Below are 280089 nucleotides of genomic sequence, written 5' to 3'. Positions count from 1 at the left end.
ATCACCTTTAGGATGGTGCAAGCTAGAGAGGCTCCTATGTAGTGTGAGCAGCACTGCTCAAGTTACATACTACATGGAAGGCACATCTTGACGGGATCCTACATGCAACTAAGGAACAATTGGGAGCTTAATCTATCACAGTATCCCAGCCTGCACTAAGCTGAAAACTTTCAAGCTAAACATACCCACAAACCCCTACCCCTTCTTGGTTATCTAGTTGCAAACATTCAACCATGTGTGTCCCCTCACCCTTGTAACTGCAGGGATGCAGTCACTCATGGGTGAGTGGAAGGGAAGGTAGAATTTCCCACTTTGGTCCCTTCTTCCCAGTTCCTCACTGGCCCCCAATATCTACTAGTCAGCTAGGACAATGAAGTAGGTACAGGTAAGCCAACAGCATCCTTTCCACAACAACACAGCCAGTAAGTCTGGGATAACGGGAGGGCACCACAGTGGATACAACTGTTATGTTAAAGAACACTGTGCCATATCTCACTGCGTATCTTTAGCCTACATGCAGCCTTCAAATACTTCACTTGGCTTTTAATAGCAGAATCACTAAATAAAAGGAAATAAGCTGTGATCATTAGGATGTTGAAATTTGCTGGAATTTATCCTATACTTACATGAAACTGGAAGAGAACACTGCCTTTAGTCAACACAGTAGAAGCAACACCTAGAAACTCCTTGTCTGCTCCTAAAGTCACTATGCAAACAAGCATACTTTGGAAAAAGGTTATGAGGATGAAAGAGTCTTTTTAAAAGAACTGCTTCTGTCATGCCACCACTTTAAACAGGTATGTTTGCCACTGTATGGTGTCTGTAAGCTTGAATGGATAGAAGTGGAATATATAAATGTTTAAACATTAATGCTATTTTATCGCATTATTGAGTTAGCAGTTGCTTGAATAACTTTCTGAGAGAGTTACCTCTAATAGAACTGGAGCACTAAGACAATAGAATCTGTACAAATTACATACAGTTCTTTATTAAACAACTGTAAACACTTCACTGTAAAAATCCATAAAACTTTTATAAACCAACATTTTGTAAATAGATTCTATACTACAATAAAAGAATTTGAACACAGTTATTTACATGCAATACTGACAAATTTTGGCACTTTCTTGAAAGGAAATGTACAAAACACTTTCTTCCTTAAAAAAAAGTCAACTTATAAAAACTTAGCTTTACTATCATGCACTTTGCAAATACCTCACAAGCACTTATGGCACAGCTACCAGAGGGCTCCAGGCTCTCACCACATCCTTCCTATAAAATCAGTTCAGATAACTTTCAATGTGCTTCCATAAGTTTGTTGCAAAACCACTTGAACGTTGTCAAGAATGAAGTCAAACGCCATGTTCCAAACCGATTCCACGGACTGCTGCATTAGCCTGTAGGGGGGAAAACATGTCTACTCTTAGAAACTGATCCTTACCACCACACATTTTCATAGCTTTGCAAAGAGGGGAGAAGGTGCAATAGCCAAGAGTCACCAACCTTGTGGGGCCCAGTATCTATTCGGAAACGTATAAGACTCCCATGGGCAATAAATATAGCCATTTCACAGAAGAGAAATGAGTAACTGAGGCAAGAATAGCATGATGTGGTTTCAAACCCAGTTAACAATGCCATTTTGCAATGCTCCTTCCACTACAAGGAAAGTTTGCCCACACTAAGGAGCTGCTGGGGGAAGGAGCAGCTGCAGATCCCACCCCCCAGATAGATTTTTCCAGGGCTGAGCTGTTCAAGCTCTGGTTGGATGATGGTAAGTATCAGAAGTTGAAGTCTTTCTGCCTATCTCCTTGTCTGTTCCTTCACCTCTAGTGGGGAGCCTGGCTGTGCTTGGTTGGTTCACAGCCATGAGGTAGGGTGACATTACCCATTTTCCTTTCCCAGCTGTACCACCAACTTCAGTCTCTTGTCTGCCAAGATTAGATAGAGCATTCCATTCCTCCTTAACACTGCACCCTGCAATTCCCCTCAAATGAAAAATGCACATGCACATACAGAACTGAATACCACTGAAACAACCATAAATACAATCCAGCAATCCTATGGTCTCTTGGAGGATGATTCATAGGCAAAGCAAGTGTTTGCTCTCCCTTCCAAGAGAGTCAAGACAAAGCGCTCTGCCTTCAGAGGATGATCCAATGCCAGATTGCCATCTCACTACTGTGGAAAGGGATGTGCCAGGAGAAAGCTTGAATCCAAAGGACCCAATGTCTTCCCGGTCCCAACACAGGCACCCCGAAAAGCCTCCCAGAGAGTGAACTATACTAGCCTTGGAGTTCGTTTCTGTCCTATTGTCCCCAAGGGAGGGGAATAGTATAAATTTTAAAAAACAAACAGAAGGAACACAAAGGCACCCACTTCTTATTTGGTAGGGCTTTGCATGAGGGGTTCAACTTCTTTCACTGCCTATGGTTTTTTTTTTAAATGGTTGGCAACAGTGGAGGGTGGTTCATTAGGGCTACTGGGGAATGGCCCACCCAACCTCAGTCTGCCCTCAGCCACCCCCTCCACCTGCTTGCCTTCTTTCTTACTAGTCCATAGGGCAGCACTGTCTATTGGCTTCCTCCTCGGTCTCAGTGTTGCCCATGCAGGGCAAGAGCTATGGGGACAAACATTACCTGGCTCCACCTGTCATTGGCTATAGTTCTGCCTGTCAATGATTCTAGATCCACATACTGTTGGGGTCCCTACCTTCCCAGTCCCAATGGGAATCAGCCACCATGGGTTGGCAGATGGAAATCTATTTTGCTGCAGAAAGAAGCACTAAATGGCAAGCCTATACAAAAATGTATGAGTGCACTTCCTTTGCCACTGGAGTGTAGCAGTGGCCCAACTCAGCTGCTGCCAACTGGGAACCCCCTGAACCTCCCTTTGCTACAGAAGAGGAAGGTGCTTGGGTGTCTATGGCTGCTTTCAAAATGCTAGGGAGGAGGGGAGAAGAGCTAGTTTCAATGGCATTTTTAGTGAGTGTCAGAAGTATTTGTTTACAACTCAAACTTAAGGCAAAAAGTTCACAAAGGACATGGCATTGCTGATGTTCTGATGAACATATCTACCACGGCAGCTTGACACTGGAAAACTCAATACAGTAGCCACAAACAAATGCTAGAATGAGAACAAATGCCCAAATTCCTTGCAACAAAAAAACCAATAAGCACATGGAAAGACCTCTAGTTGGGAAAAGGAACAGAATGAATAGAATGAGCATTAACACTTCTTTTTCTGTCAAGCTTTCATAATTGCCTTTTCAGATGGATAAAAAGTTCTATAACAAAATGTGAATTGGTAAGACCCAAAATTAAGCTACCTTTTCATATATTTGATGACCAGATCCAACTTTTCTAAATCCTTTTCTTCTATCAAATCAGTACAGTACTTCACAACTTGTAGGATGTCTTCCTCCATGGGATCTGAAATGAAATGGACAAAAATTTAATGCATTTTTACCCTGCTTGTGGTATTGTGGCTCACAATAAGAGAGAGACACACAGGTCCTGCCACTAGCCTTACGTACTACAAAAGACCCACAAAGTCAGGGAAGTGGAGGTAAAAAGTAAGAAAAGGGTGGTCAATTTTCCAGCTAGGACAAAGTGAGCTATTTGAGGGATACCATCCAGTTCAGGCCAGGATGATCTTCCCTCGCTGGAGCTCTTGTGAATAACAATTGGTAGTTGCTCTTCCTTTAGTTAATGCATGGGGTCTAGTGTGTTCACATAGGGCTATTAAATACAATCCTAACCCCACATACCCAGGAGTAAGCACCGATGAATTCAACAGGACTTGCCTCTGAGTAGATGTGGTCAGGAATAAATGTGCTTTCAGTCAGAAAGGGTAGTGTGATGCACACATTTATAATCTGCTATTATTTGGCAGTGGCTGCTGCTGCTGCTGTGACTTAAGCCCTCATGAATATTCCTTAGCCAAGTAAAGTTCTATCTCTGCCTTTCCCTTGGAGAATGTTGTTCAGTGAAACCTTCAATCCTCAGGCAAACTCATCTTTAGATCATGAACTGTCTGGCTTTTGGTGTGAACACGGCATTAAGACTGCACCTGTACTCCTGACAAACTATCTTTATCCACAGATCAATATGGAAAATTTTACCTATTATTAATCTTGAGCTGTTGATGACTGTAGGATTTATCAGACACTTGTGGAGCCACTGCTTCCTACAAACAGTAACCATCTCAGGTCTGTAATATCTGATCATTATGCAATTTGAAACCAAGGTTTTAGGAGATACCATGGGCCCAAATGATGCTTTCAGAAATGTGAATGCCCTTGGAACATTACAGAAGAGTTACACGAAAGCCCATCTTTCCCAAGCAACAAAGAGAATAAGGCTGCACATGCTTATTACTGCTAAAGTATTACTTACTTTTCCCCAGTAAGATGATTGAAATAAATTAAACAGTGGTACCTCAGTTTTCGAACGTGATCCGTTCCAGGAGACCGTTTGAGTTCTGAAATGTTCGGAAACCGAAAACTCAATATGGAAAACTCCCGAGGCGTGTTTGAAAACCGAAGCATTTACCTCCAGGTTTACAGCGTTCAAAAACTGAAATGTTTTGTCAATGGAGATGTTCGAAAACTGATGTATCACTGTATTTGAAAGGAAAGAAATAGGGGTCCCTAATATGCAGTGATGTCTGTCAAATGGCAATTAGTGGTATCCAGTAGAGAGACAAAGCCTTCCAGTTCAGCCTTTCAAATGACAATTCTATTTCTTTCATTGGAAATATTTCCATACAAACACAATTCAATGAAAAAACTACCAGCTTACCTGCTATGGTTGTAATCCATTCTTTGAGTAAGGCTTTTACATCATTGAATTCAACAGCTCCAGCTAGATTAGGGGCCTTAGTAGTGCCATACAATAGTGGCTGTGAAACGGATGGGGTGGAAGTATTTGCTGTGGTTTGTGCCAATTCCACCTGTTTATGAACAAAATACACAAGTAGTACTGCACATGTGAATTTTTTTCTTCTGTATCTTCCCAACTCCAAACATTAAAAAAGCAGCTCAAGCACTAAAAACCTCATGACAAGACAAGCAAACAATAAAACATTAGCTTAAAAATATTTGAATGCTGTATTTATTTGTGATAAAGTTACCTGAGAGTTGTCAGTGGTTCCTCCTTCCTGTTTCAAGAAGTCATCTATTAATTTTTGTGGGCTCCCAACAGAAATTGCCATACTTTTTGCAGGGCTCCCAAAGAGCTTGTTTTTTAAAGGACTGTGGTTCTTTTTTACTGGGCTGACCTGGTTTTTTTTCCTACTTCTTTTCTTGTTTTTCGTAACAGGCTTCAAGTTCGGCAAAGGATTCTTTGCTAATGGGAGTCAAAGGAGAGAGAGTTATCGAGCACACAATGACAAAAGAGATGATCCTCACCCAGTTATTTCCATTACAGTGAACATTATTTGACAAAGTTCTACTACAGACTTACCAGTGGTACTTTGCTGGAAAACTGCCCCTATAGGTTTCTGTCTTTGATCATATGCCTGTCTCAGCTCTTCCTGCAACTCTGATGGTAGTGCAGCAAAAACTTCAGGGTCCACCTAAGCAAGGAAACATCCATCTGTGGTTATACCAATGGTGTATAACACTGATGTTTACATTTCTGATTTTTGTCTCATTTATGAAATGGATTACCGTGGGACCTCTTGTTACGTACTTAATCCGTTCTGGAGGTCCGTTTGTAACAGGAAACCGCTCGTAACATGAGGCGCACTTTCACTAATGGCACCTCCTGCTGCTGCAGCGCCACCAGAGCACGACTTTCGCTTGCATCCTGGGGCAAAGGTCGCAACAAGGGGCATCTAGTTCCGGGTTAGTGGAGCATGTAACCTGTAGCATTCGTAAGGGGGGCGCTACGTAACACGAGGTACCACTGTAATACTCAATGTTTATAATAAAACATAAGTCTAAATTATAAAAAGGACTGTGCTGTTTGTAACTTTAGACAGTACATATTTCTTCAGAGCAGGGAAACTAGAAATCTATAATCCCCCTCCCCTGAGCAAATACTTTATTACTAAATGCAAAGGTCTACTAGTGTGTTATCAAACACATGCTGTCATTCACCTGTGAAAATGCTGGCAGTGCTATTACATTTATTCCGGTATCATTGCTTGGTTCTTTGACATCTGGTATTTGTAAGAGAACTGCCCCAACAGGCTGTGGAGGAAAACTAGTATTGTATCCATTAACAGGCTCCTTCTTGCTACTATCGCATGTCTCTGCTTGCTGAAGAGAATACATTTGCTCTATTTGATCTCGAAGATCAGGTGGGAGTGCTTCCAAAACAGACTGATCCAGCTATAAACAAAAACAACATTCATCTTTCAGTTTCAGAAGAAATGACTTTTAACCACACACATTTGCAAAGAGGAGAGGGAAATTATGTACAGTGGTACCTCTGGTTGCGAACAGGATCCGTTTCGGAGCTCCAGTCGAATCCTGAGGAATTCGCAACTGGAGGGGCTGCTTCTGCGCATGCGCGCGGGGCAAAACCTGGAAAAATACTTCCAGGTTTGCTACATATGTATTCCGAAGGATACGTAACCAGAGGTGAATACAAGTAGAGGTACCACTGTATTATTTTGTGCCTGCTTAATAGCACAGATACAAAAGACATAACTGAAGAAGCTGTTTCTTCTCCTGTACTAGTTATTTGTGTTCTAATCAAAATAAATGAAAGAGTTTGTATGGGATGCATATTTCATTTATGGATCACTTCCCATGAAGCATTCTACACTAGCATATTGTTCATACAATCAATGCCTAGGCGTAGCTATACCACATTCTATGCACTGTTGTGCTGATACAGCCAAGACTCAGGGACAGCTTAAAGGTTAAGTCTCTCATATGCTAGTGACCAAAAAGCTATCTGCACAGCAGAAACCCATACAGAAGCCATTAACAACTGCAAACAACTTATCCATCCAAGAACATGTGTTTTGCATATGTTCTCTTAGAGGATTTTATATACTGTACTTTTAAATTAATGTTTTATCATTGTTACAATATATTTTCCATATTTAACAAAAAGTTAAATTAACCAATTTAGACATAGCCCCTTCATTCCTCTGTTTGCACAAGCTGCAATTAAGCCAGAAAGTGTTTGACCATAGTTTCCCAAATCAGGATCCTAAACCAACTTAAACCATGTTTTAGGATCCTGACTTTTTCAAAGCCAATAGCCATGATAGCCTGGTTCAGACAAAACAGGAACCCGTGGCTAATTAGTGACTAACTGCATTCAGGAAAGCTGCAAAGGGAGAAACAAAGGCGCTGCATGTGTGCACAACCGGATCTTTTATATCCCAGCTTATTAAGCCAAGATATGATTGTTCAAACTGGGCCAATTTTAATCCAAAGGATAATGATTACGAAATTATTACAGTATTGTTTGAAGAAGAAAAAAGCCTCTCCACAAGTTTACTATCTCATAAGCTCCCCTACAGATTGAAACTACACTGGCGAAACTACACTGGGGAAAACTAACTGTTCCCATACCTTAGTACACATTTTGCAGTATGAAGGAGGTGCTGTACAACCTTTCATTCTAATAATCTGTGAAAAACAGCCCAAAATAAAATTCTACGGTTCTCTCAATATAGGTCATGTCTGATCATTCTCTCAAAAAGGTTGAGCTCTGTCAGTTCCACCCAGTATGCATCAAACCTCCTACGATCCCATAGTTTTCCCAAAACAGAGCCGTGTTTGGATCAGATTACCATCAAGTATGGTGCAAGACTCAGCCACTAGATTCCCCCTTAAAAATGCAATATTAACTCTAGTTCAAAACCATTCTGCCCAACAGAAATGCTAACGGGTACAATTCTATATTCTTTTGCATGGCAGTAAATCCCATTAACCTTTAAAAATGTTTACTTCCAAGTAGATATTTATGGGCCTGCACTTTAAATGTAGTAATGTGTTCACTTTTATTGCTTGAGGCATTCCAAAGACTCATGAAAAGTATCACACACCGGGTGGGAACAGAATAAACATATGGATCTTATCCATTATTTGCTTTGTATTAAGAAAGAGCAAGAAAAACTTCAGACCTTTCTTTACATTGTTCTTACCAGAAAGAAAATTTTACCTGGGAAGGTGATGGTACCTCAATACTTAAATTAAGTCTTGATTTTATACTGATAGGCGTGTGCAAACCATTCAGACCGACTACAGGCTCAGATTTGTTGGCAACACGATTGGCATTAGATGTCAGAGACGCTGGCATTGTACATGCTTTTGATGTGGAAGATATTTCAACATCCACAGCAGCCACAAATACTATGAATGCAGAAAAAAGACAAAAGTTAAACTGTTCAGAAATACCTAGCACATACAATTAAAAATACTGTGTTTTACTTTCTAATATTGCAAAATTAAAAGTTATTAATGAAATACAAAAAAGTTATCAATAAGAAATATGTTTTATAAACAAAAATGTGTAAAACAGTCAATAAGAAGCCATGAGAATGGAAGCACAATTTCCATTTACTGACCTTCCTTGTGCTGCTGTTCTGAGTTCTTTATTCCTTTTGGGACTTGCAGAAGATCAATGATGGAATTAGCTCCACCAGGTAAAAATCCAGAATGTACTGATGAGTGAGAGGAAACAGCTGAAGTTATTTTATTAGCTGGAACTAACTGATGTACTTGAATTCCAACCTAAAAAGCAACAAAAAGGCACATTGTTTCTAAACAGAAACCATTTTCAACAAATAATGTAGCTACTATTTTTAACATTACTTATAGGAGAGTATTTAAATTCTTATAATATAAAAGTAAGCAGTATACACGATAGTTTTCTGTTTATGGTGACCAAGAAGAACCAAAAATAAGTATAAGCAGTTCAACAAATTCTAAAAACAGAGATATTGACCTTTCAAATCAGGTTATTTTCTAGAAGTCTGTGATTTTACTCAAGAGTTGATATCCCAATTTAAATAAAAATATTTGGACTGTCACTGTCCAGTCTCTCAAACCTTTAAAGTCACATTTTAATTCAAACCAAAGTACTAACCTGATCTGTTTTCAATGACATTGATTTGTAATTTTATCACCCTGCTTATACTGTAACCTTAATGGAAAAATGGAGCTTAAATAATAGTAAATACTTTTGCAGAAGTGTGTGTGTGTGTGTAGGAGCTTGGCAATTTCAGTGATTTAACACTTACCCCTCTCATATCAGAAATATTCAACTTCATCGTGTGAAACATGTTCAACATTTCTTTACCAATCACTTTGGCACTATTTGTTGCATGGTCGAGAGTCACAGTCCTACAAAGAACACATATTTTAAAATGCATTAAGTTCTTGATCAATGGCTACTACATGCAATAGCTATACACTACTCCAGAATCAACATGCCTGCAAATACTAGTTGCTAATGATCATGGGGAACAAAGGTAAGGGGGATACGATAGAGGTTTTATAAACTTATGCATGGTGTGGACTGTGCAATTATAAGGTAAAGGGACTAAAGGGACCCCTGACCATTAGGTCCAGTCGTGACCGACTCTGGGGTTGCGGCACTCATCTCACTTTATTGGCCGAGGGAGCCGGCGTACAGCTTCCAGGTCATGTGGCCAGCATGACTAAACCGCTTCTGGCGAACCAGAGCAGTGCACGGAAATGCCGTTTACCTTCCCGCCAGAGTGGCACCTATTTATCTACTTGCACTTTGACGTGCTTTCGAACTGCTAGGTTGGCAGGAGCAGGGACCGAGCAACGGGAGCTCACCCCGTCGCGGGGATTTGAACTGCCAACCTTCTGATCGACAAGTCCTAGGCTCTGTGGTTTAACCCACAGGGCCACTATTATGAGTGGAAGAGAAAAAGAACTCTAAAGCATCCAATGGCAGGAAATTCAACATAGGTAAGAGCAAATACTTCTCCAAACAGTGTTTCATTTGTTTTTAATTTCTTTTTGCTTTTAACTTGTTTTTAATTTTGTATGTTATTGTTTCGTTTTACATTTTTATATTGTTAAACGTTTGCAAAGAGACTTAGACATGCCTTCTGCTGATGTCCAGGAATTTATTAAGAATTCACTGTAACTTACGTTAACTTACAGCATACAGTAGTACTAATATACATGTCTACTTCAGAAGTAAGACACTTTATGTTTAATGGGGCTTGCTCCCAAGAATTAGGTAAAGGATGGCAACCTATGCTTTGGTTTAGGATTGGCATTGGGGGAAAGAGGGCTCTTGTCCCTTTAAAAAGCTATCTTCACAATTGGGAGCAGCAGAACACAGTTAAGTCCTCATGTTAAGCACGAGATTTTGGGCAGAAAACTAGCAATGATAGTACTCTAATTTTATGTTATGCCCCTTTCCACAGCAGCCATTTTTGTCATGTCATGCCTCCATGGCAGCCTTTTTTGACTGGAGCTCTCAGCATTCTCTGAAAATTCAGAATGTGTTCCTTAGTCCAAAGAGCCTAAACCCTATGTACCATACTTGCTGGCTGAAGGGAAACCAGTATGTAAGTCATTGAACCATTTTTAGAAGTAAGAAAACTGCATAAAGCTTAGATTTGTAACCAGCATAGAGAACTACAGTCTTCCCCTAAATGCTTATACTATGATGACAATGTTTTATAGGCTCCTGTCATGCAAAGGCTGTAGAACATGACAAAAGAGAAGATCAGCAGAGTAGGTTGTTTTAGTCAGTTTATTGTCCACAATTAACTAGCAATTTAATTTTTACAAGGCATCTTGTATATCCCACAAAAATGTTCATCTGTTATGCCATTCATTGAAGCAAATCAGAAACAGATCAGTAAAATGTATTAGATTCTCATGCACCATATAAAAAAGAAAGAAAAAGTACCTGCTTAAGAAGTCTAGGACATAACACCAAGAAAGATTATGTTCAAGTTCACATTACTTTACAGAAGTAGGTCTACAATTATTTGAAAAATTGTTTACCTGGCAATACTATCACAGATTCCATGGCCTCCAAATTTTGCAGGTTCTATTGGGGCCCCCGCTTTTCGGGCCATAATTTTGAGAGTTAATCGTTTGCCTTTCATACCAGCAGCTTCCAATCTACGTTGGATCTCTTCTGAAAGACTCAAAAGGAAAGCTTCTGCTTCTTTTGGCTAGAAATAGATAAAATGGGTTGTAAAAAAGTAAGGGGGAACAGTCTGATACTGAAAGTTGAACTGACAGAATTAATCCACAATATTTATAAACCATAGGCAGTATTGACAAAACAAGCTGCGCCAACAAGACTTCTGCTTGTGCCATGGGGCTTTCTACTCATGCCCCAAAATTGGCTTGGGGCAGGTGTTGCTAGAATTCCCAGAAAAGTACCCAAGAGAGGGGAGATATTTTCTTCTGGCGGGCTGAAATGCTTGCATAGACAGAATGGAAGAGCACTGACTCTGAATTCCACCCTTTGCATTCATTTTTTATCAAACATATTCATTAGTTGGCTCACTTGGTCAACTGTACATGCTTTCAAACTTCCTACCTTCTGCATTAACTTAAACAGAGCAACACACCCTTACATAGGGTGAGGGTGAGGGTGAAATTTGGCAGATGTGCCCAGAGCCCTGCATAAGCAAAGAGTGCACCTTAGTACACATCCAACATTTCTCCTACAGCTACGCATTACAGCGAGTGTACTCAGCTATTGTTGACAAGAACTCTCTAATGGTCATGCAAGAAATCCGAAACATTATTTGAAAACCACTGCTATACACTACTTATGTTCAAGTGAAATAATATGCTATCTGCCTAAAGGTCACACATTTCAGCATTAGGAACACAGGGAGGTTATCAGACCACTGCTTCATTTAGTTCAGTATTATCAACAATGATTGGCAGTGGGGCTGCAGGATTTAAGAAAGGGATCTCTTCTAACTATAGCTGAAGAAGCAGGGGTTTGAACCTGGGACCTTCTGCCTGCGAAGGAGATGCTCTACCACTGAGCTACGGACAAGAATTAAACATAGAAAAATGCAGCTAAATAGCTGCAATACAGACAAGTTATTTTAAGATACTGACTTATTACTGCACAAAAGTTATGATTATTTTTACCTGGGTAAATCTTATACCATAGTTTATCTCAGCTGAAACAGATTTTCTCTCTTTCTCTCTTTGAACCGGCCTATCATCCAAACCACGGCAGAATCTGTAGAGCATTTGTCCTGTTTTGGGGCCAAATTCTTTCTGAAGCTTTGACATTGTGACACATTGCAGATCTCCACAAGTTTTTATACCCAAAGATGACAACTTGGATTCCATTGTCCTACCAACTCCTGAAAAAATAAATACATTTTTGCTTTTGAAGTCTACAACTAGGAAATGTAATTCACTTAAGAAAACCAACGTGTATTAATATTTATGACTGCCCAGAAACTATTAGTACAACAAGCAACAGTGATGCCAAATTCTGGCATTCACATTTCAGCAAGCAACTAGAAACACCACATATTACAGGATCTAAAATAATTCTGAGCTCTAAGTAAAAAGACCCCTAGAGACTGTAAAACACCTGAATGTTGTACCAAAATGATTAAGGTTTTAAATGACAATTTTAGGTTATATTTTAGTGATCAAGATTTAATATATATATTTAACTGCCACTATATCTGAATTGCCTCTGTTATACCCAATTGCAATTCAATGTATTCCTGTTGTGTTTTATGATTTTCCTGATATTGTAAGTGAGCCGGAACTGGTCTGTGACCATAATAATAAAAATCATACTCATACCTGAATGTTGACATATTCAAAGGGTACAAATGTGTTCTTTTGCCTTGCTTGTACATTTTATAAGAGATAAATAGCTCAAAATGAAAATGTTTTAAGCCACAGCCACTCTCAAGCTTTGGAGAGTGTTTGTATGCATTTCTCAACCAACATGATCATAAATCAAATGCTTATAGCAATTTAGTAAGGGATAATCACTTTCAGAGTTGTGTTCCACAGGGCAGAGTCTTGGGCGGGGAGCTGAGAGAACTATGACTGAGTCTTTATACAAATCTGGGAGTGATTATACTAGCATAAATTTACCTGGAAGATAGCTAGTAAGCTGGCTTCTGAGAAAATCATCCACTTCTTCTGGCTTTAAGTGATATTGTCCATCTGGCTTTGCTCTGCGTGTTGCCATTCTAGCCAGCAAAATGTTTGAACCTAAAAAAAATGACAAATAGAATGTAGCTGAATAAATCCAAATTGTTATTAAAAATATTAATTCACACTTTGGTATATCACCATCCCGGAGAAGAGGAGGAGGAAGGTGGATCTCACGATTTATGCCCTCAGACTTGTGAACACAGGAAGGCAGTTACAGCACCAGCCAGGTCCCATGTGATGTTGTTGTTTTTTGCTATAAACACGAGCTATGCAATTTCCTTTGGTAAATGAGAGCCTTTCTTCACACTGCACATGGCTTGCCTATAGAATTTGCTACCACATAATGTAGTGGAACTTGGGCAGCTTTAAAAGAGGTTTAGACAAATTCATGGAGGATAATACTATAAAGGGATACTAGCCATGACAGCTATTACTACCCCCAGTGCCAGAGGCAGCATGCCTCTGAATACCAGTTGATGGGATTCACAAGTAGGGAGATTGTGTTGCACTCAGGTCCCATATGCGATTTCCCATAAGCATCTGATTGGCCACTGTGAGAGCAGGATGCTGGACTACAAGTGTATTTGGTCTAATCCTAGATGATTCTTATGTTCTTATGAATGTCAGTAGCAGCTACAGGAAAATATGAAGAATTTATGCATACTGCACTAATATGTGGAGGTGGTTGCATGGGGAGGGATGAATGGAATTCTGTACCCCAACTCCACTAGTGACATCCAAGTGTCCGTCTGGTTTTCCAGTGTTCTGAATCCAGTGTACAAGATCCACAAGCATGTCAAGCTGAGAGCATGGAAGGCCTGAAGCAGGGAAATAATTCTGCTGTATCCATCCATGCATTCAATGTAGGATGTGAAAAGTGATAAGGATGTATGTATATTAAGGTGTGCATTAATGATCATGTCATTATTTGATCTGCAGAAGTTTCTATAATGTCAATATTAAGAAAAATATTATGGTGATGAACAAGATAAAACCAGCAATAAAATTACATTCATAAAGTAAGGACAAAATACATTACAAATCAGTAGATTAGCTTAATACATCAATATAGCTGGATTAACCCTCATCTAAAGCCTAGGCAAACATTTGTAATAAATGCTCATTTGTATTAAACCCATCTTAACATTGTTTAGATTTTTTTTTTTTAGTATAAATCATGAACTAACCTATTCCAATGGAAGCAGGACACTTGGTCTTGGCTTTTATTTCAGAACGGATAACACTTGCTAATTCCTCTGCTGTCAATCTGGTTTCTGCAATGATTTCAGTGATGTCAACTAGTGCTTCATCACAACTGACTGCTTCAATGTTATGAGTATAGCTATCAACACAAAGTAAAAGGAAGTGAAACAGCAGCAACAGCTAAACCTAAATATATAACTGTGCACTAGAAAATTCATAGGTAATACTACTTTCCTTCTTAGGACTAAAATCATGCTAGTAAAGTGTGAGCTCGAGAAGTTTTACTATAGTCTTATTCCAAGCATTTGACACCATCATTTCATTAACTCAAAGTAATATTTAAAGGGTACATCAACAGAAAATCTGATGCCTTAGGACCTGTCTAGATGAGATGGAAACATGATGCCTCTGCTCAGATAAACAAGTGGGAAAAGGAGCTTTTCTTTTTACCCAAAAGGGGAAAGCAAATGTGGGGAACTGAACCATCCACCCTTAACTTCCGGGTACCCTGCCATGTTATGAACTTCTCTCCACCTCACCTCACCCACACTCAGTTTTTAGTGTGTGAAGTAGCTCCAAACACTACATTTTTAAGGTGAATGGGCCAAACAACTGAATAAGAAATGAGGCATCAAGCCAGGTCTAAGTTTAGCTCTTAGAATTCCAGGTAAACACTATTTTTTAATATAACATTCAAATATGAACCAGGTTCTCCAAATCCACTGGGAATTCTTTACCTGTTCAGCCAATGCTGAATCAAACTGATCTTGAAAATCCTATTTTAAAAATACTCTGGTGTGCAACCTCTAAATCATCTCCCCTATTGAAGGTTTTGTTTGCAAAGCATGCAGCATTACAAATAACAGTCTAAAGGCAAACTCACAGATTTCTCTTAAATTAAAACAGAAAGACATGTTAATGAAATGTCTGCAGGAGCATCTGAAACCACATCAAAAAAAATAATAATTAATTTCCCAATACTTGTTTTACCTTGCCAGGGTTTCGTACATGCTTTGTGCAACTTCTTTGTATGCCTGAAAGTCATAGGGCACAGCGTGAAGATTTGGACACAGTCGTCTTGCTTGTCCAAAGAACATTCCATTCTTTATACCAACTTGCCTAAAAACAACCATAATATTGGTTTAATATCAACAGTCTATAAAGTTAAAACAACTACGGATTTGGAATTTTTCACTGTTCTTGCACCTGGAGATAATAAAGTGCCCTCAAAGAAGCAGATTACTGATACATTACAAAAGTCAATGTATGTAAATGTGAGCCCAAGAAATTGTTGATAATGGTGGTGAAATCCTAACAATATATCAGACCATTTACTGTCACGAGTTAGAACTTGACTTTTTTCCACATTGACGTTATATAAGGAATGTACAATGCTTCTGGCAACTAGCTTGGATTCAAATCTCACAGTGGTCTGGTCAGCACAATACACCATACAATTTAGAAGCAGAAGAGTGTGGTGCAACAAATTGAAATTTTGTCTCTTTTACAGTAGGCTTCTTTCCACCCACCTCTTGCTATTCTCCAGCCAGGCAATTAAGATGTATTTTTGGAGATCAGGGACAAAAACAGAAACTAAGACTGAGGAAAACTGCCTCGGCTGAAGACAGGAAATAAATTGGAGCTGAGGTCTTGGTCTTCAAGGGAATGCTTACTTCCTAGACTTTGTGTGCATTCCCCACTTTTGGATGCTAGGTGGCGATGACATTCCATTTGACAAACTATCATCCAGGGACAACACAGAGGTGAGGCTCTGCCCAGGCACAAACCCTGCTATTCAACTAACTTGGTGCACTAGCTGGAGCCAGCAAAAACATTCCTGCTGCGGCAACAGGGCTTCATCTCCTCCCCACCTCATGTGCTCTCCAAATCTACTCTGAAGTGTTAGGAGAACCCCCATTATAGTGCAAAGGCAAGCCGAATTCAACCCGATATGTATAACTGCAGAGTTACTGAAAAGCAGGACGGGTTCCACAGAGATAAATCACAGTGCACAAGTATATTTTAAGGAGCAACTTGAAAATGAAAACCCAGGAAAATAATTGTCTGCCTTGTGGAAGGATATTTTAGCGATACAGAGCTGCAGGGGAATGAGAATACATATGCTCTCTTTGAAGAGCTGTAGCATGAGAGAGCTGTTCTCTCATCCTCTTTCTTCTCTTGTCCTGAACGTGTGAGGTGAATGTCTACATAGGAAAATGAGAGGGAAAGCTGCAATTAACAACTGACTAACAGGAAATAGTTTCCTCTTACCTGGCTTCATAACTGCAAGATGCAATTTCAGCCATTGATGGCACAGAGATTTCCAAGTCAATTCCATTCACTTGTGTAGACTCTGGATTATCTTCATCTGGTGAGTCCAGTTCACTTGCTCCTGCTTGAGAAATATTTTAGCTATTTTTAGTTAATGGCTAAAAATAAATTACTTTCATAACAATATCATATTTAAAGTTATTTTATTAAAGTAAAGGTAGCAGTGTTGGCCTACAAAAATTAATAACCACAATGCGTATTAAGGAATTACCTTTAATACCAAAATACCACAAAATAGTGTGTAAGCTTTTGAGTTTTCCATAACTCTTCAACAGACTATATGGTAGACTAAGCACTAAGGTGGGAAGGATGCAACTGTGTTGCCAACATACAGACTGCCTCGTTTCTCTCCATTTCTGTTTTCTACCTGGTAAGGAGCCTATGGATGGAAACAAACTTGGGTAACCACCAGTTGTGGTAGTTCCAGATGGGGACTAGCCATCATTAATCCTTCTTGTTCTCAGGAGGCCTTTGAGAAATCTGATACCTGCATGGCACATAAACAGTCTTATTTGAATGTCTGCTGTCTCCTTCCCAATTTCATCTTGAGACTGATCGTACAGAGGCAACATGCCTTCAACATCAACTCATTTGGTTTTTCTTCTCAACCCCAAACCCAAATTGCTGAGTTTATCATCCAGCCTGATAAAGAGTTCTGAAGTACTCAAAAGCTTTCATGCTATTTTGTGAGTCTTTCCTCAGCCAAATAAAAGTATTGCCCTAATATGGATTTGATAATTTATTAAAATAGATTTCCAATTTTTATTAGCTAGCAATCTTAAGATTTTATGTTTGCATTCCAGAGTAATAACTAAAAATAGTAACAATTCAAGCTTCACGTCTCATAAATAAACAGAAAGAAGATTGGAATGTAGAGCCCAAAATGGAAGTCTTTGATTTTAGTCTACAAATTGGTTTCATGAGCTATAATTGTAAAAATCTTACAAGAAGATTTTCTAAAGCAAAAATGTCCCTCAGCAACGCCTTGCTGTTATTACTGATGAGGGCTCTATCTAAATGTTTCTCCTTTGCATGCTGATCTTGGTGAAATCCAAGTAGAAAGGGCCTTGTGAAAGCATACAACTTATGCTTGGCTCCTCAACCAACCCTGCAGAGTGGCAACTTTTTTTCATGGTAGATAGAGAGCCATGCACAAAAGTACACTTACTAAACTTTTCAAAGAACTCATTTGCCACAAATTTATTCTGTGGGGAATTGGAAAAGTGCTACCACAGTTACAAAGGGAAAAGCACTATGTGAACTTGTTACAGTTTGGATTTAAACATAGCAAATATTCACATTGGTATGGAACATTTTATGACCCAAGTTACACTTAATCTATGAAATCACCTTTTAACTTTGCTATAAAATGAGATTTCCTCCTACCCATCTTGCCTAATCCTTTAAGCATATTTACAGAGATACTTAAATTCAATGCAATGACTATTTCTTGTCTGAAAATAGTTACCTGTTATTAAAGCAGTACAAATAAAAAGAAAATGGGAATAACATATGCAATATGTAGTTCATTCAAGGACACTATTTAAATAGAAAAAAACCCTACAAGCTTCTCTCATTTGATGGTCAACAACCTCCCTCTACGTCCCGAATTTCTTTTGCTCATTATTTGTCCAAAATATATGGCCATTTGAGATTACCAAACAAGAGACAAGCTTTTAAGTCCGAGTCAGGCAGATTTATGTTAAAGAACTGCCCCTAACAAACTAACCACGTATCAACTATGAGCAAAACATACGGGAATGAGTTACAGTGTACAAGAACATGCTAAGTCTCTGTTGTATATAGAGATCACAAAGTACAGCTAGAGACCGACCCTAATACGCTAATGCTTACTTTGAAAGAAGAGTTAAGTAACTTGGATTTGGCTTTTGTTTCTGCAGTCTACTACATTGAACATTAAGAGTTATTTCTCCAAACTGGTGCATTCTTCATTACTGCTGAATTGTGCCACAATCTGAGTTTGAAATGAATTATGATGTAGTCTTTACAGGGCAAAGAATGTAGTGGATGAAAGATGTGAGAGACAGAACATGAATAGGCTACTATCTTGACAGTTTAGCATCGTTGTATTGATGGGCTCATTCAAGTTACCCAACATATCTGCAACTGCAAATTAGAGCAAATTATGCCCCAAACAAGAACAATGTCTTTAGTCCATTTGCTCTTCCGCCCTGGCATGAGAGGTCATCATCTTGTCTATCTTCATGAGTTCGATGGGCTTCTCCACAGTGCAGCACAGTAGATCCCCCCTTAAGCTGATGGTCACTTCATGTAAATTCAGGGCAATGCGAGACACATTGTCCTCACTGGAATGCAAGGTAGAGAACCTCTCATCAAAAGTTGGAAAACTAGACAGGCGCATGGTGAATGTGGAGCAACGGATGGAGAAATCAGAGGCCAGGACCCAAGTCTGTGAAAAAGAAATCGCTGAGAATAAATCTGTATCTCACGTGATGATAAAAAAAATTGTTGCTCTTTTGAATGAAAATTGAAGAAACTGGGATTTAGGGAAAGGAAGGCTAAAAATATTCATATCTTGAGAATGCTGGCAGATGAGGAAAGGAACCTAACCCATTGGTTCTGTGTGCTGATTTCCCTATCTCTTTGGGTCAGATAAGTTCTATCAATAGAACAATCATTACCTGCTCTCAAGGAGATACAGAACAAGAATGATAGCAAATCAAAGCAACACAATTGTGGATGGATAAAATTAAAGACTGGTTTTTAAGAGGCCCAAGATTCAACTGCTTGGAAACATTTGTCCAGTAAGAGTGACAATAAAAGCAGGAACCATCAATGAACAGGAACTTTGTAAAAGATGGGGCTGATGTTGAAAAGGCACCTATTTCTTGTCAAACTAACGTTCACAGATCCTTAAAGTAACTGTCTCAGGGATCTTAGATAAGCCAAGAGCAGAACACAGCATGGAGAATGGGAGGTATGAACAAATGACATGGTTAGTCATATGTACTAAACTGAGATTAGAATTTGTTCCAAATCATAGATGGGTGTTATTTAGAGTTTGTACATGGATTACAAGAACAGAATTTACCAGTAGGTTAAAAAATAATTTATACACACACATCCAAAGCTTTTATTATGTTTCAATACCTATCATATGGGATAATTTATATATAGCAGACAGTTCCATGATCATTCCTATGGGAAAGTACATGTATTTTTAAAAACCTATGTGCCACTTTTTAATAAAACATTAGATTAAAATTATTTATATAGGAAATAGTTCTTGAAGAGTCAGCAAGCTGCTCATTGCATTTGTTTATTAAATAACCCACAGGTCAACATACTGCTGAAAAATGAAAGTAGAAAAACCACTGAGAAATACAAAAATTCAAAATATGCATAAATATTAAAAGCTAATTACCTACCAACGGAGTATAAAAAACCATGTGGGTTATGTCAAGAAGCATACTTTTGCCATGGGAGTGATTTAAGAAGCCTGGTTCTATTCTCCACCATGCAATGGAAAGGCACTCTACACTGTTTTTATTCCAACGTTCTTGGAAAATGAAGCCTTGTATGAATCTGTAAAACTTAAATCAGCATGCATTGCAAGACAACACTATATTACGCAAGGTCCAAGAAGTTATAGGCATAATGGTAAGAATGGCACCTTCAATCCTCAACACAGTGAATACTGCTATAGCAAGATGTACACTGCTGCAGTGTTCCTGCGTTATTAAGACAAACCAAGTTCTGTGGCTCACGTGACTAAACTCATTCTTGTCAGCAAGATGGGTAAAGGAAAGGAAAAATGGGGATGCATAGGAGACTAGGATTTGTTATGGCACAGTAGCAACTACACCATGTTGCACCAGAAACCAGAGTATAATAATTGCTCTTACATACATCACAGTAAACTATGACGACGACAACAACAACAACAACAACAATAACAGACTCTATAAAGGTACTCTAATGCCACCAGAGGGCAGAGAAACTATCCAATCTTAGAAGCAAGAGTAGCTTGAAGGTCCACACAAGTCTCTAAAGTTCCTACTGAGGTACAAATCAAACTTTAATAATTGTTTTTCATATAAACACTAGAAGCCTCTCTCATGCTATTTATTGAGCATGTTAAGCATACAGAAGAACAAAGTAACTTAAAAACTTGAGTGTAAATTCTACTACATTTCCCCATATGCCTGAAATGTTTAAAGTAAGCACACTCTTTTAGTGTTATTTACAACAAGTGTTAAAAGATTGCATCTTGTGCTGTCAATATACTATGCATTGACAAACTATAGCTATATGAATGATGCCCTTGTTTTTATTGAGGTGTTTTATCCCATTTATTAGCCCTAAATGGACTGTCAAGGCAGCTAGCACTATGGCACAGTGCTATGAATGGAAAATATTATCTCTGAATATTCTGAAAATATGTGAAAAACATGAAAGCAGAACAACTTCTATATCTGTAGTTCTTCCCATTACCTTACTTTCCACTCCACACTCCACAATTTATGACAAATCTCAATATGGTTATCTATCTGATCTCCAATAGCAGAAGCTAAATCTAGAAGTAATTCTTACTTGACACAGTGCTACTGATGCTGGTTGTAATTAAAGTATTTACATTGAAAAATACTTAGGAATGTCTGTTTGAGCATCTAAAGGACACAATACTGGTACAAATGTGACATATGTAGTGACACATTGCATCAGACTCCTGCGGCCCATCAGCAGATGAACAGAAGGGCTGCATTTGTGAGTTGTCCCATCTGTTAGATCAGCCAGGCTCCAGAGCCACCTCAATCTCATTTTGCCTCCTCCCTTTGGGGGCAAAACCAGGTCTGAAACCCGAGGCATGCTATCAGAAGCCGAAAGAAATACATACATATCAATTTAGCATTAATAACTTACACTATGTTTGTGATGGATTTTTATCATTCTACGTGAGAAACCAATCTTAGCTGGAAATAAATAGGATAAATGAACATACATTTTATTGCCAGTATCCTGTGCTAACATTTCACTGTGGAATGCACTACCAATGCACTATTAAAACAGCTAAGCTACATGATACTTTAGAATCAGGGCTTTTTAAAAGTACCTTTCAATGTATTAAAGAACTGGAAGATCTTAGATGTCTTGCACTGGACAAGACAATCTAGGAATAAAGCAACATTGCAAAACAAAATTCAGGAAACCATATCTAACAATATCTATTCTTGACTAAAGGATTACAGTCCACTTAAATCAGGCACCCTCAACCATTTTCTGCTGGGGCTAAATTTGGAAATCTGAGAAACTGGCATGATCACCAGAAAAAAATATCAACTTCAGAAACTGTTTATGTATGCAAGAGCAGCAGCCCAGATCCTACATATCTCAAGGGTGGAAGGAAGACAAGATACCAACAATAGAAGAATGGCAAATGAAAATGATGGACTATGCAGAAATGGCAAAACTTACGGAAAAGCTCAGAGACAATGACAATGAGAAATTTAAAAAAGAATGGGAAGCATTTATTGTATATGTATAAAAATATTGTAAACAAGTAGAAACACTAGCAGGCTTTGACTAAACATTTGCAAGTAGTTAAGCTGAGAAAAAATTTATGGAGGGAAATTTGAATTGAAATAGCAAAATTTGATGGCATGCATTTAGGATAAAACAATAAGAAAAAGAGGTTTATATAAATTATGCAGAAAAGGTATATATTCAATGAACCAGGAAAGGAAATGGAGGGAAGTCAGGAGGTTAAAGAGAACCTCTGAAAAGATCTTTTCTTTTTTTTTTTTCTTTTCTTCTTTCTCTTTGCTTCTCTTTTCTTTTATTTCACTTTTTATTTTTTATGTTGGATATTTTGTATCTTTAATTTTACTTGATGGAAAATAATTGTTGAAGTTGAAATTGTAAAACCAATAAAATTTATTTACAAAAAAAGAAGAAGAAAAATATCAACTTGACAGCAGGAAAGCTAGTGGTGTTCAGAGCAAAACTACATAACACAAACAAATATCCACAGGCACAACGTACACCCCAGCTACGTATATCCCTTCCAAACAAAGAAAAAGAATAGTAATCACGTACACACACTAAAACAAGAAGCAGACATCAAAAAGCAGGCAAAACACTCTCCAAACAAAAATGCCTAACACATATGCACAAACACCCATTAAAAACAAAACTCAATGTAACTTTTTTGTTCCTTGACCTTACTAGGCAGCAGTCGAGTCCTTCTTATTTATATTTTCTAAGGCGTTTCAGAGGTAAGCAAAGCCCCAGGGCTACAGCTACCCCACCCTCCTCCTTTCTTTCTCTATGCACAATGTCTCTAGGTTCATAAGGAGATCAATCTGAAAAAGAGGGAAAGGGACAAGGCAGCAGCAGCACCTGCAAGTCCATATTTTGCTTCCTACGTAGCCCTGCTACAGCTCTTTTTAACAATTCAGTCAGGAGGGGCAAGGGGGCCCCAAGTTAAAAACAAACTGCTCAAGCCTTTCTAAATGTTTAGGGGAAATTGTGGCTTCCTTGGGATCATAGAAGTATGAGCCAACAAAAGAGGAGGAGGAAAAACAGTATTCAGACAACGTGGCTCGGAAAAATAATAGCAGCCATGCTAGATCATATCAAGGTTCCATCTAATCCAGGATCCTGTTTTCAACATAGTCAGCCCCATTCTTTCATCAAGCCCACAAAGCAGGGCATGGAAGACTACAACTATCCCCAACCATTTGCCCCTAAAACCTGGTATTCTGCCTAGAAACATTTATCTGTCCAAAGACAGACCCATCATGCAGGAATTCATCTAATCCTCTGTTAACTACCACAATATCTTTGGCCAACAATGTCCATAAATAAATTTATAAAGTTAAGTACTTGCCTGTGCTAGATCTACTGTCTGTCTATTTCACTGGGTGACCCGAGTCCTAATATAACGAGGGAGAAAAACCTTTCTATCCCTTCACACCATTACAGTTTTTCTTCCCTTTTGCCCACTGCAGTCTTAAAACTAAAAAGTTCCGTTTGCATTGGTCACATTCCTTTGTTCATCTTCGCTGCTCCTTTGCCAGTTGTAATACATTCTTTGTTTAGATGGGGCAATCCAAACTGTACAAAGAATTCCAAATTTTTTTGCCCCATCTATTATATATTTTGGAAAGTGGTTTGTCTACCTGTCTGTTCTCTATGCATTCAGATGCCTCTTGAAATATTGCCACCCAAATTTGGCATGACGGTTCCCAAAGTGGAGGAGCTATTTTTGGTCTATGTTTGGATGCTGGACATTATTTGAAACAAGATGATGGGGGGGGTACAAACTTGCTAGTTACAGTGGTCTGCTTTGCCAACATGTTACACGCAGGGAGCATGCTGGGGAAGCAAACGCCAACAGGATTGAAAAGGGAATGGCTGAGACTACAAAGGTTTGGACGGCAGGAAGAGGAGACCTAGCTCCAGGAACTGGGAGCAGAAGGACAGAATAAGTGGCTACCTCCCTGAATGTTGGGCCAGTGGGGGTGGGGGTCAGCCAGCCTCTCATCACTGGTTATGGCCCCAGTGGAGATGGCAACGGCTGATGCAGGAATAAATCTGGGCAAGGTGAGTCAAGCTTAGGAAGCTGCTTCCTACACTGCAGCAACCACTGGCAGGTCACTAGGAGGTGGTGACATTGTAGGTGGTGGTGGCAGCAGGGGGGATCAGCTAGGACCCAAATCACACAAAGACAACACTGACAGCGGGCTATAATGTGGGGGGGGGGGATGGCAGAATGGGGAGGCAAAACAGGCCTGGCACATGCAGCCACACTGCAGGAATTGCATACAAAAGAAGCAGTCCTACTGGCTGCAGGGGTCTCCTTCATTAGCACATTTCACTCAGGGAACGCATTAGTAAAGCAGTATTGTACCCAGTAGGCCTGAACCCTCCTGCTCTCTGCAGTGCAGTCATAAGAAGAGAGAAAGAATACACAGAGTCTCTTTCCCTCATCCCTCTCTTGACTGTATAGGGTTTATTAAAACCAGATCAGGGTCAGGTGTTCCCTGGGTTAGGGTTGGGGCTGTGCAGAGCCCTAAAGTTAACAAATAACACTATCCATATATTCACCTCTGTTTTTGGTTTCTCGGAATTTCCAGGCAATGCCAGGTATTTTCAGCTAAATTTATATAAAGTTATTTTAACTAGCAAGATACCACCACAGCACTACAGAACTAACTTTGGATTGTTACAGGTGACGATCCTATATTTATTTATTTTGCAATTCAACAAATTGCAGTTTTGTACCTGCTTTGCCATTCAATAATTTATTCTGATAATATTGCCATTCCAGCTGGGGATTTGCACCAGGACGAAGCAATGATTTTCCTGATCCTCTGTTACTCGTAACAGCAACCGGTTTGCCTGTGAAACATAATACAGTTGTAAGTCAAATTGCACTGCACTTTTTGTAAAAGATCTATGAGCACTACTGCAAATTACTTAGTAACACAAGTTCTACACACAGGATAGTGATTTTGAGGGTAGTCTGCAAAAGTTAGGACACACATTTTTGTGCTATGGCAGTGCTGAACAGCGCTGAATCCCCAACTTTTTGGTTCAGTCAATAAAGACAGATGTAATCTGATTTGACAGTAGTTGGGGGAGGGAAACCTGTGAAATAATCAATTTCAGGAGGATGTTTTTTACTGGATCCGATTTTGCATGTGTGTGCAATTAAATGTATGTGCCTTCTCTTTCTTAATTTCTTTTCCATTTTCTCTCTCAAAAGCAGCACACTACTTTCTCCCTCCCTGTTTCCTCCTAGCTGCTCCTTTTTCTTTCCCTCAAACCCTCTGATAGCTTCTCCTCCTTATCTTTTCAGTCACTCCACTTCTTATTCAACTGCTCAGGTACCAATCCTGAAAAGCATACATAGCTGAAAGATGAAGTGGGAAAGAACATCACTCTTACAACTTCCTTCTCCAGTTCTATGTACTTTTATAGGGACACGAAGGCACACACTCTCACTGCCTCATGATGGAGAGAGAAGAGGGGATGGGAGGTTTAAAGGTTTTGCTGGAATCAAGACAACCACTACCACCACAGGCTCTGCATTGGCAACCCCAGCACTACAGACATGTGATCTCTTCTTTAACTGCTAGGAGGAAAAGAGAACTCTTCACTGTGTTCCATGGATGCAGATAAATGAATGACAAATCTAGAGATATTTGCAAGTACAGTACCACCAATATGTAGGTTTTCTGTTTAAAAGTTTACTCATGCCAACAGGTGTGCATTTAACAGTACATTTCCACCTGGTATATAAAAAGCTGCAAAGTGCAAAGAGGAATGAATACTGTACTAACCTTTTAGATCAGGTCTATCTCGGATACCCACTGATACAAAGAAGCAGTCCATATCCACATGCATTATACAGCTTTGATGCTTGGTTGAGCTCAAGGTAGCTGTATAATCTATTATAATGGTAGGCAAATGGAAAGTTTAAACCACACTGAACCATTTTTTATTCTTATTATGCTCCTATTAATCTAGAATTTACCACCCCACTCTTTGTTTGCAACCATTTAACTGTCCTTAAAACATGTAGAATGCTATGTAGTCCCCATTTTTAAAAGTTTCCAAAGGTACCATTTCATTGTTGCATATATTGTTCTTCACTACAATCAATACGATTTCGGGAGTTTGTTGTACACATCTACTCAAATACTTGGCTACAATAACTTTGTAACTACTGCTCTATACTACCGGCTTTAACATTATTGCTCTTCTTTCTCAATGTAATTAAATATGCCACCACAGCACATGCCAGCAATCATGGGCTTAAAGCTACCAGCACCCTGCCTAGTTGTCCATTTTCCTAACTCTTACTAAGGACAGTGCACATTTCCAATACTGGCCAAAAGAGTAGCAATAATAGTAGACAGTTTATACACATTCTTAATCATTTGTATTGCAACAGAAGTGTGAATACAGTGAGATGTCATTTTCAAATTAGAAACCTAAGGATATATATTTTATCCTCCAACACCACAGTATCCCATGGTATTCCCTACAAAGCCTAACATTCCAAACAACAGATTTATAAAGAAGCTCTACTAAGGGCTCACCCAGATTTCCTTTGTCCTGTGTTTCTAGCCACAGCTCCAGGCTTTAAAGCTCCATATCCGAGTGTTTTGGGGTTTTCTGTCCTGGCATTTCCCCCAGTAAAATCTGCATTTTACCACTGAATCGGAGGAAATGATGTGAATTGCCGTTTGCTCCAATTCAGCTATAAAACACAGGCTTTCCAGGTGAAAGCAATGGGATCAAAACAAACAAAACTACTCAGACATAAGACTTTTAAAGTGTGGACCTCTGCCTCGAAAAGCCCTTAGCCATTCCCCCCCCCGACACGTGAATTTGATACCTACACTGTGCATTAACAGTGAAATGCAGGCAACAAATAATGTTGTGACTAAGTCGGAAAAAGAGCAGCTAATACCTTTTGGCATGGCATGTACTCCAGTTCCCACAATCCTGAGACTGCTCATAAGCAACCAACCTTAACTGTAGCACAATTGGAATGCTGAACTTTATAGTCTCATCAAAATATCTTGGAGGCCCATACTGCCCATCACTAGCTTACACAGAAATTTCAATGTCAAAACATAACCCATTTAAGTTAATAACAAGAGTGAATGGCTTTTTAAAAAGTACCTACCCGAGTCAGTTTTGTTAATTATAGATTGCCCTGCTTTCAGTTTTTTTAACTTTTCTCTTCCTGGGAAGATAGCATTGTTCTGTTTCTGCAGTGTATTGACAAAATCTGTAAATTCACTCTTCCAAGTAGCTATATGATGCAATCTTGAACGAGAGTAAAAGTCGGAAATGAAACTGCAGTTAGGAGGTTTGGACAGAGGTGAATCTACCTTACTAGGAGAAGGTACTGTGGTGCTTTTTGTGCTTGAAGGCCCCTGAACTGTAGAGTGATGAGCACCGTTTCTTTTAATATTACTGTGCAAAGATGAACAAGGTGAGTTACTCATAGTCCTATGCGAAATTCGTAAAAGTTCAGTGTTTTTGTTGCTTTGCTGAAAATGCTGCATAGAGCAGTCTCTAAAGTCTCTCCTTTCCTCCTCCTGCACAGGAGCTGGAGACAGTCTGCTTGCAACATTGTTGCCAGAGTGCACCAAGCTATCCTGTGTCTTTAAGGCACTGTTGGAACTATGAGTGTGTCCATTGAAAATGGAAATGCTGTCTCTATGATGAATTCCGTTATGCTTGCTAGCAGAAAAGGCTTGCTCCAAATCCAAGACTCCGGCATCTTCAGTCTCATCTTCCATGTTCAATTTACACGTTCCATTGGCTTTGATTTCATTCTCTACTTCATACTTCTTTACTAGACAATTTCTAAAAAAAAGGTGGTATAATACAGAAATTAGGAAAAAATATCAATTAAAAACATTTACCACTAAACTCTCCCCCTCTACTGTACTTTGAACCTCCCCCCATACACACACTGGTTTTAATAACAAGTTGACAGAATTGTTTCATAAACTTAGTCCACTAAGTTTTAAAGAGTAGTTTGAAATATGCCTAGAGATCTTCTAAGAGCTGCATAAACAGCATTAACATGAATGATCCGAGATGATCATCTAACTTAATCTAAATTTGTAATTCAAGATAATTACTTACACCCTGTTGAACTCCACAGAGATATTGCTAGGACCTGCAATAGGTTCTTCAGGTTTGCATATGGTATTAAAACAGAGGCCTTTTTGAAAAATTGACTGTTTTGTATAAAGCTGATATGGAATGTATGAAAGGAGACGTCCAGCCTTTATGCTGTAAAGAAGATGAGAGTTTAATTGATCAGAGAAGTCATAACAAATTCTGTAGTTTTTATCTTGTTCTTAAAGTAGGGGGGAAACCCCCCCAGTTGAACAGCAATTACTTTCATTAATGTATTTAATGTTGGGGAGAGAAGCTGTTGATTGCACTTGTATATTTCGACTTTACTAGCTTGATTGTCTTATTTCTAGACACTTCATTGTCCCATCATTTTATACAGAAAACAAAACTTATTAAACTGGAAAGGTTTTACACATTTAAGGCAAAGTTGGGAACCCTCAGGTCTGGGAGCCAAATGTGGCCTTCTAGTCTCCATATCCAGCCCGCAAGATTTTTTCAGGTCATGTTCTTCACTGGCTCTACTTTTTGCCTGGCTGGCATAGGTCCCTGAGCCGTTATAACGCCTCTTTGATCGCTTGGAAGCAGGACATAAGCCTGCAGCCACTGCACAATTGAAATATAGCCTATTGTACAAAGTTAAAGCTCACATCTGTTGCTTCACGCACTTCAATCTAGTCCCATGTGATTTCCCCCTCTCACTCTGCCTACCATTGGCATGCACCTCTGTTACTCTGTCAGTTACTTCAGTTCTTATAATTGTATATAATTATTTAAGTGAAATATTACTGTTGGATCAACACTTATATTTGGGGTTGTGGAGTTGAATGCAGCTTCTTCCACAATTCCCACCTGCAATGCTAGAGTATTCTCTGAGGGTTTATGATGTGATAAACGCAGCCAAGTCCCTGTTATGCAGAAAAGGAATATAATCATGCATGGTCTAGGGAAATGCACTGCCAAATCATAGCAATACCGAAACTTAATTCTTGATGGTGTATTTCCCATCCAGCTTCAATCTGTACACTAACAAGAAGTTTGGCAATGGTTCAAAAGCCAATATATGCTGCAATTAAGAAAACTACAGTAAGATCACATTACCCAATTAAAAGAACATAACTTGTTAGCACTTATGTGACCAGGTTTCTAAGGGAGTAGCGTAATCTTAGCTGTTACAATGGGGATAGTCTCAAGTGCAGATCATTTGTTTTCCCAATATGTTCAGTAAAATTCAAGTGACATGTCAGTAAAATAATTGCTGCTATCTAAAGAATACAAAATAATGCAATAAAATTGAACACATGTAAGGTACAACAAGGTATAAATAAGGAATAATTTACTTCATTATTTATAAATCCTAATACAGTGGACGCTCGGGTTGCGAACGTGATCCGTGTGGGAGGCACATTCGCAACCCGTAGCGCCATGTCTGCGCATACGCGGGTCGCAATTCGGCGCTTCTGTGCATGCGCCAAAACCTGGAAGTAACCCGTTCCAGTATTTCCAGGTTTGGCATGGTGCGCAACCCGAAAACGAGCAACCTGAAGCATCTGTAACCCGAGGTATGACTGTATTATGAGAGATTCTAAGTTTTCATTAAAGCTATTATTTATATTTCCATTCTTTTAAACCTTTTTAAATAAATAAATAACTATATGCCCAGTAAGATAAAATAGTGTTTGATTTTGCTTTTTATCTCCAGCCCTGAATTAACAATACATCATTAAATCAGAGAATAGTTAGTTGTACACTGAGTGCTTATCAGAAAGAATTTTTTCTTTAAATTTATAACATTCACTTTAATCAACAATCCTGTTGATCGTAATTTTATTAATCAAAACCATTACTGTAGGCTTATTTTAGTCAGAAATTTATTTGCTAAGTACTCAACAGTCTGCTTCTTCAGTATTTTGCACTCAATTCCCACCAAATTTGATCCATCCATCATAGATTTATAGGATAATCACATATTTTTAAAAACATTTAACACACATTAAATAATATTTCAGAATGCAGTATTGTTTTGTCTTTTCAAATTTGTTCACATTTGGAACACTTAAACTTGTAGTCCTCCATACGTTGGTAGATTCCAACTCTCATAAACCTCAGCCAGCAAAGCCAACGGTCAGGGCTGATTTAAGCTGGAATCCAATGGCACCTGTAGGGCTCCTAGTTTCCTATCCTTAACTTAAACAGTGTTATCAAGCCTGGATATAATTCTCCAATAATATTTACCTATCTATTATCCATTCTGGTCGGACTACTTTTTCCCCTTTGAGTTCTTTTATTTTGGCATTTGGAAGATTTGTTGCAATAATGTGTGTTGTTTTGGATCTAGAATAGTATACATGATACTGTCCTCCATGCAACATCATTAGCCGCCTCAGTTCATCAGCTGATGGATCTGTAACAGATTTATGAAAATACATGGGTAAGTACTTAATGTTAAATAAATTAAATAATTTCAGAATTTATCTTCTGCCCTTCATTGCAAAAACAGTCTCAGAGAGGATCACAATGTTCTTTAGTGTCTTAACATGGTAACGTAAAATTAAGATCTAAAACCAGTACAGCCAACTTTTCATCAAACAGCAACAGCAATCCTAATCACACATCTACTCAGAAGTAAGTTCCACTTCTTACTCCCAGGAAAGTTTGAATACGATTGCAGCCTAAGGTTTCCAGCCCTAGTGGAGGACAAAGCAGCCTACATACAGAATACCGGGGGTGGGGGGGAAGTGGCTGTATAATACTAATTTTAGAAAAATTATACACTTCAACTACTCATTTAAATCTTGCATTAGAAATACTTCTTGTGAAATCCCCCATAAAGCATTACCTTGTGTATTTTGAAGCATTTTTAGTTTGCTAGGGGAGCTTCACCAGGCCAAAAGCAGTCTAGACAGCTCCCCTCAAAAACAAGACTACAGAAAGTTATGGCCAGAAGGAGAATGATACATAAATTGCTTTGTGACTTCCACACAGTATAGCTCCTTCATCAACTTTGCCTCATCCCAATTTTTCTTAAAAGGCATTTGAATGAATATTTTGAAAGAATGAAAGCTATCACCTGTAAAGCCATTGACATAGATGGCAACTCCATTAAAGATACCAGATGAAGTTCCATCTTTTTGGTGTTGCATAGCTGCCTCTGAACGGAACTGATCCTCCAGTTTCTGGACTTTGGCAGGCATATATCCTCCCTGGAATATAAATAAAACAGACTTTAGATAGAGATACATTCAACTTTTTTGTGTCTAACTATGGAAATGGGTCAAAAGGTTTGCTAGCCTTTAAAACTATTTAATATCAGTTTCGTTTTGACTACAATATACAGTTATGGAAAACTTTTTAATGGAATAACCACATAAACATTGTTTATTTATTTTATTATTAGAATATTTTAATACCACTTTTCAACATTGGATCTCAAGGGAGTGTTAAATAAAATATACATTTAATACATGTATGTAATAGATATATTACAATATATGTATTACAATATACTATAATAATATACTATGCATTATAATGTATTACATAATAATACAAATATAATGTAGCTAATAATCCTTAGCAGGGTTAAAATCACAGCCAACTCACTACTAAGCACCTACAAAAACCTGAATGTTCTGAATAAGCACAAGAAAAAAATATATCATAGGCAATTTTTCTAGCCAATGTCCCATATGAACTGGATAGTATTATCTAAACATCCATTACTCCATTTAGAGCTAACACTCTAAAATGTTATGTTTAGAATTTTAGATTTGAACATACCCATCCTCCCCAGCCATCTCTGTCACTGGCTCTTTTTCTCCATCCACCTTCCTTCATAGTGAAGCTATTTAAGGAGAAAAAAACATACAAATATTGTCAGTATTACTATTATATAATTTCAAATTGAGGTGTAGGAGCTACAAATATTTACATTGGGAAGACTTTAAACAGCACACCTGATGTATCCATTCTCTTACCACAAAATATAAATTCACGTATGCAAGCACTTTAGAAATCTTTAACCTAATATTGCACAACTTAAGTATATCTTGAACCCTAGGTGTCATTTGCCTATATTCTGGCCCAATCTTTCAAATAACCTCTCACCTAGCAGTACAAACCAAAATAGCAGTTGACATTGTGACATTTAGGAAAAACTAGATGCAATGTTAGAGGGATTTTTCCCCCTCTTGAGATTAGGAGATGGTGCCTGGACGCTGGCAGACAACTTCCTGTGGCTTGGCTTGCTGAATCAGGGCCTATTACTGAGCTAAAATGATGTAGCCTCATTGCAGTGCTAAGAACCACAGTGCGGATATCAGAGATATCCACAGTGCAGATATCTGTCTGCTGTTTCGGAGTAAAAGGCGGGTTTTCCTCCAGCCTAGCACTGAAGTAGGTTAAAATGCTGCCATTTACTTTGCACAGAATGCTGAGTGTCAAAGAAAAAAAGCAGCGTTTCCAGAGAGCTGCAAATGTTGAATGAAAGTCTGGCTGCATGCGTGTGTGTTATCTGTATGTCTGCTTCTGCATCTGTGACAGCTTATGTATAGTGTTTGACTGCATGTATGTGTGGTGTGTGACACAAGAGAGGGAGAGTGCTGCACGACTGCATGTCTAGTGAGTGTATGCGCTTGTTGCATTGTGTGTGTATATTGGCCACACCACCACTGGCATGTTGCCCTCTGAAGGATAACTGTCAATGTGTTTCTTGGGCCAAAAGAAGCTAGTCATGCCAGCTTTAGCTCCATATCGTTAGAAGACAAGAGCACAAAAGTGGGAACTCAGTGATGGAGAACTTTGGAGAGAAGAGCATTAGCACACACCCCAACAGTCAGAAAGCACAACAAAAGGTAGGAATCCATACATTTTGGACAGCCAACTCAAAATGCATGGTTGCCAGGACATTGCTGCTCCCTCCCTCCTGACCTCACACACTGCACCTTGGAAATTTTAAAACAACCCATTGCTCCTCCCCACAACACTAAGCTTGGAAAGAGGGGTGGGTTGACACATTGTTCTTCAAACTGCACTGTGTGGAAACAAGCCTCAGACACCCTCTCCAACTTGAAGCCAGACAGGGAGGCTTGTGTTTGCATTGGCTCTGCACTTCTGAAGTGCTCCAACCACTTCAGAAAGACTGAACCAAAATGGATCTCAGGTTTCTTTCCAACATGGGTTTAGGAAGGGGATTGTGCCTAGAGTTCCACTGAGCACGTCTAAAGCTCAGCTCAGGTGTAGAGACAATATCTGCTCCCCTCCTCAAGCTCCAAGGTTGAAGCATGCCCAGGGACCACTGCATTGCCAGAGGGCAGTAGAATACTCACTAAGGCAAGTTAAACATTTTTTTTGGGGGGGGGGTAAGTACGTCTGGTAAGTACCCTGTCTCAGGATTCCAGATACACTACTCAGCAGTAGTCTAGTGGGTGAAAGTTACCTCATCTTCTTAACACTTCACTGTAAATCAAACATCATGCCTTCTGATAACAAGTTGGAAAATGGTCAATTATTATTTCCTCCAGGGGATCCAAACAAGGAAGTAATTGCATCAGTCCTGCCACAACCTGCCTGATATTACACCCCCAACCCTGAAAGGTAATTTGAGTAGCATAGACATAAATTAAGAACACAATGGCATTCTTTGTTACTTTACTACCACAATACATGATGCACTGGAGACCCCTGTTCCATCCCAGGACCATCATTTTGCTATTCTGCATTCTAGATAACAAGTATAGTGTTTTGTTATTCTTATGCTGAATTTTTTAGTGGTGGATACCATCAATAATTTGAAGCACAATTCTTATTTATTCAACTCCTTTGAATAAACCTGCCTGAGGAGCAGGTGATACCAAAGGGATTTGAAACTAGATCTCCTTCATCCTAACCTGACTACCCTTCCTAGCTCTCTTGGGGAAAAAGAGCTTCTAAAGTCTTCAAACAAAATACAAAGCACAGAACACTCATCTTCAACGTTGAGATTTGGAAGTGTCTACACTTCTTCAGCCAAACAGGCATGCTTTCGTGGCTCTATTCTTACAGACAGTTCATTTTTAGAAAGCAATTGCAGAAGCAGATGGGCTCTGAACAGTTACACATTGGGAAACACCTCTGAATCTGCTGCCTTATTTTTGATATTTTACTACCCAAGTACAAGCAGCACAAATATGAACTTATTTTACTTTCTACATTGATTAGTCATATTCCTATCCCATTTTCTCAAGTAGGAAGCCACACATTTATCTTCAAAATTTATTTAGGCACTGCTACCCCATATTCAGAGTGTGTACACACAAACTATAAGGTATAGTCACCGTCCTCTGCAGATGCATTTTTGGGTTAGTGTTTTCATCTTCATATTATTGGTATAGCATTCTTTTGGTGTTTTGGAAGTGCCATTCAGTAGAATGGTTATAAGCTATCCTACATTTTGCAATGCATTCTGCAACCATTTGCTTTGTGTGGAAATGGAGAGCACCTTCTCTAGGACCTCCTATTAGGGAGAATCTTATGCCAATTAGTTCCACTTGTGTAGCCACTCCCACACAATTCTGTGAAGATTAACCTAACAGATACACAAGACATATGGTGTTTGGGACTACCACAAAGATAATCAAGGGGTTAAAAAAATCCCCATGTGTATCAGTATAATGTTATTTCAATCTTTGAAGTCACATAGGTTAAACTAATGCTCTTTAAAAGGAGGAGTAGAAACAGTATCCATTGAGTGTTCGCACTCTTTAAAAGAACAGGTGGAAACTGTCACCATTAACTCTTCTGCACTGTTTCTTAAACAGAAATTTAAATTGTAGTGTGGGGCTATTTATAAAAAGCAAATTCAAATTCTGTGCTTTAATTTTATACCATATATTGGGTTATACCCAGGCTAACTTAGCTGTACTTATCAATGAAATCAATGTAAGTCTTTACCAGTGTAGGTCCTCTTTATTTCTATGGGAACTAAATGCAGTGTTAGAAACTGAGATATGAAAGCTAAGAGCTAAATGGCACCTTAGGCCTAGGTTATGGGCACAACAACGGAATGTCTAAGCGTGCTTTTTATAACAAGAATACAAAGCTGAAAATGAATGAACTGCAGCGAAAGTATTATGTTCATTTTTCACAGGGTCTTGTCTTTCCCCTGCCAACTCCCCTAATATTCTTAAGAAAGTAGCTTCTCCAGTCTCCCTGTCGCAAAATGCACCTAGAACAATGGGAGTTTCAAACACTGACTAAATATATTTAACAGAATGCAGTCCAACCCAGGTCTTTCTTCCACAAGCCTGCTATGCCTTGGTGTTGGCCACAAAGGCAGGGGCTTCCTTTCCTCTACAGCCAGAATGGATGGAGTGAACTATTACTTCTCCTCCAGCTCACTCATTCACCTGTACAGAATTCCTTGTCACCCACGGCAACCCACAAGTTGTTAAATACAAAACTGCACTAGAAATGCATGGTGTGAAAAGCCTGAGACAAGTAACCATGCAAAGCACAGATGATCTGGCCATGAAAACAAGGCATAGCAATCACACATAGGGCATCCACATAAGGGGCTGGGATGACACCCAAGATACAGCACAGATTCTATGCTTGAAAGGTTGCTGAGTCAGAGTTTGCTTTTGGATATGGAAGCAAAATGTGAAAATATGATTTCCAGAGACATGAGCATTTGTTAACAGAAGTATCCATTATAAACAATTTTCCTTCCCTAAAAGTTAAAGGACTAATTATGTCAACTTGCAGAGATTCCAAGTGAAATTTTTACAAGCATTCTATACTACAGTATATGGATGTGTCAATTTTAGTGAATAATTATGTATACTGACAGCTTATTAATTAACAAGGAGAACTCAGATCTGTGTTGAGTTCTTCTAGACAGAAAGCTAACAAAGAGTTCAGTTAACAACTTTAAAATACTGTGACTGATTTCACACCATGGTTTAAACATGGTTTGGTATGTACAACCTGTAATGAATACAACTGAACCTCAGTCTCACACATTCCACTATCCCTCTCTTAGCTGCAACAACTATGTTAAGTCTTGCTTTCCCTAAAGCTCAGCTTGTTGTGTCTCAAGATCAGAGATCATGGTTTACAATGAACTCTGATTAGTTTAACAAATTAGCTTCATAATTCATGGTGTGAAGTTGGCTTGGTTTAAAACCAACGAAGCATTATGTAGACATAATGCTTAATTATGACTTAGCACCAACTATGACTGTTTACTTTAAGTTCATCTTATGCATGGTGAAGATCCAGTGGTAGCTGGTGGCTACAAAAATGTGGAATTGCTTCAAGTCAGTTCAGCCCTTCAATCCACTTCCATCAGTGAAGCCCTGAAGGTCAAAGGCAAAGCTGTCCAAAACACAATTTGTCTGCTATAGCAGTTGCATTGAGAATGCTTTATTCACTTAAAAAAACTTATGGTGCTGTTCTTGATTGTGCAATTTTTTTTTATGTGCTTATGATTTTACTTTGTTCTAGTAGGTCAAGATGGCTTTTATTGAAGTGGGGTATACTCCCACCCACAGTAAATTATTAACAATACATGCTTAAATGTTCTCTGCTACTAAGCAATACTGTACATACACAATTGTACCCCCTGCCTCCAATGATCAGCCCAATGCAGACTATCAAAGTTCCCTAGTTAGAAAGAAAGTTCAGTGCAGTTCTTAAGTTTCTTATTCTAGCCAAAGGGCATGACAGACTTGTACTAATAGTACAATACAGTTGTACCTTGGTTGCTGAACGCCTTGGAACTTGTACGTTTCGGCTCCTGAACGATCGAAAACTGGGAGTGTGTGTTCCGGTTTTTGAACGATTTTGGAAGCCGAACATCTGGCACAGCTTCCAATTGGCTGTAGGACACTCCTGCAGCCAATCAGAAGCTGTGCTTTTGTTTTCAAATGGTTTTGGGAGTCGAACGGACTCTGAGAACCAAGATATGACTGTAATAATAATACAAAATATCCATCCATAATAAAAGCTGACATACGTAATGTAAGAGAAAGAAGATACAAGAGACACCAACAAGCTTTCTAGAAAGAAAGTAATAATAAACATGCAGAGCATAAGAATCTAAGAGCCCTGTAAGATCAGACCAAGACCGACCTAGTCCAGCATCCTGTTTTCACAGTGGTCAAATGAGATGCCTACGGAAAACCTGCAAACAAGACTTGAATACGACAGTAAAGGTAAAGGTACCCCTGCCCGTCAGGGCCAGTCGTGTCCGACTCTAGGGTTGCGCGCTCATCTCGCTCAAGAGGCCGGGAGCTGGCGCTGCCCGAAGACACTTCCGGGTCACGTGGCCAGCGTGACTAAGCTGCATCTGGCGAGCCAGCACCAGCGCCGAACACGGAAACGCCGTTTACCTTCCCGCTAGAAAGCGGTCCCTATTTATCTACTTGCACTTAGGGGTGCTTTCGAACTGCTAGGTAGGCAGGAGCTGGGACCGAACGACGGGAGCTCACAGGGATTCGAACCGCCGACCTTTCGATCGGCAGGTCCTAGGCTCTGTGGTTTAACCCACAGCGCCACCCGCGTCCCCCAATTCTGCTTCCTGGGAACTAGTATTCCGATTTTTGAGCTGGCACACAGCGATCATGACTAGCAGATATTTCAATAAACATAAAACAGATATTTGCAAGTCAAGTCACAGAATATAGAGCACACCACTTGTACTATTAGTTATATGATCAAGGATCTAAGCATGAAGAAGCCAATTTACTACACAGCCTGTGAGAGTGGACTCACAGGGGCAGGGATAGGTTTTGGGACTGGCATGGGTCTGATTGTGACCCTGCAGAAATCTCTGTTTTAAAAAATATTTTAGCTGTTTTTACAGTATGTCTGTGCATCACCTTGAGATGCATGTAAAAAAAAACCATCAGCAAAAATAAATAACACATGTCTTGGAAGGAAATTACTTCGAATGTTAATGGTATGGTCCAACCAAACTTGATCATCGTTAAGTTGCCTCAATTTTCCATAAAAAGCTAACCACATGATTTAATTATAACATATAGGCCTAAAGATGTACTTCAGGTGGATTTTCAGCTAGGTGTATCAATACAAAAAATATTATTTTATGCTATTAGAATTTCTAGACAAAAACTAAGTTGCCAATCGATATACAATTATCTGGGAGTAAATTCCATTGAATTTAATGAGACTTACAGGGATTATTCTGCAAATATGAAGCAAAGGAACATTAACCACTGTTTAGTACACTTATTTTCCAAGTACTTAATACATTATATGTCAGCGACTTATTCAGTCTAACTACCTTTTACTTTATATTTTTTGTATTTAGTTACTAAACTAGTTTAGCATTTTTGTCTGTTTAACAGCAATAGAACAAGCAGAAACAGAGACTACAGTCCATTCAGACAGCTGGGACAATTCTTCCTATTAAATTTCCAGGTTTCATTGGGTTAGTGGGTGGTCAAGCTATGACCAAGGCTCAGATCTCAGGCCCACTTTATTCAGTAGGACATTCTCCAAGTTAGTGTCTGACTCAACACATAATCCAAAGCATACATACTACCTCACATATGGAAAAGGCAGACTGGTTTTGCCCTGTGAATGAGAAGCTTCAGAACAGCCATTAAGAAAAAAATAGTTTTAATTTTTTTTGTTTTATAAGTAAAAAGATCTTTTTATTATGTGGTCTTTCTAATGTTACCCCCACTAGTAATGATCTGCAATGTTCAATCAATCAGCAGGCAAAACTAGCCTTACAGAGACAGAATAAAAGGCCAATGTCAGGGAAAAAAAGTTAATGTCACACAAGAGACAAGAAAGCAAATGAAAGGTCTTCAGAGACTAGGTGTGTTTAATTATCTTTAGTTTAACGAAGCTGTTATAAGGATCTTATCTAACTACAGCCTCTGGTGTTCACTAGTGATTAAGCATATAAAGATATGTACCAAGACTTCTATTTGACCTTTTGTTCTGAACCTCTAGGGCAGTATTATTAGGGCAAGCAATTCCACCCCCCCCGGAAGAATTATGGGACTGAAACGTGCTGGGTAGCTGTCGAATACACATAACGATGAATGACGGGTGCTTGAACAATATATACCCTCCAAGAATGATCCAATCTGAGCAACTGTCTTCGTCCCCGTCCCCCACAAGCAACTGGAAACATGTTTCTTATCGCAACCCAGCTGTGAAATCCTGTTGCATCTAACTCGCGCCAGCCTTCATGCGGTACCGCTCTTTCCTTTCTACCCGCTTTCCCCTTTTCCTTTTAAACCCCGAGCCTGAGTAGCCGGCGTCTTAGTTTTGCAATGGGCACGGGCGCCTGAAGACGCAGAGGAAGGAGCACGGAATAAACAGCATCTCCTTCCGTGTCAGTAGATAAACCCCGGGCATCCCCACTTCCTCACGCCGAGTGCGAGCTGTGCAGCCACCAGCAAGGCAGCTGCAGGGATGGGAAAAAGCTGCCAGGCACCGCCATGGTTCCCAGGACGTGCTCGGCTTGCCAACGACGCTGATCCGGAACTAAGGGCAGCGGCGGCGGCTGCGGCGGCGTCAACCAGGTTGGCGCCTCCGAGGAGGCCGAGGCTTCGCTGACTTAAAACAGCCGGCCGCCCTCTCCCCTCAGGAGAAGCGAGCAACCCAAGCCCCGCTTGCCAGCCAGGAGGGAGGCCCGCCCGCCCGCCTGCCCGCAGGCCTGCCCAAAGCTTTGGTCCCTCGCCCGCCTCCTCCGTGAGACTTGCAGGGTCAGGCAACCCTCGTGTCTGCCTGCGCCGTGTGTACGCGCCACATGGGGGCCTCCCCCTCCGCCGCCGCTTCAGACACAACAAGCGCCGGGATAGGCAGGCAGTTGTGCGCGAAGGCGGTCGGCCAACCTCTTCCACAGCCTCTCTCACCTTTGCCCGCCCGCCGGGCGTCGCCGCCTGCCCTGCCGGGCCGTGTGGAAACCTCACATCGCGTCCCCGGCTCACGCCGCCCGCCGCCGCCGCAGCGAGAGCAGCAGCAGCAGCAGCAGCTCCTCACACACTTCGCCTCGCCTGCGCCTTCACCTCGCCGTCGCTCCTCCTCCTCCGACCTTCCCTCTCGGAACGCCGCGTCACGCACGGCGCGCTCCAGAGTCTCGCGCCGCCAACCGCCGCCGCAGCAGCCGTTGGTCCTTTTCCCTCCCTCCCTCTCTCTCTTTCGCTTGATCAACAGCGCTCGTTCGCCGCAGCCAACCAATCAGGCAGTCCTGCCCTGAGGCGGCGCCCCCTGGTGGCCTTAAGCAGTCGCGTGGCCAACGGGGGGAGAGAGAAATAAATAAAAGGGAGGGGAGGGGAGGGAGAAGGCTTTCCACGTGACGTCTGGGGAAGAGAGAGTGAGAGCGCGCGCGCGCCATCCCCCCCCCCTTTTCCTCGGCTTCTGACTCGCTCTTTTTACCTGACGCCTGGCGCTGCGGGCTGCCTGAGTGTCCTCTGAGGGAAGGGGAAGCAGACGAGGTACTCTAGCGCCCCCTACAGGGGAGGCGGCGAGAGGAGAGAAGCGCGCTTCATCGTCCATACACAACAAACAAGGAGGCGGCGGCGGGAGGGAGCTGACAGGATAGCCCTGACGCCGCGCGGAGGAAAGCTATATATAGACAAGATAGATATAGATCCACGCGCGCAGTCAGACCTGGAGCAGCTGCTGCTTGCGAACAGAAGCTCGGCGTGTGGCGTCGCCTCCGATCCAGGCGTTGTGCCGGCACTTCTTAAAGGCGCGCGCAAAGGTGCCTGCCGCGGCGTGTTTTAAATTCGGCAGGTTTTTTTTCGTGCTTAAGCACGTAGTCGGCGGCAAGTCTTGCAACTCGTCTATAAGCGCTCCTAGAACGTGCAGCAAGTGCAGCGAAGCCTCTTTGCACACAAAGACAGGCTCGCACGGGGCTGACTTTCATACGCATGGCGTTTTCCAAGCGTGCATGCAGATGCACACAGACACTGGATTTTCCTTTTTTTAAAAAAACTTATGTATCGCTATATATCCGACATTAAGCTTCTGAAGGACCGCCTTTCCCTGAAAGGATCATAAAATAAAAGAGACCTGCCGCCCCCCAGCCGCGCCCCCTGACCTGCACCACAGGAACTTCTGGAGATCTCTTATTTCTAAGCAAACTGTTGCCCTTGTTTTATCTTAACTTTTTTTTTAATAAATAAAAAAACAACCCAAAGCTTGTCATAATCTGTGGTAAAAACACTTAGTGGTGTCCACCTGAAAAACGATCCATAAGCCCCTTGCAGAAATAAATAAATGCAACTTGTTGATTGCTCATCCAGCAAAGTAAATGTAGTTGGTCTGCATTCACACTAGTATGTTTTCTTTTGTTTGTTCAGTAATTTGTACTGTATTTAGATCCCACCTTGGCTGTCCTCCATCATGGAACCTAAAGTGGAGTTGTTGTTGTTGTTTATTGCATTTATATACTCCCCTATTCCCGGAGTTAAGGAGCAGTTACTAAGCAGTAGGTTGGAGAGAGAAAGCCAAGAAAAGCAGGATGCTCTTATTTGTTTTGAATCCAATGTTGTGTCTATGGGAGAGGCCAGAACCTATTGGACTGTATTGCTGGACATTCCTCTGTTGGATTCTGGCTGTATATATGTGTAAATAAACCATGTATCATAAAGACACCACAGTCTCCACTGTGTCTCATTGTCCTGAAGGAAACTCACACTCTGGATAAAGCATCTGCAACCACTGAAATCTTGCACCACTTGTGGAAATGGGGGGGGGGTATAACAATATTCTTTTAAAAACTTTATTTTCTATGTGCATTTATTTTTCTGATATTCAGTGTAGCCCTTTAAGAGTTTTTCTTCTGCCCTTGACTCATGGGTAACTTAATTGCTTTTATTTGAGTGCCTCCATAGAATCAAATTCCAGCTTTGCCAATTTAATTTTAATGTCTTTGGTTTATTATTGGACCGCACAAAGCCCACAAAAAAACGACATAACTCATTGCTCCAGGGCGATTGCAACAGATGGGTGAAAACGTGTGTGAAGCAATGAACAGCTGTTTCTACATATTTGTGTGTGTACAAAGAAAACGACATCTGCTCCGGATCTTGTGTGTCAGCACACACAAAACACTGCTTTCTACAAATGCTAGCACACACAGAGACAGAACAACAAAATCTTAGTAAAATAAGCTAACGTACATTTAGCGACTATGTCTATGTAAATATCTGGATTCCTCTCCCCCGCACCTTGTAACAATCGCCTCAAGATAGCTTGCACCGAGGAGACTGCTCTGCATGTAAGTGAAAGATCGATTACCTTGTAACCAAAAGGTTTTGCATAGGCAGCCGAACGTTATAGACAAGATCACATTAACTCTGGCTGTGTGTATAATGTTGAAATCAGTCTGATCGCATCTCTCATACAAGACAGTGCTGCATTGCAGGCACAGCCCGCAGAGTTTGCATGCAACGCCAGACGTCTCCCGCATTGCCGCACTGTACCTGCTTTTATCAGTATCATTCATTACAGGACATTCCTAGCTTCTGTCTGCTACAGAGGCTTAGCCGAGACGGGGATACATTTGGGGATTAAAGTGCAAGGATAATCTATGTTTAACACGCTGTTGCTGTCAGGGGTGGAAAATAAAGGATGAAGAGGCCTCCTCTGAAATGCAGCTGCCTTTGACTGACATCTAGTGGGCAAAAAGAGGAGCTGCAGGGAGCAAGTACATAGAAAACCAGGAAGCAAAAACAAAACAAAACTAGCACTCTGATTTTTAAAGTATGAAATGGTTTCAAAACCATTAAAACCCAGAGGTTGAAAGGAAGGGTGTGTCAGAAGGGAAATGAATGGGGGGAGAGAGATGTAACTTTGTATTAAATTAACATTTTTGTATGTAACTTTGTATATTTGTAGTATTTTATCTGTTGCTGCTTCAGTTTTTTGTAGAGGGCTTATAGTGATTTTTTAAATATATTAAACTTTATAGAAATTAAATAATCAAATAAAGTTATCCCCAATCTCTTTCATTGTGTAATATGATAACAGGCGTGCATGTGCCGCAGTACAGTGATTTACTAGAGAAAGTGTAAAGTTATTTAGATTTCCCACCCCTAAATTTGTTCTTACTGATGTTATTGTTTTATCCTCTTTGTAAAACCAGCTCGAGGTTTTCTACGATCAAGATATATGTACTTTATGGAATAAATACCTCTTTAAATGTAGCTTGTAGTATTGACACTACAGCCAGGATGCTTGCCACGGTCCACTCACAGAAGTTGTCCCACTGAAGGACACGTTGCTCAGTTCTCAATGGCCCTTATACTTGAGCACAGCTTTAAAGCTCCACATTGCCATCATCCCTTGACCACATCCCTACAACAAACAGCTTCCTTGCCCCATTATGGCCTGTGCCTACAGCTGTCATTGTCCCTTCAGAAGGATGAAACTTAAGTGTAATAATATAAGACAGCTGCTTGCATTCTAAAACTATTTAACTCTGCTGTGGCATTAACTGTACTACAGTCAGCTGGAAGTCAGATTAAAATTGTGGCTCCACACTATTAAAATAGAATTATTTGCCCTGTTAAAATATTTACTTCCTGTCCATATGGCAGAATGTAATCATGACAACAAGGGAAAATATCTGCTATTAAAACGCAAGGGCAGCAACAGATCAGTCCCTGTATGTTTTTAAATCTTATTTTTAGGAGCAGTTTCACACAGGTGCAGCAATTTTATTTTGTTTTTGGAAGTATAGCTACATGGACGTGTCTCTGGATTCTCTCATATTACACCAGCCCTTGGGTAGTACAGAGATGCAATTTCCTTTTCCTTTTCCTTGATCTAAGTGCATGCAGAGGCAACAGCTTGCATATCTGCCTCTGCAGAGCTGGTCAAGGTCCTTCAGGTATCCTGGTTGCCTTAAACTCTTGCCTTGATCTCCACTCTTGCCTGGAATTCCTTCCTTGATGAGACATTGCAGGGCTTCTCCTGTGAGCTCTGAGCTCCCCCAGAACAGGGCAGTTTCTCTTTCATGCAAAATAATTTGAGATCCCTTCATCCTCATCTGGAGTGAGGATTGGCCCTATGGTTTAGAAACATGCACTGCTACAATAATGGCAGCTTTATAAGTTTCCCAAAATTACTCAGATGAGACAAAATTGAGATGTTAAAGGTGTCGAGTTCATGGTTTATTTTCACATTAAAAAAGTAATCTTATCGATGAGTTAATATTTTTAATATAAAAGTGCTTTTTTAAAAAACAAAACAAAAACAAATCCTTAAGGCTCATTCTGTAACATTACAGTAGGGTTTTTCACCATTCCAGGAACTGTGCTACATGAGTTTTGTATGAATGGTAGAAACAGCAAAATCTCCAAACAGCAAAACAATTTGTCAATAATATTTCATCACTTTATACACATGAACTTTAACTATGTAAAAGAGCTATGTAAAAGAGCTATAAACAAACCTCTCACATTATTTTCTTTATCATGAAGTGGGGGCAACGGATTTAATATTTTATTTGCAAACATGGCATTGAATAAATGTTATCTGCTGAGCTATGTCAAGTAATTTGATACTCTAGGAGGCAGAATAATACAGACGTTGCTTGCACATCCTGCGATTCCTATTACAAAATTTGGGAGACCATCAAGTTCAAATAGTACATAAGCACGCTATTCACTCCATCAGTCACATGCTTGGCTGAGACGAAACTCTCAGGAAATGACAAACCACTCACATTGATGCAGTTCTAATGACGTGAATATACACTGGTACAAACAGCATGTGAATTAACCCCTCAAGATTAAGAACACACCTGTATTCATTATCATCAACAAATGGACACACCAATGGATGCATCATTTCAGCTTGCTTGAGGAAGGAATTGAGACAGACCTGCTGCAGATCGGCTTAGTATTTTGATTGGCTTCCTGCTTTTGGTCTCAAAGAGGCAAAATGGAAAAGCACTTTGCAGTTCGTTCTTGTCACGTATCATGTATGTTTTGTAGTTATGCTGTTATAAAGAATTAATATGACTCCCTTCCCCTCCTAATTCGCTATGTATTGCTTGGATTGACACTCTGACATTGCTACTTCTAATTAAATTGATAATAGGTTTGGCATAAATAATTCACCGCAAAGTGATCAAAACGCAGCAGCCATAGCCTCAGATTAGTATTGTCTAAGAAGAAAGTTATCTGCAACTACAAGGGTGTTTTGGAAAGTGAGGTCGAAGAAAGTTGCCCATGACATAGAGCTGGGGAGAGAGTCATAACTCAGGATGCAGTAGGTCCAAATTTCAGTTCCTGATATTTCCAAGTAGGAGCTGGAGAGACCCCCTTGTCTAAAATCTTGGAGAGCTGCGGCCTGTCAGTGAAAATGAGAGTGAGCCAGACAGACCAAAAGGCAATTCCCTGGGCTCCTTGATATTGCTCTTCCTTTCTGAAGCACCCTTGGAGACTGGGGAGGAAATGCCAACTGATTCAATAAATTAATAACTTCAAACCTTTCAATATATATACATATACATATACATACATATATACATACACACACACACTTTAGAGCATAAATTACTGTACAAAATACTTCTGTTTCTTAAGTTGCTCAGTGAGTGTAAACAATAAAAACATGCCATTGTAATGACATACACAGAACTGTATTGAGACCATATAAATGCTAGCAGAAAGGTGCCAGACTTATAGATAGCACTCTATCGCCTTTCCTGTTTTTTTCAAAACAATGCTGGCACCAATAGAAAAATCCCCTGTAACTATGGACTAATTGAGTTCTATGTTAAGGAGTGTGAGAGGAATGGAAACAGATCATTATAACATGACATTAAGTCCTAGCAGGAATTTCCAAAAGGTTGCTGATACTGTATAGTGGAAACTGCCCCCTCTACACTGACATACAGCAGAATTACTGACATACACAAAAATGAATGAGTATAATCTGGGGCACATTTGCAACTGATGGCTAATGCTAACATATTACCAGGTGGGCTGTCCAATACGTAGTTGGCCACAATGCCTGCAATTGTGGCCTCTGGAAAAATTCTGGCCAGCCATATCTGTTACTACCAGGTTCAGGTAATATTTACCCATGGCAAGCACTTGCCAAAGGATTGGTGGGCCTACATGAGCATCTTGAGTGAACCTGCATCAGACATACACCTGTATTTGTGGCTGCTTCATACAACTGCTAGTCATGTGGTGGATTACTTGAAATACAACTTGGAAAGCTTGCATGTAGTAATGTTACTTGTTCAAGTTAATATAAAAGTGATTTGCAAAGGCACAAAAGAAGTAAATATGGGAATGCAGAAATAAAAAAGGCAATTAAAAAATTAACAACAACCTACTAGCAGGCTGCCCAAGATGTACTGTTCATAGAAACCTATCACCACACAGGATTTGGCTTATGGGAAACCAAATGGCTAGGCATCTATCTTGCCCTCATTTCCCACTGGTAGCAGGGACTTAGTAAATATTTCCTCATCACATGATGCAACAGGTGGCCATGATCTCACATGGCTAGATGTGCAACACTGAGATTGACCATAGAACAAATGGTTACCTCACCACACAAAATAGTCTGTGGGTGTTTCACTTGTAAATATAATTTTTTTCCAACAGTTTTATCTTCTATGTTAAGAAGATGTGCAGAAATAAAATGTCACATTGTCTTAGATTATGATATGGACTAGAGCAATGGCTTCTCAGGAAATTGTGGGTTGAAATAGAATTATTATTTAACAAGATTTTGTTAAAATGATTTTTGGTTGCGCGAAAAGAAGAGAAGATGATGATTTTGTGAAATCCAGTTGTGGTTGTTTGCTGCTATTGATCATTTAGACCACAATCCTAAACACACAGAACAGGTTGGACTGGGCAAAGGTGTTGCTCAGTTCTCCTGGCTGAACTGGGGTTCTAGTGATCACAAGTGTCCATCAGAAACAAAGTTCCTTTCCACTAGCAGAGAGAGACATGTTTAATCCAAGTAGGTTTGTGAACCCTGGTTTTGTTTAAAAATTGTAGCCAAAAAATGGAGGGAAATGGTCAATTGCAGTCTTGTGGATAGATGCATTAAGTCGGGTGGTGCTGTGGGTTAAACCAGAGCCTAGGGCTTGCCGATCAGAAGGTCGGCGGTTTGAATCCCTGCGACAGGGTGAGCTCCCGTTGCTTAGTCCCTGCTCCTGCCAACCTAGCAGTTCGAAAGCACATCGAAGTGCAAGTAGATAAATAGGTACCGCTCCGGCAGGAAGGTAAACGGCGTTTCTATGTGCTGCTCTGGTTCGCCAGAAGCGGCTTAGTCATGCTAGTCACATGACCCAGAAGCTGTATGCCGGCTCCCTCGGCCAGTAAAGCAAAATGAGTGCTGCAACCCCAGAGTGGTCCATAACTGGACCTAATGGTCAGGGATCCCTTTGCCTTTAAGGGCTGAATATTTGCCCTCATTAAAAAAATAAAAATCTGGCTATATAAAAGTCCTGTATAACTGGTGGAAATTTACATCTGAATGCTCATGTATAGTTCCAAAGGCAAACTATTTCAAGCTTTACACACCAGAAATTCATTGCTAATTTAAATTGGTGTCATCTCATTGCTCATAAATCCATATAGTGAAGAAGTCCATGGGCATTACTGGGATTGCGCCAGTATAAGTAATCAAAGACTCTGCTCAGAAATTAAATGAACCTAGAATACAGTGGTACCTCGGGTTACATACGCTTCAGGTTACAGAATCTGCTAACCCAGAAATAGTGCTTCAGGTTAAGAATTTTGCTTCAGGATGAGAACAGAAATCGTGCAGCAGTGGCGCGGCAGCAGCAGGAGGCCCCATTAGCTAAAGTGGTGCTTCAGGTTAAGAACAGTTTGAGGTTAAGAACGGACCTCCGGAACTTAACCCGAGGTACCACTGTACTGGTCTCTTAGTATGTAAGGCAATTCTTCTTCTTTAAACTGATCACTTTTATAAATTATCTACACCTATTTGTGTTCTTACTTTGATCCCATGCAAGGCAGATGTGGTGCCTTGGTAAGTTCCTACAGCAGTTGCACACAGCTGCATGCTAATGAGCAAACAAAACCCCCTAAAAATCCTGTAGAATTTCTAGGAACATATTGTACTTATCCAGATGGACTCTAGGATGCTTGAGGTGGGGAAAATGCCGGCATCCTGAGTAGGAATTTTTGATGCACGGGTATATGTTCATAGCACTCCCATGGATTTCATAAGCAAAGAACATGCAAACAAAAATAAATATACAATAATTGTCTTGCTGTCATAGTAATAGTAAGAACCCATCGTTTTAAAACCCTTCTTATCAGTGTTTTGGGGCTACTGGTAGAAACTCAGGAGCTTATTCTGTGATAGCTGCCTCACACAGATTATAGGGACATTAACTGTGTTTGTAACCTATTCGTTCCATTTCTTTTATTTCCACCACCCATCTGCCTGCCCCAGTATTCAACTGTTAGCATTACCTCTGTTGCATTTCCTATCTTTTTACATAGTATAATGCCAAAATATTTATTTGTGGCATCTTCAGGGTCAACACTCCCTTAAATGGATCTGAAAACAGTAATTTTATCAGTCTGAAAAACTATGGTATGTACACACAGGTGATACTCGTGAATGTTACTGGAACTTACAGAGCAGTCATGTGCGTGTTTACCTGGAAACAAACCACACAGTGTTCAATTGTGCTTACTCCCTAGAAAGTGTGTTTAGGATTGCACCCTTAATTTGTTGGCAATGTTCACTTCTGAAGAGATGAGTTGTTTAGTTTGAAAATTGTCTTGCATCTTTAGTACTGAAAACTGCAATGCCAAAATCAGTAAACGAAGCTCTGGCTTCGTTTGTATGTATGTTGTATGTACGTTATTTTTTTTTAAAAAACTGAGGCCCTGCTCAAGTATCACATTCAGTGTCAACTGAATTATAAATTCATTTTTCCGAAGTCAGCACTGAGTAATCTAACTAATGTTAATGAAATGACTAAACGTATTGTGTGATTCAGAATGGGATGCAAAATAAGTATTGAACATTCCAGGATATAAATGCTGAACAATTAAGATTGATCAAAAACAAAAATGAAATTATTAAATAAGATTCTGTATTCATTGGTCCTCAGAACCAGTGAGATTCTTATACTGTATCACTTCCTGATCATTGGGTGGGTGAGAGGGAATTCTTCCTTTTTCTGTACCCATTGTGTGTATGTGTATATATTGTATGTGTGTATATTTGTCTACTGTATTCAGGTGAGCATTCCATGCATCTGACAAAATGGACTCTGGCCCATGAAAGTTTGTGCCACAATACATTTGTTAATATTTCAAGGCTCCATAAGACACTTTCTTATTTTCATTTTTTAAAAAAGAATAATCTATCAAAAGGACAAGACAGTTGATGCGGCTTTCTCTGACTGAAATCGAATCTGATTATTGCTAGATTTGTTTTCTTGGTCAGCAGGCACTGAAGAGAATTTATAAATATGGAATAATAAAAAGCACAGGTATAGAAGAAAACAACAGATTATTTTTAGTACAGAAGGCAGCAAACCAAGCTTTGCACATAAACAGAATTGAATGTAATTAAATTTGAACTAGAAAAAAATTGCTAATATGCTACATTGCTAAAATGTTTATCAGAATGTGTGTGTACGTTTATGCACTGGTTTTGCAGCATTATTGGTGGAATCAGCTACAATTTGTTTTGAAATGTCACCGTTGGTAAAGAGATAATATTTTCCCCAATACCTTTACATTCTATTTCATTATTCCACCTCCCTATAACCAGTTTTAAAGACTATTCCCTAGTATAGTATATGTATATGTATTTCTGAAAAAATATGATTTAAAAACCAAATATTCCATTCTACATGTAATCTAGTTTTTTGTTGTTTTTTTAGCCACAAAACATAGCAGGCCTTATGAATTGAATATTGTTCTATGTAAATCACAAGGGTAGCCAATTAGAAGCTTGTGGACTTGATCTGGCCACTAATGAGCCTACAATATTCAAATCAAGGTATGATAAAAAGTTTATCCTCAGTTTCATTCAAAAAAGAAGGACGCCATTTTCAGATTGCTAAGTAATAAACATGTTTCACACTTTAATACGGCATCATTGTGGTTGTGTATGTTTATTGTATATGCTGTTGTGTCTGAGTGCAGATGTTCTGTAACTAGGAAACCCTTACTGCTAAATGCTAACGTATATGGAGCCTAACCATTCATAAGGCTCATGGGAGCAGGGCAAGTTCAAGACATTTTGGCACATGAGGCAGATCCCCAAATGGTGTCCCCAGTGCCCCCCACACAAGGGAAGAAGGGGGTCAGGGTAGATCTACACCAGGAACAAAGGTGGGGGAAGAGAAGAAAGATCAACATCAGGATCTGCTGCGCCAGGTGGACCCTGCCTCATGAGGGGCTGGCCCTGGCGGGGAGGGATGAATGTCCGTTTCCATGCAAACTGGTATCCAGACTATTGTCTGGCAAACAGAAGAGCTCCCAAGGAACAGAAATTGGTCATCTCTGTTAAAATGTAAATCACAGAATAAACATAGTTTATGATAGAGCAAATCTGCCTATGAAACTGCACTTGGCCTAGTTTACGAAACCACATCTTTTCAGAAAAGCTAAGCAGAGATTTATGAACACACTTAATATCACATAGAAAAGACTTTTCTGAATAAGATGCAATGTTTATTATACCTGGATAAATCAAACCATAGTTTTCTATTGGAGGAGTGTGAGTGTGTGTGTGTGTGTGTGTGTGTACACGTGTGTGTTTGTATATATGTGAGAGGGTTTGTTCTAAAACACCTATGTTTAGTTTTCTTCTGTAAAGAAGTGATATTTGGAGACTATTAAAGTATAATGCATCGGAAGAGACAAACATTGCATAATATACATACACACCTATTTCTGTAGTCTGGAAAAAAAATTGTTCCATGTTAAAGAAAGGTTCACATTTGTTTGAAGCAATGCTGTGGTTGCGTATTTCTGTAGCACAGTGTCTAGAATAACTGAATTGTCTGTGAGAGAGTCTAGTGTCCAGATGAAGCCACAGTTATTATGACAACTGAGCACTGCTCTTTATCCAGTGGAGTCCTTGTTGGGTGTATTGTACCAGGTGTTCCATACTGCTGTGCAAGGTGACAGGTCCCATCAGTACATCCAAATCATTAAAGAAATCTAGGGAATAAAACGTTAGAAAAACCAATACTGATTACTCCTGGTTGCATGATAGGCATTTTAAAATTTTTTAATAAATGCACATAATATATTGGTAACGTAGGCACAATTTAATTCATGGTTAAAGGGTTTGTTTGAGGCTTCTAATGCCTTTACTGCAAGCTTTCCACCACTGAATGATTTTATATAGAAACAATAAGGTTGGTTCCCCAGCCTTTTCTTCCTTAACGGTTCATTGATTTTTGTGCAAAAGAACAATGGTTACTTGTTTCCTGGTTTACAAAACAGCCCTGATTCAGCTAAAGTTAGTTGTGAGTGACTAAGCCCCATTAAAAGTGCTGAAACAGGAGTTCATAACAGGCTGTAGCATACAATTTTGAGATACAATTCACCCACATCCATCACCATGTGGGCTCCAGTTAGCATAGTGTCATTAGTGCAGGTGTCCACTAATGGTCTAATTTTGTTGAATGAGTTTCAGTTATTGGAGCCAAAGGGTGTGGGCAAGATGACTGGTAGAGTCTGGACAACCACCTGAACGCTCCACCCTCACTCTAGCAGGAAGGGGATGTCTTCTCTGGGTCCATAAGTTTGTAAATGCCTCTTGAATGAGCAGTTCCAGCTTTTATAAGAAGTTATAATTCAGCCGCTCCTGAAGAAACCAAGCTTGGACCCATATATAGTGGTACCTCGGGTTACATACGCTGCAGGTTACAGACTCCACTAACCCAGAAATAATACCTCGGGTTAAGAACTTTGCTTCAGGATGAGAACAGAAATCACGCAGCGGTGGTATGGCAGCAGTGGGAGGCCCCATTAGCTAAAGTGGTGCTTCAGGTTAAGAACAGTTTCGGGTTAAGAACGGACCTCCAGAACGAATTAAGTACGTAACCAGAGGTGCCACTGTAATGTTATCCGCGGTAGATCAGTGGTTAACATACCCTTTCTAGACAAAGGTGATTGAGAGAGTGGTGACCAGTCAACTCCAAGTCGTTCTTGGAGTTTGGGATTCTGGTCACTGTTTTTGAAAGAAAAACAGGCGCTTTCTTCCTCATTCTGTGTTGCCAGTGGCAAGTCAGAGAGATGAGAAGGAGAATCAGGATAAGTGGCAGAATGAGCTGGTGCCCAATCCTGCTTCATCAGTAGGTTGGTGGATCTAGATCCGAGACCCAAAACACCGAGACTCAAACATGGGTCAAAACAATCCTGGCCAATTTTAGTGATTTTCAAACACCTACCTTGGTTTTCCTTGGCAAGATTGTCAGCCATCTCCCAGTAGTCATAACTGTGCAAGATGCTGTTGGTGATGCTGACGTGATTGGCTGCCATCTGGTGAATCCGTTGTGGAATGCTGATGATGGAGGAGGGGGAGGGGGCTCTAGTGCTTCCCTGGGACCCTACAGAACTCACAGGAGATGGGCTGGGTGAAACTGGAGAGGGTGTTCCCGTATACCTGAAAACCAAAGTTTATTGTAGGTTACTAAAAACTGTGTACATATACTCAAGATACCAGCGGTGGGAGCTGGTCCATTATGGTATGGCCCCGCCGGTCTCAGTGTGCCCTCAGCCAGCCCCCACCGGCCTGCCTTATTCTGACTTAAAAGCGGGTGGCAATGGCTCCATGTTGTACTTGCAGAACTCAACAGGCAAGAGGATGGAGTTAAAAGAAACAAGCTTTGCCTGTTGTTGGTATGACTACTGTTTGGGCTCCCTGTCTTCTTGCCCTACCAGTTCCAATGGACACCAGCCACCACAGGATACCAGTAAACATAAATGGTTTCAAGTTCACCCAGGCTAGTGTTCCTCTGACCTACTGACTTCCACATCTTGTCCTTCCTTACAAGAAGCTTCATTATTCTTTCCCAATACTTTTTTTAAGGGTTGCAAGTTCTTCCTGGTATTTTGGGGTATGTTGTTTCAGAATACAGCAAAGCCCCAGCAAGGCAGAGAAAACAGTTCTTGCAGCTAACTTTTCCTCTACAATTTATAGAGGGTCCAGAAAGAAAGCAATAATGATGCTGGCTGGAGGATTCAGTGACGCAGAAGCAAAGCAAGGCTATTTCACGCATTACTATTTGGGTGTACAGTTAAAGATTCTTAAAACTGCATGCAAACAAATATAAAGCATGAATGTGACAAATAGGTTTTCAAAAATGCATGCATCCCAGGTACACCCTTTGGGAGAATCAAGATAGGAATGTACGTACCCTTTGCAGCAAATTCAGGCTTGTTGCCATTCAATGAGCGAAGCAGTCTCAAAACCCTTTCAGGTTACTTTTTATTTTATTGTAAATAAAGCCTGTTCATCTGATCAAAGCCAACTGCAGGTTCTTTATAAACAGCAGCAGCAAAATTACCCCTAAGTTGGTAGTATTCAAAACTATAGCTGTGCGTGGATGGCTGAATGAAATCTTAGCATAGGATAGTGGAGCAGTGAACTTACTTTCCACTGGCACCCCAGGGAGATGGTACTTGAGCAACTTTAGATGAATTCTGCAGAGGGGAAAAATATGTTACAAGTAACTAAAGGGTTTGTAATGAGTGCCAACAAGACACAGCTCAGAGGAAAAGGGAGAACATCTTACAGCACAATCCTATACATTACTCAGAACTAAATCGAATCACAGAATCATATAGAATCGTAGAATTCTATATTCGGGGTGGGGGAGACTTCATGTTGGGAAGGGGCAGAACCTCAGTTAGCTAAGTATTTTTATTGATTTAATTAATGGGGGGGGGGCAGCTGCCATGTCAATGGCCACCACACATCTCCCTATGATATGCACCTCAAATTTTATTTACAAATCAAAATGTTCAGAAAAGTGGCCAGTATTGTTTCCAGTATTCAGGAACAATAATGCCACACACACACACCCCAATATATTCAGGTTTTCCCAAGACAAGAAAGTACCTTGAAATACTCAATAAGTGCTTTTGAATATTTTACAGCATGGTCTCTTTTGAGTCGAAACATTCTCCAATATAGAATTGCCAGGCAGCGGTAACTATAAGGAAAGGAGAGAGAGAGAGAAAGATTCAAAGCTATCACTTCAGTTTTAATCACCAAGCTAGAAAACATTCTAGGATAAGGATTACTTATTAACGCTGACAAACAATAGTTCGGAAAGGAGGTGGAGATAACACAACAGAGCCATCAATGCTTGTGCTGTGTGTGCTTATTTCTTTTGTTCTGCTCTCTTCTCTGGGCAACCAGGAGCTGAAAGTTGTTGAAGCCCTATAGGAAACAAGTCTGCAAAACACGTCTGGACAGAGAAAAAAAAATAAGGGTGCACTTCACAAGCAGTGATTGCACCATCCTATCATCTTCAGGTCTCTGCAAAAACTATCACCTCCTAACACATTTCATCTGTTTGTTAAATTCCTTCAGCTCTCTTCAGAGCCATTCTCTAAAAACAGTCCTGAGCTCAATCACAGATTCTCTGAGCCTGGCACAAGCTCCTATTACTCCCTCTACCACCATGGAAGGCGTTGCCTGTTTTACAAAAAAAAAATGGAGACTCGGTTTATCTTCTTTCAATTGCCTTTGTTCAAATGCCTTATGTTTCTGGGTGCGTGATTCGTGTTTATAGCCAGATAAGGCAATACTGCAAGTATGTTTATGTAAATTTGGTCATTCCTGGTCTTTTGTGCCACACCATGACTGTGTAAACCAGAATCCTAACTGATTTACTCACATATGTTCCTGAGGCTTGTAAATCCTATTAGCGGCACTGGCTCTTGCCATCTGTGGGATCTTAATGTCCCAGGTTATTTTGGCACTTGTCCCACCCCCCTGCTGCCAGTCAGCTGCCACATCTTGCAGGAACCAAGGAGCTACTGGACATGAATGAGGATATCAAGAGATGGTAGCATATGTCTCTCAGGTTATTAATCTTAGAATACCTTGAACAAGCACTGTCTGTCTCTCTAGGAGAGAGCTGGAATAAGTGTAAAAGATGTGCTTAATGTGCATAAAATGCTATGCTTGTGCGCACTGCGTATAAAATGGGATGCGGAGGTTTGTATTTGCAGAATGCCTGTTTTGCAGAGAAATGCAACAAGTGCAAAAAGGTGCGTGTGCAGCTAAAGCTGCAACAAGGGGGGTGGAGTATTTCTTTTGGTGTTTATGTTAGGAGTTCCTTAGGTGTCTTGGGCTCTCTCTGGAAGCTGCCAGCATATTGAAGGAGAAACTTGACTATCTGAATCTCCCTCTGGTCCCAGAGACTGAGCTATTGTAATTCACCGCATAATCATCGCCACTGCACCCCTTTCTTCCAGCCCTAAAATCGGCCCCAAAGCTTTCACCACATAATCGTCGCAGGAGAAATACAGTAAACTCCTCGTTCAAAACCTGGCCAGGAAACCTGCCTGCTAAGCAGCCAAGGTGCTAAACGCTCAGTGGGGCCTTCGTGACCTTGTAAGCCCTAAATGGCCTCGGTCCTGTATACCTGAAGGAGCATCTCCACCCCCATCGTTCAGCCTAGACACTGAGATCCAGCGCCGAGGGCCTTCTGGCAGTTCCCTCATTGCGAGAAGTGAGGTTACAGGGAGTGGCGCCTGCCCTGTGGAACACCCTCCCTTCAGATGTGAAGGAAATAAGCAGCTATCTTATCTTTAAAAGACATCTGAAGGCAGCCCTGTTTAGGGAAGTTTTTAATATTTAATGCTGTATTGCTTTTAACACTCGATTGGAAGCCGCCCAGAGTGGCTGGGGAAACTCAGCCAGATGGGCGGGGTATAAATAATAACAATACATCATCATCATCATCATTATTATTATTCGCCATCAACTGCCCCCAGCTACACCCTCCGCCCCTCTTGCTGGTGCCACAGGCATGGCCTAGCTGGGCATCTGAGCTCCACTCTCACTTCTTGCTACTCAGGCAGCAGCTGGCTGTGCAAGGCCAGCGCTTCATGGAGCGAAGTGTCTGCCAAGGTGCGAGGACTGACGTCCACTGTGCAGGGAGGCAGATGGGCAGCTCCGTAATTCACTGCATAGCCATTGCACCCCGCATTTTTGGAAAGAAAAATCTGCATTAAAAATGTGACGACCATGCGGTCAATAATATACTGACAAGTAAGAAAACTGGACTGCATTGCTAGTTGTTGAAAAACGGTGTGTTGATTTACATTTATAACATTTTTGTAATGCGTTTAAAGACAATTTGCAGTGAAGCTTTGGAACCTTTGCTTGTGGTGGAGAGGTCTAGAGCTAGAAGTCTAGGTCTGTAAATTCTGCTCACATTAACTCTAAAAGCCAGTAGCTCGTGATTCATTTATGTTATTTGCTCAGTACTTGCTCTATTTAGACAATCCTTCTGATTGGCTCTAGCAAATTTTACCATTTGCTGGTATTGGCCTGTTTTGGCCTGTTCACACTCCTCCTCAAGGATCAGATTCAGAGACTGGAATATTTATTAGATCTATTTCAACAGGCCTAACTGGTTTCAGTGCCATGGAACACCTAACATCAGCTTACGCTGGCGCACTAGCTGTGGCTTCTCCTAGGGTTTTTAAGCTGGAGCTAGTGGGACGCGGGTGGTGCTGTGGGTTAAACCATAGAGCCTAGGACTCGCTGATCAGAAGGTTGGTGGTTTGAATCCCCGCGACGGGGTGAGCTCCCGTGGCTCAGTCCCTGCTCCTGCCAACCTAGCAGTTCGAAAGCACGTCAAAGTGCAAGTAGATAAACAGGTACTGCTCCGGTGGGAAGGTAAACGGCATTTCCGTTCGCTGCTCTGGTTTGCCAGAAGCGGCTTAGACATGCTGGCCACATGACTCGGAAGCTGTACGCCGGCTCCTTCGGCCAATAAAGCGAGATGAGCGCTGCAACCCCAGAGTCGGCCATGACTGGACCTAATGGTCAGGGGTCCCTTTACCTTTACCTTAGTGGAACCACATCCCAACCTCAGCTGATGCCAGCCAACTCATTTCTCTCCATGCATCTCCTTGAGAGGAGGGCGTAACTCCCTCCTTAAAAACCCTTACCTATAGCCAAGCACTTCTCCACATGGGCCAGGTTTGCAATTGGTGTTTAAGACACTGCCTTTTCCTCAGGCTGGGGACCTGATTGGTCTTGATGTCAGCGGCTGGACTCACCCTGGGTGTCCAAGGCCCTCCTCAGCCTCCTCATTGGATCGGGATCCTTGCACCCAGAAGGAGCCTGACTCAGGGTTTGGTCCTCCTCTGATGAGGAGTCCAATACCACAGATATGCTTTGCACAAAGATTACTTGTGGGGTAGATTGTATCTGGTACATATCGGGTATTGGTCCTCACCCCCCACTTTTCAAGGCATTTCTTAGTCATCTTCTAAACCCTGAAAATCAGTGTCTTTAAACAGAATTTGCAGAACCCTCTCATCTATTTTAGCTACGTTCAGGTATGCCTTTGAACAACTCCCCCACCCAATGAAATACTGGAGATACCCTGAATGGGATGCATTTCACATGTTATTTTTCTTGTAAGAACTGCTATGTGACTTTCATCTCCACTAGAGGGTAGCCTCTGCTTAGGAGATGAAATAGGTGGCCCTGGTTATGTGCATAACTGTAGTTCCATGGCATTCTGCCCAGCTTGCTTTGTATGAATCCAGGCAGCACAATAGAATTATAGCCCTGAAGTCATTACTCTCACCCTGTAACCTTCCCAGGTACAGTGAATATGCAAATGAAAGCAACTCATCCACTATGTGGCAAGCCGTGAGTTAGGAGTTGTTATTCAGTGCCGCTAAGAGAGAACCCTCCCTCCACTTTCCCTCTGTTTGACCTTTCTTTTTAATGAGATGCAGTACCTTTTCTGCATTTGGATTAAGTCCCACTTGCTGGTGTGCTGCTGCTAGCTCCATGGAACTGTTTACAATCTCCAGTCTCTCTCTCTCTCTCTCTCTCCCCACCCCACCCCCGCAAAAAAACCCCCACAAGGTCACTAAAACAAAATTCCTACCAATTAATTTTCTCCACCAAAGGTGCTTGCTAGCAAAGGAAAATTATATTACCTTTAAAGCTACATTACTCAATGTAATTTTATCTGGAAGTTTATTTTAAAATAAACTAAGGGAAGCAAAAAACAGAACAAAACAAAAAAAAACTCCTGCAGAGCAGAAGGGCGGAATATCTGTCCGGATCTTGGTTTTCAGTATAAATGTTAAATAGAATTTACATCAAGTATGAACCAAACCATGATAAAATGCATTTTGAAATTATAGTAAAATCACAGGCCGAGAAGCCACCAGAACTTTAAAAACAGTCGCCCTGCGCCAGCTGCAGTTCAGAGCAATCAGTCATGTAGTATCAGCAGTGGGTGAGCATTTCTATTAAGATGAAAAATGAAGTCCTATCCAGTTCAACAGGGCTCAGATGGAACATTATGCTGCAGGTGTGCTTCAAAAGGCACTTCCATACTGGGCAAAGTGTGCAAAACTGCTTACACATGCAGGTCTCTGTTGCTGGATAGGCCCTGATCCAGCTCTGGTACCTACGCATGTAAGAAATAGCAGCCTTGGATGGAGCTGCACATTCCTACCCATATAAACAGAAGCATCCAGAAAATGCAATGAGGGTAGTATAAGCACTGTATAAGCTATGGTTTTCCCAGTAGTGATGTATGGAAGTGATAGCTGGACCATAAAGAAGGCTCATCGCTTTTGAATTATGGTGCTGGAGGAGATTCTTGAGAGTCCCATGGACTGCAAGAAGCTCAAACCGATCCATTCTTAAGGAAATCAGCCCTGAGTGCTCACTGGAAGGACAGATCCTGAAGCTGAGGCTCCAATACTTTGGCCACCTCATGGGAAGAGAAGACTCCCTGGAAAAGACCCTGATGTTGGGAAAGATTGAGGGCACAAGGAGAAGGGGACGACAGAGGATGAGATGGTTGGACAGTGTTCTCAAAGCTACTAACATGAGTTTGACCAAACTGCGAAAGGTAGTGGAAGACAGGAGTGCCTGGTGTGCTCTGGTCCACGGGGTCACGAAGAGTCGGACACGACTAAACGACTAAACAACAACAAGTACTGCTATTCAGAAACAAATGTGCAACCAGACACACCTCTCTGTTTAGTGGGTCAGAAATATCACATACAGGGGACTGTTTTCATATTGAGAGGCTTCCATTAGGACTGCCATGTAGTGGGACTCTTCTCTCCATCCTCTGGAGAAACTCTTGTATGCATCCTTCCCACTGGTGAATGGCCACTTGTGGTGAGCGTGTCAGGGTCCATCTGCCCTTTTCCTTAGAGGCCTAGGTAGGCTTGGGGAGGAACCTCTTCTTCATGGGAGAGGCTGGTATGTGGAGCAGGACTTGGGTATGCTCATGAGAAATTCTTAAGGTTTTGATTCCCCACCACCACCAAGTAGGTATGCATTGGTTTGGGCTTGGTTTTTCTTTTCTTTTATGCATAGTAAGGTAAAAGGTAAAGGACCCCTGGATGGTTAAGTCCAGTAAAAGGCAACTATAGGGTTATGTCACTCATCTCGCTTTCAGGCTGAGGGAGACAGCATTTGTCCACAGACAGCTTTCTGGGTCATGTGGTCAACATGACTAAACCACGTCTGGTGCAACACAACACCTTGACAGAAAACAGAGTGCACAGAAATGCCGTTTACCTTCCCGTCGCAGTGGTACCTAATTATCTACTTGCACTACCATGCTTTCAAACTGCTAGGTTGGCAGGAGCTGGGACAGAGCAACTGGAGCTCACCCCATCTTGGGGATTTGAACTGCCAACCTTCTTATCGGCAAGCCTAAGACACTCAGTGGTTTAGACCACAGCGCCACCTGTGTCCCTGTAGGCTGTATCTTATTTTAGTCTAGCTTTCCCTTCAGTTCACATGTTAGTTTAAGAAGTATTAGGACTAACAGAATATAATATTGCAGTCAAAAGAAAATTCAGGCTGCAATTCTGTACATACGTACCTGGGAGCAAGTCTCACTGAATTCAGTGGGACTTACTTTTGGGTAGACATACATAGGAGCTAATTTGTTCAAGCTGGGAACTTTAATACATGAATATAGAGAGTGGGGAGAATGGGGTGTTGAAGTTGGATGGTATGACAGTACACTTAACATTGCCACTTAGAAAATTGAGAGACGTCATAGTCAAGCCTTCAAAGTGAGGGAAAGTGATTTTTTTAAAAAATTCCCTGACCATTGAATATAACTTATGAGATTATAAATGGAAAAAGCAGGAACTGAGTCACAGAATAAAGCAAGTCTTTCAAATAAATAGCAATTTACTAACCATAATGTCGTTAACTGTTTTTCTTCTGGAATAGCATTAGGGCCTGAGTGAGGTTTTAGCCTCACAGCGTACCTTCAAAAGAGCAAAAACAAGGACAGTAAATAAGGTCAACATGCATTAATGGAAAAGCATGTTTATAATAAGTGTCCAATAATAACGGAGCTGAGCTGATTTATGGCACTTGATGATTTACAGCACAATTCTGTGTATCATATTGCAGAAAATTCTAAGAATTCTTCTCAGAAGCAAGGCTCATTAAATTCAATTGGACTTACTGCTGGCTATGTCTATACCAGACTACAGCCTCAGCATGTCACATTTTCTTCTTCTTCTTCCTCTTCTTCTTCTTCTTCCACCATCAATATGTTCTACCCTCCTCTTTTAAGTAGCAATTCCTTTCAATGCCAGTGGGGCCGTGTGCCTGCCTGGTTTTAGTCAAGCACAATAATGCCTTTAAATAGCTATTCATCTGCACTCTGCATTTAAATCAGTAGCATACCACTTTAAACAGCCATGGCTTCTTGCAAAGAATCCTGGGAAATCAAGTTTGTTAAGGGTTCTGAGAGGTGTTAGAAGAGCACTATTCTCCTCCCAGAGCTGGAATTCTCAGACTAGTTTAATGATTAATCCCTCCTCCCAGAAAACTCTGAGAAGTCTAGATCTGTAAGAGATATATGGGTCTTCTAAAAACTCTTAGCACCAAAGTCACAAGCTTTTGAGTGTGTGGAATGCACATTTTCAGCCCTTCCTTTAAACTGATCATTGCACCTGTATTGGAAGAATCTCAACAAAATGATGAATTCCACAAGTTGGGGTGTGCACACACAATATTGCAGTTAAATTTGAGCATCGGTGCAATTTCTGAAGAGACTAAGGGTGGCTTTGCACTTTTTTTCCCTCTTTTTGCAAAATTCTCTCCGAATTGTCTCCCTCACCAAGCAGGCAGAAAAACACGAGTGTAAGGACACCATGTCTCCTGTTAGTAAAGTCTAAATTTACAGCACCAGTTTAATGCATCTTTGGTGCAACTTCTTTCTGGCAGGGTACAAAATCACATTCAGCGAAGAAATCTCTCTAAAAATCAACAGGTGCCTGAACAAACTTCATAACTGCTATGTACAGTGATTCTTTCCGATGACAATGTAACTTAGGCAGGATTAGACCTAGCAATTAAAAAGCTTTCTGACAGTGCTATCCTATACGTATCTACTTAGAGGAAGCCCCATTGAATTCAGTGGGGTTTACTGCTAGGTAAGTGTGCACGGGATTGCAATCTTCAGTGATCTTATAATGAATTGCCACCTTATTACTATTTCACTACTTACAATTGCTGTCCATATTTAGAAGTATTCAGATATATCCCTGACAAAGGATCTAATCAACGGTCAGAATATCCTACTCAATCTTACCTAATAAGTTCAACTGTTTCTGAATACATTGTGTAGGGGGATTTGGATTCCATGGGTCCTTGTTCCATAGCATTTCCACATTCAATAAAGGATAGTGCAGCTTCAGCATAATTTAACGCCTTGCCAAATTTCTCCACCTGAAGACAAGAAACCCAGCAATCACAACAAATGGAGAGCATAATATAAACATCCTAGAGCTGATACAAGTTGAGGGTTTAACTGCACATTGAAATTAAAACCAGGGTTAGTTATGCTTTTAAAATAAAATATTAAGCCTGGGAGAGCAATTGTCCTTAATGGGTTGGCTCATGATTATCTCAAGGAATGTCCCTTCCAAAGTGAGCCTCCCCTCTGCCATAACACCTTTTGAGAAGGTCCTACACCAGATTCCAGATTCCAGATTAGCTTCCACAAAGACCAGGACATTTTCAGTTGCCACCCTGATGCTCTGGAATTTTCTTCCAAAAGGACTTCACATGGCTCCCTCCTTGTGTTTCTTGCAGTGGCTGAAGGCCTTCCTCTTTCAGAGAACTTCTGTGAACTGTTTGCTCCTAATCATGGTGCCGTCTACTCTTTCCTGTTTTTAGATATTGCTGCTCTTTTACTGCCATATGTTTAGCTGTTAGTTAATTAGTTTTCTTTTGTTGTTTTCAAGCATGTACTCCACTATGAAAATGTTATAGATAGCAGCGTAATTTCAAGGTAAATAAATAAAAGTTAAAACAGAAACAGAACTAACCAAAGGACTGAGAAGAAAAGGGAAATTTAATGGGCAGAATTTAAGCAGGGCTAATATATGCACAAGCCCGCGCACACACATATATCTCACTTGTGTGCATTTATGTGTTTGTAAAATTGGCAGTATATAGCAAAATAAAACAAAACCTACAAATAAAAAAACAAATTGAAGCCTCTGCTTTATTCTAATGGATAATTATGAACAAAATGGTTTCATTTAACGTTATATAAAAACATCAGACTAGTTAAATTAAAACCTATAATTTTTGTGGAAACCATCTAACAAAAGGCAACGCTATGTGTTTTGGTTCTGAAGCCATTATCAGCAAGCTCCCTTCCGCTCCTGGCAAGCAGCAGTGAAACTTGATGTCATGAAGCCAGGCGCATGAGTCTGCCCTGCTTACCCTCGCTGACCACTGTTGGAACCAAGGTCCACTGAGATCAACAGATAAGGATTAAGCATACTACAGGTGCATATATTCAATGGGTTGTACCCACTGCTGTCCTTCCAATCACAGGAGGTTATTTGATCCATCAGAGTGAATAGGAAGGGATGTGATTTTCATAATTTCTCCCTTTCAACCACAGACCCTAACGCCCTATGCTACCTCCTGTGATGCTGCAGAGGGTTCCCCAGTCATCAAGAACAGATTGAAGAGGGCCCAGTGGGCTGCAGAGAAAAATGAAATTTGGATGCAAACCAACCAACCAAGGTCCTCTTCCGTCTGTTCACAGAAGCCTCCACTGGATCAAAGAGCTTTTTGTGAATGGAAGGACAGTAATGGCTATAATCCTATAAATATAATACTAAAAACTAACTATTCATTATTTTATTTTGCACAATATATATATATATATATATATGCAGGTTTTGGTGTCCTCGGGTGTCTTCCCGTGTAAAAGTTGGGGTGTCTAGGCGACGTTTCGACGAGGTCTCACTCGTCATCTTCAGGCTGGTGCTTTCGGCTTCTTGTTACTGGAACAGAGCAGGATCTCAGTGTTTGAGTTCCTATAAATACTGTTGAGGGGGTGTGGTGTATAGCCTCCAATGTTCTGGGCAGAGAGGAAGTTCCCAGGCTAGTGTGCCTTTTCTTCTTTTGTTCCTTAATTACTTGAGGGATATCTTGAGTGATTTCTTGAGTGATATCCTGAGTACCACTTAGGTGGGTCATTAGGTGTGGATTAGTTGCTAAAGTCTTTGTGTCTTGACCTCTTGAACTTTGTGAAGAGTTTTTCTGAGAAGATGGCTGTACTGCACTTAGTTGTGCTCTGGCTTGGCTTCGTGTATAGGGGCGAGCTGTGGTTTTGTGGCCTGTGTCAGCCAGATCTGTGTAGGGATTGCAGGGGGGTGCACACCTAATGACCCACCTAAGTGGTACTCAGGATATCACTCAAGAAATCACTCAAGATATCCCTCAAGTAATTAAGGAACAAAAGAAGAAAAGGCACACTAGCCTGGGAACTTCCTCTCTGCCCAGAACATTGGAGGCTATACACCACACCCCCTCAACAGTATTTATAGGAACTCAAACACTGAGATCCTGCTCTGTTCCAGTAACAAGAAGCCGAAAGCACCAGCCTGAAGATGACGAGTGAGACCTCGTCGAAACGTCGCCTAGACACCCCAACTTTTACACGGGAAGACACCCGAGGACACCAAAACCTGCATTCCTGTACCCGTGAAAATCTACGAAAGCATATATATATATATATATACACACACACACACACACACACACACACACACACACACCACTTGATTGGAGCCCCAAACTGGTTTACGAAAAGAACAGTAAGGTTATCACAACAGTTGAAAACGACGACTTAAAAAAACTAACCATGCATTAAAAACCAGGTTAAACACATGCCAACATTCTACATGTCTAGACAGGCTTGCCTACATAGCAAAAATTATATATATAAAAAAGTCTTTTGAAAATGCAGGGATACGCCAATAAGACATTTTCTAAACAAAAATTGAAAACTCAAATTTTAATTTATCCAAGAATGTATCAACTAATTAATCTCAGATTTCTTCAAGGCATGCTGAACTACACACATAACATTCCTTGCTAATAAAGCTAGTTATCATATTTTTCTTTTTCTTTAAATCACTACTACTTAACTTTCCTTGATGAAGAAGTTGCATTTCACAGATATTCTGAAATAACGTGTCAAAAACTGACTTGTTCTTACCATCGCATCTGCTTTATGCTTCTTCCTTTTAGCTTCTTGCATAAAGTGTTCCACATTGTGTGGCCTAGAATGCAACACAGCATAAGTGATTTGAGTTACTAGATTTGTTGAATATTCTTTTTTTTCAGCTATATCTGTTTAAAAGAAAAGTCCTTAATGGTTTATTTTAAAAGAGACAAATACATACCGATAAAATGCATTTCATGCACTCTCAAATTTCGATTGGAGCATCAAACACGACACTATGGAATAAGCCCTAAAAACAACCTGTAAGTAAATCTAAGGTGGTTTTTTTAAAGTATTCAATTCTTATTCCTCAGTGTAAGATGTAAAAAATGTACCTGTGGTTTCCTGACACCATAGAACTGCTAGCTTGTAACTAAGAGATTCATAGTTAAATATACAAGGGAAGTACCCCCCTCCCCTACTGTAACAACCTGGGCTTCAAAATATGGCACAAAGAAGATGAACGTAAGGGGTGGACAACAGGAAAAACCAGGAGAGGAAGCCCCTGTTATGTTGTTTATGTTAAGGTGAAAGGAACAGTGCAGATGTCTAGACTGCCAACTGGCAAGCTATCTTACCAGCAGAGGATGGTGGGCTGAGGCAGAGGTGCTTACTTGACCTCCCTGCAGATGGGTCAGTTCTGCTTACTGGGAGGGAGAGTGGGAGGGGCAAGGTGCAGGGAGGTCAGCACTGTGCAAATGCGCTGGCAGGAACATCGTAACGGCTCCACCAGTGTGTCTGCACAGAGCCAACCTCCCTGCCGCCTTCCCCTCCTGCTCTCCCAATGACTCACCTGCCAGAAGGTCAAGCAAGCATGGCTTCCCCATCTCTCCCAGCCACTATCTTATAGTCCATTTGAGTGTTGGAAATGGCTGCTGGAAATTATGGTAGATGCAAGTGAAGAAAAGTTGGCTGCTTGTCCTATCTACAGCGCCAGAAATCCAAGACGTTGGTCTAAGAAAAGGCTCAGATAGCCTTCTGGCTGGCAGAAATTGACAGCAGTGTTATCCTTTTCCACCAGGACTGCTGGAATCTGTAGTCCCAATGCCATCTCTGGTGGAAAATACTCCACCGGGGACCTGGCTACCAGCTGCAGAGTGCCACCACCACCAGCTGTCTCCTTTTTCTGCCCCAAGGGTTTCAAGGGAAGTAACTGGAATAATGAAAGAGGGAGATGGTGGTGAAGGGTGCTTGTGGTTTATTTCAAGGAGGGTCTGCTCACAGAAGTCTTTGAGTAGAGTCCTGTTTAATTTGGACCTACACATAAGAAACTGAACAGGAAGCGAGCACCCCATTTGATTTCTTGCAATATCCCTTAGTCGGAAGATAGTAGCTATTAATATGCAAATCAAGCCCAATTCTGTGACCTATTATACCAGATCAGCAAGTCACAGAATGAGGTTTTGAGTCCCCAGAAACGATTGCAGACATTGCCTCTATAAGGAATAACTGTTAATAGGTTATTTGCTTTAAGAATAATTTCTAGTGTGAACCCTTAAAAGAGCTAATCACAGCAATAATCATAACTTTGCAAAATACGTTTTAAATCAAACAAACAGAAGAGGCCCTTCATTCCTGTGTAGTATAATTAAAAACTTCCCGGGGACAAAAACGTATTGGCTCAAAATGTTTCTAATTAGTATTTATAATTGGTATTATGAACAATGACAGGTCAGACTACACATGTTGAATGATCTCTCCACAAAAAGCTCTAAAACTTTGTACTCACTTTAACAAGGGCAATCTCCACACAATATCCGAGGTTAATCGAGGCTGAAATTATCAAACAATTTACTGCCTATCCATAAAGAAGTACTTTTAGCTGTATTGCTACCAATTCCTCTAAAACATTGCTCCAAGACAGCAAGGAATAAAGCATTTCTACTACTTGCTATCTTCTACAGACAGTCAGACACATATAAGTTGGTATGGCAGCAGTATTCACTTTGAATTATTCTAAAATAACTGGTTTTAGACTGTCTTGTGTACCAAATGCAATTTGTTATAAATTATACAGATAGATGGGTAGGGGAATTAAATTCATGCAGCAGGGGGTTTTTTTTGGATATACAAAAGTATTTATTTAAATAAAAATACAAGTATGCAGAGAAACAAATATATCCTGAAGTCAATGCTATGTATTTACTGAGCGCACTGCAGCTTAAATTCTAATATAAAAATTTAATTGTTAGCTTCATTCAAATACTTGTTTTTCTCCCGACATATTTAATTTCACAAAGCTGTTGTGTTTTCTTGTCAATTTACACGGGCCATATCTTATATTTCACTGCAGAATAGAATTTTACAAGGGTTCATTAAAAACACTAATAAAATCTCAATAAACGGCATAAACAAACTTATTTTCAATAAATATGGAGAAATGCATATACTGACGTTATTTAGAGAGACTCATTAAAACAAACCCTCATCACAGCAGACTATAGTGCATATATTAAAACACAATAAAACTGGTCCTCATCTGATTCAGGTCATGCCCTGAGTATGGAAGTCTTAGGATGAGTTCACAAAGATGTGTTTACCACCTGCTGACAAAAGAAAGTATGGTGTCTCAACACCATAGGCAGGACTGTTGTATTATCCAATGTTGAATAAAAAACAATGCTTTTCAATGGCGCTAGTTCACATATTCAGTTACGAACCATCAAATTGGCAATACATTTATTAAATGAAAAAATACAAAGCTAGAGAGCAAGTAATGACAGGCGAGAGCAAACATGTAATAGATAAATGTAGATACTTTTATTAAGCAGAGTATCTGTACATGGCTGTGCTGTGAACCACGCCAGTACCCCACAGTTACTGGGTTACTGGTGAGCTAAGGGTTAAGAATGGAAAGTTCAGAAGGGAGATTGAATGGTGGCAGTGGAACTGCTGTAGACCAACAACTGGAGGAGAACTGAGTTTTCTTATTACAGAGAAAATATGTAATTACCACCTTCCCTTCACAAAAGCAGCAACACTCACAGCCTGAACATCAAAAATAGAGGGAATGAAACATGAATCTCTAGAGGAAACTCCCCACTCTACTCACCCATCATTAAAGATAAGCTTTGTTCTTCTACAGTCTTTGTGCATAATAGATACAGGTGACCAGGGCTCCTTTTGGCACTGTGCCTTACTACAGAGTACAGAATTTTCTGAATTGATGTACATTGCTTTCTGAAGAAACAGTAAAGGAGGCAATCAGTAACCAGTTATAAATTCACACATTTTCCCCCTTTTAAAGTATTCTTAACTATAAATTAAGCATGCAGCAAATTTTTTTTTGTAATAAAAAGGTTAATTATTTTTATGAAACCTTAAAAAAAATCTGCTGCCTGATTAGTTGGGGCAACTTTTTAATAGATAGCAAGTTTCCCTCCCATATGTTAAGACACTAAACACTACAGTCTAATATAAAAACACATAGGAATGTTTGTTTCACTGAATGAAGAAGAGCAATTTTTAACTGCTCCTTGATTAAGAAGTGGCTTGGATGATTCAAGGGGAAGCTGCTGAACTGGAAAATGGAGAGTAACCTTGTATGCCTTCATCCTCTTGTGCATAGGCTTGGGCTGCACATACATAATTATGCACACAACATTGCTGCTAATCTTGCTATTCAAATGTGTGCTTATTTTACAGATTTATACCTTGGCTTTTCATTTCAAGTCAAAACACCCCAAATGGCTAAACAACAACAAGGATTATGCAGAATCATATTTTAAAAAACAACAATAAAATACACAGATGACTAGCGGGTAGAAATGAACAAAAATGAATGTGACGGAAGCACTAAGTTAAGCAACTCATAAGACCAAAGGCTTGCTGCTGCAACAAGTTTTTAGGTTGCACAGCATCAGAACACTAGAAGGGAGGCCAGCTGCATTTTGCTTGCACACTCTGCACTGCCACTGAGAAGGCTCTCTCACACCGTCCCAAATATGACCATACCTCAGGCAGAAATGAGACTCATGGACCAAAAGTAGATGGGCAGGTTTTTAAAGCAACAGGTGTTCTTATTATGGTAATTACGTTGTTATCAAAACTTACATTGAAATCTCCTTGGTGCAAGTGGGATCGAATCTCATTCTTGTGTTTTTTTATTGAGGATATGGAAGATAATAGGTTGCCACCCTGAGGCTTGCTAGAAGAAGTTAGATCATCACCAGAGAATTTGTGCTTTGATGCATCAGAGATGGGTGAAACAGGCGATCGAAGCATTTTCTCATTTTTATTTATTGGTGTTGCCAAGCTGGAAATGGAAATTACAGTAATGGATGGTCACAAATGCCACTTGGGAGGAAATAAACATTTTATATATTATGAACACTATCAGTTTCAGATTACTGGAAGGATGAACTCTGCTGACCAATGTTTCATCTGGAAACAACTTTTGCAGCATGAGCAGCAAAGCTCTAGATTGTTGTTCTCTTTTATTCTAGAAGCAAACTACAATTCGGTGGTTAGTATCTATCCAAGTACTTATAACAGAAATGAAGAGTTGCTAGATATTGTTTTAAAAAATGGTTGGAAAATAAGATGAAGCTTTTAAGAGTAGGTTTAGGTTATGGAGTACAATTTTGCAATCACAGGTGACACTTCATAAGTCAGGCTGATAAACCTCATGTTGGCTGAAACGGAGAAATGTGCTTCTAAGTGGCTGAAATTTCTCTGAACTTGCTGACCAGGTTCTGATAGTGCTGTTAACTTAATTTGATTCAGGGTTTGAGGAGAGCGAAATATAGGCTCATGGAGCTGGTAAAGAGCAAAAAGCCAAAAGAGCACAAAGAAGGAAATTGATAAATATGCACTACAATGCTCTAAGTGCAGCTTTCTCCACAAAATCAAACCATTCTGGCATTCTGCAGTATGCTGTTACTTATTGCTCCTAGAGCAAAGTTCAACAGACAATAATTTTTATCATTTGTTTCTGTTTCACAGCCACATTGTGGCCTAGACATTCTGACCCAGAGTAACATTATTTAGCGGCAGAACCAAAAGACCAGAACACAAGTGTTCGACATTAATATTGGGTTAGGAATAGAGAAATTAGTTTATTTCCTGTCTGTGCCATTAAAAATAAAAAATCGGCACAACATTTCACACATAAATGCTTATTTAAATGTGTATTTTTAAAAGTTGAGGGCATTCTATCATTTTATTTATAAGAAAATGGTTAAGACTGAAATCCTCTACCCATTTACCTAGGAGTAACCCCCACTGAACTCGGTGAGACCTACTTTGAAGTGAAGATTCATTGCGCTGTAAGAGCTACTGCTGTATAATGGTTAAGGCAGGAGTAGTGATGCCGTGTCCTACAAACCTTGTTGAACTACAGCTCCTATCAGTCCCAGCCTGCACGGACAATAGTGGAGGGCATCATGTGAGCTACACCTGAATTAGAGTGTTAGACTAGGACTGGGATAGAATCCCTGCTAAGTCATGATGCAATCTGTATGGCCTTAGGCCAGTTGCTCTCTTTCAGCCTAACCTATCCCACAGGGTAATCGTGAGGATAAAATGAGGGTCAGGAGGGACTAGATGACCACCCTGAGCTCAGTGAAGAAGGTGTAACATAAAAGGGCATAAATTAAGTACTGATTTTTAAAAAGTTGAGAGTGAGGAACATTTCATAGAATCATAGAACTGTAGACTTGGAAGGGATCCCAAGGCTCATCCTTCAGTAACACAATAGGATGATAGCACTGCTGCAGGTAAGGCAGCCATGCTGTGAAACTCTTTGCACTCCTCACAAAAAGTGCACATTTACAAGAGGAAGGAAAACGCATATTAAAATGTTTGCATTTTAAACTAGCAGCAGAGCACTGTTTCGGAAACACGGTTTTACCTTTTACACATGTCCACGTTGGAGTAGGCTGAATGCTGGGTGATAACCTATAAAAAAGGCTTCTAAATTATGAAGCATAGTGCTTCCAGATTTTAAAGACTAATAAGATAAATTAATGAACAGAGAGAGGACCTGCTAAATTAACTTAGAACACTAAAACAGTGCTATAAAACAAAGTATATTTTGCCCCATATTTTTTCCTGACTAGATTAAGCACATATTGTGCTCTATTGCATCTATAAAGAGGTAAGAAATACCCATAAAACATAATAGTCTAGCTGGAAGACAACATGGCAGGGTAAGACTGTGGACTGAACAGTCTGCTAACTCTGAGTTTATAATATGTTTTTTTCATTTCTGTAACATTCTGGATTTTTACATTTTTTTTAAAGGCTTTAATTTTCAAGATAGTGAACTTCAAATTACATCATCTGTACAAGCAAAATGTCTATTAAGTAGTGTTTTCCACCAAAATCCCTCAAGAAACTACCTCTGTCATGGGAAAAATCCTTTTCCCCGTCACAGAAGAAATATTTTTCATTGAGAAATGCAAATCTTCCTTGCACATCATTTGAGATAAGCGCAGTCCTAATTGTACAAGTCATGCAGTATCGCAGCTGAGTTAACTGTTCCCTAATGGCCATAACACCACTTGTGACAGCAAACACAACTCTCTAGCGCCATGCCAGCGTCATTTTGTCACCTTCTCTTAATTTACACACAATATGGACAGAGGCACCTAGACACTGGCATATGCTGATGACATCAAGACAAGCAGCCTGTGCAAATGCTTGTCTGCCTTAGGGAGGAACAGGCCACAGAGGAACCAACAAGCCCTGCAATGAATTCCCATAAATAAACCCCACGAAGCCCAATCCCTAATAGAAGTATATCAACATATGAATCTGCCTTAAACAGAGTGAGGCCACTGGATCACTCAGCCCAGTACTATCTATCTCAAAGTGACTGTCCTAGGTGTCGGGCAGAAATGTTTCCCAGCACCTGCTATTTTTAGCTGGAGAAGTTGGGACTATCTGCATGCACATAACATGCTCTACTGTTGAGCGATAGCCACTTCCCACATAAATTTGCCACTGAATAATTCTGGTTCTCTTGTAGCACCAGTGTGAACTGCAACTTCAACCATGCTAAAAAAGTTTCACAATAGATCATTTAAATTGACATCTACAGGAATCCAGCTACATTCGAATAGCAGTCTCAGGTGATGAGTGCCACTGTCAGAGGCGTAGTACATGTGTGGAAGTGCCAGAGGGGTTGTGGCCCTGGATACACAATTTTTGAGGGGGTGCAAACCAGGCACCCCCATACAGGCGACCTCAGTGGAGCCCAACCTGGTGCTCCTCTCCGCCTGCCAAGAGCCAGCTGGTTGAGCTCCCCCTGAACAGGTGGGCAGGCGTTTCAGTGTGGCCCTGCTCTGCTTGGTTACGCGGGCTAGGCTGGCATCACTATACCGCTGCCACTGAGAATCGAGATGAAGGTATCAGCATGCCACACCTCTAAAAATTGTTTTAAATGATTGCATCCTGTCCTAGCCTGAAGGTTCAAGCCAAGTGGCAGTTTTAAATAATCAGTTCAACATGCCCCCTTTTTTGCTGCAAATATTTACAATGCTAAGATTTTTTCATATGCCATAACAACAAATAAATATTTTGAATGAAATCCAGTAATTGTAAGTAGAAGTTAACACATTTTGACAGTAAATTGCACCAATATGCAAAATCATTTCCCTTTAGATACCAAGTATCATTTACACTGAATTTTAAAAGACCGAATCTCATCTAACACAAGAAACACATACCTGTTTTTAATCATATTGCAATTATTTGGTGCAGAAGCAACTTGGGCTGAAGCAAGTAAATGTGAAGAGCACTCTTGCTCAGTGTGAATCTTCTTGCTCTCCCTGTTTTCTTCCTCATTTTCATACTAAGGGAAGAAAAGGGTCCATCATATATTGAATTGTGCAGTTAATGGTATAGATGTTGAATATTACTATTTATTGAACACTGTAGTGCTTACAAATTTTATATTTTGGTAGGATGCATGCATGTTCGTGTGTGTGTGTGTGTGTGTACATATATTAAGTATTAAGCCATGTCAGTTATTCACAATTAGGAACATAACAACTCCTTCTGCGTCAACATTTGTATATTTATATTAGTTAAAGGGCACATTGTTTACTTTCTATAGTGCTCCTTGACATCGACTCCTGCCAACCTGGAGCTTCTCTGTCCTTAGTGCCATTTCACTCTGCCTCATCCCTGCCCCAATGAGTGTGGCATCACTGCTCCCCAACACATAACAAATCACCAGTGCATATAGGACTTTTGGGGGAAATCAGGTATGTATGTGATAAATGTTGCGGTTCTGTTGGCAGGGGGACCTAACAAAGCCCAACATTGCTGCCAGCCTCCCCTCCCCATCCTAGCAAGTGGGAGCAACACCGTCCTAGAGAAGGTGGGTACATGGCGCTACCCCAATAAGCTGGGTGATCCTGATCAGATGGGTACTCTAACTTTAGGGTCAAGTTAGAAATTAACTGTATGCTAAACAAAAATGTGTAAGGGACTCGGGTGGCGCCCTGGGTTAAACCACAGAGCCTAGGGCTTGCCGATCAGAAGGTCGGCAGTTCAAATCCCCACGACGGGGTGAGCTCCCGTTGCTCGGTCCCTGCTCCTGCCAACCTAGCAGTTCGAAAGCACGTCAAACTGCAAGTAGATAAATAGGTACCGCTCCAGCGGGAAGGTAAACGGCATGTCCATGCGCTACTCTGGTTTGCCAGAAGCGGCTTAGTCATGCTGGCCACATGACCCAGAAACTGTACGCCGGCTCCCTCGGCCAATAAAGCGAGATGAGCGCCGCGACCCCAGAGTTGGCCACGACTGGATCTAATGGTCAGGGGTCCCTTTACCTTTACCTTTAAACAGAAATGTAGGCCTCATCTGCATTACTTTTTTTAAAATATATATATATATAATCTCTTTATAACTTTCAAAGTTTTTGGGGGTCATTTAGGGGTTTCTCCTAAAATACATGGAATCTTATTTGCATTTGCAGAGAGAGACAGGAATGGATGAATCTGTCAATTTTGGTTTCTCTTACTTTATCATTTTTCAAACCTTAACTTCAGTTTACCTCATGCCTGCTTCAGTTTGCTGCTTTTTTTTTTTTAAGGTCCCACAAAGTTTGTACACATTTTGAGGCATTTTCCTTCTAATGTGTACTTTTTTGCAAGCAATTTTTGTACAATGTTTTCACTAATATGTTCTTTTCTGTGCACAGTTACTCATGATATGTACTTTTTAAAAAATAACTTTTTTTTTTTTGCTTAAGAACTGCATTCCAGAATTTGGAGGACAAATTTCAAAGGAGAGCTGTGCTTCAATTCACATTTTGGTTTTGAAATATGGTAGGTTTGCAAAATGTGAACTGACTAAATTTCACCTCTACCAACCCTGGATATGCTGTGAGCCACCATAGTGACTGAAGGATAAGGGCTGTAGACCCAATGCTACAGCTGTGTTGGCACAACAGACTTCCATGAATGCAATGGAATGTCCTCTCTTGTCTCTTCTATCCCCCTCACACCATCAAAATCAGCTCCAGAGGGTTGGGGGACCCTCTGGAGCAGACTGTGAGAATGACGGGGTGAGAGGAGAGGAGGAAATGGATGTCCTGTTGTGCAGGTAGAACTCTGCTCACATAGCACTGGATACAACCCAGGAAACTTATACAGTGGTACCTCAGGTTACATACGCTTCAGGTTACATACGCTTCAGGTTACAGACTCCACTAACCCAGAAATAGTGCTTCAGGTTAAGAACTTTGCTTCAGGATGAGAACAGAAATCGTGTTCTGGTGGTGCGGCGGCAGCAGGAGGCCCCATTAGCTAAAGTGGTGCTTCAGGTTAAGAACAGTTTCAGGTTAAGTACGGACCTCTGGAACGAATTAAGTGCTTAACCTGAGGTACCACTGTACAGGCATACACTTTAGATGCAACCAAGCACTTCCCTTTAGCCCTTTAAAAATTAAAAACAAATCAAATGAGCCTACCTTGCGTTTCCTTCTAGATTTGGGGATGACCTTTTCTGCCGGCAGATCAGTAACAATGTTGTGCTGCATACTGATTGCTTCTTTAACTCCAGCATTAATTTGCAGTGGCTCCTCAGGTAAGTGCCGTGGAATTCTGCTCAAAAGAGTCAAATCAATTTTGACCCAAAGTGCTTTCACTTCGTCTGTGTCTTTCAGGGGAGATAGGAGCTCGTTCCGACCAAATGGAACCAGGGTGTAAAACTGCTCTTCCAGTTCCTTTGCTATATCGTTACTAGTCCTGGTGTTAACTGAACCAAAGGCACTGCAACTGCTGTTTGCTTTGTTGGTATTATTACTCCCAGGGTCCTTCAGCTTCTGGTCATTTCCAACTGATGCTGAGGTCACAGTCTGAGGCTTGTGTAAAGGGTAATCCTCTTGTTCCGACTCAGAATCTGTATCTGAGGACGTTGAAGACGAAGAATCTGTTTCAATAAATTCCTTGGATTTGGGTGCTGTTTTACCTGACCCCCTTGTACGCCTCTTTTCGCAGGCAGCACGTGTTTCCTTCCTGTGCTCAGCTTTGTTGTTGCAAGGCCTGGTTTTAGGTTGTTCACATGTGCTATTATTTTCCAAATGTACTTGGTTCAAGTCAAGATCATCAGCTGCATGGCCATTTAAGATATCACCACCAGAGGTCCTCTCTGTCCTTCTTGGCTGTTTTTTGCAGGCTGTCCTCCTCAGAGGACCACTATCTCCAGAAATGGCAGCAGCCGAAGGAGGCGATTTCTGCTTCCCTCCTTTATGCCCTGGGGCTTTGTTAGCTGTCCTAGGCCTCAGGTCCTCCTTGCTGGGATTCTTAACCTCTTTATCTCTGAGACCGGTTTGGCAAATGGGAGGCAAATGTTCACAGTCTTGCCCTTCATCTTTCCCTTTGCTGTAACACTGAAAGAGCTCCAGTCCGTTTTGGTTCAGAATAGGTGCTTTGTGTGAAGTAACCTTATTTAACCATTTATCCAGCTGCCACTTGTTTGACGATGGCTGTTCAGGCTAGGAAAAAAAAGTTTGAAACGCCAAACATTTCATAACACTCTAGCTTATACAGTAGAAACTTTACAGTGCTTTTATACTCTTAAGGAACTGGTTATTCTTCTCATGGCCAGTAAATAAAAATATTATTTAACTAAAAAGTACGGCTATTCTATTATCATAATAGACTATCCATCACTTCATTTCCCACAGTGGCAGCCAGATTTCTCAATCACTCACAAGCAAAACATGATGGGGATGGTCTCCTGGCTTGAATACCAGCATCTAATATTCACAAGTGTACCCCCTTTGTACATGGAGATTCCATAAAGAGAGCTACCCTTCATAAGTTTGTCTAGAACTGACTTGGGCTCCTCTCAGAATAGAAAAGGGAGGAAACCATATGAAAGACAACATGTACAGTTAATGACTTTTATTAGTATAGCGTAGGCATTGATTAATGGTGTTCCTCCACTACCAACAGAAACAAATGACCTTAGAAACAAGCATGAGCCACTGAATTCAGGCGGAGTTGCAAGGTTGAACAGATGTTACTCTTCAATCTTATTCAGAAACATGAACACAAAGCCCCATCCGAAGGAAGTATTCCTGCGTTTACTGTGAATATTTAATAACTATTTTTTAATCTCTTTTAACAGCACAATCCCACAATGCCTATTCAGAAATGGCCCCCACTAGGTTCAATTGGACTTGCTTCCCAGGAAAGTTTTCAGAGCAAGGTGCGTTGTCCAGGTTTTCTGGACAAAAACTAAAACAGGGATATTGGGAGCTGTAGTTCAGTGGCGTCTGGAGTGCACCATATATTATTTTATCCCAGCTATTATCTGCTGTTTGCTTTGCTGGTATTGCTACTTGCTTTTCTTTTCTTTTTCCTAAATGGCCCTAAGGTTATTCATACAAGGCAGTATATAAATGTTTTAGATGAATGACTAAAACTGAGGCTTAAAAGCTGTAAGTATACTAGGAACAGTGGTGTAGTGGACCAGGAACATGGGGGAGTGGTCTTTTTGTCACAGGAGTGAAACGCTACAGGAGTGATGTTTGCCAATGTAGTAAGCTTGGGTGGGTGGGTGCTTGAAATATAGGATATATTGCATTCATACTTCATATAGGACATACTGCTAAACATGCACAGTGCTCAGCCATGCCCTGAAATTTGCATAAAAGCATATGCATTCTTTTATTTTAGTCTCATAGGCTTAGTGGCTCAAGGCTGCCTTGTGTTTCCAACAGGGCTGAAAAGGATTTTTTAATAGTGTTTTTTTTCCACAATTCCTCAATTGCACAAAATGCCACACTTAAGGCATGGGGAAGTCACCCACCAAGATGCCACATAAAACCAGTGCTTTTTTCTACATTACTGGCACCTCCCCCCCCCCATGTAAAAAGTGTGTTAAAGGTGTGGCACTTACGGTAACAACTTCATGGTGAGATCTGGCACCTTTTTTTATATAAAAAAAGCACTGCATAAAACCTCCTTGATCCTAACTAAACGCATTACTTGGGACAAAGGTTCCACTGATTCAGAAACTTAACTTCTTGCTCATTATGTTTCAACGGGAGTGAAAGATGCAGAACTCCTTACCTCTGGGCTGGAGTAATGAGAGGGCTTCTTGCTGTCGCTCTCGGTAGAACTGCTTTCACTCTCTGAGTCGGATTCTGAACTGCTCTCAGATTCACTGGAACTGCTGCTGCTGGAGCACTTGCTGGTGATCCCCGAAATCCTGCAGCTGGACTGCTGCACAGTGGTGCTGCCAGACCCAAATAATGGGTGGGAGGGAATGGGGAGAGAGAGAGAGAGAGGGAGCGAGAGAGAGAGAACGTAAATCAAGGCACATGTCTATTATACCCTATAAAAAGAACTTCTGTTTTTGCAGGATTCACACTAATGCAGATGTTGGCAAACAGAGGCCTGTTGAAAGAATTTGTCCAGACGGAAGTTTAGCAATGGTGGTCGCATTTGAATTAAGGTGCAGCATCTACCATGCAACTTTCCACATCACATCAGCAGGACAGAGGAAAACGTAGAGCTTGCAAAAAGAGGAAAAGGAGGGAAAGAATGTGTGTGTTCATTAGCAATACCGACAAGTTCCACAAATAACTAGGCTCTGAATACTCCAATGTTGGGCACAAGGGCAGGGCGATATCTGGTTTTCAACATTGTGATATATCACCAGCTAAACATTGCAATATACTGATGTATCATGACATCTCAAATAAGGACAGAACTATGTAGAGGTGAGGGACGTTGGTGGTGCTGTGGGTTAAACCACAGAGCCTACGACTTGCCGATCAGAAGATCGGTGGTTCGAATCCCCACAACAGGGTGAGCTCCCGTTGCTCGTTCCCTGCTCCTGCCAACCTAGCAGTTTGAAAGCACGTCAAAGTGCAAGTAGATAAATAGGTACTGCTCTGGCGGGAAGGTAAACAGTGTTTCCATGTGCTGCTCTGGTTCGCCAGAAGCGGCTTAGTCATGCTGGCCACATGACCCGGAAGCTGTATGCCGGCTCCCTCGGCCAATAAAGCGAGATGAGCGCCGCAACCCCAGAGTCGGTCACGACTGGACCTAATGGGTCCCTTTACCTTTTTATGTAGAGGTGAACAGGGCTGGGTGATATCTGGTTTTTAACTTCACAATATACCACTAGCTAAACATCGTGATGTACTGATATATCACAATGTCTGAAATAAAGATAGAGCTATGTAGAGGCATTGGCTGGCTTCATGGTTTTTCCTACACTGTCATTTTTGCATCTTGCACGTACATACACACACACACACACACACACACACACACACACACACACACCATGATTCGCAATATATTGTCAGGTCAAAAATTATGAAACTGCTATCATGATAAGGACTTCAAACCGGTTTTGGGCGATATATCTATATATTGCCCAGCTCTATTGGGCACAATTGCCCTCAAATCACTTGCTCTGTTCATACTGATAATGAGACAACATCCTGCTTCTGCCCCTGTGCTACTGGTGTTCATCAGACTAGTCTGGTAAGTCCAGTTGCTGCTGCTGGAACACACTTGATTACTTTAACCTCTTTCCCACCTTGATGAGGAGTTGTCCATCCTTGCCAACAGTTGCTCTTTAACCCAGTCTGTTGCTGCTGGGCATGTTCATGGCTTCCCAGTCCACAACCAGCTACCCACCTCAGCAATGCCCCATTTCTACTATGCTTAATGGTGGCAGCTACCTGCTATCTGCCAGGTAAGACTGCAATTTGTGACACAACAAGCGAGTCAAGCCAAAGGGTCCATCTAGTATTGTTGACACCTATTGGTAGCAGTATTCCAGGGTTTGAGGCTGGAGTCTTTCACAGCCCTAACCCGAGATACCAGGGATTGAACCTGCAAAATACATGCTCTACCATGAATTAGAAAATGCTTATGCAGCTGCCCAGCAAACACAGAAATGTATTTATTAAATTTATATACCGCTCTACAACCAAGGATCACAGGGTGGTTTGCAGCATAAATAGATAAAAATATGTGACATAGTAACAAACAAAACAATAAGACACACACCGTGCACACAAAGTGTTTAAAAGGCCATAGATTGTTTAATTAGTCAAAGACCTGGGAGAAGAGGAATGTTTTTGCCTGGAACCTAAAGATATGCAACAGGGGGCCAGGCGAACTTCCCGGGGGAGAACATTCCACAGACAGGGAGCCACTGCAGAAAAGGCCAGTTCTCATGGTGCCATCCTCTGGAGGTTGCACATGAATAAGGGCCTCAGATGAAGATCACCGGGTCTGGGCTGGTTCATATGAAGATAGGTGGTCTCTGAGGAATTGCAGTCCTGAGCCAATTAAGGCTTTATAGGTCAAAACCAGCACTTTGAATTGGGCCCAGGAACTAACTGGCAGCTAAGGCAGTTGGACCAAGATTGGTGTTAGATGCTCAAAGCTATCTGGCTGTTGAATACTGCACCAGCTAAGGTTTCTGAACTTCATCACAAAATGATCACAGGGCAGGTCGCAACATAAAAATGACACAAAAACAAGGCACCTGAAATTCATGGTTCAATTCTGTATACAACATCCCTCCTTTGGTCCCTCTCGATAAATAAGCCAGTACAGTGGTACCCCGGGTTATGAACTTAATTCGTTCTGGAGGTCTGTTCTTAACCTGAAACTGTTTTTAACCTGAGGTACCACTTTAGCTAATGGGGCCTCCCGCTTCCGCTGTGCCACAGCGGTGCTATTTCTGTTCTCATTCTGAAGCAAAGTTCTTAACCTGAGGTACTATTTCTGGGTTAGCGGAGTCTGTAACCTGAAGCGTCTGTAACCTGAGGTACCACTGTACTAAAGATTCAGAACGCCTGGCAGAAGAGGAATGTTTCCATATCACACTACAAACTTGCCATTGCCAGCATCCGGCTAACTTTAGGAGGAAAACTATCCCACAATTGAGGTCCCACGACCACCAAAGCCCTATTACAAGTCTTATTTGCCTGGGCTTTGCTTGCCAACTGCAGCATTCTACCACACTGTAGCCACTCATGCCTCCAATAAGATGGAATCAATGAGAAAACCCAGGCTATGCTCCTTCAAGGAAGTGCAACCCCCTCCAGAACAGGTCACTCAGCTAATTCCAGGACCAAGGAACCACCAACCCAAAGCAACTTCAGCTTCTCAGGATTCAGACGCGGAGCAACAGCAGGTCGGCTGTGGTATTAGCATGGCAATGAGGCTGTGGGTGGGCCGCAGCAGCAGGGAAGCATGGCCGTGGAGGGATGCAAGGTCGCAGTGGTGGGAAAGCAGGAGGAGGCAGCAAGCACCTGGTGGTAGCAAGGAGAAGCAGGTGGGGGCAGGGCACAGTGGGGGTGGCACTGAGGGTATTGCCCCAAGCTGCACAGCAGAGTTCTTCCACAAACACAAAAAGTCGCTCGCCTTCCAAGCATCTAGGATTGCGAATTTAGATTCCCTCCCTTTCAAATTCATTAAATCAATGTGATTTCATTAGTCACAAGTATTTAGTTATAATCCGCCAATGACAACATTATAGCTCTGTAAGTGCTTGGATATACTGTACGTTTAATTACAGTTCATGATTAATTCTTCCTCAGTCAAATTACTTGAACTTTATGTTTTGAAAGTGTATATGATCAATGACTTAATATTTCAATGCACTGCTATCGTCCTGAGTGTCTGAAAGGAAGTGACCACTTAAGTTTTTCAATTGATTTCCTGTGCAGTTGAAGAGTCTTTTACACAGTCTAGCACACAATCTGTACTGCTTTCGAATTACTCAGACAAAAATACATTCTCCCTACCTTATCCAGGGGAAAATGCTCAATAGTTTAAAACATATCATTGGCAGGAGGTGCCCCTCATGCTTGGCACCAGTGCTTTCATAAAATTTACTATCTTTAGTCTATTTCCATACACAGTTATCCCACAATCCTAAATCTTTGCCTGGCTAGCACTGAAACCTTTCAAATCTGAAAAGTGCTATGGCTCTTAACACACCAATCCTAAACACATTTACCTGTCTCATTTATTTCAAAGAGCTTGGGAGAAAATGTACTTTCGATCGCTGCCTTTCTTGTTATCGCTCAAGCCTAACTATACATGTCCAGATCTTCATGTCTTTTCTCCAAAGTCAATATCTTTTGGCTGTGGTTAATATTTATTGCCCTTTTCTAAACATACAATTGGCTTATATGTTTCTGATAGGAGGACCCCTCAAAACTGAATGCAGCAAGTTCTCGCTGGAATCAGATACAGAGGGCTTATTAAGCGATGCTGTCATATTCTGCCTCAGTGTAAGTTACACAAAACGGCACTGACATTTGGACAGCCAAATTCCTCTTGCCCAATAACATCCATCTTTTAGCATCCCTACATCCAATTTAAGAAAACTAACACAGACTATTCATGCATTTCATCTAATTTCCCAGTGGATATAGGAGCTTTATTTTCCCTCACAGTGTTACACTTTTTTCTTTTTTCTTTTTTCCTAGTTCATTTGCACCTTGTGACCACACAGCGGAGGCACCAGTTTCTCCAGAGCATTGAGGGGCCCGGCGCATAGCTGCATGATGTCCAGATGTTGCTGGGGAGGGGGGGCTCTGAACATTGAGGGGGACTGGCCCCTTCCAAAGTAAAAATAAAAAGGGGGGGGGCATAGTGCCCTAGGCCCCAGAAACCAGTGCCCTTGCCACACAGGGAAATAAGGCAAGATGCAGAAGGTTGGGTGAACTGGGCCACATTTATTTAAACATTTCAATCTGTATAGGGGAACAAGGTGTGAGATCTAATGAATAACAAAAACTGTGGGTGAGCCAACGCTGCCAGTGACCAAGAGTTAGCCCATCCTCTACCCCCTACCGTTCTGCCCGAGGGTCTTCTGCTGGTTCCCTCACTGCAAGAAGTGAGGTTACAGGCAACCAGGCAGAGGGCCTTCTCAGTAGTAGAACCCGCCCTGTGGAACGCCCTCCCATCAGATGTCAAGGAAATAAACAACTATCTGACTTTTAGAAGACACCTGAAGGCAGCCCTGTTTAGGGAAGTTTTTAATGTTTGATGTTTTATCGCTTTATTATTTTTATTAATATTCTGTTAGGAGCTTCCCAGAGTGGCTGGGGAAACCCAGCCAGATGGCGGGGTATAAATAATAAATGATGATGATGATGCCCCACCCTTTCAGGTGACTGGAGAGGCATTCATGCTCCATCCCTTTCTGGAGCTCAACAACTCCAGTCAGATGTTACAGGTAGGCCCAAAGGTGCTCCTTAACTGTGCCCTGAGTCCTACAGCCCTGAAGGCATGCATGTTCTAGATCATGGGTAGGCAAACTAAGGCCCGGGGGGCGGATCGCCTTCTAAATCCGGCCCACCGATGGTCCGGGAATCAGCATGTTTTTACATGAGTAGAATGTGTCCTTTTATTTAAAATGCATCTCTGTGTTATTTGTTGGGCCTGCCTGGTGTTTTTACATGAGTAGAATGTATGCTTTTATATACAGTGGTGCCTCGCAAGACGAAATTAATTCGTTCCGCAAGTCTTTTCGTCTTGCGAGTTTTTCGTCTTGCGAAGCACGGTTTCCCATAGGAATGCATTAAAAATCAATTAATGCGTTCCTATGGAAACCGCCTTCAGACCAGGTCCGGGGACAGTCTGTCCCCCGACCTCTTCTGAAGGCTGGCGGGGGGCAAAAGTCTTTGCTCCCCCCTGCCTGCCTTCCCGGGAGAGCGGAAAAGGCAGCGCTGCCTTCCCGCTTTCCCGGAAAGGCAGGCAGGGGGGACAAAGACTTTTGTCCCCCGCCCGCCTTCGGAAGAGGTCCAGGACCTCTTCCGAAGGCGGGCGGGGGGCAAAAGTCTTTGTCCCCCCTGCCTGCCTAACCGGGGGCTTTTAAATTGTCCCGGGACTGTCCGGGGCGATTTAAAAGCTCCCGGACGGCTTTTGAAGGCAGGCGGGGGGGAGCAAAGACTTTTGCCCCCCGCCAGCCTTCAGAAGAGGTCCTGGACCTCTTCCGAAGGTGGGCGGCCCCTGCCTGCCTTTCCGGGAGAGCGGTCCCGGGGCGATTTAAAAGCCCCCGGTTAGGCAGGCGGGGGGACAAAGACTTTTGCCCCCCGCCCGCCTTCGGAAGAGGTCCTGGACCTCTTCTGAAGGCTGGCGGGGGGCAAAAGTCTTTGCTCCCCCCGCCTGCCTTCAAAAGCCGTCCGGGGGCTTTTAAATCGCCCCGGACAGTCCCGGGGCGATTTAAAAGCCCCCGGTTAGGCAGGCAGGGGGGACAAAGACTTTTGCCCCCCGCCCGCCTTCGGAAGAGGTCCTGGACCTCTTCTGAAGGCTGGCGGGGGGCAAAAGTCTTTGCTCCCCCCACCTGCCTTCAAAAGCCGTCCGGGCGCTTTTAAATCGCCCCCGGACAGTCCCGGGGCGATTTAAAAGCCCCCGGTTAGGCAGGCAGGGGGGACAAAGACTTTTGCCCCCCGCCCGCCTTCAGAAGAGGTCCTGGACCTCTTCTGAAGGCAGGCGGGGGGCAAAAGTCTTTGCTCCCCCCCGCCTGCCTTCAAAAGCCGTCCGGGATAGCGGGAAGCGCTTCCCTCCTATCCCGGACCGCTTTTAAAATGCTGCCGGTGGGGAGCAAAGCCTTTCGCCCACGCCGGCCTTCCTGGACCTCTTCTGAAGTCCGGAGGGGGGGAAAGGCTTTGCTCCCCACCGCCAGCATTTAAAAGAGGTCCCCGGAGATTTCCCTATGGGCTTTCGTCTTGCGAAGCAAACCCATAGGGAAAATCGTCTAGCGAAGCGTCGCAAAAACCGAAAAACCCTTTCGTCTTGCGGGTTTTTCGTCTTGCGAGGCATTCGTCTTGCGGGGCACCACTGTAAAATGCATCTCTGGGTTATTTGTGGGGCACAGGAATTCATACTTCTTCTTCGAAATATAGTCCAGCCCCCCACAAGGTCTGAGGGACAGTGGTCCTGCTGAAAAAGTTTGCTGACCCCTGTTCTAGATACTACATCCTCCCCCTTCAAGGGGGCCTCAGGGTGCTCACCAAACCATAACTCCCACATTATCTCCCATACCTGTCACAGAAGGTGACAAGTCCCTTTCACCCCACTCAGAACTAAGAACTTAAATGACATTCCTCTGCAGATTGGACAAACAAAAAGTCATTACCCAAATCAGAAAGGAGTGCTTCACTGACCTTATAGTTTACTTATGGCATAATATATCCGATGGGAAGAATAACTGCCCCAAAGGACCCAACAGCATGGTTTTAATTTCTCTTCATGCATCCTCACAATTCTTTGCAGTTCCATTTTCTGGCCCCCGTTTGATCATAAGTTCAAAGGAGGGATGATTTTGGTTTCCCTCAGTTTCTCATTGTTCCAGTCCTAAATCCAGCACTCCACATTTATGCAGCAATTTTGGGAGTTTTAAATAAATAAATAAATCCCTAACAAAAACACACCAGCGTTTTTAGTGTGGATTTCTCCCTAATATGCACATGTTTGTATGCAGTTTTGACTAATATAAATATTTTTCCATGGAATTTCCCCTAACATAATACAGGTTTGGCTCACAATGTTCAGTCAGAGAACCGCTTCACAAAAGTTGGACGAGTGCAAAATTTGAACGGTGATCATGTTTCATTTTGCACATTGGTCTGAACTGCGTGAATTAGGGAGTTTTTTCATTAAAACATGAACAAAATAAAAATTTCTCCTCCATCCCTAGTGCCAAGACAAGAAAGGATTGTGCCCGTGTGGCAGATAAACCTGAATCTTATGGTGGTGGTGATGATAAAGTTTTAAAACTCTTACTTTACTTCCCAAGTCAGATGACTAAAAGTGTCATTAAGATTCTATGGCCTGCCAGGCTCCCTTTGAACTAATGCACTTGAACTTTAATAGTCAAGGGTGAGCAAAAGAAGAAAACAGGATTTCAGCATACAAACATTTCCCTCACATAGCACTGTGAGAAGCACCATGTATCAAAATTCCTATTAAAGGGGTGAAAGAGCCCTGGTTCTTGTGGAATTTAAAGGTACTATCCTGAAAATGAATGTCCTTGAGTGAACCAGGTAATTAAATATTACTTTTGTTTCCTGCCAATTTTCTTGGGCATCTTCTGAAGTCTTGAGGAAACAAGAATATTTTTTCAACCTTACTGGAATTGGAAATTATACTAAAAATGGGAGCCCTGATGAGTGAGAGCTCTGGAAATTTAATTTATACCCTGCCTCTCCATAAAATGTCCATGGTGCCTTGCAATCTTTTTAAATAAAAATATAAAATACATAATCAAATAAACCACATTTCAAACCAGAGCCATGGAAAGCAAAGAATCTAACAGAAGTGTCCATAAACAGCAGCCATACATCGCCAAAAGCATGGGGTGGATAAAAATACAAGAAACTGGAATGTTGGCACCAGAAAGGCATGAGCTTGGAAAGTGCTGTATATAAATCAACGATGTACTTTTGGTTGCTTTAATTTTTTGTAAATGTTTAAATTATGCTGTGTTACTTCTGTAGGTAGTATGACCACCCTGGGCTCCTTTGGGAGGAAGGGCAGGGTAAAAATTGAATAATAAAAACAAGAATTGTAGGCACTGGGTATACAGAGGCAGAGAGTGGGCATTTCACAACTGGGATGTCCCTACAGAAAAGGTTTATTCTCCTGTTCCTACTCGGTCGATCTCAGTAGAAGTGGGTGGTGGGTGGGGAAAGGGTCTTACACCAGAAAATATTTAAGACTGGACTACATCCCATCCTTCTGCAATAACATTTCCCCCAATAATAGTACAGTGGTACCTCGTGTTACATACGCTTCAGGTTACATACGCTTCAGGTTACAGACTCCGCTAACCCAGAAATAGTGCTTCAGGTTAAGAACTTTGCTTCAGGATGAGAACAGAAATCGTGCTCTGGCGGCGCGGAAGCAACAGGAGGCCCCATTAGCTAAAGTGGTGCTTCAGGTTAAGAACAGTTTCAGGTTAAGTACGGACCTCCGGAACGAATTAAGTACTTAACCCGAGGTACCACTGTATATTTACAGTGCCACCTTTACGAGCACAACAATTGAAGCGACCGCTGCCAAAAAAAGAGAGTTTGCAGGCTACACCTACATCTTAAACTCTGTCCTTGGGAGAGAGATGCTATTTATGCTGACAGAACTGCAAGTACCATCCGATAATGCAAACCTAAGGCAAATTAGCCTTCCAAACAAAAACCAGGTGCATGCTGCATGGTGCTTAAGAGTCTAATTGCTACAATATTATGCTAGCTAAAATAAATAAATAATTAAATAATTAAATCCCTGAGCACAATGCTAAAAATAAAACCTTAACAAGCTCTCTCTCTCTCACACACACACAAAGCCAAGGAAATCCAATCTAATATTTTTTGGGAGCTTTCCATTACAGCTTGCTGATAAGTTGAAGAAGCAGTGTCAAAATAACTCCCCACCTGCAATGACGATTGTAAACATTAGAGAAACGCTGAAGAAAAGAATTAATGCAAGTAGCCTACTGCCAAACACGGAGGGGGAAAAATTATAATTAATAACTGCATTACCAGAGTAAATAGCTCTCTCCAAGGACTGAGCGCCTGGGTATGTGAGATGAAAGAGTGTTAAAAACCTAGAGCTGCATTAACTTCAGGATGAAGTGATTAGTCAGCAGGCTGACAGCTGGGCCAGGAGACCGGTGCCAGATTCCAGTGTGCGCTTGCAATGGCTGCCAAGTGTTTGCTTGTCACACCAGATAAATGGAACATCAGCAGTGTTTTATTTGACCTGCTCACAAGAAAAATAAAGCAACTCTGACTTTCTTGGTTGTGTTTGCCGTTGACCTTGCATCAGCTGAGTTTGAGCAGCTAGACTGCCCGCTCTGTGCAAGTTAACTCTTTATAGGATTGGCTTGGAAAAGTAAATTTCTTTCCCAGCCTCCACAGGAAGTGGATATTTAAATAGGAAAAGAAACAGCTAGACAGTGGTGAACTGGACATTTCTTCCAAGGGGTGTGTGTGTGTGTGTGTGTGTGTGTCAAACTGTGTTCAGGGTTGTAAGGTTGCGTACACATTATGCATATAAAGCACATTAGAAGCACATGACTCCCCTCCCAATGAATCCTGGGAACTGTAGTTTGCTGAGCATGCTAGCAACTGTAGCTCTGTGGGGAGTCAACTACAGTTCTCAGGACTTTTTGGGGGGAAAGCATGCTTTAAATGCACTTATGCTGACACATTATGTTGACACATTTGTTGTTCTCATCCTAGGATCAGTATGACAACTGGTCTGTAAACAGCAATATAAAAGAAGCAACCAGTAGTTTCTTGGGGCAAAAACTGCATCATGCTCACCTCAGGAAGATTTGAAATAATCATAGATTCCTAGCCAGTAGTGGTCAGCAGGGCAGAATGGGCTGGTGTGGTATTACTTACAACTCTTCATAGTCTAGGACCCTCATACCTATGGGACCGCCTCTCCCTGTATGCCCCACGGAGGACCTTAAGGTCCATATATAGCAACACCCTAGAGGTCCCGGACCCTAAGGAAGTTAGATTAGCCTCAACCAGAGCCAGGGCCTTCTCAACACTGGCTCTGACCTGGTGGAATGCTCTGTCTCATGAGACCAGGGCCTTGCGGGATCTGATTTCTTTTCTGCAGGGCCTGTAAGAGTTGTTCCACCTGGCCTTTGGCTTAGAATCAGTTTGATTCCCTCCCCCTCTTTCTTTTTCCTTTCTCCTTCTGTGAAGAGGCTGCATCCTAATGTTTTAATGTTGTATCTTAATCTTTTAAATTGTATTTTAATCAACTTGTTTTTATTATTGGTTGTTAGCCACCCTGAGCCCGGTCTTGGCTGGGGAGGGTGGGGTATAAATAAAATTATTATTATTATTATTATTATTATTATTATTATTATTATTATTTGGCTTACCAATGTGGAGCTTGCTGTTGGTAACTGAAAGGGGGAAAGAGCAAGGTAGACGTAGCTATGGTGCATGTGCAGCAGTAGAGTTAATCTGACACTCCTGCTACTGCAGCCACACTGCACTGACCTTCCTGCTGCCTTGCCCCTCCCCGTCTTGGGTTATCGGCAGTGATGTTAGCATTGGAAAGGCAGGAGAAGCAGCACCACTCTGCTCTCCAGTCACTACTGCCACCAGCTACTACCTGCCCCTTCCTCACTAGCCTAGCCAGATGCAAATGAGAATATAGCTCATGTACCTTTAGGAGTTGTGTAGAAGTTTGCCATACCAGGGCTGGGGGGGGGGGGGAATGTGACTTGTTGAAGTTCTCTCTTCTTCACAAATGTTTAAGATAAAGGAGCTCTTAGTCCAGTTTTGCATTACTCCACACACCTCTTGTTATTACGGTATAGCCTTTGAAAGCAGGCAATATGATTTTCAGACACGCTTGACACTCAGCAGCTTTTAAAAAGCAAGCAAGCAAGCAAGCAAACAAACAAACAAACACAAACAAACAAACACAAACAAACAAACAAACAAACACTGCATCCATCACATTTCCCATTTGTAACTAATGAACTGGCACACAAAAACCAGGACACATTTGATATGGGGGACAAATGAAGCCCTAGGTAGGGGCTGTGTATGGGTGATTAACATGTAAGAACCTGACAGAACTACCCGTATCAATCCTGGCAACATGGGCTCTAGGGAGGTTCCTTGTGAGGGAAATCTAGGGCCCATATGTTAAGTAATATTAGCACTAGAGAAACTCTGGATAAACTTCCAATCCATTTGAAATTATTTGCAATCTCTTGAAGTCTCTTCCAATATTGGTCTTATATGAATAAACACTGTTTATTTTTCGGCCATCTGCAAACTTAATTACAGTGCGATGTTCAGAATAAGCCATGTGTGATACTTCATTTGCATCTTGCATAGCTAGTAATACGGGGGGGGGGGGGAGGAGGGTGGAAACTTGCAGGGAAAGCATGCTAATAAACCATGGTGTTTGCTGATGAACTTCTGAAAAGATTGCTTTGACAATTCACATGTTCTAATATGGTTTGATGTTGTGACGGCATTGGTTCGAAGCTACTTAAAATATAAATGTGCCAATTTCTTTTAAAAGAAAACCTGGACAAAAATAACAAAGTAAAAGATGTCATATCCAATAATTATCTTCTAATTACTCAGAAGCCGCTGAAGACAGCATGCCTAAGGCTACTTCTCACTTTCCGCTTTAAAGACACAGGTGCATTCCCATAAATTATATCTGCATCTCCAGATGTAATGTGAGAGCTACAATTGCTATTTTGGGAAGATCATTATATGCGTACTGCATAAAGACTCAGGGCACACACTCAGGATAATTTAATGGAGCTAGGCTAACCACCAACACATTTTAACTTCCCTCTGTACTCTCAAGTGCGAACTTATCCCCATCCTTCAATGTATTTTTATGTGGGAATGGTTTTACACTTACACACACAGAAACAGACACACACACACACACACACACACACACAGTGCTTTTTTTCAGGGGGGCACAGGGGGACGCATACCCCTAAACATTTTGTAAATCTTTCAATATGTGTAGGAAAATGAGATTACCCCTAAACATTTCTTTTTAGAAAAAAAAGCAGTGTGTGTGTGTACAGTGGTACCTCAGGTTAAGAACTTAATTCGTTCTGGAGGTCCGTTCTTAACCTGAAACTGTTCTTAACCTGAGGTACCACTTTAGCTAATGGGTCCTCCAGCTGCCACTACACCGCCAGAGTACGATTTCTGTTCTCATCCTGAAGCAAAGTTCTTAACCCGAGGTACTATTTCTGTGTTAGCGGAGTCTGTAACCTGAACCTGAAGCATCTGTAACCTGAAGCATCTGTAACCCGAGGTACCACTCTGTGTGTGTGTGTGTGTGTGTATGTATTGATGGTGTTTGCAGTTACTCTGGATTAACTGAGAGAAAAGGGGAAGGGGTGATCTTGTGTATGAACTTGATTCCGATTCTGTTACATTAAATGATTTGCACAACCTTGTTAAAGAACTAGCAATCAATGAGGTGATGACTGAAGTAGGTAATGTGAAGGATACTGTGGCTCATCATTAGAACAGATTGTATCAAGTAATGTACATAAACAGGTAACAAACACCGCAAACATGCAACCTAATGTTATCTGCCGTGGTTCAAAGGTATCCATGAATATTATGGTGGAATTAAAAAAGGGGGGGCTTTGAACTGAGCAGGATAAATGTAAATAAGTAAAAGATACAATGATCAGAGCAGTGCCACCAGAGGTGCAAAAATGTTTGCAAGGTATAGCAGCCATGAAAATTTTCTAGGAGCCAGACTAGAAGGAGAGATGGAAATCTGAGTGGCCCCTTTTCTTATCGTCATGCTTTGCACTCCAGAAGGCGTAAGGGAAGGAGGAACTCAGGTCCTATGGACATGGACAGAGGAGAAACTTGCATGCTATTGAACGCACGTGCCAGTTGTTAGACATGTTTACTTGGACCCTAGTGGAGACCATTTACAGTGGTACCTCGGGTTACAGACACTTCAGGTTACAGACTCCACTAACCCAGAAATAGTACCTCAGGTTAAGAACTTGGTTCACGATGAGAACAGAAATCGTGCTCCGGTGGCGCGGCGGCGGCGGGAGGCCCCATTAGCTAAAGTGGTACCTCGGGTTAAGAACAGCTTCAGGTTAAGAACGGACCTCCAGAACGAATTAAGTTCTCAACCCGAGGTACCACTGTACTCTGAGTTTTGTATCTCTGAGTGACATAGGGTGCTTTCAGACATGAGCTTAAATTGCAAATGTAGTGGTGGCTCAATATATTTTTCTGCCCAAAGTGAAGGACATTCCACATGCAGAAGCTGACTGACAGTTGAATCCTACTTTGCATAGCATCCTCCAGTGCATGGTTGGGTAGCTAGCTAGTTTTGGTAGGTATAGAACAGGCTGTGTTACGCAAAAAGCTCTATCCTCCAATAGAAGGGAATGGATGGGGGCTCCAGAGAAACAGTCAGCGAGCTACCATTGTTGTCCCTCAGCATCTGCAGCCTGAGGCAGTTGCCTCGCTCTGCCTAACAGCAGGGCCAACCCTTAGCAAATGGGTCGTTGACAATATTGCAAACAGCTTATTGGCCACAAAGTTGTTTTTGGTTTTTTAAGCTTAAGAGAGGGTAAAATACAACCTGGTATTTTGATACCAACAGCATTGTGTGGATTCTGAAAACACAAACAAAAACTACCCTTGCACACTTAAGGAGCACCATCCCACAATAGAAACCTCTCTGTAAGTATCCATGATCTCCTGATTCATCCTGAAGCAATAGTTTGAAGATTTTAAGATAGATCTCTTATTTCATTTAAAAAGACACAATGGCACATTTGTTCATCATATAATAATCATAACCAAAGCAACAAGAGACTGCGAAATAAACTGTAGTTAGTGTAATTTGAGAGCTTTCTTAATCCAGATTGTGATCTCAAGGTATTTGGATTTAATCTCTCTCCAACTGCCCTCTCATTAGAAGATGGACTCCATCCTCTCTTGCTATGAAGAAGTGTCCTGGAACATTTTTAAAAATAGTACAATAGCAAAATTCTTCCCTTTCCCAATTTTGCCTTCTGAAAATTTTGGGAGGCTACTTTTGCACAGAACTAGGTTATAAACATCTTTCCCCAGTGCTGATGCTCCAATAAAAATTGGAGCTTTGTGTGTGTCTGTTTTAAAAAGGTAGAGAGACCTAGTAACAATCTTTTGTTTCGTGTTTTGTTCTTAGGACAGGCAGAAGCAGAGGCCCCCAATTGCAAGGTGCTAGACTCAAAGAACCAGGATTTTATTCAAAGGGAGACATGAATGCTTATCAGTATGCTAGGGTAGAGATATCTCGACATAGCATATCATTCTATTTAAACTGCAAGAACTAATAATAATAATAATAATAATAATAATAATAATAATAATAATAATAATAATAATAATACAGATTATTGTAAAACATAGTGCCGGTGTATATAATGTTAACCTGGCAACTGCTTTTTTTATGAGCCCTGCTTCTTAGGAGTGGGTGATAGGTTGAAGAGAAATGGAACTGAACTGCGTAATTCTTAACCTCCCTTTCCCCTTGAATCTCACAAGCTGCTTTTACTTTAGTGGGGAACTTTCAAGAGGTGAAGGAGCAGGTGAGGAAATTATTATTTGACCCCGCTTGAAGATGCTTTGCAGCAAGGAAACAGCAGTCAGACTAATGTTATATGCAGCTGCACTGCTTGGCTCTAAGCCTGTGCATTGAATGTGTCTGTCAAGCCACACAGACTGAACCTGACCAAACAACTGTGGCTTCAAACACAGATATGAAACATGCTCATTACTTTTGAGCTAACTTCCAGAGGACGATAAAACAATGATATAGCTCAACTGTCTTAAGCACTTTTAACTAACTGAAAGCAGATTTTTATGGGTTCCGATAGCTTTACCATGCTTTCTACAAGTAAACCTTTTGGCCAACACACTATCTAAGAGTAATCTTTGGTAAACCAGTTTTTCATTTGCATTCCTCTGTTCCTTCATAGATTGAATATTTTGGAGAAGAGCTATATGTTGCCCTGGCAGTGCACATGTTCCCAATGTTCACCGAACACCAGAGTGCATCAGGCACACACTGCGAAGAAGGGAAACTTCCCAGGTATTTTATTTCTGAGGAAAACATAAACATGTAGTTTGGACCTTTGGCATTTGCCTTTCACAAGCTAAATTATACTATAATTGTTACTTAGCAAGCAGGACCCGTGTTAGATATTGGGGCTAGGTATCCATCCGACCTTCGATTCTTGGCTCTAGATACCTTTAAATCCCGATGAAGTTAATGGAATTAGACCATATTTAGTACGGTTGTCGTTCTGTGGTGTAACAATTTTTTGAAGTCATTTTCATCTTTTTAATTTCTGTTTCAGTGAAAATAAATAAATAAATAAATAAATAAATAAATAAATAAATAAATAAATCTATAAATCTGGAGAATTTGAAATAAACAATGCTTTTGAATCCATGTTTCCCACTCTGGCCAGGAAAACACACACGCACACAATATGATTACACACACACACACACACACACACACACACACACACACACAAACAATATGATTTCCATCTTGTTCCTAGCAGGATGCCATTGAGACTGCTCTGTACTTTTTGAAACTATATTTCAGATGAAAGCTACCAGTAACTTATACAACTACCACAGAGGTGGATTTAGGGGAACACAGCCAGTTTGGTTGCACTGGGCATGGAGTCTCAGGGGAACTACACCGATTACAGTGATACTTCAGTTTTCGAATGTCTCGGAAGTCGAACAGGAAACACGGCTTCCGCTGAGTGCAAGACCCTGAAGCCTAGCTGTTGGCTATTGAGTTTCAGTTTTTGAATGTTTCGGAAGTCGAACAGTCTTCCAGAACGGATTACAGTGGTACCTCAGGTTACATACGCTTCAGGTTACATACGCTTCAGGTTACAGACTCCGCTAACCCAGAAATATTACCTCAGGTTAAGAATATTGCTTCAGGATGAGAACAGAAATTGTGCTCTGGCGGTGCGGTGGCAGCAGGAGGCCCCATTAGCTAAAGTGTTGCTTCAGGTTAAGAACAGTTTCAGGTTAAGTACGGACCTCCGGAACGAATTGAGTACTTAACCTGAGGTACCACTGTACGCTTGAAAACCGAGGTACCACTGTATTTAGAATGGAGGGGAGGCCAAATTTTGGCGTCACAGAGGGTGCAGCTGAATTTTGAGACCCCAAGATCCGCCACCTTCACTTCTACATTGAACCAAAAATTTACCCCCCTGAGCCATTCTTAGCGATGCTGCACATGAATTAGAACCTAAGCCTTCCAACTGCAGATAATTAAAGATGAGCCATTCTCACACAGGAACATGCATTACTTACTCCTGCTTAGTCTAATTCTCCCTCTGTTAGGAACAATTACCAAGAGGTGATAGCAAAGGAGCAATTTGAGAAGCCATAAGAGGCCCACAAATGCAAAAATTAAAGCTGACTAATTATCCATAATAATTAAAATAATTCTGAACTATGGTGGGCATTCCTCTAATTGCAATTGCATCATAAAAGTCACTACACAACCCATCCTATTAATTGTTGTGAATTATTAATACAATGAAATATCATTACTATAAAAGGGGGACTTTAAATGGCATATTTATTGAACCGGTAAATCCATGATTTAGAGATGAGCAGAATTTCAACTGGCATTTGTTAATGCTGGATGTTGCCATGCCATTGATCACTGGCAGCTATAAAAATCCCCCCCCCTTTTTTAAAGCTCTCTTTGGCCTTGTCAAATGAGGCACAGGAAGCAGAGCAGGAATTCTCATCACTAGCAGGTAAGAGAAGGTTTCACATTATTGAAATATATCGTTTCCTTAGCATGAAACCTCCAAGGGCATAAATCACAAGGTGTCAGTTCACAACACAGAAAGTTCTAGATAGGACTGCTACGTTTTCCTAGGGAGATTTACTTCTTTTTCCTCCTAAGAGTCATAGCATTTTGTTGCTAGGCTTGCCAATTCTAGAAAGAAAGAAAGAAAGAAAGAAAGAAAGAAAGAAAGAAAGAAAGAAAGAAAGAGAGAGAGAGAGAGAATCTGGTATTTGGGCAAGGCCTGCACATTCCCATGTTCAGGAATGATATGCTCATAGCTGTCAATTTACAGATTTGAAAATAAGGGACCAGCAGCCTCGAAAATAAGGGATCAGCAGCCAAAATAAGGGATCAGCAATTACTTTGGTAAATTCATATTTTGTTGCGTGCAAATGGCTTTAGATACCTATTAGGTCCATAAATTACCATATAGCATACATTCAACACAAAAAACAGCAACAATTTGTTGTTGACAAAGCAGAGCTGGACATAGAAAGGCCCCCATTACCTTCAGTAGCCTATTTAAGGGACACCATCAATAAGGGACAGCAGCGGGACATGGTGCTGGGATAAGGGACTGTCCCACCAAATAAGGGACGCTTGACAGCTATGGATATGCTGCAACTTGTTATCTTTGTCATGTAGATGAGCCAGGAGGAAATGGGGCCTGCCACAGTGGTGTCTGACAGCCGTTTGGGAACCATTGGGGTGGGGTCAGAAAAAGAAATAGGCGAGTGCACGCCTGGATGGCCCACAAATCAGTTGGGCTGCTTGGATGTTGAAGCAGGTGAGTCAGAAAGCCAAGTTCAACAGACCAGCAGCCCAATTTATCTAAACAGAGCAAACTTTATTTGAGTGCATTAATAAACATTATAAATACTGCATATAAAAAAAGTGCTTATTAGGAGAAATTCACTCGAAAAAGCCAATAAATTTTCATGAGGGAGGGTTTTTATTTTATTTTTTTTAAATCACAAATTGCTGCCAAACGTGGGGAACTAAGATTGGAAAATTGAGAAACAGGGGGCATTGAAATTCACAGACACTTCCACCCCTTATTTAATGAAGTAGAAGTTAGGAATTGGGGTTGATAGTATGGCTGGATACTATGGCTTTCAACGTGCATTAAATTTTATGGCTTAGATGTCTTTCTGATTAGCTGTATGAATTACAGTGGTACCTCGGGTTACATACATTTCAGGTTACAGACACTTCAGTTTACAGACTCAGCTAACCCAGAAGTAGTACCTCGAGTTAAGAACTTTGCTTCAGGATGAGAACAGAAATCGTGCTCTGGTGGTGTGGCGGCAGCTGGAGGCCCCATTAGCTAAAGTGGTGCTTCAGGTTAAGAACAGTTTCAAGTTAAGAACGGACCTCCGGAACAAATTAAGTACTTAACCCGAGGTACCACTGTATATGCATGATGGCTTTTTACAAGTAGGGATGCTTGAGAAATTTGGCTCCTGTGAATTCCAATGTGAACTGACTTGATCCAAGCCTTCCAAACTAAAGTACGGATTAGAATGTAATTATCCCTCGGATTTGTGGTATAGTTATTGGCTCAAAAAACATACCAGAATCCATGACAAAATACGTATTTTAGGACAAAATACATTTAGACATATGCATATTGAGCTAAAATGTGCATATAAATATAAATTAAAATGCGCCTAAATACCATTTTTTGTAGGGAGTTTTTGTTTGTTTGTTTTTTAAACAGATTAATGTGGACACAAGATAGAAGTGAACACATACAAAACTGATACTGACCAGAAATAGACTGATCTGCCTATTCCTCATTACAAGTAAAGGTCTCTTCAATCTATAGGTGATGGTGGCGCATTTTTACTTTGAATATGAAGCTGCCTCTGAAAATCTGTAATAATACCGTAATCTGCAATGATTCACAAGGCTAATTGCCTACTCTTATCTAGACTACACAGACACTGCACTGCAAACTGAGCAGTATAGCTATTTTAGAATCTGGACATACACTAACCACCCGGTGGAGGATATTTTGCAGATCAAGAAACAGAATAAATTTTCAGCTCTGTAGAGGAAAACCAGATACTGCTATGGCTGGCTCAAGCAAGTAGTAAGATATATACCAAGGCATGATTCAAGGAAAACTGAGCACTACAGTCGTACCTTGGAAGTCGAACAGAATCCGTTCCAGAAGTCCATTCGACTTCCAAAACATTTGAAAACCAAACTGTGGCTTCTGATTGGCTGCAGGAAGCTCCTGCAGCCAATCAGAAGCCGCGGAAGCCCCGTCAGATGTCCGGCTTCCAAAAATAGTTCACAAACCTGAACAGTCACTTCCGGGTTTGCGACGTTCGGGAGCCAAAACGTTTGGGAACTAAGCTGTTCGAAAACCAAGGTATGACTGTATTAAGTTCCATTGATTTAGTCTGCGGTGCTAATGAGACTTACTTTATATATGCATAGGATTGCACCATTAAACCTGTTCTCAGAGGCAGATTTAGGGCAGCATGGCTGGTTTTGCCACAGTGGGCGCTGAGCCGAGGGGGTGCAATAGGGCATTGCAACTATGACGTAGTGAATTGAGCAGAACAGAAGGTGAGAGGTGGGGTGCCAAATTTTGGCTTCCCACAGGGTGTCAATGCAATTTGAATGATCAAAGTCTGCCCTTGATGTGCTTAATGAAATAAATGAAAATAAATAGTGCTCAACTTTGGCTACATTGTGCTCCGTATTCACAGAGCCACTTATAAAGATATGTGTGGGGAAGAATAGGTCAGAGTGTGCTAGCCATGCAGGGCACATTAACCTTTCAATAGAAGGCTGACTTGTTCCAGAGAGCTAAACACCATGAAATAGGCTAGTTTATTTGTTTAAAGCTGGACTTTTTGTGTGTGTCTGTAAGACCTAAGAGTTCGTAGGGTTTCAAGGTTGCATGAGAAGCATTCTGCGGAACAGATTACGAGTGCATTATGTTGGAGAGAGAATCAGGGTAGGAGTGGAGGAGGAGGTGGTGGAAGAAGAGGAAAGCACTTACCTTAAGAAAATCTGAAAAACAGCCAAAGGAGCAAAACATTTGGAAATGAAGGAAAGTGGAAAAGGAAGCCTTGGAAATAAGATTCACCATGGGGATTGTAAAAGGCAGCACCATTAAGGCAGCTGTAATAAACATCACAGTTCCTCCTACTCCCCCTATTGTGCGTTTAAACGAGTAGGAAGCAGAATAAATAAAGGGCAGGATTACATGGCAATTCAAGAAATAACCCTTTATGCAGCTATACAGAAGAGCCATCCCACTTCTTGAGGTAGAACTAATTCTTCCTCCCCCAACTGCATATCACCCCCTGTCCTGGCAAAAGGAAATACTTGTTAATGACAACCAGGAAGTGTCTGATTCAATTTGCAGCTCTTGATGATGTTCCTGATAACAATCCTCCAGGATTGTTTACAATAAATATTTTGACAGACTATCTGTTCATTTATTTTAAAAAATTAAGGCTTATTGTACCAGTCAACGAGGAGGAAGTATAATTTATGAATCCCATGTTGGTGCACATATGTTTGCATGAATAGGAAAATTAAATACTTCCACAGAGATGAAAAGCATTCTGGTGTAGGAATTTGCGCAGTAAAACCCAACCTCTTCAAAGTTCAATTGTTTCTTTCCACAAAAGCATGAAAAATGAAAACCATGCTGAATAATGCATGGGTAATGTTTAAATAACACCAGAAATACAACTACAAAACATCCTATCTGATTTGAGTAATTTTGCATTGACACATTTAAAACAAACGGGTTAGCTGTAACTTTCAGGGAAACAATTGTGATCTAGTAAAGACTATTGACAGACCCATACTTAATCCAACATATATAGATGTCCCTAAAAGGACTTCCCAATGGAACAGGGGAAATGCTTCTCAACAAGAAAAATCCCAATATATGAAGGCTCTAGAGCCTATAGAGATTTCTCCTTCATATAAAATAATATAGAAATTGGTACAGCTGAGTTGAAGAGACTGAATAAGTTATTTGGGAAGGGGGCACATTGCAACAATGCTCCAGCACTTGACTTCCTATTGTTTTCTGGGCACAATTCAATAAGATAAACATTTATTGCATGTCGCTGCAGGATATTTCAAAACAATACTTTTAAAATGTCTACCAACACAAACGTGAGCAAATGCTTTCTTCTGAACAAAGTGGATGAGTTGTGAACTGGTGGTGGTGGTATTATTACCCCATTAACATGGATGGATCACTCCCTGTGAAGTTTGGATGTGCTGCATCTAACTTCCCCTGAAAGGGTGTAGTCCCATTAAGATGGATTGCCTCTCTACATGGAACAGCCCTAGTGCAGAGCACTGCTGACTGGTTACACGGGGCAGCAAGTTGGGATTGTATAGTACTGCCTAATTCAAAGGTGTTAGAACTGATGTACAAGGTCCTATATGGCCTGGGACATGAGCACTTGAAGGAACACCTCCCCTGATATAATCTGGCCCTTGATTTAAGATTTGCAAGGAGGTGCCCTGCTTGTGGTGCCATCAATGGGTGAACCCATAGAGTGGCAGCATAAGGCAGAGACTTTATGGTGGTGGCTCTCCAGCCACCTAACTCCTTTCGGAATCTGGTTGTCTCACACACTGATGCTCAGGCATAAACTTAAAATGAATTTATTTTACCAGGCTTTTGTTCACTGCATTGGCGTTTTAAAAGCTGTTCCTGTTTTGATGATAATTACTGCTTTATGGTATTTGTATCGTGTTTTAAGACCGTTGCTATCAGCTCTGGGATTCCGTTGGAGGAAGGGTGGGGTCTAAGAGCAGTAAATAAATGATGACTTGGTACAATGGCAGGACTAGCTCTGTCCCCAACTGAAACCTAGTTTAATATCTGATTGTAGTTAAGGATGTTAAAGGATTCAGTCAGTCCACATTTTGAAGCAAACCAGCCTCATTCACACTTCTCAGACAGACGGGAATTGTTATCCCCCAGGCTTCACAATTTCTTGGCTCAAAAACAATGTGCAAATATTAAAATTCATGTAACCTGTGTATTTTGGGACAAAATGTACACAATTTTGTAATACAGTTGTTGGCTCAAAAGAAGTAGCAAAATGTGTATGACATTTGTATTTTTGGGTAAAATGCAAGTTTAAAAAATAATGTGTTTATGTTTTTTTAAAATATGCAGATTAATGTCAAAAAAGATGGGACAGACTTTCAAATGATTATACAGAAAAAAGACAGCAACTGAAAATATAGTTAAACATCCATCTCAAAGTACAGCCCCTCTCAGTGCTATTTTTCTAGAAAAAGAGGTGCCGGAATTCACCATGAACACCTCCCTCGTTCTCTTAGAATGGTACATTAATGGCGCCTACCTGAGTTCTGAAGAGTTCTGGCTTTAAAAAAGCCCTGGTTCCTTTATACTGAAAGGAATCTGCTCCTTGCAGCCTTAAAGGCACTTCCTTATTTTATTTTATTTTAAAATCATATTAGTTACCCCAACACAAGGGATTATTTGTATGCCTCATTCACAAAGTTCTAATTTTAGTGGTGCCATTCCAAAAAGATGCAGGGCTACAAATCTGTAGGACCCACTTTCCACATGTTAATTTTAGCACTGGAATAGTTCCAAATTTTCTCAGTTCTGAAGTGAAATGGAGCTTATCCAGGGATTCAGATCCAGCTGACATGATGCTGGAGACATGAATGTGTGAGGAGCTAATGCAATCACTTGATGAAGAACTCTATCAAACGCTGTCAGAATTCATATAACATTGGCGACATTGGAGTCAGCATATGATGCCACTTTCTGCAGGACACAAGCTGGTTCAGATCTGAACGGCAACAGCATGCGATGCACAATTTGTAATACATCCCTCCTCTTCCATCTTTGTTCTTTGTTCCTTGTGGTGATAGTTTCTCCAGTCTAATGGAAGAGCTGCCCTCATCAACAGATGGAGTTACAGCTACTTGGAGCCATTACAAAAGTTGGAAATAATTTGTGTCTTATTGCTTTCTCGCCGCCCAAAGGCAATGCAATATTCAAGTGTCAAAAACAAACAATAAAACAGAAATATTTTTCTTCATTAACAAACCAGATGGTTTCCCCTGCACATGAGTCAGGCATTCACAGCAACTCTTTGACAATGTGTTTACAGCTTGTCTCCAATACTTGCTGCGCTAGGTTAAAGCCTTACACTTAAGGTACCAACAACAACCACCACAGCAAACTACAGAACATGTTACTGCTCTGATGTAACATGAATGCACATTAGCTTAAATGTATAGTATCAGGGAGGGACGTGGGTGGTGCTGTGGGTTAAATCACAGAGCCTAGGACTTGCCAATCAGAAGGTCAACAGTTCGAATCCCTGCAATGGGGTGAGCTCCTGTTGCTTGGTCCCTGCTCCTGCCAACCTAGCAGTTCAAAAGCACCTCAAAGTGCAAGTAGATGAATAGGTACCACTCCGGCTGTAAGGTAAATGGCATTTCCATGCGCTGCTCTGGTTTGCTAGAAGCAGCTTAGTCATGCTGGCCACATGACTCGGAAGCTGTACACCGGCTCCCTCAGCCAATAAAGCGAGATGAGCGCCACAACCTCACAGTCGGTCATGACTGGACCTAATGGTCAGGGGTCCCTTTACCTTTACTATAGTATCAGGGTGTTAATTTTTATATCCTTTTGTTATTTACAGAGTATGAGGAACTTCAAATTTCAAAGGGTCAAAGGCATACAGTGGTTTCTAAGATGATCTTTCTAATATTGTTCTATATACAATTTATTTCATCAAATAATAATTTAGGGCTTCTAGATTCTACTCACCAAATGTTTGTTTTTCTTGTAAATATTTTTGAGGTCTACTCATTTATAATTCAGACACATTTTTTTTAAAAAAATCATACTTATCAAAGGGCATTAAGTGAGAAAGTCTATCGAGTTCTGAGTGATCACAAATGGTATTTAAGGACTCGCTGAAAGAATTATTTTCTGATCAGTTGCTGCGAAGCATTCCTGTGAAGACTCTACTGACTCTGTCTTTCAAAAACGATGAAAGCAGTCAAAAGGTATGATTAACTTCTTAGTCCCTGCAATTTCCTATTGCTCTATTTGCCCTAGATTTTGGAATTGACTTCCTGCCTCACTGCAAAATGCACAGTTGCTCAGCTTGATAAATTGCACAAATTCATTTTTGATCACAGTTATCTTCTATTTACTACATAGCCAGTGAGGTTAATCATATGCTGAGGCAATTCATATTCCACACACATCTATCCTCTTCCTCCCCATGGTACTTTGCATATTTTACACACCAGGAGATGCTGTGTCTGTCGTCTCACTAAAATACTGAGAGGTCATTCCTGGGTGCCAAAAGCCTCCTCTGGTTCACATGTATGAGTTCTGGACTGCCTACATGGGTTTCCCTGATCCAAGGGAAATAAACAGGCAGAAGATAAGAGTGCATAATAATTAAATCTTCATATGACAGCAAACTTGTAAGAGCCCACAGTAGTAAACAATTCAAAGTACTGGTGGTCTGAGCTCCTGTTGAATCTTTAGAAATGCAAGCCTTCTTCATACATGACACGTGAAAAGAGGTCCACACAATTAAAGGGGCAGCAGGGCTGTGCTGCTAGCCCCACCACTGACACAAAACACAGCTTCCCCCAGCCCCACCATCCACACAAGGAACTATTTAGGGAGAAAGCCAACACATGCAGATTGTACAAGGTTCCACGCCTTGGGGATCTAGATATGCAGGCTTTCCACTTGCAGACGTCCATGCTATGCCTAATGTGTGGATGAGGAGGTGCCAGAAGCTGAAGGGGCAAAAGGGCTTAGTGAGCTGGGACAGTCTGTGGCAGAGAAAAATCGAGAAGCTGAAGCTGCTGAGTGGGAGGAGGGAGGGCAAGAGGCTGGTAAAGAATCACAGGTGTCTCCTCCCCTGTTGCTGCAAGATCCCCTCCCCCTTGTCTCCCAGAACCAGGAAAGGCATGAAAAGGGCAGAAGAGAGATTGGCTGCATACAGGCGCAGTCTCCAATTGCTTGGGGAAAGCCCTGGAGAGGAGGAGGCATAGGCAGCTGTGGGGAGGCAGAGACCTTTAGTCTTGGCAACTGATTTCATGGAGCAGTAGTGAGGAAAATTTTCAACCCAGGGGCCTCTTTTCCTTCTGGGCACTGACCCACTGTTGGGTGTGACCAGAGGCAAACATGGGTGGTGGAACCAATGTAAATGTTTCCTGGTTTCTATGTTCACACAACCATCCATCCAGACAAGCAAGCAGCATTATCTGAATCTAAGGATGCATTCCAGGAGGAACTACTCAAAGAGATGCAAAATAAGGGTGATTGAGGGGTGTGGCTTGGGAAGAGAGGATGTGGCTAAGGACAGGGCATGGCCTGGAGAAAGGCTCAAGGCTCAGGCAGAGATACCAAGAGGGCTGCCTTTAGCCTCCAGATCTGAGGTCCCTCAACTCTGCTTTAGAGCGTGTTAAGAACAGGCAGCCCATTTCCTCCTAGATCAATTGGGCCACTCCAATGAAAAACCTCTTATCTGGATTGTGTTTATTGGTGACACCATACTACAGATCCCTCTGGTGTCACCACCCAGCAGCAGATGTTTGGTGGTGAATGAAGGACTTTTAGATAATTCTGTGCTTCTGATTCTATTGGAGAATATACAAAACCGGGGAGCAAATGGAACTTGCCTTCCATACATTCAGGTATGATTGCGTCTTTTCTTCCTGTTCTACATCACATATATTTATCACAAATGTTTGTGTTCCTTTGTCTCCCAGCACCCTTTTCCCTTTGCAAGATTGGCTAACACAGCTTGAAGCATTCAATCTTTTGATAAGTTTGCAAAGACAAGTTATTTTTCCTGCTGTTTCAACTCACACACTCTCGCACACACATACACACACACACTTTAAACAGAACAGGGCTTGTCAGTGGAGGTGGGATAGTTTTGATGGTCTCAGCCTCAGACCATAAAGAAATGTTATTCACCCATGCACAACGTATAATTCATCCTAAGTGGCAGGTTCTGCTCTGGAGAAGCAGTTGACTGAGCTGCCTTACAAAGTCAATTACTGCTTATTCTCAGGGAGGCGGGGGAGTCTGGGCCAGAAGGGCTGAGATGCCTGCCAAGAAGGCATGGAAGAATTTGCTTTGTGTCAGCCTGCATGACACAGTATCTCATTTGTGGGTAAATATAAATCTAGTAGGCTGTTTTTGTTTTGTTTTTAAAAAGAGGTGCTGTAAAATGTACCTTCCAAAAACAACATTCCTTTCCTTTGCACTTCCAAGCAATCTATTTTCATTAAAAGTTCTTTAAGGTAAAGCTACACTGCGTGGCTTATAACCTCATTCCTGTATACCTTCCCTGCTCAGGAAAATGACAGAACATTTCATATATTCAGTAGATGTTTTGCACAAGTAAAGTCTGAGTAATTAGTTAACGTAAGTATTATTGTCTATGCAAGTGTGAAGGACTGCCAATAAATTAAAGAGAGAGAGAGAGAAGAAAAACCTCAGACCAATGTAAATAATAGACATTGTTTTATAAGGGCATCAAATCTAGAAAAAATTCCCCAGGAAAAGGGAATGGGGGGAAAAAAGGAAAACGGAAAAGGAGAACATCTTGAAATAAATGGTGTACTTATCGCTGAGAAATGAGCCTAGATACGTCTTAAAAAATGTTAAAGCTCAGAATTTACTGCATCATTCATGCAGTTTCATATCTCTCATTTCATGCCACAACAAGGGATTCTGCATACTCCATATGAAATACAGTAAGACTATGATTTTTTCCCCAGCAGCAATAAACTCCACGCATGCATGACAAATCCAAGCACGCAAAAATGTTTAGCATCCCAGTTCAGAGATACTTTGGGGACAAAATCCGATTATGAGTTATATGCCACAATAAATAGGGCTCAGCGTTTCATAAAGCAATTTATAGTTCATAAAAATGACAAAATGTACCTGTCGGATAGAACCCGGAGAGCAGATCTCTGTGCTGCCTGCTGGAAGGAAGGGCAGAGATGTTTATTTTATACTCTGACTTTTAAAACAGGAGCTCAATCAACACTTAAAAAAAAAGCACATGTCACACACATTCCTATCACGTGTCCAAATTTTAAAGTATTAACAAGTAGCAGTAATATGGATATTTCTGATCTACAAGATGTAATACACACTTTGTTAAGTATGCTATAAAGCCCCCAAAATGGTTAAAGCACAGATCTTTCCACCCATACGATTCTATTCAAATGATTTTAAAAAAACCAAAAACCTTGCAGGAAATAATTCCCTTCCTTCCCACCATCTCATTTACCATTAGTCCCCTTCCATTCTTCTGCAAAACAGACAGCACATATTTGGGTCTCTGGAATCATCTGTTGTTAGTTACAGAATTGTACGTTTAGCAAACTATGCAAGAACTGCTGCAGGCTTTCTAAGACATCGTTGTGATACACTGTTGGCAAGTTCTGACTGTGCTGCAAAAGCAGATGAATGTTCCATTGATGCTTTACCTCTCAGTCATTGCCTGCTGAAGGTGTGGTGGTGGTGGTCGGGGAGATCCAGATCTTGTTAGTACGTTAAATTGTGGAGGGGGGAAAATCATAGCCTTACGAATTTAACAGGACGCTCCATTTTTATCAGCAAACTAACTTCCAATTCCGTTATTGTCCATTTGCTGACATGAGTCTCATGGAAAGTACTGACATGCATGGCTTCGTTTTCAGTGACTAACTGAATATACCTAATATTACGATCGCCTTGGCTACAATCTTGGCCTTGGCTTTAATCTCATACATTCTGGATTTCTGCCAACACTCTTTGGAATAAAGAGTTCGTACAAACAACTGTACCATTAAATCAATGGTTATTACTTTACACCCAAAGTTGTGTAACATCTTTATAAATAGAGTAGCCCCTTGCTATATTTATGTACAGTAAGCTTGTGTGCATTCAGTTTTACATGCTTGGCAATTTAGTTTTTTATTTATGGGTGGGGAGAATGGCAAGGGGGTGGGCATCCAGGGGGGGAAAGACTTTGGCAATCCCACCTGCCATTGCACCCAAAGTGTTTTGACTATACAAGTTTTTTGTTTTAGGTGTGATCCATGGAATGTAGCCCCCACATAACTTGTGTGCTTACTGGACTACATTTTATTATATTCAAGAAGCACAAGGTGGCACATATGGTTATCCCCCTCCCATTTTATCCTGACCAAGCTGAGTTTTAAGGCAGAGAAGAAGTTTGAATATGGGTCTCTCTGGTGCAAGACTTTGTTGATGGTCTACTTAGGTACAATTTCATTCACAGCACGAAATGATGGTTCTGCATATTGTTAATTCATAATTCTACCTTGCATGTCCCACTATCTCCATGTGAGGGGACTTTAGCAAGCCAGAAACCTTATCTTTGTAGAGAGAAATCCTGGTTACAATCGAAAGTAATGATTCTTTGTTTTTCAGTGGGACTTCTTCATCTTTCCTGCTTGACGTGAGTGACATGCTGCATGACCCACCCTGCAATTATTTCATTAATTCTAGCACTTTATTTCAGGATTTTTCAAACTGGTGCCACTGCTGGCTGTTGTGCAGTTGGGGCATAACATGGTCTTCTCAGTGGTGGTTCCCAGTTTGTGGAATGCCCTTCCTGGGGAGGTACATCTGCCTCTTTTATCAGCATCATCATCAACAACAAGCTGGTATTGGTAGGTATTTTCAGAACCATTTAACTACAGACCTGAAATGGGTCCAAATAGAACAGTTTCCCCAAATTTGATAAGCAGATCTGCCACATCTCCTCTTCTTCTTTGTATTTATTTGCTCATAAGTAACAAATAATTCTATGACGCTAGTAAAGATGCCCCCCCCAAGATCTGATAGGGAAATTAAGAAATTATGTACTCTCAGAATGTCTGTTTGAATCTCTAAAAGCTTGTGTCAGGTACAAGTTTTTTGTTCTGGTCCAAATTCCATTACCCTGGAGTAATCTTTGAAATTAACTGGAAGATTATCACATACCTATGTATGATGATAACCAACAGGTGTTATAACTATATGTTGAAAGGTGTAAAAATAGCGTGCCCTTAACTCTGCCTTGTGTGCTCCTTTTAAAAAACCAGAGCTCACAAAAGGAAGAAAGCAGATGAATCTCTCACATGGGCAAGATGCCAGAACTGAAAATCTTGGAAAAATTGCTTCTGACTATGTCATGATCATGGAAAGCTCAGATGACATACCATTCAGGAAGGTAGGTAGACAATAATATATTACCACTCCAAAACAAGAGCAGAACAGCCACAGGTAACTCCTGACTCCACCCAAATACAACAAAGCCTAGTGTCACTGAGTAAGACTATATTAAGGAACTTTTGCACAGAGCCTATGGCAGCGCAACTAATTTGACAGAAAATTATCAAATAAAAATTAGGCTGCGTAGAAAAGTAATCTCCTGCCAACTCATTTTCTTCCATGTTGCTATACTAATTCTTTTTAACTTGCACAGGTTTTTGGTACAAAGATGCAACATTGAACAACATACACTCCAGAACTCAAGTTGACTCGAGTTTTTCACTTCGGTAGTGTGTGTACTATGAGTTGCTATCATTTGTAATATGTACTCGCTGCGTGCATTAAAAATACATTTTAAACCAAAAAACAGAAGTGTAAGAAAACATCCCTGCAGAAAGTGTGTTGTGGTGCACAGGGTTCTGCCACCAGCACAACTCTTTCCCCTTCGATGCCTGAGCTGCTCTGTCGGCTGTGGGGCTCAGATGTGACAAGTGAGTCACCTAATCCCTGAAAATTATGCTCAGTGTAGATTCATTTTTAAGTTACAAGCTGATTGCTTATTAAAGTATAACTGATGCACTTCCCTCCTCTGTGCCAGTTAATTAGCAGCTTTTGAAAATATTTTGGCCCCTCTAAATGTTACATAAACATCTGTTTTACCATAATCACTCTTGTCAGACAATATTAGTTTATTTGTCAACTTCTTGCTGTGCGTTGATGTTTTATTTATTTAAACGGTGTTAATGCCACTTCTAGAAATTTCATATTGACTATTTCTGTTTTGACAATTTGCCAGTGGACAACAATTTTTTTAAAAAAAATCAAAGACCTACAGCAAACATTTTTCAGCCTGAAAGCCTCATTCCCTCATGCACATCCTTCCAGGACCTGAATATTTCTGGTGGGTGTGACAAGACACACGTGACTCTCCATCTACTTCAATGATAGACTCCAGACAGATAAAACCACTAGAGGGGTCCCAGAGAAGGGTTAATGAGGAGTGTGGCTTGCAGAGAAAGCATGGTCTGCTCAGTGTTCAGGGACAGATAGAGGTACCAGGTGGGCTGTATTTGACCCCCAATCTTTAGGTTCCCCAATATCTGCAGGAAAAGTTTGTGGAAACAAGCTGGGAAATATATTTTTTCTACAGGCTACAAAATACCATAGTGGCGTTTCTATTAAAAAACAGGGGTGTGGGGATGCTCTCCTGTTTCTCTGGAGATAGAGTCAGACTGGGTTTGTGGAAGGGCTATAGCTCAGTGGTAGAGCACCAGGTTTGCATGGAGAAGGTCCCAGCATTTCTGGGGAGGGCTGGAACCCCAGAAAGCTGCCGCTAGTCAGCATACAGACACTACTGAGCTGGATGTATAAGGTCACTTCCCAAGTTCCAATTTGCTAAGTATTCGTTGCTGCTGTAGCTACCACAGCACAATCTATATCTCCTTCGTGACTATTAAAAACAAAGGGCAACACTGTGTTGTCCAAAAACCAGAACAGCAATGGCACCCTTGCACACATTACAGTGGTACCTCAGGTTACATACGCTTCAGGTTACAGACTCCGCTAACCCAGAAATAGTACCTCAGGTTAAGAACTTTGCTTCAGCATGAGAACAGAAATCGTGCTCCGGCGGCGCGGCAGCAGCAGGAGGCCCCATTAGCTAAAGTAGTGCTTCAGGTTAAGAACAGTTTCAGGTTAAGAACGGACCTCCGGAACGAATTCAGTACTTAACCCGAGGTACCACTGTATATTCTAGCAAACGGGATCTGCAACAACATGGCGTACTCCTGTTTGACTGTTTCATTTAGTCTGCCATTTGCTCCTTCATTATATTCCATCCCATTTCCCTTTGCACCTGGTTTTCTGTTTCCGCCACCCGCAGAGTCAGTCAGCACAGCATTCCAGGGCCACTAAGCACATTAAGTCCCCATTGGTTTATCATTCTGGCTTAGTTCCTATCCACCCACCCCCGGGCTTTTTGCACTCTTGCAAACCTTGGGGTCTTCTCCTGTCTCCCCTGTTGTGGCAGGTGATGCTTTTTTAGCTACATAAGCAACAATGCTCACAGATAAGAACCAGAAATTCAGGGAACACCGTGTATGTGTGTGTGTGTGTGTGTGTGTGTTGCAAATAAGGAATGTTGAGCCCAGGTATTTGACCTAAAACTGTTCCCTTGAAGCTGTGTTTATAGCTCCTTATCTTTATTTGAAATCAATACAGTTATTTCAGGAAACTTGCTACTGTACACAAAGAAGGGTTGAGATTCTGCTCAAGTGGATTTTAACAATACTGCTGTGATAGAAGCAGGAGAGGGGGAGGGGGGGCCATTGATGGTCGGGAATACAGAGCGAAGAATTTCAGGTGAATTGCTCAGCTTTGATACCTCAGTTGCCATAAATTGTAAGATACAAGATTTTGTCCATCTCTTCCCCCAGCCCTCCATTAGTGGATATAGATTCATTCAGCGCTAGGTCGATTGATTTCCCCTCAGCCTATTAATCACTCTGGAAAAGTTCCAGCTGTACTTCAAGTCCATGAGACAACACAAGTATTCTAACAGCAGTAATAATTTTGTGGTTCTCATTCTCTTCAGATTGCATCTTCTATCTCCAGCTTTTATTGCAACAAGTCAGAGGTTGGGGAAATAATCAGCAAATATTTAGGTTTCAGTGTCGGTAAAACAAACTAACCCCAAACTGCCGTGAGTTGCAATCTGTTGGTGAAAGGAAATCAAAGGGGAAACTGAATGCCTCCATTGTAATTGGGAGTGAAAAGTGAGCAACTTCAATGTAATTAGAGTACAGCAATGCATCGAACAAGCTGAAAGGAAGCTGAGGAAGAGATGACCTGTGCCTTACAATGGTCAGAGAAATTTGAAAAAAATGCTAATACTGAGGCCAGATACTATATGCTGCATTCAGCTTTGAATCTGCAGGCATTTAAACCTATGTTACCATTTAACAACTTTACTAACTCCTTTTTAACAATAAAGAAGAACTATGTGATGGGAGAGGTGTCCACCAGTTATTGATGTAGAGGAGAAAATAGACTGGACCCTAATTATAGGCTTGGATAATTCATTGTTGGGAAGAACAATCAATGCAACCTATTTCTTGTACTTGATGGGTAGTAAACAGGCTACACTACTGCTGTAACCTGGCCACAATTATGGTAATGGACTTAATGAGCATTTCTCCAGTACGTTCCATATTACAGAATCTGGCTTACAAAGTGGCTTATGATATAAACGATTGACATACAATCAAAGCAAGGGCAGAATGAAACAGCCTCTGCTTAGTCAGTGAATGTGGAAGACAAGTGTTTCAAAAGCTAGGCATTTAAAAAAAGGGGGAGGGGAGAGTAAGTTTAAGAAAAGATGGGCCTGAATGGAAAAATGATAAATGGGAGGAGAAGGTGTCATTGGTGTTTGAAGTGTATGTATGATCAACTTAGTTCATTATAAAAATGATGATATTCCTTTTTATTATTGCATATATTTTATTCTTCAATAATATATGTTGTTGTTGTTGATGATGATGTTTGTTGTTGTTGTGGTGGTGTGTCTCGAGAGACAATGGAGTGTGCCTTGGGGGGGGGGTGAAGTCAAACCACTGGGGAATCACAGGGCCTGCTGTGGCTGCAGACACCAGTAATTTGTAACTGCTGCCTCCTCCATTGTTTTTGCTGTGTTAGCAGCACCAAAGTGACCTCCCCGAGGCACAAGCCTGGGCAGTGTGTATGGAAGTCCTGGGCTGCCAAGACAATAAGGCCCCCTGCTCAGCCTCACTGATGTGGTCCAAAGGGAAGTGAAACAATACATTTGGCACCAGCTTGGCTGCAGGAGTTGCCAGAAGGAGGTGTACAAGACGCCATCCAACCACCTTAGGGACTGCACACCATATTTATATAGCGTTTTGCAAGGCAGTGGCTAGCAAGAGGGGAAAAAATAGGTAGATGATAGACAGACAGACAGACAGACAGACACAGTTTTGATAGCTTGCCTAAAACTTGAGATGGGGGAGGCACATTTAGTTTTGTGCATTGAAGCAGCACTATCCCATACTTTGGACTGAATATGTCCTCAGGTGGTGTCTGCTAATGGAAAGGAGGACATGTTGAAAGAAGGAGGTTCAGTGCAGACTATAGAATCATCAGGGAAGCAGGTCACCTTATGTTCTGCATAACCATTTCTGTGCTTCCACCTTCATAGAATCATAGAATCATAGAGTTGGAAGAGACCACAAGGGCCATCGAGTCCAACCCCCTGCCAAGCAGGAAACACCATCAGAGCACTCCTGACATATGGTTGTCAAGCCTCTGCTTAAAGACCTCCCAAGAAGGAGACTCCACCACACTCCTTGGCAGCAAATTCCACTGTCAAACAGCTCTTACTGTCAGGAGTGCCTTTGGGTGTCACCTACCAAACAAGGTAATTGCACAAGCAATGCTAAATTCACTGAGCTCACAGAGATGAACGAGCTTGTGCAACAGCAACCCTTCCTGGCGAACCCTCTCTGCTCCTGCCCACATTCCCTTCCCTTTCTAATGCCATCCAAGTGCTTACTTTACATAATTTATGACAAGCATAGAACTCTCAGCGCATCGCTGTGGAATATACACTTGACCTTATCTCTATTAAGCACATTCAAATCAAGTCTCTTTGTGTTGTACACACAGTACCACAGAGCTGGTCTCTGCACCATTTCTTTCAGGCACAGACATACAGAAATACATAGAAGGCGGCTTTTTAAAAATAATGAGCATCTGCTGTAAAGGGCAATGGCTGCTGAAATCAATAAACGTAATCATTAAACCATCTTCTATTAAAATCTTGTTAGCCAATTTTAGATGCATTACTACTAAGACACTATTAATGAAAACTGTCATAGCTAATCTGGGCTTGGAATGCTGAGATTTAAAGTATTTTAGCTTGGGAGTTATATCAGCGTGCCCTTAGGGAAGGCTAAGGTTTAGGTGGCAGAGTAACTTTAAGGTCCCCTGAAAGGTTGACTATATTTTATTAAAACAAGTTAATGGTATTGCTTATGTTAAACATGTCATTTGATGATGATACACAAGTTTAAAAACTTTTAAGTAGCAGTCATGTGTGTGCATGAACAGGATTGGAAGATGGGCTGACATATGGGGAAGTGGGGGTTAACTGTATTCCCAGCTCCCACAAAACACTGCCCCACTGAAGCTGCTATTTAGTCTTGGAGCGAAAATGCTAGGTATTGTCCTACCTGGTATGATTGTTCAAGTAATCTGAATTCATCATAATATTTTAGCACATACTTACTAAGTGTGTGTGTGTGTGAGTGCTACTACTTGAAAAGTACTACAACAAAGTTCTTTTTCTTTCACTCACAGCCAGAGTTCCATTTTGAAGCCATGTCTCTAAAGATGGATTTTGGTTGCTTCTTTAGCTTCTATTTATACAATTTCACAATTTCTTTGGCAGAGGCCAAGAGTACATACCAGGGTGTTGCCGTTTATGAACCTCAGGAGATGTGAGAGGCAAACAGACTGGATGAACTTTGGTTACATATTCCAGACAAGCACAATGGCTCTATTTATTCAGACTAAGCTGCTGAATGCAGATGGATTGGCTCTGTGGGCAATAAATTTTCACAGCCACAAAACCTCAGTGGCAACCAACCTGATCCTGCAGAAGGGTGGGGAAACTGCCTACAAGCCTGAGGTTGTAAAAATAAGTTAGATTATTTTTCCACATATGTAAACTAGTCAGTCAAATTCTTTTAACACTGATTGACATGAATTCCACAACTGGCTTCAGTGGCTTACTTCTTCCCTATAGAGTTCTACTTTCTTCTATAAAATGTTCTATCCTAAAATGATAGGAAGCAAAGTAGAAAGGAGGAAGGAAAGGAAGGAGGGATATTTGCATAATAGCAATCACTGCTTAATATAATACACCCAAGACTGATTTAAACGGCCCAGTGACCTCTATACTGAAGAACAGAGAATCTAAATATGGATATTTCATGTGTCATTCCACACTTCAGGGGAACCAAGAGGCAATAATCATGACAACTGAACAATCTTAAGTATGATTTTAACATCTCCATGACACAAAGCTTCAGACTTTTTCTGAAAGGATGATGGCAGAATTATTGCTCTATGTATTATAAATCAAAGGGAATTGGGTCGTTTTAATTTATGTTAACTACCAAGCGGTCTGCTAATTGTGAGCTCTTCAGATATTGATTGGGGATCAAAAAGGCAAGTTCTTCTCCAAAGTTGGTGGAATTAAATAGGCAAGCAGGAAAAATTTCTATCCCCACATTAGCTCTTCTGATCACTGCCTATAAAATTTTAACTATGATTTTAACTGGATAAATGATGAGGAGCAAAGGAGGAAAATACATTTAGGTAATTAAAATTAAGGATCTATCTAACGTGTGTGGCTAATTAATGATCAGCTCAACTTTGTTCTCCTCTTCCTCCTCCTTCATAGCTTCTTCTCTAACTCTTAAGCTTATTTATTTAACGTAACACATTGAGAGCATTTCCATGCTACCACACAATCTCTGCTCTTGTAGCCATACACTTTCATTGGAAAATCCCATGTTATTGTCTGGGCTTGTTCCCATGGGACATCCTACAGTGCTTTTATTTCTAGAAAGAAAGAGAGGCAGAGGCTATGAGGAAATATCATTTCCTCTTTAGCACTTTAACAACTGGTTGCCCTCCACTTGTTTTGGATGACAACTCCCATCCACTGCAGCCAGTACAGCCATGGCTGGAGCAAAACCTCCTCACTAGATTTAGGACAATTCCCCCATTTTACTTCAGCCCTATATGACACAGCCATCACTGCGCAGAGGACTGCCCTGACTCCCAGGGGAGAAGGGAAAGATCAGCTGCCTTCTAGTTGTGCCACCACTGGATACCATCCAAGAGCTATAACTCTATACACATTATTAACTTGATCCTCAGCTTTGTATGAAATGCTTCTTATGAAATATTTAAATGAGTTATGACACTGTCAGCATACCTCTATCATTAGATCATGCAATTTTTATATTAATAAAAACCTTTAGTTTTGTTACCTGGTCGTTCTCCTCTTCATCACTGCTCAACTTGAGGTCATCTTCTAACATCCTGGAAAGAGAAAACAACAAATGACCTACATTTAAGTCCAATAAAAAGTAGTTTAGATAATAAAAGCCTCTTAATTATGTGGCACTATGATGTAAGAAGAACGTTGGTGAATCGGACCAAATGCACACATGGATCTGGCTTCAAGGATGACACCGCGTGGGTGGTGGAGGGCACCCAGATCTTGGTTTCACCAGGCCAAGGCCTGGTCAATAACAACAACCAACCAACCAACCAACCAACCAACCATGTGTTCACTCAGCTTTCCTGTACAAAGGGAGGCAGGTCTTTCTGGGAACAGAAACGCGATGGGTGCCACCGCCAAGTATACTAGAGGGAAGGATCAATATTGGAGGGAAGCAGAGGAAGAGGCGGGAGTATGAGGCCTGCTACCTGGCAGGGCTAGCATATCAGGCAAAATAGCATGGGGTGTGGGGGAACTGATCGCATGAGTTGCCCAAGGAAACAGCTGGTTGTCTCACGCAGGAGCCAGGCTATTGGTTCATGCAGTGCTTCTCCTGACTGGCTCAGGAATCTGTGAGGGAAGGGTTTTTCACATTTTCTAATGTATAAATCATCAAAAGCCAGTATAGAAACAAGAACAAAGCAGAAACCTGAAGCGCTCCTCCACAATATGCAGAGAGCCCACTCAACACACACAAGCTGCTCTAGTGGCTCCTCCTACAACCCCTGTTTTGAGACTGGAGACAGGTGTGTAAAGGGTTGTGTAGGTGAAGTTCCTCCCATTCCCATTTCAGCAGCTGTACTGTCTGGATGAAAAGTGAAACTTTCCCCCCAGAGCATCATTGAAAGGCAACAAACTATGTTGTCATTTGGGAGAGCTGCGATCCTACTTCTGAGGCTGCTGGACCAGCATTTGAAAGTCCCATTGTTCTAGGCGCATTTTGTGACAGGTAATTTCATTAATACGAGAATTTTTCGGAGCTCTGGGAGCAGTACTGCACTTAAGATTTCAGATTAAAACAAGCGTAAGATTTTAGCTGCAGTTCATTCATTTTCAGCTTTGTATTCTTGTTATAAAAAAGCGCGCCTAGACATTCCGTTGTGGCGCCCATAACTTAAGTTTGAGGTGCCATTTAGCACCTAAGTTTTCATATCTCAGTTTCTAACACTGTGCTGGACATATTATTCCCTTCTTTCCAGGCCTTTGTCACTCTGCTTTCTACACAGGCCCTATCCCCACTAGGATCACGACAGAGTGCTATCCTGTGGACACCAGAAGCAACCAGAAAAAGTTCGGTGCATGCTAAAGATTCATCAATGAGACTTGCTTCCACTGAGGGGAGGGGAAATGCTGTTACACTTGAATAGCAATCAGACCTCAACACTGCAAATTTACCCCAAATGGTATGCAAAGTAGTGGCTAGGAAATATAATTTCTACTTAGTAGAAATTCACATAACAGACAAGAAAAAAGTACAATGCTTGACAACTCTGCATGAAGTCAATTTTTTTGGTCACTGCTATCATTTATCTCTTAAGTCCAGAAGTGTGACTCTGTCACAATCCAACTTGGAGGCAATTAACACTTCACACAGCATCAGGGGTCCTCAAAGTGTCTAACTACACAGTAGTCATGTGCTTCCTGTGATCCCAAGTATTTTGAAGTGTATCTCCTCTTGGTGCTTAACCAAAGTTAACTGCTTGAGGTATTGGCTTGATGACTGGGTAGAGAGCCTTCTGAGTGACAGAATCATGTTTCTGGAATGTTCTCCTCAGGAAAGCGTACCTGGCATCTGCACTGTCATATTCTCAGTGCCAGACAAAGGCCTTTTTGTTATCCCAGGCTTCTTAAGAATGCTTGACCCTGATCTGGTATATTTTTATTTGAAAGGTGAAATAAAATCTATTAAACTTGAAGCAGCAGACAAGTACCAGAATTCCTATGAAGCTGCTTGGCATGAATTGAAAATAGAAAACAGAGGGTAAGTGATAATATTTGTAATTCTCCTAGAATCACAAACAGGTGGCAAACTGGGTCATGTGTTTCTTTAATAATAATAATAATAAATCAGTTCAAAGGAATATCCCATTAGTTGGGATCCCATTATTCTTTGAGAGAATTTGCATGCATTCTGACTGTCAGTCAAATCAGCTAACATCAATAAATATTGACTGGAAAACATGCAGAGTCTGGTTTTTTTATTTGTGCAAAATGAACCATCTACTGCAAACTCCAAGAAAAGGCATACCTCTGAAAAATATGTGCTAAGATTAATCTATTGAAACACACAGATAAAAGATATCTAACTATCAAAACATAAATGCTTCATGAATAATGGGTGGACACATGTTTCAATCAGTGTTAATGAAGTGAAATTTACTGCTCTTATCCTCTTCCCATCACATAACAGATGGTTAACCTTGCCTAATGCATATCTACATCCAAAGCATGAATTTCATTTAGGACAATCTGCTAACACAGTATCAACGAAGCTGCCATTTTAAACAAGCTGTTGTGGCAACTCTATCACTGAAACAGTTCCACGTGCTAAAAATCTAATGTACAATTTTGCTGCTGTGTTTTTGAAAACCACAACACTTATTTGTTTAGAAGGAAACAGAAAAAAACACAGAAGATTGTTGCTAACATAGGAACAGAGGCGGAGCTAGCTGCTCTGGAACCCATGCTGTGCACCTGGGTTGGGGGGAGCATCCCAGGGGGCGGGATGAGTGTCCCGGTGGGGCGCCACCAGCCGTGAGCATCCCAGGGGGCGGAGCAAGCGGCCCATGGGAGGTGGAACGAGCCGCCCATGGCAGGCTGTTTCCTGGGCGGGGGGGGGGGGAGGGAGCTGTGCTGCTTTGCCAGCATGCCTTCCTCCCTTCCCTCTTCCTTTTGACAGCTTGGAGGAGGCTCCCCCCCCAGGAAGCAGCCCAGGAGCGGGGGCAATGGCACACCGCCCACCTGCGACCCCCAAGCCTCCCCTGAGCTGTCAAAACGAAGGGGGAAGGCCGCCGTCAAGTTGGCGCAGCTCCGCCCTTTCCCCCGACGGCTCGGGGTAGGCTTGGGAGTCATGGGCGGGTGGTGCACCAAATGTCACTCCCCTCAGCGGTGACACCCAGGGTGGACTGCACCCACCCACCCCGTTCTTCTGCCCCTGCATAGGAAGGTGAACGATTAAGAAAACCAAAACGCAATTTGCAAATATTTCAGTGGAGCCCACTAGGATGTCTCTAGAAACCTTCTATTGTGCATTAGAGTACAAGTGGGGCCTGCAGCAAATGCTGACATGGAGTATTCCTATTCAGTTCTTCCAGCCATGCCATTCTACAGGATACTCCATTCCATTCCACCAACTGCATCAGTAGCTCATCATCCTGGGTTCACTGACTGTATACAGGTGCTCATGACTTTTTGTTATACAGTGGTACCTCGGGTTACAGATGCTTCAGGTTACAGACACTTCAGGTTACAGACTCCGCTAACCCAGAAATAGTACTTCGGGTTAAGATCTTTGCTTCAGGATGAGAACAGAAATCATGCGGCGGGGCAGCGGCAGCGGGAGGCCCCATTAGCTAAAGTGGTACCTCATGTTAAGAACAGTTTCAGGTTAAGAATGGACCTCCAGAATGAATTAAGTTCTTAACCCAAGGTAGCACTGTATTTTTTAAAATCCTCCTACTTCCCATGTGAATTAAGACCCTCCCACTTTTTTTTATAACACTTTGCAGCGGCATGGCATTATTAGCAATATTCTTCTTTCTTCTTTCTTTGTCGATCACTCCTAGCCGAGTAAGATTGTCTTCCATGAACACGGTCTTAACAGTGAGTCCGTAAGTGACTGTGGAGGCCAATTCTGAATCCACACGTCCTTCTACAGTGGGGACATATGATTCCGGGCATGTGTTGATCATGGTGAGTGGTTTGCCAAACGTGCCTTCCTCTTAGCTCATTTCTCCTTTCCGTCCTGAGTTTGTACTTCCTCACAGTCCGCAGCACCTTTAGTAAAGGCTGTTTTCCAGTTGAAGCACTCGCAGGCCAGTGTTTCCCATAGGATGGCATTATTTAAAAAGGGAGATACAATTCTGCATTCCACATTATGCCTCATGAATGGCAACAGCATTTGCCAATAACACTAGTACAGTGATGGGCCACAAATAAAAAGGATTTCAGTGTGGATTGCAGCTGAGTTTGGTTGCTTGTTTTGCTCTTTCACCAAGGGTCCTTCAAATATGCTGGTGTCTCTCCTCTTGCTGTTTTGGATACGTAAGAAAGGCAGACGAAGAAAGAGTTTGTCATTAATGGGTGACCTGCAACAGAGTGTTGCAGTGTGAGGGCGTGTGTTCAGGAATCCAGTTAGTGGCTCCATTCCACACCTCCAGTTTGTTTGTTTACCCCTGGAAGCCTTAGGGGGCAATTCTGTGGCAAGATCCAGTGAGATGAGCATCTTAGGATGCAGTGGGACTTAGGCTGGAATGGATCCTAAACCAGTTTAACTGGATTGTGCTACCTGGCATAGAACAATATTTTAAAGGCTTGTTTTCCCTCTGCTGAGAAGCAGCAGTAGCCCTGCTGCTGAATGGAATGTGAATCTGGTGTAACTTTATGATGGTTTAATTTACCCTGGCTAGCTTTACAACAGCTTCTTGTGCTCTGGATTGCTCCCTTATTTATACCTCTCAACTTGAGTTTCTGGATGGTTCTACTTTGGTTATGCAAGGACTGGAGAACTGAGTTTCTTATTAGTACATAAAATGATGGCACATAAAATAGTACAGAATAGTAAGTTAAAGCACATATTTGTATTCCTAAATTCCAATACTAAAAACCACAAATGAATACTGCAAATGCTAATTAAAATAGTACAGACATGGTATAGCCCACTGCATTGACATTGCTGTAAAGTAAATATAGCAATGCAAGATTTAATTACCAAACATAAAAGCAAAATTGTTGAAAAACTAAGCTGCAATCCACTGTAACAAAATTAGCAATCTCAGTAAAGAGAAATAAATAGCTGCAATTTTCCACCTGGGTAGAATCCATCTTCACAGTTCTGCTTTTCCTTTCCAAGCCATTAAGGGTTGGTAAATGAACTGTTACATTCCTGTCATGTTGATTATATCCAATGTATTGACTGCGTTTTGAAATGCAAGGCTGAATAAGAGCCTGCCTACATGTTACACTCTCTATGTCAGAAAAGTCCTACTTTGTGAGAGGTTGTGCATGTTGGGAATTCTGAGACTACTCTACTAACAGGCAGAGAAAGCTGGAGGTGACAGAAATCACACACACTCAAGCACACAGGAAGAAGAAGCTGTTGGAACTAATTGTCTCCTGGGAGTTGGAAAGAAACTGGGAATATGACCCACCATTACGCGGAAGCAGAGGTGGGGGAGGGGGAGCAGGAAAAGAGGCCAACAGTGGTTTCCACTTAATGTGCATTTACCTATCCCTCCCCAACCCCAGGAGCCTTCAGAATTTTCTACAGGCAGAGGTTGGCTGCACAGAGCTGCTTTTCATGTGGTGAGTAGACTGTGTAGTCAAGCTCTGACCGAGTAGACACATTATCAGAATATGAAATTAGCGATGGAGCTGGGATTTCAGAAATGGGTTGAGCTAGACTTCCTCCCCTCTGAATATTGGCTTGTCTTGAAATGCCTCAGGGTTTTCAAAACTGGGGGGAGGGATTTCTCCACTTCAACTTTTAGGATCCCATTCCTGATTCTAGAAAGTGTAGTTTTTAATTTATCCCAACTCACCTACCAGCTACACTTCCCAGACTTCTCGGCCGTAATAACACAGGCTCTAAGTTGATTCAGAGATATTCACTGAAAAACGAGGAGCAGCTTAGAAACAGCACTTGGTTTTTACCAGCCCTTTCTTCTGTCTTTGCTTTCTTCTGTCCTCACAACTTGGTAAGTTTAGGTAAAGAGGTGGGAGAAGGGGAAGGATAAATGGCTGGTGAAAGGGCTGGCCTTCTGGGCATTGCCAATTTTGTTGTTGTTGTTTTGAAGGGGAAACCCTTGCATTCTGAGTTGCTCCAAAAATCTGTTCACCTTCTCTGGTGGGCCTTATTGTGGGACTGTGTTCACCTTGCCTGCCAAGATCTGATGGGGAAGCCTGGGGGATAGTTTCCTAGGCTTTCTGCCTGGGAAATGGATCCCACCCGCTTGCCCAGCATATAGAGGGGGCCCGTGGTTTGCTCTGCAGCCATTGTTTGTCGCATTAACAACAGGATGGTCAGTTGTCCAGGGTTCTCCTTAGGCCCCAAAGCCTTACCACCAGGAAATTCCCAGCATAAAGATTCCTTGAAATAGTAGCTTGCCAGGGACTCTAGATCTTTACTAAGGGTTCAGAAGTCCTGGCAATTTAACACTTCCATTTCTGTGCTGGGGTTTGGAGTGGGAGGAGAATGATTAAACAACAACAACTTTCAACAAAATTTGCATCTCCACTGAATAGTTTTCATTGTGTACCGCTCTCACCCAGCATGTGATCTTAAAGAAGAAGAGTTTGGATTTGATGTTGTTGTTGTTTAGTCATGTTCGACTCTTCGTGATCCCATGGACCAGAGCACGCCAGGCACTCCTGTCTTCCACTGCCTCCCACAGTTTGGTCAAACTCATGCTGGTAGCTTTGAGAACACTGTCCAACCATCTCATCCTCTGTCGTCCCCTTCTCCTTGTGCCCTCAATCTATCCCACTTTATCACTACCCGAAGGAGTCTCAAAGCGGCTAACAATCTCCTTTTCCTTCCTCTCCCACAACAAACACTCTATGAGGTGAGTGAGGCTGAGAGACTTCAAAGAAGTGTGACTAGCCCAAGGTCACCCAGCAGCTGCATGTGGAGGAGCAGAGTCGCGAACCCGGTTCACCAGATTACGAGTCTACCGCTCTTAACCACTACATCACACTGGCTCTCAACCAAAACCAAGTCAGGCCTCAGTGCAGAAACATTCTAAAAAGAAACAAAATAGAACCCAACCTTTCTCAAAACGTTGCTAAAAAGGACAAAATAATTATAATACAGTTCCACAACACTTGTCTACATCCTTGGCGGTAGATAGTGCAAAATAATTTCTTAAATATGACAGGTTTACTGTCCAAAGCTTGAAAGAGATCTACAACATAATCCCACTTTAGGATCAAAGAGGCCACATAAAAATGAGAGCATGTATGAAAATGAAAGAACGATGGTCACTTACCAGAAGATTATTTCTCTGCACTGGCCTAAACATTCCCATCAGTCAAGGAGCCTGCCAAAGTTTCAGGACTAATCACTTACCACAGCAGGAAGAAACAGGTTTAAGCAATAAAGTGTCCAAGGGAGCTACTCAGTTTACCTAGTCACATCTTGCTTCCTACGATTCCATTGAGTCCATTCTGGTTGCTAGTGATTAACAGCTATTTTGGTAAGTTTATACTCCTTCAATTTCTGGTAACAGCCTGCTGCTGCTTTTTGAAAATATTACTTAATTTTTAAACATGAAGGGCGTAATATGTGGTGATACATTATATTATTTCCATGGTGTTAACACTCTACAAATTGCCTACCAGCTTGCTGAAAGTGCAGTATCTCCCTTCCTGTCAAGTTAATTGCAAAGCCTTTCTCTTTCTTTCCTCAAAATAATTTGCTTCCTCAGCTATTTTCACGGGTTTACACTTTTACCTTGGATATGGCAAAGCAAAATTAAGAGATCTGAACAGTTATATAGAGTACTACATATCATTTGTAGAATATCCATGGGGCTGTATCCATACTAAGTTCCTGGTGAACTTAGGTCCCGCTGAATTCAACAGGTTAGGTCAGCATGGTGATTTACACCTGATTTATTTCAATGGGAACTGAACACAGATTAGTTAGTCTGGATTCAACCCCATAGTGCGTCTCATAGCAAAATAAGAGACAGAACCATTCCTATTCCAAAAAGTCTATAGCATAGGGCAACTTTTCCCAACTTGATGCTCATGTTTTATTTCATTGCAGCTCCCATTAGCCCCTGCCAGCATCGCAAATGGTTGTGGATGCTAGTAGCTGTAATAGAAAGCATCTGGAGGGCATCAGGTTGGAGAACGCTGGTGTAGAATTATTGGGGGAGGGAGTTAAAGCAGGAAATGAGAGGGGGAAAGGCACAATATGTTTGCTGGAATAAGTTGTAGAGTTTATGAACAGGGCAAAAGAGAAGTCAAGAGAAATTTTGTAGGCCTTTGAGAAATTTGGCACAGCTTAGGGGGACAGCTTTTGATATTAGATGTGGCTGGCTGAATAATGTGGGACATCCTCAGAGATTATAACGTAGGAAAACTGCTCAGAGGCTTTTTGTCAATTAAGCAGTATATAAATCTTGTCAAACAAATCAGAAGAACAAAGGTCCCAGGCAAAGATGAATTGAAAAAGATAACAGCCGAAAAATAGTGTGAGGCATATCTGTTGAGATTCTTGAGACCAGGAACAAGGTGTTTGTGCTGAATGAAAGGGATGAGGAGAGTCTGTGGAATAATCTTAAAAGAAGCATGATGCAATCAAAATATAATGGTTTTAGCAGCTGTGTTTGAAGAGAGATCAGACAAAAGAGGATGGGGGATGAGAGAGAGAGATGTAAAAGTCTGGGCAGGAGATGATCTGAGCATAAATCAGGGGCTTTGCTGTTGGAATGATGAAAAAGAGCAGGTTCTGTAGTACCTTTAAGAAAGGGATTTGCTTTTTCTCTGGAAAACACCATGGATATTACATACATTAAAAATAGTATTTCAGATTAAGACCTAAAGCTCAAGTTTTATTCAGTTTGTGTTAGGGCCAAAAAGACTGATTAATTTGAAGGATCAATTCATTAATTCGTCAGATTTAAAACTGTGGCTCTTTAATCAGATCTTAATTGAACCCCTCCCCTATGAAAGGGTTTAAGCACTGAGGTCATTGTGAACATCCTGTTAAAGATTCTTGATTCAAGCAAATTCATTTAGAGAGTTTTCTAAACAACCAATTAATTCTGTATGATGCATTTCAGAGGTAATGTTATAGTTGCTGCATCAAGAGACTGCAATAAACAAGCTAATTAGCTGACATTTAAAACAAGATATTGATTCTGTGAAATTCTTATGTTTAATTGGTTGTGTGCTGTACTTCAGCCTAATTAGTTATAAAAGAAAGTAAAAAAAATCACTAGTTTTGAGTTTTATATGTGCTATTTTTTCTGCTGTAAATAAGTGGTTCTTTGAAAAACATGAGTGATTATACATTATGCAATCAGTAAAAGTTAACAACTGAAAAATATCCATATGATGCATTTATTCTACATTATTAGTTGACGAAACAGAGAAAACTTTGTTACAAGAAAACCAATTTCCTACTATGTGATTTCATAGCAGCCTTTCGGTGAGATTTTCCCTGGAACTGAGGTTCATAGTAAAAGGTCATCTTACCTCCCTATGTGCCATAGTCTTGAACCTGATTTATAGTTAACATCACATGTAATGATGTCAGGATCTTTAACTTCAGATCAGAGAAACCTGCTGTTTAGGGGAGCCAACAGAGGCTTGCCTTGCCCTCTGCAACTCTTGGTTCTTTCCCCTGAGCAACTCATCACTAAAGTGAAGGGACTCTTGTGCTTTGCCTTGCCTGTCCTGGACTGCCACCTTTTGGAAACTGACCACCTGTTTGCACAAGCACATACCTGAGTCTTTACTCATGGCTCTGGAAGCCGAGAAAGTGTTTTGGGCTTGGTCACCCACAAGGGTGGAAGAATCTGCCAATTTTGGTTTTCTCAGCTTCCAATCTTAAAGCCAGTTTTCCACATTTCTGCAGCAATCTTTTGTTTCTTATTTATAATCCTTATGAAAATTCTTCAGCATTTTGGTGTGATTTTCTCCTAATTATACACATCTATATGCAACTGACTTGTGTACACATTTTTTTGCAAGCAATTTCCCCTAATGCAATGCATTTTTCTATCTTGTTTTATTGTTATTTTTATGCACACTTTCCCCTAATACAGTACATATGTTTTTGTGAACACTGGTTGGAAAACGGCATCACAAAATTCAGGTAAGTGCGAAGAAAGAAGCCTATAGACTTCATCACCCAACACACAGCAAAACAATTAAGTAGCTCACACAAACTTAAAAGTTTTCCAGTGAAAATGTATTGACCTTACATGTTAAAAATACCACATTTGTAATGCCTACCATGTGCATTATGGATATTCTGCTCTCTACCTCAGGAATCCACCTCCTTGGAATACTGCTCCAATTTGGCACATTAATTCTTTCTCCTTGCTTGTAATGTTTCCATTGCATTCATGTGGGACACAGCTTTGAGTGATGTCATGTGTTCTGATCACCTACCAGGGCATTCACTTTTCTATAGTTCTACTTGGCCACAGTGCTGTAAAATAAAACTTGTACGTATACATCTTTGCACTTCAGAGAATTGAGTATGTGGTCTGTTGGTCAAACCTTTGCCTTCTGAGTGTCTGTCACCCCCTTCTTTTGAAATGATATTTATGCAAACTGTGCACTTCTTCTATTTACATCTTGACCCAGCAGTATTTACACACAGTCTGTCAGCCCTGAATTAATTGATTGATTGATTGATTGATTGATTGAATGAATTTATATACCACCTGGAAGTCTCAGGGCGGTTCACAGAACAAAATCAGAATGTGGATATGTGTTCAAATGTAAGCTCTTATCCCTCAACGCACCCACAGGAAGCTCATTTTCTAGATTGGGGCAATTGAATAATTGACACATTCTTTTTCTTTCCTTTTTTTCTAGAATAATGTAAGCACATGTTCCACACACTGAATGATGGTTGGAAGGCAACTCACCCTTTCAAAAATAAAATATGGAAAGCTGTGTGTCAAATGAGGATGAATAAGTAGAGTTTGAACAATGGGGAGGTGGAGGAGGCTGGAATTTCCTGTGTCTGGAAGACTTGCCAAGCTGCCTGTTCTAGATGGCATTGAACTCTCTCTGAAAGAGCAAGTTCATAGCTCAGGGGTGCTCCCAGACTCATCTTTATCGTTGGAGGCTCAGGTAGACTTAGTGGCTGGAGTGTCTTTTGGCTGGTATATTATCAACTATGGCCGTACTTGGAAAGGGCTAACCTAACCACAGTGATTCATGCACTGCTAATCTCAAGACTTATTATTGCATTGCGTTCTATGTGGTGCTATCCTTGGGCCTGGTCCAACATCTGGTCCAGGAAACCTCAAGGATTTCCTGATTCCTTATACCCCTGCCTGATCACTAAGGTCTTTCTGAGCGTCACTGTCAGCAGTCCCTCATGGCTCATTCATATCCAGCAGGAGCCATGCATTCAGTATTGAGGACCCAATTCTCCTGGCTGAGAGTAGACAAGCCCACTCCCTGTTAAAGTTCCAGCACTTGATGAAGCCTTTTAAAAATTTCAGCAGGCATTTTAAGTCATCCCCCCCCCGATTCTATGGTTAATTTTATCCGATTTCAAATCTTTTGCAACCTCATTGTACACCACTTACAAACCACGGGGTAAAGTATTTAAATAAAGTACTTTGTTTAAATTAAATAGAAAAATAGAAAAACTTGGGTGAAAGTCCACTGGGCATTCCATGTAGAAGAAGCATATAATTAAAAAATATGTTTTAAAAAGGAATGTCATAATAAAACATGGAATGGAAGGCGAGGCTTTAAGCAATTAGCAGTAGACATGCCATATTGAGCAATAGCAAAATGTTGGAACTCAAATACTACTAGACTCATAGCTTATTATTCATTGAAGCACCTTTTTAAAAAGAAGGCATTCCACAACTTCATCAGAGAAATTTAGAGTTGAAAAGAACCCTGTCCCATATGGGGACAGAGCCTGCAACCTTGGCGTTATGCACCAATAACTTGGAATAGTTGAAAAAACAATTTACCAAACATCATGTCCTATACAACAGACTTCATATGTAGTAACATATCCTGCCAAACACCATTTCTGAAACTAAAAGCAATGCCTTGACCAGAAATAGGTTTTCCCACATCTTGAATCAATAACTTTAGTTTTTAAAATTCTTCCTAGAGGAATTTAATAGCACAAATCCTATGCATGTTTACATGCAAACAAATTCCATTGGGTCCATTGGTACTCATACTTCTAATTACTATACTACTCAGTTCTCACTTTATGAAATATAAGGTATACCTGACTGGCATCCAAATTGGAAAATGTAATGTCTGAAGTAGAAAGAGAGCCCCTGATTTGTTAAAATCATCAACATCATCATCATAAGAAAGCCCTTTGGGGCATTTTATGGGTTTGCTGCAAAAGACTTAGTCTTGTATAACAATTCCTGATTGGCTAGAATTGTCCATGTGACCAAATAGGAAACACGTCCTTCACTCAAAATGGGTTTCCCTGCCTTTACTGACATCACAAAAGCTGACCAGTTTCATAACATTAGAGCATCCTATATATGATCCCTGATAGGCTGAGATCTGTGAGGAAGGAAGGGGAAGTAAATGGATAAGGAAGGAAACAGTGACTGTAAAAGACTGGCAAACAGCTCCAGAACAGGTAAGATTAAAAGACTGGATGGAATCAGCATCCTAAAACTGCTGCTTTTAATTGTACTGTGAAAACATATGGCTTAGCCCTGGCCTGAAGTGACTCCAGGTGGATTCTCATTGTTATATTTTCCCACAGCAACCATTTCTCCAGCTACTTTATAGCAGAGATAAATGTGGTACTTTGCTTTGCAATTGGATATGCAATATTCAATGTGCTTGAGAAAGTATCTCTGCCGTTTCAGTGAATGGGGTAACTCCTTGGTATTCTGGTATTCAGCATGTGCTGGAAGAATGAGGGAAAGAATGAACATCTCTTCCTCTAGTTAGAGCATATGCAAAGATTTTTAACTGTATATTTCCTCAAGTATCACTTCTAGGTTTAATATATGTGGGTAATGAATAGCTGAAAGCTCCATTCTGCATGGGAGTGGAGTGTAGGGCTTTGTCTCACCAGAGTGGTACATGCTCTGGTTATCTCCTGCTTGAATTATTGCAATGCACTCTATGTGAAGCTACCTTTGAAGGTGACTTGGAAACTACAACTAATCCAGAATGTAGCAGCTAGACTGGTGACTGTGAGCAGCAGCCAGGACCATATAACACCGGTCCTAAAGGATCTGCATTGGCTCCCAGTACAATTATGAACACAGTTTAAAGTGTTGGTGCTGACTTTTAAAGCCCTGAATGGCCTTGGCCCTGTATACCTGAAGGAGCATCTCCACCTCCATTGTCCAGACTGGACACTGAGGTCCAGATCCAAGGGCCTTCTGGCGGTTCCCTCACTGCAAGAAGTGAAGTTACAGGGAACCAGGCAGAGGGTCTTCTTGGTAGTGGTGCCCTCCCTGTGGAACACCCTCCCATCAGATGTCAAGGAAATAAACAACGATTTGACTTTTAGAAGACATCTGAAAGCAGCCCTGTACAGGGAAGTTTTTAATGGTAGATGTTTTATTGTGTTTTTAATATTTTATTGAGAGTGACACAGAGTGGCTGGTGCGATCCAGTCAGATGGACAGCATATAAATAAAATAATAGTAGTAGTAATAATAATAAGCAGCAGCAGCAGTAGTAGTAGTAGTAGTAGTAGTAGTAGTAGTAGTGTCTTATGATGAACACCACCTCTCTTCCTAAGAAATGACCTGGTGGAGTAATACTAAAACCTGCAGCCTAATTTTTATCTGTTGAAATATTTAATTAATAACAACATTTATTTACTGATATGTGCCCATGTTTAGAACGAGGTTTCCTGTGTCTAAAGCTGACGTTCTTTTCAATGAACCTTATATGACTAGAAAGAGAACAAAGGTATTTTGTTCATAGTTGCATATTATACAGATCCTGAATAACTGTAAAAAAAACAACACCAAGCTATTCTGAGCCCTTAATTTATCTCATAACCCATATTTAGTGGATATACAATTTAATTTATGATGCAATGAATCCTGACAAAAAGAATCAATGACAAAAGTTTCATCAATCACTTGGCAAGAGATTGCTCAGCAGTTGGATTCAGTCCTATAATATTTTGCTTCCCACTTGCTTTGCTATCGTCGACTGAATATAACTCATAGCACCTGAATCATAAAGAAAAGAATTCCTGTCTGGAAACTGCATAAAAAAAGAACAGCAATAATAACATCTGGAAAAGTCTATTGGTATCCTTTTTAAAAACAGTAAAATTATTAAGTACAGTTTTAAAAAGGATACCAAGAGAATCCACCATTCGTTTATGAAAATATTTGCTCTTACTACTGAAATATATTATGCAGTTTGCGCTTAGTTTGTAACACACCTTTTAAAAAACATATGCAGGAAAAAAAATCTTCAATCAATTTCTAGTCTGATTAATTTGTTCACTTTGAGACACTAATTGAGTTTCAAAACTCTGCAGAAAAAGAAACACATTCAAAATGTGGGCATGGTCTGGCTAGAGTTAACTCCTATTAAGCCCCACTAGTTTCAATGGGAGAATTGAACAAGAGTTTAGAATTCATAAACTGAACTGCATGCATGCATAATATACCAAACCAAAATAAATACTTAGAGCCAAGGCTCATGTTTAATACAGGATCTGCAATTTGTAACAATAATTTGGAAACACTCTTACCCTGAAGAACGGAGACTCCAGTTATGGCTTATAAAATCAAAGGCTACTATATTTGCTTGCAACAACATCCTAACCGATGCAAGTAGTTATATGTACCACAATTAAAAATAAATAGCTTCAGTCAAATCCAAGACCAGATCTTGATGCAATGTAATGTAGTAGTTTGCCTTGTTAGATATAAAAATTAGTCTGTTAAAATGCATTAACTTAAGTGAAAAATACTTAAAATTCAAAATTATTAGCTGATCATAACGGAATAACATGATTATATAGTAGTTAAAATTTCTATTTCTATTTCCTTGCTTTTTGTAAATTCAAAGAAATAGACTAATATAAAAATTGATGAGCATATAAAATACACATTCTGTACAATGAAGTTTATTTAGATCCCATGGACTGACTCTCAAAAACCAATTTAAAAGTAAAGTTGGAGAAGCTGTCACTGAAAATCTTTGCAGTTAAAAAGCAAAAAAAGCAAATGATAATGTTATAAAATCTCTCCTGCCTGGATGAGCTTCAGTGTTCAAATGTTAATAGGATCTGCATTAAACACACACACAACCAAAACCCTGGATCATATTCAACGTAAAAAGTCTGTGAAACAGACTTTTTCCATATTATGACCTCAGTCCTAAGTTTGCCCGCCCCTGCAAAGTGCTAGTTATTTGAATTGGACAAATGCCAGAATTCATTCTCTTGTTATTTTGCCTTCTGTCCAACACATTTCTATCCTTCTTAAAACTATTAATTCTCTATTGACTCAAATTACAGAATTTCTTAACCAACATCAGCTGAGAATGGAGAGGTAAACCAAAAAGGATTTTGAAAAGTTTACAGTTACAGACAAATTGTTTAAACTAACGTAACTTGAAATCTATTTGGAGATGCAAGAAGGAAGGAGCAATTTTAATTTGTAAATTTGAATTACAAATCACACCTGCAACTTTTCAGCAATTTTCTGTTTTATTGGAATGATGTGTTAAATAGCCCAAACATATTGTGGTAAGACTAAAGTATGTCTTCCCATAGATTCCCAGTAGTACGAAAATGGGAGTACTTCTACATTGATTTGCACCTCAAATGTTTGGTGCCACAGAATATTAAAACCAAAATTAGCTTTAAGAATGTTGTGCCTTCCACAGTTCACTATCAGTATCAGAACCAGGCTGGGAAACTTAGAACAGAATACTACAGAGGGGTGGGTGGTTGGGTTAAGGCTATCACAAGTTTTGTTCCCTATGTGCTCCTCTTACTGTTTAACTTCCACCCCCTACTTTGCAGTCAAAGTCATGAGAACAAACCACCCCCTTCTCAGTCATGTTATCACCAATCCCTACTGAACAGCTAGGCTCAGGCAGTTTGCTGCAGTTGCTGACAACTGTTCATTGCTGTCTCCGTGTCTCTCGTGGCATGCTACTGAGGAGCAGCCTGGCAGGCCTATTCCCACCAATAATGATGTTGCTTCCAGTGTATACACTAAGCACTCATGAGGACCGTTCATTATGTAGGCTCTCCAAGAGTTCTGTTTGGAGCCACCACCATGGATGGGCAGGCAGTCTGCCACTTGGCAACTGGTAGGGAGCAAATGCCAGCAGAAGTCAAGGCCAGAACGTCCACACCCAAAACACGAAGCTGAGCCTAATTGCTGGAGTGTCTTTCCTTTCGTACTCTGCACTCAAAAGGATGGTTTCTACTAGGGGAGATCCAGACCCTGCGTCCAGGAATCTCTGGAATCTCTGGATTGCTAGGCACTTGCTGCATGTGCCACTGTGCTTGATACTGGCGAGGGCGTCATGGTGTCCTTGCATCTGCCAGGTTGTGTTATGTGTAGGGCTGGGTAATGACATGCAGGTATGTTGCCATTATTATGCGTGGGTTTATGTCTTCCACGGCTTGTGCTATGTATGTGCATTGCCACCATACCACTCCATGATCAGCGGAAGCCAACTATTTTGCCATGGTTGCTGAAGGAGTGACCGGGGGAGCTGCTACTGTTTTCCTCTTGACTTTGCTGCAAAGAGCAAATAGGATCCCGACTAAACTGCGTTAACATTCCACCGGCATGAACTACTAGGATTGCCCTATCTGACAAGTTGCCACCTCTCAGCCTTAGCTTTTTCCATGTGTAACTTGGATGTAGCAACAGCGATAACCAAGAGTATCAACATCCTTCAAAGGGACCACTGATATAAGGTATGCAGAACACTTTTGAGTTCTATGGGGTAGAGGGGAGAAACATTCTGGAAATACTAAACATTATTATGATTATCATTCAGTAGACAGAGAAGGGCATCAAAGCGTATTACAAATGATTGATAAGGTACAGGAAAGGAGTGGAAATTAAAAGAACCCAAGTACCCTCTGCCTATGAAACATCCACTGCCTTTTGTTGAAATTTCAGTACAGAATTTACATTTTCTCTGTTCCCAACATCAGTTCAGAGATAAAAGAGCTGGTTCCAGAAAACCAAATGGATTCTGCCTTCACCTTGCACTCCAACGTACACAGCACCAATTTATAACCCCAGAAAGAAACCCATTTATTTCCTGCGACTTTTTTTTTTCATCTCAGAGATAGGTTATTGTTTCTTTTCATATTTTAAGTAAGGTTTTGATTAAGATTGCATCCTCTGGAAAAGAAGCAGTCATCAAAAGAAAGAAGCAAAGACAGTAAACTATACTGCCTTATCTTTCTCTAGCCTTCTAAAAATTCTGCACAACACTTACATCACCTTATCTTCCTGTCTCATTCTAAATATTTAATTTATAGTATTTCACATTGCCTTCCTGTGTCTGTATCATCCAAGTACAAATCAACAAACCATTTACTGTAATAAACTACTATACTGCAGAGCTGACCTAAGCAAAACATATTCCAAATGGGTTAATCGCCAATACTTTTTTAAAAAAAAAAAATTCTACTTTTAGCATCCATTGATTTTTATTTTTATTTTTTGTCATATCACAAGCACATGCAAAGGTCTGTGGGAAAAGACACCTAGGACCTATTCTGTACTAGATAGAGATGTGGCAAACAGTATATTTTGATTCACTCTGATAAATATCTCAGATAGTGTTTGTGTAGGGTTGCCATATTTCTAAAAGTTAAAAACTGGAGAGGTTTTTGAGTTTTTTGGGCAAAGTTGTTTTCGGGGGGGGGGGTGAGGTTTTGGCCAAAGTTGTTTCCAAAAGAAATGAAGTTTTCCAACTATTTTAAAGGAAATTTACAACATGGGTTTCCCCAGACAATTTCGTGATTTTAGGAAATTCCACCCAGACACTATTTCCGACAGGCAAATCCCATATATGTTCATGAAAATCTGGACGTATGGCAGCCTTATTTTGTGTGATTTTTTAATCATTTGAATGTACAGTATATCTAACATCAATATGCTATAGTTAGATTTAACTATTTAGATCTAAAGAAATAGACTTGTCTAAGGATGTGTGTATGCTCTGTAGAGGAAGCTACCAAAGGTGTTTATTTTCCAAGTAAAAAGTAGTTTAATGTGCTGTGCATGTGCGTATGTTTGAGTGGATTTCCAAAAGGGTATTAATAAATGCATGACATTGTTTTTAAAATTCTAGCCATTGAAGTGAGCACAATAACATTTGACAGTAGTTGGTTAGCTTTCCTCAAGTCATGCTTAAAGTAAACAGGTGGAAACAGTACAATGAAGCTAGTACATTTTGTGCCAGATATTTGGTTTAAGGATAAATATCAGACTTTTTCCAGCACAATTTTCAAGACCTCCATCACTCTAAGAAACACTAACTTCATTCATTATAAAACTGGTACATTTTTGGTAGGCTGTCTAGGTGGGGGGGGGGGGGAGGAACTCCCACAGGCAGATATTACAAGGAATCACTGATGCAGTATAAAAATGCTAGGAAAAAGAAGCCCCAGAGGTTATAATTTTTTAAAAAAGAAAAAACCTTACAAATATATTTCCTTTGTTGTATGCCATTGGGGTTTTTCTTTAATTATACATATAAAATAGGCTCTGCTCCTCACAACAATTAAGGTGAACAAGGCAGAAATCAAACACATCCATTTGCAGGTTCTCCATACAATCATGGAGCTAATTTTATATGTAAAGAAGAAAGAAAAAAAGTGTTTAGCTGATAAGAGGGCATGCTAGTGACCTTCACTTCCTGTGTGATGCTCAAAGGAGGGACCCATGCATCTACCCTGCAGAGATATATATTTGATCCACCTACATCTGTTACTCTCAAACGTTACGGCTCAGAAGATACATTAATTCCTGTTCCAGTCATTATATGAAAGCAGAACAAGAGCAATTCCTGTGTCTGTTGCTGTCATCTGTTTGCAATGCCTGAAGACAGCCATAACATCTTGTATCTAGTGCAACAGTGGCACCTTCAAAATAATAGCTGTTTCCCTTATATCCAATTTTCAAATTGCGTGGTGTCTCTCTTCTTGAAACCACAACACACCTGTGCCACACTGTTTCTGGCAACCTCCCGAGTTTTAAAAAAAGATGATGATGCAGTTCAAAACAAGGGAATGGCTTGTTGAGGCATGAGTTTTCATAGGACAGAGTCTACTTCATTACATACACCAGGTAGATTGAAAAGATATATCTATTTAGCATCTTTAAGCAATGCAGCGAAACCTGGCATAAAGTTACAGTGCTACTAGAGGCGGTTTTAGGGTAGCGCAACCGATTTGGCTGCACTGGAGGGGGCACCACAACAATGCTGTAGAAAATAGTGTGAGAGGTTGGCAGAGGGGTGCTGCTGAATTCTGCCATTGCACAGGACGCCATTGAAATTTGAGAGCCCAAAGTCTGCCACTGGTGTTATCAGGGATGTAAGAAGGCAGTGGTTCCCATTCTGACTTTGTCAAAATTTGCAGTGTTTCCGTTCTGCTGCAGTTCCGTTTCTGCCGGATTTTCCGTTATGTGCCATTATTTATGTAGCCTACATTCATTTCATTGTAAAGGAAATACTGAACTATTGCCAAAAAGTCATGAATTATGTACTGCATTTCTTTTTTTCTTTTTTTTATGACAATGTCATGAGCCCCACAGTGACAGACAAGGAGGGGTAGTCCTTGCAGGATTTGTCAGAAGGAGAGGAAGAATGGAAGCAGAATACTGAGTCTCTTGGCAATGGGGTTGCGGATAGTCTGTTAGGAGACATCCCCACCCAGATGTAGCCATTCGTCCCAGTGAAGAAGGGGGAGCTGAGCAAGTCAGTCATTACCCTACCTTAAGAATGAGGTTGCTGAAACAACCTGGGGGGAACCTGGGTTGCATAGTGAGCTGGCTGAGCAAATTCAGGCCCTGCCTCCAAGGATGCACTATTACATGCACTGACAGAAGCAGACCCACCCTACTTCCAGTGGTGCCTGTTGGCTTGCCCAGTTTCACTGTATGGGCTGAGAACTGCAGAAAGGTTGTGCCTGCCGCACCCTTCAAAATGGGAGCAAAGGGGGCATGTCAAGTATTGAGACACTGTCTTAGCTTGTTCCTAGCCATGTAGCTCAGAGCCCTACTTCTGAACAATTGATTCTGCTACCTGTATCTTGAACTATGTTTCAATTGTGGAATAAAGTCTTCATGAATTACTGAGCCTATAGACCAAGTACTGAGTATGAGAGCCAAGGCAGACAATAACACGAACAATGGCATTTATCTGAAGAAGTGTGCATGCACACGAAAGCTCATACCAAGAAATAACTTAGTTGGTCTTTAAGGTGCTACTGGAAGGAAATTTGTTTTGTTTTGACTATGGCAGACCAACACGGCTACCTATCTGTAAATGGCATTTATTGACTGATTTCCTTTCCTGATCACAGATGAACACACAAACTGCAGTGATTTCCTTTTCTGCTTCATCCCTAAGTGCCTCTGGATGTGGTTTTTCAGAACAGAAGTCTGGAAAAACTGTGGCCAAAAGAGCCAATTGTCTCATTGTACGTGGTAGGACTAGTAGGCACTCCTAGACTCTATTATTATTATTATTATTATCTTGCCAGGACTTTGTGAGATAAATAGATGCCAGAAGCAATGACATTTAGTTATCTTTTTTCCTTTTTTTTAAGTTTTTGGTAGTGGAGTAATCCAGATAGGAGGGAGTTGATTTCCTCCCTTCAGAAAGACTTAAATGTAAATGTTCCACTCATGAATGGCTCTCCGCCTGATTCAGGAGGGTAATAAACCTGTCTGTGAGAGTAATGTTCGATGGAAGCAATAAATCCAGTGAAAGGATGAATTAACTGCCATTGTACCTATGAATGTTCAGTTTGTATATGGAGTTTCAGATTTGCAGAAACAAAATCAACTTGTTCCTTTTGAGTTTATAAGGTCACTAAGCAATTACTTTATATACATATGCTTTATAGACTTTTTTTTGCAGATAAGAATCCTTCATATTTTTGTTGTTATTGTTGGGACCGAAGGAACTGTGAACAGATCACTCACTTTGGGAAATGCCACTGGCTCCTATTTGACATTAGTAAACCGATAACAAGCTACTTGAAAATTTGACTTAATAGTGAAATTTCAAACCATTTTTTCTAAGTGTGTTTTAGCTCACTAACCTTGGTTCCTTTCCTAAAAGGGCTGTGAATAAAAAAAAAAGAAGGTAAGTGTGCACCATGGAGTAAGAGGTGCCCACCCAGCTGCCTCCATCTCTCTTTCCTTTTTTGGCCTCCTCCTTTTTCTTAATTTCTGCAATTCAGGAGGAGCTGTTATGCTCCATATCAACCAGGAGCATAGAGATGATGCTGTAATAGGCCATGTTGCCATGAATAGGCTATGTTGCCATGAATGGAGGCCCAGTGATTCAGGTGAGAACTTGCCATATAACTGAATCAGACAGCTGCAGTTCATTAGAAACATCTGGGGATGATTTCAGCTTGTGGGATTCTGAGCCTGCATGGTCTTCTTCCTTGAACTAGTCATAGAATGTGTGGGAAGAATTACTCACCCCTCGTATTCTGTAACAAAGATATTGCTACCAGACTCTTGTCAATTTTTTTTTTTGGATTTGTTTTGAGGAGGTACCTACATGCTTTACTGTTATTAAGAACATTCTGCACCCAATCACCCTCACTGTGCCTTTACATGATACAACACTCTCTGAACCAAAGGGTATCAATAACTGACATGATGCATTCTAAAACTCACAGGTCTGTACTGTTACATGAAAAATTGCCCATTCAAACAGGTAAAAAGTTGAGACTTCACTCTGACCATTTGACCTAAATTGAGTTTACTTATGTAGCCAGGAGTTCTTTGATTTCCCCCCAACCTTGAAACCTCAGTCTGTCTATTTGTTGATTTGGTGTTTTATAGTGGTAGAAACAGTTGAATATTTTTTAATATTGAAACAAAATGAATAAAAGGAGCTGCTCTCACCTTAGAATGGTGAATACTGATGTATTACAAATACATTTTCTTTTCTTTTTCACTACTTTTGCTAATTCAAAACCATCAACTAATCGAGGGAGACCACAGATAAGAAAGTATAAATGGATTTCTTTAATTCAAAGGTGAAGCTGCAGAATGCAGCGTTTAAAAATTGCATCAGTGCATCTAAGGCGAAATGCAACATGATATGATTTAACTAGTGAGTCAAGCTCCTGATTTCATTCAGGAAGCCTTTCAATTTTTTATGAAATTATACCATCCTTACTCAAAAAGTATACATTCTCTTTGTTATGTATGCTCTTTAGAAATCAAGGGATATTAAAGCTTACTAGACAATTAGTGAAAAATTCATTGCTAAAAGCATATTTTACAGCAGCCCTTTAAAAGTAGAGAGAATCTAGAGAATGAAACTATACCCATTATTTCTGGCCACAAATATAAAACTGACTTACGATGTATGTGATGTACTGTTATCTGGATTCTTTGATTCAACATCACCTTTTCCTTGGAAAAAGAAAAAGAAATGAATATTAATCATCCATAATTGGAGAGGTCAGTACATTATGTTAACAGCTTTTCAGAATGCATATAATCACATTTTTTTAAGGCTACATGTGGCTATAGGGAACATGGTTGAAATTTATTAATGCAATTAGTGATCGCTTTGCCTTTTAGAATCTCTTGAGTTTGATCCAGACCATGCTCAGAAATTAATGGGACTTAGGTTGGTCATGACTAAGTCCCATGCCACACTAAATGGCAATAGTTAGGAGGCATCTCTGCCTAGCTATTCTTTTCCTGCCCTATGTGCCTTTAAGAATTAACATACCACTTAGAAGTAAAGCTTCAAATCTAATGTCCCCATTGACTGCTCTTAAATCAACATGTGATACAAAGCCTGAGTCACCCACAATGCTCTGATTGGTCAAGAAGGGAGATTCTGCCCTTGGAATAATCCTTTTTTGGGGTAAAATCTTCCCATAAAGACAATGAAGGATACTGTGTTCCCTTGAAGTCTAACCAATTTGTTATAGCATAAGCTTTCATAGACTGGAAACCATCAGAAAGGCTTACAACATAATAAATTTGTTGGTGACACAAGATTCTGCTTTGCTTTTGCTGCTGCAGCAAACGAATATGACTACGTCTATGGATAGTTCACAGAAAGGTATGTATGTGTCAGAAATCACTAATCTAGGGAAGATGTTGTCCTCATATATGGAAATTTGGAGTAGTGTAATTTCAAAGGATGGCTGTATTTTGGCCTGCATATTGTTTTGGATGAATTATCAAATGTTTAAATTCAGGCTGAGAACTACTTCTTGGAGTGGAGAAGGAAAAATGCACATATCTCTGTTTCATTTGTATTTTTAAAAATCAAATATTCTGATGAACCTCAATAAGGGGGAACTAGCATAAAATAGCAAAGCAACACCTTTGTTGTCTTTGTGTATAACTTCTGTTGTTTAGAATATCTATCTTTTTCCTAAAGGAGGAATGCTTATTGCTAGGAGCCCTACTGCATTAATAATTGCAGAATGTACAGAAAGCACTGTAGATAAAAAAGTAATTTCAGGAGAGAGGCAATTATATGTTAACTGCTGGGGGAAAAGAATAATCTAAATGGGATGCACTCATCAGAGCCCTGTATCTATGTCTATAACATAGACACTATTGCCTTCTTAGAATGCTAAAGTAAGGAGGGGCCTGCTGGAATCTCTCCAAATTTGTAAAATAATTTTGATATTCAATATCAGGGGTAGCTAATGTGGTACCTTCCATATGCTCTTGGGCTACAACTTCCATCATGGGAGTTTTAGGGAACTATATTGACTTCTCCAAATTTCTAATTTATCATCTTCAAACACTAGCTGTTGCTTGCAATGGCCTCATTTGGATGCAGTGCTAAACCATAGTTTAGTGCTAAAAAACTAGCATGGCTGGTTCTTGGGTTTGAGTGCTCCCCACTCTTCTTCCAGTGTGGCCACAAGGAGCAAGTCAAGAACATTTACTTCCTGCTTCAAATTAACCACCATTTGTCATTACGTCTGAACTGGGACAAGCTGGTTCATATTAATGATGGTTAGCTTGGCCAAGCCAACTTCAGAAAATAGTTCATAATCCTAGCTCGTTCAGATAAATTATTGTTAAACTAACCGCAGTTTCCAGTTTGGACATAAAGGCAACTGCGGTTAGTTGAAAACAGAAGCAAACATTTTCAGTCTCCACTTATTGTGGCAGGATGTGTGTGTGAGTTAGAAAATAATGTGCTGTTATTCGGTAAGCAGCCAGGGGGAACACTACTATGTGCACCAACAACCCTCTCCTCTTCATGGCGATTTTCTCTTTCCATTATTAGTATGTTTCACAATCTGATGCAGGAGATGATTGTCAGCGCTATGCAAACATTCTGATTTCAAGCAAGTTATTCATATAGCAAATTATTCAAGTTATGCTTCCCTTAAGTTGTATTCAGAGCAGTTGGCTCATCTTAATCTCCAGTTTTCTCTTTAGTACTTCCTGCTGTTGCTGCTTATATGGCTACTGAAACCCACACTCCTTACCATTTCATTATTTCTTCAGTGCTAGTTCTTCCCAACAGTGTCAAACACTGGCTGGTAATTAACAAGCACCACACTCTACTACATTTTGCCACACCGCTTTTAATCCTCGACCTTTCCCTTAGAAAAGTGCTGCCCTATATTACACCAAAAGCCCTCTAACATCTTCACCTCTGGATAGATTTCTCCTTGCTCAGTAGGTGACCCTTCTTCTCAAAGCTCATCTGTTGGCACAGGGCATTTTTCATCTTCAAACACAGCTTCTGTAATAGTGCTATCTGCTGCATAACAGTTCATGAAGCTAACACAATATAGCTTATGAACAGGATGCTTTCAGGTTGGGAACAGGATAGGGCCATGCATCTTTAATATCGTTATAGCTTTTGGTAGAATTAGCAAAAGTTGGAATTAATGAAGATTTGTTTGAGCTGTGGCTGACACAGAAATTCCTGGACTTCGTCTATGCTAAGGTGTCAAACCAGCCTGGCAAGGCTGGCTGAGTGCAGCCATTAAGAAACAAAGCCATCATTAGGGCAAGAGTTTCTCTGCTGGTGGACAGAGAGGGAAGTTTCCATGTTATGGTGGGTGCAGAAAGGTTTAGGATTTCAGCTTCCATGACATAGGTAAACAGGGAGGCAGGGTGTGCCCACGGGGGGGGGGGTGTCATTTCACATGAGGCTTGGGTTTTTCTGGCCAGGGCCTTTGGGAAGCAGGAGAGTGGAGCCAGAACTCCAGGCAGAGGCCATACAGTGTACAACCATCTTGGCTGGTCTTTGACCGCAATAAAGACTGATTGATTGATTGATTGATTGATTGAACCATCTTGGCAGGATGGGACAGAGCCATGGAGATGGCGTGCAGAATGCCTTGGACTTCAATGCTACACTGTTGTGGGGAACAAGTGCTTCTTGAGATGGAATGCTGTATACTCTCTCCAAAGTTGAACCCAGGTGTAAATATGTGTACAACACACTGTATTTCTTAAAAGCACTAGCCTCCGCTGTACCTTGATTTCCCAATGGAAACACAACCCTGGGTGAGTGTCTGCAACCCCTGGAATCTTATGCAGAGATTGGGGTGGTATGCAACACTATTCAGGGCAACCTTAATACCCATCAGGGATATCAGAGGAAAGAGCTAACAGTGTGTCTCACATAACAGTTTTCTCTTCCCTTACAGTACAGGCCACATTTTTAAACAACATTAAAATGTAACTAAATCACTACTTCTAGGCTGCATTTCTACCTAAGAATTAGGTTGTCAGGAATGAAATAAAGAACCCAATGTGTTTGTTGTCCTTCCTTGGGATGTAGGCATACATAATTTCAAGACAAGTGAGATCCAATTTTGGCGGCCTACTTCAGCAATAGAAACCTGCTTTTGCAACAACACTTCTGGTTTGTCTTTTCATCCCTCTGGTTTGCCTTTTCTATCCCATCAAAGCTTCTCTAGAGAGTTGGGTATTGTCCTAACCAATGTGGGGTGGGGATGGGCTTCAAAGAGACTGCTGGGGGAGGGAAGAATCTAGGTCTGAAAACCAGACTTAGATCCTAAGGTAAGTTTAGTTCACAGAAGGGAAGTTCTCCATCCCCTCCAACCTGCCACCGACCTCTAGCGACCCCCACTGACTTTGTTCAAAAGGGCCTCCTGAACCTCTGGAGGGGTTGAAGGTGGCTGCAGGTGGGAAACTTCTCTTTCAAAACTTATTGAAGTTAGCTTATCCTAGGATCCAAGCTTATAGGTTAATCACAGGATGCTTTCAAAATTGGTGCTTTGTGAGCAGAATCACATCATATGCACATTTAATTTGCACAATTTCACTTATAGGCGCTTGGCTGCAGCTCCTGCAGAATAGGCTACCACGATCCCATCCACAACTGAAAGGACTCATTTTGGCTTTTCTGTATCTCTCAGCCTTCCTTTCTCGTTGCCTCCTGCCTCCTTCCGTCTCTTCCTTCCACAGTTGCTAGTTGCTGGCACGCATATGGAGAAGTGGGGGAAGGTGGCAGAGACACGGAAAAGGCCTCCCCAGGAGGCTCCCCTCCCCACAGCCAGCAACCAGCACACAGAAGTCAGGAAGGCCCCCTCTCCCTCCTCCACCAATCCAGATCCTACTCAAGGAAGGTGCAGGAACTGAGGGAGGAGTTGCGAAGAAGTGGTAGCCTTGCAGCCAGACTGGGAAGGGAGCGATTTATGGTAATTTTGGCTATACACAATTTTTGCAATTCAAAATATGCAGTGGATAGTTTTTTTTCACTGCTTCTTCCTCATTTATTTTATTATGTTCCTATAAGAGCAAAATTTCCATCAAATGCAGCTGCAATGTGAAAGTTATTCTTACTTTGATTGCTGTGCCCCGTAGAGACATGCTGCTGGGAGTCCTGAAAGAGCAAAGAGATGAATCGGTTATACTAATCGATAAATTAAAAACATAAAGCAGTGCAATGAACATGCTTTGTATTAACAATAGCAAACACAGTTTGTTGTAAATCTCAATGCTTAGCTCAACTTATGGAAGCCCCCAGGTTCCTGTATACGTATTGGGATGACTTGTGACACTGCTTCAGCCACTCTGGCAGGCAGATGGGGAAAGGAAAGGGACATCTTTGTAAACCTCTGGCTACTTCTGGAGCCCTTTACCACCCGCACCCTCTTCCAAGTGGGCTAGGAGGCAACCAGGAGGAAATCTCCTCTCTCTGACCCGCTGTTCAGAACTATTCAGTCAGGCTGCTAAGAGACAGGTGTGGCAAAAGGAGAGCAGCTGACATAAAAATGGAAGCATCCAAGATCCAATACAGTTCAAACGCAGCCACAGATCGCTGCCTGTTACCTTTTCCCTTCTCCAGACAGTGAAAGGAAGTACCAGGTTACACAACATAGCACATGCTTATACAGACAATATTTGCAGCAATGGAGACAGTAAGATGTGTGCAATGGCGAGTAAGCTGGGTGGCAAGTGAGGGAGTGCTCAATGCCATTACTGGTGGGCATCACATGGTAGAGATGCTTAGCCAGTCAGCATTGTGCAGACATTCAGCCATTGGCACGGCAGTAGTACTTGGCATGGGCAATGCTGTCAACAGATTTCACTGGCTGCTACTGCTGCTGCTGCTGCACATTTTCACACAGTGCTAGGCTAGCAACCTCTATGCCACTGTGGTAGCCTAATACCATGCCTAGTAAGGCCATTGTCGCTGCCCAGGCATTGCTCAGTGTCTGCAGGTTCTTCACAGCACTTTAGTGGCCGCCAGAGAATCTTTATAAACAATTCAAATAATATATCAACAGTTTATAATTTTAATAGCTTAATTTATAATCTTCCATTAACTTCCTCATTAATTCCCTCAGCACAATTAATCTCCAATCTAATCTTAAACAATTTAAAATATGAAATCACTATAAATTAATTGTAAACAATTAATCTTTTTATAACCCATGGCTATCCAATTAATGATATCTTTAATCACCAACATAACCCCTCAGGAAAAAAAAACCAATAATCAAAACCAATAAATTTATTCAGTTAATCCACAATGCTCACTAAAAACAATGAATTATCTCTTGCTGAATAATGTATCTGTTCACCTAGTTAGAGCAGTTATACAATGCAATACATCGACACAAGCTTGTATTCAGTGTAGCACCAAGCAGATCATTTCATCAAAACATTAAGCACTTGTTTAATTTCAGTTGGTAACTGATTCCAGGGGACTGGCACCACAACACTAAAAGACCAGTTCCTCTTGCATACAAAGCAGCACCCCTATTAAGAATAGTATTTTCTGAACATGGGGCATTGTCATGGTTAGATGCAGAAGAGCGGTGGGAGGCACAAGCTGGGGAACACCCAAGGGGAAGAAGACTCAAAGCCAGGGAAGTGGTGATGGGATGACGGTGAGTGCTCTGAGGGAGAAGAAGGAGCAGACTCGGAGGAGATGGTGTCGGAAGCATAAGGGGTAACTGTTTACTGAGCAGGAAGAGACTGTGGCAGAGGGCAGTTCGGACTCCGAGGCTGAAGTGGAAGGTGGCCAAGAGGCAGAGTGGGATAAAGCAGTTACTTGGATCTCCTGATCCCTAACTATTTAAAACTTGAATCCAGAAGCAAAACACACACAGATTGATTAACATTAGAGTGATCAGTTTGGGCAGCACTATTCTGTACCAGCTAAACTTTCCAAACACCAAGGACATCCTGAATTAGAGCACTTTACTATAATGAAGTCTGGAGATAGAATGAAAAGGACAGACGTCTAAGCAAGTGAGGAAAGAGCATAGCTAGAGAACCTGGTAAACAGCAATCCTTGTCTTCCCTGCTACCTGATCCTCCAAAATAAGTGCTGGGTCAAGGAGCCTGATCTTTCAGGGGAAGTGTAATCCTGCACACAGGGTATGCAAAGTTTCAGAACAGGCCATAAATCCTTATCTGGATTAGCTTTAAGTTGTTGTTTTTTTCTTCACTCATTCAACTTTGTTTAGCTGACAAGCAATAGGTCAGGTGTTTCCACTCCCTCCCTAAGTTTAGAGACTGAACTGTGTGTCATCAGCAAACTGATGACATCAGCTCCAGCAATCTATTATGTTGAAAATGTTGAGGATAATACAGAATCCTACAGGGTCTCATATGCCAAAGACCAAGGACTTGTGTAATGTTCTCTCAGCGCTACCTGGGATTTACCCTCCAGAATGAAATGAACCCACCTAAAAATGAGCACCACCACCCAACACACACCCATTCCTATTAGGTGATGTAGACAGATGTCATGGTCAATGGAATAAAATGGTGTGAATCAATGGTCACACTCAGCTCCTCCCTTCATCTCTTTGCAGATGCCATCAAGTAGGGCATGTATTCTAAATTTTTATCTGCTGTTTTTCCTCTTACAGATATATCATACAGTGGTACCTCGGGTTAAGTACTTAATTCGTTCTGGAGGGCCGTTCTTAACCTGAAACTGTTCTTAACTGGAAGCACCACTTTAGCTAATGGGGCCTCCTGCTGCTGCCGTGCCGCCGGAGCACAATTTCTGTTCTCATCCTGAAGCAAAGTTCTTAACCCGAGGTACTATTTCTGGGTTAGCGGAGTCTGTAACCTAAAGCGTATGTAACTTGAAGCGTATGTAACCTGAGGTACCACTGTATTTAGTTTTTATTCACAAGAGGGGGAAAGATCATATAAGAATACACCAAATAATAACATACCTACAGTGTATAGAACTGCCCACAACTGCCTAGGAAATCCATAATAATTGTCATCATTTACAAACAGCTTAAAGTTCTCTAGGTGCTGTTCCAAGATTGGAACACAGAACCATCTTTGTCTGCAGGCTTACATTCTAATAGACAAACAAAGGGAAGAGAGGATGGGGGAACAAAAAAAGAAGCAAATTCAAGAACTAATTGTTTTTGTAGTTACATAAATGTTTATTTCTTAGATGTAATTGTTCCAGGGTGGGGGCAGTTCAGGAAGAGGAGAAGCCAAATGGTAGTTTGTCCCAACCAATGGACAAAGTAGGTTCTGTTGCCCCACCTCTCCTGCTGCTGCAGCTAGGAAGGGATAACATAAACATCAACCCAAAGTTATGCAAGTTCGAATACAGTCTTAAACGGTGCAGTTGAACTTCATATTAGTCTCCAGCAGACCAGCAAATACATGTACTTAGCAAAAGTGATGTGTAATTACGCCACACTTGAAACTGTTTTGATGTTTTTATGAAACATCTTCATCATTTTGGCAAAACATTGTGCTAAGTCTTCCAAGTATGTCAGCTCAAATTTCTTTTGAATAATTCAAAGCAATTATGAGACTTTTAAAGAGTAGATATGTGATAAAAGTGTGTAATGTTTTATATTTGCAAGTGTCTTGCTGATTCTGAGAATGCATTGCTGTGTATTATTTATGGTCTCCTAATCTTCAGAGTACTCCTTCAGCACCTGAAAATGGCATTTCACTTAAGTATAAACAATGGCAAGTACCACTTTCAAAGGCAGTTTTACTGTTCTTCTGGAATATTTCAAACAAAATAAACTGCAACAATAAAGCTAATTAGCATAAATATGTGTGGTTTTAACAGAGAATAAGGATTAACGGCTTTCTAAATGACATGCATTCTAAATTATGAGCTATTTCAAGTAAACTTGTCATTGTTGGTTGGCTGAGTCACAGAATAAGCAAGATATATTAAATTCTGCCTCCTCTTCAGAGCAGAATATATTTAGTATATTTTTGTTAGAATTATAGCAAACCCTATCACTAAATTTGCAAAAGCAGTAACAGTTTCTCACTGTTTACTGTGGTTCACATTTCACAGATATGAAATTATGGATGAGATATGGTGATTTGCCCAATACCATATTGTATGTCTAGATTTATGGCATTTGAAATCTATTTGCTATTTGAATATAGTTTTGTTAGACAGCTGTCAGTAGTTTGATGGTACGTACAACAAGCTAGCCTTTCTATAACAATTTAATCCTATATATTTGGCATTCTGGCAATTTTTGGTCATGCTGACCACATGACCCGGAAGCTCCCTCGGCCAATAAAGCGAGATGAGTGCCGCAACCCCAGAGTTGGTCACAACTGGACCTAATGGTCAGGGGTCCCTTTACCTTTACCTATTTGGCATTCACTGAATTGTTACTGGTCCTTTTAACTCATAACACATTGACACCGACAATGGTCAAACCTCTCTAGAGAGTGTAAACTTTGTTAGGTAGCTGACTTTTCCTAGAAATCTTTGGGATTTTGGCCTTGTTCTTAAGGGAGCTGTTTCAAAAGTAAGAACTGTGAGAGGAGAGAGACTCTGTGTTGACTTATTTTTTAGTTGCTGCTTTGTTAACAGTGTTTTATATATTGTAATTGTTTCACTGATGAATTGCTAATTATTCCATATGCTTTCTGCTGTATTGGTGATATTCTATTATGTTCTACTAGGTTATTATTATTTGTTGTTTGCAAGCCACTTTGGGATTCATTTGAATGAAAAGCAGCATAAAAATATAATAAATCAAATCCATCAGTCAAATCAAATCTTTCTTCTAGGACTTTGAGCTGTGCTCTCTATTTTAGTTGCATCTAAAGCTGCAGTGTTTCAGCCAAACATACATGGAATTGATCTAGTAATTCAAGGAAAAATGGTTTCATGAACCAAAACAACTTTTTTTATCAAATTATTTCAATGATTCATTAGCATGCGTACTTGGAAGTAAATAATAATACAGTGTTACCTCGGGTTCCAAACACTTCGGGTTACAGACTCCACTAACCCGGAAGTAGTACCTCGGGTTAAGAAGTTTACTCAGGATGAGAACAGAAATTGTGCACCAGTGGCGCGGCGGCAGTGGGAGGCCCCATTAGCTAAAGTGGTACCTCAGGTTAAGAAATGTTTCAGGTTAAGAACGGACCTCCGGAATGAATTAAGTTCGTAAGCAGAGGTACCACTGTAATTAACTTATATACTGCTTAATGACAAGATGGCTTCTAAATCATACAAACAGCTTGCATATTGTTGAAATACAGAATAATTAAACATACAGCATCAACAGATTGAACCATAAAGCAATCTGATTAAAACATTAAAATATAAAAGTCCATTATTAAAATATGAATTAAAACAATCCCATTAAGAGAACACAGTTATTAAAACAGGAGACTCAGGTCGAGATATCAAGGGAACACGTGTGTAAACAAGTGCATTTTCAGAAGCTGGGAGAATGCCAATACAGTTGGAGTCTTTCATATTTCAGCAGGAACTGCACTGCACAACAGCAGTGCCACCAACACTAAGAAGGTTCCATTTATTGATCTTAATGCCCTTACTGGGCAATAATTAGCACTGAACTCAGTGGGCCTTAGTTCTGAATAGATGTGATGAAGACTGCACTGTTAATCCCTGATATTCTCTCTCAAAAAGATGGCATGTGGTACCTGTTAAATCCTTTGGGTCTGCTATCAAATAAATCCTCTCCGAGTTTTCATAAGCCATTCTTTTTTATGACATCCATATCGTCAAGATTTCCCTACCATTTCAGGTTTAACAAAAGGTTGGCATATACATTGTGAAAGTCTATTTTCAACAAGCTGGCTTCAGTAACTCAGAAGGGTATTTAACAGTTGTCTACTAAATAAAATTTGCTACAGGAAGAACAATCCATTTATCCTGTAAAAGTGTGTTTTTCTGTAGATATTCAGGTGCTATCCCCTATAAGGGTGGCCCTCAGAGTAAATGAAACAGCCCCACTTTTATAGTGGCAACTATTCTGAATTTCCCAAAATTCAAAAAGAACCTTAGACCATAGCTTCCAAGCGAGGTGGGGACATTGGCCCCTCTGATTCGCTTCCACCCAAAATAATTTTACCAGAATTTCACTACTGAAAATAGCAGAAACAAAACAGATGATTTCTTAAGCGGATGAAATAGCTAGAAAATGCTCCTCGTCAATTTGGTTTTGACTTTCTTTGGGTAAGAAATATCCTGGTATTTTATTTCTGAAATGTCAGGTGTGCATTTTTCTCTATTCATTTTCAGATTCCTCCCTCTGTCTAGGAACTCCTTCTAGGAACATTTCTAGCCAAACGTTATGTTATTGCCTGACCTTTCCTCATGAGAAAATATGCTCCCTAAAATGTCTGCCTTGAGTCAGCTTGTGGTATAGCTCTGAAGCGATACTGATTTTTTAAAAGTCTGAACCTGTCAAAGGTGTGTTGAATGTACACTGCCTAGCATTCACGTCATCCGGCAGGATTTTCCCAAATTCACTACTGGCATAGATGAAATAGTTCTGGAAACTGGAAACTTTATGGTGATTTATTTGACAGTAGGCGTGCTCTCTTAGAACTGCTTCTTTTAAGTGCTGGTCCAAAGTATTGGCCCAGCGATTTTCAGAAATTATATTAGTGGAAACATTTGCTGAAGAGTAGGCTAATATTGGGAGGTAGGTGAATTTTCAAACATGGAGCAGGGAATGGGCATTGGCGGTGAACTTACCTTTAATGCTGAGATGGCCCAGGGTTTTCCATTTCTTCTACTTTTACAAGGAAAAAAAATGTTGCAGCCACTTCAAGCTGCAGCCATGCTGTCCTTGGGAGCTCAGTAGTAGTCCCTTCTAATCTGAGACAGCATAGGTAAAGGTAAAGGGACCCCTGACCATTAGGTCCAGTAGTGACCGACTCTGGGATTGTGGCACTCATCTCACTTGGCCGAAGGAGCCAGCGTACAGCTTCCGGGTCATGTGGCCAGCATGACTAAGCTGCTTCTGGCAAACCAGAGAAGCATGGAAACGCTGCTTACCTTCCCGCCAGAGCGGTACCTATTTATCTACTTGCGCTTTGACATGCTTTCGAAGTGCTAGGTTGGCAGGAGCAGGGACCGAGCAACGGGAGCTCACCCCATCGCAGGGATTTGAACCGCTGACCTTCTGATCGGCAAGTCCTAGGCTCTGTGGTTTAACCCACAGCGCTACCCGCGTCCCCTGAGACAGCATATCCTATGACAATAACACCATATCCATGATGTAGCTCCATTCCCTGGGGCATTATTGGGATTGGGTAGCCAGCTTTTATCCCTAAGGTGCAACATCATTCCCACTGGGAATTTTGTCCCCAATTAGAAGGGAATACTGCTGGGCTGCTGAGGGCAGCCTAATCACCACTGGAAGAGGTGGTGAAGCTTTCTGAAGGAAGGAATAATTTGTGATAAGCACACCCAACCTGGAATTTATGAAAATCTGCATGGTCTACCAAAAGTCTCTAATACCCTCCCCCACCTTCACAGGACAACTAATGGCCCTGTGAAAGTGGTAGTTGGAGCGGGTGGGTTATTCACTCTTTGACCACCAGAACCCAATGGGACAGCAATGAGGGATGGCGTAATGCCTCAGAGTTCTGTGATGAGGAAGGGCAGATTGGCAATCGCATTAGAGTCAATGGTGCGAGTGGGTGTACATATACTAATCTTTACCATTTTAAATGAGTCATAGCATTAACTAACTATCAAATATACAGGAAAAAGACAAATAAGCCCTAACCCACGGTAAGTTACGAGCACAGTTTCATCAGGATGGTGAAAGTCACTTTCACAGTTCCTTGGGCTGCTGCGTTTTGCTATTCCTCACCAGCTGAGGGCTATTCTTTCTGTTCCTTCCTCTTCCTTTTTATGCTTGGTTTTTCCACTCTGGTGCTTTCCTTTGTCTTTCTTCTCAGCTGCTCTTCTTCACTCCCCTTCCTCTTACAATTCTCCTCCCAACATTTTTACAATTGACCTCCATCTCTCTCCATTCTCTGTGTTGACACTCTTTTTCCCAGTTGACATTCCAAAGACCTTAGGCTTGGTATTACATTCACAGGTGTCCGTGTGGGTCCTGGTGTGACGTTGGGGCCACAGCAACTGGCAGAGGATACAGCTTGCTGACACAAGGCTCGTTTTCATCTTGACTTACGTTTTTCCATGCAATCCAGTTGCTTTTGAACTTTGTGACTAAAAGCCACTGGGACATTCCAAGATGGAAGTATGAAGCATGGGTGATACCTGTAGGGTTTTCCTTTAATGGAATATTTTCTTTATAAGCAAGAAACTCCCGGAGACACAACTTTGTAATATGTATGAGCATCCCACTGATCCTATTTCTTTTACATCATTACTCCTTGTAGCAAATTTAAATTACCGTATTTTTTGCTCTATAAGACTCACTTTTTCCCTCCTAAAAAGTAAGGGGAAATGTGTGTGCGTCTTATGGAGCGAATGCAGGCTGTGCAGCTATCCCAGAAGCCAGAACAGGAAGAGGGATCGCTGCTTTCGCTGCGCAGCGATCCCTCTTGCTGTTCTGGCTTCTGAGATTCAGAATATTTTTTTTCTTGTTTTCCTCCTCCAAAAACTAGGTGCGTCTTATGGTCTGGTGCGTCTTATAGAGCGAAAAATATGGTAATCGTGGCTCTTAGATTCAATACGGCCTGACATCAAAACCTACTACATTTATCAAACATTTGCAGTCCTTCCTGGGAAATTGCCTCCCTATTTGCCTTTTAGTTGCTCATGTGAGTTGGCATGGCTTTTGACCCAATGCAGACTGAATGCCTGACAGTTGACAGAGGTTGAGTGATGCTGTGGTGTTCAGCATGGAGTAGCCAGACATTGCCCAGCCAGATGTTCGAAGGTAGAAGACATGATACACCTTTCTTTTCTTTTTTACTGGAATGCCCTTTGTGTTTAGATCTGAGCATCCACTATTTCAAGCCCCTTATTGTTGGGATTAGAAATAACTCTCCTTTAAGTAAAATAAGATTCATATTGGCTATTCATATTATGTGATGTACAAAAGCTGCCAGAATTGTTAAATTGCCTTTATGGAACTTGTTTACAGTTTTAGATTATATCTATTAGTATATGTCAAAGAGTTTCTGTAGTAGCATAATTTTAATTATATTAATGTATAGTATAACATATTTTGTATATCTATTTTATTGTTTTTATTGACTGAGTATATTGTTGTAGGAATATAGAATAAATGTTGATAATTGCACAAGGTAAACACACATACATAAGTATATAAACCACGTCTAAAACAGTACAGGAGAGCAATCCAAAAACCCTCTTGGCTCTCCTGAAGACTTATTTCCTCTGCCTCCTTAATCCGCCTTGCCTGAGAACATGTCGGCAGATAGCAATCAGGGGAAGTTCCTGAAGAGATTCCGCTCCTATATCTATGAACCTCCTTTGTATTAATTGCCATTGTTTGCCCAGATGCTCTGCATTGAGGGATGTCTGACTGGCATCCTGATTGTCTTACAAATGCTATTTTTTTGTGTAAACTGTGTCTGGAACTATGTAAAACTTGCTAAATCCTCAGGAATATCACACCTTGGCCTGCCTGAGCCACAGTAACCCCACCTTATGTGTGATGTAATTTCTGACTGTTTGTAGATGCTTCTCCATGCCAAAATGCAAACCCTTAAAAGAGATGTTTCTTCTGGGTTCCTGGTCTCTCTTGCCTCCTTGCTAGAAGGGGAAAGAGCTCTGTTGCAACAGAAAAATAAAGATCTGCCTTGCTTTCACCTCATCCTGTCTCCATCCATTCATCTCTGACCGATCATGGACATGGGGACTCAGTCCCTTGGGGAGTTGAGCAGCAAAAGCCAACCACCCCTATTTTTCTATATCAATGTAAATATCCTGACTGGTTAACAAGCAGTAAATCTGGTTTGAGTTGGACTAATTTAACACTGTTTAAGTGGACTTGTGGATTTCACTCTATAATTCACTTTCAGTCTTGTGAAAAATATGTGCCTTTCATATGCAATCCTCCTTCTTTGCGTGCAGTATGTTTCACATTTACTAATCAAAACCTGAATGCTTCTCTTATCTGCATTGTCATCATCAAACTGAAAGGGATCAAATACTGCTGTTGCTTCTTTACCTGCCACGAAGAACAAGCACTCACTGAAGTCTCTCTTATCTTATCTGCTCCACTTACAAGAGAGTGCAATTCAAACTCTAGTCTCCACCTTATCCAGTTCTCCGCTCCTTTTCTTCAAACATTTTGCAGGAGTGTTTAGCTGGGTATTTTTTCTTTTTTATCATTTGTTGCTTTACTTTCAATTTCTCTTCTAACACCATGTCATCTTTGCTGCAAACTTTGCAAAGCAATGACACAGCAGACTGGAGTGCAGGACACAGATAAACTTCTTACTACAACGAAACTAAAAATGGCTGCCACTCTAGACATCAGTTCTCTTCAGGTTTTCCAGAGAACAGTATCACTCATACAACCACACACATTTGGGTTCCCAAGTTAACTAGACAGGAGCTCAAAGGGCTTGCCATGTACAAATTCAGATGTCAAAGGGACACTCAGACGAAAACATAAGAGAGGGGGAACAGAAACGTAGAGGTAGATAACTAAAATGTAGAAGTCAATGTCAAGATAGTTACAGTAATGTTCCCAGCTAAAGGAGTCAGTGTGGACAGCAATAAACATCATTAGCTATGGGAGGAAAATTAGGAAAACTGGCAGCTTTACTCTCATGAGACGTTTCTAAAGCCTTGGATAGATTGGCGTGCGGATGTCTGGTACAACTATTAGGTAGTCAGAACATGGCAAAAAGCTAGTGAACTGAAATACACAAATTTACACAATCTATAGCAGTTATCGGGCAAATGGATTGGATAAAATAATGACTGATAACATGTGGAGGGACATGGCAGGGTTGCCCCTTGTGGTCTTTGCTGTGCAACAGCAACCGAAGCAGTAACAAAATAAGTCTCTCAAATAGAAGGGCAAAGTTTATGTGCAGAGGACAGTTCCTTAAAGTTGTGGCACCGTAAAAAAGCAATCTCCCTTTGTAAATAGAGTCAACTCTCAGAGAGATAGTTAGAGGAAACAAGGATATTTCCGCCCCCACCAGGCATTTGGCTGAAGAGGGTTTTTTTTTACTCTTCTGTTTTGCTGACCTGCTGTCCTGTTGTTTGCTGAATCACTTATGTAACCTTATAGCGGTATTATTAGTATTTCTTTTTCGTATTTCACACACACATACACAAATCATGTTTGTTTGGAGTTTTAGAAGCCTTGGAGAGGATCTACACTCATGGTTTATAACATTAAGAAAGAGTTAAAGAATGGTTTTCAAAATGTAAGGGTCACATTACGTTTTGCTAAGAACATTAATAATGCATTGTTAAAACGTGGCACCAGAGAGCACTGCAGAGCAACCAAGAACCAAGCAGTAAGGGAAACTGCTGTCATGGAGGAACAACGTTAAGGTAATGAACATTTTTTTTTAGCGGTATGCCCTGTGACATTTTAGAACGATATAGCTAATATCGTTATAATAATGTTAAAAAGGTCAGTGTAGATCCAGCCTTGGGTTCCACAGCAAAGGAAAGATGGAGCCTAAGTCGAAATAATTTAACTACGGTGCAAAATTGTGCTCATTAAGTTTATTATGAAATAATACCATATAGCTACAGAAAGCCATTAAAAATAAAACATATACAGTGGCACCTCAGGTTAAGAACTTAATTTGTTCTGGAGGTCCATTCTTAACCTGAAATGGTTCTTAACCTGAGGTACCACTTTAGCTAATGGGGCCTCCCGCTGCCACCGCATGATTTCTGTTCTCATCCTGAAGCAAAGTTCTTAACCCGAGGTACTATTTCTGGGTTAGCGGAGTCTGTAACCTGAAGCGTCTGTAACCCGAGGTACCACTGTACACAAAAAATGTGTGTGTAAGGAAACATCCTGTATGCAGGTATCAGTGCACATAAGAAAAAAAATCTTTTTATAATCTACAATACTGTCTTATTTATTTTATGGTACAGTACATTGATAATTGCTCTCATTTTAGGGATAAATGATCTCATTAGATAGTAAAATTCATGTTAAATTGCTGTTTTAGGGGTTGTTTTTAAAAATGTGGAATGGATTAATCGATTTTGCATCACTTTCTCTGGGAAAGCGTGCCTTGGTTTTGGAATGCTTTGGTTTTGGAATGGACTTACGAAATGGATTAAGTTTGAGAACCAAGGTACCACAGTATAGCTTTGAACATAGAAAGCAAAGCAACATGGAATAGAGCTCTCTTTTCCAGTATTATAACAATGACCACAAATTGAAACTTTATGCCCCCAATTGAGTAATACTGGAAATGTTCAGTTTGCCACTGGGATTAGAGGATACACACTCCTGTATTCAGTTGCCTTGATCTTCAAGGCTTTGTGGACTGCTGTTTCTGCTGCTTCCTATTTCTGTATTCTCTTTTACCGAATCACTGGGTTGGACTATATTTGCCACCAACCCCTAAGTTTAAAAAAGCAATTCAGCATAGGGGTGGCTGAAGAACGAACTGGAAGACAAAACCAGCTGTGCAAATGGTATGTCTGGCATACCACTGAGTCCCCAGCTGAATTGAAGCCAATAAGTCTACTTGACATTAAATTTCCTTTATTGTTATACAGCATATTCCATAGGAATAAAATGAAATTTTTACAGACAGTTATTTAGCTTAGATTTCTAGACTGATATCAAATAAGCTTGGCTGCAGCCATGACAGCCTGTGGAATTTTAATTGCCTATTTAATACAGTGTAAATTTCAAGCTGTCAGACTAGCAATTAGCTGAAGTACAGGTTAAAAGTAGTTCAAAATGCCTGAGGGCTAACATAATCAAGATTATATTTTTAAACACAAATGAGCAAAAACTACCGCTTTCTCGAGATGTGTGGTTAATTTACCACATCAATACAAATATAGGAAACACTTTAATGCTCCTATCTCCTTTCTAATTAATTGTTACAACTGCTTATCCCACTTCTTGCTCTACCTTGCTATTCCCCTTTATGAACCAATGTGGTTGGCTATTCCAGTTTATGAAGCTGCTAGGGGTCTTATTCTGGCATTGCCTCTCTTCCTGTGCTTCAGATACACCGCTTTGGAATGGCAACAACTTCACAACACAACTTTTTTAAAAAACAACAACCACACACTTATTTATAATCAACAGTGTGCTGCTGATATTTTACAAATCACAAGAGCTGATACAATCATTGGCCTGTATCAGTAGTCAATAACACAGAAAGCAGAAGTTACAGATAGGTAGCCGTATTGGTCTGCCATAGTCAAAACAAAAAAAAATTCCTTCCAGTAGCACCTTAAAGACCAACTAAGTTAGTTCTTGGTATGAGCTTTCGTGTGCATGCACACTTGTGAGGGAAGCACACGAAAGCTCATACCAAGAACTAACTTAGTTGGTCTTTAAGGTGCTACTGGAAGGAATTTTTTTTGTTTTGACAGAAAGCAGAAGTAAAGGAAAAGGACAGAGGTTTGACAGAAGATTTACAAAGAGGGGAGTAGAGGCAGCAGATGATGGTGTAGGTTTGGCAGATTTATGGTAACCAGCCATGAGGCTAATTTTAAATGAATGTTGATAAAAAGCAGATTGTCTTATGCAAGTTAAAGTTAGGAGAGGAGGAAAATGCGCAAACAACAAACTAGGTTTGAAATGTTCCAAAGGCTTGATTTGTAGATCTGAAGTTGCAAAGCTATGCAAAATACTACATTCAGGTCAACTCTCTGGTTCTATTTTCAATCTTCAACTCCAAAGGAGTTGAAACACAGATGGTATATGACACAGGGTTGTGTCCAATGCTTTGCATGTGTAATACCAATGGCACAATAAGACTTCCGTTCTTTCACCCCCTCACATGTCCCCCAAATCTGTTCTCGTGGTTCCCCCAACACGAAACTCTGTTATGCACACAGAAAGCCATTGTTCCAGTGGAGCTACTGTGTTGGATATGGCCCATGTAGTTCAGGTTCCTCATTAGAATGCAGGAAGGTAAAGGTTAAAGATAAAGCTAATTACCTTGTTGGTGAAAGGAAACTTGTTTTGTTCCACTTTGCCAGGTGTGTGAATAGCAGAAAGTGGCGGAGGCCATGAATGGGTCATTTCCTTTAAAAAAAGAAGAGATTTCAAAATTATATTTAATATAAATTAATAAACCATATATAATAAAGACACCACAGTCTCCACTGTGCCTCGTTTCCAAAGGAAACACAAACCCTGGGTAAACACCTCGACCCCTGGAATCTGACACTCCTGTGGAGTTTGAGGAGGCGTGGCAACATGAGAACGGGCCTTTTTTTGCAGTGGCTCCCCGCTTGTGGGATGCTCTCCCCAGGGAGGTTCACCTGGCGCCTTCATTATACACCTTTAGGCACCAGGCAAAAATGTTCCTCTTTAACCAGGCCTTTGGGTGACTGGTAATAAAAAATTGTGTTTTTTTCGGGGGTGGTGTTTCTGTTTTTATTTGGGTTATGTATTCTGTGGTTTTATATTGTAATTTTATCCTGGGAACTGCCCTGAGACGTGTGGGTACAGGGGTAAATATTTATTTATTTATTTATTTATCTATCTATCTATTTATTTATTTTATTATTATTTCCAGTAAAATATGTAACAGCATTTTGTCAGTTGATTAGCCTGACACACAATCTTGAAATAATAAACAGAGGAAAAACTATTTAAAGATTGTTTGTGAGTTATGACTGTTACCTTTAATCCCTCTTTGATAAAAAGTTTATTTTCTAATAAAAGACGCAGCCTTTTATTTTATTGGGAGCTACAAATGTTAAACAGTTTATTAGCCACATGTCACCTCTGTGGGTGCCTTTAAATCAGAAAATCATTTAGCTTGCAATCTAAACTGTTTTCTCATTCACTTATCTCTAGTAAAATTCTTCATCTTCTAATTCTTCTTATAACTCCCATCTGATAAAGGATAAGATGCAAGTAATCTTCAGGTATTTCTAAAATCACACAGTAAAAGCCTTTCAACACAGACCTTGTTCAGATTCTGTTTTCCCCCAGGATTTTGCCCAGGGAGAGATCAGATTCGACCTAAGATTTATTAATTTACCGGTAATCCTCTAATTGTAAAAAGGTAAAGGGACCACAGACAGCTAAGTCCAGTCGCGAACAACTCTGGGGTTGCGGCACTCATATCACTTTACAGGCCAAGGGAGCTGGCGTTTGTTAATTAATCTATTAATCTACTTGCACTTTTTGGCATGCTTTCGAACTGCTAGGTTGGCAGGAGCAGGGACCAAGAAACAGGAGCTCACCCCACTGTGGGGATTCGAACCGCTAACCTATTGCTAGGCAAGCCCAAGGCTCAGTGGTTTAGACCACAGCACCACCCATGACCCTCTAATTGTAATAAGAAGTAAATCAGGGAATGCTACGCTCAACATCTCCCTGGCCCTTGGAAATCTTTCTAGAGTAGGGCTGGGGAACTTGCAAACCTCCAGAAGTTGCTGGACCACGTACCATCAGTTCTTGATTACTGGCTGGAGGATGTCATCCAACAAAATCTGGATGTGACCCATTCATTTTCAAGAGGACTTTATCAGTCATTCAGTACTTTCATGAAGAACGACACATCCAAAATATGCTTTGCTTTTTATTAGAACCCCAATGTCCACCAACTTACACCAGCAGGTACCTTACAGATGCTTTGGGGCAAAGTCACACTGAAGCGAATTAAGGAGTATAGTACCTCTGAGCACAAGCCTAACCAGTGCAGGAATTGCTTTAAGTACCAGGAATGTGTTCGCCACTCATTTATACAAAAGAAATCCCCCTGCCGGTTTTCTCCCCTAAGCTTTCTTAATTAGAATTTAGCCTAATTTCGAAGAAGAAAATAGTCTTTTAGTTGCAAATCACCCAGAGGTCTACTAGTAGATACCAATCTGTCTTCTTCCCACCCCTGATGTAAACAGCTGTTTTCCAAGAGCTCAGCAACTGGGTTAAAACACCTTCTAGAATAATTACATATTTATTTTATTTAATTTATATACTGCTCTTCATCCGAAGATCACAGGGCGGTTTAGAACGCAGGGTACTTTTATAATAAATCCATCTCCTCCTGCCCCTAAAACAGATTAGAAGGAAAAGAATTGATCGTGTTCCTCTGTTGCATCTCAGTATCTATTTAGAAACTAAGTGCTTAAACAAAAGCAGTGGTCTATGTGATGAGACAATTGTCTGAACAGTGGCCCAGCTCAGGCAAACTGAGATTATTTGATTAATCAAGGTACAACCTTTATTGGTGCATTGGCCTTATTCCTCCAAGAACTGTGGATTCTAATTCCTGAATTGCTATGCAAAGCTAATACAGCTTGTTTCCCTGGTTAAAACTAGCAGCAGACTGGAACAAGTGGCTAATGAAGATAAATGGATGACTCTTGGGAATGAGGAAAGAGACTATGCGGAAAAGAGCTAAGATAATTCAGGTCCAGGTCTCTGTATATTTAATAAATAATAATAATAATAATAATAATAATAATAATAATAATAATGGCAGCAGCTATTAGTACATGTAATGCATACTAACATGCATGCTATTTTTAAACTTTGCTAACTAAGCAGTTGCTATAGACTGAAGATTACCTTGGACCAATTTCAAGTAACAAATATAAAAGAGAATGTGAAAAACCATAAAGAACATGATATGAGACTGTCTGTTTTCCAGATCATGACAGATGGCAGAATATATGCGGACAGAAGAGGAATGGAAAAAATGTTCAGTGTTTCCAAATCAGCCAGAGTTGCCAAGAAAATGTTTCCAGGTTGGCAGACAGTTAAAAACATACATTAATGGAGAAATCGAGTAACAATGAAGAAATTTTATATGACATTGTTTATATCTGCAACAGAGATGTCTTTTGGTATAGTTTTTTAGGTTGAAAGGTACAATAAAATGAAAGCACAACATGTTGCACATAAAGCAAAAACAATTTAAAATAAGTTGAACCATTACATGTGTAACAGCAAATAAGACATCTGCAGTAGCCTTTACATTTTTGGTGCTAAAATATTTGAACAAGGTCATATTGGGATTAATTTCATTCTAGATCTGGGCCACATGCATTCATTTAGTGCTGAAATAAGAAGTACAGAGCAGAGTTCAATATATAGTTATTAGCATTAAAATAAAATGGCAACATTTAGTCTCTACCAGATGAAATATGAAGGAGTTGGGTTAACAACAACAACAAAAGGTGAAAGAATAGGTTATTAGCATTTGCCACTTATCAACTAAAGCACAAGATGCTATTTATGAACCAAGACTGAACTATGGTTAAGGTTCTGGTTTGAAGGGCAAAGCACAGTTTGCTGTATTTGAACACAATGACAAATGGCTGTCTCTCTCTTCCCTTTACATGTGGAGGAGGAAGAGGAAATGAAAGGCTGCACACAACCAAGGTTCATGGCTGCTTGTGCACAAGACAGGAAACCATGGTTTGCTGTCACATCTAAATGTGCCCATTTCATCACCTTTTACAATTTGGAATGAGGTTTTACGTGTGGTTTAGATGAAGAATTTTAAAGAACACATATTAATTATCAAATATGGACAAATAGGATATCCACATGAAATTTAGCTTCCATTATTCTGTTATGTGATAGTATCATTACCCAAAAATGTTGGAACTGCCAAAATTGTAACCATGGGCTACAAGTTTTTCAGTCTTAATAGCAACTTCTTAGTTAAATGAAAAAAACACCGCAACCACACAAACTGTGGTCATGTTCATCACAATAGTCATGAACAGAAGTGAAACATAATTTTTCCTTCTCTATTACATCATTTGTTCTTAGCTTGATGCTATGTGTTACAGGATTGGCTGTAACATCTGGTACAGCTACCTACAAGCTTCATACAATTTTTTATCAAGGCATTTAACATACCTACACTGAAATAATAGAACAAAGCAGATTATATTTGCTACTAAGGTATCGCCAGGACCTTTTCAGTGTAGTTATCTGTAGAGAATTCAAAACGCTGTATGAAAACTCCTTCCTTGAAATTATTTTCATCCTGCTGTAACAATAAAACAATCAATTTGGCCAGTGTGAGAAGTGGGGGGGGGGGAGGGGTTACAGAGAGGTGGCAAGGGCACAAAAGGAAAAGATCAGAATCAAACTGATGGAACTTAAAGTACACACCAGAAAATGGCTCTGTTAAAAGTATCTTTATGAGTGTTCGTGTTTAAGACTTCTTGGTGACTTGAAATCCACTGTGCCAGATGGTAAACTCATCTTGGGCTATTAATGTGTGGAAAAACACTTTCCTTCTCACACATTCTTCTTCGCTGATACATAAAGGTTTTGCACACAGTAACAGAGTGTGAATTAAGCCTGTGTTGTCTTTCTGCCTACAGAATAAGCGGTACTAGTGCAATCAACTAGCCTTCAATTTACGTATCTGATCCTGTAATTAGAAATTGTTTAGTAACCCTTGCAAACTAAAAGGCGCTTTTAAATCCTTGACTGATCATTTAGGCCAGCTGGGTAGTCTTGACTTGGATAAGACGTGAAAGTAGAGTTGCTGCTAACTTCTTAAACTGGGTCCTTCCACTTGGGACTCGAAGGGGAGCAGACGGCACATTACAATGACACAAAAGGCATGCTCTTCATTTACTCTCACAACAAACAACTTCCTTTAGAATGAAACTGTTTTCTGAGCTAGAAATGGAGCAACTCCATGTGTTTGCTACACATCAGCAACTTGCTCTCCAGAGTGACAGCAACACAGCATTCCCTATGCTTCATCACATGGCTTCTTCTTTTCTATGCTGCTATATGATTGCAGGAAACTGAACATTTTTAAACAGAGTGCCAGGTTATTTTTAATTATGCTTATGTTTGAAGATAAATATTTATTTTTAAAATGTTAGGCAATTGTTATGCTACAGTGCTTGTGTTCATAGTCAAGAGTATTAAACCTGTAATTGCCCCTCTCTCTCTTTTGTTTCATCCTTTAAAGCAATAATACTTAGGACTAACAGCATGAGTTGTCTTTTATCTGTCAATTTCAAAGCATTTTACAATCATGAATAAAGCCTCAACATACTATTGAGGTTTCTAAGCACTATACCACCTCTCCTGGGCAAAGTGGTTTAACTTGAAATAAAGTTTGAAATATTCTTCAGTCAAATTACATATATACACTATTCAAAACATACATACAACTAGGTGCATTGAGCAGCTGCCCTCCCCCAATCAAGTAAAACAATAGAATAGAAATACTTAACTGAGCAATAGAAATACTTAACTAAGCAATCACATTGGTCCTGCCCCCCTAACAAAGTCCTGCCCCCCCCCAACAAAAACCCTGGCTATGCCCATGTCCCATGTTTGTCCAGACCTGCAGATCCTTCAAGTGTCCCTGTGTTCCAGAGACAGTCCTAGATTTACAGAAGCCATCCCGGTTCCTGATTTGATCCCAGATTGTCCCACTTTTCCTTAGAACGTCACTATTTTCATCAGAGAAATGGGAAAGGGTATGGTAGGACATCCTTATTTTCATTGGAGCATATGGAGTTATGCGACCCCCAAGCCAAGGAGACATGTAACTATACAACTTTTAGAAGACATTGTATGCATAGTGTCCTCCTCCGCCATGCATGCAGTGCATGCTTAGAAGAAATATTTCAAGACATGTGCTGGTAATAATAAAATACCAGAAAACAGGGAATTTTATTTGGGGGGGAAATGGTTTGGCTTTTGTAAAGCCTCAGCTTAATTTCTTTCTTAATCCTGCTTCCTATACTTTGCTGAGAATATCTGGACAATTCCTACATAAACACTTATTTGCATGTTGTTGAAAGTGAGTCCCAATGAGTTTATCAGGGCTTAGTCCCAAATGGGATTTCAGTCTTGATCTCAGCATTGGCCACATAGTGAATGGCTGGCTGATGACTCAATGGTACTTAACCTTTATTGTCTTAAGAAGAAGATTGAGCCAGCAAACCCTAATCTGGAAGTTGCATGGCACAATGGGTACAGCCAAAGAGTGAGCATGGCCAACACACACGAGCATGTAAATGCACCCTATCTCAGAGCACTACACATACAGTGCACAAACACAGAAATCACCCCTTCCTATGATCTTCCCCATGCTAAGTCCCCTTGCGGTGCCTTGTTATGAGCTCTCCTCCAGCTATTTTCCTTTGCATTACAGCCTAGCTCAGTACTGTGATGGGCAGGGAAATAACACCCTCACCCCATCACTGCGTTCCTCTCGATCACAGCCTAGCCAGCATGATTTAACTGGCCGAGAGTTATCTCCCCACCATGGTGCCTAGCTCATCATTCTGACAGGGACTGTCTGGTCTAGGCTGACAATCTCTCTCCTAAATGATCTGTGGAATCCTCTTAAGTGCTGACAGGTGAGAGGAAGAGACAACTAGCCTCAATGGCTATGTTATACCACCAGTATGCTTCTGAATACCTGTTGCTAGGAATCATAGGTATGCTTGCATACTTTTTGGGGGCTTCTGGTTTTGCCACAGTGAAAACAGAATGCTGGACTAGATGGGCCTTTGTTCTGGTTCATCAGGGCTCTTCTTGTGTTCTGAACCATCTCCCGAGTGCTGGCTCTGACAATCTCAGGAAGCACTGGAAAATGTGGACCCAGATGGCATCATCCCCGGTAGGGTGAACATTAGAATGTTAGAGTTGGCTAACCTGTGGCATTTCACAGGTTGCTGGGCTATAGCTCCATTCAACCCTTACCATTACCCCAAACAGCTGGGGGGTATGGGAGTTAAGCAACATCTGGAGGGCCACATTAGAAGATCTGGAAGCTATGGCTTAGGCAGACGTCCACTTTTTCTACACTCTGTTGTACATACTGGATCTCAAGTTGTTGGCATAGCAACCACAACATTCTACTGATTGAAGAAGGGTTCATAATGCTTACTGTGCATGATTATCTTAGACAGACACTAGAAGAAATTCACATTTAATCTATGTAAAGTGCCACTAGGGCGACTATAAAATAGATATTGAAACTATTCAGATGACAACAGCATTAATCGAAGTACATCTCCTTGTCAACCGGAGCCACTTGGATACTCCTCAGGCAGAAAGAAAAGGCAGTGAGTGTATCTACAAATGCAATGAGGATGAGAAAATTCTTGCCGGCATTTTTCAAATAATGTGTAAGGTAAAATGGAATGGACCTAGATATGCAATGAAAATGCAGTTAAGTGGCTAACATACCAAAATTCTGTTTGTAAATCAAAAAGCATACAAGAACAATTATCATCCAATCAGTATTCATGGTTGCTGCACTGTAAACAAATGTGGCTAAATTAAGGTGTGGTGGTAAGCAAACAGGAATTTAATTATTGCAATTAAAAAATATGGTCTAAAACAGGTAGTTTCATAATCAAGTTGTATTTTTATTTCAGTACGTTTTTAAAAACTTGTACCAATACCCAATACTAAATGCTATAACCTTTTTCAGAACAACCAGCAGTGAAAGGTGATGTCCATGTGCTGTTTTTTACAGATAAATAAATAAGAAAACCTTATGATGTATTTATTAAAAGAATGAATAAACATTCTGCTGTTTGAAAATATTGCAATGTTTTAGGATCCTTGTATCAATCCTAGTGACTAGATCAACACATTAACATAAATATACGGTGGTCATTAATCTCAATAATATTGTTCGTTTTGTCTATATAATCAATAGTATGACTAATGCTATCTTGGCAATGCAATATTTATTACGTTTTTATCTGCAACAATATTAACACCATGGCATCAGCATCTGTACTTGAGGTGCTCTATTAAATTTATTCTGTGTTTAGCAAGAGGTTTAATGATGGATTTAATGGTACTAAATGTGGGGAAATGCCTTTGGCCTTTACATTTTCATGTGGAAATATATAAAAGAGAGTAGTAATTCAAGCAGTTACGCATCTTGTAAAGATTTTATCCTTTTAATCATTTGCACACAATATAAGATGTTATACTGCTACAGTGTGCATATGGAAGACTATAAATATAAAATAAATTCAGCTGCTTAATTCACAGAAACGACATATAATATATATGTGCTTAGAATAATCCATAGTAAAATTGGTCCTATAGATTAGGATGCTTTGTAAAATAATAGGAACTGTAGCAATATCAAATTAGGAGAGAGTAGAATGCTACTTCCTAAAGATGTCTCAGGGAAAACCTGTGGGTTGAATCCAACTGTGCCCCTCTACCAATCAAAAGCCCCTTCTGCAAATGGAAAGGTTGCCTGCAAATTTGCACAAGAACTTTGCATGGGAAAAGAGCTGAAATCTGGCTGTGCGCTCCTGCTAGGATGGATGAATGTCACCTTGTACACCTCCTTCCAGCAACTCCTGCAGCCAAGCTGGTGCCAAATGTATTGCTCTGCTTTACTTTGGACCATATCAGTGAGGCCAAGAGTGGGATCTTGTTGTCTGGGCAGCCCAGGACATCCATACAAACTGCCCAGGCTTTTGTACCCTGGGGAGGTCAGTCGGTGCTGCTAACACAGTGGTTTGACTCCACCTCCAGAGGCACACTCCACTGTCTCTCAAAACAGCCAGGTGCCAACCACAAGAAGCTCCTGTTAGCACAATGTCTTAAGATACATACTACCGCAAGGCATTGCACAGTTTAATGCACAAGCTCTCGCAAAATGTCACAAGGTGCCGATTTATACTAAAACCATATTGCACAAAGACTTGGTTAGCTCTTGGGAAACAAAAACACATATAAGTGGCATTCCTATTGGAATGTTCATGATGCAACCAAGCTGTTCTTAAATGTCTCTGCACAGGTCCATATAAACCATATAAACTCTAGACCCCATTTCCTCCCCCCCCCCCCACTCCACAGAGGATCACCCAAGGATCTTTTTCAAGCCCTTTCTTTTTTCAGCTGAGCCACATTTCTATATTTCCATTTTTCCCATTTGCTTGCCATCCATATTTTGCACACTGCTGTGTAACTCTTGACTCACTGTGCCATTGGTTAAACTCTTCTGTTAGTGCTTTGCAGAGCAGAGTGGCTATATTATTTCCGCTGAGGGTTTTGCATGGCTATTGTTGTTGTTGTTTTGGATCCAAGCCAGTAGGAGTCTTGCCATGACATGTAATGAGATCCAGATGACAGCCTAGACCATGATTCCAATTACCTTTATGACTGTGAGCACAAATGTTCAATTCCCTGTCTGAAAACAAGTGCTGATGAACTGAGAAACAAGGGAGTATCATGGACACATATGGTCTAAGTTACAATTGGAAATGCAACTTAATAAAACCCTGATAGGTTTCTTCAAAATCCATTGGCTGGAAACCTCAATCAATAGACACAAAAGGAGGCAACATAATACAAATAACAGTACTAATTTAGCAAGATTAAAGAGCAACATGAACATTTTTAATGAGAAAGCAGACACCTTTGCAATACTCGCACCATGATATGTTGCTTAGCAACAAGATATAAAAATGATGTACAGTACAAGTGATTTCTTCCACATATGAAAGCAGCACCCTACCAAAGCAGCTTCCTAATGCACTCTTACAAAATAAAAATCTAGTGAGACTATTTAACACTCCATTTTCTGCAACATACCCTATTAAACAATCATGTGGGTTGTGTTGTTGTTTTGCTAATGTAGTAATACACCGATTTTATTTAATGATTAGACAAGGGTTGGGAAGAGACAACAGAGACAGCCATAAATGAAGCACCAGCATTTCTGAAATAAATTCTGTAATGAGTATCAGGTCTCCAGACTTGATAAGTAAAAGTTTGAAACAATAATTTCTCTCTCACATTTGCCCTCAAAAATCTGGTTGTTAAAAATATATATGCAAAGACAACTTAACATAATGGTCAACATGTTATAGGACAACAGTTGAATGAATAGAGAGAGGGAGGAAAATAAGTGGGTCTACAGAGTAACTAATATAAGGAAGTCAGAAGTGCTGCTCCTGGGAATAAATTCTGTTTTAGCCTGAAAGCTCCCTAACGTGACAGGTGGAAGTAAATTATATCAGAGGCAGCTCAACTTCAAGGTGTTGGCTTGGCCATCTGGGAGCGGGACTGGAACAGCTGTCAATTAGACCTTGGAGTGAGCAGAGAAAGGTAATAGAAATTTTTGCCAGCCTAATTATAAAAGATGCTCTGCAGCCAAAACGTCAAGCCTGGAGCCAAGAGATAGTGAGGGGGCCAAGAAATCATGAACCTGATTTCTGTGGCTTGCGAGGCAGGAGAAAGACCTAAAGTAAACTTTTTAACTTTCTGGAATTATTTTGTTTTGCAGGAATAGAAGCAGGTTACACACATACCGGGAGATCTTCAATACTTGGACTTGGCCCTTAACCGTATCTTACACTCCTTCAATCCATGATCATGTCTGTGTTGCTAGCACAACACCTCAGACATGGCACAAATAATTCCCCATCCATTGTCTTCAGCGGAAGGGAAAACATTAAAAATAAGCTGCTCATGGGACAGAGACTACTCTGCTCATGTCACCAGGACAGAGCATAAGCATATGATAGAATTCAGGACCCACTTCCAGCATACAAACACCAGTATATAAACTCCACACTGGGAAACCGTAACTCAAATTATAAGAATGCCCTGCATGGGGCTATAATACTTTGGCCTCATATCGTTCATATTTAAAGCTTAAAGGGTCAGAAACAGGGAGAAAATTCATGCTAAACAATGAGGGAACACTGTGCATAAAAAAATCCTTCCCCCTTTTTTCTTCTGCTGAGGCTTGAACTCCTATCTGCTGCTCCCCAACCTCATGTCCTGTTTGGTGAGCCACTGGAGGCTGCTGCTTTCCATCTGTGTCTATGACTGCTCTCACTGCTCATTCTGGTTCCTTCCTTTGGCTACTTGTCAAGAGTCCTTAATAGTTGTCCCAGGAAGGCTAATGTGCAGCTTCTTCAGGTGTTCTGCCCAGAGAGATATGTGGGTGATGTGTTGAATGGACTCTCCTTTCTTCCCTTTGCTCTATGTGCTTCAAAATGGTGGCTGTGAGGAGTATGACCTGCCCGTAGGGATAGCTTCAGCCTGGCAGTAGTGGGATCATTGCTGGCTATGCTATTGGAGCTAGCAGGCAGAGATCGGTGGGGCATTCTTTTGCATGCTGCATAATGCTGGGGCATATATGTTGGGTCATTCTGCCCATTTTAATATCATTGACTCCCTCCACACGAAGGTGACATGTGGACATGTTTGCCAGCACAGTCCTTGATTGGTGGGTTTTGACAAGTGGTGCCAGGGGCACTGAGGGTGTGCCCACCATTTGTGTCTTTTCTGGTTGTGTTTCCCTCCTCTGTTCCAGGCTGAGCATGCATTGATTGCAGTGCCCATTCCATAAGTGTAGTGGAATGCGGTAGGTTGGCTTTGAAAAAACAGAACAAACCAGAAGCATGTTTGATGCTCTTTCCCATGAACATCAGACAGCTTTGGAACTGCAGCAGCTATATTTATTAGACAGAATGTCAGAGTAATATTCTAGGCAGGTACTTGCAATAAAGGCAACTAACAGCCCATTCTTAGACGTAAGTTCCATTGAGTTCAATGGGGCTTGCTGCCAGGTAAGTGGTTATAGGATTGCAGACTAAACGATGGGAAATGTTATCATGTTATTGAAAAATATATAAATATGTAAATGCATAAAGGCAAGTGAAGTGTGACACAGCTTCCTAATTGCTTAACATGATTCCCACTAGATGCATAAATTAGAGCTCCTATTAGCAGGACTATGAATAATAATCAGTTTACTTTCTGGCTTGTATCTAAATATACTTTCTATATGATTTCATCTTTTATTCAGTCAGTTAAAAGCAGAACATCTAATTACAGTTCCTATTAAATTTCTTTCTTCTTGACACAGAGCATGTGTGATGACTGATTTTTTTTTTTAAGGCAGCATTTTTAGCATATGGAAAAATCATGTTATTATTAATGCATTCCCTGATGACTCTACATTTCAATTCCCTTAATTATTTAGTCATTGCTGATTATGTCTTTTCACAATTCATTATCCCATTTCCTGCAACGTAGACATTTTATTCATTAAGTGTCAAAATGAAGGGCCTGACCTCCAGAAAGATAATCAGGAAATAAGTGGCAGATACAAAAGGTCTAGGTTTTCTTAAGTGCTCAATACTCCATCAAGACATACCATCTTCTTAGGAAATTACAGTGCAAGTCAAACATCATTTAAGAAAATATTAAAGGACCAATTGACACACAGTAAGTGCTGATTTCTATGAGTTCCCCCCTCCCAAAATATACACATTTTCAAGTCAAAAAGAACTGTAGTACATAAACACCGCTATCTAAGGCTTGTAATATAGAACAAAGTGGATAATTCCAGAGAGCACGTGTGTACTATACTTTGTAATGTGTGTATATATTTCAAACATTTGTACTCAGCTTTTGATTTTGAGGAAGTGGCTAACTAAAAAAGCAATAAATTAACATTTTAAAACAGCCCTTACGGCATAACAACAAAACATTAGAACTGCAGCAGAAAGTTACCGAATTCCACTGCTATTTTTGCTAATGGAACTTCCATAACAAAATACCTGGTTGGGATTCAGACCCTGCTTTTGGTATTTCCAGTGAGCAGTGCCATTTTTCTGGAAAAAGAGGTGCCAGAACTCAGCATCAACGCATCCCTTGTTCTCTTATAAAGGCAATGGCGCCCACATGAGAGGTGCCGGAACTGAGTTTGGGCTGGAAAGAAGCCCTGCCTTGAGTCTTTTGACCTTTTCCCTCTACCATATCACAAACATTCCCTCTAATGTTCCCTCTACCATATCACTCAGTTTTGAAAGGAGATTGTCCTGGGATATGGGGATATGCTGTTCAAAACCAGCTTAGGGAAGTTGATCTAGGTAATTAACACTGATGGACAGCATTTTCTATATAGGTAACTTCCTGGCACTTCAGTCCTCATCCAACACAAGGAAACCTTGAACCAACATTAGTGGTGATGGTGGTAGGACATTTTACTACCTAGCCAAATTCCACTGCATGTTGTGATAGTTAACTGTCCCAGAACAAACCCATGAGTGTGATGTCAGAAGTGTAGCACTTAAAAACTGATCCAGGGAAGCAAGTCTCATTTAAAAGCAACCATCATGGGGCCGCATTTTACTGCAATACAGTACTAGGAAAAGAAGTCCCCTACTGATCAGATAGATAGATAGATACAGTAGATTTCTTCTTGGGACATTTTATGCCCCATGTGACTTTTTTAAAAAAGGCTTTACTTGTCAGGAAATTTCACTGATTTCAACAGATTCAAAGCTTGCACTAGTTAGCTTAAATAAGACAAATATTTCTTACCATGATGCTATTTCATTTTCTTTCAGCTACATGTGATTTCCTTATAATCTGGCATACACTTTGTTGTGCATTATTAAACAACCAATCAACTTGCCCCTATAGTCAGCACTGTCCCTCCTGCTTATTTTTCTTCCCTTTTGATAAATTTACTTCTGTTTTCTATCTAAGCGATTAATCATTTCAGCTAGCAGCAAACTGTTGACAATCTGAGTCAATGAACTTCAGCCATCTTAATCTTCTCTTAGGTAGTTTAAAATATGCTCAGAATTCACTCACAGGCTTTATTTATACCTCAGTAGGATTCCAATTTTATAGAATAAAAATGAAGTCTCCAAAGAGCACTTTTTTATTATTTTAATAGACTTCTTTAATGCAATTTTAAGGGAATAAAGAACAAACTGAGAGGGGCAGAATAACATATTCGCGCTTGTCAGGGAACTGCCATCTAAAGCGCCGGGGGCGCAAAGGCTCACTGAGGTTGAGAGAGGAGTAGCAGCGGAAGAGGGAACCAGTAGAGGGCGAGCAAGAACTCCAAGGGAAAGTGAGTCGGAGGGATGGCTCAGAGACACTTCCAGCGAAAACAGTGGGGAGGTCTCAGGACCTCCTATAGGGACACCCACACCTCGCCGGAAACTGTCACGCCGAGAGGCCAGACGACGTGTTTCCGTTAAAGAGCTTTTATGTTGGAAAAGATTCCGAAAGCAGCCACTTTCGGATACTACTAGTGATTGACGCAGCCATGCTGGAGGGGCTCCGTCACAGGCAGAGGTTTGAAAACCTGATCAAACTCTGAGGGACTTGCATTTTACGCACAAGCAGCTCATCGTCCCATCACAGCAATCCGAAAGTCACCGAAAGCCAGCTTGTGCAGGGAGAAGCATCATGAGCAACCCAGCCGGAACCGGAGGAGCAGGAGCAGCTGGAGGGGGTCCAAGCCTGGAAGAAAGGTACAGGGCGTTGGAGATCCAGTTGGCGCTGCAAACGGCGAGGCTTGAGGAGAGGAGGGCTCAGGATGCAGAAAAGGGAAAGGAGAAAACCACCCCGCTCGCCAGAAAGGTACCAGGATTGGTGCAGAAATTCGGGGGGGATCCCAGGAACTATCATGCCTTTAGAACAGAGATGCAATACGCTCTAAACTTGCAGTTTGATGACTTCCCCGACGAGGAATCGCGAGTGGCTTTTGTGATTGGCCATCTCGAATCCGGGGCGAAAGATTGGGTTAGACCCCTGATGGCAGCGAATAATGAGATCCTAAAGGACACGAGGAAGTTTTTTCGTGCCATGGACCTGATGTTTTCCAGCGATATTGAGCAGGGGGTGGTGCGAAGGCAGTTAATGGCTTGCCAGCAAGGAAGCAGATCTGTCCGTGAGTACTGGACTGAATTTACTATGCTGATTCATAAATTGGGGTGGGACCTATCGGCGGAGCCCATCCAAATGCTTTTCGAAGAGGGGCTTTCTTCAACCGTCAAAGATGAGCTTTCCCGGGGGCCCAGGGCGGAGTCTATGGATCAGTTAACCAAATCTGCGCTGTCCATAGGAGCGCGCCAGGAGGCGAGGGCTTTGGAAAAGCGGGAAGGGAAAGGAGACCGTTGGAGGGAGTTCCGCATTCCAGACATTCCAGAGCCACCTTTCCCGCCGGCAGAGCCGATGGAAGTTGGAACAGCGCGGGCGCGCGCAGTTTCAAATCCCAGTGAAGGGCGGAAGAAGGAGGGAAAGAGCGCCAAGAGATGTTATCTCTGCCAACAGCCAGGGCACTTTGCCAGAGTCTGCCCACAAAGAAAGGAATGGCAAGGGATGGCAGGAGCTGTTGGGGGAAAGGAAGAGGAAGGCAAGGAGCAAGTAAAAGCCAACGCCTGGCTGCCACCGTCGGGGCACAGCAGCCAGGCCAAAGAGCAGTGAAAGTGCCCACGCCGGAACCTCCCAGACCCACTTTAGTGATAGAGGTGTTACTAGAACTGCCAAACGGACACCCACTAAAGATCAAGGCGCTTTTGGATTCAGGCAGCTCCTGTAATTTCATGAGTAAGGAGTTTGCAGCTGAGCATCAGATACAGACCATCCCTTTAAGTAACCCCTTGCAGGTGACTACGATTGACGGCAGAGAGCTGTTGGGGGGAGAAGTTAGCCAACAGACTGTCCCGATGATAATGAGGGTGGCAAGGCACACCAAACAGATAGCGTTTAATGTGGCCATCCTGGGAGGAGCGCCCATCATTTTGGGGATGAGCTGGCTGGCGCTACACGATCCGCTAGTGGGCTGGCATCAGAGGGTGGTCTCCTTTGGGTCAGCGCATTGCCTAGAACACTGCAAGGAGGGGAAGGTTTCGGGAGGAGACAGAGTCACCCTAGCGGGGATGGAAGTGATGGGCAAAGGGAAGGTGCCCCCGCAATACGCAGATCTGAGCAACGTATTCAGCGAAAGGGAAGCAGACAAACTGCCACCGCATAGACCCTTTGACTGTCAAATCAACCTACTCCCTGGGGCCCAACTCCCAGTAGGCAAGCTGTACGCCATGTCAGACAGGGAGATGCAGGAGCTGAGGGAGTTCATTGACAAAAACCTGAAGCGAGGTTTCATCAGAGAGTCCCGAGCGGTGGGGGGCAGCCCAGTGTTTTTTGTGGACAAAAAGAACACAGACAAACCGAGACTGGTGTGTGACTTTAGGGCCCTCAATGCAGTGTCGGAGCCCCTGGCTTTCCCTATGCCCCGAATTGATGACATTTTGACCAGAGTAAGGAAGGGAAAGATTTTTACAAAGCTGGACCTGCGGGGGGCGTACAATCTGATACGCATAAGGAAGGGAGATGAATGGAAGACCACCATGTTTACCCCTTTGGGAGCCTTTGAATACCTCGTTGTGCCCTTTGGTCTACAAGGGGGCTCCGCGTGTTTTCAAGCTTTTATAAACCACGTTCTGGGACCTTTGCTCTACAAGAATTGTGTGGCCTTTTTAGACGACGTGTTGGTGTATTCGGAAGATGAGGAACAGCATGTGAGGGACGTTCGAGAAGTGTTGGGCAGGCTGCAAGCCAACCAGCTGTGGGTGAAACTGGAGAAGTGCCAGTTTCATACCAAGGAGGTGGAATTCCTGGGGTACCGCTTGTCAGACAAGGGATTGGCCATGGATCCAGGCAAGGTCCAAGCGGTACTGGAATGGAAGACACCGAAGACCAAGAAGGACGTGCAAAGATTCTTGGGGTTTGGGAACTTTTATCGGAAGTTCATCAAGAACTTTGCCCACTTGACGGCGCCCATCACCGACTGCCTCAGCAGCAAGAAGAAATTTGTTTGGACGGTAGAGGCGGATCGAGCCTTTGAAGAACTGAAAAGGGCTTTCGCCTCGGAAGAACAACTTCTGCATGTGGATTTACGAAAACCCATGAGAGTGGAAACCGATGCATCCGACCGGGCGGTAGGGGCGGTCCTTCTTCAACCGGGGAGGAGTGCGTCGGAGTGGAGACCGTGTGCCTTCTTCTCGCGGAAGCTGAATAAATCCGAGAGGAATTACACGGTGTATGACAGGGAACTACTTGCCATTCACGAAGCATTCCGGAGGTGGAGACATTTATTAATTGGGGCACAACACAAGGTGCAAGTGTGCACCGACCACAAGAATTTAGAGTATTGGAGAACAGCTCGAGTGCTCAACCAACGACAAGTGAGATGGGCACAGGAATTCTCCAAATTCAACTTTGAAATTTGTTATGTGCCAGGCCCAGAAAACGTCAGGGCGGACGCGCTCTCACGCAAACCAGAGTATTGGGAAGGGGAGGGGGTGATCGAAGAGAGACATGTCATCCCTGAGGACCGCTGGGTGTGTGGGGCGGCGCTGGTGGGGCAACGAGAACTGGTAGAGGAAACGGAAAATGATGAATATGCCCAGGATAAGCTCAGAGGTCTCAGGGGGGAGGGCGAGAGTCCCGGAGGTTTTGAGGAAAGAAATGGGGCATTGTATTACAAAGGGGCACTGTATATACCCGAAGGTGAATTGAGGGGGAGAGTACTCAAGCAGTTGCATGATAGCCCCACGGCGGGACATTTTGGACAACACAAGACCATGTGGTTGGTTACCAGGGAATTTTGGTGGCCTAAGGTGAGGGAAGATGTAAGGGAGTATGTAAGAGGGTGTGACCAATGTCAGCGAGCCAAAGGGGAAAGAAGGGCGCCGGCAGGGTTATTAGAACCATTACCCACACCAGAACGGCCTTGGGAAGCGATATCAATAGATTTTATGACGGATCTGCCAAAGTCCAAGGGGAAAACAGCCATCATGGTAGTAGTAGACCTGTTAACTAAGATGTGCCACTTTGTAGCATGCTCACATGCAGTCACAGCGGAAGAAACAGCGAAGTTGTTTGTAGAACACATCTTTAGGTTGCACGGGGCTCCCTTGAGGGTGATCTCAGATCGCGGCAAACAATTTACTTCCAGGTTCTGGAGGAAGCTCATGAGCTTGCTGCACGTGGAAGTCAATTTTTCAACTGCCCGGCACCCTGAAACCAACGGGCAGGCGGAAAGAGCAAATGGCATTCTTCAACAATATCTGAGGTGTTATGTCAATGACAGAGAGAACGATTGGGTCGAAAAGTTGGCGTTGGCAGAATTTGCCTACAATAATGCGGAGAATGTGTCCACAGGGATGAGTCCCTTTTTGGCTAATTACGGGTGTCACCCCAGGGCATTTCCAGGGGAAGGAGGGGAGAGATGGAGCGTCCCAGCGGCTGAACATTTTGTAGAAGAGATGGAAGCGATCCATCATCAGCTCCAGCTCAACTTAGAAAGGGCTAAGGCACAATATAAGAAGCAGGCAGACAAGAACAGAAGGGAAGGTGAAACCATAAGGGTGGGGGATCAAGTGTGGTTGTCAACCCAAGGGTTGCCGTTCAAAGGGGGTTGTAAGAAATTGAGGCCCAGAAGATTGGGACCCTTTGAGGTCATTCAGCAGGTCAACCCGGTAGCTTTCAAACTCCGATTACCCAACCACATGAAATTGCACCCAGTGTTCCACAGGTCGTTACTGTCACCATACAGGGGGGGACGTGAAGGGGAGTACGTCAGGGGACCAACCTTGGAAGAGAGGGAACGCCGCAACCATGTAGCGGAAATCCTCGATTCCAGGTGGAAGGGAAATCAGGTGGAGTATTTGGTGGCGTGGGAAGGGGAACCGGAGTCAGAAAACACCTGGGTAAGTGCAGAGGAAGTCAATGACGAGGTTTTAACAGAAACGTTCCACCAAAGGTTCCCGAGGAAACCTCAGCCGATAGCAAGGTTTAGGAGGGAGTATTTCGGCACCACCGATGAGGAAGAGGAAATGGAAGGGTTCGCGGAGTCGGAGTTGGAAGAGGGAGTGGACTCCGATGACGAAGATTACCGAGAGAGTAGGAACAGCAACAAGTGGAGGGAAGTGTTCGCGACGTCGGAAGATGAGGGAGGTTCTTTCAGGGGTTTTACCTCCTCACCGCCAGTAGGGGAGGAGACGGGAGGGGGTGAAGGGGGCCCTGGAGGGGAGGTGGATGTCAGGGAACTGCCATCTAAAGCGCCGGGGGCGCAAAGGCTCACTGAGGTTGAGAGAGGAGTAGCAGCGGAAGAGGGAACCAGTAGAGGGCGAGCAAGAACTCCAAGGGAAAGTGAGTCGGAGGGATGGCTCAGAGACACTTCCAGCGAAAACAGTGGGGAGGTCTCAGGACCTCCTATAGGGACACCCACACCTCGCCGGAAACTGTCACGCCGAGAGGCCAGACGACGTGTTTCCGTTAAAGAGCTTTTATGTTGGAAAAGATTCCGAAAGCAGCCACTTTCGGATACTACTAGTGATTGACGCAGCCATGCTGGAGGGGCTCCGTCACAGGCAGAGGTTTGAAAACCTGATCAAACTCTGAGGGACTTGCATTTTACGCACAAGCAGCTCATCGTCCCATCACAGCGCTTTTCAAGCAGAACAAGTTTTTACCAAGCTACATGGAAAGAATCCTGACCAGAACAGATCTCCCATATTGTAAAGAGGAAGAAAAATGGAAAAGATAATGTTTTCTTGCAACTTCTAGCTATATTATTTGAGAACTATTGTTAGAAGTCTATCTTGTTTAGCCCACACTGCACTCTTGCTTCCTGTTTCAGGAAATATATTTGTAAATTATTTTGACTAACTCAACATGTGCTCTCAGATGTCTGACCTTGTCTCACTTTTAGTTTCTGATTCAAAACTATAATGAAGTAGGATTGTTGTATTTGGCTGCAAGGCTTTCCCAGACACGCAACCTAATGTAACTAAGGAGATCCACATGTGGAAACCAGATTCTTTGTGTATATCACTTGCTAGACCAGGAATTGCAGGTGTAAATGGAATGTGTGTCCAAAGGAGCTTCCACATTGGGACTTCATATTGTAAGCAGGTCATTTGGATGTCAGAAACTGCTCAACTTACCAGATTCTCCTGTCTTTCAGGACACACTGTATTCTACCATTGCTTTTAGATGTTGCTTAATCTTATTGTTTAGAAGCTGAAAGTTCTGTTTACTTGTATTTGCTGGCTTTATTCATATGTCTTTCAGCATTATATTTCACCATACCGCTCAGAAGAGGTTTTATCTTATTGTTATTTTTTATTTCTATATACCGTATTGGCCCAAATATAAGCTGCACCCGAATATAAGCCGCACCTTTAAAATTGGAGGGGGAGGGGAAGAAAAAAAAGGAAAAATACCCGAATATAAGCCACTCCATTCCTCGCTGCTCATGGCTGCATACTGGGGGTGGGGGTCCGCTGTGTTCCCAGCCTTAGGGGAGAGGGCGGGGGACTATGCGTGGAGCGGACACAGCTTTGCTGCGTCCCTGGCGCTGTTTGCCCCACATTCTTGGCTGCATACCGTAAGGTTGCAAATATAAGCCGCACTTTAGTTTTTCACGGTCGGAATTTGGGGAAAAGGGGAGGTTTATATTCAGGCCAATACAGTAATTATATGTTGGTAAAATATGCTGGGTTTTAAAAAATATGGTCCTGACTTTTTACATATTGTCTTAGTTCACACACACCTCATATGACTGCGTCTGACAAGAAACATAAGGAGGTTAAACAAAGAGAACTAAATAATGCTAAAGGGCATCAATCAGTCCTCCAGTTCAGCTATAGGGCAAGAATAGCTAATCTAACTCAATCTAGTGAGTATCAACTTGAATTTGAAGACGTAATTCATGATTTTGCAATGAAAAGGGCACGAAAAATAACGTAAATGGTTCCATTTATAAAATGTTTGCGGTAATGCTATGTTAATTAGAATTTTTTTAAAAAAACCAAAACATGAACAGGATCGTGATAATGTCATGCCACTGCACTGGACATGGCAGAATTCCCATTCCTCCTCTCCCTCCTTGCAGCTCCCCATGCTTTGCTCCTGTCCAAGCCTGGGGTCACACAGCTGTGGCTTCTGGGTCCTGAATTGTGTGGAGGCCTCACACAACCTTCCCAGGACCCCAGTAAATGAGATCTCACCAGAACCTGGGAACCACCTCTCCTCCATTGATAGCAGAGGTGTCCCCCTGCAGAGGTGCTCCTTGGATTCTGCTGCCTGAGGCAGCTGCCTCAATCTGCCTCATGGACAGGCCAACCCTGCACCCAAAGCCTTTACCAACCAAAATCTTATAAAGTTATATGCAAGATTTGTAGGACTGTTCTCCAAGAAAGACAGCAAGATGGGTGAGGCGGGATGGGCTATGGTAGAAAAGCTCCAGTGTATGTCACAATGTAATTTCAGAACTAAGATTAACTTTTCCCCAAATCTAATGAAATTGTATGTCTGGCATAAGACTGTCAAATGCATGTGGCAGGGGGCCTACACTACAACTTTGTATTTGGCCCCAAAATGATGGTGCCTTGTACTTGATTAAGTCTTTCATTCTAATTCGCTTATTTTCTTACTTATTTGCATTTTTACTTTATGCTTGTATTGTCGTGGACTCACTTGCTCTTCCCTTACTTATCCTCCCAAACTTCTCACAGTGGTACCTTGGTTTTAGAACAACAACTTGGAAACAGAACGCTGCAAACCCGGAAGTAGGTGTTCCAGTTTGTGAGCTTTGCTTTGGAAGCTGAACATGTTCCGCTTCTTGTTGAGTGTGTTCCGTTTGTAAATTGAGTCCCCCGCTGCTAATCAGAAGCTTCCTGTTGAGCTGTCGGCTGATGAATCCCGAGCACCCATGCAACACAGAGGTGATGTTTGGAGCTTTTGTTTTTGCTATTTTTTTGCATTTTTGTTTTTGTGGCTTTTTTGTTTTTTTGACTGTGACTTGTTCTTCGTTTTATGGGACTGACTTGTGACTGTGGCTTGTGAATTTGTTTTTGTGACTATGGGGAACCCAGTTCAGCTACTGATTGATTGATTGTGTGACTGTAGAAACGGATAAAAGCCCCCCTTCCAAACAATGACTATCATCAGTGCACGTAAGGATTTTTTTTTTAAAAAAATTATCATCTACAATGCTGTCTTATTTATTTTATAGTACAGTACATTGATTATTGCTTTCATTTTATGGATCAATGGTCTCATTAGATAGTAAAATTCATGTTAAATTGCTGTTTTAGGGATTGTTTTTAAAAGTCTGGAAAGGATTAATCCATTTTGCATTACTTTCTATGGGAAAGCACACCTTGGTTTTAGAACGCTTTGGTTTTGGAACAGACTTTCAGAACAGATTAAGTTTGGGAACCAAGATACCACTGTATTCACTTTCCCATTTATTGATATTTTGTTTCATTAAGAGGGATGGGGAAGCAAGGGAGTACCAGAACAATATGAATTCAATAAATGCCAAACAATTATAATGCACTGGAGAGAAATGAAAGCATCTTGCTTGCAACTTATACAAGAAAATAATAATTAGAATGTGAGCTTTCCATAATTCTCCTATAAGTGTAAGGTTTTCATAGAAACCTCGTGTGTCTTCAATTCCAGTAACAATTGGATTTAAGATATTTGGTGGAAGGAGGTTAGAGCAGCAACAGACATAAATCATTTCCTCAGGTTAATGAACATACCATAAATTCCCCACATTCCTTTAAAGGAAAATGAAACACCAATGTTAGGGCCTGGTTTTCGTTTGTCTAGCCTACAGTGACATCATTGTTAAGGAAGACTCTCCAGGACTCTATAGGAGAACATTATTCTCTCTCCAATGACAACAGAACAGCAGCAGGAAACTCCTGACACCATGCAGATACAACTAAATCCAGTGCCATCTAGTGACTAACCACATCATGACACTAATCATATTGCCCATGCAACATATAGATTTCTCTTTTCTCTGGTCTTTATATTTCAGACTGTTGGTATTTGTTATAGAATGCCTGGGAAGCACCAAGTCAGATCAAGCATTAATAAATAATAGAAGGATAAACTAGAGTCCTACCCGTAAAATTTCTTCAACGCAGCTGTCATCTCCTCCCCCATTGTCCTGTAAACAAGGAGTAACACAGATATACCGTGAGAAATGATGAGTCTGCAAAAATGTAAATTAAATCATTTTTTAAAAGATGTTAATTTTGTCCCCATTTCAGTAAGTTGGAAACATTGCTTAATGTACTTGATGCAGTTAGAAAACACCAAAACTGCAGTTTAACTCCAAGAGTTTGGATTTGATATCCCGCTTTATCACTACCCTATGGAGTCTCAAAGAGGCCAACAATCTCCTTCCCCCTCCTTCCCCACAACCACCACTCTGTGAGGTGAGTGAGGCTGAGAGACTTCAAAGAAGTGTGACTGGCCCAAGGTCACCCAGCAGCTGCATGTGGAAGAGCGGGGAATCAAACCCGGTTCACCAGATTACGAGTCCACTGCTCTTAACCACTACACCACAAGGCCATAATCCATCAGAAGCCTTTTCTGTATAAGCCCTGTTGAAATGAAGTGATTGTGCTTTACTCCAGTTGAACATAATTTCTTAATAAATTGTCCCTTTCATCACAAAATAAAATGAAGGTGGAATTAAAGGCCAGAACAATTTTTACTAAACAGAAAATGTTAAATTGTAAACATAATTTTACCTATTATACTCCTCTTCCTAAATGTTCATCAACATCACCTTGCACCAAGAGGAAACACATTGTACAACACAGCTGAGTAAGATACAGTTTGAAATTACACTGTATTAAGGGTGTATTCTGTTGAAGTAAAGATAGCATAATCACAGCTAAGAAGTTCAAATCAGATATAGGACTGACACTCTTCTTTGTAAATTAAACCAATGTCCAGACTTTAACATTCAAAAACTTTACTTGCAGAAACTTATCGCTATAGATGAATTATAACATAATATTTATAGTCAAGTGCTTATCCAAGCATGGGCTTACAGTTTCTTTTTCTAACTTCCAAACAACTATTTTCCTCTCTTTCCAAAGCTCAGCATTCAGCCTTCTGTATCTCAGTTAGGCCATGCTTTGCAGCTCCTATGAGAGATCTCCACTTTTACCTTCTCCTACAGCTTTGTTCTCTTTCATTTGAGCAGAGAAGAAGCACTCCAACACTATATTCAACTTAGCAGTGTTCACAGTGGATTCTAAAACACAGTCATCTTGCTTCGTATAAAACGGAGTCCCTCCTTCGCTAGATAGCTCCCATGTGACCAACGTTAGCCAATCACATGAGAACTAACAGAGAACACTCTAGAATTCAGTTAACAGCCAATAAAATGTAAACACATAGTAGCGCATACAAGCATTTACAATTTCAGTGATTTAAATTACTATACGTAACATAATGTTCATCCATCTCTGGTGGGATCTTGGTAGATTGTGTTTTAGAGCTGGGGCCACTGCTTTTCAGAAGTTGCCTGAGTCAGAAGGACAAGGACCCCAGGGAAATTTGAATTTTGTTACTGAACTGTATGTTGTAACTTTTCTGATGTACTGGGCAGCATATTTACATGGACTTTCCAATTGCTGTATTGGGATATTCCCTAAGCCAAAAGTCTTTGGGTGCCCAGAACACTTTTGTGTAAAGATGTGAGAAACAACAACAGCTGATAACTTTAGATCAACAGCTTCACATCTGAGTTCTTAAACAACCCCGGGGTGGATGTCATCAAGACCCAGCAGCAACTTGTTAATTTTTAATTTGTCAATTAGACCCAGGAAAAGCAGTTCAGGCATGAATATCTGTCAAATATCTTTCATAACGAAGACTGCTGCAAAAAAATCCAGTTACTCTGCAGTCTTCAGTAATGTTTTCACACATTTGTTGGCTAATGGTCCAACGATCTTCTTGGCTGTTTTCTTCCTTCTTCTGTATTTAAAGACATTGTTATTGTTTGTCTTAATGTTTCCAGTAATATCTTGCTTCTTCAAAATAAAATTCACTTGCCTTCCATTTGTTCTACCAGTACTGTAAGTGTTCCTTCTCCCCACGCCCTCCTCATTTGGGCAAGACATTCGCTTTTTAAAGAAAGGCTTCTTGCTTCAAAAAGTCCTGCATCACATAACAGTCTGGCTTCTAAAATGACCCAGTTTTCTGAGAGCTCCTGTCTTCCCCTCTAATTGACCTTTACCTGGCCAGCCTTTTACAGAGCTTGCAGGAGAGTGCTCCTGGTTTTATTGGAGGGGAGGGGGCTGCTCTCAAGTCCCACAAGCCCTGACCATTTATTGCCCAGCAGTTTTGCTCTGAACCTCAAGATAAGATTCATTCAAAAGCTTATCACTGCAGAGGTTCTGCTCTCTCAGCTAGGTTCAGAATGTTCAGAGATACTAAACTGTCTGAAATCTCAGAGGAAAATGGCTTTTACTGCTTTGTGGATGGAAAATGCCAGCAAGCACATTTTCTTCCGTTCCTGTGATTTCTTCCTCTTGAAAAATAAAATAAAAGCTTCTGCTATAGCATGCTGGCGTGGAAAGAAAGTGCTTTCAGGTGGTACAAATTCACTCCATATTTGTGTGTTCACAAATATGTCTACGAATATGACTAAAAATGTTATATAATGCTGAAGGATGCACAGTGACTACACACTGATACATTCCACTAAGAATGAAATTATGCATTTAGCAGAGAATAAGATATCTTGAAAGCAGTGGGTCTGACATCTGTCTAGTCAGAAGTAAGTCCCACTTAGTTTGATGGGACTTACAACTAAGTGTGCATAGGATTGGACTAAATCAAAATTACATGTGTATAGGATGATGGCTTCAACCCAAACCCAAAGGGACTTACTTCTGAGCAGATCTAAGAACATAAGAAGAGCCCTATTAAATGGAGCCAAAACCATCTTCCAGCTTCCTGTTTACACAATGGCCAACCAGATGCTTATGGGGTGCCCACAAGCAAGATGGAATGCAATAGCCCTCACCCATGGTTTGGTGACTAGCAACTAAAATTTGGAGGCATACTGCCTCCAGCAGTAGAACATAGCCATTGTGGTTGGTAGCTATGCAGAGGCTTATATTTCATGAACTTGTCTAATCCCCTTTTAAAGCCATCAAAGTTGGAAGTCATCACTATGTCTTGTGAGTGTAAATTCTATAGTTTAATTGTTTGATGCAGTACTTGTCCTGAATCTTCCAACAGTCAGTTTCATTGGATAGCTTCAAGTTCTACTGCATGCATAATCTTTCACACCTCTATCTTGTCACCCTCTACTTGCCTGTTTCATTAAACTAAAAAGCCTAAATATTGTAACCTTTATTCATGGTGGAGTGACTCCAACCTGTTGGTCATTCGGTTGCCCATTTGTGAAACCTTTCCAGCTCTACAATAGCAACCAGAACTGTATACAATATTTATTGCAAGTGTGCTCTCAACATCATTTCGTATAATGGCATGATGATAATGGCAGTGATGTTATTCTCAGTCCATTTTCTAATGATCCATAACATGAAATTTGCCTGTTTTGCAGCTGCTGAGCATTGTGTGAACATCTTCACTGAGCTATCCACTATGATCCCAAGGTCTCATTCCTGGTTAATCACTGCCAGTTCAGTCCCCATTAGTGAATATATGAAAGTATGGGAATTTTTTGTCCCAACATCCATTATACTGCATAGGATTGTACTGTTACTCACTGGTAAAGGTGCGTAGGTTTTATTTAACATATAGACAATAGCTCTTCAGAGAGCTGAGTACGATAATGTAGAAGAATAATTGTCAATGGTCCATATGTTCAATATGTCCACAGGAAAACAGGTTCATATGCAATCGCTGAGATGATTCTGGAGTGCAGACTGTTTCTTGTTACTAAGGCCTGGGATTTTTACACTGTGATTGAAACCTCTTAAGGTGAGGAGCGGGGGAAATGAAACCTCTTCAACCCTCTCTAGTTTTCCAGCAACATTGGAGTAATCAATTATAAACAGCTGCACTGATAATATTTCACTTTATAAAAGATGCCTGGGCACCTCCAGTGAAATGTTTTTTAGACATTCTAGCCAGGCATCCTCATAACTCTTTAACATTTTGCTCGTATAAAAAACACACACTGCAGTCCAGAAACAATAAGAGGAGATGTAATGGACTGGAACTGTATAGTTCTATTAATAAAATATAAGGCTTTTATTGTTATTGTGAAAGATTGATTGCAGAAAATCAATACTTTGTCACAGTATATTAATGCTTTTCTTATTTATTAAAATGGATGTTGAACTGAACATATTCTCTTGCCACGCTGCTGGAAAATGGTCATAATTAAAACTGCTACTGCAGATTGCAGAGCTCATCCTGCTAGATGCTATTGGATTCCTATCAGCACTCCTTGCACTCAGCAAAAGCAGGATATTCTCGAAAGTACCTAGGGCTTAGTTACTTGCCTCTAAAAACACTGTCTTTCCAGAAGAGCCAGCTGGGCTTCTTTGAAAATGTATTTTGCATAGTACATTATCTGCTGCAACATGTTTATTAGTGCATTAATGCATGAATAATTGTTTGAAATAGATACCTATTTTTTTTTTTTTGGAAAGTTTCCATAGAGGAAATTGGATCTTTTCCTCCTTGTAGCAGATAAACCTATTTGCACAGCATATTAGTGCCCAGCCTTAATAAAAACCAAGGTCCGCTAGTGCTTTGCATTTTCATGCCAATTTTATTTTTTCTATTTAATTTAAAATATTTATGTCCCACTTTTTAACAGAAGCTTTCAGTTTGTAACGATTTATTTTAAAAGTCAGCATTAAGCATATACAGTGCTTGTGGTTACTCAGAAATTTAAAAAATCCTCATGAAAATTCTTCAGCACTTTAGTGCGCATTTCTCGTAATAAACACATACTTGTATGCAGTGTTGACTGTACATTTCTGCGGGCAATTTCTCGTTATACAGTGCATTTTTGTATTTTCACAAATATATTCATTTTAATGCACACTTTTACCAAATATATGCATTTTTGCAAACAGTGGTTGAAAAGCTGCATTTAAAAGTTCAGGTTAAGTGTGAATTATGAATGATAGCTGTGTTTTGGTTCTCATGTTGTTTCAGAAAGCATGGATTTGATAGATTCGCCTCTAAATGCAAGCTGTCAAAAAAGAACAACCATATGCATGTTGTTAACCCAGAACAGCTCCCTTAAAAGATAATTCAGTTTCCAGTAAGTTTTACTTTTCCCTAGAAAACCTGCAAAGATGCAACTGTTCAGAACAGAAGCATATTGTGCACATGTTTGTGTAACAGAGTATGATGCAGGCATCTCATTGTAAAGGGCCAATGAGATTTCCAGTGCAATTCTTAGTTATTTCAGTGGGACTTGCTTATTTATTCAATAAATTTTATAAACTGCTTGTTTGTAAAAAAAAATGCCAAAGTGGTTTTCAAAACAGTAACATCAGTAACAGGGGTGGGGGTGTCTGCTCTCCCAGGTATCACGGAATAACCCCACCACTTGGCCTTCCATCATACATGTCATCTCTTTCATCTGCACCACACCGACTTGCATTTATTCGTGCAAGGTTCAATGTTTTTCCATCGAACCTGTTGAGCTACAGATTTTCCAAGGGTTTGGTGTCTCCGCTATGCGAGTGTGACGGGGAAACAGTTGAATCTCTTCCTCATATAATGTTCAACTGTCCCTTACATAGCATAGCTAGGACTAAATTCCTGGGTCCTGCTTTACTGCGCTTGGTTGGCAGACCTGTTGAGTCACATGCCGCACTGCTCTTGCAGGATACAGACCCTTCTGTAACTCTGCAGGTGGCGAGATTCCTGAATGCGGTTATCTCACACACAAAAACCACCAAAAAATTACAACAACAACAACAAAAACTAATCGGACAGTCATGATGAGAGTGCATGACGGATCTCGTCTCCAGTTTTCCTTTTTCTGTGAACCGTCCCTTGGATCTTTCCGGGCCCCAAGCCGTTACTGTCACTGTTCAATGACCACCCTTGCATCGTGGTGTCCCCCTTCTGTTGTTAGATGTACCGGTTTTTATGCTTCTGTGTTTTTATGTTTGTACATATTTTATGGCTAATAGCCGTAAATAAATAAATAAATTGAATAAACATCAATTTAAAAAATCGTAACCATACGAAATTTAAAATACTAAAACAGATTAAAATGATCTCAATTTCCTAAGCAGCTACATAGGGTTGTCTAAACAGGAATGATTTTAGCAGGCGCCAACAAGAGTGAAAGGGCTTGCTTGATCTCAATAAGCAGGGAGTTCCAAAGTGTAGGGGTTGCAACACTAAACGATGGTGTTATTACAAATGCGGGGCAAATGCAGATTAGTGGCTATCCTCATAAAAAGCTTCCCAAAGCAATTTACAAAGACAGATTATTGGCTACCCTCATAAAAAGTTTCCCAAAGCTATTTACAAAGACAATACAAACACTAAAGCCAATTACAACAAATAAAACCAATAAAAACCTTCTAAAAATTCCATACAAATGGAAGACAGAGTGTAAACCAGGGGTTGGCAAGGTTTATCTTGCCTGGGCTGGATTGGTCCCGCAGAGATCCCTCTGTGGGCCGGATTTGTGTGTGTGCATGAGTGTGCGCGCCCACAATTTCCAGCGTCTGCGCATGAGCAGACGCAATTTCCAGCACCATGGAAGCAAGTCCCCGCACCACGCTGTGCTGGTTTAGCGCAGCGCAGAAGCGGGTACTTCAGTTCAGAGCGGCTCACGGGCCGGTCAAATGACCTCCGCGGGATGCTTCCGGCCCATGGGCCTTAGGTTGCTGACCCCTGGTGTAAACCAACAGCCTTAAGCCACTGAAACAGCGGTCCTATGAATGCTTAGTCAGAAGTAATTCCCAAAGGGTTGACTCCATGGGTGTCTGTGCACAAGTGGGACAGATTTCCACTTGTACAACAGGACTTCATATTGCACTCTTTCCATATGAAGTCTCTCACACCCCCTCAAAAACTGCACTGGGGGGGTTGATGTTTAGTGTTTAATGAAACTTACTCCAAAGTAAGGCTGAATAGGATAGCAACTGCATATATTCAACAAGCTTGTTTTTTCTTCTTGCAGAAAAAGACCAAGAACCTATTTGCATAGTTGTTGTTTTTCTGTAACAGAATGACACTTACAACAAAAGAGGCCATTATGGAACAATTGACCTTTCCGCAACACTGTAATGTGAATCTAAACACCAGCTAGTACTACACAGCGCAACATATTGAAATAGATAGTTTATTCCAGCAACCCATCCCCCCTTTTTAAAAAGTAAATTAGCAATAAATCAATAAAAGCTATGTAATGTGAAAATGAATTACATTGCTGTTTACATTATTTAACACCAAACATTGCTGTTTCGTGTGTTTGTAATTAGCGAGCTATAAAAAATAATGTCATAACTATGAACATAATGAGAAAAACTGTTTATAAATGATCATTGGTATTCAGTCCTACTGAGATGAAAATTATACGAACGATTGCAGCAGAAAAAAAGGAAGTTAAGGCTAAAGCTGGAAACCTCTGCAGGTCTCCTCTTCAGTTGGCAAGGAGGATGGGGGACTGAAGAATCACCTATTTCAAGAATCTGTGGGTATCACTGCAGTCTGAATATGGGGAAATTCCCATGGGCCATAGAAACTGCTTCCACCATACCTGCCTGGGTGGGGGAGGGGTGCCAGAGGTGGCATCCCAAAGGAGGTTGAGGAATGGGCGTGGGATGCGAGGAGAGGGAAAGAACATAGAATAATGGAAGGAGAGCATCCGGGAAAAGCCAGGAAGGGGAGAAAAGTCCTTGCCCTTGTCCCCAAGCTAGAAAAACACTGACCATTTATCTGATGATGGGAATACTTGCCATTAATGAGAACCCCAAAAGCCACAGGTAGCATTATCCTGTTTCGTAGTAATTTTCACCCTGGCTCATGCACTATTAAGGATATCTGGAAATTCTAGCATAGTCATTTATCAGTTACTACGACGGGGAAAAGACCTCAGCCCATTTCTCCGTGGCTATAAAAAAAGCCCCTAAGAGTGTTCGCTTCATATGTTTAAAAGGTTATAACAATTAATAACCTATTAATCAGCTCTTGTTCTATCATTACTGAATAATTATAAAGGTTTTAGTGAACAGAACAAATTTTATTATTTTACGATGAATGCACCTTTGGGCTTGGATGGCGGTGGGGGAGGGGAGAATCCTGTACTCTGCCTGAGCGTTAAGAGCTTTTCTAATTAAATGAATCATAAATCACTGAATAGATGGAGTTCTCTGAACATAAAGAAAAATCTAATCATTTGAGAAATCGTATCAATATTGTCCATAATCTGCAACACGGATAAGACCACAGATATTTCCAAAGCCATCGGGAAATCTTAAGAATGGACCTAGGCTACGGCCACGAATTCATAATAAAGAAACTATTACATAAGATTTATTTGCGGTGCTGACCTTAAATACTTTTACACCTGAACAAAAAGTCAATGCTCTCTCTCTCTCTCCCCCTCTGATCTGTGTTTGAGTTCATCACACAAAGGAGGCTGGAGACGAGGCCTTCTGATACCTGCTCCTAAATATCTGTTTCTGTACATTGTCACTGCTGGCCTGCACAATGGAATTAGAAGCTCCTTTCCCTCTCATGCTGAGCACTGGATGGTGAGACCAAAGCTTTTCACCAAAGCATCCAGGGACCTGCAGTTCAGCCTGAATGGTATAGACATCAGGTAAAGGAAGAAGGCCAAAATAAAAAGCATTACTCTGTAGGAGATTTTGTTGTTTGATCAATTAGAAGCCCTCTTCACTGGGCACCAAATGTTGTCTTTCCTGAACCCGGTCAGGAACAGGTTAAAGTAGTCAATCACCCTTTTGAGTAGAGGAATCTGGACACCTAGCCAGAACCTGTCTTATTGGGGGCTTATGGGCAAGTTTGTGACTTTGGGAGGCCAAGAGAATGCCCATAGCGTGTCCACTAATGTGCCATCACTGGAAGTAGTGACTCACTTTTAACGCCTTGGCTTAAAGAAAGAAAACTAATTACGCTTAGTGTGAGTGCCCAATTACTTGGAAATGGGAGTAGATACATCCATCTGGTCCACTCTACATTCTGGCGAGGGGGAGTGTTAATTTGATGTCTGCTAGTCCACAAATCCTCTTAATGGCCTTGACCCTACTTGGATCTGATTGAAGAAAAATAACAAATCCTAGGTTGAATGGAATCAAAACTTGGTGTGGCTATTTAATGCATTTTGTTTGGTTTTATTGTTGTGCGTACTGTATTGTTGTTAGCTGCTTTGAGAGTTTCTTTTGTGTGCGGTGGGGGAACAGCAAAGCAGAAGCATAAATAAAAAAGTAATATGTTTAGAGAGAACTTATAGGGGTGAATATTTGCTTAATATTTTCTCACACTAGGGACATAGGATGCTGCCGGCTTATACAGAGTAAGACCATAGGTCAGGCATAGGCAAACTCCGGCCCTCCAGATGTTTGGGACTACAATTCCCATCATCCCTAGCCAACAGGACCAGTGGTCAGGGATGATGGGAATTGTAGTCTGAAACATCTGGAGGGCCAGAGTTTGCCTATGCCTGCCATAGGTCCATGTAGCTCAGTACTATATAAAATGACTGGCAGCAGCTCTCCAGGATTTCATGGAGAACATGAAGATCGAACCTGGAACCTTTTGCCTGCGAAGCAGATCTTCTACCACTGAGTTATGACCCTTTTCCCAAACATTTAAATAGCTACTTTGAGATTGGCTCAGTCTCCATAGCCCAAGAGTTACAGCAAAACAAAGAACGAAACCTCAGCTAATCTTGATGAGCATATGCGTTTTGATGGTGTTCAACATCCTCAGCTGCAGCTTCATTTCGACCCCATTTTCCTCCTTCTTCACTCTCATTTCCCTAGCCTTACTTTTTGCCCTCACTTTCTTTAATCCGATTGGCTGAGGTGCTGTGTATGCTTTTCTTTACGAGCGTTTATGTTGCCACCATGTCAAATGTGGCCTCCTGATGTCTTTGAATAAAATCCACATGGTTCGCCGCAACCAGATGAAATGGCCGTGGGGGCAAAGAAGGAAAAATAGAAGGGATGAAGATGAGCAACAAATGAAAGCAAATATATTCACATGGAGTGCTGTTTTTTTAAATAAAAAAATATATGTAAATGCCTTTAGAAATTCACAAAAACAGACATGAAGGCTAATATCCTATGCAATGATATCTGGTTCCACGTGCATGCAAGTGTGCAATGCAGAACCCTTTTTGGAAAAGAACTGCAACATTTATTCATTTATGCATTGGCTTTGACCCTTAATTGATTAACCTTAATAGAAAATATTTCACATCAAGCTGCATAAATCATAGAAACATTGCTACACCATGTTGAAAAGGGGGTATAATGTGTGTGTGTGTGTGTGTGTGTGTGTGTGTCTGGAAAAACACAGAATTTGTTCATTGATATCTTGAATAGGAATATACACTGACATGTGTGAGGCTGTTCATGTATTTGGAAAAGAAAATTAAACCAGTGATCTCTCTGTCAGAGCCACCAGTGCAGAAAGAGATTGAAACAAACTTGCATTACGAATAAGCAGTACAATTGCTCTTGGGAGAAATCAGTCTTGCTGTTTCACTGTAGCTGTTTGTATTGTCATCCAAACTCGTTAAAAAAAGTCAGGACTGACTATGGAACGCAAAGTGTAAGATCAAACACTTCCACATCATTTCATAATGAATAAACTAAAGCTGTGTGGCATTTACTGTTCCACACTTCTATGGAAAGCTTATGCTGAAGTATTTTCTTACCACATGCAAATGCAATTTCTGATTTCTTTCATCCTCCAGAGCTCTGACTCATGCACTGATGGAACTACAGAACTATTTTTGGGCAGCAGGAAACTCAGGAAACAAATGTGTATACATGCAACATTTATACTGTGTGGCTATACTGTATAGAAACATCAGGTCGTTTGCAGAATACTGAAGAAGCAATTAGATAATGAGGCGTAATGCACCCAAACCTACTAACATTTTATCTTCAGATGTAGTTCGGATGTGCATGACGTTGTGAAATGCTCTTTGCATTTATGAACAAGTGTATAAGTGTATATGTATTTGTTTAAGTGTGCACAAAGCTTTTGGGGGGATATGGTGGGTCATGAATGGTAAAATACCTGACACCCTATTTGGACAGAATATGAAAACGTTGGGTGAATGTGGAATTTAAAAGGTATAACACAACTAAAATATATCCACAGCAATGGACTCAAGTTTCCAAATCTTATCGAGTATGTGCAGACCATATAGATTGTCTTTCTCTTCCGCAGTAATTCATCACAACCAACTTCTCTCTCCAAAATATCCAAGATGGGGAAGAGTTTCCACATTAGGTAGGATAAATTCTAAGCAGGTTAAGGGTTATCAACTCTCTCTGCAGTGTCTTTGACAGTTTGGGTCCAGTTTATTTGCAGGATCACCTTACTCCATACATATCCACTCAGCTGCTTCAATCTGGCCCTGCTACAGCTGCCACATAAAACTCATACCACATGTGTAAGGATTCAATCTCTTAGTGTGGCAGCACTTACTTTGGAACTCCCTGCCCTAAGGCAGGTTCCTTTGCTGTATTCTTTTTGCTGTCTGCTTAAGACATTTTTGTTTAGGCAAACCTATCCAGGCATGTGGGGGACGCAGGTGGCGCTGTGGGTTAAAGCCTCAGTGCCTAGGACTTGCCGATCGAAAGGTCGGCGGTTCGAATCCCTGCGGCGGGGTGCGCTCCCGCTGTTCGGTCCCAGCGCCTGCCAACCTAGCAGTTCGAAAGCACCTCCGGGTGCAAGTAGATAAATAGGGACCGCTTACCAGCGGGAAGGTAAACGGCGTTTCCGTGTGCGGCTCTGGCTCGCCAGAGCAGCGATGTCACGCTGGCCACGTGACCCGGAAGTGTCTCCGGACAGCGCTGGCCCCTGGCCTCTTAAGTGAGATGGGCGCACAACCCCAGAGTCTGTCAAGACTGGCCCGTATGGGCAGGGGTACCTTTACCTTTACCTTATCCAGGCATGTAGAAGTGTTTTAATGTCTTTTTAGCTTTTAGCTTTTTTAGCTTTTAGTTTTTAAAAATCTGGGTTGTTGTTTTTTTATTTAATCAATAATGCTAATGTGTTACGTTATATTTTTGTAAACAACTGAGAGGCTTTCTTACAATCATGTGGTATATAATGTTACACACTCAAACACACTCAATGTGGAGCAGCAGTGTTTGTTTTAATTAGGGCTGCCATATTTAAAGCGGAGTGAAGCGAAGTGCAAGGAGTCTTTTTTTATTTTAAAAAATGCTTTTGTACATCCGTGTCTAAACTTGCCCCTTTCTAAAAAAAAAATTTATTGGTGCATGCTTTTATTTTGCAAATCTGCCAATTTCTTATTGGTGCGTGCTTTTATTTTGCAAATCTGCCAAGGAATAAAATAAATCAGGATTAAGGGGTTTTTTAATGGATGGTGGAGGGTGTGTGTGCTGTGTCCTATTACTCGTCCTTCTTCTGATAGGGAATGGTCTGCAGTCACAAAAAATGGGGGGGGGGTTGCAGAGGGTCAGTGGCGGGGGGTGAGAAATGTCCCTATTTTAATCTGATGAATGTTGGAAGGTATGCAGGGTGTGTGTGGGTGAGAGAGGGAGGGAGGGAGGGAGGGAGGGGGAGAGGGAGAGGGAGAGGGAGAGGGAGAGGGAGAAGTAGAATAAAACAATCAGACACTCTTGCAGGTCTCTCCCCAGAAAGTGACATGCCCATGGCCCAGGTATTAAGCAATTTATTAGCGCTTCGCCATCTCAATAGTGTATGAGTGAGTTAAAGGTGACACTGTCTGGAATGCTTTCTTTTTTTGAGATGAAATAAATCCAAATTGAGCTAATTTGTGTACAGCTGCCAGTAATATAAACATAGCTGGTTAGAATTATTTATATAGCACGAGCCTTTGTACTCCATACTTCAGGCAAGTTAATAAGCAGGTGTCAAAACTCTGAATTAAAATTCCCAGAAGAGGACACAGAACAAAGGACAATAAAAAATGATTTTTAAATAATCATAGGGATAAATAGCATCCACTTCTGACAAATGTAAGTGCTGGCATAAAATGTTATTAGGCTACAGAGATTTTCTTTTGTTCCGGAAGTATGTTTTGTTCTCCACCAGTGTCATTCATCATCCTAATGAGCCCTCGAAATGTAAATTAAATAGCAAAGTCTGATTCATTCAAAAACATCTTTGTATGTGTTAAATCATTTTTCTGCATTTTTTCCCCATTTCTGCATCTGCTGAACAAACTCCTCACCATTTGTATATTTTATGGGCCCAGTTCAGGCCATGCAAATGTTTTGCCAATAGCGCTTACTTTTATATCCCACCTTTCTTTCATAATGGAACTCAAGGTAGCATACATATTGTCCCCAAGGAGGCTTACAATCCAGGCCTTACTCAGTTGCTTTTAGAGCAATTATAAAATGAAAATAATGATACGCAGAAATTTGTATTTGACCTGAAATACAAATTTACATTTAACTGGCATTGCTTTGGTAAAAACAAAAAACAAAACCATTCTGATTGTGAAAGGATTAGCAGATGTTTCGGGCTTCTCCATTTTACCTAGCTACATAGATTATCCACAAAACAAACACCACTATTAAGGGGGGAGGGAGAGGATTAAAAATTAATCCAGTTCAAGCTTTCTTACTATCTGCTGCCATGAAATTTACACATTCTAATCACAAGGATGGAAGTAAGTTCCATATTTTAACTTTAATTAATGTGCATGCATGAACTTATATACAAACACATGTACAATATCTTATCTGGAGGCAGACTGGGAAGAGTGGGTGGGAATTCAATGCATTTATCACGTATCTGATGTGGGGGCGAATCCTAGGGGTTGTCCAGGTTTGCCCCCACCAAGTTTGGGGACTGCAAAAATCACACCTCTCTGCTTTTGCTAGGTGTGACTAGGAGCATGGTTGCCTGCCCTCCCATCTTCTGGGGCACCAAGACAGTTCCTTGCCAATGGAACAACGGAGCTTTGGTACCTCTGATCTGATGTGTTAGAAAGATGCAATGGCTGTTACAAAATGTTTAAGAAAAAAATACAGAAAAATGATCATCCAAAGGAGGTTTTTGTGTTTTCCAGTTCCATTCAATTCCATGGGACTTAACGCTTTATTTGCCTGCTTACCTCTCATTGGGGAGGTTAAGTGAACCCACTCATGCATTCAAGGAATGTGTGAAGGTGGTTGTGGAGGCTACCCACCCCAAATCTGCAAACAAATATGGTGGAATAGTGTCTACAAGTAATTTACGTGCATAGAGATTATTCACATTTGGGTGAACTCTGATTGGGGCAGGAACCTCCCTCCCCATCTTTATGTGCATGTATCATTCCATGTACAAAGCCCTTTCTCAAACATAATCTGGATGATGGTAAGGCTAATGGGCACATCATAATAAAATCAATGGGACACCCACACACCACTGAACACTCCTCATATTGATTTCAATGTGCATACCTACTTTCTTCTGAATTGTGCCCATGATGAAAAGAAGACCATGAGAACCTCATGATTACAAATACGTGTAGCACAAAACCATGAGGTTGCAGTGAATTGTCAGCCGGATAACATGGTGGTTAAAGAAAAAAGATGATTCCATCTTTCATAACATTGTAACATGAACAATTATGACAGGCTTCTGTCCCCAGTCCCGAATGTCCCGATGTTGGTGCCCCGTGCTGGTCACGCCAGGGTGAGGGACCAAAAGATGGGAAGCTGTGCAGGCTAGGCATAGCCTGCCAGAAAGTTGGCCTGGCACACACTGCTTTTCCCAACATGGCGCAGGCCAGGTGCTGCAGAGGTGAACAACTGGAGAAAGGTAGGTGGGATGGGGGAGGAGAAAGGAGAGAGCAAGTGGGTGAGCCAGAGGGATGGGGTCAGCAGGGTGAAGGTTGGGTGCCCTGAACTGCCCTCCCAAAATGTTGGGGGGGTATGGGATAGATGAGAGCAGGAACTGGTAGCTGCATGGCACCACAATATTTTTTCAGCTGATGGCCCTCGTGGTGGGAAGGCACAGCAAAAGCATTGGGCCAGCTCTTAAAATATCACATTTTTCTTTATTATTTCTTCTGCTGTTTTGGATTTGTGTGTGTGTGTGTGTGTGTTTTGTAAAATACTATTGCAGTTAATATATCCATAACCTAATAACATTTTTTCCAGACTATTGCTGATATGAGACCGATATGAGTATAGTTCAGTGAGTTGTTATTTGTTTGTTTGTATTTCTGTTCTAACTTATTAGGTGTTGTCTTTGTCTATGCCATCAACAATTGTACATCAAACTGTATTTTAAGTAAAGCTGTCATTTTAAAAGCCTGCGTCTTTTCAGCAAGGTGTCAGAGATGCTATACTGGGGTGCCTCTCTGCCCAAGAGGCTAATGAAGCCTGAACAATGAAGCAAACAAGACAGTTAATCAATAGCAGTCGGAGCACTACTTTTATCCTCCAACATCTTCATTTTCAACTCAGTGAACATCATTACAGCAGGGAACCAGGAGAGTCAATCTCCATTAGGTGCAGGCAATGGGTAAATAAATTAATTTGACGGTCATAAAAATGATGGCACTGCATTGTGTCTTTTGACCTCTTAAAAACATTACTCCTTGTGTTAACGACAATTTTCAAGAAGAAAGGAGGGAAGCAGCAGCACACTTCATTGCTTATAAGTTTTCAGCAAACAGAGCCAAATATGATGATGTATTGTTGAAGTATATCTCATCTGATTGTTCTGTCTAAAAGAAGCACATGCCGTATAGTAAGGGTGGCCTTCCAGATGCTGTTGGACTACAATTCCCATCACCCACTGGCCAAGCTGGTTAGGATTGATGGGAGTTCTTGTTGGTGGTGTTGCTATTTTTTTTTAAAAAAAACAACCCAATCTATAAACCACTTATGAGCCAAAACTTATTCAAGCAATGTAAAATAAGATAAAGTGAAAAAAATGGACATGTTTTTTTCTCCACTGCTAGTATTTCACAAACATACGTGCTAGGTTTATCCTTCCAATAATACACAAATTTCCAGGACCCACAGGGCAATTCTATATCTCTGATATAACATATTCAGTTGCCAGATATTGTGCTGCTATGATTGACATATGTCGGAGGAGGGTATGTGCCACACAGTGGGTCTAAAACTGACTGTCTAATTTACATGTTTTACGTGTTTTTATCTTATGCTGGTCTACTGTAACTGAGAGAATGATTATGTGTACCCTCTATTTCTGCAGTTGCATTATTGCCTATCTAGCATGTTTTATTTATGTATGGAGGTGCTTTTACCTTATGCTGGTCTATGACAGTAATGAAGATTTGGATTGGAGATAAAATACAAAAGCTACAGGCTTTAAAAACGATCAAACAATTTCCACAATTATGTGGGCAATATTTCAATTCTATTCCCAAGCTGGAGTCCAACAACATCTGGAGGGACAAAGGTTAGCCACCCCTGGCGTATGTTATTTTGTGGTATAATAAGTCAGTTCCCTAACCTCCATCGTTTCGTCATGCTCTGCTTCCATACACCATCTCCAGCGGAAGAAATGAACACAAGAGATACCAGTATGAGTAGGTGATGGCAGAGTTCCTTAAGAAAGAGCAATGGATGGCAGTGCCCTCTCTACACAGATCTTCTCCTTCCTAAGGAATTAACAGCATTGCAGCTGAAAGGAAACTCTCAGCTCCAATAGTACTGCTGCCACCTATGCAGATCCTAAAACAAGGAAGCATGCGCCTTCTCTCTGCACAGGTTAGAATTACTCTTTCCACCTGGCTGCTCTTCACAAACATGTCCCTGCTTCCTCTTCCACAGCTATATTTTAAAAAAATAACATTTTGGCTGATTTTGAAGACCAGGGTGCAACTGTAGGGGGAAAGAACTGTGGCAAGAGGGCACAAAATAAAATATTTTGAAACACTTGTGCCACTATGAAGTGATACCAAGTTCCAGCAGAATAGGGAAGAGCCAAAACTATCTCTAATTTGTCATTACTGCCACCACACAATAACAGACATCTAGGCTTCAATCCAGACCTCTCCAGCTGTGGGTGTGCATTTGATTCAGTTAGGTATGTTGGGGAAATCCGAGCTGAAATTGGTCTTGTCCGCTCAATTTGCCGGAGCCTTGTCTTCACATGCAGAGGAAGTCCCTAACTCACCGAGGGTTTGAGACACACCGGCATTGTATATAGTCTATATTTAATAGCTGGTCTATCTATCTATCTGCCTGCCTGTCTGTCTGTCTGTCTGTATGTATGTATGAGTATTTTAAAATCACTTGTAACCTGCTCCCATTCTTTTAAATAAAATCAAACATCAAACTACAACCTTGAGGGTAGTTCTATGAACCACACTGTTATCAGATTACAATCCTATCAAGGCTGCCTACCTGGTACCCAACACTTCGGTAGAGCTATTCTGATGTAAACATTTGGAGGATTGTTGTCTAAAGCTACAAATTGGCAACTGCACATAACCACGTGCATGAGACAACCATTGGAGTGAAAGTAAACAAGCTGAAGGAAACATCACCAGCACTACCAACTACACCAGATCTTTTTTTCTCTGCGGTTCATTAGGGGCCTCAATTCCACCTCAAATATGTTGCAGAACTTTCATTGCAATTTCCCCCCACTATATATGCACACCATTTCTATTTAAGCTTAAGCATGTGTGGATTACAGTAGAAAGATTTGATTTGAGATAATGTTTTTCTATCAGGTATCATTATATTCAATTAAGAAACATACATAAACAGACAGAGGCAAACATGACCCCTCTTCCAGCCTCTTCTCTATCAGTTCTGTTCCCTTTGCTCCATCCATACGGCAAGCCATTAGCCACCCCAGCACTCCAAAACAATTTAGTAGTTATACATCAAGTGGTGTCAACATCTGTATTAAAGGGGGGGAACCTACCATGCTGCGCATTTGTCCAACAAAGGGGCACTATGAGAAAACACAGTCCACTAGGCAGTGCATCATTTCAAAATAAGCATACAGTCCTGACAAGGATATTTTTCACTAAGATATTTAGATATGAGTTTTCTTTTTCCTTCAACAGGGCTTTGATTACTGGGGGGGGGGAGCTTTCCCCCCCCCACCACACAGCAGCAGATGTCACTCATTTAGATACAGATAAATAAAAAACTTCACAAGCATTCACAGAAAAATCAATATAGATACTAAAATATATAACCTGATAATAAATTTCTGTTCTCTCACACACATAGTTCAGGAGCGCCAGTATTTACTGGAACCACTGTAATATCAGATATTTCAGAGAAATATTGATTTTACTACTGAAGTGTGACTAAAGGGATAAATAAACTGCTCTTGGGGTCAATCGATCCATTTATCTTCACTGTTATTTTAGAAGGGGTGAAGGCAGCATAATTTTTTATGAATGTTACCATGAAAGGAACACGGGTAATTCTGAAGTTTGGAAAGACAGGAGATAAGCAACTCTTCAATGAGTTCCCAAATTAAAATACTAACAATAACAATTGTGGGGCGGATATCCTCACCGATGATGCAAAAGGATGGGGGTGTTTTTTAAAAAAAGAATTACAAACTCTTTAAAAATTAATGCATGTGCTGAAGGATCTAGGCTAAGTAAGTAAGTAACTGGGTCAATTTGCATCCCATAGATTTAGCATTATTATTCCTAATTAAACTTGCTAGTTGCTTGTCACCAAACAGATCTCCAATGTACATACACAAATACACAAATACATACACAAATCCCTAAGACAGTTGCAAAGCGCCTTGTATGCCTCCTACTAGCAACTCCTGCAGCCAAGCTGGTGCCCAACATATTGCTCTGCTTTCCTTTGGGGCACATCACTGAGGCCAAGCCCAGCATCCCCCATACACACTGCCCAGGCTTGTCCCCCAGAGAGATCACTTTTGGTGCTGCTAACACTGCAAAAACAACATAGGAGGCAGCAGTTACGAGTTCCCAGTCTCTGCGGCTACAGCGGGCGCTGTGATTCTCCAGCGGTTTGACTTCGCCCCCCCGAGGTGCTCTCCGTTGTCTTTTGAGACAGACGGATGCCAGCAATATCCAATACTGCTTTGAGAGTAAGGCAAACCGAGAAGGAAGTTCGGCTGGGGTTTTTACGAGTACAGTTCAACTTGAAAATTTCATAATAATTTTATGAATTGCTGTGCCTTAAAGGAGTGGTTTTCAAATGTTTTTTCCTCTATGGGGAGCCACTGGGGAATCTCCCATATCTGGCACAAACCCTGAATGTTGCAATTTTTATTTTTTTTAAGGGTTATTGGGGAAAGCCAGTTATTGCATACAGTGGTACCTTGGGTTAAGTACTTAATTCGTTCTGGAGGTCTGTTCTTAACCTGAAACTGTACTTAACCTGAAGGACCACTTTAGCTAATGGGGCCTCCCGCTGCCGTGGGAGCACGATTTCTATTTCTCATCAGCAAAGTTCTTAACCTGAGGTACTATTTCTGGGTTAGTGGAGTCTGTAACCTGAAGTGTCTGTAACATGAAGCGTATGTAACCCGAGGTACCACTGTACTCTTACAAAGTGCTAGCCAAGCCTCTCAGGTTTCTGTGTGATGGAAAGAACGGCCTAGAATGCAGCCAGCTAGCAGTACTCCTCTGCAGCTTCACTTAGCAGAGACGTTATTGCCCATCCTAGCACAGAAGCAAGCTGAGCATCATGGAGGGCTTAAGAGGGCACACTGGTCAAGGAGCTAGAACAGAACCAGTAATGGCTGGCAGGATGGCATTGGGTGGGGTAACATGCTCACCAAGCTTCCCAGTGTGGAAGTTGCTACCAGTAATAGAGGGAGAGAGGCAAGCTGGCAAGGAAGAAGGTGGGTGCAGGTGCAGCAGTTGAGTCAATCCAAGGTTCCTTACTGCTATGCCTCCCTTCCCCCCTCTCTCTCTTGACTTGGCTACCAGCAGTAACCTTCATACTAGGAAGGCCAGGTGAGGAACACCCCACTGCACCTCTTCAACATAAACAGAACAGCACCAGGAAACTCCTGAGTTCACCCAGATACAACTAAGCCCAGTGCCGTCTAGTGACTGAACCACCTGTCACTATCACGCAGTGTCTTTCAGGGACGCTCTTCTTCCATTTTGGATCTTGTCACCAATGAACCCCTGATAAGCTTCCGAGGAATCACAGAGTTCCTTGAAGCGCCATTTGAAAACCACGCTCAAGGAACAAAAGAAATATTGTACTGTGTGTGGTGTCCCCTCCCCTCCCATACTTGAAAACGCATCATGTTTTCAAACATTATAAATATAAATATAAATATAAATATAAATATAAATATAATAATAATAATAATAATAATAATAATAATAATAATAATAATATAAAAAACCTCAATAATGCCTCCTTTCTTCCATTTGGCCACTTGCAACTGAAACCCCGACACATGTTTGCACCCCTCTTGAGGCACACAATGAGTCTGCAAACTCATTCGGAGAAATGTGAAAATCTTTGGCTAGAGAATAAAAAAGCCCAGAGTGCTTTGATTGGAACTAATGGAGCAGCATGTGTCGCTTAAAGCTTTTTTCAAGCTATCTGCCGATCTCACGAAGCACGGCTGCAATACACACACACACACATAGATATATTCAGCTCACAATTTTCAAGGTCATTTTCGCGATCTAGCGTAAGAGCAGGAAACATATTATGTTTTATTAAAAGCTATGAAATGAAGGAAAAACAAGGACCATATGATCCCTCTTTATGTATATTCCTGGCCCACAGGTTAAGAACTCCTGGTCCGATGCTATTAACTTTTGATTTGGCTGCATATCTTACTATCTTTATAGTAAGAAACCCCAGCAAGACAGAAATATAGCATGCACAGCATGTATTCTGTACTGTATAACCTGCCAGTAACAGCTGCCAAGACCAAATGGTGATCTATTAGACTCAGCAAATCATTATTTTTTGACAGCGATTGAATACAATAGTGCAGCTGTTTAGATTTCCCATTTTCAGCAAAGGCATTCATGCATAGCATAAAAAAAGCTTCACCTTATACTGAATGTGCACAATCTATACATTGCCATTTATAGGTTTGTCACAAAACATATTTCTATTGCCAAATAATAATTTGTAGACCGGTCCCTCAATAAATGTTCAGTTTGTTTCCCTATCTTTACACAGACAAAAGACACTAATATTTTATAACAGCATGTTTATAAACACTGGTACATATTTGGCTTCTGCAGGATTGTTCAAATTGGCATCGGAATAAAACCAAAGATATAAAGCTACAAAAAACAACAACCCACCAGGAATTTGAAAATGTTTCATTTCAGGTTAAGAGTAGACTCTGCCAAAAAACCTTTATATAAAACGTGATTTGCTGAGTCAAAACGTGGCAGCCAGAGCAATTTCAGGAGCCTGTTTTACCAAGCATACTATTCCATGTTTGTATAATCTGTATTTAATAAGGGTTGGGTATTCTTCATAAAACCCTAAGCAGTTTGGAACCAGGATATATAAAGAGCCTCCTCTTGCTCTCACATGAACCTCCCATCAGTGCTGCTCTGGGTTCCACCACTACTGAAGGAGGGACCAAGAAAGACTGGGCCTTTTTAGTTGTGGCATCCAGACTCTGAAACTCCCTCGCTGGAGAGGCTCAATTAACCCCTTCTCTTACAATGCATCCATATATTGTTAAGACCTTATATTTATTTATTTTTAAGGCATTTAAGACTACTACAACAACAACAAATTTCTTATACCCTGCTCATCTGACTGGGTTGCCCCAGCTACTTTGGGCAGTTTCCAACAAAAATACAGAGGGAAAGAAGAAAAAAACCCACCACACATTAAAAGCTTCCCAAAACAGGACAGGCTTCAAATATCTATTAAAATTTATATAGCTGTTTACAGTTCTATTTTTTTAGAAAAAGAGGTGCCAGAACTTACCATGAACATCTCCCTCATTCTCAATGGCGCCCACCTGAGAGGTGCTGGAACTGAGTTCCAGAGAGTTCTGGCTGGAAAAAGCCGTTTTATTAACTTTTTGACATCTGCCGGAAGGGTGTCCTGGTTTTTACTTTTTGAAATATGGCAACCCTATTTAAGTTTAAGGTACATTAAATAGAAATGAGGTCAGGTGATCACACACACACACACACACACACACACACACACACATATGAGAGAAAATGTAGAAAACTGATTTATACTTTCAAACAGTGTTTTTTTTTCTTTAAAGATGTTTAGGGGTACTCTCATTTTCCTACTTCATATTGAAATATTGCCCCTCAATGAGGCCAAACTTAGATTCACAAAATGTTTAGGGGTATCTGTACCCCTGCGTACCCCCAGAAAAAAGGCACTGCTTTCAAAACTTTTTGGGATACCTAATTGTTCTCCAACTTCACCTCTATAACCAGGAGAAACTTTAGAAATATCATATACTTTTCACATTTGCCCATAGTTATATTACATGTCTGCAGTTTATATGCTTTTCATGTTCTGCAACTCCAGCATATTAAACGCATAGCATGATGCATACTTTCTCACTTTTCAGGGAGATATAGCACGAATTTATGGGTGCTGTTGCTGTCCTGCTCAACTTGCAGGCTGAGAACAGGATTTTGGACTAGATGGGCTATTGGCTTGATCTAGCAGGCTCATCCTAGGCTCTTGTGTGTTTCGTTTGCTGAAGTAGGAATAAAAATTCACAAAACTGTTGTTTTAGAAAACGCACAATTGCTACAAGGCCTTAATGCAACGTTTTCTACAAAGTGGGGAGATAGTAAACATTACGCTCGGCTACTGAAAAGCAAATTTTGATTACTCCAAGTGATTAGTCTATAAAATTTAAACCTTCCATTTATTAATTTAACACTCTGGCCTTAGTAAAGGCTCGGGGCAAAAACTACTCTGACCTGTACAAAAGTATTGGCTCATAAACCAGCAGATCAATGTTTCTACATTTAGCCGGAGTTTTATGTATGACGCCAAACGCAGTTCATAAATGTCACTTCACAATTTACATTAGTACAAATTATTAGCAAAATGGCATACCCTTGGCACACCTAAAAACACCATATAAGTTGTTCCTTTAATTTACGACTTACTATAAGTTGCCATTAAGCATAATAAATAACCTCCCTGAGTGTGCAGTCGAGAATGCTTGTTTGCTTGGAGGAAAATATTTACAAAGGGGGGGAAAAGCATTTTGAGCTAGTGAAGACTAAAAACAAAAGAACAGATAAATCCCACCCACAGTTCAAACTTTGAATAATGAATGTTAAAGAAGCATAAAACATGACAGTGGTCTCCTTATTAAAATTCCAGAAATGCTGGAATTCATTTACACTACTCTATTAAACACAATGGAATTGCACATTACTCTAATGTAATAATGAGAATCCAAAGGAAGGATAAGAGCATCTGGGGGAAAATCATGAATGCAAACCCCCCCCCCCATTTTTCTCTGCAACGGTTTTCAGTGATACTCAAGCTCTCACTTTTTAAACTGTTGCAGTAACTTGCCTCTTTGTCAGGGGGAATTACTGTGGAGAAAACATTTAAGTGAATTTTCAGCCATGCATTTAGTTTTTTTCCTGTGCAAACACATTCCTTCTTTGGATCCTAGACACTATTAAGCTCCAATCATATAATCCTTAAGTGAGACTAAAGCTCTTCAGACCCCCTGAGACCTGTTTGCCATAAGTGAGGTGGTGTTTTACAACTTTTCAGACATAAATCTTATTTGGTACCAGCTTGAAACTCACTCACTCCAGGCTTTCATGAGGAATGACAATTGCATGAGTCTTCATGTCCTACAGTCTTCTCTGACATACCTTGAGGTCTAACAACATACAGCCTTCATTTTATGAAATATCTTGCTAATTACATATTTGCAGATCAGTTTCTACATTGGCTTTTCATTACAGACTTGCTCCACCTTGTTGCATAATACAACCAACTTGTATTTGGAAAACCTGCCTTGCAAAGAAATGTTGGGGATGTATAATTGATTACAGCTGGGGGAGAAGATACAGTGCATCAAACATTGCCACCCCAGTCACACAAAATACTTCTGCTTTACATTGTGGATTTTTTCTCCTCTTCTCCTCTCCCCTGCAGCCTCCCCAGCACCCTCAAAATCTGCTTCAAATGGCCGAGCGACCATCTGGAGCACATTTTGCGGGCATACTGGGAGAAAGCATCATCAAATGAGTGGAACACTGTTTCAAAGTGTTGGATACATACAACTCAGTACAATTCAGTGATACCACTGGGCCTGATAGTTCAGGATCTGCCATAGATTTCTATTTTTAGAAAATGTGCAGAGAATTGCGGGAGGAATTCGATGAAGTGCTAAGGATATTGCTCTGTCAGGGCAAGGATGGTCAGACAGAATGATCTCCCCTTTCCTTCACCCATGCTGTTTTGGAGGTTCCCCAATCCCCACACAGCCAATTGGGGGGCAGGGGCCCACAAGGGGAGGAGAGGGGATGAAAAGTCCCAGCCAGGGTCGTCTTTACCCAGGGGTGCAAGGGGTGCAGGGCACCTGGGCGCTGAATTATGGGGGGCGCCAGGCGCCTGCCGCTGAAGCCACCTAAGCATATTGTATTGAGCTGCTATGTGGCAGTGGGTCAGCAGCACCTTTGACACAACTGATCTTGCGCACAGGCTCCGGAACCTTCCCAAGAGGAACTCGCATATGCACACTCGCAAGGGCCCTCCCGGCTCCTCTAGAAATAAGGTTGCTCCCACAATGAAAAGCTGCCCGAGATGGCTCTCCCATGCATGCGCACAATGCCTGCCCATCTCATCTTTCAGACACCTCCCTACAACCGTAAGCGCATGTGTGGAGTCTTTACACCAACTCCCAATGTGTTCTTTGTCTTCTTCAGAAAAGCAGGTTTTAAACAAAACACACACACACACAAACTCCTTTTGGAGCCGCGTAGGCGTCAGCGTTATTTCTCAAATGATAATAGTGACATAAGCATAACAAAAGTTAATTTGGGGGCTAAACTAAATTTTGGGGCGCTGGGCAGATCTTTGCACCCTGGCGGTGCATATGCTAAAGACGGCCCTAGTCCCAACGCATTAGTGGAAGACCTTGCACTGGCTTCCATTAGTGTGATTCATTAGTTAAATTGGGCCCCTTGAAGTTTGTATGTATACAGAGACAAAACGTGGATAGACATGCTCATTCTGTTGCATGAATTGTGTAGAAGACACATGACTGAGGATATGCAAAAATTCATGAATGAGTGCATGTAGAAAGTTCGTTTTTGTGTGTGGCGAGATATAGAAGTCCAGAGGGCAGCGCCTAGGAGAACTCCATGTGAGCATTTGCTCCATCAAAGCTTTAGAGTAGTCTGGAAGCTCTTATGTTCCCAGGGCCATATCAACCCTGCCAGACTCAACATTTACAACAGGAACACGTATTGGGGGGAAAGTGTTAAAGGGGCTTTCTCCTAGCACCAGACTCCTGGTCCATGTCAGGGAGACCATGGCTGCTTTTAAGAAAGAAAGACAAACCCTAGAAACACTGGGAGATCTGATCTCAGATGTCTCATGTCTCATCTAGGTAGGTCCTATATTCCTTACTGAATGTTTGGCTCTATAAAGTTAATATTTTTTATGAGTTAGGCAGTATTAACCTTCTAGCTTGTGCCTTGTGCATCTTATGTTTTGCTTTGAGTAGTATAAATGCCAATTATTGTTCATTGCCTCTTGCAGAAATATTCCATCCTCTTCCTAAGAATCTAGCTACAAACCACTCACAAGGAAAGATGTTAATGTGAGAATATATCTGACACTGAGGAATCAGGAGAAACAGCACTAGTTGTTGTTATTGTTGTTCTCCCCTTATTATTATACATCCTACACTGCCTCTTGCCAAAAGAAAAGGACGCATATTTGCTTTGGAAAAACCCTATGCTTTGAAAGAACGCTGCTCAGCCATTTCTCAGAACTTCTTTGCACCATCTTCTTCTGTAAGTTATCCACCACAATATCTTATATTGATATACAGTGTCACCACATAGCTGCATCCTTCGTCTCTACAAAGAGGCAATTTTGCCTCAGGCCTTGCAATGAAGAGGACACTTTCAAAGAATGCTCAAGACTGATCCATCTGTTCAATCAAATGATTTGAAGACAAGAGATGGCCTAACATTTTCACACCTGGAAAAAGTCAAAATGACACCCCTTTCCTACTTGACTTCAAAAAAACAACAAATGCCCAGAGATGGAAGTACGGATTTGGGAAGCATGGAAACTACAGTGATTTTGTAATTTGCCATGTTTCTGTTTCCTCGTACTTGGTGGTAACGCTGAGTGCAGGCTGGGGACCAATGGCAGACAAACCACCCCAGAGGGGGCACAATGCGTCCCCCACCAGAGGTACCACCCCTTCCCAACACCCCATACACCGTTACCTGTTTGGCTTACCTGCCCTTTCAACCCTCCCAAACTCCAATTCATAATACTGTGCATGCACTGTCATCTGCGCATGAGCAATGCCTGTCTCAAACGTTCAAACCCCTGCTTAACTGTGAAGGGAATGCACTTTAAGATTTTCTTCCAGACTGAAACTGGTTTGCTGGAAAATGCAATAAGCGGCAGTATTTTTCAAGGAACAACAGGGCAGCTCTGAATCATAGGTAATGTTGCATCTGAACAGAATCAAAAGCCAGTGGTTGGGAGCGCACTGGAGCCAGACTAAAACGGCAATGTGTACACAGCCTGAGTTTGTTCGTTAGAATATTTTGAGGACATTATTCCATCTTTTGTGTGTGTGTTTTGCTTTTACCAAGCTGAATGCTAATTCATTTGGACATGAGCCACCGAATCTTGGCTGGCTATTGTGATCTATGCATATCATTCATTTTGAGCCTGTTTTATGTGTGGTCTTGCAAGGATATCAGGAACAAGATGAAGGAGCCTAACATGCTATCATGTTTCATTTCACAGAAAAAATGAGGCTAAACAGCATGTTATAGGAGACACATATATGCATACCCCTGACCATGCCACTGGCCACAACAGACAACTCTTTCCAGTAGCATGTAGTTGGAATAATTTTTATGTCATCGTGGTGTTAGCATTTCACGTCTCCTGCAAGCGTCAGTCAGTGAAGTGGAACAGGAGGAAACACTATCACAATGACGAGTGGCTTACAATAATAAAATACAACCAGCGTGGTTTGGTGGTTAGAGTATCAGACTAGGACAGGGAAGATCCAGGTTTGAATCAGCACTTGTCTCGTGAAGAAGACTGGGTCAAAAACAGGTTATAGCCTTACTTCCAGCCATACAGTTGGTCCATTTAACTCACTACTGTCTGAGCTTACAATGGTACCTTGGTTCTCAAACTTAATCCGTTCCAGAAGTCCATTCCAAAACCAAAGTGTTCCAAAACCAAGGCACGCTTTCCCATAGAAAGTAATGCAAAATGGATTAATTTGTTCCAGACTTTTAAAAACAACCCCTAAAACATCAATTTAACATGAATTTTACTATCTATTGGTCCATAAAATGAAAGCAATAAACAATGTACTGCAGTCACACAATCAATCAGTCAGTAGCTGAACTGGGTTCCTCACAGTCACAAAAACAAAAAAAGAGAGCTGCAAAAACAAAAGCGCAAAATAAATATACAGACTTCAATGTGACACTCAAAACAAAAGTGTGGCACTCAAATCTGAAACATAACAACATTCAGCTTCCAAAAAAAGTTCGCAAACCAGAACACTTACTTCCAGGTTTGCAGTGTTTGGGTTCCAAGTTGTTTGAGTACCAAGGCGTTTGAGAATCAAGTTAAGTTTGGCTCAACTAAGTTGTACTAAAGTAAACCTACTGGAATTAATAAATTTGATTAGTCATATGGAAAAATCCCCCAATGTATTTAGGAAATACTAAAGGACTCATATAAACAATGGGTGTATTATAGAGAAAGCTAGGCTATCGAGATCAGTGTACTATATTTAATTGTATGGATTTTGCTTTGTTTCTATTGTGTCCCCTATGTGGAAAATCACATGCCTCTTTCTACTTAAACACTGATGAACTGAGAAATCTCACCACTTGTTTCCGGTATCAAATATTGCTCAACAAAAATGGTGCCTTTACACAAGGCATATATATATTGGACAGGAACTCAATGTTGTTGTTTTCTTTGCTTGGTTGAAGCCAGTTTTGCCTGAGCTTTTCCGTTTAAATCCAAATTAATGATTTCATTTCATCTTGAAATATTTTTGAACTCCAATGTGTGATATATATATAAAAAAGGAGGTTACAATGTTGGAGCGAGGTCAGGTAAAGTAACTAAGCTGCCCAATTTTAACTTTGCAATTGACAAAATAATGGATGCTTTCAATACACTTAGGGCATTATGAAATCGCTTTAACCTCGCTGGCTATCTTTCCCAAAAAGGATGATATCTCTGACCAGTGGAAAGGTGGGGGTGTTGATGGTTAGGTGCTGTTCATTTTACATCTGTGTCTCTCAGTGAAAGCAGCAGCCCTGTCACTTGTCATTAAATCTGTTTACGCACACATTTTCTCACATCATCATCATTATTACCACCTCTACTACCATCACCTCCCACATGGCAACAGGAAAGCTATTTGAGATGCTGTCAGCAGCCCTACCTGGATAGACAATAAGACACATACACTTTCAATCGTATTTTCCCTTCCACCATTTAAATACTATTCGTCAGACATCTATGCGTCTTGCACAGCCTTTTAAAACATACAGTGGGATGATACACATGTTGATGTGTTGTTGTTTTTTTAAAAAATGACAATCAATTAAAAAACCCCAGCACCTTTCTAAATATAATTGAATGTCTTAAATATAAAATATATTCGGGTCATATAGGTGGCAGACTCTCCTGCCAAAATTTTGAATGTATTGATCTTCAGCGTAAACGTTTCAATTATTTCTGACATGCCTGCAGGTATCTAATTATATTAGACAGGATTTCCTCCACTGGGTAAAAACAGATAAAATTTTGAGGAATCCTATTTACAGTGGTTTTCTGTTGATCAGGTAGACGAACAATACGGCATTCATTAGAAAGCAGAAAAATGGCTTTGTTTCAAAGAGCTGTGCTGCATAAGTATGTGCAACACTATAATGTCATTTCAAGCAATCTGCAATCTGTATTGACGTTAATTGTCACAAGTGCTATATTCTGCTCCCTTTATATTTAACATTTGTTATGGATTGCCCTAATATACTCTCATACAGTGCCTTCCACTCACATTTGTTGCATACAAAAAACAAAGAATATTTCCAGAAGACTTTTTTTTTAACCTAGGGCATTATTTTCAGAGTATCTAGTTTTTAAAGGAAATAATGGCACAATTTACAAATTCAGCATGTAAGAGATTCTGAGGCACACATACAACTCTATGCATTGACATGCATTTTTAGGCTCACACTCCTCAGAGCAGGGGTTGGCAACCTAAGGCCCATGGGCCACAAACAGCCCACAGGAGTCGTTTAACCAGCCCCTGAGCTGTCCCCAAACTGAGCCGCCCACTTGGCAAGTCCCCACACACTGCGCTAAAGCAGCGCAGCACAGGGACTTGCTTCCACGGTGCTGGAAATCGCGTCTGTGCAGATGCCAGAAATCGTGGGTGGGCGCACGATTTGGCCAACAGAGCGATCTCCGCTGGAGTGAACCAGCAAAGGTGAGGTAAACCTTGCAGACCCCTGCCTTAGAGCATTTAAATACACTCAGAGTATTTAAAACTAAAACAAGATCATCCATTAAAAAAGACAGCTTGGCCATCTCATCATACCTCAGCAGCAGAACCACACACACACAACCCAATCCACAAAATTCCTTTGAAGTTCTTCTGCTCTCCACTAAAGAGACAGAGACAACACCTCTTTCATGGAAACGAAAACTAGGGGGTGGGATTTGGAGCAGGGCTAGTTTGAGCCAAGCTGCAGATCTAAAACGGTGGGAGTATGGTGTCCCGGCAACAAGATCCTATTTTTTGGCTACTTGGAAGATTTTGGCTGTGGCTGGCTGCTGTGGGAATTAGCATACTGGACCAGAGTGCACTTTAGTCTGATACAGCTGGACACTTACGTGCAGAAATGACTTCAAAACAATCCCTCCCCCTGACTCCTCCAAAGTCACTCCATTCTTTCTCAGCCCTGCCCCTACATCCCATCCCCAAACGCTCGCCGTCCTCTGCGGCCATCCATTGGGCCGCAGCTGCGTCACTCACTGGATTTAGTATAATGGGGGAGTAAGGTAGGGAAAGGAGAGGCAGACAGACAGAGACAGAGAATGCGGACAGGCAGGAAGGAGGCAATAGCGCTGGTAGAGATGTAAGGGAAGGAGGAGCTGAGCTCAGCACTCACCTCAGCAAAGGAGGGAAGGAGAAGAAAACAAGGCAGAAATAAGGGACAAACTGCGTCCCTTAAAGGTTGCAGCGTTTTTCCTTGAAATAAGGGACTATCCCATATTATAAAGGACAGGTGGCAACCCTACACTAGGATCAGCCTCACTAGGGAGTTCCTAAACTCTGGAAGGCCTCCCACAGGAGTTCTCCATAGTGCAGACAACCCCTTGCCTAAAGCCTTGCCTTCAAGTTGGGTTGCAAAAGAAGAAAGAAAAGTACCAAAGTGCATAGAGTCGCCCACCTGTTAACATGGCCCATGGGGATGGGACAGGCGAGGATCTATCCTACCAGCAAGATCCTGTTCATGCTTCAACATGACATGTTTATCATGATACAGATGAGTAGCTTCAAAAGAGAATAGAGATATTTATCCAAACTTACAGGTGGTTGTATAAATAAAAATCATTTTACACAGAAGATGCAAAGCAGACTAAAAAATTACAGGGTTGACCAAACAGTAAAATATTTATTCCCCCTGGTGAACTAAATTAGATGGGAAGAGATGAGCTTTTTAAAGAACTGATATGCTAGCTAGCCCATTGTCAAACAGCTTTTACTGTCAGAAAGTTTTTCCGTATGTTTAGTCGGAATCTCCTTTCTTGTAACTTGAAGCCATTGGTTCAAATCCTACCCTGCAGAGCAGAATAAACCAAGCACATTTCCTCTTCCATGTGGGCCACACTGGGCTTCATACGCTGGGGCTGATTTTTAGTCCCAGTCTGTCACTGGCAGTGAGACAATAAGCTGTGCAGACCAGTCCTACTTATGTTTCTTTCAGGTCTTTCACTGTGATGTTCTTCACAACTATAGCATGAGCATTAACATTATAATGATGCATTCCATAATGGTACTTCACTTAGCTATTACATGATTGTGAAACAGACAGTATACCATACTCGCACTTTACACAGCGGGTTTTACCTCTACATGCACATTTAATCCATGGGTTTTTTTAAGTGTGCATGGATTTTTATAAGAAGCTTGATTTGTGGCTATATGCATTGGCCCCGAGTTACTGAAGATCAAGGACAATTTACTACTTTCGTTTGAAAGCTCTGATTAATACATGCAGCCACTATTCTGAGATATTGCAATACAAAACTAGCCTGAGGGCTTTTGTGTTTCTTTAAAGCATCAGACATTAATAGACTAAATTTACCACTGGGAGCCAGAGCACAAGCCCCAAAACAAAAACTCAGACATATTTATTTTATAATCGGTGTATCCCAAGAAATATATATATGATAGAAATGATAGAAATGCATCATTTCTATGAGATTTTAATGAGAGTCATGATGTGCAGAATACGAAAATAGCATTTCTTTTTCTACTACTGCTCAGTGGAGATCAGTGAATGATTAGTAGTTTTTGCTATAGATACAAAAAAATAAGTCTTAACGATCATGGGACGCAATTGAGACATTTTAAAGTAGAAAAAAAATAATTGTCTGGTACCCTGAAGACTCTTAAAATATTATAAACAGCTTTCAGTCAAAAGTTTTTTTGTTGTTTTTTTAAGCCAGACCTTGTGTTTTTAGTGAAATGTGCCTCCTATACAACTGCCAAATTTAGCTGCGTGGACAGGTAGAGTCCCCCCAACCCCAGGCGACCCCTGAGTGGAATAATTACTCAAGAGAACGTTCTATGGGATTAAAATTGTCCACAAGTTTATTAAGTTTCAGATGTAGGGAGACCTTGGCTCAGGCATTGGGCGTTTATCCTTCCCACTCTCCAGCTGGGGATCTGGGAGACATCAGGGTTATCCAGCGTGTGTGGGGATTGGGCTGGCTCTGGAGAACATATGTTCAAGCAGAGAGCCCACCCCCTGTTTCGCTGCCGGAGGGGAGAGGAATGACAACCTCTCGGCATATGGCCAATGATATCCCTTTAAAGGGGAACTCTGGGATCACCGCCGCAAGGGGGGGGGTCACCGGTTCATGCTCCCCCCATTTAGGAAGATAGACTAAAGGATTCCGCCCAAGGCCTGAAACCACCAAAATTGTGACGTTTTGCTATGGAAAAGGCAAAACCTGCCGGTGCAGGAAAATTCCTTTCTGGCCCTGACGTAGCAGCGGCTGCGTACCTGTGGAGAAGAGGTTAACCTGCAAAAGAAGACTTAACTGAGGGAGGGCAGGGTGGGAGAAGCTCTGAAGCCAACTGACGCTTCGCAGGTAGAATTCACCTTCTGTTGTGTGGGCAAGTGGTCCCTCCCCTTACCTGGTCGATCCCCTGGCAAAGCCTCCCCAGGCGGGATTGGGCAATTGGCTGAAGTAGGCAGAGACCTCCAGGTATCCAGCCTGAGGAGGATGAAGCCATCCTGAACTACCAGGAGCCGCACTGGGACCTGGGGGGCTGCGCGTGACCACGCAAAAGGCACCCCCCATTTGATGTGGAGAGCGGTCATTCTCTGTAGATGCACATAATCAGAGACAAGCCTGTGAAAATGGGGCAGTATTTTTTAAAAAGCACATCCTTCTCCTACCCCATCCTACAAAACAGCAAAGGAAAGGAAAGCCCTAGTCTTTATATTGAAGGACTTCGCTTATCCTGCTCACAACCAAATCTCTTGTCTTTCCTTTTCTATTTTTCCTTCCTGCTGTCTCTGCTTCACTTAAGCTTATCTTACGTTGTCTTCTTTCATTTTTCTCACAGTCAAGAATCTGTGCCTTCTACTCTCTCTCTCCCTCCCCCCAAGTATCTATCAAGTCACCTTTGTATTTTCTAAGTATTTCAGCTAAACATGTCCTTTACTTCACGCACTGCTGAAAGACCAAGTTGGTTCATGTGTTTAGTGCAGCTGAGAAACTGGACACAACCTTGTATCATGTGGGCCAGAGTACTACAGGCTGCATTATATCACCAGCAGGTGGTTTCATGCGTTTCTCAAATCATCACCAAGGAGTTTCTACATCATCATCATCATCATCATCATTATTATTATTATTATTATTATTATTATTATTATTATTATTACATTTGTATACTGTTGAGTTAATTTTAGAAATTCTTCTCAGTGATACAGTGTATGTAAAAACATAAAAAGACAATGACACATAAGCCTGGCTGGGTTTGGAATGTGCGCATAGCTGGTCACATAATTCTCTGGCTTTAAGTCAAAGCCTGCATTCATTCATATTCTCTCTCCCTCTCTCACACCCATGTATACAAATACAGGTACAATATTTAGAAAAGCCTGGATTAGTTCCAATGCAGATGAATGAAATGAGCCTAATAAAATATAATGAAACATTAATTACCGTTTACTATAAAAAAAAAATAATTGACTTGTTCAAAGCTCTGCACCCCAATTAAAAATGAACTTAAGGGCAGTAAAGTATAGTATTCTGTAAAGCAGACATATGAAGCAATTACATTGACAATATTTGAAAATGCTTATGTGATTTCTTTTATTAAAAAAAGGTATGAATGAAATAGATAGGATCACGAAGTACTGGATACATAATTATATCCCTAAACAAACACTGCAAATGATAGATTAAAGAAACTTAACAGAGAAATGTGAGCATTTAAAAGCACTGTAGATCAGAACACGCCATCCTGTTTATATATACAACTTCTGGGGGTTGGAGATGAGATTCAGGCTTAGATCTCCACCTGCAAAGCTGCACAAACACGCTGACGTCAAAGCACTTTGCTAATTTTAACAGGCAGTTGCCTTTCTGTAGAGTCAGTCCATTGGGCCAGTCAGTCTTCTCTACACTTCCTTGCAGCAGCTATCCTGGACATATCAGGAACTGAATATGAGATCTTGTGCATGCAAAGCACATGAGCAACCTCTGAACTACAGAACGTCCCCTTTCCACTACAATTTGGTCATATAGAATTAGGTCATCTATTTGTAAAACTGGTGTAATGGCCATAGTTTGCAAATGTTCTGCAAACTTTTGTTTTGGGCTTCTGGTAACTCACTGAAGCTGTTCTCTGAGCAGACAAGGAGAGAGACTGACATGGCTAAGGGTTTGCACATGATAGAATCCCAAGAGAGTGGTAGGCCAACCAAGATGGACTTCTTCGTGAACCACCTCCATGCAGGTACAAAACTAGCCCAATGGGATGAGGATGGGGTTGACACTTTTTTGAGCCGTTTCACAAAACAAACTGGTGGCTAGGCTTACTACCAGGCTACCAGAGGAGCAAAGGCTTGGACTTCTGCTCCTTTTTCTCTCCCAATCGAAATGGCTCACCTTCTACAACTGGTTGCTGATCAGGACTTTAAAGCTACCCTGCAGGTGAGAATATTGCACCTTCAAACATGGAAGCTGACAACTGGCTAAGCTGCCATTATGCTATATTACATATATTTCTATTACATTATGTCTAGGGAACTTTGGTTGAAGGGCAGGTGTATACATCTTTAAAATAAAAACAAGTGAACAAGTGTGCAAAGAAACCATCCTATGGTGTGGAATCCATCTTATCAGTTAAATAGAGCAGAATAGTGGAAGTTGCGCCTTGTTGTCAGGGGCCAGTAAGAGAGACATATAGATGCAAACATGATAAGTTCATTTGCCCATAGAGAGGGTGGCTACATAAAATCAAGAACTTCTGTTTCTTAATGCAGAAATATCCTATTTCCCACTTGGCAGAATGGTACAGGCAACCATTCTAAGATAGTGGGCAATGCTACACAAATGTAAATTCTTCTAACATCTGGCAAGGCTGGCTATCTGCACCAGTAACCACCACAGTTATTTTCTATGATTATGATTCCTTCCTTGATGCTATCTGTATTCTTCTTATGTTGCCAATGATGTCATCATTTTGCATACTTACAAATTAAGTAGCAAACTACATCATTTATCCTCCCATGAGCTCTGCTCTCTTAATCTTCTGATATTTCAGTGTAACTGCATACTTTTTTTAAAAAATCTGGACCAAAGAATAACAGGAAAAACCAAAACCACCAGACTTCACATTAAAAATTGTATTTTTTTCAAAATCACCATTTTCTAGGACCAGCGATTACCAATGCATTTGAATTGTAAATATAAACCAATCTAGCCATAAGTAAATTGTCAGAATATTATCAAATTAAACAAACATTCTCATATTACCTGTCATCTGTACATACTGCATGACTCTACAAAATTAGCCAATCAAGACATAGCTGAAATACTCTACTTATGTTTAATAAATTGCTCATTGATGGATGAACCTCGGATTAAATGATTTTTTCTTTGTTCCATTGCTATAAATGCCTTATAGCCTCCACAAGAAAGACTTGGGTATACAGTATATGAAAGATATATCTATGAAAATAAATTATAAATAAAGAACAACAGAATGCCGTTCTGTAGCTTGAAAAACGCACTATGGTTTTGAGGAGGGAAGTTGGTGAGCTTATACAGAGAACAAATTATTTGTAGTGCCATTCACAGTGCAATGTTCAAAAGCAAGACCCTTTCCTTACGGAGATGCTTTGAAGGTTTAAAGGATCAAATGGATCATGTTAGGTTACAGAAGCTTTCAAATAAAGCAAGATGATAGCAGCAATGGGAAATGCTGTCTTTCTGCCAAGATTTGTTGAAGATAAAAACCACATGCTAAATTATTTTCAGGGGAAATCCTCTTCAAATATGGGAAGCCTGGCTGGTGTGTTTTCTACATTAAAAGGAGGTGAGATGAACCTTTCTTGACAAAGGAAGTTAATCTCTACAGTGGAAAAGGATGCAGGCATGGAGGCCCAGTGACAGTCCTGTCAAACCTAGAATTTCTTTGCTGATCTATATCCCATATGGCAAACATAGCTTGTCTGTCCTCTCCTCCCTTCATAACAGAGGCTGTTTTCAAAAGTATTGTGGAGGTGTCGCTCTGCTTGTGCTGAGGCAAACTTCACACCAGTCACGCAACAGTGTGCCAAGGAGCGTTGCGCCCACGCTCCCTGATCTTTTGCCTTCTTGGCTAGCAAACAGGGTTTCCCCCCTGACCATTTGTCCTCTCACAGATTTGGTTATTAGACATAACACTTGGCTGGAGCATGAGCGGGGACGCAGACGTAATCAAGTATCGGGGAATTTTTTTTAGGGAAACACCTGCTGACACGTGTATCTGCTAACGCTGGAAATGTGCTTAGATGGAAATATGTCATGTTCAGGGTGGTTTCGCTACTGTTTCCAATTGTTGACTTCTGCTAATAAAAGGAGCCGCTGCAGAGATAGTCGGCAACTTGTTTGGAGCATGCTTGCCAGTGTGCACAGCTCACCTGCACTCAACCTCCCGTCGTCCTCGTTATTCCTACAAGTATAACATACCAAAATACACAGACAATAGATAGAAATCATAGAATTGTTGCATTGGAAGGGGACCACAAGAGCCACCTTAGTCCAACCCCCTGCCCAAAGTGGGGCTCGGACCCCCAACCCTGAGATTAAGAATTTCATGCTCTACTAACTGAGCTATGCCAGACATGGGCCACAAAACTGCTAACAGTATGAGTCCACCTAGCCAGCCTTTTCCCTGTTTCTTCCCAGCCTCTGGATGGCTAGCCCTGAGGTAGATGAAGATTATATAGGAACTCACACTCCAGCATGTGATGCTGTGTGTGTGTGTGTGTGCGCGCACACACACACACACACACACACACACACACACACAGAGCATGGTCTGTTTGGCCATTTGGACTGGTGAAATTTTTCTTACAAAATCTATTAATATTTTAAAAACAATACATTGAATATATGCTCTTTTGCATAGATGGTATTTAATGCATGTCCTACAACAAAGTCAAGCCACTGATGTTAATGGACACAACTTAGGTTCATAAATTTCAATTGGTCTACTCTGAGTAGGATGTAGTTGAATACAACCCAGAAGCAGAGTAATTGTTTAAAAGACAGCAAGCAGCTTGAGCTCATGGATGCTTATCCATGTTGTTTAGCATTATGTGTAACCAGGCTGCAACAACAGGATTGTATCCCTAACGAATATGATTGTTATTGAGTTTATATCCTACCCTTCTTCCAAAGAGATGCAGTTGGTAAGCATGGCTTTTCCCCCTCTGTATTATCCACACAACCACCAGTTTAGGCAGAGACATGGTGACTGGCTCAAGGTCACCCACTGAATTTCATGGAGTGTTTGAACCTGGTCTCCCAGCTCCTTCATCACTCCACAAAGCTACATCTACATATAAATGTATGGAAAGGAACCAGTGCAGACAATCCTGTCGCCTCTGTGACTTAAGACCCAGCCTACTTATGGGACATGCGCCAGCTTTATTCCAGAACCTTTATAAGCTTATGCTAAAGGAAAGTGCTCAGTTATGACTCGATCCATCAAATGCAAATGAGATTCCCGGCAACATACCAGGATAGTTCATAGCAGACCGCTGAGTAACAAGTTTACAAAATAAATTTTGTTCTTAGCATAATGCTGCTATTCCAAAGACTCACAAGATGAATGGCTCTTGAGCATTCGCTATTAATTAATCAATTTTTTTCCAATAAAATATTCTATGGGGAAAAGAGAAAGCATTAAGTAAAATAAATACGGGCAACGTGTGGTTGCAAATACAAACAAGTGAACATAGAAATATGAACAAAACATTCACTGTACGCTTAAAGACACAATAACTTAGATACAAGATTGATTCTTCAACGGCTTGATCATCTGTATTCTTGCTTACTTGGACATTCATTAAGTTTATTGAGGCTCGTTGGGGGGGGGGGCATGTAGATGCACATGGAGTCACAGCACAGTTTTTTAATTAATTAAACGAAAACCACTTTCCAATACATATTAAATTAAATTTATAATTGAACGATTAAGAGCTCTATGCAAGGAGTAAAGCCTACCAAAAATTAGTTCTGCCTAATGTCCAACCCCAAATAACAAACTACACTTTTCTTTTCAATAACTAGATGGGTGGATGTTTTGGACCCTATTTTGGAAGTTATCAGTTGAATATGTCCTGGTCCTTGTGTACTTTTTCTTTAAGCGCTGAACTTCCAAACAATGTGTAAATCAATGTGCCTCAAAATTACAGCAACCAGAGAAGGGTGAGCTTTTTGTATACATTTTATGGAAGTATATATGTATGTTCACCTTGCTCTATAGTTGAAGCACATTTTGTAAGCAGCAAGCTATCACTCACCATAATCAATTTACACCTTATATTGTCGGCAAATTTAGTGACACAATAAAACAGAGCAGCACTTCTGCAGATTAATTACATTAAGCACGGCATTAGGCACTGAGGACAGGATGATAACAGCTACTACACCTTTTGTATATAAAGCAATGTGAACAGTGTGTATTTCACAAATATAAAAATGTGCTGAAATGTATAGTAATTATTTAAGTGGTGTCACAATGCCTAAAATAATAAACAAAAGGCAGCATGCATGATCAGGGTACTTCCACTCACAGAGAATTTAAGCATCTGATAAATTAAAAAAATGAGATTCTATGTTTGTACGGTTTATGCCTGCAACTAAAACTTTCACTTTGGTTGTGAGTGTACACAAGGGACTGAAGTAACAAAATACAGTTCTTTTTACAATAAAGGCAAAGGTTGTTCTAAACTCCATTAAATAAACATACTTTAAATGAAAATACTGCCTTGAAGATTTCAAAGCTGCAATGCTTTTTTTTGCATATACGGTATGTATGGGCCATGACGCGGGTGGCACTGTGGGTTAAACCACAGAGCCTAGGACTTGCTGATCAGAAGGTCGGCGGTTCAAATCCCTGCGACGGGGTGAGCTCCCGTTGCTCGGTCCCTGTTCCTCCCAACCTAGCAGTTCAAAAGCACAGTGCAAGTAGATAAATAGGTACCGCTCCAGCGGGAAGGTAAACGGCGTTTCTGTGCGCTGCTCTGGTTTGCCAGAAGCGGCTTAGTCATGCTGGCCACATGACCTGGAAGCTGTACCCTGGCTCCCTCGGCTAATAAAGCGAGATGTGCGCCACAACCCCAGAGTCGGCCACGACTGGACCTAATGGTCAGGGGTCCCTTTACCTTTACTTTATGGACCATGAAGATTTTGTAACTAAGAAGATCTTGTAATTGTTATGTGAGTGTCTTCAAGGAAAGGAAAGTTACTGGGCTGCATCCCACTAAACTCAATGGGACTTATTTCCAGTTAGTGGATATAGGATTTTGTAAATGAACACAGGAAAGCGTGTGTGCGCGCACACACAAACAGAGCTTCAGTAGCCTTATGATTCAAACCAATCAAAGAGAGAGTCAGGCAACTTTTCTACTTCACAACAATAAAAACGCTCTAATCATTTCCATCCTGTTGGTAGTTTTAGCAAAAACCCAGTAAAAACGAAGCATCCAAGAAAAAGTATGTCTATTTGCAAATACCTTTTTAAGACCAGCCTGCTACTGCCATTTACCCCAGAACGGTGACATCATGCTTGCACTTCTTTAGTAAGGCACAGCAAAGTTATAGGAACCTCTGCCTAAAATACTTAGTAGAGCACTTAACAGCTCACTCATTTGTTGAGTAGCTTTATATTCTTCTTGGGCTGGGCAGAAACAACAGCTTGCAATGCATGAGGAAGGGAGATAAAACTTCCCTGCTGTGCAGATTTAGTCCATTTGCACAGGCTCTCACACAGAAAGCAAATTGAAGTCTCTCATAAAGGCTTCTCTCTCTGCATTGGCAACCCTAACAAATGCATATGAAAATGAGTAAATCAGGCGACTTTGCATTAGAAAGGGGGGAAACTTCCTACTCTGACATCTGCTATCATAATTAAGAACAGATTTCATCACTAAACACTTGCTAGTTATGTCTGCAGTAAAGTAAATACACAGATGTGTTATATTTGCATACAGGAAAACTTGAACCGCGTAACCAAAAGAAATTTGCATTTTCTCCTCTTAAAGATCTTAAAGGGTGAAAACATCATTAACACTTTGCATGTGATTCCTCTACTTTTGCTCATTAAGATCAGATTATAAAATATAAAGTACAATCAATAATAGGCAATGAACCTTGAATTACGTAAGGTAATCATTAACCAGAATGTACTCTTCATCCCATGAATGCAGTTTTATTTGATCGCCGTTTAATTTAATTGCAAACTTCGGAAAATTTATTGCTGTTTTAATTATGCAGATGTTGTTAAGAAGAGCCTATTTATTTCTTGCCCTTTCCTAAAAGCTCAGGATGGATAACTGTTTTAAAACCAAGAACATAAATATAATATCACACTGTAAAAAGTAAAAAAGCAAGTGCTTAAACAGCTTAATAAATATTAAAGTACGTCAAGCATAGTTGAATTCACACATTTGTGGAATCTTACATATTTCAAAGCACATCTGACAATACCAATAGAAATTCAGTACAGTGATTTAGCCCAGATATCTTCACCATCACATCAACTCACATGTAATAGAAATTTTATAAATTTTTAGAAGTATAATGAGAGAGATTCTTCTTATGTTCTGTACAGTGGTACCTCAGATTAAGAACTTAATTAGTTCTGGACATCTGTTCTTAACCTGAAACTGTTCTTAACCTGAAGCACCACTTTAGCTAATGGGGCCTTCCGCTGCCACCGCTGTGCCGCCGCTGCGTGATTTCTGTTCTCATCCTGAAGCAAAGTTCTTAACCCGAGGTACTATCTCTGCGTTAGTGGAGTCTGTAACCTGAAGCGCCTGTAACCTGAAGCATCTGTAACCTGAGGTACCACTGTACTGCCATTCCCTCCCGTTCAATTTTTGTTCCTTTTCCCGTATCCTTAACCATTTCTTCCCCACCTCCGTCAGATAACCTCTGCTGTCCAGTTTTTTCCATTGCTCTCACTTCTCTTATTTGTCTTATCCTTTGGGTACCTTCTTCTCTTGGCAACTGGGGTTTAAATACCTCCCAGATGACAGCTTACTACACCTTCTTTACCTCCTTGCATACAGAGAGCCAGTGTGGTGTCATGGTTAAGAGTGGTAGACTCGTAATCTGAGGAACTGGGTTCGCGTCTCCGCTCCTTCACATGCAGCTGCTGGGTGACCTTGGGCTAGTCACACTTCTCTGAAGTCTCTCAGCCCCACTCACCTCACAGAGTGTTTGTTGTGGGGGAGGAAGGGAAAGGAGAATGTTAGCCGCTTTGAGACTCCTTCGGCTAGTGATAAAGCAGGATATCAAATCCAAACTCCTCTTCTTCTTCTACATACAACAACATAGAGGAACACCAAACCCCTGCCAGCTGCCAACAGCAATACCAAGGCTTAAGCAATTTGTATTGCTTGTATTCAGTTCATACAACCTGAAATCCCTGGGTAAACCAAGGAATGGATCAGGTTCTCCTTAGCAGGAAAGGGTTTCTGCAAAAAGTTGTATCTATTCATCTAGCGTTATTCATGCCCAAAGGAAACTGTCCTGGAGTTCTCAGAAATCTCTCTGGTGCTATCCACCTTCAAGGTGGGCTAGAATAAAAGATCCACTAATGTTCCAGACGGGACACGGGTGGCGCTGTGGGTTAAACCACAGAGTCTAGGACTTGCCGATCAGAAGGTTGGCAGTTCGAATCCCTGTGACGGGGTGTGCTCCCGTTGCTTGGTCCCTGCTCCTGCCCACCTAGCAGTTCGAAAGCACATCAAAGTGCAAGTAGATAAATAGGTACTACTCCGGTGGGAGAGTAAACGGCATTTCTGTGCACTGCTCTGGTTCGCCAGAAGCAGCTTAGTCATGCTGTCCACATGCTGGCTCCCTCAGCCAATAAAGCGAGATGAGCGCCACAACCCCAGAGTCGGTCACGACTGGACCTAATGGTCAGGGGTCCCTTTACCTTTAATGTTCCAGACATAAGCTGTTGAAAGCCTAAGTCTAACCAGGAAGGGATGCGACCCTGAAAGGGATTTACAGATAAATTCCCCACGCCCACTTCCTGCCCAGCTCAGAACACCAAGCCAAGATGTGGCCCCCACAACTTTCAGGGAGACTTTGGTATAGTGCTGCCCATGGACCCTCATCCCCAACTCAAATTTATCATCTCAAGGTGGTCATGCAATGTGGCAGAACCTTATTTCTTTTTCTTTCGCCCCTGGGAAAATCCCGAGCTATGCTAGATTATGAATACAATTACATAATCAAAGAGCATATTTCTCTAAAGATGGATATGATCCCGATAGTCAAATAATAATCTTGTCTTCTGTAGATCTGAGATGGCTAAATTTAGAGATGATCAAGTCCAACATACACACTACAGACAACTGTGTTTGTGCAAACTGTATCATCTATGCAGCTGTGCTGGCAATTAGAAAACCCAGACAGGTGTTTGCATGAGAAAATCTGCATGCCTCCAACTGACACTATAGCTATCCATCTCACCCCTGTACATGCACAATACCAACGGAAGTAATTAGTGCTACTGCATCATTAGTGCCATCCTGTAGACTAAATAATGTGGTAAAGCATAATTACCTGCAAACGGTTAATGTCAAGACTTTAATGAGAACTAGTTTGCAAAGAATTGCGCTGTCTGTGCATACAATTATTGTTAGATACATCTGTCCCTGGAGTTACCCGAGAAAGGCATTTACAATGTGGGTTTGTGAGATTGTAAGACATTTTGCGTATTATAGAGGATAAGTGCACATCACTGAATAGTGGAATAGAAATGAGTAATGATAAGCTTGTGTGGAAACTTGGAGATCCATAATGAAAGTTGTTGAAAGTATGTTTTAGAGGCTGTTATTAGAAAGATGCTCCATCTTATTTTGGTAGAGCTGATCTTCATCTTGTTTAGATGCACTGTGACCTTTCAGAGACATATATCGCATAAACTCTATGTTCAGACGGTACATTGCCGCTGCAGTCTATTCCATTCATCTCTACTGACAGGACAAAACCTTTACACCTTGTTCCCAAATCAGAAGAAATCAGATGTTCTAAGAAGTCCTCTTGCTGGCCAGGCAAACACTGGAACAGCTTTAGATGACAAACCCTGCTACTACGCAAGCAAATTAAGGATGATGTCTTCAGATGCTTTTATAATGCCACAATGAACCTTTATTTATGTACTTATTTAGTTAATGTTTTTGAAGTCCACTGCTACATGCCTGGAAGATTCCTACCAACTTACATCACAAAACTATATAGTCACTGCTAGCCAGAGCATGGCTGTGGTACCTTTAATTTTGTCAGCTTCAGATAACAATGTATTCAGTTAGAGAAGGTGAAAGGAACTAAAGGTTACAACTACACAGCAATCTTACCATTGCTTTTCTTTAGTAAGAGGAGAATGAAAGTGAACCTCCATCACCACTCCCATGAATAAAATGCCAAACTCTCCGCCTCTCCCCTTTCCCAGCTTTCACTTGGGCTTGAGCAATGGCTGGGATTGCTATAGCTTTCACATGTGCCTCACATGGCTATAAAGAAAGGTAGCCAATGCATAGCTGTCAACTTTCCCCCTTTCTTGCGAGGAATCCTATTTGAAATAAGGGAATTTCTCTTTAAAAAAAGGAAAACGCTGAAAGCTATGAGCCAATGCTTATACATTAAAAAAAAAATCTTTGCAGGTTCACACAAGCTTATCTGATGCCTTTTGTGTGTCCTCCACTAGGCCTTAGAATGTGAGGTTTTCTAGAACACTACTGGCAGAATTCTGAACTGTTTTGTTTTGTTTTTATTAAATCAGAGCACTGTAGGGTTCCCCCCCCCCCAGCTGTATATTAGCAAATAAATGATAAAATCCAGAGCTCCTCAGTGATTCAAAGGATTTTTGGGGAGCAAAGCTTATTTTCGCAATATCCATAAAGAAAAGAAGACATATAGGAAAACATAGAGCTATACAGTAAATAAACTTAGAGCACCAGAACAGAGTAAGTATTTGTGGGGGCCACGATCCAACTCAGGGGATTACTGACACCATGCTTTGACTAGGGGAGGGCAACTCAGAATCATCCCAATTCCTCACGTTAGTCAGACTCCACACGAAACAAATTTACACCCCTCATATTTGGAAAAGTAGAATGTGAATTTCATTTTCTGTTCAACACGGAGAAGCTAGATCTAGTATGAGGTAAAAGTATAATGGCTATAAGGCTGCAACCCTACACCCCCCCTAACCTGAGAATAAACCTTATGTGATCCTGTAGGACTTACTTCTGAGTAGATAGGTGTAGGATTGCATAGCAACTGTGCTAAAAGAGTTGTAAAGCCTTGGTTTTATTTTTTTAAATAAATTTGTATTCTGCTTTTCAAGGGGGGGGGGAATATCTCGAAAGCATATTATAAGCCACGTATCAAATATGCAAAAAAGTACCACATATAAAACAGCATAAAATATAATCTCAGCTACAAACTCACGTGATCTTAGGCAAGCCTCTCTTCTGAGCAGAGTCGCCCACAACAAGAGGTTAGTTAGTGCTGTTCTACCTTACATGGCTATTCTAAGCCTTCCTGATATTTTATTTTATTATTACATTTATATCATGTAAATGAAGCCCTCTGAACGCTCAGAAACCTTATGTAAATTGTAAGTAATTTATTTATTTGTCTTCATTTTTTTTAAAAAAAACCACAGCAACACACACCCTGAAACCTATACCTAAAACCAATGTTTAACGTATTTTAATTCTAGTCTTAGCAGATAATGGTTCGAATCAAACATATTCTGGTTGTTCAGCTGAAGAAATATGACTCAGGTGAAAAACGAAAGCTGTAAAAATGTGTTGGTATAAAGATAAGCACTTTATTTAATATCCAATTAAATGTGGTCACCAGAGAAATCACAGCTTACAAAAGTTTATCAGAAAAAAAAGATTAATCTATTTCAGGCTTAACCCAAAGTGTCATGAAAGGAACTCATGAATTTAGATAGGAATCCACTTATTATCAAAATACATTTTCGTATTGAATCAGAACAGTCTAAATTGCTGACTATATTTATACTTGGTTTAGTCAAATTTTTATACTCTGTAGCTGCCATTAATTTTAGGACAATTATCAAACAACGATGATGAACAAACTAAAATAATCTTACGTGGTCATTTCCCCCAGTTTCATATTAACCATTCAGCTATGCACACAACTAAGGCATTGAGAAAGGTTTAGTAGGTTCTTACGTGTTGACTTCAAATTTAAAAGTAGGAGTCACCTAGAAGCACAGTGACATTTGAAAGAGCTTTAAAATTTATTGCCAGAATTTTTATTGCACTGTGTTACTGACTACAAATTAACTTGTTCATGTTGCACAAACAACACCACAATCGCGACCCTACAATAGCAAGGGAAACTGGGCCTTTAGAAATCATGGACCTTTAAAAATATTTAAATGTGGACTTTTTACAGTTCGCTACCAGAATAACAAAAGAGTGGTGGAATTTTATTGCTGCATTGCTTAGCGTCCTTAGTGCAAATATCTTTTTTTTTAGAAAATAATTTAAATATTTACCTTAATTTTGCAACAATGGTCCATGGGGGGGGGCACTGACATGGATCTGTCCCTCATGCTGAAAAAGTTTCCCCAATCCTACTCTAGCAGTTTAAAGGACTTGTGGCAGGGAGTGGCAGGAGAACTGGAGGACGAACACATTTATTTTCATGTTCTCTGAGTCAACACACCTGAGTTTGTGATTTATTAAAAGTAATATAATGCATCACATTACTTAGAATGGAATGTGTATTTGGAGGTGCATTTAAGAGATGCAGTGTGGATGGACTACTTCCAATAAGGTAGCACAAACTAAGCAACGTCCACAACAAACCACGAGTCAGGAAGTGCATATATGAAGTACTGACTTTGGGATTTCCAAGCACCAAACCACCTGTAACATCAGGTGCTTGTCAGGTTGGCAACTGTCCCCGCCTGTCAAATTTGGTCTGATAAGTATCTGGCCCATGGAGTCAAAGTGATTCTCCACTCATTACATGTGCATCCCAAGAACTATTACTCTTGTTTAAGCGACAGTCATAAGACTGTTTGCATTAAGTGGCAGAAAACTGCTGCGCTAATTGCAATAATACTGTATGTTTTTTTATTTGATGTAGGATTAACAATGATCCAAATCAAGGACAAGAGGAAAAAACCTGCAGCTCAATTGATATACTAAATGTGGTTCGTAATCTGGAAGGCAAACAAATGGAAAATGACATAAACAGGTCACCAAACATTTCTTAAGCCCTCAGTGAGAATTTTCTGATGGCTGATTTATCAAGACCATAGGGCTACAGTAGCTGGACAGACTATACAGAGGTGATCATGAACAGTACAACAGGATACTACTCTCCAGGGTTTCCCAAACTTGGGTCTCCTGCTGTTTTGGGACAACAATTCCCATCATTCCTGATCACAGGTCCTGCTAGCTAGGGATGATGGGAGTTGTAGTCCAACAACAGCTGGAGAGCCAAGTTTAGGAATCACAGCTCTGGGCAGATCACCACAGGGCCTAGATAGTGCAGATTAGTATGTTGTATCACCACCAAGAGGGTAAACGGTAAAAGTAAAGGGACCCCTGACCATTAGGTCCAGTCGTGGCCGACTCTGGGGTTGTGCCGCTCATCTCACTTTATTGGCTGAGGGAGCCAGCGTACAGCTCGGAATCCGGGTCATGTGGCCAGCATGACTAAGCCGCTTCTGGCGAACCAGAACAGCGCATGGAAACTGCGTTTACATTCCCACCAGAGCAGTACCTGTTTATCTACTTGCACTTTGAGGTGTTTCGAACCGCTGGGTTGGCAGGAGCAGGGACCAAGCAACGGGAGCTCACCCTGTTGCGGGGATTCGAACCGCTGACCTTCTGATCTAGGCTCTGTGGTTTAACCCACAGCGCCACCCGCATCCCTACCAAGAGGGTAGGAACCATTTAAAGCATAGAATTGGGGGACAGGAGTTTTGCTCTCGCTGGGCTCCAAGACCAGCTTTTGAGGGGAAGCTTTGACAACTACCCCTTCCCACTGGCATAAACTGGTATTTCCCAGCTGGGTTGTGCAGTTATCCAAGCTGGGTTGTGCTGTCATATCATCTAACTTGCCCCTTATTTCAGACAGTCACAGCTTCACCATACTCTCGTTTATGTAGCTGGGTGTTTTTTCCTGCAGTATATCTGAGAAATTCCTGCTCCATCTGTTTTACAGTCTGTCCAATGTACTGAGGTAGAGCAGTAAGTTATGTCCATAGATGCACCATAATTTCTAATGTACAAGTGCCATGAAATTATCAGTGTAGATTTATATACTCAGGGTCACACAGTGAACTGGGTTCTGAACAGTTCCTTAATTGAGAAAGACAAAAAGTAATCAAGAGCTGAGGAAAGGTCAGCAGTTTTATGTGATACTCCTAAGATATGTCTTGACATTAACAGGTTCACATAATATGGCATTTCAAATAAATGTCTAGGCTCAGCATGTTCTCCGACTTTTGCTACTGCAAATTATGTTCTTCAAAATATAGAGTGGCAAACCATGGAGAGAGGAGCAAATGTACAGTGTATCTTCCAAAGAACCATTTGTGAAAAAAGGAATTATCAAAAATTAAAAACTGTATTAGAAATTGGTCTGTGTTTCCTTTTGGAAGTTAAATGCAAAGGTTCATTTTCTAAAGTGCACTCTAAACTACAAATGATAACTTTGCGCAAGAAGGACAAATAGTTTATGGACTGATATTATCACAGTAGTCACAAATGTCCATTCGGAATAATATTTAAGATGTCATATTATCCAGCTTATATATTCTGGCAGCCTAGAACCTGATTTGAGATGGCACAGGCAAGTGATGAATCATTACAACTGGTAAATGGCGTATGTTACACCCCAGAAATCTGAGGCATGCTCCCCAAACATTGATTAAGCAGAAATTGTCAGGATATTTCCATTCAGTTTTACAACAGAAAGGAACATGATCCATGATCCCATAATGGTGAAGGGAACAGAGTAGACTGCTCCAGTGATTTTTTCTGGAGGGGTCACAGTGGTACGCATACCCCTAAACATTTTGTGAATCTAAGTTTGCCTTCATTGAGGGGCAGTATTTCAATGAGTAGGAAAATGAGAGTACCCCTAAACATTATTTTTTTTAGAAAAAAAGCACTGGATGGACCCATGATTCTACTGTTGCTGCTGTTCCTACTGATGATGTTCATGCTCACATAGGAACATAGCGAGCTAAATTATACCAAATTAGACCATTGGCCTATTGCATTGTCAACACTGGCTGGCAGGAGCGTAGCATAGCTACACATTCACAGCGAAAGGTCAGCAAGGGAATGGAGGACCTGCTAAGGTTGTGAAGGGCAGTGGGTATTAAGCATTCACACAACCAACTGGCAGGGCCAGCTCGCCCATGAAGTGGACTAAGGCAGCCACCTCAGGTGGCAGAATCCCACAAGGCAGCGCTCCTGCTGGTGCCTCGCCCACCCCTGTTGCCATGCAACCCTGGTAAGCAAGGTTTCAGGGGAGGGGGGTGGCACTTTTCCAATTTCCCTCAGGCAGTTAAATGGGGTGGGCCACCTCTGCCAACTGGTGCCTATGCCTTTGACTGGCTTGTCTCTGTGTCTTGTTCCTTGCTTTGTCTTTAAAAAAAATTGTGGGGAAATCCCCTTATTGTGGCTACTGTTGATGGTTAGTGGTAAAATACAGCAACCATACTAGGCAAGGATTTAATTTAGGGGTGCCCAAACTTTTTTCAAAGAGGGCCAGATTTGATGAAGTGAACATGCATGAGGGCCGACCAAAGTTGTTGAGCTTTCTTTACATTTTTACCAGAAAGTTGTTGAGCTTTTTAAGGATTTTACCCCAGGACATATACTGCCACGGGAACTGGATTAAATCGACCGGTAGGCCGGATTAGGCCCCCAAAATGGACTTTGGACATGCCTGATTTAATTATTGCCTGCTTACTGACTTATTTAGACTCACCTAGGTGAGGTATCTAGATGTGGCTTGCCCCCACGTTATAGAATATTCTGGGATGTTTGCTCTGTGAAAAACAAACAAGCCTGACAACCAATATATCTAATCCTGGCTCAGGATATGCTTTCTTGGGCTTGGATCAAACTTGATGATAGCATGAGCAGGTGGAACTTCTACTCCCATAAGGTACGTTTTCCCCATTTACTTCAATTCCACTTTCCAGTTACAGCCTTGCTCCTGTGTCATTCCAAAGGATACCCTAATCTTCAGGAATGGTCACCTGAGGGCACAGAGGGCTACAGAATAAATAGGAAGGTTGGATATACGAGTTTGTTGCCTAGGATACATTTAAGTGATAGCTGCTGTTCCTAAAACTGGCACTGTTCATAAACCCTTGTGTAAACTGAATATAGGAGAACCATGGCAAAAATAACTCCAATGAAAAAAATCGTTCTTAAAAAAACTAATGCAATTTAATCACCAAGTTATTTATGTGTAATATTCTAATTTTAATGTCAAAATTCTAAAGACATTAACACAGAATTAAAAGATCCAATAAATATGACCCCAGTTTTAATATATAGGACTGGACAGTTGATGTCTATATTATGAATTGATGTGGACTATAAAAGGAATTCATCAATAAAAATAGGTTGTAAAATGTTTCCCAAGCCAGCAACTGCCACAAAATGACTGAAGTTCACTGGGAAAAAGAACAATTACATAGATTTTCTGACTAAGGAAAGCCTCATTTGTCACACTGGAAGTTGACCTAACGAAATAAAGAGTACAACCTAATTAACACGTGCATTTATAAATTTCCCCTCAATTCTCCAGCCCTAAACAGACTTATGAGGGAACATGACCCACTGAACATAATGCTACTTAGTAGGTAAGTTCAGTACAATTCTTTACATGTCTAAAAATACAAGGGCATAGGGGGGAAATTAGTGCATGTCTTGAGTCCAGACATTGGATTTTGGCTTTTTCAATCTACCAAGAACAATACATGAATCATAAGTTCAAGATAAAAGAGAATGGATGCATCTTTAGCAAATAATTTTAGAAGAGCTATACTGGAAACAAGTGGCTCTCTATGGCCTATTTTATACTGCAAGATGTTTCTGTTCAGCACTTCAGACCTTCATCATTCTAGTAATATAATTCATAAGCCGCTTACAATAAAATTCTAAATGTGAAACAGCAGCACTTGAGATGAGAGGCTATCATTTACACTGAGAAGTAGGATGATTTCTGAAAGGTCCAGGAGGTCGGATATGAATTCTGATTAATGCTGATGAAACTGACTCCTAAAAATTAAATCCTGAACGAACACTTGATACCTTTATACATAACGGACAGCTAGGGTATTCTCATTAAAACAATTTCTGCAAAAATTACTTTAAGATTCTCTTTATGTCTTGATATTGAGAACCTTCAAAAGCTGATTAACAATATTAAATGAAGAACTAAACTGCATGGGAAATCAACCTTTCCTGCATATTTAAAAATAATGGCCTATAATTTGCATTCAAGTGCTATTTCATTGCCTCTAGATAGGAAAACCTCGAGAGGAAAAATGGAAGAGGAACTTGTTTTGTACAGAAACAACAACATATATTTCCAATAACCCTATTGGGAGGAAGGTTATTTGTTTGTTCCTGTTCTTGTTTTTATTATGAATTTTATCTTCTTGTTTTGTATTTTTATATTGTGAACTGTCCTGTGATCCTAGATGAAGAGCAGTATACAAAATAATAATTAAAATAATGATGGTGATGATGATGAAGAATATAAAATCTGGGATAGCTCAGTTGATAGAGCAGGAGACGCTTACTCTCAGAGTTGTGGGTCCGAGCCCATTATGGCCCCTTCCAACACTACAATTCTATGAGTCTATGAAATAAATAAAGTGTATTGTTGATTGGGTGGTGACTGGCATACACCTATGGATCTAGGGATGGCTTCTTTAGGGACCACACCATGACATTGTGATACATACACCATCCCCTAAATCCATCCTATCAAACCTGTGTGTGTGTGTGTGTGTGTGCACGTGTGTGTGTATACATTTTTGTTTTCTTTCTTCATGACCCAATGAAGCCCCTGTTTTACATCACAGTACTAATCTTCCAGCCTTTGGACAATAGCCCGCTATTTGTTGTGACGGTACCAATATTTCTAAGTTATGTAGCTGGAGCCAACTGCCACTCCAGCTGCAACCACAATTTGCTGTTTGAGTGCTGACAGAACCTGTTCATCTCCAGCTCTCATCTGTACATGCTAATGATGCTATTAGAAAGAAAGACATCTATATCCTTTGAACCAGGGCACTGACTTCTTACCAGCCAACCCCTGTCCCATTTCAGACTTTAAATGCTGCTATTCATTGACCACCATTACATAGGTGTGAAGAAATAGTCAATCAACTAAAATCCATTTTCAATTGGGATTAGTAATCAAGTCACTGGAAATCATACAATTTAAGCACTAAAGGAGAGCGGACCAAATGGGAACCAAAACTGTAGCTATCTTACTAGCCAGGTAAGCGGTTGAGACAATCACAAATTTGAAGAATGACCTGGAATCCCTCCCCACCCCACTCTAAGTCCTTGTGTAAGTTTGCCACTTACACACCGAGTAAAAATGAATAGCCTGAAAATGCAGTGCAAAGTATACTTCCTAGGAGAAAAAAAGTCAATGTAGGATTTCTGCCTCAGTGTTTTGAAAGTGATTAACTAGTACATCAATGGCACATGGAAAGCTCTGTTGCACTTACCTCTTCTTGTTTGGGAATATTAAATTTTGTCAGTTTTGACTTGGTCCTAGCTGAGTCAGCTTTGGCAGAAGGCATTCCTCTATATGAGGTGCAGAGCAGGCTAGTTTCAGCTGGCACCTTCAATCTCGGAGACTCCTCAGGAGCCTGATCTTGACCATCCATTGGCCTTACATATGCTGTTGGTTTCTGCTGAACTATACTGGGCTTCGAAGCAAGGGAAGGAGGAAAGTTCTGCACACAGTGTCCATTACTATGCATAGCTGGCCTCTCCTGAGCCTGAGCTCCACCTTCTCCACCAAAGCTCAGCTTTGACGGCTGCTGTTGTGTTCTGCTGTTGTCCCCAAGCGAAGACAATAAAGGACCTTGGGCAACACTCGACGGAGATGGTGATGAGGGATTGGATGCATAATGTGTAATCTTTTCTAAACTGTTCTTTTGGCTAACTGTTTTAAAGTCGTTATTGTGTGCATCTGGCAATCCATGTCTATGTTTGCTTCCCCTTTGCTGGTTCTCCAGAGTGTGCCCAGACTTCTGCCAACCCATTGCAGCGTTCTTGCTCAACTGCCCAGAAAGTGCCGCTGGCAAGGAAGATGGAGAAGCGTGAGTGTGGGGCTTTGTGTCAGCAATGAAGTGTTCCTCAGCTTTGTTCACAGACGTTTGTGAGATACACGGCTTTGGAACACCAACAAGGTGGCTTTGATTGGATCGATCTGTCAGCAGTTCTTTCATCTCATCGTAGTTGCCCAGGGTATTCTGGATACGGCTGGAGAGCTCGTCCCCTTTGTTAGTCTGCAAAGCAAGTGAGCAAGAATAATTTTAAATTATCATTCTGTAACAAAATCGAAAGCAGCCACCATGTTGGTCTGTAGCCTCAAGAATAACAAAGAATCTTGTGGCACCTTAAAGAATAGCAAAGGAAATCGTCATGAATATGCAACAGTTCAGAAGCACATTAAATGAAGAATCACATAAAATGTTTTGTTTTGCGAGGACGCAAAAAGGTTTTCAATTTACTCTGAACATGGAAAGCTACATGAGCTTCAGAGTATATATTATGCATATTACAAATGTTATCACTTGTATTTAATACATTTTTTTTTCAAGCATATCATATTGGAAGCAAAAAAAAGTTTGAATTTTTTTTTAAAATTGAAGTCAAAGCAATACAATAAAAATAGTAAAAGTACAAATAAAAAACAAACAGCAGCAAACTATAATTGGAAGAGATAAATCAGGTAAAAGTAGAGTATTTAATACCATTAGGAAAGCCACATTTCTTGTTATACCATTGAGAGGAAGTCCTGTGTGTCTGTATTTGTGGTATATATATGACAAAATCCCACCAAACAGCATAATATTTTTCAGGATAAATGTAATTTATGAGTTATTTTTCATCTAGTGCTAAATTCCACATATTTTTATACCACAGTGTGAGTCACAAGTCCTGTAAGGTTTTCCATTTTAGGACAACTGAAGTTCTGGCAGCCACCAGCATCGATGTCAAGAGTTCCTGAAAGTTGAACCCTTTCAGTTGACCATCCCAAAGATTTAGTAAACAAATCTGCAGTGAACTTGGAATGGGATATTTGAGTATTGTCAAATATTACGCCCACCACTGACCAGTATGTAAATACCTGTGGGCAGTCCCACCATTATTGGAAAAAGGTGACTCCTTTTTCCACAGCCTCTCCAACAATTCTGAGAATATTGTGATGTCATATGGACAATTGTTAACTATACTGAATGATTTCCATGAAATATGACCAGAGCTAGAATATTTCTGTTTGACCATTGTAAGCTCCCAGAAGCTATCAGCATGTGACAGTGGCCACACTCCAGCAGCACCTTTGACTGGCCAGCTAAACCTGGTGAGGGTAGCTGATGGGTCTCAAAACCTTGGTGAGCTAGGGACTTCCACTGCATGTTATGACAAGCTCCAGCAGATTTGAGCAGGCCAGGTCAGTGAGTCCAATGGTCAAGGAGCCAGTTTCTGAATGTGCTGCAGAAGGAAGTGAGGGGCAAATGAGGCTTGTCAACCTGGGAAGGTAGCCCATCTAGGAGAAGGAAAACTCTGATCCTAAACTTCTGCTGCCTTGGAGGACATATTTGGGAGAAGAAAAGGCTAAGGAGCAAACCCTATGCAACTCTGGAGTGCCTTGTACGCCTCCTTCTGGTAGCCAAGATGGTGCCAAATGTATTGCTCTGTTTCCTTTGGACCACAGCAGCGAGGCTGAAAGAGGGGTCTTGCCGTTTGGGCAGCCCAGGATCTCCATACACACTGCCCAGGCTTGCGCACCATGTAATGTTGCTTTGGTGCTGCTAACACAGTGGTTTCACTTCATCCCAGGAAGCAAACTCTGTTGTCTCTTGATACAGACGGGTGCCAACAACTAGGTACTGATCTAAGTCTAAAACACCTTTTTGAAACACATTTGAATGTAACGCTGCTCCACCTTTCATATACTTTGAAAAATAAACATCTAAAACTCAATGAGACATCAATATTAATGCCTGCTTTGTGAGACCAGTTCATTATGGCAGACTACAAAAAAGTATATCCTGCAGCCTATAGCTAATGACCAATTAAAGTAGGACATACAAAATAATTTATGTGGTCGCTTTTACTGAACGAAATTATTACAGTGCTGTGTAATTTGAAATTACTAATTGGCAAGCAACTTGAAGAAAACTCAGTTGTTACTAGGAAACAATACAGTTTTATTATGACACACATAAAACCCCAGAAGAACCTACTCTCTTTTGATAAAATAACTTGTTGAGTGGGCAAGGAAAATCTTGTTAATAAATTTGAACTGTAGCAAGACTTATGACCTATCCCTCATGTGATTTCTTAAAAAGAAAGATATTGATATAGATTTGATAGATTTGGGGGGCCGGATGTTTCTTGTCAGTCACCTGTCATCATCACAATGACATTAGGTGACCCATTTTTGCATAGTGCTGTACATAGTGCCGATTGCCTTGACAATCAGCTGTTTGTTGACACATGCAAGTTCTGCACACAGGTCTTTGCAGGTGCAGTTGGCTGGTGGTATCTGTCACCCGCCCTTTGGTCCAGCCATGCATTTACCTGCCCTGCACCTGACATAAATGACATCAGGTTTAGAGAGCAGGTGGTGGAAATGGCTTGGCCAAAACAGTCTCATGGGTCAAGTTGGGGTATGTGTGTGGCTGATGGGCCTAATTAGGCCCACAGCCAGAGATTCCCCACTATTGGATTACAACGACCTGCCATAGAGCAGCTAATGTATTTGGTGCAGGGAGGAGAAAGGTAATGAGTCTAGTACGTGAGTAGCCAACATGGTGCCCTCAAGATGCAACTCCCATCAGCCTTAGCCAGCACTGCCTGAGCATTAAGGCACACCACACTGGGTGTCCCAGTCAATTATTAGACCAGAAGGCAGTATTGCAAGCTCAGCTGGGAGAGCAGCACAGGCGGGTGGCCCATCAGTTAGGTGAGGTGAAGTGAAGGGAGGTGTCCAAGCATGAACTTGGACTTTTCACTCCGGCATGAAGGACCTCAAGCCACCTCCTCTGGTTCTGACTCGGCTCACAACCAGCCATTGTGTTCTAGTAGCATCAACTTCCCGGCAACATGGCTCAGCTTGTTCATTAACAGCCAGCAGCTCTGCCGAAGAACAAACAACAGTTTTTGGTTGTCGGATATGGTGACATTCAATACTGTCATGAATGACATGGATAAAGGAGTAGGTGACCTCCTTTACAAGTCCATAGATGGTAAGATGGAAGAGACTACAAAATTAAAAATTTCTAAGCATCCCACTTTGAGGGCAGGGTTAGCAATAGAATAAGCTGTCATCTGGCTTTCTCTGGAGGTTTTCAAAAAAAGGTTAGACAGGCATCTGTAAGGGACACTTTAAATATAGATTATTCCGTTTTACATTGGGGAATTGGGTTCTCCTAAACTGCCTTACCTGCTTTGAGCAACAATCAAACAACAGGGAGGAAAATTGGGGGGGGGGGAAATATATATATACCTTATATGGCTCACTGAAGAGGGAGTAGCTGTTATTAAATATGCCATCTTCGTGCTGGGTCTCCTGATTTCTCCTTTCCCATTCTTTCCTGCGCAGCATATTTCTGTCAGGGTCATAGACACTGCACCAAAAGAAAAGCAGAAAACTAGAATTAAGGCAACAAACCCTGGGTAGCCATAACTACATAGAGAAGGGTGAATTAGCAAACAGATGACAAAGGAAACAAGAACAGGAATGTGATGGATGCCATTCCAATAAGGACATTCAAGTCCACATACACCCAAACACACGCACTCACCCAGTTTCTGGAGGGATGAGCTATTTAGGGGACCTATGTCGAACAGGTGAAATGAAACAGGGCAAGTGTCAAAGCATCTTTGACAAAGAAAAAAAAGGGAGGGTCCTTTTTAAAGTGCACAATAATTAAAGCTATGGTTAAATAGAAATGATGAAAACATTTCCTTGTATGACAGCTCTTTAGAGCAGGGTTGGAATTCTTGTGTTCCCTCCCCCTTTACTGTTGGACTCCAACTCCGATCAGCTTCAATCTGCATAGTCAAGGATGATGGGAGCCGTTGTCCAACAAAATCTAAAGGGCTTCAGTGCCTTACGGTGTTAGACAAGAATACTGCTTAAAAATGAAATCACTCTAGTTGGATTCTATAGTTCTCTTTTCATTAATGAGCCCCTAAAGGGCTGTTAAAGCTATATACCACAGATATTTTCACAGTAATGCACCTTCTTCTGATCTCCATTAATCAGCTGTGGTCATGAAAGCACAAACGCAACTATCAGCTACTTTAGCCTAGCCACAATTGTTATCCTTTTTGCCAACCAACTAGAATTGAAGGATTGAAAGAAAACAACCATCCCAACCAAGACATTCTTGTTGTTAGTCTCCCACATATGGGCTGATATGACTTGTAGCTGTGCACTAAGACATCACAGAGCTGGCAGTGGCTACATTCATAGTACAGTAAGTCATGAACGTGCTGTGATGGCTGCAAGTTGTGAATACAAATGCATGAATGCTGTTCTGCTACACTGAATTCGGCCCCTTCATAAAAGGATTGACCAAGATGAAGGTGTGAAACTGCCTTATTCTGACAGCTAGTCTATGAAGTGCTTTGCACAGTGCAGAAAATGAGTCTCTGTAACTTCACATCTTGCAGTGAGGGAGCAGCCAGAAGGCCCTCAGAGCTGGACCTCAGTGTCCAGGCTGAACAATGAGGGTGGAGCTGCTCCTTCAGATATGCAGGGGCAAAACTGTTTAGGGCTTTAAAGGTCAGCACCAACACTTCGAATCGTGCTCAGAAACGGAAATGTACTTTCACAATATTGGCCAAATGAAATAGCTTGGGAAGTAGTTACCGTATTTTATTTTAGTGGTAGCATTTAGTTTAGCCCCAGGTAACAAGGCTGAGAAAGACCTCTCTCTTTGATCTACTGCCTCACAAAGTAGTAGACAGTACAGTACTGGGCTCGGTGGATCAATAATCTTCAGTATTTGGTAGCTTCATATATTCATATGAATAATCATTTTAATCAATACAGTAATGTTGGGTAATTATATTATTGAATAGCACAAGCACTTAGTAAGTTGTAGATTAGGCTTGCTTCTCATTATATCAGTCATATCCAGCACCTTGTCTGGCCAGTTTATTCATACCCTTGTCATTTTCAGCTAAACAAAAATAAATAAATGATGACTATTTATAAAGTCTGTGTTGCTAATGGCTTGTTATGATTTCCCAGAAGTGACAGCTTTACATTCCTCAGTGCTAAAAAGCATTTTGAGACAAAAGCATCAGCTGCCGTGCAAGAAAAACAAAGCACTAGCTTTTGATGGACTGGTGACATGATTAATAAAATGCTATACTTGGGCTGCAAGTGACTTTTTGGACTTTTCACCTAGTTTAAACAGAAGTTAATTTGAGGGTTCTGCAGTATTTTTTCCTCCATTTACAAACAGAAATGCCACAGGGCAAAGCAATTACTCTGATTTACTGTTTTGCCTTTGATTGAACATGAAGATGTAGCAGGGTCTCAAAAAAAAAAAAAAGCAGCAACTTAACAAACTGTGTTCTTTCCCTCAGACAGATAAAGTACCTACTATGCTGTTTCAAAGAGTTTACCTCCAGGCTGCAGTGCAGAGCAAACATCAATCACTGACATGTGTCTAAGATGAGATTGATGTTTACTCTCACAGCTTTTCATCTTACATCCAATAAATTACTTCTCCTTCACCAAAATGCCTGGTTAAATTTCATTTTTCACTTTGCAGCATGAGTTTTAAAACTTTAGCTCCCAGCAATTCTGAAGCTGGATTCATTTACGCTTCATCCTCCATAGCTTTTATGATTTGTACTAACCATGAAAACTGGCCATATAAACATCAATACAATCACACAGAGTCTTCTGGTAACAGCCACTTAAACAGGGACAGAAGCCAGATTGAGGACGAAAGGTTTTAATTGTGTTCACGATTACTCTAGGATGGTAATAAACACGTTCCAGCTATCTGAATACTCGGTGCATGAATCCTGCAAGCTTCATCTTGGGAAAGCAGATATATTTTCTTTATTTGTTCCCTCCCCCCCCAAAAAAAATTATAATTCAAGAAGACACTACACTTTCAAGATGCAACCTTTTCTGAAATGTTTCTGAGCAACACAACTAACCTGTTTAGTGGCACGATTAGAAGGAGGTTAAATTGTCTCAACAGATCACAAGAGGATAAATCCTCAGAGGTTTTAACTGGAGTTCTACTATGCAAAACAAAAAATAAATTCATGTCATAAGGCCATTTTGCAATTTTCTAAGAACCCTAGTGAGTCTCCCAATCCCCCTCAGCTTCACCTCCTCCCCCCTCTTTTAATGAACTTGCGGCAGCTTCTTTGAGTCATGAAGGTCAAAGATTCTGCTACCCTGAAATGTCTCCTAGGATTCATTAATGGGTATATTTTGTGCTGAGCCCACCATGGGACCTGTGTTGCTTATGCCTGCTCCTGCTCCCTGTCACTCCCTTTCAACCTGTCAATATGCACAGAAAGAGGTATATTGGTGCATTTCGAGTCTCTAGTGTGCTCTCCTTTAAAGAAAACTGGCTATTCACAGGCTGTCTTGAGCAACCCCGTTTGGTGAGGAGAGAGACAAAACTGTAATTTTGTTCACTTCATACAATTTTAATTTGCCCGGGGTGGGGTGGGGGGGTAGTAGTTCTATACAGCTTTGGAAATTCCCATTGTTCTAGGCGCGACAGGGAATTTCATTAATGCGAGCAGTTTCTGAGCTCGCATTAAACTAAGAAACATTAAACTTCAGAAACTAAGATTTCAGATTAAAACTGCCACTGCTGGAATGAAAGGAGGAACCTTTTCTGTTTCCCCACTTCCAGCCACTCTCTGGAGACTGGAGAAAATATCCTCATAAGAATATTAGGGGGACGGGCAGGAGAAATATGTCTTCAGATGAGGAACACACCATGTGAAAAACGAACATAAGATTTCAGCTGCAGTTCATTCATTTTCAGCTTGCATTCTTGTTATAAAAAAGTGCACCTAGACACTCCATTGCGGTGCCCACAACCTAGATTTAAGGTGTCATTTAGCTCCTAGCTTTCATATATCAGTTTGTAACACTGAGTCTATAATCACAGATATGTGCATACTCAACGGTTATCAGTTTGGCTCAAAAGCAATAAACACTTTGCAATACCTTAAAGACTAACCAGTTCATTTTTTATAAGCTTTCATGCACTACAGTTCAGCCTATCAGATGCATTTTCTTTCTTTGTGCAACAAAATTTATATACCACTCGATTTTGTGTGTATGTAGGTATAAATGTATGTATCATCTATCTATCTATCTATCTATCTATCTATCTATCTATCATCTATCTATCTATCTATCTAATGTCAATGAAATTCAGCTAAAACAGGTATTTTAAAACTAATTAAAATCAAAATGCATCCCGAGCTATGGGTATATAAATACATGAGGTTTTTTTGGGTGGGGAGGGAGAAGGTTGTAAAATATTGAGGTCAGAGGGAATGCAGAAAAGCACAGAGGGTGATAAGTACCTAATTAATAGTGACAACTCACAAACAGTTGGTAATGCAGACACCCTGGCACTAGTAAGCCAATTAACACATGCTAATGATCCTCCAGTCTTGGTTCAGGCCACAAGTGATAGCGCTGAACCTCTTGATGTAATTCAGTGGTTTCATGTTACAGACTCCCTTTGAAGTTTGCTCTAGAATGGCCACACTAAAGCTGTGTACATTTACTCTTCATCCAATGGACGCCCAATGTTGGTTTGGCAAGTGGTGTACATTCAGCGTAAGCTGCAATCCATCCTGTATCTATCCTGTGTTGTTGTTTTTGAGAAATACTGAATTTTGGTCTGTTTTCTCTCCAAACCAGTTTCAATCTGAGCTGATAAAAAACAACAACACCCAACCTTCTGTGTTTTAAGCTGGTAATGTGTCCTGGGAAGTTGAAATACTCCCCACTGTCTTGTGAATATTGTCTTTCCTGGTGTCAGACTTGTGTCTTTTTTCTTTCCCTTTTTTTGCATAGAGGATGCTTGTCCAGCCCTGTATGGTTTGACTTGGTTCATTTACTTCTGGAGTAAAAAAATTATAAAGGCAATGACGACACAGAACTATCTATCCTCTTGCATAAACCAAGGGATGCATAATTGCAGCTGTATGTCGTATTTTATTTCCAAGGAAAGGCAAAATATGGCATTTCATTATCAATGTCAAGTGCCAGTAGCCATAAATTCTATGACTCATCAAAACTGCCTATACGAGTAACACTAACAAAGCAGCATTTCCAATTTACTGTTACTATAATGGATAATGACTGGAGGTTCATCAAAGTTAATCAAGAAAATGATGTCCATATTATGCCGTGTTGTGTTTCGCTTGACTTAAAAAGCTCTTGGTATGGGGCAGACTCTGTGTGACAGATTTACTGAATTATAGACTGCATACAAATGCTTTGAAAGCAAAGCAAACATTGTGGGTTTGAAATGTTACATACCCATACGGCTCAATGCTGTATACAATTAAGTGCTCTTAAGTTTGATGTGCCCTTAGTGGGATACTTAATTGTACCGTGAGTTCTATCCTTAGTGAATGTGTAGGTACACAGAGTTCTTAAGAGGTTGATATTTTAATTGATGGCTTTGCCTACAGAAATGAAGACCTGAAGAAGAAAAAAATATTTTATTTTCATTTCTTTTAAAATGTTTTATTATTACTTAATGAATCTCTGCCTCTGCCTCTCGTACACAAAACATGGACAGAGTCATAGACCTAACCAATTATAACCATTTGCTTTTTCTACTTATTTTCTTCCCCCACCCCATCTTTTCTTTCAAGTCCTTGGTTTGAATGTAGATTGAAAAACCTATTTCTGAATTTCTTTTTTCAATATTAATCTTGAGGGGCAATAACTTTGCTGCTGCTGCTGTTGTGATTGATGATTGTATGGTTCGGTAATTAGAAGGTTTGAGACTTAGCCTGTTAGGATCTGAATGACAGAGCAATTCAAACAATAGGAACCCAGCATAATTTATGCTGGTGCAGATTATGCCAGTGTAATTTCCCCCTTTTTCAAACTCTGTTCAGCAGCATGGCTGCTGCCAGCTGAGCTGGCCTGAGCCTGGCAGAGGGGAAATGGGAGTTATACCAGCCTTTTTACCTGTGTAACTTCTGCTGGGTTGCTAGGTGACATGACCAAGCTGAACGAAGTTTGAAATGGGGTGAATCTCCCCCTGCCTAGTCCCACCCCTGCCACTCTCCCAGAATGCCATTTTTGGGGGGCTTTGGCTGAACTGGCTGAGTTGGAATGTGGAGGATTGGGTTGGGTGAACCCAAGCAATTTCTCCCAATTCCTTCTCATGTTAGCAACCTACACTGCACCACCTCCTGTGTTGTTCCTAATTGTCCCCCAACCCTCTAGAGCAGCCTTTCTCTACCTGTGGGTCCCAAAATGTCATTGAACTACAACTTCCATCACCCCTAGCTACCAAGGCCAGAGCTCAGGGATCATGGGAGTTGTAGTCCAACATCTGGGGACCCACAGGTTGAGAACCGCTGCTCTAGAGAATATTTGGTGGGGTGGCAGGAGGCTCTGCAGTAGAGAGGGAACTAACAAAAACCAACTCCTTCCCCCTTCCGCTCTGAAGCCTCTGTACAATCCCCAGTCCTAGGTAGTTCACAATGCTTAAGTCCCTTGAAATTCCCACTTCAGAATCAGCAGGGGCTGCCATTACATCTGTTGATGTGTACTGGAGATGGAAGGCAGACTGAGAGGCCCATCAAGAGAAAATCTGAGCCTAAAGCTAGGCCCTGAGAACCCCTCCATCAGGTCAGCTGAGGTACAAGCTAACACCTGCATTATCCTGATTAAAAATAATGCCTCCAGATAAAACAGATGACCATATTTTACTCCATCTCTGTTAAGCCTTCTGTCTAGCATGGATCCTTATGGGACTCTAATGTGCAAAATTTGATATCCTTTTGTCACATATTAAATCTGTAACTGCTTTTTGTTTGCGAATTTTTCGTTGCTTCTGTGCCTGGCTTTCAATCTTCTATTAGCTGCTGTTATAAAAAGAAAGCATTTTGGCAATATTTATTTGCAGACGCGAACATCAATGCAAAGCACTTAGTGGAGCAATGTATGCACTGAGGAGGCACACAGGGGGATTCAAATATTTTACTGCACAGTGGATATTATTACCTCTGTACCTGCTATGCATAAACCATTCTCAGTATTTTATTTCTAATACAGCAATGAACAGCTACAGTGATGACACTACTAAATCTTTTAACAATCATGACATACTACTTGCAAAATAAATGCCTCTGGTTAATATTTAAGTTCTCCTGCATTTTGATTTCCCCTTTGTCAGTGTAGCACATGTCTTGCTATAGCATCCTGCAAAGAAATAAAAATTGCCTCTGTGTTTATCAAAGGAAACAGGCATGAAAAATATCCTGAGCCATAAATAAAGTCATCTAAAGTCTATATTGCTCTAATTTGTCAGGAGTTGAACAAATGTTAATTATACAGCATTTAAACATTAGACTTGCTAATGTCATATTTAATTTAGAATGTTACACTGTAAATGTTTTCCCACCACGTTAATTTACACCTATTATTACAATCTCCATTATTAGGTTTATAATGAAAAAGGTACTTTCTGCCACTGAAAATTTGTTTAACAGCAAAAACAATTACTAATTAGAAGACATCTTTACCTAAATTATATTTATTTTCCAGCCTTGTTTTATAATCTGTTTTTGTATGGAAGTGTATCCTTTGATTCAATTAGCAAGACCCATTTATCTTATGTAATATCAAACGTGCATTGCTTTCGAAAAAAGGCACTGGGTTACTTCAGAGCCACATCGCTACATAAAATTCCTCACATGGCGTTAATAAATGCATATGCTGACTGGATACAATCCATACTGCCTTCTCCACACTTCGTGCTTAAATTACTTGCACCCAAAACGATACTTTAACCTTAATAGTTTGTAAAATATTGGTGTAAAACATTTTACACCAACAAGAAAGAGATTAGACTACACCATTTATAAACTCAAAATCAACAGCATGCTAAACACCACTTAGACATCAATGGTATACTGTATGGCATTTACATGTAAGCGACAAATTTAGCTCTAGTATGCACTGTTTTGTGACTTTCAGTAGGACATAACTATATAAGAAGAGGCTGCTGGATCCGGCCAGCAGCCCTTCCAGTCCAGCATCCTGTTCTCACAGTGGCCAACCAGATGCCTGTGCGAAACCTGCAAGCAGGAACAGAGCACAAGAATACAGTGGTACCTAGGGTTAAGAACTTAATTCATTCCAGAGGTCCATTCTTAACCTGAAACTGTTCTCAACCTGAAGCACCACTTTAGCTTATGGGGCCGCCTCCTGCTGCTGCGCGATTTCTGTTCTCATCCTGAAGCAAAGTTCTTAACCCAAGGTACTATTTCTGGGTTAGCGGAGTCTGTAACCTGAAGCGTCTGTAACCTGAGATACCACTGTACTCCCCTCTCCTGTGGTTTCCAGCAACTGGTATTCGGAAACATTACTGCCTCTGACCATGAAGGCATGGCTAGTAGACACTGATTGCCTTTATCCTCCATGAATCTGTTCAATCCTCTTGTGAAGCCATCCAAGTTTGTGGCCACTGCTAACTTCTTCACAACTCATGTTTATTTCTTTTTTTTAAATCTAATTACCTGTGGGCATTTACTGGCTTTAGAGTCACATTGCAGACCCTTCAAGTGTCCCTATTTTCCAGCGACAATCCCAGATTTACAGAAGCCGTTCTGGTTTCTGATTTGATCCAGGAATGTCCCCCTTTTCCTTAGGACGTCCCTATTTTCATCGGAGAAATGTTGGAGGGTGTGAGTTATGTGATCCCTCCCCCAAGCCAAGGAGATAAGTAACTATACAACCTTGAGGAGAGATCTGAAGGCAGCCCTATTTAGGGAAGCTTTTTTATGCTTAATGTGTTATTATGTTTTTATGTATGTTGGAAGCCAGTCAGATAGGTGAGATATAATAATAATAATAATAATAATAATAATAATAATAATAATAATAACGGAATAGGACATCCCTATTCTAATGAGTGCCTGGCATGAGTGCCTGGTGTGCTCTGGTCCATGGGGTCACGAAGAGTCGGACACAACTAAACAACTAAACAACAACAACAATTCTCATGAGAGAAATGTTGGAGGGTATGGTTTTGCATTTGCACAATGAAATCTGAGGTCATTCTTTTAAAATTAGTATGTGAATTAATAGAATCAAACAGACAAAGTGATGCCTTGTCAGAACAAAACAGCATCATGGGGGTTATTTTGTTAACTTGCATCTTAACAAGACCATTGGTCTACCTACCCAATTCTGTCTTTTGTGCTATTTCCTTAAATGCACTGACTATTAAAAGAAATGAACCTTCACACACTAAGCACAAACAATATCGCATCACAGGCAAGAGAACATACATGTGCCATTGTGATTTGACTTTCCAACAGAGTTCCAGCTCAAGATCCTTTTAACAGTTATCATGGGAGCAGAATCTGATGCAGTTATTTTGAGGAAGGAAAAGTACAACTGCAAGGCAGTGAAAGCCACACTTCAAATTACCTGCATGGCATTTTACAGCAACGTCCCTGCCAAGAAGGAAATTAAATTTTTTTAAAAGTCAAATTTAATTAAAAGTATGCTTAAATATCACTTTAAGAAACATTAAACATTAACAAGGTAAGGGTTCCAACCACTTATATTGTGAGAGGAAGTTGTGAAACATAATACCATGTGCCGTATTTCAATCATCAGGGAAATGGAGAAAAGCCCATATTAATTTTAAGTTCTGATCCAAGTCAAATGTAAAGGCTACTACTAAACAAAATCCTCATTGTTTTCCAATTGGTTACATGAAATGTTACCCAAACTCACACAATTATTTTTGGAAACATAGCAAAACATTATATATTTCAATGAGCACTAACAGTTTGTGTTCTAAAAAGAGAAGTCCAATGTCTTTCAGGGGAACATGATGATTTTTACAATTTAATACTATAAGAAGCAGTGAAAGTTCTTAAGTAGACTAGCATGATTTTGAGCATTAAAAAATAAAAATCTGAACATTTTTTCATACTGTATTTGGCATGCAACCTTAATGTTTGAAAGGTTTTTGTTTAGTCAGAAATGCTTGACAAAAGTATTTTTCCTTTAAAGAATAAGTCACAATCCATTAGTAAAGAAACACTGTTACTATACTTGTGTTTATTGTTATTGGACTACTACAATGTGTTCTACGTGGGGCTACATTTGAACGTGACTTGGAAACTACAACAAATCCAGAATGCGGAAGCTAGACTGGTACGGTAAGTGGGAGCAGCCGCCAAGACCGTATAACACTGGTCCTGAAAGACCTACATTGGCTACCAGTATGTTTCCAAGCACAATTCAAAGTGTTGATGTTGACCTGTAAAGCCCTAAATGACCTCAGGTATACCTGAAGGAGCATCTCCACCTACATCATCGAGCCACTGAGGTCCAGCTCCGAGGACCTTCTGGCAGTTCCCTCACTATGAGATGTGAAGCTACAGAGAATCCTCCCATCAGATGTCAAACAGATAAACAACTATTTGACTTTTAGAAGGCATCTGAAGGCAGCCCTGTTCAGGGTAGTTTTTAATGGTTGATGTTTTATTGTGTTTTCATTATTTTGTTGGGAGCCACCCAGAGTGGCTGAGGCAACCCAAAAAGATGGGTAGCATATTGTTGTTGTTGTTGTTGTCAATAAGTATGATACATTAATGCAACTTCAGTGAAGTATTTTTTTAAAAATATAGGCCACTATATATTAAATTTGATCAATACTCTTCATCAATCAGACTTCTCAGGGCTTTGGATGGTGCTTGCACCAAATGTAACAGAAGTTGCACAGAGTGTAAACGAAGTCTATGATCTAGCCTGTTAAGCACTTTAAAATCCAATTGTTTCAACTGGAGATTAAGCATACACCCAAAATATTCATATTTATTAAAAATGCATGTTTCTTTTATAACATACTAAAACTCATCAACCCATGTAAATTGCAATTTCAACATCATATAACAGCTAGCTGAATGCAAACAAGGGTTTCCTTAAATGTTGTGATAGCAAACCTAGTCAAAATAATATATTCTGTGTATTTCTTAAAACCCCATTATGGAGGCTTTTGAGGTCATTCCATTAGCTCCCAATAAAGGAACATTATGTAATGTGCTCTCTATTAAGAGAAAGGGCAAAGATGCTACAGACACAGTTACCGTATTTTTTCGTCTATAAGACACCCCCATGTATAAGACGCCCCCTATTTTTGTGACAACAACCAATCGCCAGTCCACCTTCGGCACTATCTGCGTAATAAGATGCCCCCTAATTTTTGACATTATTTCTTAGGACGGGGGGGGGGGGGGAGAACCTAGTCTTAAACATGGGAAAATACGGTAATCATTCACAATATTGTCAATTTCTTTGAATTCACAACTCACAGTGTAACCTTCCACATGTTTACTTAAATGCGAGCCCCACTGAATTCAAGAGAACTTACTCCTAGGTAAGTGCATACAGGATTGCTACCTGAGTCTCTCTCCAATCCATTTCTTACTTTGCTGCCTGTCCTAAAGGCTTAAATCACAGAGAAAATGCCATAGCCTTTTCAAGTCAATCAGTAAAAAGCATGGAGTATAAATTGCCACCTCTGCCACTCAACTATTTTACCTGCTTGCTTGGCTGAGACATACGCTGTTCACTTTCAATCTGGATGGTATTAGCTCCAGGAAAGTTATTATTTCCTTCCCAACTCAAGTGGATTTCATGTTAAACTAATTCCAGTAATTGCAGGAGGTAACCAAAATAAGGCAGGCACATATACACAGCAGATGGCCCTGTCAGCACTGAAGCAAAGCGTCTAGTATCGTGCACACTCTCCGAAGCATCAACATTAATTTAAAATAGTTAGCAGAATGCATAGCTTTTAACACCACGGTGACATATGTGTATGATTGACAGTAGCAGTTTACAGTCTGCACAACCTGCAAGGACTGGTGGGAAGGAGGTTATCTTTTCTGTGTGGGCCCAAGGAGATGAACAGCTGCTCTTACTTAGCTATAGGCATGGTATACCTTGCCCAAAGCCACAATCTATTCCCCTTGTTAGGGCGGTGAACCTGCCCGGGATTGTTCTGAAGCAGTTTTGAAATTATCATATGATGGAAGGAGCACCACAGGTTCTGTGGCAATGAAATGTGCGTTCTTCTGACTAGAGTAGGTTACCACTCTCACATGCTAGCTAATCACTTCTATCTAGTTTATGTGATTTCCATTATATGGGGCAGAGGAGGGGGGCGGAAATCCCTGCATATTTAAAAGTAGCAATATAGTAGATGCAAATGCACTGGCATGTTATTTGTAAAACCATTAAAAGCCTATATTTTATCTTGAAGCACTAACTATCATGGCATATTAAAACAGCAGTGTGTTCCAAAATGATTAATAATGCAATAACTCTCAAAAATTAAAGGCATGCCAAGCCCAGGGAAGAAAGGGGAAAGACACACTAGAGAACATGGCACTGCTGAAAAGAATCTTAACTGGGGGGCGGGGGGTGGAATAGCCAGAAAAAAAGAAGCCAGATTCAATAACTGGGAGAAAACATAACTTGTTTGTGTCTCTTGCAGTGCCTTTGGGAAATGGCAGAGACCATGAGGTATGCATGAAATTCCGCTGAACTGCAGCAACTGTTTCCTAATTCTTCATTACTTATATCACTGAATGGCTTATACTGTATCTAGAAAACTGTGAGCAGGGTTCTCCTCACAAAACACCTCTGCCCACTCCAGGCTAGGTAGGGGAGTGGCAAGCCACGTTTTGTGAAAATCACAAGGCACAACACCAAACAGTTGAAGGATTTGGGAGCTGTCCAGCAACGTCAGCGATAATAATTTAGGATCAGAGGTTAGTTTAGAGACTAGAGTACTAAAGGCCAGAGGAGCTGTCCAGCAGTGCCAAAAGGGTTAATTGGGGATCAAGGGTGAAGGGCAAATGGCAGTAACTCAAGAGGTTTAAACATCATAACCTTCAAACAGCAAGTGTTGTAAACAGCCGAGCTGGCTTACTCTTCCTGGTGAAATAATGGAGACCCAATTCTACTCATACTTAGGCTAAGGCAGGGGTCAGCAACCTAAGGCCCATGGGCCAGAAGCGGCCTGCAGAGGTCATTTGACTGGCCCACAAGACGTCCCCAAACTGAGCTGCCCACTTGCGCTAAACCGTCGCAGCACCGAAAATCGTGGAGGAGCACGATCCGGCCCAGGTAAGATAAACCTTGCTGACCCCTGGGCTAAGGATTCCAGTTCCTGAGGAGGACTCTGAAATGAGATTCTCCACACAATGCCCTCTGCTTTGGACTTTGATTAGTGTTCATTGTCATCTCTTCTCCTGGGGTTCCTGGGGGATTGTGAGGAGTCTGGAACTGTCTGGAGGTGAGGCTGGTCAGGATGCATCAGGTTCACTCAGTTGTGTACATCTCCTGAGTGGGACATCTGGCTTGGCTTATAATCTTACTGGTTTATCTCAGGGTGCTTTAAATCCGCGTGGTGTCTCCAGAATGTGCTTGTAATGGGACCCCCTTCCAAGAAAGGTCTCATCCAAATCTAGCTCTCGATGGATCTGATACTGCATCTTCCCTCTGATGCCTACTGCAAAGTCACTCCCAAGGGCCAGGCAGACCCATCAGAAAATTGCATAAGGTGGGATGGGGAGCGGCAGCTGTGGGGGATTTGAAAAAGCAATGCATTGCCCCTAATATGAATCTTGGCATTTTTCTTATGGGACAACTTGGCTACCTTTACTTTTTGTGTCCCTATATTCTATATGTTCACAGGACCTTGGACCGTTTTGGGGTACTTAAATCTTCATTTTTGTTCGATAAACCTTAATACTTCTGTGAATGTAGGGAGTCACCCAATACGAGTCTTTACATGGTCTTGAGTTGCCCTGCTTGGCTTCCAAACTGATATTCCTTCTAATAGTGAACCTGGGTGGTTAAATAAGTGGGAATCCCACCATATGGGGGTGTGCACACATGTGTCATCACACGTGTGTCAGAGAAGAGCCTTCAAAGTGTTCCCTTTCCAGGCTATCCAGAGTGAATAAATGGGTGGGCATGTAGAAAGTGCAGATTAGCAAAATGTTGGGTGGTGGTTGGGCAGAAATCAACCACTCCACAGCCAGTACATAGCAGGCATATCCCTCTAGCACAGGTAGTCCTTCAAATCATTAGTATATTCTTTTTCTTCTGAAGTAAGCAAGAGTTTTGAAGGCACAGGGCCTGAAGAACTGGGACACCAATTTGTTGTGTTAATATGTGACATTATGAAGCTCCAGCTGCTCTGTTCTCTTTGTTGTAATTCCTATAGATACATTATGATTAGACCTCCCTCCCCACCCACTTTTGAACCAGGCAGTTAAAAAAGGATGAGATAATGAGTAATTCCCAGGATAAGGAGAAATCCTCTTTCAGCTGGTCAGAGTCTTGTTTATAATGGACATACACCAGTACGCATTTACCATAAAGCAGCCCAATTAGTTCATGGACAAGTTAACCTTCTGTCTCCCAGCAAACATAATTCATGCACATTTCGTACAACGCAGCATTTTGCTGGCTATTATCCATCATTTACAAGTGTTATTTGTCTATAAAAATGACACTAAAAAGTTGAAAAATTGTTCTGCTCAGCCTGCCTCTGGATGCGTTTTAACAAAGGGTGTGAACATAAAAGGCTCCATGTCCCAAGAAGCAATTAGTCAAAGCTATAAATACATTTTCTAAAGGATAAAAATGACTGCCTATCCAGATAGCAAGATATCTGAGAGCTGCTCTGTAATACAGGTGCTGCTTGCTAACTCAAATTTAAAACAGCTTTACTTACAGGGTAATGATATTAGCATCGGTGGAACTAATCACAACTCACACACGTAAGAGTCTGCAGTATTTTGCCCTTAGATAGGGGTTAACATAAAATAATACACTTCATTATTTATTGCTAATAAAGTTAATCAAATTCAGTGCTTCTTACTCATGCATGCATTTAAATGGGATCTTGAACATGACATGCATATTTATGAAACAAGAATTGAAATATCGTTATCTGCAGGGGGGAGCATAGCAAGGGCAACTAGGAATAAAACGCTTCGTCTTTTTTTTTTTTTACAACACAAATTTGTTTCGTTTAATGGACAAACATTTATTTTAATTCATTTACATATAATATTTACATAGATGATAATCGCAATTAATAGAGAGACTTAATTATTTCTATGCAGTTACAGGAATCTAATGCAATGTACTTCCTGCATGCATATTACAAGAGATAAGCAGAGCATTATGTTTCTTAATGCCGTGCATTTAGGCAAAAAAGTGTAAGAAACCTTAAAATGTATGAAAGGAATGATTGTAAATCTATTAGTGCAAATAATATATGTACTGTGAAAGGAGTGCTCAAATAGCCTGTGTAAGTGTGGTTATGGTGGCATGCTAGCTGCTTATAAATTTTAATACGATAATAACAGGTTTCTATTGTTTATTTAATGTCTAGGTTATTATTATTATTTATTAGCCACCCTTCATCTGCTGATCTTAGGGTGGGAGGTAGACTGAGGCAATTTCTGGATAACAAAATTCCATATATATGGCAAACCACGAGGTCTATGAAACCTTATACCAAAATAATTTGTAAGACAGCAATGTTATACTGACTCTCCTGGGAGTAGGCCCCATTGAAACCAGTAGGAATTTGGTATATGATTGTGCTGCTAAGTCTCTGAAGTGCCATAATACCTAAAGTACAGTCTTAACCATATTAACTCAGAAGCAAGTTCCATTGAGTTCAATGGAGCTTACTCCCAATTAAGTGTGGTATGTGAAAGTAATTTTGAATTCAATGGGACTTACTTCTGAATGGGCATGTCTAAGGCTGCACTGCATGATGTTTCTGCTACATCAATAGACTAGCATGGAAGACCTCTCCACATTCAAAGTTCAGAGAAATTCCAACTGGATCATTTTAGAAAGAACACTTGCTTGAACATTTGTAGTCCTTTTATTACTCATATACTCATAGGATTTGTTTCTCCTATTAATTATAAGCCAATCTAAAACAATGGGAAATAAGATAGCATCATTTTTTTTTTATTTTCTGAGACACAAACTGCACATTCTGAGGCACAAACAGCACTTTTCCTCGATTTTTGTTTCAGTGAAAAGTAGGTTTGAAAAGTGCTATTGGAAGCTGAAAACCAGCAAAAGGGTAGGATTAAAAACAAAACAAAAAACAACAACCCTTCCTTTGACTGACGTGTCCATGAAGTCAACTGCCCCTTCTCCATGCTCCAAACTGCATGTCTAAGATCCAGCTTAGGGAAAGGGAGCAAATTTTGGCCCGGGGGGGGGGGGGAGAAATCAGATTGAAATAATGAATGAGCCTTTCTCCATGAGCCTTTCTGCTGCTAAACAGTGGTCTCTGGCCTTTTCATACCTAGAATGATAATTTAGCTCAAACAGGCATTTGAGGCGGTGGCAGTACTGCTGTTGTGACTTTCCTAAGGTCAGGGAGCAACCTATCTACCAGTTGAAGACAACCCACCTCAAACTGCTTTTGGTTAAAGGGTGAAAACCAAAAACTGGAAGAAAGAAGCTCAGAGCACCACTTAACAGGGACTTTGAGCCTTATTGAAAGGAAAGAATGAGGCTGTTCAATTATTTGCATCTTGCCTTGTGGCATATAACAATCAAATTAAAAAGGACACCGAGCCAATCTAAGTTATAATCACCATGCAAAACTAAAAGAAAATCAAAAGATTTTAGAGTCTCCTATTTAAACATTAGATCACTTATCTGGGTGGCTTTCAATGAAACTGTCCAATTTTGAGCACTGACTGCTTAAGAACTTCTAAAGGTTAAATCTTATTCAGCTAATCTGTACATAGGAACAAGTAACTGTCACATGCTTAACCTTTTGCAGATTAAAACTGTCTGCATAAAAGATGTGAAATGATCATTGTTGTAATTGTTGCAAGTAGATATCTTGGCATTTTGTGTGGCAATATATCTCTTCTTCTGAGCAGCAATTTTATGCCCCAGGTCACTTGCTTGTTCATGTCTGTGATAAAACCACTGTCTTTCATGAAAAATTATATTTCAAGACATCAAAACTGCTGAACTGGTTTCAGTGCAAAGGTTATTGGCTGTAACAGGAAGTTTTAGATTATTATTAGATTAATTTCTAACACGTCAGGAATTTATGAAATGTGGACACTGGAACTGACTTTTCATAGGAGTATAGAGAATAGGCAAAAATGATTTTTTACTTCACATGGGCTGCAAACTGTCATTTGTGGAGACCGGAGAGAAATATAACACCTTATTAGTGTAAAAGTTAAACTCTGCTATTAGACTGGGTAGCAAATACTGATAAGTTAGTAAATGTGATATTGGAGGCAAAATGAGCAATTATTAAGGACTCCAACAGGGATTTGTTCACAGAGATGGAAGAAAACATACTTACAAAAATATGACATACTTAAGACTCCCCCAACAGCAAGTCTTTCCCCCACATTTATTGCACTTGGGCTATATTTTATGGGAAGGAGGACTTGCAGAACTACCTCACAAATTCTACTAAGATCCTGTAGGGCAATGCCTTCATCTAAGGAGGCAATGTGCAGCGGAGTGCATCTTGATTGTCGGTAAGAGGGTCATTTTCAGGACACAGTGAAGCTGTGTGCAGCGCACTGACCTGAGCTATATAGTAGTTCATCTGCTGCACTTCTGTATTCCCAATGAATCCGAAGAGAGAGAATGCCAGCTATGCCATATTCTAAAGTGGATTGTCATGTGGATTTATCCATTCTGCATCCATTAAGCTACCCTTGAGAATAAGCACTTATCAGAACTCTTTGAAAGATGGCTTTTTACACTTTTGTTTTTTTTTAAAAAAAACAACTTAGGGGAGATGTGGGAAAGCACAGATTCAAAAGAATGTGCGAGCAAGAAGATGCAGAAGCATCTAAAAATACACGCCGTCTTTTAATAGCACATAATTCCGTGAAGTATTAATTAGAGAAGTAATTCTGCGAAAGCAGTACTACTGAGAATAAAAGTATATCGACCTCCTGGTGTTAAATTCCCCTGTTGCTTCTCCAGCTTTCTTAGATGAAAACAGGTCTAAACTTTAGGATCTTGGGAATAAAGCTTTGGTGCAAGATAATAAACCAACATGGTAAAGTGGTTATTTACTACTATATACATGCCACTACTGAGTAAGCCACTCTGATAAGTGGTGAGAATTTTACCACTGTCATCACTTGGCAGGATAGTAGAGACAAGCCATTTGTTCGTGCTTTGTAGTTACATACGCACTATGGTAAATGACCACTTGATAAATGGTAATCTATATTTCCCATCTAATATCAGTTGAGATCCTCTGCTACATCAACTGCTGGTCAGGTTATACCTGCAATTAGCTTCGTATTTAACTGTTTTTACATAACCTCCACAACTGCAAAAAAAAACAAAAACAACCAACCAAACTTAACAATAATATAGCTTTAAATTATAATTCCTCAGAACATCTTCATAAAGTCATTGAGCTGCAAAGTGTCCATTTTTCAAATTATTTCTTCATATTGCTATTAGACTCTCAGCTGTTTCACACATCATAGTGTATATAGATCCATACAGGCAAAGATACATAATCTTGAAATGCATGTAATACAATTTAGAGCTAGGTCAATAGCCCACTAACCTCTGTTAAGTTATGTACTTAGCAGAGGTTAAATGTTAAAACTTCATATAATGCTTCTTGTGGCCCATAATTCATTGGTCATCATTAACTGCTGTCTCTTCGTGGAAATATTGGTTTTGTGATTGGAGAAAAATATTAGATAGTATAAAGAATTAAGGTTACAAACTAAACACACTTGTTACTGAGCATGCTCCAGTGAGCACTGTAAGACTTATTTATGAATAAACAAACAGAATTGTAACGCTGTGATCCTAAAAACCATTGCATGGGCGTCATTACTATGAACATAGTGGGAGTAACAAATCCCAGAGTATATATAAACATGTTTTTCCCTTGGCTGTAAATAGAAGCTTGATCCACATGTTTAGCTATAAATTGGATGAAAACAATTTTGGCACAGAAAGCATTTGAAAACAACTACTGTAGCTAGTAACATAAAATACTGTTCTTCAGCTCTCTTTCGGTCTTGTATAAACAAGAATGCGAATCTCGCTTCTATCAAAGCCAGGGAAAGGATACTAGCTCAGAAAAGAGGGTTGGGTGAGAAACTATTCCAGATAATTGAGAAGACTGCTGGAACACTACCATTTTAGAAAACCTGAACCCCGTGTTTCCAACATAATTGTTATTATTTATTCATCTGTGCTAAATCATCATGTATTATTATTAAATTGTATTACACTATTGTTATTAATCTATTATCATTTCGAACAGGTGACTGAAGAGGCTGACAGGAGTGAAAGCCATGAAAGTAAGGCCATGAATAATCAAGTACTTTTTTCTTGTTTTGAAAGACGGCACTTGATCACGTAAATAAATTCACTGGAAGTCCCTGCAAGGAGGTAACAGATCAGCAGACCAGTGCTCCTCAGAGTGCATCCTCTTCACAACGGGGAGCTGAAAGAGCACCCCCACACAAGAGGGGAATGAGCTGATCTTGCTAAATAAAATTTCTTTGTGTGTATATGTGTGTGTGTGCAGCTGTATTCATTGTGCCCTGGGTTTCTGAGAGACAATATGCAACCAAACTATGTCGGGTGCTGGAGAAGAATTGACCATTACATTGAGTCTGTAAACTGAATGAAAAATTCCTTTTGCAAACACCAAGGTTTCAGAGAGCAAGGGGCTCCGAGGCTGATACAATCACTGCTCTAATTCTTCAGCCAAATCACAACAGAATGTGCTGCATGATATACAGTCTATCACACGTATTCTATTTTCTTTACTATATATGAATACGGAAAAAGTCACATACCTAAGTAAAATTTGTCATTGATTTTGCTCCATATTGATCTAGAGCAGAACCCAACATAGTTAGCAGAGTAAAAATATACAGTGGTACCTCGGGTTACATACGTTTCAGGTTACAGATGCTTCAGGTTACAGACTCCGCTAACCCAGAAATAGTACCTCGGGTTAAGAACTTTGCTTCAGGATGAGAACAGAAATTGTGCTCCGGCGGCCTGGCGGCAGCGGGAGACCCCATTAGCTAAAGTGGTGCTTCAGGTTAAGAACAGTTTCAGGTTAAGAACGGACCTCCAGAACAAATTAAGTACTTAACCCGAGGTACCACTGTACAGTAAAAATATTGCAGGGTTCAAAATATTAAACCCAAGACAATCAACTTCATTCAGCAGAGCTTTTTTTTACTACTGAAGGTAAACGAACTTTACGGTCACAAATTCATGCATCTTCAGGATCAGCACAGACCATAAGAAATCCAGCAGACTTAAACTTACAATAAGAATAAAACCTTAGCACTTAAGCATACTACCGGTATGTACAGAACACTACACCAGAAGGAAAGAGAGACAGAAAATGAAACCCAGGCCCCTTCTGGCCTATTATTATAGTCAGCATGACCTTGAGTGAAACAGAACCAGATTAAACCAGTTTAGCTTTTCTGAACCCAAACATCAGGAACCTTCTGCTCCTTTCTAGGCAGAGTAGAAACTTCCAGCTTGCACCAGCTTGTATCACACAGAGAAGCTTCCAGAACCTTCCTGAATCACTTAGAATAGACAACATCTCTACACTTTAAACCAATACTTTCTGTACCAAAAAATGTAAACCGTGTCAAAATTATAGGCAGGTTATGGTTTGAACACAGAGCCTCCCTGGTTATAGAATAGTAGAAAACTAACTATTAAGCAGGTTGTGGAGATTCTCCCCTTGGAATGATGTGAGAGGGAACTATGCCACATATATGAGAATCAGCCCAAATAAGCCATTGCTTCATGCTGCCACTATAACCAGCAATAGCTTTTGTGGTACAGGAGGCAGAAAGCCAGTTCTGAGTATGGGGAAGGAAGCTAAATCCTTTGCACAGTTTAGCAGCTCCCTGGACAAATTCCCCTCTCTCAGTCTAGCTTACTTAAACTTTCTTGATAAATAAGAATGCTATATAACATGTCCAAAAGCCTTGGGACAGAGCAGGAAAGAAATCTAATCTAATCTAATCTATTTCTAATATTGCCTGCACAAGCAGCCATTCATCACTCTGAGTTCTGTGCTAAACAGGTCCTTGTGGTCTTCATCTCATAACTGGTTCAAGGAGTTAGTTACAGTGGTACCTCAGTTTACGAACTTAATCCTTTCCGGAAGTCCGTTCTTAAACCAAAACCATTCTTAAACCGAGGTGTGCTTTCCCTAATGAGGCCTCCCGCCGCCAGTGCCCTTCCACCGTTCAGATTCCGTTCTTATACTGAGGTAAAGTTCTCAAACCAAGACACTATTTCCGGTTTTGTGGAGTTTGTAAACCAAATCGTTCTTAAACTGTACTGTTCTTAAACCAAGGTACCACTGTACTTTGGGGGAGGGGGGAGTGTACTGTTTTGTCATGCAATTATCCCATCTCATATTTCAGATAAGAGAGAGTTTCTTGCTTGAAAAGTACCCCATATTGAAATCTCACACATCAGAGAGAACATATTGCTGCAGGAGTAGTCTTACATAAACTAGACCTCATAGTGAAGAGAAGAAGTATTGTTGCACTAGAGCCCTGCATCACATCATGTTTGATTTAGCCCTTGGTGGTGGTAGCTGTGACTGAGAATACAGGTGAGGAATAGCCAACTTGGTGCTCCCTAGATGGGGACTACAACTCCCATCATCCCTGACCACTGGCTATGCTGATGGGGGCTGATGGGAGTTGTAGTGCAAAACATCTGAAATGTAGTAGTAGTAGTAGTAATAATAATAATAATTTATTATTTATACACCGCCCATCTGGCTGGGCCTCCCCAGCCACTCTGGGTGGCTTCCAAAAAATAATAATATTAAAACACTGCAATACATCAAACATTAAAAGCTTCCCCAAACAGGGCTGCATTCAGATGTCTTCTAAAAGTCTGGTAGTTGTTGTTCTCTTTGACATCTGGTGGGAGGGTGTTCCACAGGGAGGGTGCCACTACCGAGAAGGCCCTCTGCCTGGTTCCCTGTAACTTGGCTTCTCGCAGTGAGGGAACCGCCAGAAGGCCCTCGGTGCTGGACCTCAGTGTCCGGGTAGAACGATGGGGGTGGAGACGCTCCTTCAGATATACTGGACCGAGGCCGTTTAGGGCTTTAAAGGTCAGCACCAACACTTTGAATTGTGCTCGGAAACGTACTGGGAGCCAATGTAGGTCTTTCAAGACCGGTGTTATATGGTCTCGGTGGCAGTACATTGGATACTCCTTACATAGGTGGTTTTAGATGTCTGATCAGCTGATCCGACATTCACTAGTTGTGTACCTATTAAAATAAGAGGTGGGCACTGAAAATCTCCTGCTCTATAGTAAAGCAAGTTGGAGCTGTTACTCAGACAGTGAAGAATGCAACAGTTGAGGTTAGAGGGTTTTTAAAGGAAGATTATTGAGAAACCACTTGCTTATCTATTTAAATATTACGCGTTTTTTGAAGACGCCATAAACTGGCTACATCTTGAACTTGCTCCTTTGTGCAGAGTTCTGTAGAAAGTGATTTCTGATCCACTGCAGCTCATCCTTAATTTTCTGTTTGTCCTTCTTCAACATGTGGGAGAAAACTAATTTCCCAAAGGAAACGACATTGTTCTAGCCTCATAAAGCAGTGAAGTTTTTATTCACAATACCAGACTCCATTTCCTCCCTCACTGTCAAAGGTCCTTGAATGTCTTGTTTCAGGCTAGGTTTAAAGCAGCACAGAAAGCAATAGCGGGCTTAAATTAATCTATTAATCAAGCAATTCATTAATTGCTGATTGAAAATTTAGATTTTAATTGGATTTTAATCAGACTTGACACCTGTGAAAAGGGTGTTGACTGCTGATGGCATTAAAGTAAACAATTCACACATCTTTCGATCAGGCAACATATTTAAGATTATTTTCGATACAATAAATACTGTGTTTGTGTTAATTAGGTGAGGGAAATTATCTTGATTAAATATGCTCCCATATAATATGCACTAAATCAGTAATGTTTATCTTAAACATATAAACATGATTTGAAAGAAAAACAATTAACTGACTAAAGAATTTAATTAAAAATGTAAGTGCCCTGAAGACTTCATAATCTAAAGACCATTGCCTATGTTATTATCCCAGGCATTTCCCCTCTAAACTATGTGTTCGGCATGTTTCCTAAGACAGACTATTCAACGTACCACTTTAAGACATGTAATAAAGACTGATGCTTTTCAGTAAGGTCCTAGCCATGCCTACTCAGAAGTAAACCCCCCTGAGGTCAGTGGGGCTTGCTGCATGATAGCTAGAGGATTGCAGCCTCAACAACATGCCTGTGTCATTCACATTAAAAAGGGGAGGGGTGTCTTGTTTCTGCATCTAAAGATGAACACGAGAGGAGAGCTTCACTGTACTACTTCTGCCTCCCTTTTCCCAGCATGTACACAGCCATCCCAGGCACTTTTCCTGAGGGCCCCTTTTGATTCCCACCACACCACTTTATATGTGACTACATGGACGTAACCAAGGGGGGCAGGTTAGATCCACAAATATTATTGAAAAGCATTGAAAGTACTCAATTATCTGACATTCTGCCCTGACACACACACCCCCAAAGCAGAAGCCTGCCCCCCGCAATGTCCTATTCATGGGATATTTTTACCCGTGACTTTGATTTCCCAAGGAAAGCTCAACAACTTTGGCTGCCCCCCCCAACAAAAATCTTGGCTATGCCCATGTGTGAACAGAGAAGACATGGGAGTCAGGTCACAATACTCTGAGTTTGACCAAGAGAGCAGATACAAAATCACATGGAAACTCATTTGCCTCTTCAGATTACAACCCAGAATCGTTCATGCTCATCCTCAACATGCTACTGTCAATGTAGATTGATTCTAGATTCTGCTGTTCGCAAGGGTGGGTGTGGTTACTTGATATGCATTTGAAAATTCTCCCCTTTATTAAGTTATTCCATACCCTCCAACATCTCTCTGATGAAATTAGGGACACCCTACCATACGGTCCAACATAGGGATGTCCTAAGGAAAAGTGGGACATTCCAACATCTCTCTGATGAAATTAGGGACACCCTACCATACGGTCCAACATAGGGATGTCCTAAGGAAAAGTGGGACATTCCAACATCTCTCTGATGAAATTAGGGACACCCTACCATACGGTCCAACATAGGGATGTCCTAAGGAAAAGTGGGACATTCCAACATCTCTCTGATGAAATTAGGGACACCCTACCATACGGTCCAACATAGGGATGTCCTAAGGAAAAGTGGGACATTCCAACATAGGGATGTCCTAAGGAAAAGTGGGACATTCCATCAGAAACTGGGATGGCTTTTGTAAATCCAGGACTGTCCTTATAAAATAGGGACACTTGGAGGGTCTGTTACCCACACCTTTTCCTCCTTGCACATGCCACAGGTGAATGAAGAAGGAAGCGGAGATTGTGGTCTTGGTATGTACACAGCCACAATGTCATTGGCCAGGTGTCCACACACATGCACATTCCCAACACTGCCTGCAACTCTTTTCATGTTTTCAAATGGATACTCTGTTGGGCTAATGCACAATCAACCTGCAATGCTGTTTTTTATTTTCAGAATGAAAATGGTTGCTCAAAAACCAGTTTCACGGGCAAAAAATATGCAATGCATCCAGACTGTGCGTAGTCAGTCTCCGTTGATTCTAGAATAAAATGTTGTGTATGCACAACCTCAGTTTCTTGTGTGCGCTAACAATACTGGTTACTCACATGGTTCTTATTTTGGTTCATTTCCCTTTTAAGAACAAGAAAGAAAAGCATACCTTCTTTCCTTTCTTTGACTGGGGCCTGGAGGAGATATGGCAGCTGTGGCTTTTCGTCAAAGGTCAGCACAGAGCACAGCTAACAAAGTGTCAATAAAATACATTCTGACAGCAGTAGTCTCTGTCTGCCAATGCTAAATTAAGAGCTGTCCAACAAATTGGAAACCTTCACAAAACCAAATCAGGAATGTCCTCAATTGCACCATGGTTTCATTTCTGAAAAGAAATTTAGAGATCCTTAGGCAGCAGGCTCTGCCTTACTATCAATTAAGACGGAAGCATTTATTTGACTGTTTCATAAAACAAGGGAATATATGACTACGAAATAATTAAAGGAATTTGGTGCGTTGTGAATCATGAGTCTGTCATTTAGTAATCAGCTTGTATGGAATCTCCTACAGCCAGACATTTATATTACATAGATTTCCTAGTGTCTGTTTGCTGTGAACACAAGACTAAGGACTTGACCTAATGCATTTGTAAGCAAGCAAGCAATTGCATTCTCTTTCTCAGACACTACATGATAATCAGGAAATATATAAGAGACGCATCTTTCTTTCAAGCTTTTGCTGTTAATTCTGGGTATGTAACTGATTGTTCTAAGTCATTCAGCTATTTAATATGAAAGGTTTACATTGTGTATCCTTCAAGATTAAATCAGAATTAGCTTTTAAACTTGAACCACCTTCTATTAGCTCTAATATATAAAGAAAGTCAGCTACTGTAATACAAAATTCTGGAGCTATAGATGTTCTGTGCCTCTCGGTGCTGAAAATTACCTGCAGTTCCTTCTAGGCTACGTACAATGGCCAGCCAGTGGAGCAGCAAAGGAAGAACGGTTTAGATCAAAATGCTTTCTTAGGAATATATCTTGCTTACAGAAATATTTGTGCATACAGAATATTGTTTTTGCTCTGTGCTTCCATACTTGAGTCACATGCACTGAACATTATATTTGGTAATGAAAATGTAGAGACAGTTGAAGGAATTGTTTTGATTATTTGATGTTATTATTTAATTTCTATACAGCTTAATATATTAAAAATAGATCTGAGCAGTGTACAAAAAAACCTGAAGCAACAACACATAGCTTAAACAAAACATTACAAAAATACGCAGTTGTGTATAAAAATGTTACATTAATACAATTTTACTAATATATATTAGTACTGTAAATTCATATATTAATCCATTCATCAGTGGAAGACAGAAGTGCCTGGCGTGCTCTGACCATGGGGTCACGAAGAGTCGGACACGACTAAACGACTAAACAACAAGTCCATTCATTTTCCTTCTGTCACACCCTCACTCTTAGTCTCTGGGTTTCTCACCAAGCAGGGTCCAAACTCTCAGCTCACTCACAAAAGTCTCACAACAAGAAGAGTTCCTGAAAACAGTGGACATCACTCTAGCCTAGACTTGTTTTTTATGGCCCAAAGTGGCTGGTGATGTCCTAGACTAGGGTGATGTCCTCAGGCTGCCCACAACAATGTCCCATTCAGTTGCTCTCTCCACACCCAGTTCCCAGTACAGCAGGCTTGATGAGTTTCCCAGGGGGTCCAGAGGATGGGAAAAGTTCCCTCCTCCACTCACAGCTCTTTCTTCGCCCTCTGTCCTCTAATTCTCCTCCATGGGAAAGCCCATAGACATCTTTGGCCAACACCACTACAATGGATGCTCCTGAACTGTATATAAATGCATGGAGCTGGACTTGTACGCCAAGTGTGTCTTGGATCCTAGCAGAGTTGACTTCACAATGAACGGTGCTATTTTTCAGGTTGTTTCTGGCTGAGAAAAAATATATTTCTAGGTTCACTGTGCTAGGAGGTGTTAGGTAGGGTGCACTTGTTTTCATGCAACAAAATGTACAATTGCCATGTGCCCTTAATTCTAAATCATCGTTGTCCTGTGTATGGCTCTTATTCACGCACTTCCATTGAAAATATAGGGGGTGCTTATGTCAGACCACATAAGATTACCCATATGGTTATTTATTTGCAAAACTTCAAACTTTTACCAAAACCAGAAGTTAATGTGTTAACCCTCAACAAATAAAAATTGAGGGAATTCCCTGTCACTTTTTATCTATGATATAATACAGCTTTCTATATGAAGGGCATTCTCATATTAAATTCTAAAGGGTTTTTTTATATAAAAAAAATCAGTGTCAGCAGGTGGAAAATATGCAGCAGCTATTGCTTAGGTAATAAGCTAAGAATGACCAAGTTAATCAAATCTATACACATATGTGGCTATTTTTGTTTTTATCGCTCTGTTAAAATGATTAACTGTAGCTGCAGTCCTAAACACACTTACCTGGGAGTGAACTCCATTAACTCAATAGGACTTAATTCTGAGTAGACATGGTTAGGATTGAACTGCGACTTACCAAATCAATTATGTACTTTAAATAGATTTTTAAAAAATAGTGTGAAATGTGTATATATTTGAGCTATAAATTGAAATTTGACTAATTTATTTGTGGCTTGGGATAAATTATATATTTTTTAGTTTATACAGCATGTTTAAAAAGGTTTGTCTATGGAATACATTCTGCCATTGTGACTAAGCACTTGGGGAAGTGGTTTGAACAGCAAAAATAAACGTAAAAAATAAAGTTTGAAATTCATTGCAAAAACTTCAGTAGGGAGTCTGCATTGCCCTTTCAATAATAACAAATAACAAATATTTGTGCGTTACAGAAACAAAGTGGGGAAAGGAAGACATCTGTAAGATGCAAAGTCTCGTGGAAATATCTAGGATGGAAGTAAATAATTAATAGCCTCAAGGAAGCATGCTAGACATTGCTTTTCCTGCTTTATAGTCATTAACAGCATTAAAACAACATCTTTCATTTCACTGGCAAATATGATGTCCATTACTAATATGAAAGAATTTTTCACTTGTGTTTGATTGAAAAAAAAGTGCTTTTAATATTTTAATATTACCGTCAGCCAGAAAAAGCAGCTTCCTGTAGCCAGGAAAGATGAGCAACAGGAGTTGGTAAAAGCTTCCAAAGCCATTTTTATTTTTTTGAAATCTATGGCAGCTTCAGCCTGTCCTTCAATGAAGTTCTCTTCCAAAGCCGATAATTAAATTGATTCACTTTTAACAACCTGATCCCATGCATATTTACTCAGAAATAAGAACCTGTATATTCAACAGGGTTTTCTACCACAAAAAAATGTACGTTAAGTCTAATAAAAGTGAGCAATTCTTGTTATATTTCCAACTCACTTGAACTGTGTTCATTTTAACCTTCTATCACTGGCGATGGTGGGTGGTACCCATTAGGAGTGGGGGCACAAAAGGCAGGGAAGGCAATAGTAGGTGAAGCTGAATCTAATGATAGGAGGAACCACAACCAATAACAGGCAGGGCCAAATAATTTTGTCTTGTCCTCCCCCCTACTGACTTATTCAAAGGCAACACTGAGACTAAGAATGAGAAAGGTGATAGGCATTGCCCTTCTTGGGACTGGTTGTAAGAAGGCTGGCTAAGATTGGTGGGGCCACTGATCACTTGTGTTGCATCTGCCATTATAAATCTCTTACAGCAGATTTGCACATTGAGCAAGGTCTATTCTACATTTGGACTAATGATATTCCCACCTATGCACACAAATACTCACTAGTTATTAGCACTCCCAACTTTGTTACACTTGATTTTAGCCAACTTTGCACATGTGGGAAGAGTCTGACATATAGATCACAAACATTATTTTTCAAACATGCATATATGGTGGTACAGACACTTTCTTGAAAGTCAGGTTCAGATCCATGCTCGGCCATGAAGCTCCCCTGATGTGCAAGTTTCCTCGAAGCAGGGAACTTTTTTTGCACAAGAGGAACATTTTAAGTATGATTTACGCTGCAGAATTATATCACATCATTGTGCATAAAATCTAAAGCAGCTTTAAGGGAGTGCTGAGAAGATCTAAACATGAGGTTCCTATGTTGCAATCAAAGTGCTTGAACATCAAAACAAAAATGTGAAAAACAAGACCCTGAGAGAGAGATTTAGCATGGTGCATTCATTATTCCAAACCACACAACAATATGGTCCTTATCGCTGAAAGCGTTTTTTACTGATACAGGGCCATGTTTGCATATAATACGAAACCACAATTTAGTACTACACACACACAAGCAAAAAGAAGACTGAATGAAGTGCCGGTCGGACTTGCATGCATCCTCAACCCTCTCCTTTGGAGGAGTACTTTGCCATAGTTTGTTTGATTTCCCATAATTCCTGCTTTGTCCTTAGGAACAAACCAGAGACAGTGGTTTGAACCAAACTCTAGTTAGTTTCAAAGCAAGCAAAATTCAAACCACAGGTTGTGAAGATGCCTTGTTTGACTCAGCATAGTTTGTTTTGAACCACAGCCCCTAGTTTGTTTGAAAGAACAAGACAGGAATCATGGGAAATGAAATTAACCTTGCTGGGGTCCTCCTTTCAGTTACATGGAAGTGAGCACACCCCTCTGCTTGTGCACACAGCACTAAACTACGGTTTAGCATTACTACATATGAATGCAGCCTATTAATAAAGTGGCCTGGTTCACATGCCACAGTAATCAAAGCCATGCCTTACTAGAACAGCACAAATGTGTGGGCTTCTGGAGAGAATCCTGCTCACAGTCACATTGTTCTTCCTTTTTTACTACCACTCCATGCTGAGCTGAGCCAATTTTTGGCTTAGCCTATCTTCCAAATCTGGGCTTATAATTAAGCTCTCTCCTCACTAATGATGAGCTTTAGCCTAGGATAAACCTTGGCTTGCTGTAATGTGCAACCCAGACAGTTGGCCCCACTGTGATATCCTTCTGTCATGCAAAAGACTAACATAGGTTTGCTTAAGCTGCAGATGGTAAACACCAATTGGATGTGCATTCCAGGAAAAAAAGCCTCATGCAGATAACATCCTAACTGTTATTACAAGCAGGAGAGATTACAGCAAAGAGTGAAGCAATTTAAGAAAATTTTAATGTTTGCTTTCATACGCTCCGAAGTTTTACTTACTGCAGAAGATTATCTCAAGAGGTTTCTAACATCCATTAGATAGAAGCCGTACTCAGAAAGAAATACATGCTGCCCAATTCTTTCCCATATTTTCTCGAAACACAGCTTCTACCAAGTTCAGTGGAGCTTGCTCACTAGTAAGGATTGTTCTAATATTAAGTTGAACATTACAATTTCCAGTGTGCGGGGAAACCAGCCACACTGCTCTAAAACTGCCTCTGGTTCATTCCAGGTGTTTGGCGCTCATGCAGGAGGCTCCTCACATAGGAGTTGGCAGGATGGAGGGGTGCTGCTGCAATGCCACATTCCTGACAGTAGTACTTACAAAAGGCTGGTGCTGTGCAGGAGCACAGGCAATAGTACCAGATTTGCTGGGCTAGTGCTCCCATACAGACCCAACCATGCTGCCACCCTGCCTGCCGTGCCCCTGTACTGTTCCAATAAGTGGCAGCGGGGCTGCTGTCAGGAGGGCAGTGGTATGCAAGAATCCTACCATGCTGGCTGCTCCTTTCCTCATGCAGGCAAGTTCCCACGTGACAATGTAGGCCTCAAAAATGCCAGCCTGTACCTTTCCCCATTTAATCTTTAAGTTCACCCTTTTAGAAGAAAATCCACTAAGTTTTTAAAAAAACAAAACATGTTGCCAATGACCCATTTTCAACATCCAAAGAAGCTATTTAGAGTATTAAGCCCTCATCTGGAAGCACCAGCAGCCTTATTCAAGAGGGAATCTTCAGAAAGCAAGGCTTCTATTACATTTCGGTCTAGAACCTCAAACCAATTTTGTCTGGAATTTCAATCTGATTTGCAACAACTCTCTAAAGCGCTTGCACAACTGTAGTAAAGTGTACTTAAGATGCAACCAAATAGTAAAAGCGCTTTTTCAACCAAGATATTAGTTGTGTGTCAATGGAGAATGTGGTGAATTGACTGTAAACAAACTGTACATTATACACTTTAAAAAATGCATACAGGAAATGCATAGAGTACATTTTATTGCTGTAACAATTACTTAGCGTTAACTACATCATTACCCAACAGTGAACTATGAGTATAGATTTTCCTCAATGGAAAGGCATCTAAAATCATTATAATACAGCTGGGAATACAACGTTCATCTTACGCATTGTGCAGAACTGGAAAACACAGCCATTTCAGCATCAATTCATTTTTACGTAATACTCTGCAACTGGCAACCTATCAGGGAAATAACATGCCATCTATGGGAGTTCTCTAGCTATGAGATCAGCAACATTTTGAACATCAAGCAATACGGTGCATGTTATGGACACGTTCAATAATACTGATGTATGCTGCATAAAAAGATATCCATGTAGTTGATCCCTGTGTGGCGTGTACTAACACCGAAAATTCTCCAGTTGCCATTAGTTTCCCTCATCACATTTTAACTACCCGGTACCTACTGTTAACGAGGCCAGAAATAATTCTAATGACTGAGGAGGCCATCCTACAGTCACCCACCTGGAACTCAATGGGGGTTTGAACTCAATGGGGTTTACTTCTAAGTAGACATGGATCTATGGACCGCAATAAAGCTGTGCGCGCGAGTAGACGTACAGTATATAGAATCGCACCGTATTCCATAAACGCATGACTACAAAGCACTATAAAAGGTTGCTATTTGGACAGCTTTCCTTTTTAAGTGAAGCAGTCACCTAATGCTCTAAGCTCTTCTGTCATTAGCTTAAGTACCCAATCATCATAAATATATTCCGAAGCACAATAAGGCTTGCTCTTGCCACACAGAAAATTAAGACATTAAGAGCGTTGTCCTTTGCCACAAAATGACTTTCGCCTAAGTGTGTATTTTCCCATCTTATATTTGGGGATGGACAGCAACTGTGCTTAAAAAACAACAAAAGTCTGTCAAAGCCATTGAGCCTAAAATTAGATCCATGTCGTTTATCTTAGTGAGGGAGCACATCCTGGGAGGCAGGAATCCTGTAAATTTCAATAACAAGAGATTGCTCACCATAACGGATTGGGAGGGAAGGACAGTGTTGCATGTATGCACTTCCTGCAATCACAAACAAGCCTGTGCTTCTCCATGCAGACTGCCCTGTGGCGAAACTGCAAAGTTATAAACATCTGTGCTTTCAGGCTGGGGTGGGGAACTTGTGACTTATGGGCACATGTCGTCTCAGCCTAATTTCATGTGGCGTATAGGCATGGGGTGGTACAGAGAGAGAAAGAGAAGAATGAGACATGGATAGCAGAGAGAAAAGGGCTCTACTAGTGCACTCCATGATGAACTGCAGACCCAAAATTTACTTTTCCTGTAAAGTCAATGGCCTTTCATAGTAAAAAGGTTCTCCGCTCCTACTATATCGAGATTCCACTGGGCGACATCTGGTTTTCAACACTGTAATATATCACCAGCTAAACATCGCGGTAGATGGACGTATCGCGATAACTGAAATAAGGATGGCGCTACATAGAGGCATTGGCTGGCTTCATGGTTTTTCCTACATCGTGATTTCTGCAGAGAAAGCGTGCACAAACACACACATCATGATTCGCAATATATTGCCTGGTCAAAAAATTTCAAACTGATATCACGATATGGACTTCAAACCAGTTTTGGACGATATAATGCCCAGCCCTACTGGACAATATCCACTGACAGTACTATTACTATCATGTCACTATTCTGATGTATGCAGTCTTGAAACCATTGATCAAGGTACCTGTTTTGTGATAAAATGCTATTTATATAATATCAGCAATTAAGCCAAGCCCAACTGTGCGGTGCTGATATTGCCAAGGTTGCATATTCGATCCCCAAATGAGATAGTTGCCTATGGATTAGGGAGATAATCCTTGAGGTCCCTTCCAACTCTATGATTCTAATAAAAGGGTAAATCACACCTGCCTATGTGTGTGTGTGTGTGTGTGTGTGTGTGTGTGTGTGTGTGTGTGACAATTTTAGAATTGAGTGTGGAATATAAATTATCTTTAGGCCTTGCCACAACAAACCAAGTAGCTCACACCATACACCTCTGTATTGCATCTATGTTGACTGTTTTTGTGGTAAAAGCTAAAATAAAGTGCTCAGTTCAAAATAGGGCGATTCAGTGACGTGACCTATAACTTGATGAGTGATCATGAAACTAATAGATTTTCTGTGATATATGAAAGAGTACAATAGGCACAAGGCATGAAAAATCAGTGACATTAGATGAAATGCAAAGGGACTCTAATTTTGAATACACTTGCAGACCAATCATGAGCAATAGCCTATTAAGTGTCACCATTGGGTTGCTTAGGCAGATACATGATATTCACATAAGGCAACCAGCATCATTTTAAATCCTTAAGAACCATCAAACAATTTGAATTACTGACAGATAATACCCAAGACTACTTAGCAAATTATGTTTAGATACTTTCTGAGTTCAACTAGCCTCCTGACTAGTTTTGTTATGTTACTTTCAATATTAAATACAGTCTGCAAAGAACACAATTTCCACTGTAAAGGAAATTAACAGTACAGTCCTATATGCATGTCTACTTAAAAATAAGTCCCAATGAGTTCAATGGGACTTATTCCCAGTTAAGTGGATATAGAATTGCAGCCTCAATTTTTCTTCTCCCCTCACCTTTCTGACCACAGAAAGCAATACAACCTGAATATTATCATCCCTTCCTCTTCTTGTTGAGTAAAAAACCCCCTCTAAATTTTACAGTCTATAAGGATCTGAGAGTTTTAAAACAGAAAACAATCTAGGAGTAATCATTATAGCTTAGCAGTAAGTCAAGAATGGGTATTTCTCAATGAAAAACACACATAATATTAGCCACAGTATTTCCATCAGGAAAGCTATAATGACTAACTTTTGCAGGCTAGTAACATATTGTGTATTAAATTTGCTGTTTAAAATTCCAAGGAGTTCAATGGGGTTTTCTTCTGAAATAAATGCTTTAGTTCTATATAACTGGTGTTGGGTTACAGCCATTGTCTGGGTTTAAAAGATCCAACATTAAACAAGCATGCATGACATGATCACAATATCATTTTTTTAAAACGGAAAATTCACTATCAGGCTTGTTTGCCCAGATCATTTTGATATATGTTCTATGGGAAGAAACGCTTCACCAAATAATACATACATTCTATATCAACAGAAAGTAGATCACGTGTACCATTAAGGAAATGAATTACTGCATATTTATTTTGTTATTGCATTTCTATCCTATCTTTCCTCCAAGGAGTTCAAGGTGGCATGTGGTTTTCCCACTCTCCATATTACCCTCACAACAACCTTGTGAATTAAGTTTAGGCTAAAAGTTGGTTGACTGGCCCAAGGTCACCCTGTAAGCTTTATAGCCAAGTGGGGATTTGAACCCTGGCCTCCAAGGCTACTCGACAACTCTTAAACATACCAGTACAACAAGAGATAAGACTACAAAGGTTTCCCTTCTTCCAGAAAGTCAGTCTCATCATCATCCAGCCACCATCATACAAATTCCTACACTCCACGAAGCGTAAGAGTAGCACCAGAACAGCATCCTTTGAAAGGAAGGACAAGCAGGGAAGGAATAGAACTCTCCTGTAGCAAGCAATGGGTGACTTAAGATACACACGACCAAAAATTTAAACTAACACACATTGTGGCTGTGAGCACACTCCCTTTTACTCTACATCCAGTTCATTCCCCACCACTGGTTTGAGAAGTGGTGTCCACGACGTTAGCTGCAATCCATATCTGTCCTGTGTTTTGATGCGTCTTCCCGAAAACCAGCTTTGATCTGAACTGAGAAAAAAAGAACCAACTAGCTGTAATGTGCACACAAACCTGTGTGCCTTAACAAAACCCAGAACGTAGATACAACATAGTACAACCATTTCCATTCATTTCAACTCGTGCATGTACTTAACTGTCTTTTGAAGCACATATAAAAAAGATTAAACTGTAAAGGCCGTATACAACAGAAAACCCAGCACAGTCTGAAGTGGCACTTGATAGTGGCACAAAGTAGTACCACACACACCATCTTCACGGCTGACACGAGTACTCTCATACTAATAATGCAGATTGAAAAATTAGGGAGCCATAATCCATATGCTAGATGGCATCAGCTGCCAACTACTGGACCTATTCCGGACTTTGGACCGCAAGCGCTTTGGAAGGTGGCGAAGAGGAAGAAGCGCTTTCTACCTGGAGTCATTAACGATATTTCTAGAAATGCTTTCTGGCAGCTGCCAAATGCTTCTTGGAAATGCAGTAATTTCTACAGGAATGGGCACGAGGAACAGTCCAGGGTGAAAGGGCAGGTAGGGCTGAAGAAAGAAAGAACATGGGGGCAATGAATGGACTGAGAGGCGGCAGTTGGGATGGTGGAAGGCAGAGCCAAACTGAGGTGAGGAAATAGGTGGAAGCGGGAAAGCAGAGGGGTGCAGTGAGCAAAACAATCACATTAAAGGAGGCGAGGGAAGGAGGAGGCAAGTAGAGCTGTGGTTTAGAAGATGCAGGGCAGGGGAGAGCAGAACTGAAATGCAAAATGTAAAAATGAAAGGAGAGGATAGTGATAGGAGCTGCAGGCTGTAGAGACAAGAGACGACATGAGGCACAGACCCAAGTGAGTTCTGAAGGATGGAAAGGGCGCGCATTGGGGGGGGGGTGTTCCCTGCAAGAAGGAAAGCCAAGCGGAAATTATTGGAGAGGGTAAGAATGGAATACTCTTTTATTATGATGATCAATATTTGCCTCCAGGTGTGGCCCTTCGTCATGAAAGGAGAGTCCCTGCCTCCTGCTCTCCCCTCAAACTCTGGGGCAGAAGTGAGATGGAGGACCTACCCTCACCCAGCCACCCCTCAGCAACACCGATTTCCACACATATACAGACGCGCGCACACCCAAGTTTAAAACGGCATCCTCACCAGAGGGAGTCCAGGTCCCATTCCTGCAGGAGAGCCAGGTCGAAGCTGTCCATGGTGAGGTCGGAGGAAGGATATGTCATCGCTGCTCAGCTGCAACCGCGCAGCGCCCAAGGTGCATCTTAGCAGCGCCGCGGGTGGGCGAGGGGCGAGGAGGAGGAGAGACGGAGAGGGGGGGCCCTTCCGTGCGCCCCTCCCTCTTCCCTGAGAGAGGAGGAGGGAGGAGGAGACGCAGCGGCTGCAAACCGTCTCCCCGCCTCGCTCTCAGGGCAGCGCCACCGCTGGCCCGCGCAAGCGGCTGCTCGCTCCTCTGGAGCGCCTTTCCCCTCAGCCGCCTCTCTCTGGCCGCTTCCTTCCTTCCCCTGCGCGCGCTCTTCTCGCCCTCTCGCTCTCCAGCGCGCGGGGATGTGTGCAGCGTGTGACTCGCTCAAGCTGGCGCCCTCGTTGGGAACGCTGCAGCAGCAGCAGCCCTCAGCGGCTAGCTCCTCGCTGGAGGAGCCATGTGGTTTAAAAAAAAACAACGCACATACAAAACAAAAAAAACACAAGAGAAGCCCGGTTTCTGCTTCTCTCTCTCTCTCTCTGTCCCCGCTTTGTTTCCTTTCCGCGCTTCAACCCTCGCGGTTTTCTTTTCTCGCTCGCTTTTTCTTTAACTGCAACGGAAATCCGCTGCGCGTCGGTGTGCTCAGAACCAGAGGTGATAGCAAAACAATGCCACAAATGCTCAGGAGAAATCAGCACCGCTTACTTGAAGCTCCCTCACTTTTCTGTCAGAATAATAATGTAAATATGCCCATATCCCCTCCCCCGCCGCCCCACAGGCACCTACTCCTTTCTCGTGGGGATAAGGCAGAAGTCTCAGACAGGGGCCATTTGGTTCCTTCAGCAAGGAGAAAGGCTTGTGGGGTTTTTTTATTTTGTTTCTGAGGTGAGGGAAAGCACCAGTCAGGAGTAATTGCGTCTACTTCCAGGCGTCTCTCCCTGTCCAAATATTTCCAGATTTCTGCACATCCCACTTCCATAAAAATGAATCTCCTGCCTAACAATTTTCCCTTTTCTAAAATAAATGAGCAATAATAGGCTTTGGAAAGCTAAGGAGACTATAGATGCCTGACGCATCATACACAGACAAAAAGGGATTTAATATTCAGCTCAGCCATTCAGAACCCACCTTTCCCAAGTGCCATAGTCCCATAGCAACCAATCATGTAATAATGCAATACATTCCTCAAATCAGCATTTTAGGAATGGTCACGTGTGTAAACCCAGTTGAGTCAGAAAGTACACAGCCGGTACAAATTAAAATAGCCCTGAGTGTGATCAGGTGAAGCAATTTGGGATGGAGAACCTGTGGCCCTCCAGGTGTTGTTGGTGTCCTATTCCCATCAGCCCTGGTTGCAATGGTCAAGAGATTATGGGATTTGTAACCCAACAATGTCCAGAGGGGTCGCAACCCCAACTCCAAATCTATGCTTTACAGCAAACTGTTTCCCACTATGCAGATGGTTATCACAACTGACGAAGGAGCCGTGAAAATAGTGGATATATCAAACCAACCCCCCGGTGGTACCTAATGCTATTTTTCTAGAAAAAGAGGTGCCAGGACTCACCATGAATGCCTCCCTTGTTCTCTTATAATGGCAATGGTGTCCACCTGAGAGGGGCCTGAACTGAATTCCGGTGACTTCTGGCTTTAAAAAAAAAAGGCCTGGTTGTAGCATTCACCTTGAAACCCTTACAAAATAAAACTGCAAAGCTAACAAGCTATCTTACCTCCAAGGGCCACAGCTGGACGTCATTCAAGTTCATACCTTGACTCCCTTGCACCCTTGGCAAAGAGCTGTATCAGTGCCTCCAAAGCCAGGAGACCATGGAACAGAAACTCAAAAAGTCTGCTTTTCCTCGACTTCCATGCTCCGCCAGTGATTTCCTCCACAGCCATCGGGATCAGGTCCACTCTGCTCCACCACTTGCTGTCTGATGTGTGGACAAGTGGGTGGGCTCCGGGCAACTCTGAGCTGGACTGAAGGGGCATGGTTTTTTTTGCGTCCCCCTTGGCCTGTGCCCTTAGCAGGGGTTTCACCTAACCGACCCCTAGGTTGTACACCCCTGCCTCCAGCAAAAGGAAATGCAAAACCTCCGCCTCTTAATTATCTCGCTTAGGTGTCGATTTTGCTTTTATGCAGATTTACAAAAGCAGCCGCAAGTGAGTTCAGTGATACTATGTGCCATTGCAGCATTAAGGATTAACATCTTTGCGGTGCTTCACTTGTGAAAGAATCTCTAAAGTCGTCATCTTGACTGATCATAACAGAAGGATTAACACTTACATTTGATATGCAGCATTTCCATCTACCTTAGTGTGAGCCTGCATGTTACTATTCAGTGCCGCTAACAAGCATAAACGCAACTTAATTTATCAAGCACATTTCACAGCGCACACTTTAAACTAGATACTCTCTCTGACTGTCATGTTATATATCACAATGGATATATGGATATATATATCCGGTAATGAGTAAAATGAATGTGTGTATGCCTTCTCTATTAGCTTTAACCTGTCATATGCTTGAGGGTCCTTTTAGGCAACAGGGTCTGCACAACCTTATTTTATTAGTCTCCTGTGCATTCTACACAATAATAATTTCTACAGTCTCTCTCTCTCTCATTCCTTCCAGAAGTATAAAGGTCTTCTAGAGGCCAGAGGGGGTTACACTGAGAGAATCAGCCAACATCAGAGTTCAACCCAAAGGGCAAAGGTACACAAGTCAACACACATCCCTATTTTATGGTGATGTATGATCAGAGTCTGGCAAGCAGCCCCTACTGATGTATGCAAACGTCAACCCTGGCGAGTGCAATGGGCTAAAGCACAGGAGGGGGAAAGGCAATTTGGGAGAGAGCATTAGCAGTGTGGCCAACCCAGCCCTGTTCCCCCTCTTCCAATAAATGTGTAAAGGCACTTTTATAAAACAACAGTGGACCCAGATAATTCATGTAAGGACCTTGAAAGATACTCCTGCAACAAAAAAGACAAAGAAAGAAACAAAGCTCGTTTATCTAACCAAACTCAGATTATTTAACCAAACTGATATCCTGGATAAGATCTTAAACACCTGAGGGAATACTACCTGGGGGGAAAGGCCTATAAGGGTATGTTCGCATTAGAAGAAGAAGAAGAGTTTGGATTTGATATCCCGCATTTCACTCCCCTTCAGGAATCTCAAAGCGGCTAACATTCTCCTTTCCCTTCCTGCCCCACAACAAACACTCTGTGAGGTGAGTGGGGCTGAGAGACTTCAAAGAAGTGTGACTAGCCCAAGGTCACCCAGCAGCTGCATGTGGAGGAGCGGAGACGCGAACCCGGTTCCCCAGATTATGAGTCTACCGCTCTTAACCACTACACCACACTGGCTCACTGAGTGGGTTGAAACTCAGCAAGATCAGCCCTCCTCATTCACTGCCCCATTTGCACAGTGCTGTTCACATCAGAGAGTGGGGCAGGAATGTCTTCAAGGAACACACACAGCCTTTTTGGCGTCCCGGCAACCTCCACAGCCACCCTGTGATTACATGCTCATTTGCACCTGTGCAATGGCTGTTGGGATGTGTTTACATTACCAATTACTGCACATCTAGTTTCCTAATTGGATTGAAGCTTGTTTGAGACAAAACACATCAGGTAGCAGCATTTGTCACAAAGCCACAGGATCAGTATGGATTGTGGCTGACTTTGGGTGAACACAGTTTCGAAAGCTAGCAGTGAAAATGCACCGAATGCAGGGAAAGTGGCAATGTGAACACGCCCTTAGGCTCCAGATGGAGCCATTTCTTTGTATTTCTTGGCAGGTTAAATACCTATCAGGGTACAGATGGGGAATTTCTGCCTGTCCCCAAACCTCACTTTGCTACCCCTCTTTTCACCCATTTCTCACCTTCTCATCCATCACTAAAGCTACTGCAACAGGTTTTGACCTTACTACAACATTGGCCCTACCCTCAGTCCTTTCCTTTTCTCCAATAGATATAGGTGACTACCATTTGCTTCTATGGCATATGCTCAAGGACATAACTGGAATGTGAGGAAGGAAACACATCTTATCAGGGAGTGTGTGTGTATGTGTGTTAAGCTTCTTCCCAACCCTACTGATACCGTTGTCTGTAGTAAGAAGATGTTTTGCTCCCTTCCAACTTTGACCCACATTGAAGACCATTACTTTTGTTCCATAGAACTAAACAGGAAACTCTGAGAACCAATACCCTGTCTGCAGAACACTGTCCTGGGTTGTTTCTTCACCACACTATAGTGTGATGGAATTTAATGTAGATTGAATTTAATGTAGATTCCATTCCATGGAAAATCTAGTTGCTGCTGGTGGTGGTGTTTAAGAAAGAAACTGTTGCTAATGACCCATTTATGATATTCTCAGTAGTCGCGCCTACGCTGTGGAACACCCTCCCATCAGATGTCAAGGAGATAAATAACTATACAACCCTTAGAAGACATCTAAAGGCAACCCTGTAAAGGGAAGTTTTTAAAATGTTTAATGGTTTATTATATTTTCATATATGTTGGAAGTCGTCCAGAGTAGCTGGGTCAACCCAGTCAGATGGGCAGGGTACAAATAATAAAGTTGTTGTTGTTGTTGTCTAAATAACCCATTTGTGATAATAGCCCCCCTGTTTAGAAGCAATCCTTTCTCTCTTTCACTCTCAATCTCTAGGCTCAACAACCACTAGCTTTATGTACCACTTGGAAGTTAGTTCAAAGGCTCTTTTCAGGTAGATATATATATACATATTTAAAGAAATTCATTTTATTTTAATTTACAGTATGGGAAAAGCACTGCACATTTTTGCATGGCCCTATTTTGCTTCCATACTGATGGGCACTCAGACACCTGTGTTCACGATTACACAGGATAATAGTTAATGTTGAGTTTCAAACCCAAAGAGAGAACTCAAGGGATTAAGTATTCATTAGTGTAGTAAAGCAAACTAGCCCCAGAAGTGCAGTTTGTTACACAAAGAAGTGTGGAGACCCTTTGAAAGCCACCAAGGTATTAGTTACATTTAACATTTGTAAAGTGTTATGCTGCTCTTTGTGTGTGCCATGTTTGTACAGTCAGGTTAAGCGATTCACACCTTAAGCATATGCAAAGGGTTCTTTTGAATGAGGTAAAAGGTATTTGAAATTCATGAATATACACCAAGGCAAAATGGAATTAGATAAACTTTACCTAGAGCAGAAAGACAGATAAATTCATTTAAGTAGGATGTAAATTATGAGTCCAACTCAACTTTTGTTATGATAACTTGTCCATGGGAGACAATAGGTGCTTCTGTCTAAGCCTAAGGTAGCACATTTGCACTGCTCTGTCCATATAATTAACAGTGCTGCTGGATTTTTTCACTTCTGGATGACCATGTAAAACAACACATTCAGTGTAGTTAATTTCCTCCTCCGCCAATTAAAATTACTATGCTGGAGTTACACAAGTTAATTGCCACAGGTGCTATTTCACTGGATGTAATTAAGGGATTTGGTCACGGAGATGCATGTTCCATTGAGATTGCTTTGCTAGTTCTCCATTCCTAAGGAAATAAGTATCCCAGCATGCCCTACAATTGTCAAATAAACTGCTTCTGGGGTTGTATCTGGGCACATTGTTTTTCTGCAGCTGAGCAGCAACATGGGACTACATCCTAAGTTGTAACCTAGCACAATTACTAGCAAAAATAAGACTAGACTTTCAGTATTTTAATGTGTATTAAAGATGCATTGTTTTATTTTTTTTTCCTGTTTGTTAGTATTCTGGGCTTTGCCTGGAATTAAAAGCATGCAATTTAATTTAATGTACATATATCTGCTTATTTTGCATGATTTGCTCTGCTTCCAAAATTAAGGTTCAGAATTTAGATATTCCAACCATTCAAAATTCAGCTCTGCTAGCTCAGCTTTGGTTGTTATATGGCAAATAGGGAATAAAGAAGAGTATGGAAGATGGCCAAATGAGTCATGAAGGCTGAACATGATCGTGGGAGGAGTTATTAAATGTAAACTCCACCCACAAGCCTGTAGAAGTTCTTTCCAGTTCAAGATTGGTGTCTTAACCTGCAATACATTACCCATGCGAGGTTGCGGGTCCCCCTTACAACCCTAAAGATTAGAAACTTGATTCCCCACCCTGAAAGCTAAAGATTTTAGCATGCCAAATTCTGTGCCAGATACCATGTTTGATGCTTGGGGAATGTAACACTTTAACTATATACAGTATACAGAATATATATAAACCTCTAGATACCCCTTTATTACTCTACAAAACAGAGCCAGTTCTGTGATCTCTTATGTCAACATTTAATAATCTTCTCATGATTTTGTAACTGTATAACTCACTACACCTCCACCCAAACTAGAACTTCATTCTCCATTTTATACCTGAACTGGAAGATCAGAGCTTAGCCGATGGGCTTTCATAGCTCAATTCACCTTCTTCCTGAACCTGTCCTAAGGGGATCACTGCCAATCCTTTGACCTTGGTACTCTCATGGGTTTAATGGGCGGTACCTCGGGTTACATACGCTTCAGGTTACAGACTCCACTAACCCAGAAATAGTACCTCGGATTAAGAACTTTGCTTCAGGATGAGAACAGAAATCGTGCTCCGGCGGCATGGCGGCAGCAGGAGGCCCCATTAGCTAAAGTGGTGCTTCAGGTTAAGAACAGTTTCAGGTTAAGAACGGACCTCCAGAACGAATTAAGTACTTAACCCAAGGTACCACTGTACTGGAAAGGCTCTGGATCTAAAGCCTTCTGGTTCCCTCATCACTGGCCCCAACAAAGGAGACGAACTATAGAAACGCTGGAGCGCAGTTATTTTTCCTCTCACTGAAACTGATGGGAGGGCACATAAAGCTTGTATGGGGTGGATGTGGGGAGAAACCTGGCAGGACTCAGGAGGTGGCAGTTCCTCCACCACAGACTCCCCTCCCAGCCTGACCTCCATAGGATTGCTTAGTTAACATGCTTTCTTTTTAAAAGAAGAGTAGATCAATGTTACCACCACTGACTCTGGGGCAACGGATTACAGCATTTTGAACTAATCCTGTTGCTAGATAAATGGGGATTGACTCCCTAAGATAGTATTCAGAAGAACTATTTGTCTGATAATTATGAGTTTTTGTTGAGATCAAGAATCTAGGTATGTAGTTCCTTGGCCGCTTTTGCGGGCCCATTTATATATTCTGCTGCTATTGCGAGTGCTTTAAGGGACCTTGATACAGCAGGACATAAATCAATAGTCTGCTTGCTTTCAGAATACAGGAATACCCTTGCTTTAGAGAAGAATACAGGAAATAGTTCTATATCTTCCTTACTTTTAAAAAGTGGATTTTGCTTTTGTGTCTTCCTTCCTGTACTGATGAACAGCTGTTGTTGACAGTTATTGACCAACAATAGGAGGGCAATGTGCTTCTGATCATCTATGTTATCAACAATAGCTGTCCATCAGTATATGAATGTATGCAGTGCGATCCTATGGATGTTTACTCAGAAGCAAACTCTATGGTTTACAACAATGTGTTTAAGTTTGCAGCTTCAATGGGGCTTACTTCTGTGTAGATATGTAAAGGATTGCACTGCATGACTTTAAAATAAGATGAATCACATTCAATCTATAGGGATTATGGTAAAAAGATGGAAATTCTAGCCATCTATTAGCTTTCACTTGTGACTCAAAATATATCCTACCGTCTTTGTTCTGGTTTCAATGCAATTATCCTTTTTTTAATTGTGATATTTACCTTAATTTTTAAAGAGGCAAGAGGTGGATATGTTGGAGGCGGAGAGGTAAGAAATTAATTAGGATTGTTTTAAATCTAAGATTAAAACAGTGTGCCTGCATATAGATTTGCTTCAATGAGCTGGGTCTACTGATGTGTTAAACATGACTGTACAAATTAGGGAAGGCAATAGATATGCCTGGGGAATAGTGGATGCCATTCTTTTATATGCCTTCTTCCACCTATGGATAAGTCATGTTTCATTCTTTTTGTTGAGATGTGTGACCTCAAATTGGTTTAATATGTCATTTGGCTAAAACTGGAAGGCACTAGCAAAACTTCATTTCAAGGGCTTGATCTAAGTTGCCACTTGTGATCTACATGATTACAGGGTTGGTAGAGAGTTGTTGAGCTTTTGGGGGGCAAAGGTTTTTGACCAATTTCCACTCGGACACTGCTTCCAACTGCAGTATTCCGGATATATCTGGGAAATTCCAGACGTATGGCAACCCTACCTTGTTGCAACTTGGAAAGTACCATTGCCCTAGTATGATGTGCTGTATGTGAGCCATATGTCATCACCTCCAAAGCAATGCACCCCAGTTCCAAAATGAATGTGGGCTTTTTGCAGAAGCAGGTTAATAACATCTGCTTTGCAGAAGCACTGCATATGTGTTTGTCCTGCATTCCAATGCAAATAATTCTCTTATATAGTAACCAACACAGCATATTATTATTATTATTATTATTATTATTATTATTATTACTACTACTACTACTACTACTACTACTACTACTACTATTATTCACTGAATTTATATACCACCCTATACCCAGAGGTCTCAGGGCGTTACAAATAGCCCATTTTAATATGCTATCTGTGGCTAGCACCAACATGCTTTCTTGACCCCTATCAAATATCTTGCAAATGGTTGCATTGTCATGGAAATGGCAGGCGCCAGATGCGTACTGTGATCTGCAATCAGAGATATATTGGTTATAAGAGCAAAATTACTGTTTCTGTTGCATTTCAGCTCCTCTCTTTGAAGTTTATGGTTTTTAAAGAAAACGCCCGCAAATGAAGGCCTAATAAGATTCTGAAATGCAACAACTTACTGGGATATTATACAGCAGTTTTAGAACATCAGAGAAACTGGCATAAATAACTACACGGTGAAAAGCTCTTCAGCAGACAATGACAGAGATGATGACAGAGTGGCAAAGGAATACGTTTTCAATTCACGAGAGTTAACGGCGCTGCACTGCATTTTCTAAACAAAGGTTGCTGAACATTTCGTGAAGTACCCACTTAATATTCAATCGCAAGATTACAGATGCGATAAAGACAACTGATAAAATTCACAGCAGGACGTTCTACATGATGCAACATTTCCAGTAACATTTCCAGTTCACTGTTTTTCAGTACTGTACCTAATCTCCATATAAAATTAGTTCATCTTTCTTGTTTGATTTCAGAGTTTAATTATGCTGTTCACCTCTTTAGAAACTAATTGAGCTAGGGGTTTCATCATCAAAGTATAGCTTATCTTTTAAGATGTTGGACTAATCATGGTTGTCACCCCATTTGCAAGCAGCCTTCGTTTCCTTTAGTCTCCAATGGCTCGCTTGCTCTCTCTTGCTCTTGATCATCTTTCTTTCTCTCTTACTGAGTCAGTCCATTGGGCAATCTAGCTCATAATTGTCTACACCGACTGGCAGCAGTTCTCAAGGTTTTCAGAAGGCATGTATCCAGGTATTGAACCAAGGAGCTTCTGTATGCAAAACAGACACTTTTCCATACTATTCTAGAAGGTTCCCCAACATTCCAGAACAGAAGGATGGAAGGGGAAGAGGAATTTGGTGGAAAAACATGAAGTTTTGCAGGCCGAGTTTATTTCCCACTTCTAGCTGGCTTCAATTTTGGGGTTCACTACTCCCTGAAAGTTTAGGCACAACACATATACCCCAAGCACTCTCTCTCACACACACACACATATCATAGTATGTGTGAAGAAATTAAATGTAAACCTATCAAACTGTGGTGTTCAGTAAACAGTTGTTTGTTTAAATGCACAAACTAGTGGATGATTCAATTGTTATGTACATCTGAATTCCTTTATTTAAACTCGGGATTCCCATCAGTGAACCAGTTTAACTGTATTTTATGGTCATTAAAATATGAGAAGAGAAAGCCATTAATATATTCACCTTTCCTTTAAAATTTGGTGATGATTAGTTTACCTCTTCATCCTTATAATTACAGCGATGCCGGGTTCCTACATATCCTGCAGTTTTCAAATGTTTCTTTATATATATCCAGATTATTTCCAGATGGTTTTCCCGAGCATTGTTAGAAGTTAAAAATGCAGCAGGCTGTGACTATCTTAATTGAGGCCTTTACCCCCTGGATGCTTCCTGTAGCGGGGACAAAGTGCATATCGTGAGGAGATGTTCCTGAGGAGGTTCTATAAATCTGCCACCATACTTGGTATGTTTTTGTGTGTTCTCCCCCTAACCCAGCAATGACCCTTACAAAACACACACCATGCTAAGATTATTTATGCTCCTGGCAGGAATAATCTGCATTAGATGGCTGCGTATGAGCTGGGTAGAATTCATGCAGAAATATGAAAGCTGGTTTTGCAACACTTCTGTGTGTTTATTTTGGAGACAATGGCTGACCAA

At 41.0% G+C, this 280089-nt stretch overlaps 3 protein-coding genes and 1 long non-coding RNA gene across 19 annotated transcripts; 2 read left to right on the top strand and 2 right to left on the bottom strand.

Moving 5' to 3' along the window:
- Positions 1 to 961: 961 nt before the first annotated feature.
- REV1 (REV1 DNA directed polymerase) lies at positions 962 to 40402 on the bottom strand. 2 transcript variants are annotated; one of them, XM_081907757.1, is made up of 23 exons: positions 40183 to 40402; positions 32087 to 32150; positions 31377 to 31509; positions 30542 to 30710; positions 28313 to 28462; positions 27339 to 28027; positions 25984 to 26091; positions 24923 to 25039; positions 16595 to 16718; positions 15314 to 15442; positions 14308 to 14462; positions 13058 to 13177; positions 12080 to 12300; positions 10964 to 11136; positions 9208 to 9310; positions 8533 to 8698; positions 8127 to 8317; positions 6101 to 6334; positions 5463 to 5574; positions 5131 to 5345; positions 4800 to 4950; positions 3326 to 3428; positions 962 to 1397 (listed from the first exon to the last, which is right to left on the bottom strand). In XM_081907757.1, the coding sequence occupies exons 2-23, from the start codon at positions 32141 to 32143 to the stop codon at positions 1286 to 1288; spliced, it is 3732 nt and encodes a 1243-aa protein (XP_081763883.1). In that variant the 5' UTR covers positions 32144 to 32150; positions 40183 to 40402; the 3' UTR covers positions 962 to 1285. The 2 variants fall into 2 exon arrangements, with proteins under 2 accessions (XP_081763883.1, XP_081763884.1); XM_081907758.1 differs by having other exon boundaries at positions 16595 to 16715.
- A 9493-nt stretch (positions 40403 to 49895) lies between these two features.
- Positions 49896 to 279818, bottom strand: AFF3 (ALF transcription elongation factor 3). 7 transcript variants are annotated; one of them, XM_081907762.1, is made up of 21 exons: positions 279613 to 279818; positions 234061 to 234181; positions 230042 to 230830; positions 177987 to 178031; positions 155243 to 155329; positions 141228 to 141267; positions 136778 to 136829; positions 114272 to 114323; positions 104874 to 104914; positions 77594 to 77759; positions 74983 to 76008; positions 72731 to 72855; positions 69114 to 69315; positions 68113 to 68240; positions 65055 to 65118; positions 62121 to 62257; positions 60712 to 60783; positions 54386 to 54479; positions 53918 to 53967; positions 52713 to 52927; positions 49896 to 51474 (listed from the first exon to the last, which is right to left on the bottom strand). In XM_081907762.1, the coding sequence occupies exons 2-21, from the start codon at positions 234157 to 234159 to the stop codon at positions 51353 to 51355; spliced, it is 3606 nt and encodes a 1201-aa protein (XP_081763888.1). In that variant the 5' UTR covers positions 234160 to 234181; positions 279613 to 279818; the 3' UTR covers positions 49896 to 51352. The 7 variants fall into 7 exon arrangements, with proteins under 7 accessions (XP_081763888.1, XP_081763886.1, XP_081763885.1 ...); XM_081907760.1 differs by lacking the exon at positions 279613 to 279818 and adding an exon at positions 269626 to 270326 and having other exon boundaries at positions 104874 to 104911; XM_081907759.1 differs by lacking the exon at positions 279613 to 279818 and adding an exon at positions 269626 to 270325.
- Positions 101898 to 107859, top strand: LOC309368031 (uncharacterized protein). Its single transcript, XM_081907790.1, has 4 exons — positions 101898 to 101953; positions 106374 to 106615; positions 107030 to 107157; positions 107413 to 107859. Exons 1-4 carry the CDS (start codon positions 101937 to 101939, stop codon positions 107437 to 107439), a joined length of 414 nt encoding a protein of 137 aa, XP_081763916.1. The 5' UTR covers positions 101898 to 101936; the 3' UTR covers positions 107440 to 107859.
- LOC309368032 lies at positions 126741 to 230682 on the top strand. Of its 9 annotated transcripts, none has more exons than XR_014167492.1 (6): positions 126741 to 126826; positions 157911 to 158007; positions 189272 to 189334; positions 199254 to 199343; positions 214018 to 214075; positions 230558 to 230681. It is a non-coding gene; the product is annotated as an uncharacterized lncRNA (long non-coding RNA). The 9 variants fall into 9 exon arrangements; XR_014167493.1 differs by lacking the exon at positions 214018 to 214075 and adding an exon at positions 212394 to 212491 and having other exon boundaries at positions 230558 to 230637; XR_014167497.1 differs by lacking the exons at positions 214018 to 214075; positions 230558 to 230681 and adding exons at positions 212394 to 212491; positions 224404 to 224485.
- Positions 279819 to 280089: the final 271 nt, after the last annotated feature.

The sequence above is a fragment of the Podarcis melisellensis genome (genome assembly GCF_964234715.1).
Source record: "Podarcis melisellensis genome assembly, chromosome: 4".
In the NCBI taxonomy this organism is placed as follows: Eukaryota; Metazoa; Chordata; class Lepidosauria; order Squamata; family Lacertidae; genus Podarcis; species Podarcis melisellensis.
This window is presented reverse-complemented; position numbering and strand designations above follow the sequence as displayed.

Bases quoted from the DNA above. Each gene is read 5' to 3' on its own strand.
- REV1 (XM_081907757.1), bottom strand. From the start codon at position 32,143: ATGAAGGAAGGTGGATGGAGAAAAAGAGCCAGTGACAGAGATGGCTGG. The intron at 16,719-24,922 runs GTACAAAACTGC...ATATTTCTCAAG, and splicing joins ATTATTGAATGGCAAAGCAG to CAGGAGCAAGTGAACTGGAC. The intron at 14,463-15,313 runs GTAAAACAAGTA...TTGTGTTGATAG, and splicing joins ATGTACGAAACCCTGGCAAG to CTATACTCATAACATTGAAG.
- LOC309368031 (XM_081907790.1), top strand. The intron at 106,616-107,029 runs GTAGGTATTTTC...TTAAAAAACCAG, and splicing joins TCAACAACAAGCTGGTATTG to AGCTCACAAAAGGAAGAAAG. The intron at 107,158-107,412 runs GTAGGTAGACAA...TAACTTGCACAG, and splicing joins ATGACATACCATTCAGGAAG to GTTTTTGGTACAAAGATGCA.
- AFF3 (XM_081907759.1), bottom strand. From the start codon at position 269,705: ATGACATATCCTTCCTCCGACCTCACCATGGACAGCTTCGACCTGGCT. The intron at 72,856-74,982 runs GTAGGCTCATTT...TTCTTCCCTTAG, and splicing joins AATCTAGAAGGAAACGCAAG to TATGAAAATGAGGAAGAAAA. The intron at 68,241-69,113 runs GTAAGTTTTGAT...CTGTTTCTTCAG, and splicing joins TGCACCAAGGAGATTTCAAT to AAAGCAATGTACATCAATTC.